Source organism: Schistocerca piceifrons, chromosome 3, assembly GCF_021461385.2.
Source record: "Schistocerca piceifrons isolate TAMUIC-IGC-003096 chromosome 3, iqSchPice1.1, whole genome shotgun sequence".
In the NCBI taxonomy this organism is placed as follows: Eukaryota; Metazoa; Arthropoda; class Insecta; order Orthoptera; family Acrididae; genus Schistocerca; species Schistocerca piceifrons.
Window position 1 is genome coordinate 597,251,932 of NC_060140.1, and position 281,917 is coordinate 597,533,848.

Consider the following 281,917-nt stretch of genomic DNA (forward strand, 5'->3'; position numbering starts at 1 on the left):
AACATGGCGGTGTGTAACGTATAGCATCGGTTCGTGAGAAGCACCTGTAATCGAATTGCTAAAAAAATAAGAAATAAGAAAATGGCACGACAGTACCACTCCTGTGACATATGCAACAATCCAACACCTTGTGTTCACAGTCGTCGGTCATCCTCCGCGCCGGCCGGGGTGGCCGAGCGCTTCTAGGCGCTTCAGTCTGGAACCGCGTGACCGCTACGGTCGCAGGTTCGAATCCTGCCTCGGGCATGGATGTGTGCGATGTCCTTAGGTTAGCTAGGTTTAAGTAGTTCTAAGTTCTAGGGGACTGATGACCACAGATTTTATGTCCCATAGTGCTCAGAGCCATTTGAACCATTTTTTTATCATCCTTCATACAATCCTGACTTTGCCTCATTCGATTTTCATCTGTTTCCAGAACTTAATGAACACCTTCGAGGACTTTACTTTGATGGTGATGAAGCGTTGAAATCAGAGATGACCTTATGGTTTCGCCAACAAAGTCAAACTTCCAACTGTGATGGCTTCAACAAATTGGTCTCTCGTTATGAGAAATGTGTTCGTCGCCAGGGTGACTACGCTCAGAAATAAATATGTGTTCATGAAGTACAAAAATTTAGAATCTCAATACAGTTTGTTTCATTTCATAAGATTTAAGAGTTATCACTTAAAAAATTTGGAGGCATTAATTTTCAGCACGCCATCGTACCCAGGTGTGCGGCAGCACTGAGGAATTTTTCGTGTTTGTGTACGAGTAAGAGATGTAGACTTCTAGAGATTGAGAGAAGTGAAAGAAGAGAGGAAAAGAGAGAGACAGTACTATCTTCACATGTGTTGCTTATGAACGTACAACAAGAGTGTTCAAAGTCACGCCCGTGAGGTGAACTCGGCGGTGCATTTAAAAAGATGATTTGATCAACATTAGAGGTGGAAGCAGGATTCATCTTTAGTACAACGTTGTCTCCAAGGCGCTAGCAGACTATAGTTCTGTCACGCAAAAATGGTTCTCGTTGCGATATCGATACGGTAGAGGCATGAACTCTGAGATTGTAACATACGCAGAACAGACCTCCGTGTAAGGAATTAGATTGGTGAGACGGGTGAAATCAGCGTTTCCATTAACGGAAACTGGCAGCAGACGTTCTGTTGTTTCGGCTTCGCGACGTCAATCTACATGTGTCGGATGTGGTAAGTGCTTTGGTACATTCATAAAGCGATTGGGGCCGTATGAAAATGCACCGATTTACTCATAATTTCAGAATCATCAGGTCTGCACTCAATGCATCTCCGGCGATCAGGTGCGTTCACAGTTTTATTAGCGCAAATCCAATTGCACCATCGTCTTGCACTTGTCAGGATAATCAATCTGAGGAGTTAAATTGTCAACATAATTGTGTACTGGTGTGGCTCGTTTATGACTAGGTTGTGACCACAAGCCATCGACCAGTCGTAATTATTTGTATTGGTCAGTAATTGAGTTCATCTCGCCTGTCTGGCACGTGCTGTCGCTTCATCCGCTTTCCGTGAGGTTATAAATGCTTTCAGTGTGCGATATATTTAAATATTTGTAACATTCTATTGGTGTTTTGGTTACTGCACATTGTTCTCGACAACGTGTGGTTGTACCTGATACGTTGCACCACGTAGTGGTTCATTTGAGAACTTCTATATGTTTTCATCCATCGACCATGTTGTTGCGGTGTCTTTTACCAAAATAAACGTCCACTTAGTACTTTTAACTGATCTACTCCACCTGAATACACAACCGACATTTCTTACGCACAGACTCAAAGCTAACTGTACTCCAACTAATCCCAACTTCATGGCAAAGCACAGCCTCACTAACGTATTTTACTTGAGGTGCAGAGCAGAGTAGATATTCCGTTGCGCTAATATGTTCTTTTATAAATTTCTGTACCATGAGAAGCAGTTACTTTTATGTACGTGTGAGTTTCACGATAGACGTACAAGTAATAACTTTAAAGTTGCACTTATTAAAAGTTCCATACATCGAAGTTTAACTGTCGATTTCACAATTATTGTTTCATACGTTAAAGTTTCAGACAGTCTTCAGAGAGTCCACTGGGCGTGAGCAAGTAATACGAAACTCGTTGTCCCGCCATTAGCGCGTTCGTAACACCTGGAGCATCCGGAATCCGTCAACAGCCGTATCTTATCACGCAGCTTCCGTTGACCTTGGTTCGCCGCGTGCAAGATTGTTGGATGTGGAAACGAGCTTAAGCGCTTTCGCACATTCATAACATGACTGAAGTGGCGTACAAATATTGCTTTTTTCTATTTTTTTCATTAGTTTCGAATAGCAGGTTTGTATTCACGGCTTCTTCGGCGACGAAGTGCCACAGTGGTTAAATTACAGCATCTTGCACTTGTCACTATAATCAAATGAGGGCTTAAATCTTCAGAGTAATAGTTTATTGATGTGGTCCGCTTATCACTAATGTCAAAGACCTACTATTTAAATATTCTTAAGACATACGGTGAAAAGGACTGCCATTAACCTCATTTTCATGACTGACGCGGTAGTAGTACATCTACATCTACATGACTAATCTACAATTCTCATTTAAGTGCTCGGCAGAGGGTTCAACGAACCACAATCATACTATCTCTCTACCATTCCACTCCCGAAGAGCGCGCGGGAAAAACAAACACCTAAACCTTTCTGTTCGAGCTCTGATTTCTCTTATTTTATTTTGATGATCATTCCTACCTATGTAGGTGGGGCTCAACAAAATATTTTCGCATTCGGAAGAGAAAGTTGGTGACTGCAATTTCGTAAACAGATCTCGCCGCGACGAAAAACGTCTTTGCTGTAATGACTTCCATCCCAATTCGCGTATCATATCTGCCACACTCTCTCCCTTATTACGTGATAATACAAAACGAGCTGCCCTTTTTTGCACCCTTTCGATGTCCTCCGTCCATCCCACCTGGTAAGGATACCACACCGCGCAGCAATATTGTAACAGAGGACGAACGAGTGTAGTGTAAGCTTTCTCTTTAGTGGTGAAACGTCCCCTTTTGAACAATTATACAAGACTGTGCTTAAACTGACACACAATATTTTTTTTTTTAGCGCAACGCAATCTGACTTTCAAAAATCCCTACAAAAAAAATGGCCCTGACTAACATTAACCTATGCGTTTCACAAATCGCTTACCTCACAAAAATCTTGGTTACTCCCACTACTGCAATACAGCAAGCGCCACTACTGCCAGATAAATAAAAGATTCAAACTATGGAAGGCACTAACTACTGATAGGGATAGTTAGCAAATGAAAGATATTAATAGAGAAAAAACAATGTATTTACCTTAATATCATCATAATATATATAGCTGTTCATGACAAATTTCAAAACTCCGCCATCTCTCTCCCCATATCCACCACTGCTGACGGCTCACCTCCAACTGCGCAACGCTACGCGCTGTTCACAGCCAGCTGCCTAACACTACAATGGCGAGTATTACAACAATGCAAAGCAGCCACAGACTGCACACAGCACAGCCAGTGATTTTCATATTGAGAGCTACGTAACGTTGCCAATAAGAAAACATAAACAGCCTACTTACATAGAGAAAACATAAACAGCCTACTTACAGTGGACTTGTTGCATCTTCTAAGTGTCCTGCCAATGAAACGCAACCTTTGGCTCGCCTTCCCCACAATATTATCTATGTGGTCTTTCCAACTGAAGTTGTTCGTAATTTTAACACCCAGGTACTTAGTTGAATTGACAGCCTTGAGAATCGTACTATTTATCGAGTAATCGAATTCCAACGGATTTCTTTTGGAACTCATGTGGACCACCTCACACTTTTCGTTATTTAGCGTCAACTGCCACCTGCCACACCATACAGCAATCTTTTCTAAATCGCTTTGCAACTGATACTGGTCTTCGGATGACCTTACTAGACGCTAAATTACAGCATCATCTGCGAATAACCTACAAGAACTGCTCAGATTGTCACCCAGGTCATTTATATAGATCAGGAACAGCAGAGGTACCAGGACGCTTCCCTGGGGAACACCTGATATCACTTCAGTTTTACTCGATGATTTGCCGTCTATTACTACGAACTGTGACCTTCCTGACAGGAAATCACGAATCCAGTCGCACAACTGAGACGATACCCCATAGCCCCGCAGCTTGATTAGAAGTCGCTTGCGAGGAACGGTGTCAAAAGCTTTCCGGAAATCTAGAAATACGGAATCAACTTGAGATCCCCTGTCGATAGCGGCCATTACTTCGTGCGAATAAAGAGCTAGCTGCGTTGCACAAGAACGATGTTTTCTGAAACCATGCTGATTACGTATCAATAGATCGTTCCCTTCGAGGTGATTCATAATGTTTGAATACAGTATATGCTCCAAAACTCTACTGCAAACCGACGTCAATGATATAGGTCTGTAGTTAGATGGATTACTCCTGCTACCCTTCTTAAACACTGGTGCGACCTGCACAATTTTCCAATCTGTAGGTACAAATCTATCGGTGAGCGAGCGGTTGTATATGATTGCTAAGTAGGGAGCTATTGTATCAGCGTAATCTGAAAGGAACCTAATCGGTATAGAATCTGTACCTGAAGATTTGCCCGTATCAAGCGATTTGAGTTGCTTCGCAACCCCTAAGGTATCTACTTCTAAGAAACTCATGCTAACAACTGTTCGTGTTTCAAATTCTGGAATATTCCATTCGCCTTCCCTGGTGAAGGAATTTCGGAAAACTGCGTTCAATAACTCCACTTTAGCGGCACAGTCATCGGTAACAGTACCATCGGCACTGCGCAGCGAAGGTATTGACTGCGTCTTGCCGGTTGTGTACTTTACATACGACCAGAATTTCTTCGGATTTTCTAGCAAATTTCGAGACAATGTTTCGTTGTGGAACCTATTAAAGGCATCTCGCATTGAAGTCCGAGCCAAATTTCGCGCATCTGTAAATTTTAGCCAATCTTCGGGATTTTGCATTCTTCTGAACTTCGCATGCTTTTTCCGTTGCCTCTGCAACAGCGTTCGGACCTGTTTTGTGTACCAGCTTTGTACGTTTATTCTTGCGTTCCACATTTATGTTATATCACTCCGTCTTCAGGCCACAGGTGGCTCATCGGTACCATCCGACCGCCGTGTCATCCTCAGCTGTGGGTGTGAATAGAAGGGGAGTGTGGTCAGCACACCGCTCTCCCGGACGTTATGATGGTTTTCTTTGACCGGAGCCGCTACTATTCGGTCGAGTAGCTCCTCAATCGGCATCACGGGGATGAGTGCACCCCAAAAATGGCAACAGTGCATGGCGACCCGGATGGTCACCCATCCAAGTGCCGGCCACGCCCAACAGCGCTTAATTTCTGTGATCTGACGGAAACCGGTGAATCCACTGCGAAAAGGCCGTTGCCCACTTGAATGTTATGTGCCTAAGTGAAAATTTTACCGATTTGTGCCTTAACCGAGCTGGGAAGTTTAATGTAGCAGCAACAAGCTATAGACAGAACCTCGTCCGGAACAGCTTTTACTTGTAGGTCACCGTAGATTGTTGAGTTTCTAACAAAGAATTGGGCATTTAAAATTCTTTGCAGTGTCTTCATTCAGGTACAGTGTAGTTTGGCAGTGTGTATGTGAAGATTTTACTATTATGGGGCACATTTAATAACCGAATTGTAAAGTAAGAGCCTGCTCTTCCAATTCGTGGATTATCTTTTGTTTAGTAAGAGACATACAGCAGATAACACACGGTCTGTTTAATTCATGGTACCTTATACCTGTTTTCTTTTAAGTAGGACGTTTATCCAGGTGAAGGTACAGTTACTTGGCGGACTCATTCAAGAGAATGTATTCGCTGATTTACCGTGTGTGTAAATCCTGACTTTCTCTAGTGCTTGAAGCTTCTCGAATTTTATTTTGACACACTATTTGTAGACTGTTTTACAACAAGTACAAGCGATCTTTAGAAAGTGTCATAATAAAGCACTACATAATTTCTGAATGATATACAACTGTCTCATCAGAAGCTGTTTTAAGTGGATTCATATATGGTAATACATCAGACACATACACACTCTACGAAAAAAACAAAACGACGCACCACGAGGGAATTATCCGAATGGAACTGAGATCGGTAAGCGTGATGTAAAAACGTATACAGACAAACAAATAGTGAAATATTCAGAAAAATTGGATTATTTTTCAAGATTAAGAGCATCACAGAGGCAGTCAGTCAATAACGCTTTGGTCCACGACTGGCCGTTATACAAACAGTTATTCGGAATGGAACTGTCTAATAGAGTTGTTGGATGTGTTCCTGAGATTCTGTCCAATTGGCGTGTTAGATCATCAAAATAACGACCTGGGTGGAGGGCCCCGTTTGCTCAAGGTAAGGTTTGGCAAGCACGACGGCAAGCATTAGAAACTCACGCCATGTTTGGCCGAACATTATCTTGCTGAAATGTAAGTCCAGGAAGGCTTACCGTTTAGGAAATGAAACGGGAAGTAGAATATCGACGATGCATCTCTGTGCTTGAAGGGTGCCGCAGATGACAAAGAAAGGGATCCTGCTGTGAAAAGAAATGGCACCCCGGACCATTACACCTGGTCCTCGGGCCGTATGGTGGCGTCAGTCAGTTTGGTATCGCATCGCTGTCCGGGGTGACACGAGACACTTCTTCGCCAGCCACTGGAGCCCAGTTCGCAGCGGGACTCATCTTTGAAGACAATTGGGCTCCAGTCAATGAGATTCCATGCCGAAGACGTGTCTGGAGATGCCGCAGACAGCAGTTGGTACCAACCTGACTGTCGCCCGCCATAAGACCCGATAACCAGGAGTGATGGTTTGGGGTGCCATTACTTTTCATGGCAAAACCACGCCAGCCTTAGAGCCCGTACGTCAACGATATTCTACTCCTCGTTTTGTTGCCCTTCGTGGCAAGATAATTCTCGCCCACACACGGGGAGAGTAGAAACTTGTCTTCATGCTTGCCGAATGCTACCTTTCCCAGCAAGATCTACTACCAACTGAGAACGTACAGAGCACTACGGGCAGGGCCCTCCAACCAGCTCGAGATTTTGACGATTCTACACGTCAGACAGAATTTGGCACGATATCCCTCAGGAGGACATACAACTCTATCAACCAATGCCAAGCCGAATAACTGCTTGCAAAACGGCCACGGGTAGACGAAGGCGTTACTGCCTTGCTCAGTATGTGGGGCTCTTTCTCTTCGAAAAATCATCCAAATTTTCTGAAGCTGTAATCATTTGTTTGTCTGCACACCTGCATCATATCATCCGATTTCCGTCCCATTCGGGTAATTCCTTCGTGGTGCGTCTTTTTTTTTGTTTTTTTGTCCTAGAGTGCATATTAAGTAATTTTGGCCACAAAAGAGAATCTTCTCGTACCCCAGTGCCTACAGAATAAATGTAAGGAGTGGTGTCACCAATGTATGAATGTGTAACAATTATTAGACTCGAAGTGTAAGTTCTGTTAACTATCGTTCTAACCACAACACAGGAAATTCTTAAGGAAACACACACTTTTGCCTCCAGAAACGTATACAACATCTTTGTCCTTTATTGCCCTGACAAATCAATTTACGCGTTTGTAAAATGAGGAAAGTAACACTGTTTGCGTAATAAACGTATTTCTTGAGTGACCAACCTCACATTGTTAATAACTTCTTTTATATAATATATTTACAAACACCTTAAAATATTTATGTAACCCGGCCGGTGTGGCCGAGCGGTTCTAGGCGCTTCAGTCCGGAACCGCGCGACCGCTACGGTCGCAGGTTCTAATCCTGCCTCAGGCATAGATGTGTGTGATGTCCCTAGGTTAGTTAGGTTTAATTAGTTCCAAGTTCTAGGGGACTGATGACGTCATATGTTAAGTCCCATAGTGCTCAGAGCCATTTTTTGTTTTGTTTATGTAAGTATTTTTCTATAGATATCAGCATTTCTAGAGTCTGAGCACGTGGGAAATGACTTCCCCCCCTCAGGTAACGCGCTGTGGAAACAGCCTTACGACAGGACGAGCAACACTTTCCGCGAGGATTAACTAAATTGGTACAAATTTCACAAAACGCAGTGAGCCATATAAATTATGCCCTTAAATTATAGGCATAAATATCATTCTGATAAACAAGGAAAATGTAGACGAAAGCGTAAAAAGAGTCCAAGAATTGAATGCAAACTCATCCAAATTTACCAAGTTAATAACTGGAAGGCCACCAGCCAAGTTTTATTTAATCGACTGAACAGTGTGGGGTGGGCATTTCTACTCCCACTATCTAGACAAAATTCATTATTGCAAGGTTGCGGTACATCAGACAAGAACAAAAGGGAAATTAAGTTTTGTATTAGCTAAGAAGACACTTAATAGGCATGACCGATGTTAAAAATCAGATCAGTTATGGTTGGAGAATCTGTTTTACAAAATGGTTCAAATGGATCTAAGCACTATGGGACTTATCATCTGAGGTCATCAGTCCTCTAGACTTAGAACTACTTAAACCTAACTAACCTAAGGACAGCACACACATCCATGCCCGAGGCAGGATTCGAACCTACCACCGTAGCAGCCGCGCGTTTCCGGACTGAAGCGCCTAGAACCGATCGGTCACTAAGGCCGGCTCTGTTTTTCTGCTTCGTAATATTTTCTGACCTACGTTTATTTCTAAAATCAACACTTTTCCTTTGAAGGGTACCACTGAAAAAAAGTCAGTTCTAAAATCCATTTAGGGACTCTCTAAAACGTGTAACTTTCGAGTTATCTCTACATATATTTTTTAATTTTTTTATTTGTTATTTATTTATTTTTACAGGCTTGCTTTTCGAGTGAGACCATAATATGCATATACGAAAAAAACAGTCAGTGGGAGAACTACAGGAGTTCACTATGTCATGTGAGGCATAACGTCTATTTTGTTATGGAGTATGCTTTCCGAATATGAAATAGACTGAAGAGACAAAGATTATGGGATATCTCATAATATCATGTTGGACCTACTATTGTCCGATATAGTGAAGCAGCTCTACGTGGCATGGACTCAACGATTTCCCTGCAGAAATACTAAGCCATGTTGCTGCTATAGCTGTACATAACTGCTGATGTGTTGCCGGTGCAAGATTTTGCGCACGAACTGACCTCTCGATTATGCCCCGTAAACATTCGATGGGCGGCCAAATCAATCGCTCAAATTGCCCAGAATGTTCTTCAAAGCGATCGTGGTCTGGTGGCATGGCGCACAGTCATCTATTAAAATTTCAGCGTTATTTGGGTACGTAAAATCCATGAATGGCATCGAATGGTCTCCGAGTAGTCGAACATAATAATATCTAATCAATGATCGGTTCACTTTGACCTCAGGATCGAGTCAGTTCCATGCAAACATAGCCCTCACCATTATGCAGCCACTATCAGTTTGCGCAGCGTCTTGTTGACAACTTGGCTCCATGGCTTCGTGGGGTCTTCGCCACACTCCAACCCTACGGTCAGCTATTACCAATTGAAATCGAGACTCGTATGACTAGGCCGAGGGTTTCCCAGTTGTCTAGGATAAAACTGATGTTGTCACGAGCCCAAGAGAGTGCTGCATGCGATGCCGTGCTGTTATCAAAGGCACTCGCATCGGCTGTCTGCTGCCTTAGCCCGTTAACGCCAAATTTCGCCGCACTGTGCTAATGGATACGCTCGTTATGCAGGGCGTCAGAAAAGTCTTTCCCTCATTACATAAATTGACAACTCAGGCTAGAAGTAGGATAAAAATATGAAACTGTTGTCTAATTGTTTACAAACCATCAAAGTTTTTTTAACACATATGTAAACTTCCACATGAGCACTCTTGGTAGCACGTTGCACATCTAGGCGATATTCAGTTTCCGTTCACACATTAGCCAACATCACTGGAGGGATCGATTCAACGACTGTGGTTATCCGTTGTCGCAGGGTTTCAAGATCTCGTACACGTGTTCGGTATATCTCGTCCTTGACATAACCCCATAAAAAGAAGTTAATGGGGTTATGTTAGGAGAGCGTGGAGGCCAAACCGTTGGCCCATCATGACCAATCCATCGCCCAGGAAAGATCATATCGAGATAGGCACGGACGTCCGAACCCCAATGAGGCGGTGCACCGTCTTTCTGAAATAAAAACATCGGGGTGATACTGAAGCAGCTGAGGAGCAGCATATAGTTGCAACATGTCCAGATATACTGCAGATGTGATGGTAGCCTCAGCGAAGAAGAATGGCCCGATAATTCGATCGTGCAATAGCGCGCACCAAACATTCACCTTTGGACTGCCTCTGGTGCACTCCATGACCTCGCCAGGGCGTTGTGAACCCCAAATGCGCACATTATGGTGATTCACTACTCCATTGACAAAAAAGGTCGCTTCGTCGGAAAAGGCAACTGGTCTGAGATAAACATCATCGTCCTCAATAAGTGATAGCATTTCGACCGCAAAGTCATATCGACGTGTAGTGTCATTGGGCAGCAATGGAGGAAGTTTACTGATGTGTGAAAAAAACTTTGATTGTTAACAATTAGACACCAGTTTCATATTTGCAACTTACTTCTAGCCTGAGTTATCAATTTATGTAATCAGGGAAAGACTTTTCGGATACCCTGTAGGTCCCATGTTGATTGCTGTGGATATTTCACGCAGTGTTGCTTGTCTATTAGCACTGCCAACTCGACGCAAACGCCTCCGCTCTCAGTCCTTAAGTGAAGGCCGTCGGCCAGTGCGTTGCCCGTGGTGAGAGGTAATGCCTGACATGTGGTATTCTCGACACACTCTTGTCACTGTGTGTCTCGGGATATTGAATTCCCTAACGGTGGAACGTCCCCTGTGTCTAGCTCCATCTACCATTTCACGTTCAAAGTCCGTTAATTTCCGTCGCACGGCCTTAATCACGTCGTAGAACTTTTCACATGAATCACCTGAGTACAAATGAGAGCTCCGCCAGTGCTACGCCATCTTATATCCAGTGTATGTGATACTATCGTCATCTGTATATGTGCATATCGCTGTCCCATGACTTTTGTTACCTCAGTGCACTATAACGTTGACGCTTCAGTGAGCAATATAAAAAGTTCTTGAGAAAAGTCTTCCATCTCAGCTGGAGTGGTTTCCTGGTTCGGACTTTGATTTCATGCACTGTGGTGAATCATATTATAGTCAATGACAGAATTCTTAGCTGAAAATGGAGTAAAACGTTTTCATAGCCTGGGAAAATTCCAGACATGAATGCAATAGAAGCAAATGTTGAGGAAAATCGCCATTGAAATCAAGAAGCAACTGATCGAGAAGCTCACAGAAATCTCATGCTCTGAAAATCTTTGTCCCGTTCTATTATTATAGCTGAATTAGGAACAAGTCAAAAAAATTAACACCAAATACACACGAAAAACTCTTGAAGAAAATGGGTGATGTACTTCAGAAGATTTACTTTTGCACACCCACCCGTATAGTCGCACGTATTAAAGTTCCGCTTCCAGGGCGGGGGATGCGCCGGACCCGGATCGAATCCTTCCGGCAGAGTGACGACGAGGGTCGGTATGCCGGCCAATTTGAATGTGGTTTCCAGGCGGTTTCCCACACCCAAGAAGGTGAATACTGGGTTAGGAGCCAAGTACTGCGTGAGTTACACGATTCGCAAATATTTAGAAAACTTTCGCATGAATAACAACACTATACACATTTAGCTGGGGTACACATATTCCATCCCACCGTAGGATGGGGCGGGAGGGGGATGGGGGGGGGCGGTGGTTTGAGGGGTATGGAGATGGCGGCAAGAAGGGCATCCGGTCACCCATTAGATTAACCATGCCAAATCCGTTAATAAGCATGCCAACCCGGGACAGATGAGGAAAAAGGCAAAGAAAAAATCTTATTTTTGCAATAATTTGCTTGACCCTAATAATTTTCACATCATAATATAATGTTCTCCCCAGAATTCTATCGCATTGTCTTCTTGCCACAATATTTCTACAAAGTAATTCGCTGTTATCATCAGTTGCCCCATGACATACTGAACCTCAGTTTTTTCCTCTCCAACTCTGTGAACATTACCACCTCTGACTGGATTTGTGTTTGGTGATCGCTTTATTCGGTACAATTTTTTTGGGCTTGGAAGCTACAGCTTTTTGAATTTTTAGTTACTTTTGGCTCTCCGACGATGATGATTTGGTGCCTTAGAGTATGCGCTAGTTCCGTCTCTTTCGACAAGTACTAAAATCCCGACAGTGTGCTTTAATCCTGGTCATCTTCGGTGTTGGTTAGTGGTACTGGATATTTGTGCTAGTCTCTAGGTCTAGTTTATCCAATCATTTGAAGGCTGTCTGCGGTGTCAACGTGGTGAGTCGAGTGTTTAGTGCAGTCGCCAAGCTGTTGCCTTAATTGCGATTTTAAATAGTGACACGTTCAATTCAATTCTTCGTGTAATATTGCAAACCAGGTTAGTGAGGGCACTCGTAAACTCCAGGCTGTTACAACCCTTTCATTAAGGTTTTCCTGATTGTAGCCCATTCGGTACATCCATATATAAGTCACGGTAGGATGAATGATTTGTGGAGACGGATTTTTCCTTCTGGTCGTAAAGATTGGATAAAGTGCCTTGTAAGTAGGCTGTTTAGGTTTTCTTATTGGTAACGCCACGTAGCGCTTTGTATGAAAATCACTGGCTGTGCTGTGTGCAGTCTGTGGCTAGTTTGCAGTGTTTCAGACACCAGTGCACTGTTTTTACAGTTAATGCAACAAATGGGACAAAGGCTTCAAAAGTTAGACACAATGGAACAAAATCTTCAAAAGTTAGACACAATGGAACAACACGAGAGACAAACACAGCAACAGTTAGAGACAATGGAACAAAATCTTCAAAAGTTAAACACAGTGGAACAAAATCTTAAAAAGTTAGACACAATGGAACAAAATCTTCAAAAGTTAGACACCACGCTTGAACAAACACGTGAAGATTTAACTACTGAGTTACATAACATCGAATCGAAATGTCAGAAAGTCTGTAATGACGTAAAAACACAAATTTGTGAGCATTTCCAACCTATTTTTTCGCGTCATGAAAGTGCATTACAGAATCACGAAGCAGCCGTAAAAGAACTGCAAAAATGAAAATACCGACACCTTGCAAGCTAAAATTGACTCAGTTGCATCTACCGATTCGGTTACGCAACTTGCAAAAACTCAGGAAAACTTAAAGGACACAGTAGATACGATTTCAACACAAATGGACACTCTGAAACTTGATTCAGAAAAACACACTGAGGAAATAAGTACACTGTCGTAGAAAGTAGCCAAACTTTCGGATCAGTTCACTAACTTATCTGCAAAGGTAGATGATGATCTGAATGACACAAGACCTGTAGCCATCACTGACACAGAAGAGTATGAACAAATTAAGAAATTCAAACAAAATCAGCATCAAATTAATACGCAATACAAAAGAGGAATCCGGGAAGTACAAGATCAGTTAGCACAAGTAATACAAAAATTTCATATTTCAGAGGACACTCGCGCTCCAACACGGGAAGAGGGACTTAGAACTACGGAAAAGCGACAAATAATAACACAGCGCATTTCGGAAGTTATGAAAGAAATTGGCAAGGTGCACATAACAATGACCAATATGCTACTCGTCGACACGATGATTTTGACTATAAGCTGTTCATTACTACACGTAAATTCAAAACATTTAAGAATTCTGCCAACGACATTCATCCACAAGCGTGGCTCCATCAATTCTCTCATTGTTTTCCTCCCAACTGGTCATTGGAGCACAGGTTAGAATTTATGTGTTGCTACTTCGAGAATGAACCAGCTGTAAGAATGCGATCGGTCATTCAAGATTGTCACAGTGAAGGAGATTTTTATCATGCCTTCCTCTCAGCATATTGGTCTCAAGCTACACAAGGCCGAGTAAAACATAGCATCATAATGATGAAACATTTCGAACAATCTGAATTTTCCAGTCTTGTGAAATATTTTGAAGCCATGTTGCACAAGAATCAGTACCTGTCAAACCCATACAGCCCCTCGGAACTCATCCGCATTTGCTTAATCAAACTACCTGAACATTTACGACATATTATTTTGGCAGGACGTTGCAAAGACGAAATCGAAGCTTTTCAGGGACTCTTACAAGAATTGGAAATTGACACTGACAATCGCGGAACGCGAAAACAGGAACACAACAATTACAGGTCTCATCCGTCGCAACTCCGCAATGAAAGAAATAATAACTGGATACGACAAGGCTATTCTTACAACGCAAATCGTGACCAAAACAGACCCCACCTGTATGACAACCGTAGGCAGAGTGGTAATAATTACGGGGAAAGATCACCTCTCCGTAGTAATGAATATGACACGGATAACCACAGAAACAGACAATGTGGTAACCAAAACAATTATTATCATGGGAGACAGAATAACTTCAGACGCAACAGTTCAGAGCGCAGTTACGATTCAGGGGGACATTCTAGACCATGTGACCAACAAGAAAGAAATTACGGAATCTACCGTTATGACGACAGACGATATAATCGTAACAACAGACCAGAATTTAATCAGAACTGGCGGGTTTCAAACAGGGCAGGGCCCTCTCGACAAGGTGAATTTGTAGAAGTTAGATCTCCAAATCCCAGTAACGACGCGCGGCAACAAAGAGACAGACAATGACTCGCACCGCAGGCAGACGCGTGCGCCGGCTGGCTCCGAGAAAAATAACGTAGACGCTAACCTTGAGAAAATTTTTAGAATTCCTTACCAACGTATACCACACGATAATTACGTTGAAGTTGAAACTGTGCGTACTAGGAAGAGTAAAGGTTTACACCACATTTGACATGTAAAACCATTTATTCAGAGATAATCTGCTTTTTAACTTAGTCTTTGCTATAAAATTTTTTCACTTTACATTACCAGTATGCAACAATGTTTGAAGTTAAATATCCAGTCAAGAACCATGAGAACTTATTTAAACAGAAATTACGAATGTATTGTTATAGTGAACAGACGACACAGTGTTATTGTGTACATTCTTGCTTGTTAGTTGCACGATTACGTAACGACTATAAGGCTCACATACTTAGAACATTTACCAGTAGTGCTAATGAGATTTTAATGCAACATTTTGGTTTACTTGAAAATACATTCTGGATTTAAAGTACTTTCTGTGAAATACCAGATGACACAGTGGTTAGTTTATGTGACAGCTACACGATTTTATCACGATGCTACTAATGAGTGACAATTTACTATGTTGCTTTTGCGGTGTATCTGTTTTATACCTGCACAGTTTTTCTGAAGTCTTCTGTAAAGTAAAACATGTTTTAGTAGTAACTTTTGTGGTATAGCTACAATGAGACTGACTTTTCTGTAGCACAACAATACGTTACAGCACAGTACTTTCTTCATCATGGGAATAAGCGTAATAACTAAGATATCTATACGCAAAGCATTTCACTTTTGTTTATCATGAGGTAAGTACATTGACTGCTGCAGAACTTAGCTTTCGGAGGACAACAACTACAACACTTCCACAGAGATTATCTTACAACAAGACGCACAGTTTAGTGCTGCAGTACATCTATTTGAGTGATTAATTTTATACTTAAAACATTTATTTTTAAAGGTTTTTGAATTACAAAGGAAGTTTTCCGTGATACATTTTATTCCATTGCAATAATCCTGAGGGTATAATTACATTAATCCTCAGGGGGGTACACGCTTACTTTGTGTACCATGTGTGTAGCAAGCACAAGGAGCCCTAGCTAATATGGTATTTGCTTATACAACTTTACACATCAGTACCATATTTCTCTAACACAGAATTACACAGCTATCTGATTAGCTAACAGAGAAACAAACATATTTTTTACTACATCAGTGACATGTTTACGCAATTACACAGTTGGATAACTTCACACTTATGAAATTGTATTTTGTCTGTACTTTGTGAACTGTTCATATTTTTTCGGAACCATTGTGATACTATGAGAGCTTTGAATGATGTATTTGGTAAGGGAGCATGATTTTAAAGTACGTTTGAGGTAGATGACACTATTGAAATGAGCAGAGAATTTTTTAAAGTTTTGAAATTATTGCAGAAAGCTACGACGTTTTTGAGATTTGACTGGGATGTTATGACATTATTACGAAGACTATGTGTATTATGCTGTTGCGGTATGTTTATGATCAATAAGCTGATGCTATATGAGGAATTTGATTATGCTACGCATCTGTTATGATGAAATATTGAAGAAGTGTCAACGAATATGTATATGTGTAATAATGTAAGGAATAATGAGTAGTGGTTAGGGACTCTGGTTTGTGAAAAAGGTTGTTGGAAACCAAGAATCGTACTTTAAGAGTTATGACATGTATGTGTATGCGTAATGTATCACAATGCCAGCAAAAAGTTTTTGAACACTGTTATATATATAGGATTTTGTTTCTACACATTCATAACGCAAATTCTCGACCTCTGAAATTTTTTTATATGAGACTGTCACTATAGCGCAAACTACTGTCGTAAATATTTCGGTAAGGAAGCTAAGTGACCCAGGTGGCACCCAGGTGTGCCAGCCGCCTGGAGAAAAAGCCATTAGTGTGTGCCTTTCAGAGGCACAGGTGGAGGAAAAAAGGAGGCCATTATCCTCGCTATTGACATTCCTTTGTAGAAAGCATCGCAAATACGACACGCTCATTACTTGGAAAGATACTTACATCTGCACACCTGATTATGACAAGCGTCTTTCTACGAGGGTCAAGAGAATTTCTACTAACTTATGAAATATCACATGACTATTGAATGATATTTTTATGCTTTGCTTTTCATAGTTGCTTATTTCATTTGATATCTAGTTTCCAGCTGTGTTGCAGCATTGGTGTTATGAAATAAACTTAAATGCATTTGCTAATGTGAACACTTTCTGTCAACAGATCTATTAAATAATTATTTTATGATCCAAATTCTTCGAAAAGGAATGGAAAGAACAATAAGAAGGGACTAATAACAGTAACTGCATATATAATTTTCTTTTCAAGTACTTGGTAATTTTTTGTAGAATTAGTTTTTGTGGTGCACCATTTTGATTACGTAGACATTAACATGTGATTATACATTTCCCTTATCTGCAGTGTTGTCTTTAGCGTGCTATTTTTTCTGCTTGAGCTTTGTCATATTTAGGTATAAGTTATTTCATTTGCTGCTGCTGTTTGCCAGGCATAGTGTTACTGAATTTGACTTTGTGTTACTCTATTATGCCAGTTTTACTACAGATATATTTTTCTTGTTTGCTGCACATTGCCTTATATTAGTTGTAATATTGCAACTGCTTTGCTAATTTATATATACTGTAGCTTTCTTTGCCAATTTGAATTTTTTGTCATTGCTGTTTGTGTTAATTGTTTTGTGCTGCTGCATTGCCTTGTCCCTTAGTTTAGCATCTGAGCTCAGTAGATTTAAGTTAGCTTAAGATGGGGTAGACTATATAAGAAACTAACTATGATGAATTGGAAGAAATGCATTGAGAAGCTATAAGAAAATGGTTTCGCCAAAAAAGCAGTGCAGAGTGGAGAAAAACTATTTTTGAAAGAGGATGTGAACAGAATACAGAAAGCATGCTTGGATAGCATTTTTTTTTTTTTTGTGGAAACAAATGTTGAAATAAGACGAAAGATCTATGGAATGAAGTTTTGGGTTGGCTTGCAGTACCAACTGTTACACTGAAAACAAACCCTGTCCTTTTCTCCTGTGTTATTCTGCTATGTGTTTATGTACCCTTGTGTATTTGTCTTTTTCCTGCCTTTAAGTGTTTAGCTAAGAAGATTTATGTTGTAGAATTTTTCAAATACTATGTTATTTACTTTGTAAAGATGTTTAAACACTATTTATTCTGTTTTGTTTTAATGCTCATATGTGAAGTTGATGTTTCGAAAGTTATTCTGATCTTTTATGTATGTACTCATGTCATACTTCCTGTAACACTGATGTATATGTTATTTTTATTCTTTTGTAAAGCCCTATTACTACAACTGTTATCTGTATTGTTATGTTCTTTAATGATGTATTTTGTACCTTTGTAATTGTATTCCTATGTTGTAATTGTATAGACACCAGTTCTTCAAATTAAGTTACATTTTACTGCACACGTTTCTGTTGGTCATAGTAATGCACAATATGTGAGAAGTAGGGACTGTTAGTGTTTGCACATGTGTTACTAATTCACCAAGGGACTGGATAACAGCATTGCTGGTTATAAGGACAATTCCAAAACTTTGTGAGTGCACAAGTGGTGGTTTATGGACTTGCTATATTGTCCGCAAGATTCTACGATGGTGATTGTGCACTTGCAAAGTCGCAACAGATGGTTGCTGGCCGTCTGTACAAGGACTGCAGTGGGTCTGCATCTCTGGTGGCCCACCAATACCATTATTTCTACAAGGACTACAGTGGGTCTACATCTTTGCTGACTCACCAGTACCATTATTTCTACAAGGACTGCAGTGGGTCTGCACCTCTGGTTTCCCACCAATATCATACTCTCTACCAGGACTACAGTGGGTCTGCTCTGTGATGACCTACCTACCAATATTCTTCAAAACTTCGACTGACTCTGCTGTGGGTTTGCTCTGTTGTGGCCCATTACCTGTCTGCATGTCAAGGGTCAACACTGTCTTTCCGTTGGAAGGACAACACTACTTCTTCAAGACTGCATGGAAATCCACTACCTCTGTGTGCATTTTCTTTTACTGCTCAGACTTTGAGAAAAACACTGCAATTTTACTGTGATGAATGATCAGGACTGTCTTTATGGACTGTGAGAAAATTTTAGCTTCTGACCAACATTGTATCAATAAGTGTGTGCATTTGATTTCTTTGTTATTGTAATTATGAAAAATTTTATCAAATCATTATTGGCCACTGCCCAAAACAATTTGTAAAATTTTTGTGGGGAGCATGGGGGCTATGTAAGTAGGCTGTTTAGGTTTTCTTATTGGTAACGCCACGTAGCGCTCTGTATGAAAATCACTGGCTGTGCTGTGTGCAGTCTGTGGCTAGTTTGCATTGTTGTCTGCCATTGTAGTGTTGGGCAGCTGGATGTTAACAGCGCTTAGCGTTGCGCAGTTGGAGGTGAGCCGCCAGCAGTGGTGGATGTGGGGAGAGAGATGGCGGAGTTTTGAAATTTGTAAGACTGGATATACATTATGACTTTTGAACACTATTGAGGTAAATACATTGTTTGTTCTCTATCAAAACCTTTCATTTGCTAACTATGCCTATCAGTAGTTAGTGCCTTCAGTAGTTTGAATCTTTTATTTAGCTGGCAATAGTGGCGCTCGCTGTATTGCAGTAGTTCGAGTAACGAAGATTTTTGTGAGGTAAGTGATTTGTGAAAGGTATAGGTTAATGTTAGTCAGGGTCATTCTTTTGTAGGGATTTTTGAAAGTCAGATTGCGTTGCGCTAAAAATATTGTGTGTCAGTTTAAACACAGTCATGTATAATTGTTCGAAGGGGACGTTTCAGCCTTTGTCAACTTGTGTCCTTTCGGTTCGATATATTCGGCAAGTTAATGGAAAAACAGTTATAACTGCCATATACAGAGTCTTATTTTGGTTTATATACAGTGTAAATAACGGGAAAATTGAAAATAAAATGTGTCCTCCATGTAGCCCGAACACATGACCGTCGTAATACCGCTCTGTAGTCCTTTCATTGAGCCAAGCGTTGCCTTAGAGCTACGTCCACATAAATGGCTCATTCATCGCCCGACCTGCGTAAAAACCGATATTTTTTCCGAACTCTTTGTCATCTCAATGTCTCATTTCTATCACTTTTTTTTCATCCAAGCCCCGGGAATACCTTAAATATGGACGAAATTTATGTTGATGAGTAGGCGCGGTAACTGTGCCAAGGCGAATATTGACCATAGTTTCTATCGCTTAGATGTACTCGGTTGCCTAGATTCGTTCATTTGTGTGGGTAACTAATATCCGGTTGTAGATTACTACGCCCCCGCCTCGTCGCTGTTGTCTGTCAGTCCGGTAGACAATCATCTTTCTCATTTTGGAGCCTTCATTGGATTTTACGTGCGTTTCAGAGGGCGGGAGAATGTCGACTCCTATGATGAAGGTTTTGATTCAAAACTCTTTGGTAGTGTTTCCTTGTGTTTAACAATTGTCAGGGAGGCGGCTCATCCTTTTATACCTGCTGTTCCACACTCTGCCCCGCCGAAGAGCTCCTCGCTCGTTGGGGGTGTTTCGCACCTGTTTCGCTATCACCATCCGGGACTGGCAGCCAGGCAGTATGTTAGTGACTGATGTTCATCTTCGTGGCTTGGACTAAGCTACCTGGGGCGATTTTCTTAATTTTACAGGAGGCGTCTTTGTTAATAAGATTTTCCTTCAACCTAACGCCAATTACCTTTCCAATAACGCCGTTAAAGGCAAGTGACTATAAGTTGGAAGAACGATCGCGGACCACAGATTGTGTATCTAAAGCCACAGATGGACTCACAGAAGCAGAGGGAATAGAGGTGCTAATGGCCATCGAGCAGCCGATGATAAAATAGTACGTTGTCAAAATAATGTGGCAGGAAGATACGACAGTCTGGAAGCATACTCGTCGGAATATTATGCGTCATCTGTGCAGGCAGAATGTGAGATTTTGCTGTACCACCTATGCAATAAACTCCGTCCGAACAGGCCTCGGAAGGCTCAACGGTACCGACCGACCACCGTGTCATCCTCAGACGATAGGCGTGATTGGATGCGGGTAAGTAGGGGCATGTGGTCAGTACACTGCTCGCCTGGCTGCTGTGAGGTTTCGTCCCGGAGCCGCTACTTCTCAACCTTGTAGTTCCCCAGCTGGACTCACAAAGGCTAAGTGCACTTAGCTTCCCAACAGTGCTCGACTGACCCACACGATCACCTTTCCAAGTGCTTGCTAAGCCCGACAGCGCTTGACCTCGGTGATCTGCTGAGAACCGGTGTTACCACTGCGCCAATACCTTTGGCACCTGTGCACAAGGGATAGTCGTTTAAATTATCAACTCCAAAAATTAAAGCTGAAACATGATGTTGGTGTTCGACCTCTGCATATTCATCCTTTGAAACACGTACTTTCCAAGCGATAGGTGACTTGACAGCAATGTTGTTTGAAGAAGTCGGCTCATTGGGAGTTTCGAAAACGTTCCACTCAAAAATCACCTCTTCGTTATTTTGGATATCCCTGTCATCATTTTGGATATCCCTGCCACACCATAGTATTGTGCCATGCGCTCGCGATGTCTTTTGGATTGTAGTGCCGATTGTATCTGCCCTATATTTTCTTCTAGCCGACTGCTGGGAGACCAGAGCACTCTTGGCCGAACAGGGCGCGCGTATTGTTGGCAGACATGGACATAGGACAGCGCGCGGCTAGCTGTGGGATGGTGACTTGCTGCCAGCAGTGGGCAGTTGGAGGTCCTCATTTCGCGAGGGTGAGTGAGCGCTCTGTTTGGTCCAACACAACTGCAAGCAGGGGCCTGGCATGCGGAATGTACGGACGCCAGCACTCCAGTTGCGTTTATGAAGTCGGGAAACTAAAACTGAAACGTGGTCACAGCTAAAGCTGTCAGCTATTCGGCCGCTGAAGGATGCGAGCGTGCTTGGGTAAACGTTGCCTGCCCAGATTGCGGACCATGGTGAGACCTTTTTATAACAGGCATTAATTTTGTACACAGCTGCATTCTAGTTTCTTCAGCGCCTTCTTGATACTTGTATCATGACTGTGGTGTTCGGAGATAAAGACGCTCGTTTGTGTTTTGATGGTATGCACCTATTCGCGAATTGTAGTGAACATGCATCAAATTTCCTCTTTTCTTGTCTGCTCGCTATATTAATGAGGAGCGCGGCTAGCTTGCAGCGTCCAGAAGAAGTGCTTTTTTGTGTCATTTTATGTATTACCTGCCCTGTTCCTTTGAAATCATGCTTGCCAGTTTTCTTTAAAATGTTTGGTACTTTATTAAAGCATTGTTCAAGGCACTTACAGCTAACATTAGCTATAATTTCTGTTATTACATGTTATTTAGGGTGCCCTGAAAATTTCAACCCGTGAAATTTGCACCCGGTGAAATTTGCACCCAGGAAGAGTCGAGGAAGGGTCCACTTATAAGCCCAACTGGACTCCGCGACTTTCCAGGCGGGTAGACGGACCGAGGGCCCAAACCGCTGTGCCATTGCTCGGAGAGCTAATGAAGAAGACTGGATATGCTCGAACAATAATTGTAATGCTCTAACTTTTATAATCGTAAGTGATTATTTTTTTATTTTCTGTTGGATCCAATAGCATTTCTCTTTACTTACAACTAGATCTTCAGACAAAGCTATTAAAAAAGGTTAAAATCTAATTATAAACGCGGATTTTAAAAATTGTATCTCTTATACTTGACAATCCAGACCTTAAAATTAATTATGATCTACACCCGTGAATCATCTAGTGGTACATGTAACATGCATAGACCCAATGTCATTCTAACGAAAAGGCTATTTTACATGTATAAAGGTTGAACCAAAACTTCAGTGACATTTCTTACCCCCTGTACTGATATTACACTGAAAATATCTACAGAACAGTACCGATGTCAAAGACGTGGACTATGTGTCTTGTTTGCAGACTAACTTGTTCCTTCACTCACGGTACTTGCTGTTCAAAACAGTAACACCTACTTTATTCTTGGTCGTCAAGACCACATTACTCATCCCGACAAAGTATTTACTTCCCATCTTTTCCATTTTCTCGTCCTTCACTTTGTGAATTACAACTTTTTTGAAAATGATCGGTCACGGCTTTTTCTTTTTAATGCACTCTGTTTATTTCAAAGTTATCGGATGTTATGCTTTTAATACGAGAGGGGACGCGTCCATTTTTCTTGTACATTACGGGTGCAAATTATTTTTGTCGATATTTTATCATAGATATCTAAAGCTTGCTCATCAACATTAATTGGTAAGTTCAGTTTTTAATTTTCCTAATTTCGTCCAATCCTTAGGTAGGGTCAAGCCCTTCTTATTCGATTCTATTTTAGTGTAGGACAATTTGAAGTTGCTTTGAATTAGGCGAAACGCGCGTCAGTGATGAATAAACAAGCAGTAACTTCAACATCACCACAAAGACTGTTTTCTTCTCCTCATTCTACATACTAGTTGCTGTTTCACCACGCCATGGAGTGGAGATTTCGGCAGTTCACCCCTTATGAGTACAATGTGTTAGGACGACGCCATTGCAGCCCCAGCAATCACTCAGCGTCACCTTGACCGATGATGGTACAGCCTTTGTCTTTTTCGGAAGTGATGGATTCGCGAGTCTTCCACTCCTCAGCCCCTCAGTCTGTGAGTCGTAGTGATATACTCACCACTCGTTAGTGACCATAAGGGCGCTAGATCAGTCATCGGCTTTGGCCTGACACGGCTGATCTATTTTGCTGTGGCCTCGGTGTGGTGAGCGTTCTCAGTGTGTGTGAACAATCACAGAATCCAGCGAGTTGTGGCCCTTTGTCATGCTGAAAAATCTCGTGCAAAATGTTGAAAACGTATCCATGACCGATTTTCACTTTTAGCTCGTCTGTGATACGCCGGCGTCGAGGACCAGTGCCTCTGTTTTCCTTGTCATTCTCGATTACTCACAGTCAGATGGTCAGCCACTTAGTTTTTCCCTATTCAGATATTTTACGTCACACTTGAAGCGACTGCGCCCAACCACGTGTCATATGGTGGTACGTACTTGTCGCACCCTCCCACCAACTCAACGTGGATTGTTGCATCATTGTTCCCCTATAAATGCACAAAACGCATTGCTATTCGATACGCCACTTTATCAATAAGTTGTGCCATTTTGTTTTTGCTCTTCTAGTGGAATGCTAGGGTATAGTGGCATAGATTTTTCAAAGTGTTTCAGAGCTAGAGATGTATATCTGCTTTCGAATTTACTATCTCTCGCATACCTTAAAAGAGTGGTACTCAATAAACTCACCTCATGCGTCGTTGCATGCGGTGGCGCCATCACCGACGCAGGTGGCGTACGCGACGGCGTGCGGGACGTAGTTCTGCTCGAAGACGCCAGAGAGCAGGTGCGAGAAGGGCCCGCGGCTCAGCACCAGCGCGTCCTCCCCGCTGTGCGACGCTGTTGCTTCTGGCCTCATTGCCGGGAACGCGTAGTCCTTCCCGTCTGTTGTTGTCACAAAAGATGTAACAAAGAAATTCCGTGTCTTTTTATTCTTTTCCAGGAGGGAACAGTCTACCTTTTAACATTAACTTTGCACTCAAGTAACATGCATCACGATAGAACGAGCGATGTTCCGGTAAAGAGTATGTTCTGAAAGTATAATTAACTACAGGGTGCTCCATAACGTTTTTTTACACTTTTGCTCACATTTGTTCCAGAGACGGGGATAGGTAAAAGGTGCGGTTTGCGGCACCTACGCTTTTATCAGCCGTTTAACTTAGTTTAGTGTGTGTGCCACCTGTAGCACGCAGGACACGTAAGCGATATTGCAGCTCTTCCCATGTCCGCCTTTCATGTCCTCATTAACGTGTGCAACAGCTGCTCTGATGAGAGCTCGCCTGTCTTGTAGGTCCCGCACTCCACTTGGTAGACAGCATCATTCACAAGCCCCAAACAAAATACCTAATGGAGTTATGTCTGGGGACCTCAGGGTCCAGGAAATGAGTCCTCCTTTACAAACCAGTGACATGAAAATGTATCAACCAATGTTTCCTAGTCTAACAACCCTACCACAGCAAACATCGAAATTTAATAATGATTGTGGTGTTGCTCACGCTGCTAAATACTGCATTTTCGGGCAACAGCAAACTTATTATGTGGCAGGTGTCATTAGAGGACAGTTAATAAAGTCATTTCATGTAATAATGAATAAACTAGGCACTCATCCTTTCGTGTTTCCGACGCTGGTCTCGTTGTAAAATCATGGGTCAATTGTTGAAAATCTAGATGGTGATGATTCCAAGCTCGGATGCAAAGAGGCCAAGGTTTTTATTCTGCGATATTCAAAAGTTTTATAGATGTATTTCACAAACCATTCTTGAAGATTACACTTTTGCAGGACAATGGTGATGTAAAAAAAAGTAATCAGCACTCCGAATTTACGTTACACCTCCTTTTTATTGCTTTTATCGCAATATCGCGTAACACACAAAACATCAGTTCACAATACAAAACATACTTGAAAACATCTTCCTCACTGTTAAAGTTCACATTTTATCAGCTGACTACGTTATGCGTCTTTCTAACATAACGTCCAAGACTTGACTTTCTCAAGATCCGACTCTCTAACCAATAACCGCTTACGCACCCAAAAATCAAGAGTTACAAGTACGACAAAGATCATAGTGACAAAAGAAAGAATACACATAAGAATAATATCATTGCAATATAAAAATATCGATGTATCAAAAATGAAATGAAATCTGAATGTTGTCTCAGAAATATGTTAAGTAGTTATCAGAAACATAGTAGAATATTACTGGTATCGAGAGGCTGAGTTGAGGTGCCGTAATGGTTACGTAATTCAAGTACCATTACACTAGCGATGGAGGGCCTTGAGCTATTGCATGATGGCAGGTTGCAGTTCTTCAGCCTGTGGCCTGTTCCCACATGTCCAGATAAGCTGTCGAGGTTATTGACGCGTCTGCAAAAAGAAAGAGGTTCTACCACATGGTAATGATGCAGACTGCACAACACGGTTTACCTTTGGGCCTTTTCCGCTTACAGTTTCCGTACTGAAGTGGCGTTTCTCAGAGCCGCAGATCCTCACATTGTGTCGATTCACCTTACCGAACACATGAAAGCAAGCTTCGTCCGCAAACCTTTTTCAGATAGTCTGGGACAGCGATGACGCGACTCAGAATATCAACTGCAAATGCTTTCCCTTTGGCCCATCATCAGTTGCAGCTTGTTGGCTGAAGCTTCAGTTTCTTGTGAAGCAGCCTGTCCACTGCGGTTGATGGTAACTGCAACTGTCGAGAAGCTTGATGGATAGATTTAATTGTGTTCCCGATAGATGCCTGTTCCACCTGTTCCACACCTCCATCACTTGAGTGCGGACGCCCAAAACTCGTCCTCATCATGACACTTCCCCATTTCTCGAACCTTATGCAGCATGGTCTGATGGTCCGACTGACGCATGTGCTTTCGTAACGTGCCCCAAAACTGCGTTGACCTGGGTGTCACATCAACCATTCCACACACTGTGATATCTGCTGTGGGGGGGAGGGGGGGGGGGAGAGGCGGAGGCGGATGGTTAGGGTGGGACAGGGTTGTGGCGGCAAGGGTGGGTGGACATTTTCGTCAATAACTGAGGTGCAAGAAGAAGAAACAAAAAAAGTCTTCAGTGGTGGTTACAAATTATGCTTCAAACAGCATCTCCAATCTGATGTGACACGTGATCAAAGGTGTATAGATCATTTTACGTCTTGCTGTATACTACTGCCATTAGGAGGCTATGAGACACAAGAGTAGCAGTGTTTCCCAAGTGCAGTAGTAGCATACAAGCAAATTAACTTCAAACCCGATGGGTTTGGATAGGGGGGCACGGTGACCACCGTAATAGTCTAAGAATTAACACTTACTCCATTTATTCAACATACTACTTGTTTCAGAATACAAGCTTCGATCATCGAGTGTGCTAAGGTGAACAATTAAGCAGAATGCAGAACCAAGGAGGTAAGACCTGATCTGCTTGTGTGAGGACTGTACGTTTTCTCGTTTCAGGTTTCCTGTGAGGATCTGAAAATTGTCACTTATTGCGTACCTTTGGTTATAAATATATGCGAATAGTTTATTCCCCTCTCCACACATGAAAGTAGTTTAAAGTAACATCAATCAGTTCACCACGTTGACAACCAAACGGTTCAAAAGTATTAGATATCATTTTTTAACAGTCTATCAACCTACTTTCTTGTATTTATAATACTGTTGAGGTTGTGTCTTTGGACAGAGTACTATGTTACGCTCTAAGTCTCACCGTAAACTGGGTTTGCCTCGCGTGTTGCGGGCGACAAGAACTATCCGTTAACGTCTTCAGTACTAAATTCGGCTGTTTAGGTTTTGTATAGTGGACGTGTTGGCTTCAAATACTTCGTAAATCTAGTGGCATATCGCAGATGCGGAACAGTCGTGCCTGTGTGCGCACTGGAAAGCAGGTATATTGGCGAGACACAACCGTCCCACTCATCATAAAATCTTTGAATCTTTGCAACTACAAGAAACATAATAGAAGGTGTTGGCGAGATCTTAGACGCTAATGTCTCATGATCGGTTTGCTAAGTCATATGAGGAAACGCCACGTCCGTCTATTGAAAAATATCTGTTGCAACACAAATTCATAAGCAATATAACGGATTCAGTGGACCTGCCAGGGCAGTCGATAGCGCTAATGCGGTGCTTCCTGGACTCGGGTAGGTGCGCTGGCGCCGGATCGAATCCGCCCAGCGGATTAACGACGGGGGCCGGTCTGCCGGCCAGCCTGGATGAGGTTTTTACGCATTGAAGTACGCGCTATATTTCGAACTTCCTCAGAACTTGACAGTTTTGGGGATTTTTCATTCTTTTAAATTTGGCTTGCTATTTTCGTTACTTGATCAACAGCGATCTGATCCGTTTTGTGTACAATGTGGCATCAGTACCATCACTTATTAATTTATGTGGTATATATCTCTCAATGATCAACGACATGAGGATGCAGAAGGCAATGGAAACCACTGCATTAAAGACACGTAACGTGTATCCACAGGACATGTGGCCTGTAATTGAAGAAGTGTCATGATGATCTCTCAATTTGCAAACGTTTCCGGAATAGTCCCCCATTCGGAACTCCGGGAGGGGACTACCAAGGGGGAGGATACCATGAGAAAAAGATTGAATAATCTACGAAAGGATAACGTTCTACGAGACGGGGCGTGGAATGTCAGAAGCTTGAACGTGGTAGGGAAACTAGAAAATCTGAAAAGGGAAATGCAAAGGCTCAATCCAGATATAGTAGGAGTCAGTGAAGTGAAGTGGAAGGAATACAAAGATTTCTGGTCAGATGAGTATCGGGTAATATCAACAGCAGCAGAAAATGGTATAACAGGTGTAGGATTCGTTATGAATAGGAAGGTAGGGCAGAGGGTGTGTTTCTGTGAACAGTCAGTGTCCGGGTTGTTCTAATCAGAATCGACAGCAGACAAACACCGACAACGATAGTTCAAGTATACATGTCGACGTCGCAAGCTGAAGATGAACAGATAGAGAAAGTGTATGAGGATATTGAAAGGGTAATGCAGTAAGTAAAGGGGGACGAAAATCTAATAGTCATGGGCGACTGGAATGCAGTTGTAGGGGAAGGAGTAGAAGAAAAGGTTACAGGAGAATATGGGCTTGGGACGAGGAATGAAAGAGGAGAAAGACTAATTGAGTTCTGTACCAAGTTTCAGCTAGTAATAGCGAATACCCTGTTCAAGAATCACAAGAGGAGGAGGTATACTTGGAAAAGGCCGGGAGATACGGGAAGATTTGAATTAGATTACATCATGGTCATACAGAGATTCCGAAATCAGATACTGGATTGTAAAGTGTACCCAGGAGCAGATATAGACTCAGATCACAATATAGTAGTGATGAAGAGTAGGCTGAAGTGCAAGACATTAGTCAGAAAGAATCAATACGCAAAGAAGTGGGATGCGGAAGTACTAAGGAATGACGAGATACGTTTGAAGTTCTCTAACGCTATAGATACAGCAATAAGGAATAGCGCAGTAGGCAGTACAGTTGAAGAGGAATGGACTTCTCTAAAAAGGGCCATCACAGAAGTTGGGAAGGAAAACATAGGTACAAAGAAGGTAGCTGCGACGAAACCATGGGTAACAGAAGAAATACTTCAGTTGATTGACGAAAGGAGGAAGTACAAACATGTTCCGAGAAAATCAGGAATACAGAAATACAAGTCGCTGAGGAATGAAATAAATAGGAAGTGCAGGGAAGCTAAGACGAAATGGCTGCTGGAAAAATGTGAAGACATGGAAAAAGATACGATAGTCGGAAGGACAGACTCAGCATACAGGAAAGTCAAAACAACCTTTGGTGACATTAAAAGCAACGGTGGTAACATTAAGAGTGCAACGGGATTTCCACTGTTAAATGCAGAGGAGAGAGCAGATAGTTGGAAAGAATACATTGAAAGCCTCTATGAGGGTGAAGATTTGTCTGATGTGATAGAAGAAGAAACAGGAGTCGATTTAGAAGAGATAGGGGATCCAATATTAGAATCGGAATTTAAAAGAGCTTTGGAGGACTTACGGTCAAATAAGGCAGAAGGGATAGATAACATTCCATCAGAATTTCTAAAATCATTGGGGAAAGTGGCAACAAAACGACTATTCACGTTTGTGTGTAGAATATATGAGTCTGGCGACATACCATCTGACTTTCGGAAAGGCATCATCCACACAATTCCGAAGACGGCAAGAGCTGAAATGTGCGAGAATTATCGCACAATCAGCTTAACAGCTCATGCATCGAAGCTGCTTACAAGAATAATATACAGAAGAATGGAAAAGAAAATTGAGAACGTGCTAGGTGACGATCAGTTTGGCTTTAGGAAAAGTAAAGGGACGAGAGAGGCAATTCTGACGTTACGGCTAATAATGGAAGCAAGGCTAAAGAAAAATCAAGACACTTTCATAGGATTTGTCGACCTGGAAAAAGCGTTCGACAATATAAAATGGTGCAAGCCGTTCGAGATTACGGTCAAATAAGGCAGAAGGGATAGATAACATTCCCTCAGAATTTCTAAAATCATTGGGGAAAGTGGCAACAAAACGACTATTCACGTTGGTGTGTAGAATATATGAGTCTGGCGAGAGACGGGTCATATACAGCATGTACAACAACCAAGAGGGAATAATAAGAGTGGACGATCAAGAACGAAGTGCTCGTATTAAGAAGGGTGTAAGACAAGGCTGTAGCCTTTCGCCCCTACTCTTCAATCTGTACATCGAGGAAGCAATGATGGAAATAAAAGAAAGGTTCAGGAGTGGAATTAAAATACAAGGTGAAAGGATATGAATGATACGATTCGCTGATGACATTGCTATCCTGAGCGAAAGTGAAGAAGAAGTAAATGATCTGCTGAACGGAATGAACAGTCTAATAAGTACACAGTATGGTTTGAGAGTAAATCGGAGAAAGACGGAGGTAATGAGAAGTAGTAGAAATGAGAACAGCGAGAAACTTAACATCAGGATTGATGGTCACGAAGTCAATGAAGATAAGGAATTCTACTACCTAGGCAGTAAAATAACCAATGACGGACGGAGGAAGGAGGACATCAAAAGCAGACTCGCTATGGCAAAAAAGGCATTTCTGGCCAAGAGAAGTCTACTAATATCAAATACCGGCCTTAATTTGAGGAAGAAATTTCTGAGGATGTACGTCTGGAGTACAGCATTGTATGGTAGTGAAACATGGACTGTGGGAAAACCGGAACAGAAGAGAATCGAAGCATTTGAGATGTGGTGCTATAGACGAATGTTGAAAATTAGGTGGACTGATAAGGTAAGGAATGAGGAGGTTCTACGCAGAATCGGAGAGGAAAGGAATATGTGGAAAACACTGATAAGGAGAAGGGACAGGATGATAGGACATCTGCTAAGGCATGAGGGAATGACTTCCATGGTACTAGAGGTAGCGGTAGAGGGCATAAACTGTAGAGGAAGACAGAGATTGGAATACGTCAAACAAATAATTGAGGACGTAGGTTGCAAGTGCTACTCTGAGATGAAGAGGTTGGCACAGGAAAGGAATTCGTGGCGGGCCGCATCAAACCAGTCAGTAGACTGATGACAAAAAAAGAAAAAAATACTTTGCGTTTCTTTTTTACGGTTGTAGGTGTTACCGTATTCAGCCTAGCAGCTACTGCCTTGTGGTCCCTAATCCCTGTATTCGTCACGATACTCACTATTTTTCCAGGATTATTTGTTGCTAAGAGGTCAAGTATGTTTTCGCCACCATTTATGCTTCGAGTGGGATCATGAACTAATTCATCAAAATAATTTTCTGAGAAAGCTTTCAGTGCAATTTCGGATGACATTTTATGCCTGCCGCTGGCTTTATACGTATAATTTTTCCAAGATATCGAGGCTAGATTAAAGTCACCACCGACCTATTTGAAGTGAGACTCAAGTTTTCTTCGAACTGTTCGGCAAGTATATCTTCTGAGTCAGGGGGTCGGTAAAATGATCCAGTTAATAGTTTAGTCCGATTGTCAATTATAACCTCTACCCACACTATTTCGCAGGAACTATCTACTTCAATTTCACTACAAGGTAAACTACTTCTGACTGCAATAAATAGTCCACCAAAAACTGTATTTAATCTGTCCTTTCTGAACACTGTTAGATCGTTTGAAAACGCTTTGCTGAACTTATTTCCGGCTTTAGCCAGCTTTCTGTACCTATAACTACTGGAGCTTCAGTGCTTTATATTAGGGCTTGGAGCTCTGATTCTTTGCCTACACAGCCGCGACAGTTCACAACTACAATACCGTTAGTGTCTACAACTAACTTACTGTGTTTTACCCTCCCCCTTTTAGATGGACGCCCTTTCTGCAGTTCCCTGAGGCCCTCTAAGCTAAAAAACCGCGCAGTCCCTTCCACACAGCCCCCACTACCCGTGTAGCCGCTTCCTGTGTGTAGTGGACTCCTGACCTACTAAGCATAACCCGGAAACCCACCACCCGATGGCCCAAGTCAAGGAATCTGCGGCCTACACGGTCACATAGCCGCCTGAGTCATTGATTCAGACCCTCTGCACCAAAGGACCACAATCGGTTCTATCGACGATGCTGCAGATGGTGAGCTCCGCCTTAATCTCGCAAGCAAGAATGGCAGTCTTTACCATTTCCGCTAGCCACCCGAAACAAGGGAGAATCTCCTCAGATCCAAAGCGACATACGTCATTGGTACCGACGTGAGCCACCACCTGCTGTTGGCTGCACCCTGTACACTTTATATCACCCAGGAGCAGCCTTTCCACGTCCGGAATTACTCCTCCCGGTATGCACACGGAGTGTACACTGGCTTCCTTCCCCACCTTAGCAGCCATGTTCGTAAGGGGCCCCATTACATGACTAACTTTGGAGCTCCCCACTACCAGAAAACACACACTCTGTGAATGGCCAGACCTTGCAGGCAGAGAAGCTTCCTTTGGAACAGGGTAGACGACTGCATCCAGCTCAGAGACATCTTCAGCCACTGATAACGCCCAAAACATGTTCATCAAACGAACCGGGGAGGCCCTACGATCGGGGCCTCAGAAAGTTTTTCGCTCCCTGCCAGACTTTGGAATGATCTCTCATTCGACCACAGGTGAGGGGTCAACCTCAGTGCAGGCAGTACCCGGGGTGGCCAAAGCAGTGGACTAATCGGGGGACACGTGGGACGTGCTCGATGTTCCTCACATCCCCACATCCAACTTCCCACAGTGATGCCCTAGGCAGCAGCCTCAAGCTGTGTGACGGAAGGCAACGCAGCCTGGAGCTGTGAGTGAAGGGTCTCCAACTCAGCTCTCAACTGTATACAGCAACCACAGTTCCTATCCATTACTGTAGTCGCTGTTCGCCGCAATGGCTGAGTGGTCAGTTTGATGGATTGTCATCCTATGGGTCCGAGTTCGATCCTCGGCTGAGTCAGAGATTTTCTCCGGTCAGGGACTGGTTGTTGTGTTGTCTTCAGCATCATTTCATCCCCATCCGACGCGCAGGTTGCCCAATGTGGCGTCTAATATAATAATAGCTGCATCAAGGCGGCCGGACCTGCCCCACAAGGGACCTCCCGGCCAATGACGACAAACGCTCATTTCCATTTCCATTCTACTTGCTCCCGTTCGAAGGTCGCAAAATTTTTATGTAACAAACGAAAGGTGTATTCGTCTTATTAACAGCGGGAGGTGCTCTCTCACTGATGGTCTAACAGACACTGAGCTATACTAACCAAAACAAACAAAAGCATGTACGATACGAGGGTCGATATAAGGGTCGATATCAACGGCGGTACTGTATGCTACATTGTTATTAAAATGAAATAAAAGCATGTGCCTAGTAAACACTCAAACACGCAATAATTTACAAAAATAATCTGGTAACTATACAGGTATATGTAAATAAGTCGCTTCTGTTGGAAGCTCTTAAAAGTATATAGCAAACGAACGGGGTATTCGCCTTATTAGCAGCAGGAGGTGCTGTCTCACTGACGGTCTAAAAGATCTATGGACAGCCCTGTAGGATTCTTGGTGTCAACACCCTCTAGCACTACTTTAGACATTAGTCGCGTCTATGCCTTGTCATGTTGCGGCACTTCTGTGTGCGCGCGGGGGCCCTACACGATATTAGGCAGGTGTACGCGTTTCTTTGGCTCTTCACTGTTGGTTTTGATACAATCAGGGCAGGCTACAAAAGGTCGATGAATACATGTTTTCTTTCGAAGACAGTCAACGAAATCTATTTCAGATTTGACTACCTCAGTGTCCCAGATTGCCAAGATAAGTACATACTAATACCATTATATTAGGATTAACCTCGAGTCGATGTCTGTGCTATTAGTGACTGTGTCAGTAACTGCTGCACACGACTAGCTTATTTTAGTAAATGTTATAACAGCTCAAATTGTATCTTATTTGAAATGCTAAAGACAAATGCTTCTTAACATTGTAAACGAAGTGTGAGACCAACAGCTATCGTCTCTCCTCTAACGCCCCATACGTCGATGTCAGTTTCCGCCCGTACAGAATAATACCAAATTCAGAATTGCGAGGCCACCCATTTGGTAAAAGACAAATGTTTAGATCTGATTCCATTTCCTTTCCTGTTCATTTGCTTCGTTACGGATGGCTTAAAACGTCTGGGATGTTTACACTTGTTCACGTTTGCATATATATTGTTTCAGTCTTCTCGTAACCGTACTTACTACTGGTCTTTATATGTCAGGAACTCTACATCGAATTACAAAGTAGCAGAAGAGACACAACCCCTTTAGTCAGTACTAATACTTGTGACATGTGACCAGTTGTTTCTATCTGACTACTTACGTGTGTTATCCTCACAGACGTCGTAGCTCGGAGACACAGGTCGGTATCCTGGACCAGAGACGTATGTGATGGATGTATACGGAACGCCTTCACCATCCACGCCAGACACACCTGCGCAACAAAATAAGAGATTTTGGTCCAGATTAACTCTATGGGCACAGTCAATGATCTCTCCGAGTCTCAATTCCATCAACGTCACAGATAATCAAAAGAAGTAGACTGGACGAGAAAGGTGTGATGTATACAGATACGTACTTCTCCTAGCTCTGAATCAAATAACAACACGAAGCCTAAACCACTGATTCAATAACATAATATAGAAACATAAACTAAAAGAGAAAATTACTAACGATAATAAACCCACTGGAGAGCGACGTTAAAGGTCCTATATATACAAGCTCCATCGTTCTTGTTCTTGCTTCTGTATGAGCAAACATCATATGGACGTCCTCCGACGCAAAAACTTGAATAAGTCCAGGCTTGCATGACGCAAACGTCATCATGAACATTCTGTTGGTGTTATCGGTGACAACTGTTCTGTGTTACACATTGCTGACGAAGAGGTGTAGATGAATCTCATTTGCCAGCCGCGGTGGCCGTGCGGTTCTAGGCGCTGCAGTCCGGAACCGCGGGACTGCTCCGGTCGCAGGTTCGAATCCTGCCTCGGGCATGGATGTGTGTGATGTCCTTAGGTTAGTTAGGTTTAAGTAGTTCTAAGTTCTAGGGGACTGATGACCTAAGATGTTAAGTCCCATAGTGCTCAGAGCCATTTGAACCATTTTTTTAAATCACATTTAGCGGTTAGTGATTTACACTCACAAGCTAATATCACCTCAAAAATGTCCATAACAAATGAACTGAAGCAACACAGAACTTTTACTTCCATACTTCACAAGATTTTCTGGATACCGTAAAAAAAAGGCAACCATAAGATCTTTTCATGTTTCCACATAACTTATTATTCCGTTATTCACGTTATTCCTATGTCACTGTGTTTGTGTACTGGTAACTGTGTAAATCTTTATTATCTTTAGTGGTGGTGGTGGTTAGTGTTTAACGTCCTGTCGACAACGAGGTTATTAGAGACGGAGCGCAAGCTCGGGTTAGGGAAGGATTGGGAAGGAAATCGGCCGTGCCCTTTCAGAGGAACCATCCCGGCATTTGCCTGAAACGATTTAGGGAAATCACGGAAAACCTAAATCAAGATGTCCGGAGACGGGATTGAACCGTCGTCCTCCCGAATGCGAGTCCAGTGTGCTAACCACTGCGCCACCTCGCTCGGTCTATTATCTTTAGTGCCGTAGCTCTAAGAAGGAAAGCTCTATGACAAAGTTGTAACTCATTCAATCTTTAATTATACGAGTGCTCAGCAACAGTCAGAAAATTGCAGGGTAGGTTATGGTGAGTAATAATTACTAAGGAAACAATTCGTTACGTTGCGCCGTTTTCGCATTATTTAGCAGTGATGTTAGGCAATCAGATCGCTGTGCGCCCAAATTCAAGCACTTGAACAAGCTAAAAAGCGGTAAGCCACAGATATCGGTGGCTCTATGAGCTACTACTTGTTGAAATGCTCATTACCAGTTAAAATGTACCTTTCTCTGAAGTGATAAATTTAAGCTAGATTAGCAAAAGCTGTTTTTGTTCGGTTTGAGGAAACCAAACGAAGAATAGGTCTGGCGACGGCACCTCTGGCAGACTGCTTAATTTGCGCTCGCGACGACCTGACTGGCGAACTTCGATGATAAATAACTCTGAAACGGTCCAACGTGTCGAGTTTTTCTCTTAACAGCTATTTCTCAACACAGCCTTCCCCGCAGCAACCTATCAAGCTATTGTTACGCAGTCTTGAACCAAATATTGCGATATGGCAATGTGTCATTTCTAACATATTCATAGTCTTTATGTTTGCGAACAGTGTTTACTTTGAATGAGTGTGAAACGAAACGTATCTAAAGACTGCGTATTTGTGTGCACAACCTGCAAAATGTACATTAACAGAATGAACATTTCATGGATACTGCGAACTAGTGCAATAAACGTATACAGAATAGAACAATCTTTGCGTTTCATAAGCTTTTCGTTGTCGCTAACTGAATTTACATTATTTCCGACAGCACCACGACCAATATGCCTAGCTGGATGTTGGCTAAATGACGTTCTTGTAACACCTTCATCTGCTTGTGAGCCTTGAAAACTAGTTAATGGTACAGAAAATGAACAGTATCAAAGTTAAAAAAGCGGATTATCAATATTATACACACATAAATCGCCAGTACATTGCGGAGACATTCTTTGCGTAATTTAGGCGCCCTTTTACAAGAGTTTTTCACAGTTCTGTCCTTAAGAGAGTGAAATGTTTTCAAAGCTATTTGACGAATCGAACCTTAACCTAAAACTCTACAAACATCTACTTCGTTGCGTAAAAATTTTCTAACATTCTCCTCACCAAGTTCATGAAACTCGTACTACTGAGTTATGGGGGGGGGGGGGGGGTAGTCTAACCGAAGGGTCCTATAGAAATGAAATTTGGAAGAAAGAATTTATGTGAATTAGACGCCCTCCAAGAAACTGCTTCCCAAAATTGAAATCTAAAGTAGATTAAATGGGGGTTTAGACATTAGTTGGCATATCGATGGGAAGTCAAAAGTATTGGCATTGGAAACACTGAAAAAACACTGATCAGCCAGAACATTATGACCACCCACCTAATAGCCACTAAGTCCATCTTTGTCTCGGATAACAGCGGCGACACGTCGTGGCATAGAGGCAATGAGACCTTGGTAGGTCGCTGGAGGGAGTTGGCAACACATCTGCACACTCAAGTCACATAATTCCTGTATGTCGGAGAAGGAGGGCTATGAGCTCTGACGCCACATTCAATCACATCACATATGTGATCGATCGGGTTCAGATCAGGCAAGTTGGGAGGTCAGAACGTCAGTTGGAACTCACCACTATGTTCCTCGAACCACTCCATCACACTGTTGGCCTTGTGACATGGCGCATCCTCTTGCCGAAAATGCCACTGCCGACGGGAAACATGATCGTCATTAAGGGATTTATGTGGTCCACAACCACTGGACCTATGAATGACCACTCGAATGTTGTCCAGTGCATAATGGGGCAGCCGCCATCTTGTCCCTGACCCGCCGGACAGGTGTCATGGAGCTGTTCCCCTGGAAGACGACGGATTCTCGCCCTCTCATCCGCACGATGAAGAAGATATCGGGATTCATCAGACCTTGCTACACTCTGCCACTGCGCCAATGTTAATTGCCGATGGTGTCGTGCACATATCAGTCGTAGGTGCCGTTGTTGTGTTAATACTGACTGGCACATGCATGGGTCGTTGACTGAGGAGGCCTATCGTTAGCACTGTTTCGTACGCTGTGTCCTGAGACACACTTGTTCTCTTCCCAGCATTAAAGTCTGATGTTAGTTTCTCCACTGTTCGCCGCCACCTGTACCGTTTTACCAACCTGCCCAGCCTAAGACGTCCGATATCTGTAATGACGGGTGGCCGCCCAACCCCACGACGTCTCCATTTGATTTCACCTTGGTTTCGTCGCGTGTTGAGGACACTCACCAAAGCACTCCTCGAACACCCACCAAGTCGTGCAGTTTCAGAAGTGCTCGTGGCTAGCCTCCGGGCCATCTCAGTCTGCCCCCGATCAGACTCAGATAGCTTGCGCGCCTTCGCAATTCTACACATGGACAGTACGCTCATTGATAGTTCACGCGTTTGACAAGCAATCATTCCTCGCCAGGTGACCTGGATGGGTTTATATCGATAGTAGGTCGGTGATGATAATGTTCTGGCTTATCAGTGTTCATCCATTACGTAGCATAATTGTTCCTAGGATAGTAGATTGGGCGCAGGTTCGATTCCTGCCTCCGGCATGGATGTGTGTGATGTCCTTAGGTTAGTTAGGTTTAAGTAGTTCTAAGTTCTAGGGGACTGATGACCTCAGATGTTAAGTCCTATAGTGCTCAGAGCCATTTGAACCATTTTGATAGTAGATCGGAAAATTCAGCCTCTAACAGACTGAAATTGGAATTCAAAGAAAAATAAATAGTTAAGAATAAAATTCAGTCGCCAAGTGGATATATAATTTTATTTCGCTTATCGGTTTCGATAAATTAATTTTTCATCTTCAGAAGTGTACAGAATTAGAGGTATTATAAATCTTTAGTCCTTGGCTACAAATTATAAAGGCACATTTGCATGCCGAGCGTGAGTTTCCGCGGAAACGCGAAATACTAATTAAATAAATGATCAGTGACAAATAAATAAAGCCTATGGCACACAACTGCAGCGCTGTGTCGCTGATAAAACAAAAGCACAATTACGTTACTCTTATGTTTGATTAAAAAAGAGAGCTCTGGTTGAAGTGGTGCGAGAGGCACGTATTTTATTTTATTGTCTGGCACACCGCCATATTTCATGTTACAGAAGAATACTGCGAGTTGCAACCACACTAGGCACTCGATTCTGTAAAGAATTTATATTTATAAAAGTAAGTAGGATTATGAACTGTAGGCTTATTCATTGAATATATCTGATTTAACTAACTGTGTAACTTTTTTATGTTTAGTAGACAATCACCTCTGTACGACGTATTGGCATGGCTGGCAAATTATTGTAATATTGAGATTTAGATTATGAGTCCGCACCTACCGCAGCAGTCTTTGGAAACGATTTAATTACGAAGTCCGATTATTCAGTTTTATTTCACGGTCAACTATGAGTAACATCGCCTTTACGAAAAAGCCATTGTCAAGCGTCTGATACCGAATAATTAAACGTCCACGTTCCAGATAAGCAAATACAATTGCAATCACAATCACCATCATACAGATAGAATAATTAACATATTTAAAATAACAACATTTTTTATTTATTTTATTTATTTTATAAAATGTATGTAAAGTATGAGAAGTATACTACAGAAACTAACATGATATTGCTTTACCAGATACATTATGCTTCTATGAACCAATGATAAGTAATTTTTTGTAACACACTTGTTATTATTTACGCAAATTTATAGACAACGCCTAAAATTTTTTATACCTCTTAATTTGTAGACTATTGAAGATGATAAATTAGTTTATGAAAACCAGTAAAGTGAATTAAAATGTTATTTTCAACCGACGACTGAATTTCATTCTGAAATTATATATTACAGCTGCTGAAATTACAGCCGCGAATAACATATTAAATAGAAAGCATCTACATATAGTAGTTCCATATTATACATCTACATCTACATCTACATCTACAGCCGCGAATAACATATTAAATAGAAAGCATCTACATATAGTAGTTCCATATTATACATATACATCTACATCTACATCTACATGGATACTCTGCAAATCACATTTAAGGGCCTCGCAGAGGATTCATCGAACCACCTTTACAATTCTCTATTATTCCAATCTTGTACAGCGCGCGGAAAGACTGAACACCTATATCTTTCCGTACGAGCTCTGATTTCCCTTATTTTATAGTGGTGATCGTTCCTCCCTATGTAGGTCGGTGTAAAAGAATATTTTCACATTCGGAGGAGAAAGTTGGTGATTGGAATTTGGTGAGAAGATTTCGTCGCAACGAAAAACGCCTTTCTTTTAATGATGTCCAGCCCAAATCCTGTATCACTTCTGTGACACTCTCTCCCATATTTCGCGATAATACAAAACGTACTGCCTTTCTTTGGACTTTTTCGATGTACTCCATCAGTCCTGTCCGGAAAGGATCCCACACCGGGCAGCAGTATTCTAAAAGAGGACGGACAAGTGTAGTATAGGCACCCTCCTTAGTAGACCTGTTACATTTTCTAAGTGTCCTCTAAGTGTCCTGTCAAAAAAACGCAGTCTTTAGTTAGCATTCCCCACAACATTTTCTATGTGTTCCTTCCAATTTAAGTTGTTCGTAATTGTAATACCTAGGTATTTAGTTGAATTACGGTTTTTAGATTAGACTCATTTATCGTGTAACCGAAGTTATCGAGTTCCTTTTAGCACTCATGTGGATGACCTCACACTTTTCGTCGTTTAGGGTCAACTGCCACTTTTCGCACGATTCAGATATCTTTTCTAAATCGTTTTGCAGTTTGTTTTGAGCTTCTGATGACTTTATTAGTCGATAAACGACAGCGTCATCTGCAAACAACCGAAGGCGGCTGCTCAGATCGTCTCCAAAATCTTTTATGTAGATAAGGAACAGCAAAGGTCCTATAGCACTACCTTGGAGAAATCCAGACATCACTTATGTTTTATTCGATGACTTTCCGTCAGTTACTACGAACTGTGACCTCTCTGACAGGAAATCACAAATCCAGTCACGTAACTCAGACGATATTCCATAAGCACGCAATTTCACTACGAGCCGCTTGTGTGGTACAGTGTCAAAAGCCTTTCGGAAATCCAGAAATACGGAATCGATCTGAAATCCCTTGTCAACAGTGCTCACCACTTCATGTGAATAAAGAGCTAGTTATGTTTCACAGGAACGATGTTTTCTAAACCCATGTTGACTGTGTGTCAATAGAGCGTTTTCTTCGAGGTAACTGATAATGTTCGAGCACAATATATGTTCTAAAACGCTACTGCATATCGACGTTAACGATATGGGCCTGTAATTTAGTGGATTACTCCTACTACCATTCTTCAATATTGGTGTCACCTGTGCAACTTTCCAGTCTTTGGGTACGGATCTGTCGTCGAGCGAACGGTTGTATATGGTTGTTAAGTATGGAGCCAATGCGTCAGCATACTGAGAGAGGAACCTGATTGGTATACAGTCTGGACTAGAAGACTTGCTTTTATTAAGTGATTTAAGTTGCTTCACTACTCCCGGGATATTTACTTCTACGTTACTCATGTGTGGAAAAATATAAATGTTAACATCTTACCGAGATAACTAATTACATAACGAATACAGAAAAGCCCCGGTGCGAAGCATAACCGAATTAAAGCGTATAAACATTTACGAGACGTATAGACTTGTATAGGAAGAAAGATAAATACAGAATAGCTGGTAACAAAATCCTATTGAAAAGATATGGGTATCTGAAACGGAAAAGAACTGACAAGTAACATATAACGACAATTAGGAAGCAACTCGTTAGGTAGTTAAATTTCTTATGATTCAGATTGGATTGGAGGTAAAAGACAAACGATAAACCGGATTTATTACAAGATGGTCCGCTTATAAATTCGAAAATGCTGCACATTCTTTACGGGCAAAGATCCACCAAGCATTCAAATACCCAAGTAAGTGAAAAAACGAGTTACTAGTTACATGACGTGTATAAAAAAAACGGAAATAAAGAATGCATTATAACAAAGAAGACTCCACTATTCTCCAAACAATAAGTACAAACAAGAGATGTCAAAGGAGTTCCAGAACAATGTAAATCATCATCGTTCTTACTCGGTTAGGGACCACAGATTATAATACACTCTTTGATTAAGATCGTTTCCACTTGTTCACTGTAATTTTTAATTTTTTATTTATGTCACTACTACGTTCTCGGCTGTAGAGCCATACTCACGTGTAATGGTGAAAGAAACTCAATAAATATCAAACATGTTTGAGTGGCATGGCGCTACATTTATAGTTCCGCTTGTATAATGGTAGGACATGTTGTGAAAGAAGATAGTAGACGCAGCGAAAGTAATTGAAATTCCTTCTGATTCGAGGGTGAAGATAATAACTTTGCACATAGAAGTCTACAGTATTCAACAAATATCAAATAAATTGCAGGTTTCCTTCAGAAGAGTTGTCAAGACCATACACCAGCATCGAGAAAGAGACTCCTATGACGATCGTCCTCGCTCAGGAGCATCCAGGATAACATCAGAATAACATGAAAAGTACGTGGTAGTGACCATTAAACATAATAGACTCAAACTTTTCCGTAAATTGACTGATGAACTAAACATAACTAGGGATACAGCAGTGAGTGAATCAACAGTGAGACGGTGCATGCCATAAAGCAACCTCCATGGCCACATAGCAGAGAGGAAACCATCAAAAGATGTCTCTCGCAGTGGGAGAGTAAACGTTAGGGGAAAGGTTTAAGCATCGACCACGGCCTGTCAGACCGGAAGTTTTAAGTGAATTACCTTTTGATGAATTTGACAGGTGGATCCGAGAACGGGGCATCACGAGTGGGACAAAGTTGTGGGAGATCCTGCAGCAAGAATGGAGACTAATTCCAACTGAAATCAATTGTAAAATTCACCCATCACATGCCGAGAGTATGCAAGGCAGTGATTAAAGCAAAGGGTGGCTATTCTGAGGAATCCAAACTTTAGTGGTTTTGTTTACCTATGTATTGTTTGAGTTTCATATTCACTTAGAAAGCAATAAAATGCAATGTGTTTACTTTCCATTGTCCGTAATCATGTGGCGTTTCCAAACTTGCAGAGGATATTGTATGTCCAAAACATGTAACGAGATACCTATTGAAACAAAATTCATTTACTTCTGCTCTTACTGCTGCTTACAAGATGACGGCTTTTCAGGGCCTGTCTTCCATCCACGCAGATGTCGGTGGTGAGGCGACATTAAGATAGCCATAGTACATGACCAGTGCAAAAAAATGGATCTGAGCACTATGGGACTTAACTGCTGAGGTCATCGGTCCCCTAGAACTTAGAACTACTTAAACCTAACTAACCTAAGGACATCACACACATCCATGGCCGAGGCAGGAATCGAACCTGCGACCGTAGCGGTCGCGCGGTTCCAGACCGTAGCGCCTAGAACCGCTCGGCCATAACGGAGGGCCATGACCAGTGCATGATGATGATGTTGAAATGTAGTAATGATTGTATGAAATTTCAGAGATATCAGCGTTACTGAAATAGTGTTAAGCAATTTGATCATTACTTTAGTCATTACTTTACTGCCAAAGGTAAATACTGACATCTAACAGAAATGTGTGGCAGCAGTACAGAAGGGATGAAATGCAGCGGTGGAAGTTGATTGGTCAGAGGAAGAGTGAGACACCACATGTTAGATTAGGAAATAAAAACAAATCTAAAATATAGGAACAGACAGCTCTGATAAAAACGTGAATGGCATTGACAGGTGCTGGTTCAGTGTTGGACATAAAGAAAACGACTGGGATATGCTGAGGAGGAAGTGGTTTTGCACAAGACGCAGGTTACAGAGCAGCTATTTCCAGTGTGGTGAGGCGGAAATACGAGGAGATGGAGAGTGGAGTGTTATGTAGAGGTAAGCCTAAATGCCGGACTTATCCTTTATGGCATTAAAATTATGGAATGATGATAGGTATTTGCTATGTGATTAAGAGGTACTGAGGACACCAGTGACTAGATGAAGGAAAGAGGGCGTGAGAAAAACACTTCACCTACCAATACTGGCTTCAGAACAGGGGACACTTTTATGCTAAAAATTTGCGCCAAAATGGCTCTGTTGTGGTCATATAGAGCAGTAATACAGGAACCGTACAAAATTTTGAAATCTAACGCAAGCGCGAACTGCGAAAGGATTCGTAAAAGGTATCCTCCGTCTACAGGCCTAGCCGGCCGCAGTGGCCGAGCGGTTCTAGGTGCTACAGTTTGGAACTGCGCGACCGCTACGGTCGCAGGTTCGAATCCTGCCTCGGGCATGGATGTGTGTGATGTCCTTAGGTTAGTTAGATTTAAGTAGTTCTAAGTTCTAGGGGACTGATGGCCTGAAAAGTTAAGTCCCATAGTGCTCAGAGCCATTTGAACCATTTTTTTTCTACAGGCCTGACCTGCCCCCCAGTACTGACCGACCGCCGTGTCATCCTCCATCAATGCTGGATGCTGTATGGAGGGACGAGTATTCTGGAAACCGCTCTCCTAGCCGTTGCGTTTTTCGTAGAGTGCGTATACGATTGACAATAAGTTCACTTATAAAATCAGATGAAATATCCTTAGGTTCTCTACATTTGCTTACCAAAAATGTCGTTACCCCTGGGAGGAGAGCCGCTAAAACTCAGGCTGTGTGCATGGTCGGCCATGACAACAACCAAGGTGTCACTTTCGTTTGTCAGCTCCAGTACGACTTGTAGCGCTGCTTCCAGTTCCAGCGTCTCGTCCAGAGCCTTTTGTGCTAGATTTAGCCCATGAGCCTTGTCCATTAGGGCAGCTGCGTTAGAAATAAGCAAAGAAGGCGCATGTAACGTAGTGGAAATGATTTCCTGCAACGTGATTGAATGAATCTTCACGTATGTTAATTTACAAACATTTTATATGAAAAATTAGAATTTTTCTGCAATATAGTTTATTTTTTAGATAATAGAAATAATTCCACTATTTTAGTTAAAGTAATCGTATTTTATTGCACAAAGTCTAGCAAACACAAATAAATCAATCAAGATAGTAAGCACCAATTTACAAATAAGCAATAAATAAACCAAGATATTAAGCACCACCTTACTAATACCCTCTGAATTAAGTTTATACATTGTACATAATTTTAACACTGTGGCAGCATGTTAAATCTGGCTTTAAATTGTAGCAATCAGGTGATCAATGACATACCTGTTAATTTTTCTTATCGATCGATTTCATCTTTCAATCTTGTCATTAAGTTTTACCACTGTACATTACACATTAAAGATATTTTTGCTCAACAACAATATGTTAAATCAATTAACCATGCAAACAGCTGTAAACCATCGCTCTATGAATTGCTGGTTAATTTTTTTGTTCATTCGTTTCAGGGGCAGTTTTATCATGAAATTTTACTACCTACTTAAGCTTGCAGACCCTCTGAAGAGCCTCATCATGTCCGGTTTTGCTACCAATTTGTGTAATATTATCTGAATTTAAAGGAATTTTATTTAGTTGGTAAGTGTTATGCTTCATAGATCATTTGCACAATAAATCGTAATGATGTGGAACTAATCATTTATATTCAAATAAGTAATTTGTAAAATTAGATACGTGCTGAATTTTTTTTAAGAATATACAGACGTGACTTAAAAATTCCTACCCACCTCCTTTTACCCAATACAGTAACAGAAATTTTTCTACGGAAGAGGTACAGTTTTATCAGTCTGTTAACAACTGCCCTACCAAGTTCTTTTTATCCCTTGTGTATAAAAGTGGTTTGTCTAGATATTTTTGTAAGTAAGTTATTTCATAATGTAATAAGTTGGTTGTGCATTTTCAGTAACTTCTCATTACCAGTCACAGCACATACTACACAAACTCTACACACACTATCAAATGTTAACAGAATTGTGACAATGACACGTGGCTTGAATTCGGTGTGCCACAATTCCCCGTTTGCTTGCTAGAAAAACTTAATCAGCATCCTGTCGAAATGAGTCAGATGTTGACCTCAGAACGGGCTAAAATGTTAGTATTATCCGTATCAAAGCTTTGGTGTAGGATTTCCAGATAAAATATGTAGCGTGAAAACGTCAAATTAAAGAAGGGTTTTACTGTCTTTTACTTGTGTGACGCTCTGAGTGAAACCCTTAATCTGTGTTACTGAAGTAATATTTCACTATATAGGTCATCCTGGTTACTGTTTACTATTTGATTTTATATTTGGTTTAGTAAGAAGTTAGCGTTAGCAATTTATTGTACAGTTTTTTGTTGTTTCTTTCTTCTTGGTAAATGAAAGTTCAGCCTGAATTTTGTTCCTTGGTGATGGGTACATCTGTTTGTGCAGTTAGCGATTTCTTTGTGTGCATAACTAAATGGTCTATATATTCACGTGGTGTAGTTGTAATTCCCAAAATTTTGAACAGAACTTTACAGTGAGCCTGATTGATACTTTTTCAGATAATTCTTACGACCGTTTTCTGTAGTATGAAAACTGTGCATTTTGTGAAATCTGTCGCTGAGTGTATGGCCGAAGGGTATACTGTATAACAAAAACATCATGGTTCTTATGAACTGATGACAGGTCTCTAAGGCCATAACATGCTGATAACTTCTTGTTTGCTACTATACCGCTGGATTTGCGTAACTTCAACTGGAAATTGTTTGCCACTTAGTATGTCTACATTTAATTTCACGTATCATTTTTCCATTTTAAAACTGAAATTCGTGGTTTTTATTTCAGTTCAATGTAACTTTATATATTTCAACTATTTTAAATATCCTTGACAGTTTCAATCATGTTCTCTGGAGTTCTCTTTTCCACTGACTGTAATGTTGCTGTCATCAGCAAATACAATTTTTCCTTATAAAAACTAAAATACCAAAAACATTTGAAAGTCATCCATAAATAAAGTGCACTTAACGGAACCTCTTACTTATGAAGTAATGCGATATCGCTATCCAAAAAATGGTCACATTAGTACCTTCGTGGTTACAGTTCTGGTTATCATGTACAACATATCATCAACGCCATATTTAAAATGAGGTAAATAGAGAATGGATCTTGAAAACCCGAATCCAAGGACGACCTATGCTTCGATCTGTCTGAGGAAATTATGCCTCCAAGTAGTGTCATAGGCCTTCTCAAGGTCAAAAAACACGTTCTTAAGGTTTCCGCAGGACTCCAAGATATATCAAACGAATGAGGTTATGATTCACTTTAACATGGGATGAAACCACAATCTACGGAAAAATCGGAAAGTTTTATTTCACAGTATGTGTAGAATAGCTGATTATAAAATTTTAAGAAGTTAGTGTTCGTATATATAGATATGCTACGAATTCAATAATATTCGTATTCTATTTTTACGATAAGGCAATAGTTTCTGTCATGTAAATGTTCTATGCATAAGTGCATAATATTCATACAAAAGTTTTTAATGATCAGCTGTGGTTGACTGCATATGTGTCATAACGTTACCTTTCATGTGATACTGTGGAAATAACAATATTTCATACTTTTCTCTTAACACTGATTAATAACCAAAACAAGTTATATTTGAGTCGGAGACATATCCAACACCTACTGAATGTTGGCTGACTTCTCACAACGGACAGTGTTTCATACATCATTCGATTTGGAAGTGATTCAGAAGAGTTCGAAATAATTCCAGACACAGTGTGAAGACTAGACCAGCACTGCATCGAACTGCTTTTGCAACGCTTTTAAGATGGGCAAGCGTAAAATAACTGTTACACGTATGTGTCACATGCTAAAGTAGCAATGTAAAATTATATATAGAACATTACCGTCTCACTAAATGGGACACCATTAATAGCAAGTAATCACCGGGGACTGGTACAACAAAACCGCATTTATCTAACAAACAATTCATCTGCGGACCCTGGTCGTTGAAACGCTACTGATTTCAGTATCGCGTACTTTCAGCTGCGTCCCTAATTACAGTGAACCCCCTGAATAGTTAAAAATACGTTTTATTTTACCACATATCTTAGGTGGGGAATATTCATAATAAATTACATGTATAAACAGATATTACATTAGTTTCATTATTCGTTCCATTTACGCTACTGGTAAAGAGTTACTCAGTTAAATACGGAAAACTAAGTCTCTTTTTTGTTAAGCGGGGATAACGTGCTCGTACCTCTACCGGGATGATGTGAGTCAGGAAGCCGTTCGTCACTGTGTTTATCAGTACGCTTACCGCAGACGAGCAGGATGAAGCCGTTGTACTCCCTCTGCAGCGCTGTGATGGCAGCACGCGTCATTTCCGACAACCTTGGAGTAGAGCTGTCCGCGGTGTCCAGGCGGAATGGCAGTTCAGACGCGCCGAAAAGCCCTGTCAACAGCGCCACAATAGAGAACTCACTCCCTTTTCCTCTCGTCCGTAACACGTGGTGCACTACACGTCCCGTCTTCTTTTTGGCAACGGACAGTTACAATCATTTTTGCATAATTCATTTCATCAGCTTTCCATATGACTAAAGGACAATAAAATAGTAATTTATTGTTAGTACTAACGGGACAAAATTGAGGATATGTTAGACGCTGATCAGTTTGGCGTTAGGAATTGTTTTCATTTTATTTATTCGTATGGCTAGGGCCCCCGTCGGGCACGCCGTTCGCCGGGTGCCGTCGTTCAATTTGACGCCACTTCGGTGACCTGCAGTCGATGAGGATGAAAGCATGATGATGAGAACAGCACAACACCCAGTCCCTAGGTAGAGAAAATTCCCGATCCAGCCGGGAATCGAACCCGGGCCCAGAGGATTGACAATCCGTCACGCTCACAATTTTTTCTCCATTTTGTTCGTTGTTGATCGTTGTGTTTGGTCGTTACGGACGTCACATGACATGCGTCCAAGGTTGTTGTTGATTCTTCAACTCAGTTTTTTTATTACACAGGCCAACCAGCTCTCTGACCGAACACGCTGAGCTATCGTGCCGGCGGTTCAGCTACTGGGGGCAGACGTTAGGAAATCTAACGACAACAGAGAAGTGCTCCTGACTTTGCCCTTGATAATAGAAGCAAGACTTAAGTAAAATAAAGACAAATGATTTGTCGACCTGGGAGAAGAATTCGACAATGAACATGGTGCCCTATGTTCTAAAGACTGAGAAACGTAGGAGTAAGCTAAATGGAAAAGCGTGTAATATGCAGTGTGTAAAAGAACTAAGAGGGAACAATAGTGTTGGAGTACGAAAGACATAATGCGCGGATGAAAAAGGGTGTAAGACAGGGATGCAATCGTTCGCCCCTACTTTTCAGTCTATACATCGAAGAACGAGAATAAAAGACAGGTCGAAGAGTGAAATTAAAATTTATGGTGAAAAGTTATGAATGTTAATAATCGCTGTTGACGGTGATGTCTACAGTGACAGTAAAGAAGATTTACACGATCCGTTGAACTGAATAAACAGTCTAATGAGTACAGAATGTGGACTGAGAGCAAATCGAAGAAAGCCAAAACTAGTGAGAAGTAGCAGAAACAATAATAGCGAGAAAAACAATATCAAAATCGGAATTCTGCTTCCTTGGAACCAAAATAATCCGTGATTGACAAAGCAAGGAGGACAAAAAGACTAGCACAAGGTGCATTACTGTGGATGAACATTTGAAACACGGCATTCTGTGGTTGAGGATTATGGACTGTGGGAAAACCGGAAAAAGAAAAGAGTCGAAGAATTTCTGATATGGTTTACAGAAGAATGTTGAAAATTAGGTAGGCTGATAACTTAAGGAATGGGAGTTCTCATCCCAATCAGCGAGGAAAGGAACATATGGAAACATTGACAAAATGAACGAAGAGATGTGTTATGACATCAGAGAATAGCTTCTATAGTAGTAAAAGAAGCTCTAGTGGGATAAAACTGCAGATGAAGGTAGAGATTGAAATACATCCTAAAAATAAAAGAAGTGATGAGAAGTACGGCAACTCACCGTCACACTATTACGGTATATCACTACAAGCTCACTAGTTTTGCAAACGTAAGGCACTCTTCGCATATCGAGGAAGTCGTCGTCTATTCAGTATACCCAAGAACAAATCTACATTCATGTACATCAGCCTTCATATTTATGGTCTGGTACCCGTAATCACAGAATTAAAATAAAAAACATTTTGACTCAGATTTTCAGGAGGTTTCCGTTGGTAATAAAGAAGTAGGCTGAAGAGGAAATCTCCTCTCAAAACATCCCGAACTGTGACACTATCAGCTCGCCTGGTGTTCCAATTAAAAGTTTCTGAGTCTCAAGAGGATCATTACAACCTGTTCTAGATTTTAGTGGTAGAAACATAAGTGCATATTATAAATGCGATGCAACCACTCTCCATCGTTATATTCTGCTTGGGATATCCTTAAGATCGGTAGTGGAGTGGTTTCCCCTTCCCTTCTTCATTCTTTGCCATTCGTCAATGACTGACTGATTCATCCGCTTTTAGGGGCTACTTCTCACATCGAAATAAAAAGAATGTTCATGACCACCACCCATCTACCCACGGACAACATTGAGGGAGAGGGGAGGGGGGCGCATTTATACCGCTGGCTTCTAGGTCCCTTTTAGTAGCCTTTAATGACTATCATAAGTTACAGCGGCTGAATTCTAACATGCAACCTACACGAGTAAGAGGTAGGAAATGAAGAAAATAAAACAAAATTTTCCAAGGAAAGACTATTACGATATAACATCACCCGACTTGGGATTTACTTTTCATGTCTCTTTCTTTTCTTTCGTTAATGCCATCCATGTTGTATAATAAACTATGTGTAAATCGAAGGTCAAAATATTGTACACATATATTTTCTGTCGTATCATTTCTCCATCCAGAGATATTACACAGAGGAACACAAGGGTGAGGACCGTTGAAGGGTAACGTGTTGTAGTAGTAGATGTGATGACGATCGGTGGCGTGGTTCCTTGCACGATGCGTGAGTGGCGCGAGAAGGTAAAGCAGAGAATTCTGTAAAATTAGTTATCGAAGTGGAAACTGGTGTAAAAAGAGTGCTAACTGTCGGACATCTTGTAATAATGTCAAAAGTAAAAATTGGCTAAGATTATCAAGCACTTCAAAACCTGTGTGCGGTGTGCTGCACGTATTAGGAGGAAGAACGCCACGATGTGGAATGTTCTTTCTATAGATGGGTATACGTAACGAATAATTTATAAGCAGTGCAGTTGTGAGGCACAGCACGTCTTATTCTTTCCGGTTAATTCTCAATAAATTTTCTCAGCTTTGTTGACATATAAATTAGCTGCTGCAGTGAATGAAACCTGTGTTTGTGTGCATTTTTAAGGTCCATCGCGAGCAAACATAAACAGGTCTACAAATATTTGATTTCCAGAAACTGTTATACTACAGGGATCCATTTTATTCTGGCATCACCAGTTATTTCCACTATGAATTTCGCTAAATTCGAGAAAGAAGTGGTACGACACTAGATAGAGCTACAGCGGGGCCAACGATTGTAGCCTCCAATCTTGACCTCCATCAGCTAGAAGCAACCATCACGCATATGTCTTTTATCATCGAAAAAAACTGACACCAAACAGCGGTGAGAACAATGTGAATTGTGGCATGTACGTGCTGAGTGTAGTAGACATTTCAGTGTAAAGTCTGCTTTGATTTATTTTGTGAGACCTGCTACTTATAAGCATTCTCGGAGGTGAAATTAATTGAATGTTCATGATATTTACTTGGTGGTACTAGTGTGGATCTCGCAGCAAATCTAAGTTGGTTCTCGTTCACACATACACACACATATGCGAACGAAATATTATTTTTCTTATTGTCACAGTGGGCATCATTTTCCCAGACATAAATCAAGTCACAACCACTCTGTTCCTAAGAACGTTTCAAGGAGGTTTCCCTTGGTTATCAGGGTAATCACGGAAGTATCCTACTAGTTATTCACAATGGAGAACCCATTTCCTCATTTTCAGACTCTTTTGATATTTGGCTAAAAAGAGCATTGTTCTAGGTAGCCCGCTGAGCTCTCACGAATAGGGGATGAAAGACCACACAATTTCATAAAATTTTACGTTTTTTTGGAAAACGAACAATATCGTTCTGAAAATAAAATGGTTCCATTCCTCAAGTCCGACAAAGGTTTTCGGTCATCTCTTGAATGTCGCGACTGAATTTCCCCCTCTAAAGGTGTCATACAATTTTGTGGTTTTATCAAGATCTACAGGGTCTCTTTTCTCTGCCTTTGTCTTCTCATACTTTTCATGACAGGGAGGAGGATCACGCTAAGAACGGAAACTGAGTTGCATTTTATTTTGATTTTCATTTCATTTGTTACTCAGCACACCGTGGCCATGTAACCATCTGTCCTAAGCACTGATGAGTGCTGGGTTAAACGCATGCAACTTGGTGAATTCAGTTGGCGTTTCTTGACAATTTAGAAGCAGAAGCCTGAGAACAGGGATCGATTTTAACTTTCAAAGCCAGCTTATGGGTCGCTAACGAGGGTTTTATCAGCTCTTGCGATTGGCTCCTTCTAATTGAAGTAGGCGCGTTGAAAAATTCATCTTTTTGATTTGTCTGTTCATCCCATCCAGTTTTTTCGGGTCTATGTGCACCGAAGAGAGGCAGGTTGGAATTTGGACAGAGTTGGTCAATCACAGAAGACGTTCAGAGCTCGTCTGTGGTGAGTATGATGTATCTCTCTTGCGCACAATGAATCGGGGAGTTACATTTTTCGAGTTAGGAACTTTCTGTAACTGTAAAGTCATTTGTTGCAACCATTATGAAATTCTTGCGGGTAACAATTTTCGTATGAGTTAACTAAATTCAAACTGGGCGGCAATTGTTCTTTACATTGTCACGATTCACTGTATGTATCGTTATTCCAAATGCGGTTCGTGTTTCTTTCCGCTGCGATCTTGTCGACTGAACTTTGGCTAGAAAATGATGAACGTCATCTTCGATTGTTGTGTCAAATGTTTGAGTATTTACGTGGGAGCATACAAGGTCCATGTTGCGTCCGTGATTTAGCGTAATTCTCGCTGAATAATGATGATTAATAGGGTTTACCCTTATAGAAACATAGTGTTAGCATTTTATACACGTTCACGTTTAATGAATCTCAGAGTTTACGATATTGGAACCAAAGTGTTAGGATATTATACGCGTTTCACGTTTAATGAATCTGAGGCGTATGCCCCATTTCGAGAATAAATATCCTGTAGGTGTCAGTTTACTTCGTTAAGCTTTTCCCCAATGTTCCTAAAAGCACGTCTTCCATCATCCTGTGATGATGCACCCTATGAGAGAAAGTTACTAGGAAGCATGTAGTTCAGATCAATGCTTGATCGATCCATCTGATCTCTGGTAGAAAGATGTCTATTGTTGATTTCCTTTGAGATGGAACATAGGTCGAAAATCGAATTATAACTTCTGGTACTTCTGACTACTTCTCCCTCAGGAGAAATTATAGAGTATTATGCAACGTATTTGTCCATTTTGAAAATAAAGGCTAAGAAAATTTCCTGTAATAAAGCAAAAGATAACTTCACTAAATAATCAACTTCTAATATTTAGACATTTGATCAGTTATTAAACCGTTGTCGTCTTTTATGTGGGGTTGCCAGAATATTTTAGATACAGCAGATCTTTTGGGAAGCGTTAGACCCTTGAAAATGGTTAACGTGTAATTTTTTATTGCAGGAGTAATGCACTATCGTGATCTATGACATCACAGCGTTGTAATTCTCGCATCGTAAACAGCAGGATTGTCTTCTTGTGATTTTTCATGTTTATTTCGAGTGATAGTAATTTAATGTGTTAATGATATGTGTGTGCGCGGGAAATAACAGGTGTCTACGATCAGTAACTTTTCAGGTCTAAGGTTGCTTTGTTAAAACGTATTTGAGCTATATCGGTTGCTGTGGATGGCCCTCGCGTTTTTCTGGGAGAAGTACTGAATTTTAGTATTAATAGAGTTGATACTTTTTCGCATGGGAGCCGTAGACTCACTGTTGCCATTGGTTGGTGGGTTTGAAAGGGGCAAAGGGACCAAACGGCTTGCTCATCGGTCCACTGTTCAATATGGTAGTACTGGTGAAGCCGGTGGCACTGAAAGTTTCCGTGGTCGTGATTTAATTACTTACCGTACGTTTGATGTGTCTGAAGTGTATAATTGAGATATTGGTACATCTCATTTTAATGTCAAAACGCCTTTTGTTGTGAGAACGCGTAGCCGTTGTCGGGTTGACCTTGATGAGGCAGTTTATGTTTGGTGTAAAGGATATGGTGTATGTGGAAGCGTACATTTTGTTGCTGATTTTACTGCTAATTTTCATAAATAAAGTCTGTGTCGTTGAAAAAACTACACATTCATTTTCCCAAAAGCGATTCTTCGTGTTGTAGCTCTTAGGGGCCCTCTGGAATGCTCTCTGTGTGAAGCGAACCTGTGTATCTCTGGGAATCGCGGCACGTTTGCGTTGTTGTAACTCAGAGCTGTATTGTTGAGCAGAGCATTGTTGCGCTGGAGGAGACAAAGATATTCACAAGTGTGCGTACTATCTGAGCGGTGAGGTGCAAGAAGGTTTATTATACTTGTATTTTTATTTCAAGACCTTTGGTAGAATGCTGTGAACATTTACGTTTTTTGAGCTTTTTGGTTTGGAAGCATAGTTACAGTTGTCTGAATGATGTGATGGTTCTGCCCTTGCATTTTGAGAAGCGAAGTTTTATCTCTGCAATTGCTTGTCTCTTGGTCTCCTTACCAGAGACTGTTCACAATGTGTAAGAGTGCTTGGTTACAGATATATGCATGTCGTGTATGGTTTCACTGAATGCACTGGAAAAAAGGCACAACGGCACTGTGTGAAACTTCTCCCGCAACGAGGGCCACGTTAGTCTTTTGCATCTGAGGGTTATTCATTACTCTTTGTTGTGTGTGGTACCTTTTGGTTATAGCGTCTTATAGGTCTCTTCACTGTTGTGAAGGTACTTGGACAGAAACAAGGATGATTTTGGTAAGAAAGTGAATGAATTATAATTAAATTACTACTCTGCAACGAGTTGCCGGAGACTATAGGCTCTTTGTACCAAATTACCCACAAAAGTATAACTGCAAAACTTTAGAAAGTTTGTTCGTGGAGCTCTGATTCACTCCTATACATCATCTACGCGATTCGTAGAAGTAACTTCAGATTCTGTAAACACAAAGGAATTACAGACATTGGCTGCGAGTGGACGTTGATTAAATCAATAAGGAGAGTTGAAAATTCGTTCTGGACTGCGATTCGGACCCAGGTCTGCTGCTTAGTAGGCAGTGGTCATCGAAAATGCACGGACTATCCTAGCATGCCTGAAGTCAGACGCACATTCTGAACTTATCCGCACACTACTGATGTAGTGACCCTTGCACATTATTGTTATTACTCTCGGCATTTCGCCGATTCCTGTAAGAGTTCGAGCATGGTGTGCATCCGCTTTGAAGAGATGAATGGACAAGGGTCAGTACGTTTTTACTGTGTGGATAAGTTGGGAATTTGGGTCTGACGGAAGACGTGCTGGGTAGTTCGTGCAGTTTCTGGCGGATGTGTCCGGATGGGACAGTGATCAGCACTTCTGCCTAATAAGCAGGAGACCCGGGTTCGAATCCTGATCCGAGACGAATTTTTAACTTTCACTGTTGATTTATTCAGTGCCCACTGGCAGCGATTGTGTGTAATTCCTTTGTTTCTTAATTCATAGTGGCTGCTGGATCAAAACGATATCTGTTCCTTCGGACATGTCCGAAAGAAGCAATCGGCGAGGCGGACAGAGGAAGCCTAGGTCACGGCGAGACGGGAGCAAGGGAACCATCTGAAGGCAAGGTTGAACAAGCAGACAAGCAGCAGCAAAGTACTGTAGAAGCCAATCCTACGTGATAAAAGAAACACAAACTGCAACTAGATAAGAGGTGAAAATGAAAGTGAGGTGGAAAATGTCGTAAAATCGGAACGGAAAAAATCGATGGAGACGAAGATTTCATATTCTTAAAACAGGCCGCAGATAAACTCTGTCAAATGGAACAAGACGTGTTACAACAAGTTAGGAGGGACCAAAGTATCATGAAGAAAATTCGCTAAAGCGTGCATCATTTGAGACTGGGCTCAATATGGAATTGCACAAGGTTGAGCCATGGAAGCGGCCATGATTTGTCGCAAGTATTATTGCGACCTTTTTCTTCAGCAATTATGTAAAATTGCTATAACATAAATCCCAAGTGGTGTCTTCTGTACACGCTCCTAATGTAAGCGTTATTCTTGGGATAATGTTATACACTCAAATTTCAATAAACATTTCAATTGCTTTGTCTCACAGTTTTTTCAGCTCAAGGGAAATGAACCGTCAGCTTTATGAGCAACTGAACCATCCACTGATTCTGAGAGAAAACTGTCTTGTCGGTATGGCAACTGGATTAGTTCTGTGTGCCATGTGAGTGAGATGTAACAGACCTTGTAAAAACGTCGGGTGGTCATTCTAGCGCAGAATGGGTAATACTTGGGATACCAGCGTATCCAGACTTGCCTACCACATAGAACAGTCAATTTCTGAGAATGTACTGGCATGACCATCTTCCCTGTAACTGTCAGAGGTGTAAAGCAACCACCTTGATTCGTGAAAAATGGCCACCGGCAGTATCATCTGGTCAGCAACGTGTTGGTGACGGGGTAACTGTTGAAAAAAATACTGAAGCAGTGGTTGGATGGGGCAGAATGCAGCAAATTAGTTGCAAATGAAACGCCGAACAACAGAATCCGGTGAACAACCATAGAACTTTCAGCTATGCGGTTCGTTCACGACGAGCATAAATGTTTATCGCTTCAGGTACGGGTTCCTTGTTTGATCATGATCACAGTGCCTGGGTCTCGTCCTACGTTGACAATTACGTCGTAGCCTAGTGCAGCTGTTAGTTTTCGGTTGACAAGCTCTTGAAAAAAGATGTCATCTAAATCGGCAACAATGAATAGATTGAAGGAAATTTAATATAAATGTATAAGGCGCTGTTTGTTTAAGGTTTATTGTTACAGATTCGTATGTTTGTATTGGGTGGCTACAATTAAAGTGCAACTTCTCATGGAGGTCGAGTGTGAACTGTAATTATCGCAACGTAGTTAAACTTGGTAGATAGTCGTACGCTAATGCCTAAACGCGTAGCCAATTTACGCTGGAAAGAATTAGATCCAATCTTGGCCGACAGGTGCAAATGTGGCGCAGTGAATGCAAGTAAGACATTTTGAAATATGTTACGGAGGTGGTGTCGTACAGCTTCAATGAATGGTAAGAGCTGCGTTATGGTACGAGTGAAACGGCATAATTTATTAGAGACTATCAATTTCGGTGTAAGATGAGACCATCACAGGGTCCAAAAGCCATCTCAGCTATGCGTTCGCGTATATGAAATAATAATTATAAGATGCACATTGTTCAATCACAGACATTACAAATAAATGTTATATAGCGATACCTATTTAAAGCGAATATCAGTTCAGGAACAACATTTATCTGATAGCTGTTATCCTAATTACGCAAATGCATAGCAGATTCGGTTTTCGGATCAGATGATGGTGTGACTCTAGACCGAAATCGATCGTCTTTATTAAAATATACCATTGCAGTTACGTATTGCATCACGCATTTCATAACACATACAGAAATGTTCCCACGTGTAACGGATAAGGAAACTGTCGTGGTCCGCAAAGATGGGACAAGTAAGAAAGGCACAGTTTTGTTCAATATGAACACCGGAGACGTCGACAAGATGTTGTACAGTGCCAGGTTTGCACTGCTGGCGAGAATTGAAACTAATTTTTTCCAGCACAAATCTGTTCCGCGTTAACACGTTAGCATATCTATCAAGTTTCGCTGCTATACTTTAAACACAGCGCACAGTGGACGTCTGTGAGTAGATGCACTTTACTTGTAACCACCCGGTATCTGAGGCTTAAGTCCACGGAACATGGTTTGGACTCTCTCACGCTTGACATTCTTCTGAGTAGGAGCGATATCGAGTGTCAGGTGCATCGAAGAGCGGGGCGCTATGAAGTTATCTTCAGCATCTGCGCCCATCTTGCTAGCATTTCCCTATTTCTGCGTATTTTGCAGTGGTCGTCTGTAGAATCTAAACCCTTATGCTCGAGTATAGGTTGATTTTGGTCGAATATTTTGGGATTAGCTGTTGTGTTGGGGAGCTCCAAAAATAGATCATAGGCCATACGCCTTTCGCGTATAGGGTCTCTTTTGATTTAGTACTTCCGTTGTTGCTGACGCGCCCTGCAAGGCTAAGTTTCGTAGCGTCGATGTTTGGGAGGAAAATGTACACTGACGGAAAAATAATCGCAACACCATGAAGATTCAAATGGTTCAAATGGCTCTGAGCATTATGGGACTTAACATCTGAGGTCATCAGTCCCCTAGAACGTAGTACTGCTTAAACCTAACTAAACTAAGGACATCACACACATCCATGCCCGAGGCAGGATTCGAACCTGGGACCGTAGCGGTCGGACGGTTCCAGACTGAAGCGCCTAGAACCTCTCTGCCACGGTGGCCGGCCATTATGAAGGAATTGTGCTATATAAACAAGAGTAGGTAGGCGTGGTTTTACATGTGAAAGAAGTTGTCTATTAAAATTTCACATCAGCCTCATAGGAACGGCGCTAGTAGCACCACTACGAGGATTTAAATCAGGTTTGCTTTAAATACAAACTGTAACTGTCTTGAGCGTTAGTTAACTTTGAGATTGGGCGTATTGAGTTGATGTTGGTCGAAAACTGCTTTAAGGCGACTAAGAGACCATTATCAACACCTCAGTCAGCTGGAACGATGTCTTCCAATAGTTCTACGTGAAACTGGATATTCCTTCCGCGACACTGCAGAAAGACTTGGCAGGAATGTAGCCACTATATACGGTTACTCGCAGCTGTGGTAGTGGGAACATATCGTAGCATGAAAACCGAATCCCGACTGCCACGTGGCACTCCCGAGAAGGAAGACCATCGTGTTCGGCGTATGACTTGGGAACATCGTACTGTATCTGTAGCGCCAGTCTGAACAGCAGTTGGCACCGCAGTTACACAACAAGCTGTTGCAAATCGGTCAGTTCAAGGACAGTTCCGAACCAGACGCCCTGTAGCGTGCTTGCACTGACCCGAAGTAACCGCCATTTGCCGCTTCAGCGGTGTCAAGCGAGAGCTCATTCAGGGGCAGACTGGAGGTCTGTTGTGTTTTCTGATGAAAACTGGTTCTTCCACGGTGCCAGTGACGGACGTGTGTTGGTTACAAGGAGGACAGTTGAGGGCCTGTAATGAATCTGTCTGCTGCTAGACGCGTTATCCCTACACCTGCAGTTATCGTCTGGGATGCGATTTCGTAGTACAGCAGAAATATTCCCATGGTTGTCCCACGCACAATGACTGCAAATCTCTACGTCAGTCTGCTGATTCAACGTGTTGTGCTGTCATTCATGCACAGCATTCCTGTGGGTGTTATTAAACAGGATAACAGTCGTTCACATCAAGCTGTTGTAACCCAACATACTCTACTCTGTGTCGACTCATTGCCTCGACCCAATCGATCACCAGATCTGTCTCCAAACGAGCACGTATGGAACATCATTGGACGACAACTTCAGCGTCTCTACAAGTAGCATTAACCGCCCCTGTATTGACCGACCAAGTGCAATAGGCTTGGAACTCCATCCCACAAACTGACAACTGGTCCTTGTGCAACAAGAGACAAGAATGTTTGCATGTAACTTTGTGGTGGTTACCGCGGTTACTGATGTATCAGCATTTCCATTTGTAATGGCTTATATCATGCTTTCATTTCTCTGTGATATTGCAGTGTTAATTAGTTAAGTATGTTACCTGGACAAATGTGTTCCCGAAATTTCGTTACCTTACACTAATTACTTTTCGGTGGTGCGGTTCCTTTTCATCTGTGTATTTTGTCCATCGCTCTTCTCCTACGGTCTGGGAGAGACGTTGCGATGGTTAATGGGTAGTGGAGGCCGAGGCGGCTGTTGTGGCAGCACTTGTTAACTAGGTGGCGAGTTAGAATAGAGACATAGTGGTTGCATTCCGTTTCTGTGAATCAGCTGCTTCTGATAATATGGGGCAATCGCCCATCAAGTGAACTACTGTGAAAGCTGAGTGCCTGCTTGGCTGTAGGAAAGTCTGGGCCCTGGAGGTGCAAGTTGTCTAAATCTCCTTACGCCACAAAGAATAACACGGCCACAGGGCGATTGATATTAGTTAGACACATACGACCACAACAGCACGGCAATGACATACGACAGAGGATAAGACAGCAGGGCGACTGGTTAGAACTAAGCACCATTACAGAAAAAAATTCACTAGTACTCAACACGGCATACAGACAGGAACGACCGTACAAGATGTAAGACGTGTATATTTCTATTGTCTATTGTCAAACCACAATTTATGAAAGATGTTTATATTTTATTAATAAGATTAAGCAGGAATAATGAATAGTTGTCATTTTGGTAATAATTGTGGTAGCAGGGAATGTATGCACCAAAGTATTGTTAGCGGGAGAGACCGCACATTGATATAATTTTAAAAATGGCGGGCGAGACCGCGTGTGGATACATTTTAAGAAAAGAGCGGGAAGGACCACGCATTGATACATTTTGTAATGGCATCAGGGATTGTCTGCATCAGAAAGCATTGTTGGCAGGAGAGACCGCACTTTAGCGTTCGTAGGAAGTCAGTAGTAAGCGAGATGTGAAGCGAGTCGGTAGCAGATCTGAAGCGAGAGGTTGAGAGGAGCAGAGTGCCTGCCAGCCACCAACTATGATTTACAAGAGATTATAAACGGATGTACAGAGACTTCAGCTAACTATTATCATAAGAGGAACTAATATTATTCAATTATTTTTTGAGAAACTCAAGACTACTGAAGATATGTTTGCGCAATGCTAGTTGTAAGATTATTGTGCGAAGTAAGTCCCATTTGAGCGTTTGTAAAATCATTTCATTACCAACATCAAATATTTGAAGAATCGTTTTAAGAATGTAATTAATTTTTGCCAGCAATATTGCATTACTGATTATAATCCATCCCAAAAACCATCAACGTAAAACTTTGCCAAATTTTACTGTTGTCAAGAAAAAGTTTAACTATGAATTACGTAACTTCAGTCAAACTAATTAAAGAATAGCATCAGCTTTGCTATTAAAGAATAATGTCAGATTTGGTAATAAATACAGCCACTTATTATGACAGCCCACCAGCAGCCAATAGAGTATAGTAAAACAGAGTAAGTATACTCATGTCGCAGTTCGCTGTAGCAGTCAGATGGTGATCCAGTAACAGTAAAAAAGGTAAGGAACAGTTTTGGGTTATTGCAGGTAACGACTGAGGGCCACGACGACGACACATGCTATGTTTAGTCGAAATAATCAGCAAATCACTTTTAAAAAGCAGCATTTAAATTTGTATGTGAAGATTGCACTTATAATTATTGAGAAAGAGAATTAAATTTCAAAGGGGAGATTTCATTTGTTATTATTAAGCAAAAGATAGAAATCCTAAGGGAGGGTTTCATAGGTTATTGTAGAAGGGAAGGTTGCGTAGCAAAAGAGATATAGAGGAGACGCGAAGGTTTCAATGAGACGGAGAATAAATAGGGGATCACCCTATAGGACAACACAGTACATGGAACGATTCCGACCAACAACACAACCACTGATTCAAATGACTCAGCAAACTCAGACCAAGACAACATGGGTACACAGAATAAAGTAAAAGTAAATAATAGAACAATGAAAACTAAAAGTGTATATACAACATTAGCCAACTATAAAAAATGGTTAAGAATTGTAATTATAAATAAGTAACACGCAAATAATTGCTGAGTTTTATTTTCATAACGGATTATATTACAGAAATATACTGGTCTAAATCTTCTTTGGAAGCGGAGGCTCAACGAACTTCCTAAGCTCCCCTCCCACACAGAAAGCCATGTCATTGCCAGTAATTATTCAGGAAAGTCATATTACTGTCAAATGCCAATTAAGCTCTAAATTACCTGTAACAGGTCATTCTTACGATGCATTCCTAGAAACAGGATTATAATTGTAAAATTAATATGAGAAATTTATACTGATTTATTACATATAATGAAAACTTGTAAATAGCGTAATTCAATATAATTTGTACTTAGATCTAAGCAAATTGCTACCCCGTCTGGGTCTGGCTCGGAGTTGTTCCAATGCCCTCTCACCGGGAGTAGGTAGTAGGTCACCTTCTTCTTTTCAAAAACCTCTCATGTCACCTATTAGCTTCTTATTAAATACGGAAACTGTTTCTATTTTGTTTTCCTCAAATTGTATTCATTTTATACCAGTATTAACGTGTTCTTTTTGCTTTTGTTTTACTGCTGAAAACAAATTTTGTTAGAAATGTGGAAAAATGTGCTGTAGCATGTAAAATTGTAAATTGTATAACCCGATTTTTAAAATAGGCAGCAGGTTTTTAAATACGCAATAGACGAAATGAAACGAAATAAAATTAGACACTGGGATGGGGGTCAGTCTCTTAGTGTAATCTTTCCCCTTATACTTTGGTATCTAATACCACGGTACGAGCACATCTCAAAGTATGTGAAACGATACTTTCCACTAGTCAACAATCCACTGTTCACGAACAGGACTGATATATTTGAATGCGTGAGGAGTTTGTATGAGATGAAATGGAACCGCTGATACGAGTGGGAATATCTCTCACCGGTGGACTTAACGGATATAGAATATGAGCACTGCTTTTTCTCGTGTATCATACTAAGGTAGATTGGACACGGTTGTGACAGTTTTGATTTTTACGTCCTTAGTTTCACCTGTATGTTGGTTGAGAGTAAGAAAAGTGCCAGTTACCTTAGTGTTTACATCGGTATTCATAGATAGTGAGAGTTTATTCCTAACCACGATGGATATTTCACAGGAGCAGATCCAGCTAAACTATTCTTTTATCACAACTGACTGCATGCCAAATACGGTGGTGACAGAGGTTGCAGTCAGTAGTGGCATACGTAAAGAATATTCAGTTATGATTTTAATTCAGTGGTACCTTTCTTTTGATTGCTAAGGCACTTAGGCAACATATTTTTAATTATCATATAACAGTCTTCCGCATTACAATCAGTCAAAAATACTCAATTTTATATTCAACATTATGTTATTGTTGTTGTGGTCTTCAATCCAAAGACTGGTTTGATACAGCTCTTCATTCTACTCTATCCTGTGCAAGACTCTTCATCTCCGAGTAACTACTGCAACCTACATCTCTCTGTATCTGCTAACCGTATTCATGTCTTGGTCTCCTTCTAAGAATTTTACCTCCAAGCTTCCCTCTAATATTAAATTGATGATCCCTTGATACCTCAGAATGTGTCTTGCCAACCGGTTCTTACTTCTAAACATGTTGTACCATAAATTTCGCTTCTTGCCAATTCTATTCTGTATCTCCTCATTAGTTACGTGGTCTACCTATCCAATCTTCAGCATTCTTCTATAGCACATTTCAAAGGTTCTATTCCCTTCTTGTCTAAACTGTTTATCGTCTATGTTTCGCTTCCATAAATGGCTACACTTCATACAAATACTTTCAGAAACGACTTCCTGAGACTTAAATCTATACCTGATGTTAACAGATTCCTCTTCATTAGATATGTTGTTCTTGCCATTGCCAGTCTACATTTTATATCGTTCAAAAAAAATGGTTCAAATGGCTCTGAGCACTATGGGACTCAACTGCTGTGGTTATCAGTCCCCTAGAACTTAGAACTACTTAAACCTAACTAACCTAAGGACATCACACACATCCATGCCCGAGGCAGGATTCGAACCTGCGACCGTAGCAGTCGCACGGTTCCGGACTGTGCGCCTAGAACCGCGAGACCACCGCGGCCGGCTTTTTATATCGTCCGTACTTCGACGACCATCAGTTATTTTGCTTCCCAAATAGCAAAACTCGTTTTTACTTTAAGTATCTCATCTCCTAATCTAATTCCCTCAGCATCGCATTTTATTCGAATACATTCCATAATCCTCGTTTCTCTTTTGCTGATGTTCATCTTATTTCCTTCATTCAAGGTGCTGTCCATTCTGTTTAACTGCTATTCCAAGTCCTTTGCTTTCTGACCGAATTACAATGTCATCGGCAAACCTCAAAGTTTTTATTTCTTCTCCCTGGACTTTAATTCCTACTCTATTTTTTTCTTTTGTTTCCTTTACTGCTTGCTCAGTATATAGAATTGAGTAACATCTGGAACAGGCTACAACACTATCTCACTCCCTTCTCAATCACTGCTTTCCTTTTGTGCCCATTGACTCTTACAACTACCATCTGATTTCAGAATTTGAAAGTGAGTATTCCAGTGAACATTGTCAAAAGCTTTCTCTAAGTCTACAAATGCTGTAAACGTAGGTTTGCCTTTCCTTAACCTATCTTCTTAGATAAGTCGTAGGGTAAGTATTGCCTTCTGTAAAGATTCGTGTTAGTATTTTCCAACCGTGAGTTATTAAACTGATAGCTCTGTAATTTTCACACCTGTCAACGCCTGATTTGCTTGGAATTGGGATTATTATAATCTTCTTGAAGTCTGAGGGTATTTCCCCTGTTTCATACATGTTGCACACCGGATGGTAGAGTTTTGTCATGACTGGCTCTCCACCTCTCCCAAGGCCATCAGTAGCTCTAATGGGATGTTGTCTACCCCCGGGGCCTTATTTCGACTTACGTCTTTCAATGCTTTGTCAAATTCTTCACGCAGTCTCACATCCCCCTTCTCATCTTCCTCTACGTCCTCTTCGCTTTCCAAAATACTGCCTTCAAGTATATCTCCCTTATAAAGACCATCTATATCCTCCTTCCACCTTTCTGTTCTCCCTTCTTTAATAAGGACTGGTTTGTCCATGTGAGCTCTTATTATTCGTACAGGTGGTTATTTTTTCTCCAAAGATCTCTTTTCCTTTAGGTAGCATATACCGTATTCCTAGTGACACATGGTTCTACATCGTTACATTTGTTTGTATTCATCTTCGTCTGCTTCATTTGCTGCTATTCATCGATTAAATTCTTTTTACCTAATTGATCCTCCGCTACCTTCACTATTTCATCTCTCAAAGCAATCCATTCTTCTTCTGCTTCAGATCTTTCTCCTGTTCTTGTCAATCGTTCCCTAATGCTCCCTCCGAAACCCTCTACACCCTCTGGTTCTTTCTCCTTAAATTCCTGCCTTTTTGCAGTTTCTTCAGTTTTAATCTGTAGTTCATAACCAATAAATTATCGTTAGAGCCGACAGGTGCCCCTGGAAATGTCTTACAATTTAAAATCTGGTTGCTAAATCTCTGTCTAAGCGTTATATAATCAATCAGAAACCTTCTGGCCTCCAGTCCTCTTCCACGCATACAACCTACTCTCATGATTCTCAAATCAACTGTTAGCTATGATTAGATAATGCTCTGTACAAAATTCTACCTGGCGGCTTCTTTTTTCATTCCTTTCTCGCAGTCCATATTCACTTACTACTTTTCCTTCTCTTCTTTTTCACACTAGCGAATTCCAGTCCCACATGACTGGGGTCCGTTAATTATCTGAATAATTTCTTTTATCTCATCATACATCTCCTTAATCTCCTTATCTGCGGAACTAGTTGGCTTATAAACTTGTATTACTGTGGTGGGTGTGGCCTTCGTGTCTATCTTGGCTTAATAATGCGTTCACTATGCTGTTCATAGCAGCTTATTCACATTCCAATTTTTTACTCGTTATTAAACCTAAACCTGCATTACCTCTATTTGTTTCTGTATTTTCACCCTGTATTCACCTGACCACAAGTCTTGTCCCTCCTGCCACCGAACTTCACTAACTCCCACTATATCTAACTTTAACCTATTCATTTCGCTTTTTAAATTTTTTAACCTACCTGCCCGATTAAGCAGTTTGACATTCCACTCTCCAATCTGTTGAACGCCAGTTTTGTTTCTCCTGGTAACGACGTCCTCCTGAATAAATCCCACCCGGAGATCCGAATGGGGGACTATTTTACCTCCGGAATATTTTACCCAAGAGGATACCACCATCATTAAACCATAGAGTAGAGCTGCATGCCCTCGGGAAAAACTACGACTGTAGTTTCCCGTTGCTTTCAGCCGTTCGCAATACCAGCACGGCAAGACCGTTTTGGTTGATGTTACAAGGCCAGATCAGTCAATCATCCAGACAGTTGCCCCAGCAACTACTGGAAAGGCTGCCGCCCCTCTTCAGAAACAACACGTTTGTCTGGCCTCTCAACAGATACCCCTCCGTTGTGGTTGCACCTACGGTACGGCTACCTGTACCTCAGAGACACGCAAGCCTCCCCGCCAACGGCAAGATCTATGGTTCAACATTATAAATTATGGGTAATCAGTAACACACAGGAACAACAGAAATTATCTACACATTAAAACTAACTGAAGGTCAACTATGACTTCAATATGGATGTAAATGTGTTCGTAGAAAATTAGAATTTAACATAACGGAAAATGAGAAGGGTGTCAAACCTTCTACTTAACGAACTAAAAATAAACAATTCGGTGTGATCAAATCTCTAATCAGACTCAACACAGTTATGGCAAATATAATAGCGACCCCGATCTGCGCTCTGTAAGTGCGACCAGTGTCGACATTTTCCTTGGTGTTGCACCCACGTTTCTGCAGGCCTGCTTTGCGTGTAGCGTGTCAAACAAGACAGAAAAATTCCTCTTCTTCTGATAATCGTGGAGGTGTTCCCATTTTCGTTCTTTTTCCTTGCCTTTTTTTCTTCAATGAAATCTTAATGACTTTTCTGCTTCTGCTTGACGTTCCCTCGTCGATTCAGATTTATAGACTGTTCGCTTTTTTTCAAGCATGTGTCTATAAATCGTTTCTTTTTAGTTTTGTGACCTCGATTTCCCATTCTTCTGGGAGGACCTTTTGGGCAAGGCCGTATTTTTTCTGTCAAAACAACTGGTAAAGGAAGCTTAAAAGTAAATGGCACTCGATGGAAGTACACATTATTGCACCTAGGAAGAATAGTCAAAGAATCATTCAGTAATGAATGAGAGGAACCTACTGTTATGTTACAGCCGTACCCACAAAACGTGTTACAATTGTACCCATCCCAGAGAACCGGTGTCCCATCCCCACCAATAACACCAATCATCTATCTGATTCAAAAAGGAACCACTGTTACTTCACGTCTAATGTCTAATACATAAACAGATAACATTCAGTCTTCTATCTATAGAAACAAAACCGTAATTAACAAAATAATTCGATTGCGAAAACTAACTCTCGCTCTCCAGAATACATTATGGGTCCCGGCAGGCTCTAATCGCGCGAGATGGCTGGCGCAGTATTGTGGAACATGTTCCAAGGGGCAAGCCATGCATATTTGCCATTGTACCCCTCCCGTCCTCATAGTTTCTCCAATAAGAGCTCTCTCACAATCGTACGAAGCCACAATCTTATCCAGTCTACTCTGCTGGCGATCTGTTCGTTCTGGTTGACAATCATACCAGCACTACCTAACTGTGTCAGAATGATTTAAGGAGCGTCCGTTCTTGTGTGGTACCGCAGGTCACGAGAACACACAAGTGGGTCGCTATGGGGTGAGATGAGTGTCGTTTGGATCCAGTTCCCTCAAATCTCCACGAGATGCGCCCATCAGCTGAATGGAGATTGAGCAGGATAGATGTCAAACGCTATGGGAGTTCCCTCGAGTCCATAAGGCGGCGTTTCGGCACCATCTTACCTTCTAAGGTGGTGCTACAAACTAATAGGTAAGTGGTTCTTCTTGAGTTGTTTATGAGTGTATGCCAACGATAAATTCTGCAAATAACATCGCACAGTCGTGGTTGGCTATGTGAGTAGATTTCCTCAAAGAAACCCGCTATCAGCACAGAAAAATAATATGACCTTCCGTATGCAATATCATTTGGGTTTTCTTTACCATTCGTTAACATATCGCCTGCTGGCTTCGGCCTCGGGATTTTCAGCCTACGTCTGTTTAAGGATTAACCTGACGTTACGCCAGCACGAGTGCCTGTTATGGTCAAAGGTTCATCCTACACTGCTGGCGGTATACTGGAGTCGAGACCGCGGCTGGAGATTATAAGACCCTGTAGTGCGTACTTATGGTTTCCCTTTGGTGTTTGACGCTGTGGTTCTCTCCTTGCTACCTGCAAGGGCCGCTGGCTGCAACACGGAATCCAGGAACTGTTCACCTTGATGGTTTCTTCTTTCTTGTTGAAACTAATGTCATGTCTGTGAATTTATAAGGATTTCCTGAATAAGCGGGCGTGTTATCTTTTCTCCATAGAGAGAAGTTCCGTGCCGGAGGACCGGATCGTCTTGCCGGTCTTACAAAGCCTCTGCTCCGCCATGGCTGATTTATCGACCTTTTACAAATTTCAATACCATTTATGTTCGGTGGCAATGGTACTGATGGATCCTCCAGCCATTCCAAGATAGACATTTCCACGTGTACAAAGTATTCTGCATGTTCCCGGCCTCTATCATTATGCGACATCCTTGGTCTTCTTGGTCATTTTGCAAATTGTCGTTACACCGTTTTTGCGCAATATACGGCCGATTCTGTTTGTTTGTTTGTCGAATCCGACATTTCGTCTTCCGACCTCTCACTTCGTCGAGTGTTAAATTCAGTGACACTTCTTACGCAACTGGTGATGTGCCCATTGCCTCCTCAGAGTGCATTCCTGGTGTTCACCTACTGTCCGAAGTGCAGCGTCTCACACATTCACTTTGCACGTTATGTCCACACTAATAATTTGTCTCTTTTGCTCAGGTGATGATTTTAAAGTTTGTATGGCTAGTTTTCTGAACAGACTGTGTACCAGAGAGTCATCATTCTTCATAATCAGGAGGTATAGAAAGGATAGATATTGGTCCTTTTCCACCTCCACAGTAGATTTTACTTTGACGTGAAGACCGTACAGTTGCTTTAGGAAGTCAGTGAGTGTTCCTCAACATGGCCCCACGCGACGAAGGTCTCATCCGTGTACCTGCGCTAAACTTGTGTTTACAAGGTGCCAAGGCAACCAATTTTCTTTCGAAATGCTCCAAAAGTAAATTGGCACTTTGGTGAACAAAGACGCAACATCAAAGTTGCCCAATATGTGGTTTTATCCAAGTTTTAGGTTCTTCAGATTCCCAGTGTTATGTCTGGAATCCTTTATGCACGTTTTGATCTTTCCCACGTTTGACTGGAGTAGAGAGGCCAAGTATTTCGCCAATTGACACGCCGGTGACCAGGATGCACTTATGATCAGTCTTAATAATGCATGTTTCTGTGGATTTTTTGTAGCCCTTATAACCAAGCGTTGTTGCACAGGATCCTCTTTAGGTCCGCCGTGACTAAAGAAACCTTGATTAACGAATTAATATTCCGAGTAATCCACTGCAGTGCAACCGCGCCTTCCTCTGACCCATCAGATCCGCCATTTACAACTAGCTAAGATGATAGATATTCACATACACGACAACAGTTTCAGCCAGAAAGAAGAAAGTGTCAAAGTAAATGGATCCTGGATTCAGAATTTGAAGCGAACGACTATTACTTGTAGCAAGGTTATACCATAGCGATAATGATCACAGAACAATTCTCAGACGTTGGCCAGAAAGGTACACATAATCTCCAGCCACAGGATCGACTCCAGTCCGCCACAAGCCATTGAGATTGAATCCTTGGTAATGCCAGGCCCTCGTGGTGGTGAAACGTCATGAAAATAGTTAAACAAACATCACCCGCAGGATCCGAGGCAGAACCTAACAGGGACTGTGTGACTTCATGTAATAATCTCCGCAGATGATTCATCATAGTTAAAATATTATACTGATGGAAACAATTATTACTCCTGGAAAGACAACGATTTTTACCCGATGGTAGCATATGCCAGATGGGGGATTGGGGATGTACTGATAACAGTTTCAGCTTCGTCCGCCAACAGACAGCATAGTGGCATTGCTACCAGAACTTCATCTGTGTCTATTCTTTAATAGAGAACATTCACAGCCAGAAACCTCAGTCTGTTGTAGACTTGTGAAGCAAGCAGGCAACCAGGCCATGGAGATTCGCTCGTGCTTCCTACAGGCAAGTTAGGGAGTTTGAAAGATGTCAAACGGCCTTCCGAGTGTCGGGATGGTCCTTCCGGAGAATTGCTACACAAGCTGGACGTTCTGTGTCAACTGCGCAACAATGCTGGTGTCAGTGGTCACTCGAAAATTCATCTCCCCATTGTAGAGGTTCTGGATGCCGACATAGCACAGAAGACGGCCACGATGGTCGTATTGTAAAAGCAGCAGTGGTTCACCGTACAGCTAAGGTAGGGGACTTCTGAGCCCGGAAGTGTGAGCCCAGAAGGGTCAGGGCGAACTTTTGTGAACAAGTAATTAACAATGAGACAACGGGCACGACACCTCAGGCCCGTCTTCAGCTCACACCACAAAACCGACGTCTCGACTGGTGCCGTCAGATGTTCACTTGGAAGATGGAATGGCGCGACATGGTCTTCAGCGATGAAATCTGATTCTGTCTACAGGCGAGTGATTGTGGTCTGCGCGAATGACGTAGACCTGGCGAGCGCTGTCTCGTAGACTGCATTCGTGAAAGACACACTGGCCCCACCCACGCCTTATGGTCTGGAGGGCGATAAGCCATAACACTCGTTCAACTTTGATGTTTGGCGACGCTAAAGAGCTCTGGATAAGTGCAGAATGTTGTTAGACATTTTTGCAACAGGAAGGTCATGTGTTCTTCCAACAGGGTAGTGCTACCTACACTCTGCTCGTGAAACTCAACGTGGTCTGCATTATGTGAATTAACTTCCCTGGCTAGCATGATCTCCGGACGTCTCCAGTCGAGCTCATATGGGATATGACGGGGTGAAAAGTGACTCGTGTGACTCGTCAACCAACAACTCTTACAGAACTACGTCAGCAGGTCGAGCAGGCGTAGCATAGCGTATCCCACGACAGTAGTCGCCATCTATGAGATCGACTGGATCCCAGAGTCAGCGGCGGCCCTTGTGGCCGAGCAGTTCTATGTGCTTCAGTCTGGAGTCGCGCTTCTCCCACGGCCGCAGGTTCGAATCCTGCCTCGGGCATGGATGTGTCTGATGTCCTTAGGTTAGTTTGGTTTAAGTAGTCCCAAGTCTGATGACCTTAGATGTTAAGTCCCATAGTGCTCAGAGCCATCTGAACCATTTGAACCAGAGTCAGCACCTGCATTTCCGCCCTTGGAGACTACACTACGCACTGATTTGAGCATTTCAGCATCGGACGATAGCCGGTACCTCAGAATCGCTTGTGCTATTGATCTGTAAATGTAATCGTTTCCTGTACTCCATATGCACTATTATAACAATAAATACTGAATGAATTAGAAACCTCTAGAAGGATGTAATAATTGTTTTTCCTGCAGTGTAGTATCACTTGGAAATTTAATAGCTAGGAAGTGCACTGAAGCCAAGATGCAATGGCCACAGGAAAAATGTGAAGAAATCGAAAAAGAAATATCGAGAAGTCAGTAAACGGTCGCTGACACTAGAAACAAAGGCGAAACGCAGAGGAGAGAGAGAGAGAGAGAGAGAGAGAGAGAGAGAGAGAGAGAGAGAGAGATCTGATAAACAGAAAGAGAACGATGAAGACTGCTGCAAGGGGGAGACAGCAGCCGTTGCAATTAATAATATAAGCAAAGCGAAAGAATAATCAAACGACGTTCATAGGGTTTGTCAACGTAGAAAAAAATATTCGATGATGCAAAATGTTGCAAGATGTTCAAAAGTCTGAGCAATATAAATCTTTCGTGCCTATTGTACGATCTATACATAGAAGAACGAATGACGAAACTAAAATAAAGATTAAGGAGGCGATTAAAATTCAGGGTGGAAGGCAATCAATGATAAGCTTTGTTGATATTATTGCCATCCACAGTGAAAGTGAGGAAGTAATGCCAGACGTGTTAAACGATGTAAACAATTCGCGAAGTAGGCGAAGTGAACCAATTCTGCTAGCTTGGGCGGAATAAAACACATGAGGAAGCAAAGAGAACGTAAAAAGCAGACTAACAGAGGTCAGAACGGTATTCCTGGCCGAAAGATGTCTACTTGTATCAAAAGTCGGCCTCAATTTGAGGAAGAAGTTTCGGAGAACGTACATTTTGAGCACAGGATCTTACGAGTGTGAGTCGCGTACTGTGAAAAGAATGGATAAGAAGGGAGTCGAAGAGTTTGAGACTTTCTAATACAGAAGCCTGTGGACTGATGAAATAAGAAATGAGGAGGTTCTGTCTTGAATTCTCTACGAGAGGAACATGTGTCAAGTATGGACAAGAAGAAGGGAAAGGCTGATAGGACAGGTGTTTAAACTTCAAGAAATAACTTCCGTGGCAACTGAAAGACGTGCACAGGATAAAAACTGTAGTAGAAGACAGGTACTGGAATATATCCAACAAATGAGCACGTTGGGTTCAAGTGTTACTGTGACATGAAGATGTTGGCACAAAAGAAAATGCCGTATAAAAATTGCTCGGAGGACTGCTAAGCTTAAAAACATTATACTCGTTTTACAGCAAACATCGAATTCACATCGCTCTTTCCACGCATAAAATGCAGATACGTGCGTGTTGTTGCCGTTAACTACTGACGACTGTCACCGTTCTCCACCAGCAGACTTGTTCAGGGAAAAGAGACAAGAATCGAGTTTGAAATTTCCATAACAAATTCAGACAGTGCTGTGACGCAAAACTACATATTCTTAAATGGAAAAAAAGAATAAACATTTTATCTACATGTTAGATCCCACTGCTCAAAACCCATTTAGAAAATAACTTTGTCTTTTGCTTCACATCACAGCATTTTAATTCGTGCGAACTTTCGTAAGGGCATTATAGCGTGGGCATGGCGCATGTGAGCTATCGCTTCCGCAAACACATCTATTCACACAGTGCTTCGCGAGGTGAAGAAAATCGATATGGCATGTGGTTGCGTGTCGAGGGCGTGGGTTGCGTAACAACAATCTGACAAAGACGTTTCTGATGTTCGCAGTGCACGGCTGTCAGAATTACCAAATTGCACCATCTCTCGCCTCTGTCGTCTGCACGCGAATGCTAATGAAATGAATTTAGTGATACAGTAAGGCTAGAATTACTTGACTACCAAAGTAACTACAACTCGTTATTACATTATCCAGCGGAGGAAGTTTTATGAATAGGGCTGGGATGTTTATGACCTACAAATCACCATAATGTGAGCAAAAATATGCCACTACCACCAAAGATTTACAAAAATGGATATGATAATATTACTATATTAAAATGAAGTAAAATTTCTGTTGTAAAATAATAAAAAGTTAGTTTTTGATAACGAAATATTTATTTATGAGTAACATTCACAAGAGAAACAAGCGAAATTATGTCGTTAGTTGTAGTATGCTTTTTATGTACATATCAGAACACAGTTAATATACGATGTACTCGTTTTGTACATTTTCATTTTTACGTCAGTTTATCAGATTTGAGTTGGAATATAAAATGACTGGCGTTTATTTGGTAATAAATATGCAACCAGTCCCTTTTTTACGATTTATTCAACCATGAACAGGTTTTCAAGCCACTGCAGGTTCGTCTTCAAATGGAGGTGTTACAGAAACATTATCTTGTGGTCCACTGCTCGCATAATAACACAAGGTTACACGATTTTAATGCCAAAAGAAGAAGTGTTTCCATTTGATAGGGGATAAAATCAAATGAAGAATCCTAGGAAATGTAGCACGGGTGAATTAAATTGCATGAAGAAAGTTCTTCACTTCTTGAAAGAGTGAAAATGTAACTTATATGACCATTTACTTACTAAAATACGCCCTGTCAGAAGGAAATATGCATAATATAACTTATCAGATTACGGAATTTCGTTTAGTTTATTCACAGCAAGCATTTATTTATATTTAAGAAACATGTCGGTCTTATCGAAAAATATACGGCCCCTTTCATAAAATCTTGGCCCCAGTTACAACGATAGTAGAGAAAACAGCGAATCTACTGTATGTTAGCTAAGACCCTTGTGAATGTACACCTTCATTTACATTATCTGTGAGCATACGCTGAGATAAACAAAGTCATGGTATACCACCCAAAATCGTGACGGGTCTCTTTTTCCACGGCGTATTGCAGCAGCTCGACGTGGCATGTCCATGGCTTCGTTGGGTCCGCTCCAAACTCGATCCCTAACATCAGCTCTCGCCAACTGAAGTAGGGACTCATCTGACCAGGCACGGTTTTCCAGCAGTCTAGTGAACAACCGATATGGTCACGAGCCCAGGAGATACAGGTGATATCATACTGACAGCATAGATACTCGCGTCGGTCGTCTGCTGCCATAGCCCATTAACGCCAAATTTCGCCACACTGTCCAAACGGATACGTTCGTCGTACGTCCCACGCTAGTTTCTGTAATTATTTCACGCAGTGTCGCTTATCTGTTAGCATTGCACTGACAAATATATGCGAACGCCGGTGCTCTCGCTTAGTAAGGCCGTCGGCCACAGCACTGTCAGAGGTAATGCCTGAAATTTGGTGTTCTCGGCACACTCTTGACACTCTGTATCGCGGAATATTGAATTCCCTAACACTTAAGTAACTGAATGTCCCACGTGTCTGTCTCCCACTATTATTCCGCATTCAGAGTGTGTTAATTTCCGTCGTGCGGCCATAATCACGTCGGAAATTTTTTTACATGAATCACCTGACAACAAATGACAGCTCCGCTAAGGCACTGCCCTTTAACGCCTTGTGTACCCGATACCACCCCTATCTACATATGCGCATATCACTCTCCCATGACTTTTGTCACCTCAATGTAAATAGGGCCGTGTTTTGTGAACAGACTATCCGGACTGGGAATACACTGTTGTGCACCAATTTGGAAGCGAGTGTCAATACGTCTGCCATTGTTTGAGACGTTCATTAACAATTAAATTATTATTGTCTTTTTATATTCTGAGCTAGCGACAAAACATGGAAGATACTTCTTATGTGGTTCCTGACGTAATGGTAAGTCAACAACAGGCTCCCGTTTACTAGTCCCCTGTAGAGGCAAATAATATAGCATTTACTTGTGGTCTGGTAATAAGTTCGAGATGCATATTATAACAAAAAATTTAGTCAGTAACGTATGTAAATATGAATTATTTCCAACAGCCTGTGTTCAATACCTGTAACATGTTTTATAAGAATCAAATACGAAGACAAACAGCCTGATGCTAAGTAACTCTATTGAGGTAGCAGTTTCAATGAAGAAACCCTTAGCATATGTATGTATAATCCAACAGTATATTGAAAATGAGCGTTCTGTCTCAAGCGCTACTCAAGAATGTTGTGAAAACAGAGACCTCTGCACTCTCGCTACAAAAGAAATTGATAGAGAAAGTAACATCTCGTGCATACCTAAGAAGAGATAGGTGTGAAACCTACAATAATTTACGCAATCAAACCCTGGCCAAAAAAAAATCACTAAATCTCAAGGTGTTCTTGTCATAAGTAAAGTTTAATAACAGGTCTAAAAATTCAGTATCTCGCGGGTCGGATTGGTAGTGAAACTGATGTCTGCAAACAGAAAGCAGAAATATTAAATTTCGCGTTTAAAAATGTTTTTACGCATGAAAATATAGCCGAATGAATATTTGACGGCAGTGCAGGCTCGCAAATGAGAGATGTCGATATTAGCATCCCCTTTATTGTAAAACACAATTACATACAGGAAACAAGACACCAGACACTGGCAGAATGCCAGAGTTTACACTGGATACTCTGCGGAATTAGACGTTTCCGTAGCTCATATTTATCGAGAATTTCCTGCCCAAGGGATCGCCTCTAGAGTCCGGAAAAGAGAGCAGGTCTTTCCTGTGTACAAAAGCGGTAGAAGACCAGGCGCACAGAGTTATACGAGGGCTATACACAAAGTACATTACGTTTTGGAATTAAAAATAAATAAAGTATTGGAAATTTTTTTAATTATATACAGATGAAAACCACACTGAAATATTACTTTTCTACATGGTTGCCATTTAAATTATGGCACTTATCGTAGCGATGGACGAGCTTGGAAATTCCTTCGTCGTAAAATTCGGCCGCCTGCGCCTTCAACCACGTGGTTACCTCTTCTTGAAGCTGTGCGTCGTCATCAAAACGCTGCATAGCCAACCACTTCTTCATTGCTGGGAATAAGTGGAAGTCGCTCGGTGCCAGGTAGGGACTGTACGGCGGATGAGGAAACAACTCGCACTTAAAAGATTCGAGAACTTCACGAGTGGCATTTGCCGTGTGGGCTCGGGCGTTGTCGTGAATCATCAAGATCTTGGAGCCGAACTTTCCCCTGCGCTTGTTTTGTATTGCTCTTCTGAGGTTGTGCAGAGTTTGACAATACCTTTGAGAGTTTATTGTAGTGCCTCTTTCCAGGAAATCCACAAAAATCACACCTTTTCTGTCCCAAAAGACAGTCGCCATCACCTTCCTTGCCGACCATGTCTGCATTCATTTCTTGGGTTTTTGGTGGGAATTTGTGTGCCCCCACTGCATTGACTGCAATTTGGTCTCGCATTTCACATGCTTAACCCATGTTTCGTCACCAGTAACGATGCGATCGAGTAATGAGCCGCCATCTTTCTCGTAAGCGTCCAAAAACGTTAACGCTGCAGTCATTCGCTGAGTTTTGTGAATATCTGTCAAGATTTTTGGTATTCATCTTGCACAAAACTTGTGGTAACCAAGCTTTTCGGCAATGATTTCGTGCAACAAACTTCGTGAAATTTGTGGAAAACTCATATAGAGTTCCGTTATTGTGAAATTACGGTTTTCACGGACCGCGGCATCGACTTTTTTGACAAGTTCGGCAGTCACTATGCTGGGTCTTCCACTTCGCTCTTCGTCGTGAACGTTAGTTCGGTCATTTTTAAATTTTATGACCCATTGACGCACTCCACCTTCAGTGATTATGTTGTCCCCATACACTTCACAAAGTTGCCGATAGATTTCTATCGGTGTACGGTTTTTTGCAGTCAGAAACGTTATTACAGCACGCACTTCACACTTCGCGGCATATTCAATTAACGCTGACATTTCAAACTGTCACAGTAACTCAACGGAGTACAGCACGAACCTCTCACTAGCACGGCAGGATGCCGACTGAGCGGCGGAATGGCATTGACACCAAGATGGCCGCGCTAGCCCCGCCCGTAACGGACACAAACGAAAACGTAATGTACTTTGTGGCTAGCCCTCGTAGCATCATTTAGTTGGTTTCCAGCCATTTCAAGATCCTGGAGTATCCGCCAAGCTCAAACACTGTGACGACACTGGGGGGGGGGGGGGGGGGGGAAGAAGGTTCTTTCAAGAAATCAGCTCGGATATATATACACTCCTGGAAATGGAAAAAAGAACACATTGACACCGGTGTGTCAGACCCACCATACTTGCTCCGGACACTGCGAGAGGGCTGTACAAGCAATGATCACACGCACGGCACAGCGGACACACCAGGAACCGCGGTGTTGGCCGTCGAATGGCGCTAGCTGCGCAGCATTTGTGCACCGCCGCCGTCAGTGTCAGCCAGTTTGCCGTGGCATACGGAGCTCCATCGCAGTCTTTAACACTGGTAGCATGCCGCGACAGCGTGGACGTGAACCGTATGTGCAATTGACGGACTTTGAGCGAGGGCGTATAGTGGGCATGCGGGAGGCCGGGTGGACGTACCGCCGAATTGCTCAACACGTGGGGCGTGAGGTCTCCACAGTACATCGATGTTGTCACCAGTGGTCGGCGGAAGGTGCACGTGCCCGTCGACCTGGGACCGGACCGCAGCGACGCACGGATGCACGCCAAGACCGTAGGATCCTACGCAGTGCCGTAGGGGACCGCACCGCCACTTCCCAGCAAATTAGGGACACTGTTGCTCCTGGGGTATCGGCGAGGACCATTCGCAACCGTCTCCATGAAGCTGGGCTACGGTCCCGCACACCGTTAGGCCGTCTTCCGCTCACGCCCCAACATCGTGCAGCCCGCCTCCAGTGGTGTCGCGACAGGCGTGAATGGAGGGACGAATGGAGACGTGTCGTCTTCAGCGATGAGAGTCGCTTCTGCCTTGGTGCCAATGATGGTCGTATGCGTGTTTGGCGCCGTGCAGGTGAGCGCCACAATCAGGACTGCATACGACCGAGGCACACAGGGCCAACACCCGGCATCATGGTGTGGGGAGCGATCTCCTACACTGGCCGTACACCACTGGTGATCGTCGAGGGGACACTGAATAGTGCACGGTACATCCAAACCGTCATCGAACCCATCGTTCTACCATTCCTAGACCGGCAAGGGAACTTGCTGTTCCAACAGGACAATGCACGTCCGCATGTATCCCGTGCCACCCAACGTGCTCTAGAAGGTGTAAGTCAACTACCCTGGCCAGCAAGATCTCCAGATCTGTCCCCCATTGAGCATGTTTGGGACTGGATGAAGCGTCGTCTCACGCGGTCTGCACGTCCAGCACGAACGCCGGTCCAACTGAGGCGCCAGGTGGAAATGGCATGGCAAGCCGTTCCACAGGACTACATCCAGCATCTCTACGATCGTCTCCATGGGAGAATAGCAGCCTGCATTGCTGCGAAAGGTGGATATACACTGTACTAGTGCCGACATTGTGCATGCTCTGTTGCCTGTGTCTATGTGCCTGTGGTTCTGTCAGTGTGATCATGTGATGATTCTGACCCCAGGAATGTGTCAATAAAGTTTCCCCTTCCTGGGACAATGAATTCACGGTGTTCTTATTTCAATTTCCAGGAGTGTATATAAACACTTGTATGATACGCAGTATACTTTATTCATGCACGACAGCCTGGAAACAATTAATGCAGGTGAATACGTAGATTTTGTCTTCGCAGATTCCCGATTGACTTTCCACACAGTAGCCAATTGTCAACAACTAACTGTAATAGGGTCATAATCACAGATGTGATCGACTCTATGAATATTTCGCTAGTATAACCCAATACCACCCAGGGCTGTTCATCGTTTAAGCTTACCTGGACCACATTCGAAGAGGACGAAGATTTTTGGCCGCATCGTTGAGGGGAAAAAAAGAGAGGGTGGTCGGAGGTATATAGTTAACACATTTAAGTAATTGAGAATATATTAATTTATAATTCTTTAACTAAGAAAGCTAGATGTAAATAATGGGATATTTTATATATGAAATTTCATTAACAAGTTTATATATATATATATATATATATATATATATATATATATATATATATATATATATACGACTACAAGTAATAGAATTAATGTGGTATTTGAATTACAGTACCATTAGATAGTAAACATTAGCAACATTTATTGCAATCCATATGAAGATTTCTAACCAGTACCGAGTTTTAGTGATCAGATCTAGGAAAAGGTTCTTTATCCGAACTGTACAGAAATAACACCAAATTTGCCTGTGTTTAGATAAATTAATCCCATTATACATCTCTAAATCTTTAGTTTCGGAGTTACAAATAAGATACCCGTAAAATAACTGACCAGCATGTCTGCCGTTTTGGTCGGTTACGAGCCTCTGAGGGTTCATCTATAGCACGGGTGACAATTTTAAGAACGGGATGGACCGATAAAAGAACAGCATCGTGTGGCGAGCGTTTGAAATTGAAGTTGGAAATTGAATTTTATCATTGATTTGGGCCCCTGGTTGGACACCCATTGCAGCATCCTATATTGGACGGCGGAAGTTCAACAGAAACGAAAGTAACATCCGGCGTGCCTCAAGAAAGCGTAACATGTAAGGACGTCTAATCATCACAGTGCACGTAAAAGTTTATGCAGAAAGTGTCAGCAGCAGTATCAGATTGGTCGTTAATGAATTACTTATTGTAATGAGTGCAGGTCTTTTTAAATGTGGGTAATTGCAAAAATATCAAATGGTTCAAATGGCTCTGAGCATTATGCGACTATGGGACTCAACTGCTGTGGTCATCAGTCCCCTAGAACTTAGAACTACTTAACCTAACTAACCTAAGGACATCACACACACCCATGCCCGAGGCAGGATTCGAACCTGCGACCGTAGCAGCAGCGCGGCTCCGGACTGGAGCGCCTAGAACCGCACGGCCACCGCGGCCGGCTGCGACTTAACTTCTGAGGTCATCAGTCACCTAGAACTTAGAACTAATTAAACCTAACTAACCTAAGGACATCACACAGATCCATACCCGAGGCAGGGTTCGATCCTGGGACCGTAGCGGTCGCTCGGTTCCAGACTGTAGCGCCTAGAACCGCACGGCCACTCCGGCTGGCGCAAAAGTATCCCATTACAATATTTGATGTGAACTTTTGTGTACACCACATTCTACAAGTAGTTAGCGATAATAGTAAGAAAATACGCGAAATATAGCAATAACATAAAACTAGTATTAGGGAAGCCGAGGACAGGTTTGTTAAAGAGGTCCGGGAAAGTACTTTGGATCGAGACGCGACGACAATTCTGCGTTGTATTTGTTTGGAAAATTTTACCTTAAAATTGAGTTACAAGGTTAGTGTACAATTTTGAGGGCAGTAGTTTTCTGACTAATTTGAAGCGTCCAACAGAAGGCTTCCTCTATGGTAACAACCTCTTTATATCACAGCGGCACTTACATCCAACTGCCTCAATTATTTGAGGAACATATTCCAGTCTGTCATCCATTACAGCTCTACAGCTCCCTGTTATACCACTGAAGTTATTTCCTATTGTCTTATGACATATTCACTAATCCTGTCCCTCCTTATAATCAGTGCTTTCTACAGGTTTCCTTCTTGGGCGATTCTGCACATAAAATCCCCTCTTTCCTTTTCTTACCATTTCTACTTTTTAACATCCTTCTACAACACAAAACATAGCAAACGCTTCAGTTCTCTTCTTTTCCAGTTTCATCTTAATTCAAGTAGACGATTAACTTCAGTAAAAAGCTTTGATCCAGATGTATACTCCCAGAAGTTTCTTTGCCAATTTAAGGCGTATGTTTCAAACAGGTAGACATCTTTTGATAGCGAATACCCACTTTGCTTGTGCTAGTCTGCTTTTTATGCCCTCCTAGCTTTCTCCAACACATGTTGTTTTGCTTGCAACTTTTTCACTTCGTTTATGTCGTGGTTCCTACCTCTGATGTTAAGTTTACATCTCACTCCAGCTACTCCTTATTACTTTCGTCTTCCTTCGATTTACTCTCAGTCCATATTATGAGTTCAGTTGATTGTTGATTCCTTTTAGTATGTCCTGTAATAATTCCTCGCTTTGACTGAGGTAAGCAATTATAAGCGAATAGTATGATTCGTATTCATTCACCCTGAATTTTAATTGATCTCCTGACCCTGTCTTCATTTTCGCCATTGATCCTTTGATGTACAGACTGACCAGCAGCGGACAAAGACTGGAGCTTTGTTTTACAGTCTTTTCACTCCGAGAACTTATTCTTGGTCTTCCATTGTTTGTTCTTGGTTTTTACATATACTGTATGTCACTCACCTTCTTACTCCGTTTTGCACTTTCGGCCGCTTTTTCTAGGACAACAAATGCTATGAACATGTCCTGATTTTTCTTAAGTCTTGGTTTCATTATGAAGCACGATGCCAGAAGTTTCTTTCTAGGGGCTTTTATCTTTCCTGAAGCAAAACTGTTAGTCATCCAACAGAGCCTCAATTTTCTTTTCCGTTCATGAAGCATGATTTGTTAAGCAGAACACTTGATCTTTCTCGCACTTATTTGCCATTGCTTTTACTGGGATTGCATAAATTGTACTTTTTTCCTGAAGTCTGAGGGTACGTCTCCAGTGTCAAATATTCCACACACTAACTGGAATGGTCGTTAGGTTGCCGCTATTCTCGATGGTTTTAGAAATTCCGAAGAAATGTTATCCATTCCTTCTGCCTTCTTTAATCACTGGCCTTTCTAAGCTTTGTCAAACCCTTTCTGTATTACCGGTCCTCCTTTGTTTTCTCAATTGTGTTCCATTTCTTCTTCCATCAAGTCAGTAGCTAGTCGTTTTTTCATCAATCCTCTCTTTCCTCTACGTTTAACACTGGAATTAACCCTCCACTCTTAATGTTGACAGCTTTGCTTTTAATTTTGACATTTCTATGTTTTGACGATGTCATTCGCCGACCATTTATTTTTCGACTTTGTCACATATTTCCTGCAGTCTTTTCACCTTAGATTCGCAATCCTTCCTATTTGTTAATTTTTAAATGCCTTCTTCTGCTGTTTTCCTGGCCCTCACTGAGCAATTCCGTACTTGCTTGTTTCGTCGAACATGTTTGTCTGTCCAAATTCTGTGATCGCCCTTTTTGGAGATGTGTCTGTTCCTCTTGAAATGAACTGCCTACTGTGGTGTTCATTATCGCAGTATCTCCGCTTTTGGGTATATCAAATACACGTCATTGTCCTTTAGTTACTCTGTATCCTACTTGTTTCCATTTTTATTCTTCCTGATATTTCTCTTAAACTTCAACCTACCATTCATCTGTACGAAATGGTGTTTTGAATCTAATAAGTCTTACATTTCAATATATGAGTTCTGTATGTCTGTCTAAGTGTGCTGTAATCCAGTTGGTATCTTCCCGTGTCTCCAAAACTTTTACAGACATACTTCTTCCTCTTGTGATTTTGCAGCAGTGTATTGACTATTATTAACTCGAGTTTACCGCAAAATTCAAGTAGCTTTTCATCTACCCTCTTCGTACTACTGACTCTATATTGTCCCATAATACCGCCTCAAGTCACTTTATCACTGATTTCAAATCCTTCGTGATTTTCGTATTTTCATGTCCCTTTACACATTGAGTTACCCGTCCAGTGCCTCTGTTCATCTCCTGCTTAAATTATTGTTGTTGGCGTTGATTAGCTGTTGATTTTGAAGATATTAATCCTATCATTGAATTGCTCAGACTAACTCACTCTCTGATCTTCATTCCTATTCGTAACGCATCCTACCCTCGATATAGTTTCCTGCTGTTTTTGGTATTACCCTAAATTCATGTCAACGTGAACTATTACCTTCTTTCCACTTCGTTGATATCCACTATACCTAGAATGAGACTTTTTCTTAATCCCCTACCACAGTCAATCTTATGACAATCCACGCTCCTTTCATTAGTTAGTAAATCCTTATTCCGTGGTCATCTCTTCAGTGTAGTATCCTGCCAGGGAACCGAATCGGGAGCTAATCTGGAATCGTCTGCCAGTGAAGATATCATGGTGACTGGTTTTCAGTTAAACGCCACATGACATTAGATTCGCATTATGTGTATTTGCTGCAATGGTTTTTCATTGTCATCTGAATCCTCATACCGTTGATAATTGTCAATCCTTCCCCATGGAAAGGACAGTTTCCCACTCCAAGAGTGAGAGGGTGTCCTGATCTTCTATTTGTTCCTGCGCCCTCTTTGACAAAGCCGTTGGCAGAACGAAGATGATTCCTTACAACGAATGTCTTCGGCCGCCATTGCTGAAGATTTCTTAATCAAAAAGGCGACCTCGGGACCGAAGATAATTAGATTACTAGATAGAAGCTCTACCATTACTTTCGCTACCCCTTGTTCTTACTTTTTTCCTTTTTTCATCTTCTTTCCATTTCTCATTCCTTCACCTTCTCAGCCTTGCTTCTGTGCTTTTTATCTTGTTAGTCGAAACATAGTTATTCTGGAAGGCGAAAAATGGTAGCTGATCTATCTATTTCTTTTGATGTGACAACTAGTTATTCCGTTATTTATTTAAAGTAAATCTCTTCTCGAAAGTTAATAAGAAGACGTTAGTCAAGAATGCATTTTCATGCGACAAAGACGCCATCATGAACACCTCAACGAGGTCTTGTGAAAGGGCTACGAGAAGCTGCATCCTCCTTCTGCAACAATGCAGAAAACCTTGGCAAGAATATAGCCACTGTACATAAATGCTGGCAGCGGTAGTCACGAGAATGTACGGTCGCAAGAAAGACGGGGCTCCAGATGGCCACTTGGCACTACCGAGAGGGGCGACCATCGTAATCTGTGAGGGCCTCTGGCCCATTGTACTGCATGTGTAGCAGCAATTTGAGCAGCAGTTGGCACCAGAGTGACACAACCAACTGTTACAAATCGGTTTTTCAAGAACAGCTCCGAGTCAGATGCCCTGCAGCGTGCATTTGCGGCTTCAGTGGCGTTAAGCGAGAGCACATTGGAGGCAGGGTAGATGTCTGTTGTGTTCTCTGATCGAAGCTGATTCTGCCTCGGTGCCAGTAATGGCCATGTGTTGGTTAGAAGGAGGGTAGTTGAGGGCCTGCAACCTACCTTCCAGCGTCCTAAACACACTTGACCCACACGTAAGTTTATGATCTTGCGTGTGATTTCGTATGACAGCAGGAGCTCTCTCTTGGTTATCCCACTCATCATGACTGCAAATTTGCACATCAGTCTGGTGATTCGATCTGTTGATATACCACTCATCAACAGGATAACAGGGGATGCTTTCCAACAAGGTAACACTCGTCCACATACCGCTGTTATAATCCAACATGCTCTACGCAATGTCCACATGTTGCCTTGGCCTACTCGATCACCAGATCTGTCTCCAATCGAGCACATATGTGACATCATCGAACGACAACTCCAGCGTCATCCACAAACAGCGTTAACCATCCACGTGTTGAGCACCGAGTGCAAAAGGCATAAAATTCCATCTCACAAACTGATGGCTGCAACACAGAGCATCCTTTTGCATGCTTTCTTTCAACATTCTGATTCTAACAGTGGTTATTAATGTAGCAGCATTTCACATTTTCAATGTCTTATCTCGAGCTTGTATCATTTAGTCACCTTGCAGTGTTAGTCCTTAAATATGTTACCTAGACAAAGGTATTCCATAAATATCATTACTCTCCATTAGTTATTTTTTGGTGTTGCAATTTTTATTCCGTCAGTGTACTTCACTTAGTACTTAGACAAAAGTCTGCTTCTCTCTGCACATCTTAGAGACCATTCCGGAAAACTGAGTCGAGGTTCTCGTCTGTCTTAAATTCACCATACGACTGTTGGATACGAACCTACAGCTGCAATTATTTCGTTTCCTTAGACCGCCACGTACCCATCTGACATTAAATTTGTAAATATTACCTCTAAAGACACAAATTTACAGTATTTTAACGTGGTTAAATGTATTACTATGAGAGTATAGTTTGTGAACACTAGTGTGTCTAGGAAACGCTGGCAGACAGTGCGGTTAACTGGACCTTTTCGGTTGTGGTTACTCTGGGCTATCTTATATGAGTTGGTTCATGCACGTCTAAGGAAATTGTATTTGAAGTAAATCATAAATTCATTACGCCAAAATTTTAGTAATAACGGTGAGTTATATTAATCATTCTCTATGATAATTAGAGCGATTTGCCTTAACCACTCGACAGGAAATCTTCATTACGACGGCATACAAATAAGTAAAACCTAGCCAATGACATTGCATACGTGGCTTACAGTCGGATTAAATGATTGTTAGCAGCCTCAAAATATAGTTAAATGTTGCGTATTTTTGTTGTACTTAATTTCCAGCGATTGTATGAAGTTTGTTGATTTGTTGATATGGTGGTCATTGGTTGTTCTGTGCTGTTAGTTAACATGTCATTTTTTAATTATTTATTGTGTTTCTTCTGTATTATAATTTATTTTTGTTAAAGGTCATTATAATCACATTCAAAATAAAAATATGTATGATTAATTTTAGGACACCTCATTCACGGCTAATTTGATTTCCATAAATTAAATTACACTAATGTCATTAATTTACGACACCGATATCTCCGACAAGTTTGTAAACGTACCATCGTGCTCCGCAATACACTTCCTCTGTATGTCGCTGCGTGACACACCCATGCTGCGGTGATCACGAAGTTTTTCGTTGCGACAATTTTGGGTAAATGTTTTTCAGTTTTCTTGCTGCTTAAGATTTGTTTGTGTACTCATTCTTTCAACAACTTCCTCTGTCGTCGTCGTAAGGTGTTCCCTGCCACACTAAAAGGCCCTGCCCTACTTTCGTATGCTGTTGGCCATGTTATGTGCTTGAGACGTCACGTAACTTCCACATGCTACCCGAAATAATGTCATTGCCTTTGATGTCATTAGCATTGATACTAATTTCAATATATGGTAGGTAACTCTTTTATACCTGGGCTGTCTTTCAACATCGAATGGCCGTTTCCATGCACCACTTACGGTATAACCATCGCCGCAATTAATATTATTCCAGCAAATTCTGACCTCAATAGCGGCTCTGACGACAGACCTCAAATGGGAAGATGCACGGTGTATGAGTATCGCTACCGATGTTCGTCCGTCACAGTCATCACAGTAACGTGTGGCTGCATACAGAGGTCTCGTGACATGGTGAAGTTCCTATGAAATAAGTCGGCCAACTACATGCGAAAGTACCACAGGCTCTGTTAGTACCACACTAACTCCTCACGATGACGACCAAGGAATCAGTTTAAAGCTCGAGTATAGAAAGCAAATCTGATGCAACAAGAAGACCAAGAAACATTTTGTAAAGTTCGTGCCTAAATAGGCCTAAACGTCGGCTAGAGCAGCCACGTTGTCTCAGCCCAACAAATCTTTAAGATGCTTTGTTGTGTGCAGCGGCTTGTAGAGACCCACGCGCTTGCAGGTGGTGAGACAATTGACAGGGCATACAGGGTCACATCACATATTCTTATCTCTCATGGGCGCGTTCGAGGCTCCGGGAACAAGCACACTCCATTACTTTTTAAGGAAGCATGATTCCTGGTTACCAGCGGCAAAGGACCGCCTGCCACCCCCAAAAAACACAAAAGGGAAGATCACATCCTGCGGTGATACGGTGTGGACGCCTCCGGAGCGGTCGCGCATCTAGAAAGTGGGCAGATGAATGTTCATAAATATACACATATGAAAAAAAGTTCTGCATCACCCTGGTTCCTAGGACTCCTGAAGAAAGACGTTGACTGTTGATATTGTATCACAGACACAGTCCTTTTGACTGTTTAGAGATGTCACTAAACCCTCCCAAAGATGTAAACAATCACGCATGAGCAGCGCCTATTAGACGAAGGGGCTCCGACAGCCGATCAGTTCAAGTCATTCCAACAGGATGGAGGTATACGGATCGTGTTGTTTGTAGTTCACCCATGCCTAGACGGTCAATATCTCTGTTCTTTCGCGTCCGCATTATTGCTTTGTGCCAGGAAGGGCTCTTAAGAAGAGAAGTGTCCAGGCGTCTCGAGTGAAAAATGGTTCAAATGGCTCTGAGCACTGCTATGGGACTTAACATCTGAGGTCATCAGTCCCTTAGAACTTAGAACTACATAAACCTAACTAACCTAAGGACATCACACACACCCATGCCCGAGGCAGGATTCGAACCTGCGACCGTAGCGGTCGCGCGGTTCCAGAGTGTAGCGCCTAAACCCGCACGGCCACTCCGGCCGGCTCGAGTGAACCAAAGCGATATTGTTCGGACATGGAGGAGATACAGAGAAACGGGAACTGTCAATGACATGCCTCGCTCAGGCCGCCCAAGGCCTGCTACTGCAGTGGATGACCGATAACTACGGATTATGGCTCGGAGGAACCCTGACAGCACGCCATCATGTTGAACAATGCTTTTCGTGCAGCCACAGGACATTGTGTTACGACTCATAGTATGATGCGCAACTTCACTCCCGACTCCCGACGTCCATGGCGAGGTCCATCTTTGTAACCACGACCCCATGCAGCGCGGTAGTGATTGGCCCAACAACGTGCCGAATGGACCGCACAGGATTGGCATCACGTTCTCTTCACCGATGAGTATCTCATATCCCTTCAACCAGATAACCGCTGGAGACGTGTTTGGAGGCTACCCTGTCAGGCTGAAAGCCTTAGAACACTGTCCAGCGAGTGCAGCAAGGTAGAGGTTCCCTGCTCTTTTGGGGTGACAGTACGTGAGGCCGACGTATACCGCTGGTGGTCATAGAAGGCGCCGAAACGTCTGTACGATACGTGAATGCCATCGTCCAACCGATAGTGCAACCATATCGGCAGCATATTGGCGAGGCATTCTTCTTCATGAACGGCTATTCGCGCCCCCCTCGTGCACATCTTGTGAATGGCTTCCTTCAGGATAACGACATATTCTGTACACATTAACCCCATAGAACATGCCTGGGATAGATTGAAAAGGGCTGTTTATGGACGACGTGACCCACCAACCACTCTGAAGGATCCACGCCGAGTAGCCGTTGAGGAGTGGGACAGTCTGGACCAACAGTGCCTTCATGAACTTGTGGATAGTATGCTACGACGAATACAGGCATGCATCAATGCAAGAGGAAGTGCTGTTGGCTATTAGAGGTACCGGTGTGTGCAGCAGTCTGGACCACCACCTCTGAAGGTTTCGATTTATCATGGTACAACATGCAATGTGTGGCTTTCATGAGCAATAAAAAGGGCGGAAATGACGCTAATGTGGATTTCTATTCCAATTTTCCGTACAGGTTCCGGAACTCCAGGAGCCGATGTGATGCAATACTTTCTTTGAAGTTTGTATATTGTGTGGGTCAGTAGTGAAAAATTTCTTTTGTGGACCTGCCAAACTGATGTGACATCACGTCAGATCAGGTCATTGTGAAAGGATATAGTCATTTTGCCTTTCGACATCAGCACATAAATGTCTTGCATCCTAAAGTGTTGCTTCATTGATTGTCAACTGCTATTTACAGTAGTGTGCAACACAATGTGTCACTGCCTAGTAAAATAGCCCGATTTAGCTCGCTGGACACTGCAGAAGCCATGACATGATTCTTAATTGCGATTCTGATCATCGCGGTTGGCAGTACATGCTCTGCAACGTGCTCCCATACTGGAAACGAGGTTGGTAAGTTCCATTGGCGGTGCATTCAACACCAGTGCTGAACGTAAACTCGTATGGTGGGAGTAGGGAACAAATAATGCATCCACCATCATCGTCGAACATGATAGTTTTGGTGGTGCAGGTGGAGGTTGTTATGGTGTGAGCATGCATAATACTGCATGGATGTACTGAACTCTCGTTCATTGGGCACGCTACATTCACCGGTCAACGGTATTTTGACACAGTACTCATTCCCCATGTGCTTCAACGACCATCCATCAATTGTCAACCGTGCTGGTGGAACAATGGAACTCTTTACCAAGGTTATGGCCAGAATGCGAACACGTTGTAGATCATGCATTGTCGTCTGTGGTGATTACACACCCTATTATGGACAATGTTCGGCGTTTTGCAATGTCCAAGGATCATCATGGATAGCGGTGGCTTGAGCTTTATTATTGTGTTAGAACAAAAGTGTCATTTTTGATCGCCTCATTGCGTATTTACTTCAGTTACGTACTGTACTACACAGTAGCATCTCTTCCTACGTATGGTCCAAGTTTCATCGTGTATATTACTTTGCAGCCACACCTCATATGAAAGTTACCTTTGTCGTTAAGTTTTGCACACCGATGTAGCAGATTTATGGAAGAGATCGAAGCAGCGTCAGAGGTGAGTGATCTACGAACCGACCGCCTCTTGCTATTACGACAAGCGACATCAAACGAAAATTCGTGGTGAGTGTTAATTAAAGGTACGAGACGACATTCAACTACGACCCCCGAAGTCTAACATGGATGGTCTCACCCATCACGATCTTTTCTGCTGGGTACATATCTATCCAGAGTATGGTAAACCGTTCTTTTAGTTTCAAGTTCCTCCTTGATTTTTGACACTATTGATTCTTTGTCTAGGTTACTGAACACGTAAATCTTTCTACTTGTTTCAGTTGCCCTTTGTATTATGGTAATCACTGTTACTACAAGTGACTCAGTATCACAGATATCAGTTTCGATGTAGAAATTCTGAAAGAGGTCAGGTTTACCTGTTACCTTTAGATATAATATATTTCCATCATGAGTGGGTTTCGAAACCATATGTTCTAGATGGATTTCAGAGAAAGCTATTAGTAATACTCCACAGTGTGCCTTGTCAGGCCCACCACTAACAAAATTGTAACTATCCCAATAGATTATTAAATGATTACAGTCATCTACTAATTTTAATTTTAATAATTAACCGCCTCAGTTGCACCCTTTGCCTAGAATTTACCTAGGTTTCAGTCGGGATAACCCAACCTTCTTCAGAATAACAGTAACTACCGTTTGTCCATAGCGGACATCGTCAAGCTAAAACTACTATCTGGAACTGCCTCGGCCCCACTTCACGACCGCGATGCGTCGGCCACGAGTGCTGTACTGAAACTGAGGCTGTTAATTATTAAAATTAATATTTACACAGTTGCTGACAGGGCCGCGAAATGTTGAAGATATTTACATTCATCTACGTTGTTTACAGTACGTTTGCCGAACTTCTGTGTAAATGAACTCAGAGTTTCTCTAAGGTTTTCGGTTACATCAGGAATCGAATCTGGTGGTCGGTGGAAGACTACAATTTTGACTTAATTCCCACCACTGATACTGTGTCTTGCTCAAATGATTTTGCACGCAGCTTCAGGTCCTGTCTCCGTGGATTTGAATTTGTCTACTGCTACGTGCGCACCACCTCAGTTTACGTTAGCCTATCCTTTTGGCATATTCTTAAATTTTCCTCTAAAATTTCAGTACTGGCAACTTCAGGTTTTAACCAGCTTTCCGTAAGTAGTTTTATGAGTACTTCGCCGCTTTGTAGGCGCTCTTCAGACTCAGGCAGTTTGTTGCGAATTCTTCAGGAGTTAACCGTCAGGATTTTAAAACTCTCACCTTTGGGAAGCTTGTCTTTGGATCTTTCGGGTCTCCTACAACTATCCTTAACTGGACTGCATAGCGAGTGGCCTTATCTACAACATACTTGTGTATCCTCGCCCCTTCCCCCACATTCAGGTAAATAGATAGTAGCTTGCAATGTGTAGTTTACACCCCATTAGTTCATGCGTGACCAATTTAGGGGACCTTATAGTTCTCAACCTTATGGCGGAAATCTGTGAAGTCGTAGCCTGGCTTGTCACGGAACCTTTATATAGTCTTATTCAAGCCTTCCACACGGCACTAAACCGGGAAGCCACGATCTGTTAAGTGGATGATGCTACAGACAGTGAGCGTGTGGAAACTCCGCGAGCAAGACATATTCTCAACCATCTCTGCGAGTCGCTGGAATCATCACCTCAGAGACCACACGACAGGCATGGTTTGTCCGATGTGCCCCTTATTTTGCAGTTGGTTACACCACGTTCTTGTAATGGCTGCCGTAATATCCTCCTCAAGATGTTGAATGAGCTCCAGGCAAATACAGTGAATGCACATGCTGTTCCTTCCCATCTCTTGCTGATATTTCCCTGCGAAGTACTATTATTCTCCATGCGTTTGAACTGCCAGCGATTAATAGATCCCGTACCCAAATGTCTGCCATCCCTTGACAATGAACATAGCTCGTTTTCCAACAAGCAAAATGAATCTCACTGGGTCAGTTTCTCGACGAGAATTGTTTACATGGAATCCATTAACTTCTGTCTATCATCAGCAACCATAATATACAATAATTTTCAAAATAATTCATTATCAGCCGCTCCATAATTGCGTCAGAATGGTTTCAGAAACAGAAGGACGTAACTAGTTTTCTGTAAGCCTCCAGATCACCTAACCTCAGCCTTGATGAGAACTTTAGAGTCATCATCGAGTCGGACGACTCCATTCCTTGAACTAACTTAGGCCAATCTCAGAGTTTTGGGCCACAGTTTAATATGTCTCCCAATACCTTCGGTGTCCTGTGGAGTCCATGCCGCGAGGAGTCGCCACCGTCAGAATGAAAGGGGATGACATACACTACTGGAAATATGTCTCTGATTCAAATATTCTTCAGATACGTATTGTTAGTTTGGAGTTGAAACCGTGTAGCGTTTTACTCCGCCACTATACGCTGACCACTCATTCTGAAAGCGTGTGTAATTCATGTACGAGGAGTAGAAGTTCGTTTAAAGTCAAACAAAATACACCATATGATAAATCTGATAAAAAATAGAAAGAAAGCAGTTTCATAGGAATATTTTGTATACCGAGTATGTAGTCCTTCTCGAAGGTTTCTTTCTGTAGCAGCTGTCCTCGGCTCCAGATGTAGCGGCTGGACACACCGCGAACGTACTTGTCTGCGTTCCACTCCTCGATCAAATTTCGTCCGTCGAGGCGGCTGCCGCAACCAACACCATCTTCGTCTTCTGCTGTGTTCGGTCGGAACATTGCACGACCCCCGCCCAATACGACCTGAAACAGATACGCTGAACATAGTTTACTCTAGTAGCGTGCAGGACTGTGCACAATTCCGTGAAATGCTAATACTTCGCTCTTCAGCGTAATACGACGTGACTTTAAATCAAAACATAAGTGACATACCTCATACAAAAAATAAATTTTAAAGATACTTATTAACATCTAGTCGTTCCCACGTTAATTGTTCATTTCAAGAAGGTACTGATCAATAATAGCTTGTGTCTAAGACACCCAGTTGAAATTAAGTATGTTTGTATCGAAATAAAACAGTGTTCGAAGTGGAATAGGAAATTATAATTCATCTCAACAATAGCTTTCGGGGTTCATAGTTAAGTTGTTTTTGCTTTCCTGAACTTGCCTTTTCCGGTGGAAGTAGTCAAATAAAAACAGTGTTATTTGAAATTACACGTTAGTTAAGACTGTTTCCTCTTGACAATTAAAAACTTTCTAATCATGAAGAAAACACAAGAAGCAATACCCACACACACACACACACACACCACACACACACACACACACACACACACACACACACACACAAGAGCCAAAGTACCTGGAACACCTACCTAATATCGTGTAGGGACTCCGCGAGCACGCAGAAGTGCCGCATCACGATGTGGCATGGACTCGTCTAATGTCTGAAGTAGTGCTGGAGCGAAGGATCGAACTGGCGCCATGAATCCTGCAGGGCTCTCCACAAATCAGTAAGAGTACGAGAGGGTGGAAATCACTTCTGAACAGCACGTTGCAAGGCATCCCAGATATGCTCAGTAATGTTGATGTTTGGAGAGTTTGGCGGCCATTGGAAGTGTTTAAACTCAGAGGAGCGTTCCGGGAGCCACTCTGTAGCAATTTTAGAGGCGTATGGTGTCGCATTGCCCTGCTGGAACTGCCCAAATCCGTCAGAATGCACAATGGATATGAATGAATGCAGGTGATCAGACACAGTGCTTACGTACGTGTCCCCTGTCAGAGTCGTCTAGACGTATCAGGGGTCCCATATGACTCTAGCCACACACGCCCACACCATTACAGAGCCTCCACCAGCTTCAACAGTCCGCTGCTGACATGCAGGGTCCATGGATTCATGAGGTTGTCTCCATACCCGTACACGTCCATCCGCTCGATACAATTTGAAACGAGACTTGTCCAACCAGGCAACACGTTTCCAGTCATCAACAGTCCAATGTCTGTGTTGACGGGCCCAGGCGAGGGGGTAAAGTTTGTGTCGTGCAGTCTTCAAGTGTATACGAGTGGGTGTTCGGCTCCGAAAACCCTTATCGATGATGTTTCGTACAATGGTTCGCACGTTGACACTTGTTAATGCCCCAGCACTGATATCTGCTGCAGTTTTCGGAAGGGCTACACTCCTGTCACTTTGAAACGATTCGCTTCAGTCGTCGTTGGTCCCGTTCTTACAGGATCGTTTTCTGGATGCAGCGATGTCGGAGATTCAATGTTTCGCCGGATTCCTGATATTCACGGTACACTCGTGAAATTCTCGTACGGGACAATCCAAACTTCATCGCTACCTCGAAGATGCTGTGTCGCATCGCTCGTGAACCGATTATAACGCAAGCTCAAACTCACTTAAATCTTGATAACTTCCCACTGTAGCAGCAATAACCGATCTAACAACTGCGCCAGACACTCGTTGTCTTATATAGACGTTGCCGACCTCAGATCCGAATTTGCCTGTTTACATGCCTCTGTATTATAATACGTATGCCTATACCAGTTTCTTTGGCACATCAATATTATATATAATGAGTCCGGTAGACCTGCATATTAATTTGTTTTATATTAGCCCTTGTAATGCTAGTTTCGCGAAGTATCGTAGAGTAATAGACACGGGCGACTTCTAGATCTATACGTCGGGTGAGTTAGACTCTTTCGAGATGAAACCTATTAGTAAATGAAGATGCTAGTGAAGAAATACTAGTGTTTCAGAATTTAAGCTCTTTTCTGCCGACGTTCTCAACAGCGCGTAACTTTTTGCTTCCCAAATTTAGTGGCTGGTTCAAATGGCTCTGAGCTCTGTGGGACTTGATTTCTGAGGTCATCAGTTCCCTAGAACTTAGAACTACTTAAACCTAACTAACCTAAGGACATCACACACATCCATGCCCGAGGCAGGATTCGAACCTGCGACCGTAGCGGTCATGAGGTTCTAGCCTGTAGCACCTAGAACCGCTCGGCCACCCCGGCCGGCTCCAAATTTATTCACAGAACAGGTGACAAGGAATGTTTTTGTATCTACATTTTGGTTCTGCCAGCAGTCATAAACTTTGAGCAGGATGTTGCGAACGCAGGAAGCGCTGCCGTGCGCAGGAAGCGTCGAAAGCGTGAAAGGGGAACATTTTACTATCTACAATCTGGAAGCATTCAGGCTTAATAATGTCACACCCTCCTGCACATGTACCAGAACGAATACGCAACGACAGGCAGAAAGTTATATGTTTCATGTAATGCCATGTGAATAAAATTTATAACTTTCCGTTTTATCGTTAACTGGAAACCTAATTGTAAAGCCAGTTTTTTATATTTATTACTGTGTGAGTGATTGCGGCCAGCAACTATGTTGTGGAATTTAAAAGTTATCATACAATTTCTGCATCAGTTACTACATGTAGTGATAGTACATTGCCGGCCGCGGTTGTCTCGCGGTTAAGGCGCTCAAGTCCGGAACCGCGCGACTGCTATGGTCGCAGGTTCGAATCCTGCCTCGGGCATGGATGTGTGTGATGTCCTTAGGTTAGTTAGGTTTAAGTAGTTCTAAGTTCTAGGGGACTGATGACCACAGAAGTTAAGTCCCACAGTGCTCAGAGCCATTTGATGGTACATTGATATATCTAGCTGCATTCATTACATTATTTAAGACAGAAAATTATTGGGTGAAGCAAATTATTTACGCCAGTAAGTGAAAGGAGTAGATATAAAACACTACATAATGTAATAATGACATTCAGATATGAGAACATGGCACAGGGCTGGTGAAACGCCACAGACCAAATAAATACTGGAAATAAAAGTGACTGAAGCATTCCCACTGATTGAATTCAGGCGTATACTTGAACTTAACTCCTTTAATTCCAGTTTTTTTGTCAAAGAACATACTAATGAAAAACCATGGAATATAATCTTTGAACACAACACGTACTTGATCTCTGTCTGACGAAAGACATACGAATTCGTTGGAGTTCTCTTAAAAATTAGATTCACTATTAATAGAAAAAGAATGTATGGAAAGAAATATGTTTAGTGCGTCATTAGTTTTTAGTACTAAAAAATCCCGAAATACATTTTGAGGTCTAGTGATAAATTCAAAATTTTTCATGGTTCTTCATTATTTGAAGTGAATGATGTTTCTTTATTAATATCTCAGTATTGTTTGTTATAAAAATTACAGAATTTTTATGCAGTTAATTACTTGATAGATAACTTAGATAAGGACTGCGATCTTTCTGACTGTAAAAAAAAAAAAAAAAAAAAAAAAGCACACACACAGAAAATTAAGATGGAAAGTAGAGGAAGAAGACAGACTAAATTTGTTTATGTTACAGAAGAAGAAATTCAGAAATGAAAAGGAAAATAATAATATTTAAGTGCTCGGATTAAAAAGGCAGTAAGACAGGGACGTAGTGTTTCGTCCCTAATTGTTCAATCTTACATTGAAGAAACAATGACGGAAATAAAAGAAAGACTCAAATCCAGGGGTTAAAATTCAGGGTGAAAGGATATAAATGACAATATTTGCTGATGACATTGCTATCCTCGATGAAAGTGAAGAATTACAGAATCTGTTAAATGGAATGAATAGTCTAATGGAAACAGAGCCGGAATCGAGAATAAATCAAAGAAAGACGAAAGTAATGAGAAGTAGCAGAAAAGAGAACAACGAGAAATTTAACATCAGAACTTGGGGATCACGAAGTAGACGAAGTCAAGGAAGTCTGCTACCTAGGGTGCAAAATAACCCATGGCGGACGAAGCGAGGAGAATACAAAAAGCAGACAAGGACTGGCAAAAAAGACATTCCTGGCTAATAAACGTCAAACATAGGCCTCAAAAATGGTTCAAATGGCTCTGAGCACTATGGGACTCAACTTCTGAGGTCATTAGTCCCCTAGAACTTAGAACTAGTTAAACCTAACTAACCTAAGGACATCACACACATCCATGCCCAAGGCAGGATACGAACCTGCGACCGTAGCAGGCGCGCGGTTCCGGACTGAAGCGTGTAGAACCGCTCGATCACCGCGGCCGTCAATAAATTTCTGAGAATGTACGTTTGGAGCATAGCATTTTATGCTAACATAACATGGTCTGTGGAAAATCAGAACGGAAGAGAATAGAAGCATTTGAGAAGAGATCTTACAAAAGAATGTAGGAAATTAGATGGACTGGTAAGGTAAGGAATGAGGAATTTATCTGCAGAATCGTCGAAGAAAGTAATGTATGGAAAACACTGACAATAAGAAGGGACTGGGTGATAGGGCACCTCTTAAGATGTCAGGGAGTAACTTCCATGTTGCTAGAGGGAGCTGTAGACGGTAGAAACTGTAGGGGAAGACACAGATTTGAATATATGTAGTAAGAGAGGACTTAGGTTGCAAGCGCTGCTCTGAGATGAAGAGGTTGGCACTGGAGAGGATTTCCTGGGGGGTCTCGTCAAACCAGTCAGAACACTGATGACTCAAAAAAGGAAGAAAGAATAAGATTGCCTCCGACGGATGATAAAGCACAGTAAGCGTCCTGTCTCCAGAAGAAGGGAGAGAATGACGCAGAGATAAAGAAATACCAACACAACCGAAGATCTGGTGGTAAACTTTGAGTAAACCTCTCTCTAAAGTAAGGCAACGACATAGTTTATGTTCCCAGTGCTGCGTTAATGACGGCATATATTCTATTGAGGTACAAACGTTGTCGTGCATCTACGTTCTTCCTATCCACCCCCGGTAGCTGAGTGGTCAGCGCGAAAGAATTTCAATCCTAAGTGCTCGGATCCGATTCCCGGCTGGGTCGGAAACTTTCTCCGCTCAGGGACTGGATGTTGTGTTGTCCTAATCATCATCATTTCATCCCCATCGACGCGCAAGTCGCCAAAGAGGCGTCAAATTGAAAGACTTCCACCCGGCAAACGGTCTACCCGAAGGGAGGCCCTAGTCACACGACAGTTACATTTATTTTACGTTCTTCATATATTTGCTCTCATTTGTGAATCGAATCATTTTAATGCGAAGCGGAGGCCAATATAGAACTATGAGATGGGAATAAATAATACAACAGCGTTCAAAAGTTAAGAATAGTCGGAAGAAATGGAATACTGGAAGTAGGAAAGCTGAGCAATCACTATACATAGTCGATACCTTTTAAGCGTGTGGCTTCATGGCGAGCTATACATGCCTCAGATTCACTGGTGCAAAACTTACGGAAGAAAGTAACGTTTCAGTGATGTGTCCCTGCCATGTAATAGCTCGACGAAACGTGGACCTTACATAGAAGTAACTGCTATAGTGTAGTACAGAAGGTAATCGAAAGAAATGCGCAATGAGACGAACAAAAGCGCGTTGATTATTCAAGGACAATAATTACACTGAATTCACCACGACTTCTGATGGTCCCCTGGACGTTGTGCAAGGTGTAAAATGGTTCTTAGTGTGGTGTTTGATCAGCACAGACGGGCACGCGCGCTCTGCAACGTGCTCCCATGCTGACCACGATGTTGGTAGGGAGTTCCTGTGGTAGGTCGTTCCATTCCTTCGCCAGCGCGGTTAACTGCTGGATGGTCGTTCTGCTGCATGTGGACGTGCTGCTCTACGTCTACACAACAAATCCCACAACTGCTCGATCGGAGTTAAGTTGGGGAAAGTGGAAGGCCAGACCGTTTGGCGAACATCCTCTAGTTACAAGAGCTACTCCACCAGCGCAGTTCGGTGCGGTCGCGCGTTGTCACCCAGTCATCCATGAAAGTGAAGTCAGGGTGAATGCAGCACTGAAACGACGCACTGAGGAAGGACTACTGTGCACAATAACTTTGACTGGTGAGTGTGCCATGTTCAAGGATCTGGAAGTCGGTGTGCCCTCGCAACAGTATGCCGCAATGCACCAGTTTGAATTTATTTTAGTGAAAGTGGCTTTTTAATGCTGATTGTGTTTTCATGTCAAATTGTCTGTAAGATGCAAAATTGGGGCTCCCAGTCTTTAATGTTATGAACTGATAATAGCTTCCTTAACGCAAAAAATTCCGAGAACGCAAACAAAAATCTAACTGCCTGAAACTTACTGTCATCACAAAAGCTGACTTCTAAATTTGATGAAAAATTGATTATTTTGAAACTGAAGTCGGTCTCAGTGAAAGTTATTTAAACATATAACCAGTGCTCTACACTATTTGGCTTACCTGAGTCGCACTGGATAACGTCATGCAAACAGCTTTCGTAGCTACAGCGCGTCTCTGTTATAGAGCTACAAAATCTAACTACTGAGATACGCAAAACCACTTTGCTGTAATTCTTGATTCATAATTTTTGACAATGGTTTTAAATAAATCGAAAATTAGTTGACTCTCGGATTGTAAAAAATGACTCTGGGTTACATGAACTCAACATCAATCTCATATCATTTGACTTATTAACATTTAATAGAACTTTAATAACAGTTAATTCTCTCTGAAGCCAACTAAATTTAATCCTAGAACTACAAAAACTGAACTTCATATCTATAATATTTCCTTAAAGAAAATTCCAAAATCTAATTCTTAAATTCATTTCTCTCACAACGATCGATAAATCCTAACAAATAAATGAAAAGCAAAACGATTCCTAACCTTGGAGTCAGACGAGAATGCTACATTATGAAACCGCTGCTGCAGATAAAGCAGGCTTAATCACTACCTGCAATCCATTCTTCACAAAGAGGATAATCGTACCAATGTAAAAATCAATTCTATTTCCCTCCACAATAAATTTCCCATTCATCTAGGCTATAATTCCCAAAAGCCTCCGTTGGTTGCTGCTTACTACTACTAAACCAAAACTCGACTGTTCACATCTAACACCAAACTTCAACAATCTGTCTCCTTTTCTCCCTTCTCGATTAACAGATAAATCTGGAGTACATCTTGACAGACCAAATACCACCCGTAACTCACCTCCGTGCAGCACAGCTACTCTGCCGAGGCTACACGCGCATGTCTGACGACTTCAAACCTTACGAGCACGTTTCCACACATCGAAAACTCGAAAAATTCCTACGAAAATTTACACACACACCTTTCAGTATGATTAATTAAAATGATAATGTTTGACCATGATGGTCGTATCGTCGTACTGATATATATATTCACTAGGATGAGCCCTGATCTGCTCATGTATCAACACTGTTCTGTTTATAACCTCAAAAATACATTTCGAGATGACGAGTCCGCTTGAAACATCCACATTAGTTGAACAACGTTCTGTTATTCGTTTTTTACTTGCTAAAGGCGAGAAACGAGTGAATATATACAGTCGAATGTATAGCAGTTAAAAATAGTCGCGACTCAGTGACTCACGAAACCGTTCTGGCCGACCAGTTGCAGTTTCAAGTCCCTTACTTTAAAGCCGAATTGATGGCATTATTCGTGCCGAACGTCGTGGGACTGTGGAAATGATAGTTGATAAGGTTCAAGTTAGTACTGGTACAGTTCATAACATTATCTGTAACAAGCTGAAGTACGGCAAAACATGAGCAAGGTGGGTCCCAATGGAGTTGACGCGGCTACAAGGAGGAAAAAAGTTGAGAGTGTGCACAAAAGTAAAGGAACGTTACGAAAGAGAAGGTGAGTACTTCCTCAACCAAATTTTAACTTGTGATGAAACTTGGGTTCACTGTTATGAGCCAGAATTAAAAAGACAAAGCATGGAGTAGAGGCACACCAACTCACCTGTCAAGAAAAAATTCAAAACCTAAGCATCAACAGGAAAAGTCATGTTGACGGTGTTTTGGGATGCTGAAGGTTCAGTTCTTTGTGATTATCTCGAAGAGCAGCGTACAATGAACAGCCATTACTACTCAGATTTGCTTTTAAACGAGGTGAAGCCAGCCATGAGAGAGAGACGTCGTGGATCTGCGAGGAGAGGTGTGATTCTCCAGCAAGACACAGCACGTTCTTATATTGCTCAACTAACCCGTGAAACCATCGACAAATTGGGCTGGGAAGTACTGCCCCATTCCCCTTACCGTCCTGATTTAGCACCTAGTGATTTCCATTTGTTTGGTGCACTGAAGGAGGCATTATGTGGGAAGAGGTTCTAGGACAACGAGGACGTGAAAAAGTTTGTGGGAAATTGGTCCAAACATCACGATAAAGAGGTCTTCGCAGCCGGAATAAAAAAAGCTAGTAACCCGTTGGAACAAATGCATAAATGTTCAAGGGGAGTATGTTGAAAAGTAGAAAAAGTATTGTTTTGTAAAAATGAAAACTTTTTTCCTCCAGACCAAGTTGTCTCTTTAATTACTGAATGACCTCGGATATATCGGGTAAATACCGATAAAACCGATAAACTGCAAGGACGGATTCCTGACTGGAAAAGAAAGAAAAAGGGTCTTATGAACATGTGTTTGGAAATGGTAACTATCCCAATAGCGTGCACGGCAACAGATAATCCAGAACACAGTCCAGAGCTGCGTCAGCATCTACACCACAACAGATGTTCAAACTGGCCTCCGTAGAATGTAATGCATGCATTCACACGTCGCATCATGGATTGCTGCACTGTTTCGCACGTTCCGACCTCTCTCCAAATAGCGTCACAGTTATTATGAACACAACTAAAAGAAAACAGATCTCGGTCACTATTTTCAACGAATTAACCGGGTTTCAACACTGCTAGGAGTGCCTTCCTCAGAATTTAAATCAAATAATGGTCTATAACATGGTCACAGAATTATGACTATAAACGTGTGATACATAGTATAAGTACAGAATCATCGTGAAAGACTGGCAGTAATTATATGTCATTTATTATTGTATACGTCTGTACTTCTACTCTGTATCATATGTTTTTAGTCATAATTCTGTGACCATGTTATAGACCATTCTTTGATTTATATTCTGAGGAAGACATTCCTAGCAGTGATCAGTGTTGAAACCCGGTTAATTCTTTAAAAATAGTGATCGAGGGCGGCTTTCTTTCAATTGTAACTATTCACAGACTCTGTACGTGCAGCCAGGTTAAAAAAAATATTATGAGCATGTGTTGAAGGGTCATCGCATGCTCCCAGAGGTAAAAATTCAGATGCTGAAGTCCAGTGATTTAGCAGGCCATGCTAAGGACCTCCGCGTCCTAACCAAAGTCTGGGGAAGATGGTGCTGATGTGTCGGCGAACTGTATAGTGGAAGTGGGGTGGTGCTCCGTCGTGCCGAAACATTCCGCAGGAAGTTCAGGTACGCTCCTCCATCGAGGCGTTTTGGTATAATAGCCGGTCCAAGTATGTTGTTGCCAAGAATCCCTGCCCATACGGTAATGCTGAACTGATATTGATGAGACGCCTCAGCCATTTCCCGAGAACTGTCTGCAGCTTAGAGGTGACGATTATGTAGACCAGTTCTGGTCTAGTGCAAAAACCATCCACAAAATTCTTTCCGTAGAGGGAAATCCGCTGCTCATAATCCTTACACTCATTGCATGTGGAAGGGATAGTAGCGGTTGTTATGCAGGGTACACATAGTCGAACTCTGGTTTACACCATGTTGGTGGGACCCTTGGCTAGACTTTGTACTCGGGTTCATCTCAATATCCTGTGGAACTCTGTCCTCCAAACCTACTGTATGCACAGTGCACTGCCTCTCTATACGTTCGTCTGTCTGAAAGGACCTGTGCTTACACAAAGCCCCAAAAAGCACTTGAAATATTGTGTGATGTGGTTGGGTTCTGTGAGGGTACTTGTTTTGGTACAGCCGTGCTGCATATCGACAGTTTCCGTCTGTCTGGCCATACACAAACATCATCTAGGCTTATTCCCGACGTGATTACCTGGCCATTCTGCTGCTCACAGTACATTGCGTCAGTCACATAAGCTGCAACACGCAAGAAACACACAGCATGTAGTCAGAGGAACTTTTATTCATCAGCGCCATATACAATGGCAACGTTGCATTTCCGGACACAGGTTTAAAGGACCTTCTTCATCACCCCATTTCCAGTCAGGAATCCGTCCCTACCAATTTTCCCCTATATCTGTTGACTTACTCCTCCTCCTGATGTTTTTACACGTCTCTTACTATCTCTTCCTCCCGTGCCTCTGACCATCCCCTCCACTGGTCTCTCTCAGTTCAGCTCCCCCGCATTCTATCTGGCAATTTCCTCCATCTCAGTTTCTCATGCCAATACGCTCTGCCCCCTCTCTTTCGATCTTCTCTTTCCTACTGTCTGCCAATATCCTCCTTCCCACTCTCTGTGTTCGCCTCTTCCTGCCGCTTCTCTTTATGTCCATCTCCTCCTCCCCACTCTTTCTCTATCCACTTCAACGTCTGGCCATCCCCTCCTCCTTACTCTATGTATTATCTCCTCCGACACCTCTGTGCTCTATGTCCACCTCAAATCCCCCCTTCGTTGTCGCCTCCTCTCCCCTATCTCTTTCCATTTCTCCCTCTCTCGCTGCCCATCTCTGCTCCTTCTCTCTGTGCTCAGCTTGCCCATCCGCACATGTAACCTCTGTTGCACAAGCCAATACTACAACCCTTTTGTTCAGGGCTGTCAGGGTGGTTGGAAAAGCCCCTTTCCAATCGTGTCTTTGCTCCTAAGAGAGCAAGAAGCTTCTAACACCCACTGTTGTGATCATCAAATAACAATCAGTATGTGTATGAAATTTGGCTGAAATCAAGGAAGTGAATCGGGAGGAGATGGTGAACTTATATTTATACATCCTGTTTTACACACCAATTCGTTATAATTAAAGTGCAGCTACTGACAGAAGTCCAGTCTGGGCTGTAATTATCGTATGGCAATGAAACTTGGTAGGTAGTCTAATATGCTAAAGTGAAACCGTTTGACACTGGAAAAAATTTGATCCAATTTGTCCACTCGGTGTAGATCCGGCGCTTTGAATATAAGGAAGACCTATAGAAATGGATGCAGGCAGAAAAGGACAGACAAGTGAGACTGTAATAATGTTGATTTTATTATTAACCGTTGCTTACACGCTTTGTTCAATATGAGCACCACAGACGCCGATGAGATGTCACATCCGTCAAACGACGTAATCTAGTTGCTCACGGAAGTTCCTATGGAATCAAAAAACGTATTTCCTGTGTAATAACCTTCAGATCAAGTAGAGACCGAGCGTGTCCCTCGTAAATGCGATCAGATATTCCCAGAACCAAAAGTCATATGGATTCATATCAGATGATCTTGCAGGCCACCTATCTGGGTAAACCTCAGGACATAACAAGTTCGTGGAGGGTCGCATTAAGTAGATCTTTCACTGGGCGAGTGACATGAGGTGTTGTCCCAGCTTGGTTTCAACACGCTTGTGCTCTTCCAAAGCAAGAATCGCGTTCTGTACCATGCAAGGAAGTCTCGATAACGTGCAGACGTCACAGTACTTCTGACAGGCGTTCTGCTTGTACTGTCTACAAAGAAGAACGGACCGAGAATAAACGTGCTTGTGAATCCTCATCTCTGTAGTAACAACACGCAGTGGCCCGTCGCGCGCAACAAGTGGCTTAACTGTACCCCAATTTCGGCAGTTCTGTGTATCCACTGCACTCGTCATTCCATAGAATATTGCTCAGGCACATGTGATCAACTTTGTTCCGTCCCAGAAACCGAAAAGCAAATTCATAACATTGCTGCGGATCATGCAGTTTCAGATGTTGCACCATCTGGAACTTTTTCAGGTACCAATGTTCTCAATAGCTATACTGTTCACTCACGCTATAGCTTGTCAAATGACAGTATGGGTGTCATACCGTCATACGAACAGCGTAGAGCGCCAGATTTCCACCTGGTGGCCGAAACTGGAACAAAAAATTTCCATCACAAATCGGTTCCGCATTAACGCATTATCATATCTAAAATATCTGCCATACGATAATGGCAGCCCAAACTGGACCGCACGCGACAAGATGCACTTTAAATTATAACCATCTGGATATTGGCAGACGCACACAACGCGAGTCCATGTTCGACTGATTACTACGTTTTACACAAATAATGGTTACAGTAACAGTGAAAACGCATGTAGAGATATTGTAAGAAGTTTATAAAAATCAAATGTTTCTACGTTTTCTTGATAGTGTTTTGAATTTCTAGTCGGCCGTGAAACAAGTTGTGAATCAAATAAAGGACTCGCCAACACCAACTAACCGCCATTCTACGATCATATTAAGGTCAGAGTATGATTTTAATCGATAATTAATACATAGAATAGGTATTGTTGCAAAAGACACCTAACTCACGAAACACATGGCCTACTAGTTCCACATTGTATCGTCACCCTTCGCGAATAACCAGAATAAAACTTCAATGGCTGAGCGTTCATATCGCGCGAAAATGCAACATTTATACCCTCTTATTAAACGAGGGGTATGCGGAAGGCCAAGGGCAACATCAATAATGAATAACGAAGATTTTCAATAGCAATTACTCAGCTCGCAGCGCGGCCCGTCTAATGCGCTCGGAACAGGTCTTCTCCCTTCAACGGCCATCAGGAAAGTTCCTGTTCACACAAATACTTCTACATCTACGTGATTACTTGGCTATTCACAATATGTCTGGCAGAGGGTTCAATGAACCATCTTCAAGCTGTCTCTCTACCGTTCCACTCTTGAGGGGCGCGCCGGAAAAACGAACACTTTAATTTTTCTGTGCAAGCCCTTATTTATTTTATAGTGATGATCATTTCCCCCTATGTAGGTGGGTGCCAACAGAATGTTTTCACAATCGGAGGATGAAACTGGAGATTGAAATGTCATGAGAAGATCCCGTCGCAACAAAATGCGCCTTTGTTTTAATGATTGCCACTCCAATTCACGTATCATGTCTGTGGCACTATCTCCCCTATTTCGCGATAGTACAAAACGAGCTGCCCTTCTTTGAACTATATCGATGTCATCCGCCAGTCCCACTTGATGCGTATCCCACACCGCACAGTAATACTCCAGAATAGCATGGACAAGCATGGTGTAAGCAGTCTCTTTAGCGGACGTGTTCTAAGTGTTCTGCCAGTGAATCGCAGTCTTTGGTTTGCTCTATCCACAACTTTATCTATGTGATCGTTCCAATTTAGGTTATTTGTAATTGTAATCCCTAAGTGTTTAGTTGAGTTTACAGCCTTCAGATTTTTGTAACTTATCGCGTAATCGAAATTTAGCGGATTCCTTTTCGTACTCATGTGACTAACTTCACACTTTTCTTTATTCACAGTCAATTGCCACATTTTGCACCATACAGATATCTTATCTAAATCATTTTGCGATTCGTTTTGGACATCTCATGCCTTTACAAGACAGTTAATGACAGCATCATTTGCAAACAATCTAAGACGGCTACTGAGATTTTCTCCAGCATCGTTAATATAGGTCAGGAACAATAGAGGGCCTATAACACTTCATTGGGGAACGCCGCATATTACTTCTGTTTTACTCGATGACTTTCCGTCTATTACTACGAACTGTGACGTTTCTGATAGGAAATTGCGAATCCATTCGCACAACTGAGGCGATCTTCCATAGGCATGCAGTTTGATTAGGAGACGCTTGTGAGGAACGGGGTCGAAAGCCATCTGGAAATCTAAAAATATGGAATCAATTTGATATTCCCTGTCGATAGCAATCATTACTTCATGAGTGTAAAGAGCTAGTTGTTTTTCACAAGAATGATATTTTCTGAATCCATGCCGACTATGTCTAAATAAATCGTTTTCTTCGAGGTACTTCATAATGTTCGAACACAGTATATGTTCCAAAACCCTACTGCAAATTGACGTTAGTGATACGGGCCTGTAATTCAGCGGATTACTCCTACTTGCCATTTGAGGTAGTGGTGTGACCTGAGCAATTTTCCAGTCTTTAGCTACGGATCTCTCTGTGAGCGAGTGGTTGTATATAAATGCTAGATATGGAGCTATTGTATCAGCATACTCTGAAAGGAACCTGACTGGTATACAGTCTGGACCGGAAGCCTTGCCTTTATTAAGTGATTTAAGCTCCTTTGCTATACCGAGGATATCTACTTCTATGTTTCTCATCTTGGCAGTTGTTCTTATTTGGAATTAAGGAATATTTACTTCGTCTTCTTCGGTGAAGGAGTTTCGGAAAACCGTGTTTAATAATTCTGCTTTAGTGGCACTGTCATCAGTGACTTCACCGTTGTTATCGCGCAGTGAAGGTGTTGATTGCGTCTTGCCACAGGTGTGCTTTATGTATGACCAGAAAGTCTTTGGGTTTTCTGCCAGATTACGAGATAGAGTTTCGTTGTGGAAATTATTAAAAGCATCTCGCATTGAAGTAAACGCTGTATTTTGAACTTTGCAAAACTTTGCCAATCTTAGGGATTCTGCCTTCTTTAAATGTGCACGCGTTTTTCGTTGCTTCTGTAACAGCAATCTGGCCCGTTTTGTGTACAATGGTGGATCTATACCATCACTTTTTCTTGAGTTTCCTCCAATCGAAGTTGACATCACATCCTCTGACAAACAAACCGAGAAAGACAGTGAAACTCACGCTCGACCCGGACACAAGGGTTTCCTTGCCTCAGTGTATCGATATTATAATGATATATCTTCCTCCATGTCAGTAGCTGCACTTTAATTATAACGAATTGGTGCGTAAAACAGGATGTATAAATATAAGTTCACCATCTCCTCCCGATTCACTTCCTTGATTTCAGCCAAATTTCATACACATACTGATTGTTATTTGATGATCACAACAGTGGGTGTTAGAAGCTTCTTGCTCTCTTAGGAGCAAAGACACGATTGGAAAGGGGCTTTTCCAACCACCCTGACAGCCCTGAACCAAAGGGTTGTAGTATTGGCTTGTGCAACAGAGGTTACATGTGCGGATGGGCAAGCTGAGCACAGAGAGAAGGAGCAGAGATGGGCAGCGAGAGAGGGAGAAATGGAAAGAGATAGGGGACAGGAGGCGACAACGAAGGGGGGATTTGAGGTGGACATAGAGCACAGTGGTGTCGGAGGAGATAATACATAGAGTAAGGAGGAGGGGATCTAATTTAGCACCGTGCGTGGTAGTCCCGTGGTCTTAGGCGCCTTGCCATGGTTCGCGAGGCTGCCCCCCCGTCAGAGCTTCGAGTCCTCCCCTGGGCGTGGGTGTGTGTGTTACCTTTAGTGTAAGTTAGTGCAAGTATTTAAGCCTAGGGACTGATGACGTCAGCAGTTTGGTCCCATAGAAATTCACCACAAATTTCCAAAAATTTTCATAATTTAGTTCTCTCAGCACCAGCTGACTTAATTTCACTACATTCCATCATCCTTGTTTTACTTTTGTTGATGTTCATCTTATATCCTCCTTTGGAGACACTGACCATTACGTTCATCACTCTTCCAAGAACTTCGCTGTCTCTGACAGAATTGCAAAGTTATGGGCAAATGTCAAACTTTCTATTTCTGCTCCCTGAACTTTTTTCCACCTCCAGATTTTTGTTTTCTGTACTGCTTGTTCAGTGTAGAGATTGAATACTGTAGACGATAGGTTATAAGCCTGTCTCACTCTCTTCTCAACCACTCCTTGCCTTTCACGCTCCTCGACTCTTACAACAGATGTATGGTTTCTGTACAAGTTGTAAACACCCTTTCGCTCCCTGTATTTTATCTCCAATGCCTTCAAAATTCCAAAGAGATTATTCCAGTAATCATTGCTAAAAGTTTTCTCTACATCTGCAAATGCTATTAACGTAGTTTGCCTTTCTTGATCCTATCTTCTAAGAGAAGCCGAGGGTCAGTATTTGTTTGCGTGTTTCCGTATTTCTCCGGAATATAAACTGTTCTTTCTCGAGCTTGGTTTCTAGCAGTTTTTCCATTGTCTAAAGAATTCGTGTGAGTATTTTGCAACCATTACTATTAAACTGATATTTCGGAAATATTCACACCTGTCAGCCACTGCTTCCTTTAGAACTAGAATTATTATATTCTTGTTGAAGTCTGAAGATATATCGCCTGTTTCATGCATCTTGCACACCAAATGAAGAAGTCTGTTAATGGATGGCTCTCCGAAGATTATCAGTAGCTTCGGAGAATGTAGTCTACTCCCGCGGTCTTGTTTCGATTTAGCTCTTTCAGTGCTGTGTCATCTCATCTGCATCAACTTCCTCTTCTGTTTATGTAATTAATTTGTATCATTACATATCATAAATTATAGTTTCTGTGTGCATGTAAAGGCCAATCTCAGTAGCTACTGCCGCGATTTTGGTCCGGTCTTCTCTAGTAGATATGCTGACTCTCGAGGAAGTTTTATTTATATAATTTATAAATATAATCCCCCCCATGAACCATGGACCTTGCCGTTGCTGGGGAGGCTTGCGTGCCTCAGCGATACAGATAGCCGTACCGTAGGTGCAACCACAACGGAGGGGTATCTGTTGAGAGGCCAGACAAACGTGTGGTTCCTGAAGAGGGGCAGCAGCTTCTTCAGTAGTTGCAGGGGCAACAGTCTGGATGATTGACTGATCTGGCCTTGAAACACTAACCAAAACGGCCTTGCTGTGCTGGTACTGCCACCGGCTGAAAGCAAGGGGAAACTACAGCCGTAATTTTTCCCGAGGGCATGCAGCTTTACTGTATGGTTAAATGATGATTGCGTCCTCTTGGGTAAAATATTCCGGAGGTAAAATAGTTTCCCGTTCGGACGTCCGGGCGGGGACTACTCAAGAAGATGTCGTTATCAGGAGAAAGAAAACTGGCGTTCTACGGATCGGAGCGTGGAATGTCAGAACCCTTGATCGGGCAGAGAGGTTAGAAAATTTAAAAAGGGAAATGGACAGGTTAAAGCTAGATATAGTGGGAATTATCTACGTTCGGTGGCAAGAGGAACAAGACTTCTGGTTAGGTGACCACAGGGTTATACACACAAAATCAAATAGCGGTAATGCAGGAGTAGGCTTAATAATGAATAGGAAAACAGGAATGCAGGTAAGCTACGCATTATTGTGGCCAAGATACATACGAACCCCACACCTACCACAGAAGTACAAGTTTATGTGCCAACTAGCTCTGCAGATGACGAAGAGATTGAAGAAATGTATGATGAAATAAAAGAAATTATTCAGATAGTGAAGGGAGACGAAAATTTAATAGTCATGGGTGACTGGAATTCGGCAGTAGGAAAAAGGAGAGAAGGAAACATAGTAGGTTAATATGGATTGGGGGTAAGAAATGAAAGAGGAAGCCGCCTGGTAGAATTTTGCACAGAGCACAACTTAATCATAGCTAACACTTGGTTCAAGAATCATAAAAGAATGTTGTATACATGGAAGAAGCCTGGAGATACCGACAGGTTTCTGATAGACTATATAATGGTAAGACAGAGATTTACAAACAAGGTTTTAAATCGTGAGACATTTCCAGGGGCAGATGTGGACTTTGACCACAATCTATTGGTTATGAACTGTAGATTAAAACTGAAGAAGCTATAAAAAGGTGGGAATTTAAGGAGATGGGACCTGGATACACTGACTAAACCAGAGGTTGTACAGAGTTTCAGGGAGAGCATAAGGGAACAATCGACAGGAATGGGGGAAAGAAATACAATAGAAGAAGAATGGGTAGCTTTGAGGGATGAAGTAGTGAAGGCAGGAGAGGATCAAGTAGGTAAAAAGATGAGGGCTAGTAGAAATCCTTGGGTAACAGAAGAAAAATTGAACTTAATTGATGAAAGGAGAAAATATAAAAATGCAGTAAATGAAACAGGCAAAAAGGAATACAAACGTCTCAAAAATGAGATCGCCAGGAAGTGCAAAATGGCTAAGCAGGGATGGCTAGAAGACAAATGTAAGGATGTAGAGGCTTATCTCACTAGGGGTAAGATAGATACTGCCTACAGGAAAATTAAAGAGACCTTTGGAGATAAGAGAACGACTTGTATGAATATCAAGAGCTCAGATGGAAACCCAGTTCTAAGCAAAGAAGTGAAAGCAGGAAGGTGGAAGGGGTATATAGAGGGTCTACACAAGGGCGATGTACTTGAGGACAGTATTATGGAAATGGAAGAGGATGTAGATGATGATGAAATGGGAGATATGATACTGCGTGAAGAGTTTGACACAGCACTCAAAGACCTGAGTCGAAACAAGGCCCCGGAGTAGACAACATTCCATCAGAACTACTGACAGCCTTGGGAGAGCCAGTCCTGACAAAACTCTAGCATCTGGTGAGCAAGATGTACGAGACAGGCGAAATACCCTCAGACTTCGAGAAGAATATAATAATTCCAATCCCAAAGAAAGCGGGTGTTGACAGATGTGAAAATTACCGAACTATCAGTTTAATAAGTCACAGCTGCAAAATACTAACGTGAATTCTTTACATACGAATGGAAAAACTAGTAGAAGCCGACCTCGGGGAAGATTAGTTTGGATGCCATAGAAATATCGGAACACGTGAGGCAATACCGACCCTACGACTTATGTTAGGAAATAGGTTAAGGAAAGGGAAACCTACGTTTCTAGCATTTGTAGACTTAGAGAAAGCTTTTGAGAATGTTGACTGGAATACTCTCTTTCAAATTCTGAAGGTGGCAGGGGTAAAATACAGGGAGCGAAAGGATATTTACAATTTGTACAGTAACCAGTTGGCAGTGAGGAGAGTCGAGGTACATGAAAGGGAAGCTGTAGTTGCGAAGGGAGTGAGCGTGGGCTGTAGCCTCTCCCCGATGTTATTCAATCTGTATACTGAGCAACCAGTAAAGGAAACAAAAGAGAAATTCGGAGTAGGTATAAAAATTCATGGAGAAGGAATAAAAACTTTGAGGTACGCTGATGACATTGTAATTCTGTCAGAGGCAGCAAAGGACCTGCATGAGCAGCTGAACGGAATGGACAGTGTCTTGAAAGGAGGATATAAGATGAACATCAACAAAAGCAAAACGAGGATAATGGAATGTAGTCGAATTAAGTCGGGTGATGCTGAGGGAATTAGATTAGGAAATGAGACACTTAAAGTAGTAAAGGAGTTTTGCTATTTGGGGAGCAAAATAACTGATGATGGTCGAAGTAGAGAGGTTATGAAATGTAAACTGACAATGGAAAGGAAAACATTTCTGAAGAAGAGAAATTTGTTAACATCGAGTATAGATTTATGTGCCAGGAATTCGTTTCCGAAAGTATTTGTATGGAGTGTAGCCATGCATGGAAGTGAAACATGGACGATAAATAGTTTGGACAAGAAGAGAATAGAAGCTTTCGAAATGTAGTGCTACAGAAGGATGCTGAATATTAAATGGGTAGATCACGTAACTAATGAGGAAGTATTGAATAGGATTGGGGAGAAGAGACGTTTGTGGCACAACTTGACTAGAAGAAGGGATCGGTTGGTAGGACATGTTCTGAGACATCGAGGGATCACCAATTTAGTATTGGAGGGCAGCGTGGAGGGTAAAAATCGTAGAAGGAGACTAAGAGATGAATACACTAAGCAGATTCAGAAGGATGTAGGTTGCAGTAGGTACTGGGAGATGAAGAACCTTGCACAGGATAGAGTAGCATGGAGAGCTGCATCAAACCAGTCTCAGGACTGAAGACCAGAACAACAACAACAACATAAATATAATAATGATGAATGTAGTATATGTTCTGTTAACTACACATATTTAATTTGCGTTTTGAGTGACATATCGTGCCAATGGTGGGAACTAAGAGTTGGGTACCTGCAGAGGAGGCGCTATCTGGCGGAAGAGCAGTATAGTAAACGACCACCGCAAGTCCAGAGAGCAGTGAAACTTGATCAGGATTGGTAATTTATAAATAATATCTTCTATACGTTATAAATGAAAGTCCCTCGTCACTCTGTTCTGCCTATATGTGACAGCTAATGTCAGAACTACTGAAGAGATTTTGATTTGGTTTTCACTACTAGATAGACTCATGAGGAAGTCTATGTATGTAATTTATAACTATTTCATGCCAGTTGGTTGAACTATAATGAAGTAAACTCCCTGCTGCGTTTCTCTGTCTGTGTGAAGGCTAATCTCAGAAACTACAGCAGGCGTTTTAATTTGATTTTCACTAATGGACTGATTCAAGAGAACGTTCTTTGTATAATCTACCACCGGCAAGCCAGAAAAATCGTCCTACTTGTTTTACAAACACGTCCGAGTTACTATGGGCTTAGTGTTTTGACGGTAAGTACCCTTTCCTACCAGTCCCATAAGGGTATTTCCGCGATAGTTCTTAAGAAAAGGTTATAATACGAAAATGTCAGAGACACATCTTTGGAACTCTTTTTCATATTCTTTTGTGTACACGAGTGCAGATTTTCACGTTCGTGCATATGAAATTTTAATTGCATATCTTTTCATATGAGCACAACGTATACATATTTACTCCACAAGCTATCTTATGGTGCGAGGCCGAGGCTACTTCTTGCATCGCTACGTTCCCCACCTACCCTCTTCCATTCACGAAAGGTCCGCTGGAATAACGACAGCTGAGAAACCTCGGTAAGAGCTTTAATTTTCCCGTCGTATTCATTTAACTAGAAGACGGGGAAGGCTGCTGTGAATGTCGAGGCTCCTTCAATAGGCCGACTCGATTTATTTGCGGATACTGACAACAGGCGCATTCTACCAGTCATTAGGTGTACCCCGTGTCACCAAATATTCGCTTCCTTAGCCGTCAGTGGTTCCACGAAGACACAGCAACAGTGAAAAAAGGTATGATTTGCACTATTTGCTAACCAGGACACTATTAATAAAATTTAACTAATGGTTTCCATTATATGTTTTGTAACTCAGGTAGTATGTAAATATTTTGACCATTAATCAAACTTTTTGTAGCTTCGAATTCGATACTTCTGCTTTTAGCCACGCTGGTTTCAAAAACATGTCATTCAGTTTTAGATGCCAAGAAAACTCGCAAAATAAAATATATGACATGTATTGACATTTAGATGTAAGTAATATTTGACAACTATTACACTCTTGTCAATTCACTTGACCCGATGAATGAAAGCAGTCGCTTTGATTGGCCCGATGACATATATGTTTGCCATTATGAAGTTAGGGGGCGATCTTCATTAATGTAGAAACAGATGTACAGCTTCAAACAACCAGTATCGGTACTGTAGAGCATTTATTGCGATAACCGGTTTCAGCGAACTATTGTCAGATCAACGTGTTCAGGAACACTGGGATCAGATGTAAAGCGGAGTAATGCAATTTTGCAAAAACATGGACTATGCCATGGAATGTAACATGCCTTCTGCAGTATATTTCACTGAATCTTAATCAAGTACATGTTATATCTTTCATATCGTAGAACGATACTTCATGTACACGAGAACAATAGTATATCAGCAAGTCAAACATAAAGTAACTATTACATAAAACAACGTACCTATTACACTGATTACATAACTCATGTTCGTACATCAGCGAAAAGAAGGCTGAGAGTCTCAAGTAAACATCATAGATGTTACAACTAGCCACCAGGTGAAACTGTTGTAGTAGTTAGAAACAAAAATACGTCGTGTCACATAACGTTTATGGCCGTCCAAGGATGCAAGAATGTTGCACTGCAGACATACAATAAATAATCCAAATAATAGAACGTTACATTTACTTTATTACAATAATTTTAAATTAATTTATATAAAATTTAAAAACCACCTTAAAAACAAAACAGGAAGCAGTGTACCTGCAATATATCGTTTAATACACAAGTCGTGAAGCCAATGACGTGGCATATTAAAAATGTACTTGTCATAAACACGCAGGCAGCATAAAATCACGACAACCATACACTGTTGCTCGGTACCTCGGTGTAATTAAAGAAACTTGAAGGGACTGCAAAGAAAACGTCAGTTACTCAACTCGTAATACCACAAGCACGTCTTCACAAGAACAGCAACCATACAATGATATCACTTAGTTGGCTTTATACAAGTGACAATATTTACTGTATCAACATGTAGCTAGACTTTTAGGTAATAGCATGCTGATCGAGTTCTTGGTGTGAAAGACGATGACATGACCATAGAAATGAATAGCGTAATCCTAAAATGTGCTACGTAATGCAATAAAGGTAAACTTTCTGTGTAATACAATCCATTACTCTACTCATAAAAACCATTAACAAGTCGTTACATTTATAATAGCCACGCAAATTGGCCCACGTAGCTCGAGGTTTAGGTACCACCATTGTGCTCTTGGTCTAAGTGGGAAATGGGAACTGACGGTGACAAACGAAACGAACAACACAGTTCCAAGAATTGTCATCCGGTAATGCTTAATTTTTCTACACAGTTTGTAAATTAATGTATACTAAAACAAAATGTGTCCAGAAATATCATAACCTAATAGGATGTCACCCAATGTCTACGTAAGACTGGTCATCACAAAGAATGCTGTACAATAGTGATCTTGGCTATTTGAAGTTGTACTTCTGTTTCTGTCGATGACATATATATTTATTTCGCAAATATTTCTTTAACAGAGAATATTTATGACTTGCGCGTCTACTATAGTGAAACGTAATAGATAAAGCTCAAGTTACACTGAAAATAAAATATTTATTTCAATATCCGAGGGCTTAATTACACATTTTCCTTAGGTGAACCAAAGATAAGGCATTCACCCAAGGCGAAGGAACTGACATGCTGCCTGGGCCACAAGGCGGCATCGGCGAGACAGGCCCACGCTAAGGGCACAGAGATAGACGGGTCGCAAAATCCACCGAAAAAGCAACAAGCAAGACGATTTAAGAATTAACCGGCAGAGGTTTGTGAGTTCTCGCTCCCTGCTTGCTGCCGGGGAGAGAAAGCGTTTCCCTCGGTCCGAGACTGTAATCGAACGGTGTTGCCACGTAGTCATTTCGCAAAAGTAACATCATTAAAGAAATGACTACTGCCTTGCAAGTTTCACATGGTGTACATGCCAACAGTGATCTTGTTCCGACAGAGACACCCACACGGTAATTTTTACTGAAGCTACACTACGCTATTGCAGGCTTTCACAGATGCGCTAGCGGGTGCTGAAGCCATGGGCACCCACAGAAGTTTTTTCAGAAGGTTTTTGGAGACGAAAGGGAGAGAGGGAGGGGAAACGCTCCGAAATTGCTCCCTGAAGACGCCAGAGCTGAAGCAAAATCGCTGTTTGACCGAAGGCCTCCGATTTTTGGTGATTTCTCCCAACTGAGAGCTGCAGAGAAACAGTTTAAGTTATCTCACATGTAACAAGTCAATTGATCTGACATTAACATTCTGTAAGGAAGGTTTTCAATGAAAACTCTGTATCTTATTTTGTACAATATGCAACAGTTTTTGGTGTCAAATGTAGCAGAAATAGCCGGTCGTTGTGGCCGACCGATTCTAGGCGCTTCAGTCTGGAACCGCGCTGGTGCTACGGTCGTAGTTTCGAATCCTGCCTCGTGTATGGATGTGTGTGATATATTTAGGTTAGTTAGGTCTACGTAGTTCTATGTCTAGGGGAATGATGACCTCAGATTTTAAGTCCCATAGTGCTTAGATCCATTTGAGTCATCTGTAGCAGAAATGCATTACTGGCCATTAAAATTGCTATTCCAAGAAGAAATACAGATAATAAACGGGTATTCATTGGACAAATATGTTATAATAGAACTGACAAGTGATTACATTTTCACGCAATTTGGGTGCATAGATCCTGAGAAATCAGTACCCAGAACAACCAAATCTGGCCGTAATAACAGCGTTGATACGCCTGGGCATTGAGTCAAACAGAGCTTGGGTGGCGTTACAGGTAAAGCTGCCCATGCAGCTTCAAGACCATACCACAGTTCATCAGGTGTAGTGACTGGCATATTGTGACGAGCCAGATGCTCGGCCAGCAATGACGAGACGTTTTCAGTTGGTGAGAGATCTGGAGAATGTGCTCGCCAGGGCAGCAGTCGAACATTTTCTGTATCCACAAAGGCCCGTACAGGACCTGCAACATGCAACATGCGGTCGTGCATTACCCTGGTGAAATGTAGGGTTTCGTAGGGATCAAATGAAGGGTAGAGCCACGGGTCGTAACACATCTGAAATGTAACGTCCACTGTTCAAAGTGCCGTCAATGCTAACAAGAGGTGACCGAGACGTGTAACCAGTGGCACCCCATGCCATCACGCCGGGTGATACGCCAGTATGGCGATGACGAATACACGTTTCCAATGTGCGTTCTCCGCGAAGTCGCCAAACATGATGCTGTAAGCAGACCTGGATTCGTCCGAAAAAATGACGTTTTGCCATTCGTGCACCCAGGTTCGTCGTTGAGTACACCATTGCAGGCGCTCCTGTCTGTGATGCAGCGTCAAGGGTAACCGCAGCCATGGTCGCCGATCTGACAGTCCATGCTGCTGCAAACGTCGTCGATCTGTTGGTAGAGATGGTTGTTGTCTTGCAAACGTCCTCATCTGTTGACTCAGGGATCGAGACGTAGCTGCACGATCCGTTACAGCCATGCGGATAAGATACCTGTCATCTCGACTTCTAGTGATAAGAGGCCGTTGGGATCCAGCACGGCTTTCCGTATTACTCTCTTGAACGCACCGATTCCATATTCTGCTAACAGTCATTGGATCTCAACCAACGCGAGCAGCACTGTCGCGACACGATAAACCGCAATCGCGATAGGTTAAAATCAGACCTTTATCAAAGTAGGAAACGGGATGGTACGCATTTCTCCTCCTTACACGAGGCATCACAACAACGTTTCACCAGGCAACGCCGGTCAAGTGCTGTTTGTGTTCCAGAAATCAGTTGGAAACTTTCCTCATGTCAGCACGTTGTAGCTATCGCCACCGGCGCCAGCCTTGTGTGAATGCTCTGAAAAGCTAATCATTTGCATATCACAGCATCTTCTTCCTTTCGTCTGTAGCACGTCATCTTCGTGGCGTACCAATTTTAATGGCCAGTAGTGTATCTGTACAGTTGAGGTAGTCATACAACAGCTGCTCTGAAATTCCAACGCAAAGCTTCCCATTTTGATACATTTTGTTTTTACATATGGATTACTAGGCGCTTATCCAAACATCGAAATAGCTATGAGGATATTTGTACATCTACATGAATACTGTGCATTTCACAATTAAGCGTCTGACAGAGGGTTAATCAAACTATCTTTCAGATATTTCTCTTCAGTTCAACTCTCGAACAGCACACGGGAAATACGAACACTTAAATCTTATTATTGTGATTATTTCTCCCTGCGTAGCTGGGCGCCAAAAGAGAGAGAAAGTTGGTGATCGAAACTTCATAAGAATGTCCGGCAGCAGGGAAAAATGCCTTTGTTTTAAATATTGCCACCCCAGTTCGTGTATCATGTACGTGGCACTCTTTCCCATTTTTCGTTCCCTTCCGATAGCATTCATTACATCGTGAGAGTAAAGAGCTAGTTGTGTTTCACAAGAACATGTTTTCTGAATCCGGGTTGGTTATTTGTTAATAAATTGTTTGCTTCGAGGTGATTCCTAAAGTTAGTGCTAAAAATAAGTTCAAAAATTGTTAGTTATATGGGCCTGCAATTCAGCGAGTTACTCCTATTTCCTTTCTTGGTATTGGTGTTACTAGCACAACTGCCCAGTCTTTGGATACGGATCTTTCTACGAGCGAGTGGCTGTATGTGGTTGCAAAGTATGGAGCTATTGTACCAGCATGCTCTCAAAGGAACCTGACTTGCATTTATTCTGGACCGGAAGCCTTGCTTTCCTTAAGTGTTTCAAGCTGATTCACTATATCGAGGCTATCTACTTCTAAGATACTGATGTTTAAAGTTGCTCTTGATTCGAATTCTTAAGTATTTACTTCGTCCCTTCTTTTGTGAAAGAATGTCGGAAAACCATGTTTAGTACCTCTGGTTTAGTGTAGTGTGACTAATAACATCACTATGTTATCGCTTAATGAAGGTATTGATTGCATTTTTCCACTGGTGTACTTTACATACGAACAGAATCTCTTTGGGTTTTTTGCCAGATTTCGAGACAGAGTTTTGTAATCTTGGGCATTTTGCGCTCTTTAAAATTTGCATGCTTTTTTCGTGGCTTCTGCATCAGTATTCTGATCTGTTTCGTGTACCATGGGGGATCGATGCTATCTCTTATTAATTTGTTTGGAATATATGTTTTAGTTGCCATCGACGCTATTTCTCTGAATTTAAACTACATTTGGTTTGTTATTACATGGTCAGACTGGAAGAAATGGAGACTCTTAGCAAGGTGTCAAGCGAACTTTTACCTGCTATTTCTTTTTAGCTACGTGTATTTAGCGTTTATTTTTCGTGTGTTTGGATGTTACGATATTCATTCTCGCTTCAGCAACACTGTAGTCGCTAATTCCTATTTATGACAGCCAGAGTCACTGCAGCATCTTGTAAAAGCAGTTTCAGCAAATTAAAGTCGAGTACACGTAAAGCAGACAGTCAAATTCAGCTATGTTCTGGACAGAAAACGACACATCTGCCAAATCTGACTTCAGTGGCATAATCTAAGAGGTTGCTTCGCTGAAAGTAAGGAAATTGAAAATAAAATTATATAAAATCATACTTCTTGGAAAAGAATATGTTCCTGACATTTTAGTATAGAATTTTTTCTCTTATTTCCACTTAATAATTCATGCATTAGTAATAATTTATTAAGAGCAAATAAAATAAGGCCTTTGTTATAGATCACACTAAAATCAGTGTACAGTAGTTCCCACATACAATAAGTCATCGATTTTGTTATACTTTCAGTTGTTTTAGTAACTTTAGAAGTTTGTTATTTATTTCCTTAAATTATTCATTTAGTTCGCTGTGGGCAATGTTCCTCATCTCATGCCTTATGTTAGCAACATTATTTAATAGCGCTTCACATTTATTAAATCTACGCTACAAACTAAAATATTTCCTAACGCTGTGTAGGAAAAAATTACAGAAGGGCAGTTTAATTTTTGTGGGGTTGGGTAGCTTTGGCGGTTCTGCAAAGGGCGCAGGATCATCTCGGTATGGCCTTGCATGCTGCCCGCTTCTTATACGAAAATGCAGTTTTGAAATATGAGCATTAAAATTCTCGGTGATGCACAATGCCTCTCGTGTAGCGTCTGCCATGCCGTTTGCAGAGCGTCTCAGTAACGCTGTCGCACTGACTAGACGATCCCGTGATGAAACGAGCTGATCTTGGTTGGATGGTCTCTACCTCCAATATTAACACAATATCATAAGCAGCCCTGACACATGGACAATCATCAACAATCGAAAGAACAAATTTTTCATAAGGCACTCATTTACTGGATGAATTATATTTCTTTAAGAAATGCGGAAGACTCACCATTGACTAACGGCATGAAGATTCAGAAGTCAAGGAAAAATGCAACCTGTAAAGGCACATAACGTGTACCAACAGGACCTGTCAAAAATAAGACTGACATAAAAACAAAACAAGCAAACAAACTTATTCACATAAGCACTCACTGTCATAATTGTTATGAATGTTATTGAGCACACATTGATGTTCCTCGCCAAACATGATTTACTAAATAAATGTTCTTAGTGGAAAAAACAGAATACTAATGGAATCCTTAATAAATTACATAGGGTATAACGTTTAAATAAGGAGGTTTTGTGGAAAATCATGTGATTCATTGAGAAAAATGGTGGCATAATTTAAGTACTGGAGAGAGTTGTTGGGAATCGAGATGTGTTTACTGCAAAAGCATTTTATACTATTGGTAAGAGCAGAATGAACCATGTTGACCGAGCAATCTCTGATCTTCAATTGAGACAGAAAAAAATTCATAGATTTGTGTAGTACAATATGGAGGATTTTACGATCTTTGATTAGCCTGTTGCATGTTTAAATAATTGAACTACATTTGCAAAATGTATTCTCTTGATATCACGTCTTTGAGAGATTATTGCAGTCCTTATCTAAAAAGGTATAAAGATGAATGAAGAAAAACAGGAACTATTCAAAACATACTTCTGTATTTTTGGAACATAAATTATACTATTCTTAAATTTAATTCTGATTTATAGTGTATCATGCCTGGAAAAGTTTACTATTTTTAATACGAAAAATTAAAAATTTTGCAAATGATAGAATCTCAACGTACTTCAAAGGTTATAATTCTTTAATGTTACAAACGACACTTAAAAATGTTCAAATGTAATGCTTGACACATTCAGTAAACATTCAAATTAGTGGTTTACTAGCAGTGGCAGTAACGACTTGTTGGAGAAACTTTTCCGTATTCGGTATCGTCCTCCTTCATAATTCATCAGCCATATATTATGTTCATATGGTCCGCGTACTTGCATTCATTTTCAATGCAATTACTCTCAGGTGAGAGATGCTATTGGCTACATATTTCACATCATGACCTATCTGCATATCTACGTCTACATCATACGCCGCAAGCCACCTACTGGTGTGTGGAGCAGTGTACTTTCGGTGCCACTGTCTGGTCCCTCCAATCCTGTTCCACTCGCGAATAGTGCGTGGTAAGATGTATGTGGGGGGAAGTAATATGTTGTTCGACTCCTCCTGAAATGTGCTGTCCCGAAATTTCAATAGTAAATCTCTCCATGATATACAACGCCTCTCTTGTGACGTCTGGCAATGGAGTTTGTTTAGCATCTCCTTAACGCTCTCTCGCCAGCTAAACAGTCCCGTCACGAAACCCGCCGCTCTTCGTTGGATCTTCTCTATCTCCCCTATCTGTCCTACCTGATAGGGATCCCAGATAGATGAACAACACTCAAGAATCGGGCGAACAAGCGCCTTGGAAGTCACTTCTTTCGTGAATGAGTTACAGTTCTTTTTTTGGTATTTTAAACATAGCTGCGCAACAGCAACGGTTCCACGTAATAAGACTAAAAACAGCCGACCAGTTGCAATGGATAAAGTAATCTTTACCTAGGTTTCGACAGATTTAAACCTGTCTTCTACTGCCGCCTTCTGAAGAAGACAGGTTTAAATCTGTCGAAACCTAGGTAAAGATTACTTTATCCATTGCAACTGGTCGGCTGTTTTTAGAGTTACAGTTCCTTAATATTCTTCCAATAAATCTGAGTCTGGTGTCTGCTTTTCCCACTATCTGCTTTATATGGTCATTAAACTTAAGAGCGCTCTGGATAGTTACGCCTATATATTTTACGGCAAACGCTGTCTCCAGCTGTTTATCATCAATAGTGTAGATGTACAGTAGTGAAATTCTTTTCCTATGTACGCGCAATATGTCACATTTATTTACGTTCTGGGTCAACTGCCAGTGCCTACACCATTCATCAATTCTCTGCAGATAGTTCTGCCAAATCTTGATACTTTGCTATAGACAACTGAATCATCTGCGAATGGGCTTAAAGAGCATAAAGAGCATACGACGCTTTCTACTTGATCATTTATATATTTTGTAAACAGCAACGGTCCTATCACACGTCCCTGTGGTGGTCCGGATATTACATTTACATCTGTCGATTTAGTTCCGTAAAGAGCGACGTGCTGAGTATTATCTGCAAGAAAGTCTTGAATCCAATCGCAGGTCTGCTCCGATACTCCGCAAGCTCGTATTTTTTCATTAAACGGCAATGCGGGACGGTGTCAAATGCCTTACTGAAATCAGGGAACACAGCATCAAACTGACCACCGTTGTCCACTGAGCTGTGGATCTCATGGAGGAACAGAGCGAACTGAGTTTCACAGGATCTCTGTTCGCGGAATCCATGTTGATTTTTATTGAGGAGATATTCATTTTCCAAAAACGTCACGATTCTTGAACATAAAACGTGTTCCATAATTCCACAGATCAATATCAACGGTGTAAGTCTGTAATTGTGTGGATCTGTCTTACGGCCTTTCTTACAAACGGGAATGACCTGCGCATTTTCCAGTCGTTAGGTACCTTTAGTTTCTCAAGCGATCTACGATAAATTACTGCTAGATGGGGAGCAAGTTCTTTCGCATAATCTTTACAGAATGTTACGGATATCTCTTCTGGTCCTGAGACCTTTTTACTACTAAGCGATTGTGGCTGATTTCAATTCAGCGATCGGTTATCATAATATTTGCCATTTCGACTTTCGCACGACGATTGAAAGGAGGGACAGTGTCTCGTTGTTCTCCTTACGCTCATTTTGGCTTCGATCCGCTTTGGTTTGTCAGCCACGTTTTTACTTCTCTTGGGTGTGAGATAACGTGCACTTTGCTTATGTAGCGCTTTTCTAATACGGCTATTAAACCATGGTAGAATCCTTCCCATCCCTTAAAACCTTACTCTGAACATACTTGTCTGGAGCGATGACTTTGAATTTTTTCCATTTGTGCTCCTCATCTTCGTCCTCATCACCGAATATTTGATGTTGACTGCTGAGATAATCTGAAATTTGTATCCTGTCACCCTTCCTGAGCAAATATATCTTCCAACCTTTCTTAACATTCCTTGTAGGACCCGTCGTCATAGATGCTGTCACAGCCTTATGATCACTGATACCTTCCTCTGCGTTAATTGAAAAGTTCAGGTCTGTTTGTTGCCAGGAGGTCTAAGATGTTACCCTCGCGAGTTGGTTCTCTATCTGCTCAAGGTAATTTTCGGACAAGGCATCGAGAACAATGCCACACGATTCCCAGTCTCTGGCACCAGTTTTGATGGCATTACACTCCCAATCTATACCTGATAAGTTGAAGTCACTCCCTATTACAACGGCATGATCAGAAGAAATTACTAATTATATTCTGCAACTTCTGCTCGAAGTGCTCTACTACTACAGATCCTGACCCACGTGGTCTATAAAAGCATCCGATCAACATTTTTGACCGTTCTTTGATTTATTTACTCATTTCATTAACAGTACAGAGTAACCCACTGCCGTGTAATGTAAGGTGGGTGGGATGCTTCTGAATCTAATAGCAAAGACTTACTATTGTTACAATCTTTATTGGTATACAGTTGTTAATGTTTTTAATAATATAAAGAACGTAATATACAAAGATTTCTCTGAGGTTACGGCGAATTGAATGCTTAACAATTGTTAAAATGGTTCCATGTAATTTGTTACTACCTAGTTGATGAGAATATAATTTATATAATGCAAATGTCAAAAAAAAGAAAAATAAAAGAAGAAAATGTAACACAATGAGCATGGTGAAAATAATTTGTAATATGTAGAGGGAAGTAATATGCTGTATTTGGATGAGTAATACAGTCTATGTAGCATGTTGGTTAATAATGGCCTATTTCTACCTATATCTTCCAACCTTTCTTAACATTCCGGTACAACCTCGAGGTATTCTCATCTGAAATGGTTTGTTCTGAAGTGTGTCTACACGTATTACACAGATTAAATGCTGGTTGAACACTTAATACACGAAACACATGAATTTTAGGATTAAATGAGAAATACGCTTATGTTTGTAACTTGTTAGTAGAAATAGAATACAGTTCATTGCTACTTGCTTGCATTAGTCCTTCAATAACTTGATAATTTTCTGATATGTAAAATTCACCGATTGTAGCTTTGAATAGAGAAGAGAATATGTTTCTGTCTGCACACAGTAAGACGAGCAATATATTACTGCTTGTGTGCAGTGTACTTTAAACACTATGTAGGATGTCACTGGGGAGAAGGAGCCTCGGAATAAAATTTCTTTGAGCCTTCTCCTCCCAAGCGACATTACCTTATTACTACAGTCTTAGTATGTGGTACCGGTGTTTATTGTTTTATGATTGTTGTGTTGTTTGTCCCTGTGTTGTGGCATGCAGTGTCGTGCATTGTTGGTTTTCGTCCCTTGCAAGTTTATCCCTTCTGAGTCATGTTCACTTAGTGTTCCTTCCTCGGTTTCGGAATCTGTGGTCGTGTTTGTGTCCTCCCTTGTGGTTTATTGTGTTATTTGTGACTGTCTAGCCTTCTTTCCTACGGGCTTTGGCGCTTATATTCTTCGTGCAGAGTGTTCGATACAATATCGGCTACGCTATTTATCACGTTCCAGTCATCGAGATTACGTATTATTCTGGCGATGTCATTATCGTTCTGTATAGGTCTCACGTGTTGCACAGCAGTGTGACATGTTCTGGTGTCCCAGTTTCTCCGCATACGCATACCTCATCGTTAGTTAGTCGCATACGGTTTAAATGTACCGGATACGGCCCGTGGCCTGTCAGGAAATGGGCCATCCCCCGGCTTGGGTCGACATGTTTCAGTTGTTGCAGTGTTTCGTGTATATCAGGAAAGAAAGAGTGTACTCGGCGACCTTTATCGGATACATCCAACTCTCTCTGCCATGTTTGAATCCGCGATTGTTGCATTTGTGTTTTGTTCATAATTTCGGTGACTTTATCGATCCTGTCCTTCTTAAGCCAGTAAAGTGCAGCTCTATATCGTATTGTTATTGTCTATAGGGCAGGTCCCCATCACAACGCAAAGTGCCTCTAGTGACGTGGTTTTGAAGGCTCCGCTCATTCTCAGGAGTACACTACGCCGACCTCGTCTTGCAATTGTCTTGTTAGTCTGTATCTTTTCAGCCTGTGAGCCCAAGCATTTGCGACGAAGCAAGTGATGGATTCAAATATAGCAATGTGGTAGATCCTTATCGTCTTAATAGGTAATTTGTACTGAGTTGTCTTTAGTCTTGCTAGTTTGTGCATAATTTTGGAGGCCTTGTCAATTGTCAATTTTATATGAATGTTGAAAGTCTGTTTTTCGTCTAGGTGCAGTCCGAGATAACGTGTGGCTTGCTTCGTCTGTATGCTTGTATTGTCTAATTTTAGAATTTGATTCCTCTGTAGTGTCCCTCTGAGCAGTAATTACACAGTTTTGTTAGGAGCTATTTTTCATTTAATTTCTTTGCAGCAACTGTTAATTTTCTGAAGCAGTTGTGTGCCTTTTGTCTCTAGTGCCGCTCTCGAGTTGGTTTACACCACTACGAGCAGGTCATCTGCGTAAGCCATCACACCTCTTACCCTGTCATCACTGTCCAGGGTGTTCAGCAAGACCTCGATTGCGAAATCCCAAAATATTGGTCCGCAGATCGAGCCCTGTGGACATCCCTTTGTTATTCTCTTGACAACCTTCCGTGTACCAGCCCTCCACTCCGCCACTCTGTCTCTGCCGTAGTCGAGGAAGCTATTGTAGAGGCAGTCTCATAGCTTCATTTCCCTTAACCTGGCGAAGAGGGAAGGCCATCACAAGTTGTCAAAAGCCCCGGCTATGTCGATTAGAATGGCGGCCACGTGTTTGTCACTGATGCTATTTGTAACTGTCAGTGCTTGGTTGACGGCGTCTTCTATTAATCTACCTTCCCTAAAGTCGAAATGATGGGGCGTTAGGCCGAGGAGGCGTCTGTGCGATTGTAAAGGTCAGACAGGAGCGTTTCCTGTACCTTGCCGAGAGTGTTTAAGAAACATATCGATCGGTACGTTTTGGGGTCTGTTGGCTCTTTGTCTTGTGATTTCCTGATTATTACTACATTGACAGTTTTCCAGAGATTTGGAATTCTGCCTGTTAGGAGCGCCTCGTTGAACATGTTAGTGAGGAAAGGTGTGATTTGTGTTACTGTTTGTTTTAATGTTTCTGAAAGTATTTTGTTTGGGCTGGGTGCTTTTCGGTTTTTAAGCCCGCTGATTGCCGTCGCGACTTTTTCTTGCGGGAATGGCACGGTTACGTTGTCACTGATGCATGGTTGCCTCGTGTTCTCTCTTAGGTCAGCGTGGTGTCGCTCGTCTTGTGTGGGGTCGTCATCGGAGAAGAGCCTGTTCACGAGATATTCTGCTGTGCTTCTCCACCCTCTGGTCATTGTGCCGTCAGCTTGTTTTAGTGTTGACTGAACTGTCGGTGTCTTAACTCTTTCTGTATCTATCTTGAATGGTTGTCCCCAGATGTCGTTCTATAGCTGGGTTTTTACAAAATTGGTCCAGTAGTCTGGCCTTGTTGTCTTTAGTTGTTTTTGGTATTTCTGTTTACCGCCACGATACAGATGAAATCTTATCTATCTTTGAGGAGCTGTCTTTGCTTGTTGGTAGTACTTTCTTTTGTCCCGTGAATCCTTCCTTAGTCTTGCCAGTTCTGTCGACCATGGTTGTTTCTGTCCCCACCCAGTTTATGCCCGTGGTATAGCTGCTTCCTGTCCTCTGTGTAGGACCTTTGTGAGTACATGCGTTTTGTAATATATATTGTCTTGAACAGCGTGTAATGACGACGCCCCAACAATATCTCGAACCTTTTGCCAGTCGTCTCTTCCTACGAGTAAATGCCGCTGTTCTTGCTGCATGTTATGTGTATTGATATATTTGTCCGCGGTTATGCTGACTGAGTTGTGGTAGCTATGTGTGGCTATATCTAATACCCTCCATGTATTGACTAGTAGAAGAGATTTTGCGTTCCCTAGAGAAAGGCCTATCTTACTTACACCACCGGCGTCTCCGCGGTAGGTAGGTGGCTGACCCTGCCTATTCAGTATGAAGAGGTTGCACTCATTTACCACGTCAAGCACTAGTTGCCCTCTGTCGTCAGTTCTATCTGAGTTCCACAAGGGGGATTTTGCTTTGATATCAGTTAGAATAAGCAGCCTTTTTCTTTCTGAGTGTTGTGCAATGTCTTTTATTTTGTCTAAGAAAAGTTCTATATCATACGAGTACTGAGCGTAAATAGACGACAGGAGCCATGCATCCTGTCCGTCTGTTATTTCTGCTGTGGAAATGTGTTCAGAGCAAAACTGGATGATCTGTGTTACTATGAGGTTTTTATTAACTACTACTATCGCGGCTTTCACGTTTGGTGTTTCTGCTATTGTGATGTAATGTGAGAGGAGCCCTGAAATTTTCCCGCCTCGCAGAAAAGGTTCCTGGACGCAGGCGATGTCTGCTTCTGTTTCTTCTAAGAGCCTACCTAGTTCCATGTTTACTAGGGTACTGCCCTGGCAATTTAGTTGTATTACCTTCAGAAGGGATATCTGGTGAAGGAAAAACACTTGAGTATGGTTTCTTTAAAATCCAGAAACACACGTCCATGTGCTCTCACGAAGTGCTTGTATACCTTCTCTAGTTTTAGGCCCTCTCCCCTTTGCGCACATGCCTCCCCTAAAAGCTTACATAGCTCTTTGGGGTTCGTTGGCAGAGTTTCAACTCTCAGGATCACCCTGTCAGTTTGTTCTGTAGTTGGAAAACAGATTTTATCCCCCTTTTCATGTTTAGTTCGTATTACATAGCGCAGAGCTATCTGAAATATAGTCTGCGAAGTCGTAGGTTAACTTCTAAGTTTCGTAGTTTACGTAATTAGTGATATTCAGTTTGGGGTCCTTGGTGTTGCCTGGTTGGTATTCTTGACTGTTTGTTTGTTGCTCCGATTTCGAGTAATTTTGTAGTGCAGTACGACTTTCCTGCTTTATGGTTTCTGGTAGTATGGAGTTTGCTCTGTTTTCCTTGAGCATTTCCCCTGATAGTGACTTGTTGTTTTTGATCTCTACCGGGGACTTGTTCTCAAAATGTGACTGTTGTATGTCCGTTTCTGGGGTGGTTGTGTCTGGTGTTGTGCCAGTGCAGGATGTGTCTTTCTGTTTAGCTACATTTCTGTTTGGTTTTTCGTAGTGACTGTGTGCGCTACCTCCGTAGACAAAACGAACTGGTATAACATACGGTCTACATTTGGTTGTATCATGTTCTACTTGTTGCGCAGGTAGTGTGCAACTGTCTTCGTTTGTAGAATGAGATTTTCACTCTGCAGCGGAGCTTCTGTAAAGTTTGGAAGGTAGGAGACGAGGTACTGGCAGAAGTAAAGCTGTGAGTACCGGGCGTGAGTCGTGCTTCGGTAGCTCAGTTGGTAGCGCACTTGCCCGCGAAAGGCAAAGGTCCCGAGTTCGGGTCTCGGTCGGGCACACAGTTTTAATCTGCCAGGAAGTTTCATATCAGCGCACACTCCGCTGCAGAGTGAAAATCTCATTCTGGAAACATCCCCCAGGCTGTGGCTAAGCCATGTCTCCGCAATATCCTTTCTTTCAGGAGTGCTAGTTCTGCAGGTTCGCAGGAGAGCTTCTGTAAAGTTTGGAAGGTAGGAGACGAGGTACTGGCAGAAGTAAAGCTGTGAGTACCGGGCGTGAGTCGTGCTTCGGTAGCTCAGTTGGTAGAGCACTTGCCCGCGAAAGGCAAAGGTCCCGAGTTCGGGTCTCGGTCGGGCACACAGTTTTAATCTGCCAGGAAGTTTCTTGTCTTCGTTTGTGTTCGCCTGTGGTGTCGGATTTCTTGTGAACTTACGCTCAAGGACGTCCTTATATTTCTCTGGACTATCTCGCAGTATTTCGTCTTCCAGTTCGTCAACTCGTAAAAGGAGACCAGCCTGGAAGATGGCCCAATTCAACACGTGATGTTTCAGGTGTCTGGCAACCTCATATTCAATTGCACCCTGCATGCAGATATCGTCTATATAGTCGGTAATGCTGAAGTACCTACACTGTATTGTCTCCCAGAACTGATGCATTACATTAGTATCGGTATCTGCATTCGGGGGTTGTAATATCCCCACATGTTGCGTCCAGACAACGGCTCACCGCCAGCCCCTCATCCTAGTCGTCGGAGATTTGTACCTTTGCCTGTTTGTGTTATTAGTTGCGTCTGTTCCTGCGTGTGCTATGGGGGTGGGTTTCTGACAGTTATGGTGGCACTCCTTATTAATGCACGTTGTACAGAATATCGTATTCGGTGCGATCTGTTTGATTTTCTTAGAGTTGTTTATATGTAGGACAGTCTGCCCACCCCCCCACCCCCCTGCATTATCGCATGTTCTGTATCTGTATTCGCATGGTATACAACCTGCAGGATTCTCCTGCCTGCATTCTGATTTTTTGTGACCCAGTTTTTCACATCTTCCACATACTGGATCTTTGTCGCAACGCTTCGATGGGTGACCGAAGCCCCAACTGTTAAAACATTTTTGTACAGCAACAAACTCGTTGATGTACAAAGATTCAAATTGAATTTGGAAGCAGCAGTAATCGTACTCTTGGCGTAACTTCTAGAATAATGTTTACTGTTCTTTTACCTTTTGGCCCTGTTTTAAATTTTATTTTAACCTCGTTATCGAACTCGTCTTTAGTAATGTGTTCACTCAGGTTTATTTCGTAGAGCTCTTCTAAGAATTCCTGGTCAGTTAAATATGTTGAGACATGGTGCACTGCCAGCAGGCGTCTGAACTTCTTGGGTTCTTCATACCTAATGTCCTTAAGCTGTGCCATTTTTTCTATTATCTTTTTCTTGTCTGCTTGTGATTCTGTTTCAATCATTACTGTGTTTGCTGTTGACCTGATTGGTTTAATTTTTAATTTGTCTTGCTTGGGGTTAACTGTTTTAGTGATGGTTTCTGTAATGGTTCTCGCATCTTGGTTGGTTTCTGATTTAAAGAAAAATGTGCTGGACTGTTAAGCTTTTGTCTGTTGAATGCTTTCCTGTACTTTGCTTTTAGGTTTAGCAATCGGACCGGCAGCCGCAACCGGGGTTATTTTTTGACTTCAGTCTCTGATTTTCGGATTTGAGTTCCGCTATTTCTTGTTCCAGGCGCTGAATGCGTTCCTGGCCATCTGGTGCGTTTGCAACCTCTAGTTCTTTTCTGAGTCTGGCGTTTTCAGTTCTGAGCTCTTGATTTTGTCCATAAAGCCTTGCTTGACCTAGTGCGAGTGCCCAAACTTGGTCTCTAACCTGCGATGTAATTGTGGTTGACGCCCTTTTTTGTTTTAGTTCATTCTGGAACTTCACTAAGATTTCGTCTACAGCGCTTATCATTTTAGTTTACATTTTCTTTCTTTTGGGAATTAACTCACGCTGGATACCACTCGTCTTATTGCCCCTGTGCTCTTGCCCGTCGGAGTCGCGTTACTGTTTCGACGTCCTCCGAATGATGTGTAGCTCACATTGATTCCTGGAGCACGTTCGGCATTTTCGAAAGTAGCAGCGGCTGCCGCCAGCGTGGACCAGGTTGTTTGCTCCAGTCTCCGCGTGTACTCGCGGACGTGGAGCTTCATTTAGTTAAAAGCCGATGCACACGTCCCAAATGCTTCACAGACTGAGGCAAAGAAAGCGCGCACCGGAAGAAATTTGCTGTACGGCAGTCGATTCCCAAATTCTCGATTCGTTGCGCATGTAGATTGTCTCTAAACCGAGTGCAACCAATTTCGTTAACCGCAGTACACTCTGTGATTTATTCCACAGTGTGCCGCGCTGTTACTCGGTAACGCCAGCAAATATGAGCTACACGCCAGTTGACAGTACCTGCGGCCAGCTTTCCGTAGACGGCGTCCGCTGAGTCGGCCGCTGCTGTCTGGGACCCCTGACGCAACGAACAGCTGTGGCTCGCACAGTTAGCCCGCTGCACTCCGCGCCGTCAGCACCCCACAGAGAAGACAATAGCCTCCCGTTGCGCCGACGAAACTTGCCACACGGCACGCAAGAATACATTCACTATCGCAAAAAAGAAAGACCTTTCACTGTCAAACTACGGTCTCCGAAGTAGTCTTTAATACGTAACGTGACAGATTACGCCTTTAGCTATCCACTCTGAAACGTGCACTGCACTTCGACCACATTTTGCCACCACCAACAAGCGGAGCGCTCGCCGAACACGTCCGCACGCCACGCTACTGGCCACAGTTCATTGATACTCAATTTCACCGAGATTAATTCACATACGGAATCCGTGATAACCTAGATTTTATCGAATTATTTACTACAACACCATTGAGGACTAACCTATCCTTACGATAAATATTCCAATCTGAACTTAGTATTTCGTTGTCATTGACGTCTGATTTCAACCAGCCTTTTCTTCCCAATACTATGTGTGCAATATAACCTTCAGTAAGAGATACGAATTCTGGGATCTTTCCTTGGATGCTCCTGCTGTTCACTAAAGTCATATTAATCTTTTCTGTCTCTGGTTTGGGAGGACCAAGTTTCTCCGAGGTCGCTGTGGCTGTTTTAACAAGCAAATCATCTTTGATACGAAGGAAGGGGTCCTGTAACCTAAAAAAGCCCCATATGTACGCCACACGTACTACGCTACGCTACTTGCCGCTTCCTGAGTGTAGTGCACGCCTGAACTATTAAGGGGAACCCTACAGTTCTGCCCCCGATGGCGGAGGTCGATAAATTCGCATCCGATACCGTCGCAGAGTCGTCTTAGCCTCTCGCTTAGATCTTTCACTCTGCTCCAAATCAGAGGACCGCGATCAACCTGGGTGCGATGCTACAAATAGACAGCTTAGCCTGCACCCCGCGTGTGTTGCTATTTTCCTTCACCAAATCATCCAGCCGCCGAAAGGAGCCAACAATGGCGTCATTCGTGCCGACATGTGCCACTAGATGCAGCTAGTTGCACCCAGTGCGCTCGATAGCCGCTGGCAGGGCCTCCTCCACATCACTGATGAGACCACCTTGCAAACAGACCGAATGCGCACTGAATTTCTTCCCGACCTATCTGCTATCTCCCTGAGGGGCTCCATCACCCGCCTAACATTGGAGCTCCCAATGACAAGCTTAGCTACCCTCTGTACTTGTCCGGACTGGGCAGGAAAATCGACCGCTGGCCCAAAAGGAGAGGCATCCCGTGCTAGCTCAGAGTTGTCATCAAAACTGGGTAACACCTCGTGCCTGTTGCTAAGACGCAGGGAGCAAGCCGCACGTCCTGCTCCCTTTTTTCGCCTTCCGCCCAGTGACACACGGACCCACCACTGTCTGCCACCCACTTCGGAGAGATGTAGCGTATCAGAAGCCACAGCGAAGTCAGGATCAGCAGATGATTCCAGTGGCACCATAGGTGTCGTTGGTCTCTTCACTGGCGCCCCAATGTCACCGCAACTTCGAGCATTAGCTAGAAGCTTGTCGACGGTAGCCAACGCAGCTTCCAACTGTTTACGGATAGCAGCCAACTCTCCTTGTGTCCGCTCACAAGAAGCACAGTCCCTAGCCATATCGCACTGTGTATAAAATACAATTAAGGTCCCAAATGGCGCTACTGAGTTAGAAAATATACCAAAGGAGAATAAAGTAACACAAAAGTTGGTGTGTAGATTTCTCATTGAACTCTGAGACCGCAAGCTACTAAACAGAAATAAATTTCTCTACTGAAGTTGATGTATTTAGAGATACCTGTTATTAGAAACCCTGTTTGCCAAAAAGTTACTGCACGAAATAAATATTCAAACTGGAATGCACTGATATAAACTGTGTGCTGTTTACTAGCACAAAATTAAAACTTAGTGGCGTGACGGAGTTTCTGGTGACGGAAAAATTTCCACTGGAAAGCCGCCCCACACAACAATATTCACAAGACTTACGCAAAAACAAAAACTACGATTAATTTTCTAACCACTGGTCCACACAGTACAATACATACGTATAGTTTACTTCTTTGCATATATGACGAAATGTCACGGTTGGCTCTCGGCGTTTCCTCCTTGTCTGTAGCGCGTTCCTTTTCAAATTCCCTCTTCGCGCTCTGCTGTTTCCTTACCCTAGCCAGAGGGCACTGTGTGGGTTGCTGTGGCCGGCTGCCTGCCGTGTTTTCGGGACAGCGTCGGTGGGGAGGAGGAGCTCTGATGGTGGACGTTTGGGAGCGTACAGGACGCCACGCCGTTTTGTTGATGGTTTGGTGTGACTCGTGTCATGTGTGATGCATCGCTAAAGCCTTCACAGTAGCCAATGTTACTGGTGGACCAAGGGGATGAGGCCATGTTGTCCATTGAAACTCCTATGCTGCAGATGTCATCGGAGTTAAAGTAAGACGTTTTGACCATTATTTGCGTCATTTACAAGCAACTGGGGATTCCGGTGTCTGCAGTAATTCGGCGAAGATTATTTGTTTCATCGGTGTGTAAATGATTGAACAAGGAGCAGTTTACTTACTGCTCACCTTATGTTCGTGTTCAGCGTGAGCTGCTTGCGACTGTTAACTTGAGTCTCTCCTTCGTCTGTTGGTTTTAAGCGCATTGTCAAATACTGAATCCAAGTAGTGACTTTCAGTTAATTAACTGGATTCTTTCTTTCCTCGTCACGACAAGTGTTAAATGGCAAGGTAGAATTGTAGACCTTAACTTGCTACCTCATTTGCGTGGCATCGATAACAGAGACTAACCTGTTAACTACTTAAGGCTTGTGGTAAACAAAGGTATTTAAGTACATTGTTCTAAAATATTATCTTAAATGTGTCAATGATTTATGTTCCGCTAGTTGATTCTGGGGTATGAACGGAAGTGTTGGCACATCTGCCGTGTAAGGGAATCCTGCTAGTTATCATTGTTTTGGAAATTTTAATTGAGATAATTGACGGAGAAACTAGTGTGCTTTAGTCCTGCCTTTCGTAAAGGCTATATTTGGGCTCTTGCATTTGTACTGCAAGTTGCAATATCATCCTGTTATATAAGAAACTATCAGCCTCGATTGCGGTAATGAAACCAACCTTTACCTAGGTTTCAACCCAAGTAATTGAGCCTTCTTCAGAAGATTACCCTGATTCTATAATATGTCTACGAGGGCATGTTCTAGAAATAAAACTAAAACGGCCTGAATAGGCGTCGTCACATTTTAAAAATGCGGTACATAGGTACTAAGTCACCGGCAAGTGCCTCGTGTCCATGGACGCCGTGCGCTGGGCGGTATTGGTTGAATCTTAATTTTTTTTGTTACTTTTGAGCTGCTCTTAATGTCCTATTGTAAAGAAAGTTACTCACTGGAGGTTAACTGTTACCGTAAGGCGTTGTGGACGGTGAACTTTCCTGTTATTCACCTTAATATTCTAGTCAATGTATAAACTTGCTAATTATTTTCCCTTTAAGTGGAGTTTGCCTGCCTTGATGTTATAAGTGACTGTTTCATAACCAGTTCTTTAAAGCGGCTACGCGCATATTTATATTTATGGGAGAACTTAAATTGTGTTCGCCTGTTGAACTTTAACTAAAGTGCAGAAAACTGAATCAGGTGTTTATGATTGTTCTAGTGCTGTTATCTGTCAAGTGTAACGCGCGACATTTTATTGGTCTGTTATCAAGTGTTACAATAAATGCCAATAGCAGTGAAGTGATGCGCTATTTCAGTTGTTCCCGTGATTTCCTACCTCCGCATATAATATTTGTTTGATATAAGACTGATTAAGCCTTTCTTAAAATGTTGGAAGGAGGTGCTCATGTCTCGCGTGAACAAAAAAACAAAGACTAAATTAATTTTCAGTTTATCACAAAAGTGCTGCTGCTGCTCTGCTACGCGTCCTCTCGGTTTGGCGGCTACATCTACATCTACATCTACATCTATATGGTTACTCTGCAATTCACACTTAAGTGCCTGGCAGAGGCTGCCGCTACACTTGATTTTGTAGTACTCCTAGTGCAGGTTGTTTCATGGTGGGGGTGGCACAGACTATACAAAAATCTTACAGAAACATACAGTAGCAGTCACATATGCACATCAGATATGGTTTGTCTAATGTGTGGCCAAAAATAAAAGGGAACATCTATTACAGTTTTATTATAATGCGTACGGAAATAACTATTTATTTAGGATGAAATTTTTGCGGCACTATACAAGATAAGTGACTCATTTATTGAATCCATAGATATTGTACAAACGGATGTACATATACATATGCATATGTAAACATATAGGTATGTATGCACATATGTATGTATGTTCAACACCTCCAGCTAAAGTGCTGGACTCACTTGAACCAAATTTGCTACAGATATCTCTTATGCTTTGAAGACAATCGCTGTGGGGGTAGGAACCATCAAAGAGGTGGAAGCGGGGTGAATAAGTAGTGTAGCTCACGAGACTTGAATTTATAGAAATTATTCGTCCAGTATTTGAGAATGTGAACAGTTAGAGACTTGCAACAGACTTTACTCATAATTTCAAGCTTTTGCGAACGTTCTCCTCTCTGAAAAGCCTCACAAAATGATGGGAGGTAAAAAGTTTATCAATTACTACAACCTCGCTGTTTACGCGTTAAAGCTATCGCATGAGGAATGTCGTTTTGATTTATTATTTCTTTACTACTAACTGTGTTGATGACACATTTTACAGACGTATACACATATACCACTGAATGAACGTGCAAACTGATATCATTGTACGACGCACACTTCAAGAGGTATGACTCATAAACTCTGAGCGTGTGCAAAATAGTCACATCATGCATATCGATATTTACTTTTCTGCTACTAACTCCATCCGCAAAAGATTGAGCAGACAGTATGTACATATGCCGCTGAATGTACCTACAAACTTGTTTCATTGTACGACGCACAGTACAGGAGATATAACGCCATGAAAACTGAGATGCGTGAATGCGTGAAAAACTGCCGCATCATGCATGACGTTTTAATTTATTGTGTCTTTACCACTAACCCGACTCGCAACAAAATTTAGACAGCACCCAAATATATCAACGAATGTAGTTGCTAAATTGTATCATTGTACAACACATGGTTCAGGAGATATGAAGTCATATAGACCGAACTGCCTGAAAACGTAACTCCAGGACGAAAGTCGCTAGCGGTACAGGTGAAATATGTATAAAAATGTGTGCAAAATATGTTAAATATGTGTGAAATAAATCTCACTTGTGCGTACTCTGCAAAGCGATGGGAAATAATCTCCTCCTAAACTCCTGGCTTTCAGTCACACTTCGATCTGGAAAGAAACAGTGTGGGAGTAAGAACCAGCAACCTCCTACTGCGATGGGGGTGATAATGTGGAGACAAAAGGGGGAGGAAGACATGGACACAGATACGAGGAATGAGGAGATGGAAATGGATAAAGAAGGAAAGGGGAGTTGAGGAACAGAGAGAGGGGGTTGAGGAGGTGGAGAGAGGAAGGAAGGAGGAGGAGATGGAAAGAAGGAGGGGAGGAGGCATTTAGGCTGAGCGAAGGTGGAGAGGAGATAGATTAGAGGGTAGAGTAGGAGATGGATGGAAAGATGGTGAAGGAGAAGAGAACAGAGGAAGGGAAGAGTAGGTGGACAAAGAGAGATGGAAGGAGATGGACAAACAGAGGGCAGCAAAGGAGTTAAATTGAGAAAGGAAAAAGGAGGAGATGGACTGAGAGAGAAGAGGAGGAAATAAACAGAGAATGGAAAGGATATGGGAAGAGAGAAATGGGAGGAGGAGATGAACAGAGAGAGGAGAGGAGAAGATGGACAGAGAGGGGGGAGATGGAGATAAGGAGACTGAGGAAGAGATGAAGGGGTAGGAGGAGATGGAATCAAAGGGGGAGGTGAATATGGACAGAGGGGAAGGAATAAATGGACAGATAGGATCAGGAGGAGCGGATGGACAGAGAGATGGGGGAGGAGAATATAGTCAGAGAAGTGGAGCGTGGAGAAGGTGAACAAAGGGAGGGATGAGAAGGAGAGGGGCAGGGAGGAAGGAGGAGAAGATGGAAAAAGAGAGATGGCAGGAGGAAGTGGACTAATGCAATAAATACATTCCGGGACCACAACTCAGTTAATAGTAAATTAAATTCTATGCAATGATGCACTGGCCGGTGTGGCCGTGCGGTCTAGGCGCTTCAGTCTGAAACCGCGTGACCGCTCTGGTCGCAGGTTTGAATCCTGCCTCGGGCATGGATGTGTGTGATGTCCTTAGGTTAGTTAGGTTTAAGTAGTTCTAAGTTCTAGGGGACTGATGATCACAGCAGTTCAGTCCCACAGTGCTCAGAGCCATTTTTGCAATGATGCACATTTAGCAATGCTTGCAACCCTTCAGAAAGAGTGCTGCGAAATTGGTGCACTACAAGTTACTGACGATGAGACGTGGTTTTACTGTTTCGTGCCAGAAACTTAATAACAATAAAAGTGTTGAGTGGAAGCTATGGTTCTACAACGAAGAGGCAAGGTCGAGTTCATCTACTGGAGGTGTCATGACACGAGTTATCCTGGCATGCCAAAAGAATTTTATCTTATTGTTTATCTGGCAAAATGAAAACAATAGCTCTCGAATATTGGTCTTGTGGACCAACTTAAACCAAATACACGGCAGAGGACTCATTGGTCTTTATAAAAAAGCAAGTCATGATCCTTTAAGACCAGAAAAACCTGCGGAAATTGGTTTTTTACCTCAGTGATGAAGCAACGGCAGCTGTAGATAGAAATTTTGCTGATTATCCTGAGTGACACAAGTGACAGTTCTGCCGTGCACGAAGTTGTATTAAATGGCATTGACCAACAAGGGACCCAAGTGCATTTTTTTCCCTAACAAGCAAGACTTTTACTGTTAGCGGGAAAGTTCACCTTGTATCGATGTTGGAGCATGGTTGTTACGAAAATCTGTGCCGGTCCGAGTGAGAAACATCATGTTGATTGGGATACTGACAATAGAAGTGGAACAGATACTCACCTTTAGCTTCTGGCCGGTCTCGCCCGTGACTAGCTGCAGTGCCACGTCCGGACAAGAGTGGCCTTCACGGTCTTGGTGAGCAGGACCCAGGGCATCGCTCTCCCACGCAGCGGAGGCTGCGTGTGCGTAGCTGGCGGCGACAGGTGCCTGCGTCACGCGTCCGTTCGTAACCACGCCCGTCGCTTTGCCCCCTTCCTGGACACGCAATGGCAGTCTCCCTTCAGTACCTCAGTCGACAGTCTGGCATTTAACTATTGTCGACAAGGTGTAAGGAGACTCCTGACAGCTCACAGTGCTATTGCCAGTTTTCGACAGCAAAGCATTAACGGCTGCAAACTAAAACAGTAGACGTCTACAGAGCTGTGAAACACTGAGGCGTTGGCATAGAAAACTAAAAACTAAACTCCTCCAGAGCAGGCCATTAAGGTCCAAAGCCACCGATCGGCCGCCGTGTCATCCACAGCCCACAGGTGTCACTGGATGCGGATATGCAGGGGCATGTGGTCAGCACACCGCTCTCCCGGCCGTATGTCAGTTTCCGAGACCGGAGCCGCTACTTCTCAATCAAGTAGCTCCTCAGTTTGCCTTATGAGGGCTGAGTACACCCCGCTTGCCAACAGCGCTCGGTAGACCGGATGGTCACCCATCCAAGTGGTATCCCAGCCCGACAGCGCTTAACTTCTGTGATCCGACGGGAACCGGTGTTACCACTGCGGCAAAGTTGTTGGTCGTTGGCATAGAGATGTCTACAAAATTACGTTAAGTTACCGGTTAACGTAGGCCAGCAAAGCTGCCTCCCTGGCCCATTGCAACTGTCAGGGACCAAGTTATGCCGACTCAGTTGCAGGCGAAACTACACAATAGAGCTCGCCCGGTAATACTATTAGTTTGGTGCACAGTTTCGTAGCGTTTTTCTTTTTATGTCGGCATGCTGTCGCTGAATAATAACATAAATAGGAAATGCAGGGAAACAAAGGTAAAATGTCTGCATGAAAAATGTGAAGAAGATGAAAAAAATGTTATTGTCAGACGGACTGAATCAGCTTACAGGAAAGTCAAAACAACCTTCAGTGGAATTAAAAGCAAGAGCGGCAACTCTAAGAGTGCAATGGGAATTTCACTGCTAAATGCAGAGGAGAGAGCCTGTAGGTGGAAAGAGTACACCGAAGGCCTCTTTGGGCGGGGGGGGGGGGGGCGAGGGGGAGGGGAGGAGGAGGGGAAAACTTGCCTGATGTGATGGAAGAAGAAACAGGAGTCTATGAAAAAAGAGATAAGGTATTCCTACCTAAGAGGAGTTATTGATATTGTCGCAGAAGAAGCCAAGTGGTGCAGTCGCCGTAGTGTGGTGGTTACGCTAATAGATTGTTGCATGGAGGGTCATGGGTTCAAAACTCACCTGAAGTAAAAAATTTTAATTCATATATTCGGTTCGAGTACATTCTACAAGTATCCACAAATGGCAAGAATCATTTTACTGGAACGTTCTGTAGCTGTATATATACCGTATGTGTTCTGGCTGGAGGCAGTTTGCTCCGCGCTCTTGTATGTGCAAGTGCTGAATAAACCTTCGTTAAGTGAAGTTAGTGTTCTTCATTCATCTACTTACACCTTCCTCTACGTCACAGTATGAAACATAGGCCTTATTTTGCGGAAGAAATTTCTGAGAATGTACGTCTGGAGCACAGGATTGTATGGTATATGGTAGTGAAACATGGACTTTGGGACAACCGGAACAGAAGATAGTCGAAGCATTTGACATGTGGTTCTAAAGACGAATGATGAAAAGTAGATGCACTGAAAAGGTAAAGAATGAGGAGGTTCAGCGCTGACTCGGAGAGGCAAGGAAAAAATGTGAAATACTGACAAGGAGAAGGGACGGGATGGTAGGACATCTACTAAGATATCAGGGAGTAACTTGCATGGTACTAGCAGTTGCAGAGGGATAAAACTGTAGAGGAAGACAGAGATTGGAATACATCCAGCAAATAAATGAGGACAGGTTGCAAGTGCTACTCTGAGATGAAGAGGTTAGCACAGGAGAGGAATTCCTGGCGGGCCGCATCAAACCAGTCAGAAGACTGATGACTCAAAAAAAAGGGGGTGCGGTTGCTGTGGGTTTATTTATAGTTTGTCGTTTTCAATTAGTATTTCAATCTTGCTATTCGAGTTTACATATTCTCAATTTGTCATCTGGATTTAATGAACGAAACAGTGGACGTTAGAAAATATAGTGCCAACTGGAGAAATCGGATCATTCCCGACATATTCTTCTGTTTGAGTTGAGTAGTGGATTGATAGTAGCCGAGACAGCCAGAAACATTTGCACCGTGTACGGCGATAACGTCATTGAACCGAATACGGCAAGGAAATGATTATTTCATTTTAAGGAGGATCGTTTTGACATTAGTGATTCTCCACGTTCAGGAAGACCTTCGTTGTTTGATGGACATCGGTTAACGCATTAAACCACAATGATCCACGTCATTGTACTCGAGAATTGACAAATGTGATGAACGGCGATAATCAACCAGTCTGCTACATTTGCATGCATGGGGAAGATTCAAAAATGGGGTGTGTGGGTCCCGCATGTTCTAAACCAAAATCACAATCTCAGATTGATCGTCATCAATTGGCTCGTGAACAAAACCGACCATTCCTATCCTGTATCGTTACTGATGACGAGAGATTGAGTCTTTATGCTAACATAATGAAAATAAAGGAATGACTGAATCCAAACAAAGCGGCAACTAGCCGTACAAAGAACTGCGATGTCGACAAACGATAATGTTGTCAATGTGATGGAACAGCGACGGTGTGGTGTACTACGAATTGCTTCCCCAAAGTGTAGCCATCACTGCTGACATTTATTGTCAGCAACTGAGATGTCTTACGGACGCAATCCAAGAACAACGCCCAGGAAGACTGCTTAAAGTGAAGCTACTCCACGATAAAGTCTGCCCGCATTCTGGTATACTAACAAAAATACTATATATCAATTGCGTTGGGTAGTGATTTCGCACCTGATCTTGCGCCTTAAGGTTTTCACCTTTTCCGCACTCTATCGAGCTACCTTCAAAGAACTTCCCTTCTGGGTGAAAATGCGCTCCGAACATCGCTAGATGAGTTATTCGCCTCAAAGCTACATCATTTCTACAGTCGCGGAATCGAAAAGCTAGCCCAGCTTTGGCAGACTATTGTAAATACTGCAGGAGAATATGTTATGTATGGCTAAAATCTCTGTTACGTTTATCTGCTGCGTTTATAAACCTTACCGAAAAATGCTAGGGACTTATACATCAACTTAATACAAAATAGAGAAAATTTAATTTGTAGCACTTAGACATTTATACAGGACTCCCAAATTTCTAAGTTTCCCGTTATTATCTTTCCAGCTGCGACTAAGAGGAGAGGGCGTTTTTCAGAGAAATGTGCACAGACTTTAGCACTCCACTAATAACGAAACTGATCTACACATGTTGAAATACAGTAACAGTTTACATCAAAATCTAACAACGGAAGAAAATAATAACATGCAAAATCCTATAGTGGAAGACCAAAACACGATACATAAAAGAACAGCACTTCACAATAACACATTCGATGTGTGCGTCCGCACACACACACACACACACACACACACACACACACACACACACACACTATTGGCCATTAAAATTGCTACATCAAGAAGAAATGCAGGTGATAAACGGGTATTCATTGAACAAATATATTATACTAGAACTGACATGTGATTACATTCTCACGCAATTTGTGTGGATACAACCTGAGAAATCAGTACCCAGAACAAGTAACTCTGGCGGTAATAACGGCCTCGATACGCCTGGGCATTGAGTCAAACAGAGTTTGGCTCCCCATGCAGCTTCAACACGATACCACAGGTCATCAAGAGTAGTGACTGGCGTATTGTGACGAGCCTGTTACTCGGCCACCATTGACCAGACGTTTTCAATTGATGAGAGATCTGGAGAATATGCTGGCCAGGGCAGCAGTCGAATATTTTCTGTATCCAGAAAGGCCTGTACATGACCTGCAACATGCGGTCGTGCATTATCCTGCTGGAATGTAGGGTTTCGCAGGGATCGAATGAAGTGTAGAGCCACGGGTCGGAACACATCTGAAATTTAACGTCCACTGTTCAAAGTGTCGTCAATGCGAACAAGAGGTGACCGAGACGTGTAACCAATGGCATCCCATACCATCACGTCAGGTGATACGCCAGTATGGCGATGACGAATACATGCTTCCAATGTGCGTTCACCGCGATGTCGTCAAACACGGATGCGACCATCGTGATGCTGTAAACACAACCTGGATTCATCCGAAAAAATGATGTTTTGCCATTCGTGCAGTCAGGTTCGTCGTTGAGTACACCATCGCAGGCGCTCCTGTCTATCATGCAGCGTCAAGGGTAACGGCAGCCATGGTCTCCAAGCTGATAGTCCATGCTGCTGCAAACGTCGTCGAACTGTTCGCGCAGATGGTTGTTGTCTTGCAAACGTACCCATCTGTTGACTCAGGGATCGAGACGTGGCTGCACGACCCGTTACAGCCATGCGGATAAGATGTCTGTCATCTAGACTGCTAGTGATACGAGGCCGTTGGGATCCAACAGGACGTTCCATATTACCCTCCTGAACCCACCGATTCCATATTCTGCTAACAGTCATTGGATCGCGACCAACGCGAGCAGTAATGTCGCGATACGATAAACCGCAATCGCGATAATCTACAATCCGGCCTTTATCAAAGCCGGAAACGTGATAGCACGCATTTCTTATCCTTACACGAGGCATCACAACAACGTTTCACCAGGCAACGCCGGTCAACTGCTGTTTGTGTATGAGAAATGTGTTGGAAACTTTCCTCATGTCAGCACGTTGTAGGTGTCTTCACAGGCGCCAACCTTGTATGAATGCTCTGAAAAGCTAATCATTTGCATATCCCAGCATCTTCTTCCTGTCGGTTAAATTTCGCGTGTGTAAAACATCATCTTCGTGGTGTAGCAATTTTATTGGCCCCATCACACTCAGAGACGTAGGTAATGAACAGAAGTCATCAGAACTCCTGTTACATTTTTTAAAGCCTTCTCACAATGAGCGATACATTCTCGCGACACACGCGAAACAGCAAGATGGCGTAATTTTTTGAGTTACGACCAAAGTGTAACAGTAATGTCTTTCCGTGTTTAAAAACAACTAAAAGCCTGACAACGAACGTGAGTACATCACAGATAACTAAGAGCCTAGTGCACACCAGATCACGTCCACAACACCACCTGCACTTCACGCCTCGCTCGAGCCAGCGGTAAACCGGTTAGTATCCTGGTAGCGGAAAAAAATTTCACTGCCGCTATTTTGCCGGCAAGAGGAGGAGCGATGGTGGCATGAAGTTCCTAATCACTAGACTTTGTGCCAATGCCCTAGTTCAATTACGAAACGTGAAGTGACAGCATGTGACACTGTTGACGGACGTTAAGCTCGGCGGCCACTTTGGTGCTACATGCGAGGAACATGTTATGTGCCGGCACCGAATTTCTCTCACTCCAGTCTCTCGCCATCCTAAAACACAAACGTTACAATACATTCCACGCACAGACATACAACACATACAAGTCGTATTACAAATATTATAATGGAGCTTACTTCAAAGAAACAAACAAAAAACCATCGCAATTCACAATAGTATAACACTGACTATGTAATTTCACTTTTTCATAGTAGTGAAAAGCAGCCTTTCATACAGTTGCATAAGACATGCTGTATGCTGAAGAAACAGCAACAAAACTCAGAAAATACGCCGGGAATAACGCAAACAAATGTAGAAGCCATAATGTGTAAGTAAATAAGGTATTAGAAAACCACTCACACAATACAATAGCTGGAACCAAATGGAACACATGTAATAACATTTTATAACCTTTACAACTACGTTAATTTTACATTTAAGAATTAAAAACTCACTGATGGAAGCGCTATTGTCGCTGAAACCAGTTTGGGAAACAAAATGAATAAAACAAACATTTTCTGCACAAAGACAGACCCGCAATCGCATGTTGATGTTTTTATGCAAGCACGGACAGACGGAAGAATCTCAAGGTACAATGGTTGTTTACTACATTGTATGATGTGCAACTCCGTAGTTGATGTTAGGCGATAGCCTACAGTAGAGACGAAATTTTTCGAGGGACATCCTCGTGTATTATTCTCCTATTTTCATTAATATTATATAGTTTATATGAAATACATAAATTTGTATGTACGTATTGTTCTATGTGCGTATTTTCTACTGTATGGGTACTACGCCCAGACGGGCTGTGTAACATCAGTGAAAGGGAAACTTGAAAGAAAATGCAATGAAGGAAAGACATACAAGATTAGAGCGACTCAAGGAGTAACAACTGGGTAAAAGTAGAATATAGAAGTGTGATAGCAAGTGATTAAAGTCGTTGAGATTCTGAAAACTATTTCTGAGCAAAGCGCAACTGCTGTGTGAGGAACAGAAGAAGGAAAAAAGTATCTTTTTGAATGGATTACGATAAGTAATAATTATTCACTGAAAAATACTTTTGTTTTGACGTGGCTCATCCAATGGTTTTCATCTATATCTACATGTTTACTCAGAAGTTCACAATTAAGTGCGTGGCAGAGGGTTCATCGAAACACATTCAAGCTATTTGACTATTGTTCGACTCTCGAACAGGGCGCGGGAAAAACCATCACATAATCATTGGTCCCTAAGCTTACGCACTACTTAATCTAACTTAAACTAAAGACAAAACACACACCCATGCCCGAGGGAGAACTCGAACCCTCGACGGAGGGAGCCGCGCGGACCGTGACAAGACATCTGAGGCCGCACGGCTACCCTGCGCGGCCATAAATCTTTCCGTGCGAGCTCTGATTTCTCTTATTCTGTTCTCATGGTCATTTCTCCCTATGTAGGTGGGTGCCAACAAAATATTTTCCCATTCGGAGCAGAAAGTTGACTAAAATTTAATGAGGAGGGCCCTCCTCAACGAAAAACGCTTGCCAACTCATTTCACGTGTAGTATCCATGACACTCTCCACCAACTTCGCGACGGTAGAAAAAGAGCTGCTGTACTTTGAACTTTTTTGACGTCCTCCATCAATCATATGTGATGCGTACCCCACAACGAGCAGCAATACACTCCAGTACAGGACGGAACAGCGCAGTGTAAGAAGTCTCTTTATACACCTATTGCACTCTATAAGTGTTCAGCCAAGAAATCTCGGTCTTTGGTTCGCTTTTCCCAGAACATTATCTATGTGATCGTTTCAATTCACGTTATTAGTAATTCTAACCCCTAAGTATTTACGTCAGCTTACAGCCCTACCGTGTAACCGAAATTAAGCGGATTCCTTCTATTGTTCATGTGGCCGACTTCACACTTTTCCTTATTGATAGTCAAGTGCCACTTTTCGCAATATACAGACATCTTGTCTAAATCATTTTGTAGCTGATAGCTTATGTCTCTTTTCAGAATAATAAATGATTGCCGCCCACATCGGGCACTGCAATTAAATATCACTGAACATCAGCAATTGTACGTAAACTGAAAAAGTTTATCCCATCTGGATATTCCTTCACGGAGAGCTCTGAAATTATTTTTCTTCTCAGAAAATCTGTTTGATTCAAGCAAATTTGTCGTCTAAAAGCGTCAGTGATTATTTTATAAGTATCTGTGTAAAATCAAGAAAGGCGCCATACCATCTTAGCAAAATCAGCGAAGGTAGGGAATGCAGTTTCGGCCACTACCTACGCACATCATCATGTACGAGAGGGCTCTTTGAGCATACCGAAATCATTGACAAACAGAGTGCACAAAATAGACTCGTGTACATATCAAGAACCAACATACAGTTTAAAGACACCCTTCTCTCATGCAGCAGAATAAAATTGTTTACTTATAATTAAACTCGTAGTCAAAATTAACGAGACAGTGAATATATTTATTTGGTTGTTTTCGAGTACAGGTGATTATAAGTAGCAGTCATAGGTTACAATCCCCATCCCAAAGATTCCCAGCTGGCATTCCCTCTGCCCCCTTCCAGCTTGATAGGATATTTAGCTGCAAGAAAGAAAGTTTTATAAAAGTTCGCGTTGCTCTCACAAGTTGGAACTAGTAGTAGGCTAAATTAAAAGATAAATGAACAGCCACGGGAACAAATTCCACAATAACACGCTGAAACACTCTATTTCTCTCCTGACCCCAAACTACGTTGCATCAGGCTGTGTGGAAAAGCACGTTCTTGAGGCACGCTAAGCATACCACTTTTCGAGCCCTGATGATCTATGAACTTAACAGCACTATGTAACCATCGTCATAAGGTATCCAAGATCGTTTATGACTACACAGTCTGCGAAAAACCGCGTCAGTTCCACGAATTAAGACGTTCAGAGTCTATTTTAGTGAGCTCTTTAAAATGTTAAGCACACACGGTCACTGAGAGTATGTGTTTAAATGAAGTATGTAAGTATGTTAACGTCAACACCAGTATAAACTAAATCATAACCGCATTTTTTTTTTTAGTTTTACTTATTGTGGTGTGTGTACTGTAAGACCTTCGGTACACACACCATCAGATTATTTGACTTGTCGCTCTAGCGAAGTGGGCGAGAGTCAGCAATATGTCTCGTGGTCTTATTGTGGCGTGTTTATCTTCCGCCGTTAGGTCAGACGATAGAAATGCCACTTGCACACTTAGAGTAGCAGATTGACGGTGACCAACTTTAAACAGAACTTGATTAATTTTCACACACATTTATTAAAATAATAAAAAATATAGACATTACGTAACTTGATTCTGGATGCTATTTACAATTGACAATCTGAAGTTCCTTTGGTCTTGGTACGTTAATCCTATTCTCACATATCTCTGATACTTGACAAAGTATCTGTTCATTTATCTTCATGGCTATGTACAGGAATATGGTTATCTTCTTAGGCGCAGACTGAAACTTGACTGTAGACTAATGCAGTATAATGCACACTGTTACAGACTGGTGCAGACTGATTAATCTGTACACTCGTTATAATACCTCGGGCGTTAAGGCATCACTGCGCGAGTGTCATCCGCGAGGAGAAAAGGTCCTACGTTAGCAGAGATCTCGTTGGCTGCGTTACATATTAATACGCGGATCGGCGGAAGCAGAATTTGGTCCGTCTCTAAGACAACGCCATCTAGTAGTGTGGACGAGCGCTGCGCCTGCACTGTTGTGCTTAGCGGGGCGCGTTCTAGTGGGAAAGTTGTGTACGCGCTGACTACACGGAACTATGCACACAAAACTTATCAAGGTATATCTGAGCAAGAATCAACAGGGGTTTCTCAATACAGTTTAATGTTTTACGACATTTAAACCAAATTGTCTTGTAATGTACTTTTATTCGTGAGTCACTTTGTCGTGAATGAGCCGCGTGAGATACTAGAAATGAGCAGTTAGAACTGTAACGTTGCAGCATGTGTTCGTGTAGAATGGCAACCTAACGTCAGCAGTGACGCAAGGAAGCAGGAGCCTACGTGATCGACTGTAGAAGAAGCTTCTGGAAGGAACAGAGGTGAGGAAGACGGCGCGTGTTCGCATGGGAGGCGCGTCATATCAGCCTTTATAAGCAGCACCGCCGGCGCTGCTAGAGATTCTGAAGTCGGTTTTGCCTCAGACGCTGGACCTGTGTTATTCTGCCCCGAGACGGGACATAGTTTTCGGTGGCACTTAACTGCAAGGGTACATGCAGGAATGCACAACGTAGTCAATGTGTTGGTGTCTCGTAGGATTCGAGAGTAGTTTCCTATCCTAGTTTGTTTTTCAGTGTCAGTCATTCATCAGAGTTCCTCGTCCTCTTCTCACCGAGTTTTCTTATCTGAACACATTTCCAGTTTGTATTCTCAGGCACCAAACGTACGGGTTTGATAGTTAGGGTGCTGTTCGTCAGACACGGAGCTTGTTTCACATGTTTGCTAGAAATTTTGGTTGACAGAAGGTATGAAAAGATGACAGACGTTGTTTGCGTCGACATTTGGCCGCGGACGTTCAGTGAAATGTAATTTTATTACTATTTATCTCACTGTATCGTGAGTCTCCACTACTATGAAAACGATGATCAAGCATAAAAACAAAAGATCAGTGGAGTTATCTAAACGGTGGAGCAGGAAGAGGTGAAGAAGAAAATAATATTCTATGCACAACATTAGCAAGAGTGCAATAAAATACAAAAATTCTAAGTTCTCCGGTTCTACCGCGGACGATGTAGGCTTTATGTCCCCACGTTGAGGCGTTTTAATTGACTGTCATTAGGGGACCAAGTAGAGGAGAATAAAGCTTCGCATATTTCTCTTCCTTCTCGATGTGAAGGCAAGGTGACTTGAAACAAGTATTTAATAACTTGTTGAATTTGTGTGTTTCACTGTCTGTTCGCCGAAAGCTGATGCAATCATGAGGTCCCGAGTGTAACAATTCCTGTAACAGCTTTTTATCTGTATACTTCTCTTTCATTTCAAACCATGCCCTGGAGCAGTGCCTCGTTCTCATATTCGTCTTCAAACACCGTGCCATAGTTAATGTTAAAAATGATTTATTTGCATTTTTAACCATTCCCACTAGTGTCAAAAAAAAAGCGTACAGAAATAGCGTCTTCTTGAAAAGTGAGGTTAAACTGAGAAAGTTTGTTGGTAATTGTACGGACTTGTCTGACTGATCCGTGGCTAGCGAAGAGCGAATTTCACGAACAGGTCTGATCGCATACGGGAATCTTAAAACTGGTTACCAAAATACATTCACAGATGATGAAATGAGATTGCTAAGAGCTTGTAAAGTGCTTGACAATTATGCCACCTTAATCGAATGTGAACGTGACTAATGTCCAGCACACCTGTATAGCTCCTAATTTCTCAGTCAGATTTGGTAACTTCCACATTTGTGCTTTACGTGAGCTTATAATGAAATGAAGTATCGTGTGGCTAGGGCCTCCCGTCGTGTAGACCGGTCGCCTAAATATCACATATCCCACTCACACCACATTGTTGAGTATAGGGGCGAGTGTGATTTAAACCTCTAACAAGCTGTTACATAAAGCAGCTTCATTTCAGCACCCTATCACTCAGGGATGACAAGGACTGTGTCTGCATTTCCGTATTTGACTGCTGGACCGAATGATCTAAGAAACTGAGCTTGTATTCGATGAGTAATATTTTAATCTCTATCAGTTATCTGTTGATTCGGTAAATAATTTTGGGTAAATTTATAAACAATGACTGCAGACATAAAACCGTGTTTCCAAATCCACATTCAGGACGTTATATTCCTAACGAGCAATGTAAAATGTAAAAACGTATTTCGTCTAGTCGTATGTTACAGTAGACTTAGAGCATAGATTACCCTAGTAACCACATCTGAAACATCGGCTAACGGAAAGCCTTCCAATCGAAAATTCAAATTTTTGCTCGGATCATGTACAATTCCCGCTGCCGCTGGGCCTCGGTTAGGCAGTTTCCCCTCTCTGCTATCTGTCATTCTCGCTGGTGTTTATTGACGCCTGAACTTCAGTTTATCACAGAGAGTGTCGTTCGAAATGGCGTCTAAATTTAGACGTGTAGCTCTTAATGTTCCCGATAACCTTAAAAAGCTAGATCAGGCGAAAAAAGTTCTAGTGAACCAAGCTTGGCTAGGGAATATGGAGTTGTAATAAAAACAACGGTAACTTCATTACAAAATTTGCAAGTGTCATCGGCACCGAAGATGCAAGAAGTTAGGATTTTGACTCAGACGTTCATATATGATTTATGCAGGTGCGTAACCAAGAATAGACAATAAATGGACTTTTGATTTGTAAAAAGGATCGTCAGAGTAAGGACTTATAAGGAATGACAAATTTCTCTACAGAGCAGATAAAGAAAGGAAAGTGTGGCAAACACTGGTATGAAGAAGGAACAGGATGATTGAATGTGCATAAACCCTTTCATAGGCACAATAAAAAAAATTAATAATTTTTAATTTTTCCTTGTTTTTATTCTATTAATTTTCATACAGTGAGATAGAAAAATGTAAAAATTAAATGAAATACACATAAACTGAACACATACAGGGTGGTTTCAAATGGAGCCACTGCCCGCTAAATGTCATCACTTTTGAAGATACAGTAAAAAGCAATTCCTTTCTGCAGATAAGCATAAGGCTGCCTGGCAGTGATTACATGTCCATCTGTTTCTGTGGGGTTCTTTCTTTGTGCTGCACTGCACACAGAACAACAGTTTTGAATTTTTTTGCAGATGGTTCTGACGGTGTACTGGGATGGTCAGGACTATCTTTGAAGACATTACTGCCTACCAGGTCTGTGGCAACACGTCTTCTAAAATCCTTTAGCACTTGCTTCACTGTTGGATTACATAATCGAAACAGAATAAATGTATTTCCAATAGAAATATCAACTATATAGCAAAATAATCTTAGCCACCACCTTCGCGATTTCCTGTCTATTGCATAAAAACTGTTCATCATAACTGCCTTGTCGACACATCCCATATTTGTATTATATGATTTAATTATTATTGGGCAAGGTATCTTTGTGATTTTTCCATCCTTCTCTTTACGGCTGACTTCTTCAACACATACAGGCGAATCAATTGTAGACAGCAACATGACTACACGTTTGTCTTTCCATTTGATGCTGGCAATGCCATCAGAGCGAACTGACCAGTCAAACTCTCCTCTTTGCAACTCTTTGTCTGTTTTAGCGTAGGAAGTCCTTTTCTGTGTGATCTAATTGTTCCACAGGCAAAAAGTCCGTCACCTTTTAGCTTCTGAAAAAGTGAGACACTGGTAAAAAAATTGTCAAAGTATATGTGGTATCCCTTTCCTTTCAAGCCTTTACACATATCTCTCACAACTCTCTCTCCTAAGGATTTTTCCACTATGCCCTCAACTTTTCCAGTATATATCTGAAAATCACAAATATATCCAAGCTTATCAGCTCTGACCCAAATTTTATATCCCCTCTTGATTGGCTTTTGGGGCTTATATTGTCTGAATGCGATTCGACCTTTGAACTTCACCTTGCATTCATCTATAGCTTGCTCCTTAGTAGGTGTATAAAATTCTTTGAAGTTTATCAGTATCTGACTGATTAGTGGACGGATTTTATATAATTTGTCATAATTTCTGCTCTCCTCTGAAGGCATAACAGCGTTGTCATTGATATGAATATGTGTCAAAATCCAGCTGAACCTTTTTACCGACATTAGTGAGGAAATGTGCTCATCTCGAAGTTCCTTATGGGATGACCAGCTATAACGATAATAACAAGGTTTATTGATTCCCATTAGAATGTTTATAGCCAAAAAAACTTTTAGTTCTGCTTTAGAAAGAGGCCTGAAATTACCACCATTCTGTGTTGCGTACAGGTTAGACTGGAAAACTATGTGTTCGAACATAGTATCACAAAACAGACACAAAAAATCTACTGGTTGCATACCTTAACTTTGAGATTAGATTAGATTAGATTAGTTTTTCGTTCCATAGATCCGTGCTGAGGAGATCCTCGTGGATGTGGAACATGTCAATTTTTATTTTATTTTTTTTAGGCTGAAATAACAATACTAATAGTATGAATATATACATCATTTATATCTATTAAAAAAATTCGTCAATGGTGTAGAAGGAGTTGGCCACTAGTAAGTCTTTCAGTCTTTTAAGTTTTCCTCGTACACCAGCTTCCTCTGAAAAATTGGCGGCAAAGTTCATTGCACTGACGTCCTTTCCCCATGAAAAATTGGCAATGGAAGACAGTGGCAAATCGTCATTCTGGCTGAAACTATCATCACTGTCATTGTCAAAATGGTCCTCACTCTCACTTTCCGAAATAATTTGCGATAAAACAGGTGTTTTCATTCGCAAATCCAGATCACTGTCTTCAGCTAGCACATCACTTTCACTGTCATTGCTAGTGTCAGTCAGTCTGTGAGTCGGGATCTGAAGGAATATCTGCGAAAAGGCACTCCAGAATTTCCTCATCCTTTAGTCTGTGAGAATACATTACGTGAAACTGGAAAAAAAATTTCGTCACACCTACTAATGCTGCCGTTACAGGAGCAGTGGTTTCAGATGGAACCACCACAACATTCACGGAAATAAATCCATTGCTTTTGGTTATTATTGCAGTACATATAGTATTAATGTAAACAGAACAGTATTCTGCATTTAATACATGCATAAAAGTTACCTAATACAGAAGAATACAGTCACAATTTGAGAACAAAGACGTTCGCACACAGCGTACAAAAATGGCTATCCAAGTCGTCTCACTACTTGATAATATTTGCAGATTTTGAAGCGGTTCCAGTGACAGCCGCTAGAGGGCAGCACCAACTAGGCTGTTAAATGGTGTCCCCAAATGTAGCTACCGCCCTTTTGCCACAAAATGAGAAAATTGTAGGTGGTTTCAAACGGAACCACTCCCCCTGAAAGGGTTAAGACATCAGAGATTAGCTTCAATGGCACCAGAGATAGTTTCAGATGGTGAAAGAAGCAGGGGATACGTATATTGGAATATGCCCAACAAATACCGGAGGACGTAGGGTGCAAGCGCTATTCTGATATAAAATGGTTATCACAAGAGAGTAATTTGTGGCGGGCCGCATCTAACCAGTCAGAAGGCTAATGGAAAAAAGAAAGCCATCCCAGGACATTTTTTTTAGAATTTTCTTTCAGTAGAGCTCTCACAAATAATGCATCAAAATGGTTCAAATGGCTCTGAGCACTATGGGACTTAACATCTGATGTCATCAGTCCCCTAGAACTTAGAACTACCTAAACCTAACTAACCTGTAGACATCACACACATCCATGCCCGAGGCAGGATTCGAACCTGCGACCGTAGCAGTCTCGCGGTTCCGGACTGAAGCGTCTAGAACCGCACGGTCACCGCGGCCGGCTAATAATGCATCCACTGTATTTGTACTGAGGAGTCAGTTTCACGTAACACGTGTTATGACTCGCTGAATAGCTCATGCATTGGTGTGCTAAAGCTCCGCCGAGTATAAGGAATACTGCACAATCTCAGTGCGAAAAGTTATTGCAAATGTTCGGTAGCGTGTCTCATCCGTAGCGCTAGTCAAAACATTACTGTCAAAAGAAGGCTCAAGCCGACATTAACTAAACTAAATCATTATCTTTCTGCCAATGGTCTATGTGTGGGGTTTCCAAAAATATGGCTCTGAGCACTATGGGACTTAACTGCAGAGGTCATCAGTCCCCTAGAACTTAGAACTACTTAAACCTAACTAACCTAAGGACATCACACACATCCATGCCCGAGGCAGGATTCGAACCTGCGACCGTAGCGGTTGCGCGGTTCCAGACTGTAGCGCCTAGAATCGCTCGGCCACTCTGGCCGGCGTGGGATTTACAGCTTACTACTTAAGTTATATTGTTAATATACCATTCGAAGAAATTCGAATGCCTTTACTAATGTATTTGGATTGACAGTGTCTTCTAATCATTTACAGGTGTATATAAATTACAGTGTTAGAATGTTGACAATCCTACGAGCAAAGTTTTTATCTTTGCGCAAAGCTGTAACGCAATAACGCGTACATGCTTGAAGATGGAACGTCAACTTGAGAGAAACAAAGAGAAACTAGCACCCAGTTTCATTAATGATGAAGTTTTGTTTATTACAGAGGTGGGGTATAAATTACATCTTCTAGGTAAATACAATAAAATAACATTACGTAACATAATGGTTATTTGTGACAGTGATTGATACGTGCAGTATTATAATTTTTTTTACATTAAATACAAACAATTACATATCGAGCATTCCGTCTTGAACTAAACACAACTGTTTGTTGTCGACTATTAATTCATATCTGTTTGGCCGATCTTCTTTAGTGGTATCATCATTTTTCTCTTTAAACGGTAAGTAATGTCAATTAGGCTCATGATCATCATTTAAAAAAAGCTTTCTCAAATTTGAAATACCTCCAAATGGAACTGTGCGATCTTTTAAATGTTTTATAGAACAGTTTCTCACGACCAAAATCGCTTAAAAACTACCATGTTCACACTGCCGGTTTCGGCACCTGCTAGACTTCTTAATATATGATTAAGTTGTTGAAACTTTCAAGATGGAGCTTACAGAACAATGAAAACAACTTCCTATTTCCTCTCCACTTACTGAAATAAGTTTCCAGTATATCACGAATGGGATGTATTTACTTGTATGACGGTGTTAGAGTGCTTATCGGTTGGAATACTGATCCATAGGTGTACCACAAACTGTACTAAAAGTATCATTTATGTACAGATGGACTTGGTCCTTGACATGAAATCATTTTACATAATATACACTCCTGGAAATGGAAAAAAGAACACATTGACACCGGTGTGTCAGACCCACCATACTTGCTCCGGACACTGCGAGAGGGCTGTACAAGCAATGATCACACGCACGGCACAGCGGACACACCAGGAACCGCGGTGTTGGCCGTCGAATGGCGCTAGCTGCGCAGCATTTGTGCACCGCCGCCGTCAGTGTCAGCCAGTTTGCCGTGGCATACGGAGCTCCATCGCAGTCTTTAACACTGGTAGCATGCCGCGACAGCGTGGACGTGAACGTAAGTGCAGTTGACGAACTTTGAGCGAGGGCGTATAGTGGGCATGCGGGAGGCCGGGTGGACCATTCGCAACCGTCTCCATGAAGCTGGGCTACGGTCCCGCACACCGTTAGGCCGTCTTCCGCTCACGCCCCAACATCGTGCAGCCCGCCTCCAGTGGTGTCGCGACAGGCGTGAATGGAGGGACGAATGGAGACGTGTCGTCTTCAGCGATGAGAGTCGCTACTGCCTTGGTGCCAATGATGGTCGTATGCGTGTTTGGCGCCGTGCAGGTGAGCGCCCTAATCAGGACTGCATACGACCGAGGCACACAGGGCCAACACCCGGCATCATGGTGTGGGGAGCGATCTCCTACACTGGCCGTACACCACTGGTGATCGTCGAGGGGACACTGAATAGTGCACGTCATCGAACCCATCGTTCTACCATTCCTAGACCGGCAAGGGAACTTGCTGTTCCAGCAGGACAATGCACGTCCGCATGTATCCCGTGCCACTTAACGTGCTCTAGAAGGTGTAAGTCAACTACCCTGGCCAGCAAGATCTCCGGATCTGTCCCCCATTGAGCATGTTTGGGACTGGATGAAGCGTCGTCTCAGGCGGTCTGCATGTCCAGCACGAACGCTGGTCCATCTGAGGCGCCAGGTGGAAATGGCATGGCAAGCCGTTCCACAGGACTACATCCAGCATCTCTACGATCGTCTCCATGGGAGAATAGCAGCCTGCATTGCTGCGAAAGGTGGATATACACTGTACTAGTGCCGACATTGTGCATGCTCTGTTGCCTGTGTCTATGTGCCTGTGGTTCTGTCAGTGTGATCATGTGATGTATCTGACCCCAGGAATGTGTCAATAAAGTTTCCCCTTCCTGGGACAATGAATTCACGGTGTTCTTATTTCAATTTCCAGGAGTGTAGTAAATAGCCGATTTTATGGACCAACTGGAGACGAAGGTTTGTTTGAATAACAGATTTTTCGGGTAACCCATCAGTTAGTGAGGCATACTGAATCACTGTTCATAGAAATATGAAGCCGGCTGGTGTGACCGAGCGGTTCTAGGGGCTTCAGTCTGGAACCACGCGACCGCTACGGTCGCAGGTTCGAATCCTGCCTCAGGCTTGGATGAGTGTCATACTAGTTAGGAAAATAACTCTTATTTTTCAGATCCCAGATCCGTCCTTTTCCGCTAAATCTCGCAAACATAAATATTTTAAGGATTGCAGTTGAGCAGCATCATAGTCTTCTTGGTGTCTAAATTACTTCATATCTCTGTCAAGGCAGTTAAAATCTTTCTCACACAATAGTCATGTCAAAGCAAGGACGTTGATGATAAGCTCTTCCTCGTTTTTGCAAGGTTATCTGATGTTTAGTCTTGAGTTTGGAGGCATTTTCTTTCAGCATAAACCAGTTTCATTTGCATTCTAGACATTTGTTGCCATTTTTTGGTAGTCTTTGTTATCAATAGTGTTTCCAAAAGATAGAAATGTTGCTCTGCTTCCGACAGTGTTTCACCCGTTGAGCTCCGCAAGTCCATGCCTAGATTTGAAACGCGTGAGCCATCCGGCCGTTACTTTAAAATCAGTCTCATGGATTTTATATACCATTTGGTTGCCACTTACCCCAATTAAATTAGAAAATCTGGGGGAATGGTATCTATCATTTATTATTAGATCGAAAGTCAAAGAAAGATTTGTTAAATACTCTAATACTTGATCCTACATTTCGTCAACGTCATCTGCAGCATCTTCTGCTATCACGTCTTCCTACATTGTCTTTTTTTTTTTTTTTTAGTGTTGTGACTGGTTTGATGCAGCTCACCACGAATTCCTCCTCTGTACCAACAACTTCGTCTCAGAGTAGCACTTGCAAAATATTTTGTCAGTTATTTCCTTGTATCTACCCAAATCTGTCTTCCTTTACAGTTTTCACCCTCTACAGCTCCTAGTGCAATGGACCTTATTCCCTGATGTTTTAACAGATGCCCTATTATCGTGTACCTTCTTCTTGTCAGTGTTTTCCATGCGTGGCCTTCGTCGCCGATTCTGCGGAGAAAATGGTTCAAATGGCTCTGAGCACTATGGGACTCAACTGCTGAGGTCATTAGTCCCCTAGAACTCAGAACTAGTTAAACCTAACTAACCTAAGGACATCACAAACATTCATGCCCGAGGCAGGATTCGAACCTGTGACCGTAGCGGTCTTGCGGTTCCAGACTGCAGCGCCTTTAACCGCACGGCCATCGGCCGGCGACTCTGCGGAGAACTTCCTCTTTGTTTACCTTATCAGCCCACCTAATTTTCAACATTCTTCTGTAGCACCACATCTCAAATTCTTATATTCTCTTCAGTTCCGGTTCTCCCACAGTCCATGTCTCACTGCCATACAATGCTGTGCTCCAAACGTACATTCTCAAGAATTTCTTCCTCAAATTAAGACACATGTTTGATACTAGTAGACCTCTCTTGGCCAGGAATGCCCTTTTTGCCAGTGCTAGTCTGCTTTTGATGTCATGTTTGTCCCGTCCGTCATGAGTTATTTGTTTTCCTGCCTAGATAGCAGAATTCCTTAACTTAGTCTTCTGCGTGATCACCAATTAAGATAATAAGAGTCTCGCTGTTCTCATTTCTACTACTTCTCGTTACTTTCGTTCTTCTTCGATTTACTCTCAATTCATACTCTGTACTCATTAAACTGTACATTCCATTCAACAGTCACTTAATTCTTCTTCACTTTCACTGACGATGGCAATATCACAGTTAATCTTAACAATGATATCTTTTTCCTTGAATCTTAATTCCACTCTTGAACCATTCTTTTATTTCGTTCATTGCTTCTTCGACGTACGCATTGAAGAAGAGAGAGGAAAGACTTCATCCTTGTCTTACACGGTTTTCAATCCCTGCACATTGTTCTTCGTCTTCCACTTTTATTGTTCGCTCCTGGTTCTAGTACACATAATACATTATCCGCCTTTCCCTATAGTTTACCCCTATTTTGTACCATTTTGCTTTGTCGAATGGTTTTTCCAAATCGACAAATCCTGTGAAAGAGTCTTGATTTTCCTTCAGTCTCGGTTACAGTATCAGCCCCAAAATCAAAACTGTGTCCCCGGTGCCTTTTCCTTTCTTAAAACCAAACTGATCGTCATCTAACAGATCGTCAATTTTCTTTTCTGTTCTTCTGTACATTACTCCTGACACCAACTTGGAGGCATGAACTGTTAATATGATTGTGCGATAGTTCTCGCACTTGTCGGCTCTTGCAATCTTGTATTTTTTAATAGATGTATCTTCGTGTGCACATGCGATATAATGGTTCCAAATTAGTCACATGCAATACTTCGTTTAATGACGACTACCAACAGCGCCAGTGTAAATCGAAAAATATCCTCCAGCTCCGACTGAAGACTGTTGGGGGATGATATACCGCCGGACTCATACATTCTTCAGAACAAAGTGAATAATCTTTATGTTACTACTACCCCAATGATTTTAGAAATTCCGATGGAATATTATCCATCCATTCTGCGTTATTTGAGTTCACGTCTTCCAAAGCTCTTCTAAATTCTTATTGTAATACTGTGTTCCATACCTCTTCCCTATTGATTCCTGTTTCTTCTTCTACCATGGCGCCAGGAACTCCTCCCCCTCACAGAACCCCTCAGTGTACTGTTTCCACCTATCCGTTATCTCCTCTGCATTTAACACTGGAATTCCCATTGCATTATTAATGTTACCGTCCTTGCTTTCAACTTCACCGAAGACTGCTTTTTGACCTTTCTATATGCTGAGTCAGGGCTTCAGACAATAATTTCTTTTTAGATTTCTTCACGTTCTTCATGTAGTCATTTCGCCTTAGCTTCTCTGACTTCCTATTTATTTCATTCCTAAGTGGACTGTATTTCTGTATTCTTGAATATCTCTGAACATGTTAGTACTTCCTACTTCTGTTAATCAACTGAAGTATTTGTTTTGCTACCCACTGTTTCCTCACAGTTGTTCCATGTGTGTGCGTTTTTTCTCTGCAGCTTTTATGATTGCCCTTTTTAGAGATGTCTATTCCTCTTCTATTTAACTGGCTCTGATCTAGACATAATCTCAGTATCTACAGCCTCAGAGAACTTCAAGAGTATGTCTTCATTCCTTAGTACTTTCATATCCCACTTCTTTCTGAATCGATGCTTCCTGACTGGTATTTTAAACTTAGACCTTCTCTTCATAATTAATAATTGAGATCTGCATCTGTGTACCCCTTACAATCCGGTATCTGATTTCCCAACATCTGCCTGACGATGATGTAATCTACCTGAAATTTTCCTGTATCTTCCGGCGTTTTCCAAGTATACTTCCTGCTCTTGTGATTCTTGAACCGAGTGTTAGCTATTACTCGCTGATATCTGTTGCGGAACTCAACTAATCTTTCTCTTCTCTCGTTGCCACTACCAAGTTCATATTCTCCAGTAATTCCCTTTCCTACAACTGCATTATCCGTTCAATATTTTCATATACTGTCGCTATCTCTTAGCCTTCGGCTTGTGACGTCGGCGTATATGCCTGTACTATTGTTGTCGGTGTTGGTTTGCTGTGGCTTAAGATGAGAACAACCCTGTCACTGACCTGTTCACAGTAACTCACTGTGTGTCACACTTCTTTCCGTTTCACTTCACTGACGACCACTATACGTAGAATAAATCTCACCTTTCTCCTTTCCAGATTGTCTCGCTGTCCTATCACATTTAAACTTCTGACAGTCCACGCCCCGACTCGTAGAACATTATCCTTTCGTTGGTTGTTTAATCCTTTTCTCTAGGTCACTTCCCCCTTGGCAGTCCGTTTCTGGAGATCCGAATGGAAGATTAGTCAGGAATCTTTAACCAATGAAGAGTTCACCATGACACTATTTCAATTACAGGCCACACATCCTGTGGATAGACATTACGTGTCTTTAATGCAGTGGTTTCTGTTGCCTTCTGCGTCCTCATGTTGTTGATCGCTAATGATTATGCAGCGTCTTAGTGGCAGTGTTCCTCTCCAAGGGCGAGGGAGTCCCTTGAACTTCGCGCGTTCCTTCGCCCTCTTTGACACGGCCGTTGGCAGAATGAGAGTGACTTCTTATGTCAGAATTTCACGGCCGCCATTGCTGAAGAATATTATTCATAATTTAAATAGGGCTAGACTGTAACCCAGGAGGCAAGCCGTTTTACTAGTCAAAGACGCTTGTCAGTCGTAAAAAGGCGGACTTAGGCTCTTAAGTTGTACCCCGTTATGTTAGTCACCGGAAGGTCGCCTCTGGCATCGTTATGAATGGTTACTATTAGAGTAGTTTGTGAAATTCCGCGTATATCGCAAGGTTAAGTGGATTCACTGCACGAAGCTTAGTAATAAACGATAAAATAATTTTACTGTATTAATAATAGAAGCTACCCGAAGCCAAGGACATGGAGGCCTTCCGTGTTGGAAGACTTTAGTCACATAAGATTAGGGTGCGCTGCTGTTGTTGTTCTGTATCTACTTACAGACCTGCTGTATCTCCTAGGAGTGATAAAGTGTATTTCCTCTGGTGTTTGGCCAGAAGTTTCCTATTTCGTATAGCCATGGTGTAGATATCGTCAGCTCAACCAGTCAGTAACCGTCTCTCGTTTAATGTGTCGTCCAGTCAATAGAAAACGTCTATTGTTTCTTCATTAAAAATAAAATGTTTTATTGAAGTGGAATATTTCCAGCCTATTAGATCAGTACAGGCGCAAAATTAATCTAGAGCAATATTTGGTTTAACGATACTTCCTATACATGCATCACAGCGACAGAAAAAAAAAAATAAACCTTCTCTTGCCCCTTCCTTGCTGGAGCCCGACTTGCTCATAAAATGCATCTCGCTGTGTCTGCTGCCGATCTGCACCAACTGTCTTCAGTAGGTGCTGGAAAGTATTTTTCGATTTACACTGTCGCTGTTGATATTCATCATTATACCAAGTCTTGCACTACCTTGCCCGAAAGGCTAGCCATGGGAAATTCCCTATCCGCATTTTGCTGTAATTTTCCTTAATCACTTGGTGCACTGATTTTTCAAAAGGAAGTCAGCAATATGCAGCAGAATCCTGTGCTGTTAGCGCAATGTGGAAGACGCCAATTTGTTAATTATAGGAGATCAAAGTGATGTTAATGACGCAGTGCACAGATCGGCTGTAATTCACGCAGTAATTAGATTTACAGCTGACGAAGCGAAGAATTACCTGGATGTTACGGATGCAACAGAGGCGGACAAACACCGTTTCATCGTGCCCAGAAAACGTCCTTGTACAAACATTATTATTTATTCAAAGTCCTTGCACAGTGGTAGACTTTCTACTGAGATTAATAAATTATTAAAACTGCTACTAAGCGAGGAAGAAAAGGACAAAGAAATTGCTATTATGAAATGAGTTGCAGTAAGCAAATGGTATCCTGTTTCAACAATGACAATTACGCTACATAAAAATAAAATACAACAATAGCAACCCAAAATCAGTGGCAGTAAGCTATCAGGTAAAGAGGAAAGCAAGAAAATCGTCCAAATGCCCATTAATTAAAAAGGACTAGTGTCACAATCAATTGCTAGACTGTTTCGCAGTATCAGTTTGCTTATAGGGCTTAACACGAATAACATTCTTCTCTTCAAATCGATGCATTGCGTGAATAATAAAGCTTCAAATTCGCGGCAACAAGTCTGCGTAAAATAAAGTGTGGAAACAGTACAAATGCTTACGTAGGTCACACAGATAGCATGTTTGAAGTACGTTTCAAAAAGCACGCTTTAGTACACAATAATTAAATACCGTTTGGTGAACATCTTCTGACATCGAAGCACTCTGTTGGAACCATTGATACGCATTTGGAAGAACTATACAGTGAACATTGGGAGCATCTCCTGACACTGTTGGATGAAATTAAGGTTGTTGCACATCGTTTACAAGAGCCTGACAACACGTAAAATAGCAGAACAGTTTTACTTAAAGCCAATTTTATAGGAACTCCGAGGTCTCTTCCAGTCGCCCACTTCGGCTCAACGCCCTTATTTGAACCAAGAAGGGACAACGGTGGTGGTTCGACCCTCTCACCAAGCCGGCGTGGCGACTGGCTTCCATGCTCACTGAAACATAGGCGTCGAACGTCACCAAGCAGAATCACATGCAGTTGACCTAACTGCCACATCCTGTTATCTGTTGTTTCACAGACATTCGCTTCAATAATTGTACTGGTTTATCACTTTTGTAGTTTATACCTTCAAAGTATTACACCTTGGAAGCATTTAAGACAGTTCAGTTGTGGTTACTTGATACATTTATTATTTCACAGTTTTACTGCTTTAAACCTTTCACAATTTGCAGTACCATTGTTCTACACTCTTGACATCATAACGATAACTTTTAAATAATTCTGCTTTTTAAAACTAAAGATTTCAAATTTCTGTTGTTACGCAAGTTGCAATAATGTTTTACCGGATGTAATTCCGTTATGCTAATGACATCCAACATACTCTACGACCCTGCCTTCTTTCCCTTCTTCCAGTCCTCCTCCCTTCACTTTTTCCGGTTTCCCTTCCCGTTCCACTTTCCGTGCCCTCTCCTTCCCTCCACCAGTCACTCAATGGAAACATAGACCACAGTGGTAAACCAAAGAATTCTAAAGCGTAGTTCCGACGTATTGCTAATGCAACTACATAGGCAAATTCAACAGTTATGTCCAATCATTACCTACTTTTTGTAAAACATTAGAGTGTACATGTTGAGTTTTACTTTTTTTTATATCTGAAGATGACCCGAGGAAATCCAAATCAGTCATACCGTAAAAATGTGCAGCTGGGACTGAGGAATAAACATTATACAAAACTGGAAAACGAAACATTGTGTCTGTAACGAGGAACTAATCGATGTTTTCTGTGCACGCTATATGTCGCGTGAAACACACGCAGTATTTGCATGATTGCCAAAGTAGACAAGATGCCGTTAATTTCAAAGTCCAGGCTAGTTCACACTACGAGGGGCGTTCAATAAGTAATGCAACACACTGTTTTCTGAAATACGGTTATTTTTACTCAGGATTCCAACACACCATATTACTCCCACGCTTTCGGCTACGAAGCCTTATTTTTCAACAGAATCTCCGTTCTCGTGGTCGACGTCGGAGCCACCGTCTTGATGCATCAGTACCTTCTAAATCATCCACGTAATGCGACGAAGTAGAAAAGTAAAATGAAGTTTCGTGAGCTCCTCTCGGATGTGCAGACTTGTGTGACGTCTTAAGTTTTCACGAAGAGGGAATACTTCGTTTGCATTTTTGCGACGACGAACACGCTGAAGATGACTGGAATTTGATAGACGGAAAAGAAAGAGAAGGAAAACTAGTAGGTGAATATGGATTGCGGGTAAGGAATGAAAGACGAAGCCACCTGGTAGAATTTTGCATAGAGCGTAACTCAATCTTAGCTAACACTAGGTTCAAGAATCATTAAAGAAAGTTGTATACCCGAAAGAGGCCTGCAGACACTGGAAGTTTTCAAATAGATTGTATAGTGGTCAGACAGAGATTTAGGAACAAAGTTTTAAATTGTAACACATTTCCATGGGCAGAAGTGGTCTCTGACCACAATATATTGGTTATGAACTATAGATTAAAGGTGAAGATACTGCAAAAAAGGGGGGAATTTAAGGAGATAGGACCTGGATAAACTGATAGAACCAGAGGTTGTAGAGAGTTTCAGAGTGAGCATTAGGGAACGATTGACAAGAACGGGGGAATGAAATACTGTAGAAAAAGAATGGGTAGCTTTGAGAGATGAAGTAGTGAAGGCAGCAGAGGATCAAGTAGGTAAGAGGACGAGGGATAGTAGAAATCTTTGGGTAACAGAAGATATATTGAATTTAATTCATGAAAGGAGAAAATATAAAATAGCAGTAAATGAAGGAGACAATAAGTAACACAAACGTCTCAAAAATGAGCTCGACAGAAAGTGCAAAATGGCTCTGAAGGGATGCATAGAGGACAAATGTAAGGATGTGGAGGCATATATCACTAGAGGTAATATAGATGCTGCCTACAGGAAAATAAAAGAGACCTTTCGAGAAAAGAGAACCACTTGTATGAATATCAAGAGCTACGATGGAAACCCCGTTCTAAGCAAAGAAGGGAAAACAGAAAGATGGAAGTGTATATCAGTGTCTATACCAGGGCGATGTACTTAAGGACAATATTATGGAAATGGAAGAGGACGTAGATGAAGATGAAATGCGAGATATGATACTGCCTGAAGAATTTGACAGAAAGACCAAAGTCGAAACAAGGTCCCAGGAGTACACAATATTCCATTAGAGCTACTGATAGCCTTAGGAGAGCCATCCCTGACAAAACTCTACCATCTGGTGAGCAAGATGTATGAGACAAGGGAAATACCCTCAGACTTCAAGAAGAATACAATAATTCCAATCCCAGAGAAAGCAGGTGTTGACAGATGTGAAAATTACCGAACTATCAGTTTAATAAGTCACGGCTGCAACGTACTAATGAATGGAAAAACTGGTAGAAGCCGACTTCGGGGAAGATCAGTTTGGACTCCGTAGAAATGTTAGAACACGTGGGGCAATGCTGATCATACTACTTACCTTAGAAGACAGGTTATGGAAAGGCAAACATAAGTTTATCGCATTTGTAGACTTAGAGAAATCTTCTGACAATGCTGACTGGAATACTCTCTTTCAACTTCTAGAGGTGGCAGGGGTAAAATACAGGGAGCGAAAGGCTATTTACAGTTTGTACAGAAACCAGATGTCTGTTATGAGGGTCGAGGGGCAAGAAAGGAAAGCAGTGATGGAGACAGGGAGTGAGACAGGGTTGTAGCCTATTCCACATATTACTCAATCTGTATACTGAGCAAGCAGTAAAGGAAACAGAAGAACAATTCCGAGTGAGAGTTAAAATTCACGGAGAAGAAATAAAAACTTCGAAGTTTGCCGATGACACAGCAAACCTGTCAGAGAGAGCAAAGGACCTGGAAGAGCAGTTGAACGGAATGGACAGTGTCTTGAAAGGAGGATATAGGATGAACATGAACAAAAGCAAAACGAGGATAATGAAATGTAGTCGAATCAAATCTGGTGATGCTGAGGGAATTAGAATAGGAAATGAGACACTTAAAGTAGTAGATGAGTTTTCCTATTTGGGGAGCAAAATAATTGATGATGGTCGAAGTAGAGAGGACATAAAATGTAAACTGGCAATGGCAAGGAAAACTTTCCTGAAGCAGAGAAATTTGCTAACATCGAGTATAATTTAAGTGTTAGAAAGTAATTTCTGAAAGTGTTTGTATGGAGTGCAGCCATCTATGTAAGTGAAACATGGACGATAAATAGTTTAGACATGAAGAGGATAGAAGCTTTCGAAATGTGGTGCTACAGAAGAATACTGAAGATTAGATGCGTAGATCACATAACTAATGAGGAGGTGTTGAATAGGATTGGGGAGAAGAGAGGTTTGTGGCACAACTTGACTAGAAGAAGGGATCAGTTCGTAGGACAAGTTCTGAGACATCGAGGGATCACCAATTTAGTATTGGAGGGCAGCGTGGAGGGTAAAAATCGTAGAAGGAGACTAAGAGATGAATACACTAAGCAGATTCAGAAGGATGTAGTTTGCTGTAGGTACTGAGAGATGAACAAGCTTGCACAGGACAGAGTAGCATGGAGCGATGCATCAGAACAGTCTCTTAACTGAAGACCACAAGAACAACAACAACAACAACGGCACAAAACATTTGAGAACTGATAGTTGCCCCATGAGGAAGATCATCAGACAGACTAGCGACTTCAGTGTCATAGGTGACCTTCGGTATGACTTTAGCGGCTGAGGTTGCTGCTTTGAACTTTGCTCTCAGAGGAGAGGTAGTGTAGCATCACTCCATGGGTTCCCGGTTTGTTTCCGGTTCGAAGCGATGAGATCGCACTGACGGCTCTGTACGGTCTCCCGTCAGGCGGCGAGGAACCCAACGGGCACACGCCCTTGTGTATTCCAATATATGGACGAGTGTGTTGGCATTACCAACAGAGACGTCCAGTTGTGCAGCGAGGTGTATGATTGTGACCTGTCGGTGATCTGGAATGAGAATGTCCGCACGTTCCAACATTCCAGGAGTCACAGCTGTATAAAGGCGGATGGCGCGGGGACGATCGGAAACGTTTGCACGACCTCGTTACTCTAATTCCAGATGCTTTTTTCGCCTAACGACTCACCGTGCTTTTGTTTATTGCCAGGTCTCCGCAGACATTTTACAAACACCTATAAATATCTGCGATGCGTAGGTTTTCCGCCAAAAGAAAATGACTGCCGTATGCCTGGAACTCACGCCCGTTAAAAACGCCGTTTTGAAAACTACGTATAGTGCTGCCAGCTATAGGAATTTAGTGAAACTATAGGAGCTCAAGCGAGAATATTCCACGATGTCCAACAGCATGTGAAACTAACCTGTTTAATTTTTTTTATTCAATACTGACATTGACAAAGACAACTCAAACTTAACCTCTTCGTTTATTACCCACAATATACAAGCCCAACGCAATGTGACTGCTGTACATTGACAACATGTCTTCCAATAATTAACACAAAAGAAATCCTAACAATAATACCATTCCAAAAAATTATGAAATTAAAGAAATATGAAAGTACCTCCAACTCTGTTACTTGTCTTAAGTCATTCCAATCACGAATCCCTATAGTGGAAACCCCATTCTTTTCCATAAGTCACTTACCTCACAGAATATCTTCGTAATATGAATTACAGCAACTACAGCAAGTAGCAACTACAGCCGGCTAAATAAATAGATTCTAGCTACAATAAACTCTAACTACTACGTAGCACATGTTTAATAAAAGAGAGATTTTGTTGTAGAGCGAATAATGTATTTAGAAAAAATTACCTTATTCATGTGACATCCAGTTCCCAAAATTATATAGTTGTCAATAATTCCACTGCTCAAATATTATCAGCCATAAATCCATCCTCATACATTTCCTTGCGTCTCACTTTAGATTGCATGTCCCACCGAAACAGTCCCCACTAAGAATATCATGTCCATACACTTTAGTGGCCGTGCGGTTCTAGGCGCTCCAGTCTGGAACCGAGCGACCGCTACGGTCGCAGGTTCGAATCCTGCCTCAGGCATGGATGTGTGTGATGTCCTTAGGTTAGTTAGGTTTAACTAGTTCTAAGTTCTAGGCGACTGATGACCTCAGAAGTTAAGTCGCTTAGTGCTCAGAGTCATTTGAACCATTTTTCCATACACTTCCCTATCCACTCGCTAACTACTAGTCCGTGCAACCATGGAATTTCTTGCCGAGGGCTGTCAAAGATATTAACACAGTGTATAGCGCTGCCAACATACTAATAGACCACTTCCACAAGTACGGCATATCTCGAGCGGAACTGGCCGAGAAAAAATATGTTGCATTAGGTACTGAACGTCCCTCGTACATAGATGAATTGAACAGTTACCTACAATTCTTACCTACATTTTGTAAAGAATCAGACAGTACGTTCTGAGTTTTACTTTGTTTGCAGTCTCCAACTGCGAGGGACGTTAACTGACATATACATTTGCTGTCGGGACTACAACTTCGAGTTATGGCACCATGAACTGTTCACTACGAAATGCAATGTTAACAGTGCTCCGGTCGCAGGTTCGAATCATGCCTCGGGCATGGATGTGTGTGATGTCCTTAGGTTAGTTAGGTTTAAGTAGTTCTAAGTTCTAGGGGACTGATGACCTCAGAAGTGTTCAGAGCCATTTGAACCATTTTTGTAAGGTGGTAGCTTGAATGAATATCAATTTCGCACCTTAGTTGAGATTTTATGCATCATAACAAGTAGATGAATATGTCACCTGACATACTTCAGCGATAATGAGCAGATTTGCCTATCAAAATGTATAGTATATAATGCAAAGAGAAGACACTCAATTCGTCGGCATTAACACATCAAACCCAAAACCTGCATGTCAATGAGCAAAAGGTGAAGCAAATTGCTGGAAGAAACGTTTTAGTTTGGGGGCAGACGTAAGTTGCACCGTCATGGCCCGAGTACAATGGAATGCTTCTAAAAGGGGTTTGTGACCCGTGGCGAGAGGGACAACGAATGCGCTGGGCGATACATCAAGGGGAGTAGATAGACGCACAGCGCTGCTTTCGATGGAGAAACTATTTAGAAAACAGCGTTTGGGGATTTCCAGATGGATACAAACAGACCAGCGACGCAGTTGATCATGTGAAATGCCAGTTGTATGCTCGTGATGTATACATGTAACTTTTAGGCGTCAGGAACAGGCACAAAATGTCCAACTGGCTGAAATAAACTCGGAAGGAGTTGAAAGGGTGACATGTCGACGCATCTATAGATAGGCCCTTTGCGATTGGGAAGGGTAGTTTCCACAAGATGAAAGGAACACTCTCATTGTTCTGAAAAGGTCATGACGTGGAGTACTAAAGGACGAAGGTGGGGGACAGTTTGCTACGAAAGACACAAGACCGGAAACTTCAGGGACTCTCCTCTGAACAAGCATCAAGTGTAGAAAAGGGTGCATCTCGCTCTGTGTGACGCCGAGAGAGGAATTTTGTGTGAGGATTGCGTTCATTTTGGCTGACATTCAGCTAGAAATTAGCTTAAGAGTCGTTGAGCTCTGATAACGGAGAAACGAAATAGCCTCATAGCTAATTGTTCTTGCGAGAACTAAGAGCGCGTTTTCTATACACACTGCACCATCTATGCACGTGTATATCACCATATTTTCCAGACTAGGGATGAGTGCATGTTTTCTCACCCAACGAGAAACATAGGACAGTTCCTGCTGATAAAATCAGTAAAGATTTTGATTAGCTCTTTATAGGATTTTCAGAGCACGAGAGCAGTCATGCAGCCGACAGCACATCGCAGCTAAAAGGTAAATGCCGCTGGTAGAAGTGTAAACTTTTTTGGTTCACCAGCTTGCATCCACTGCGAACTCGAGGAGCCTTGAGTAAACTTTTGCTCATCTTGTCACAAAAACTAACCATGCTCCGTAGACTTGATTGTCATCCTAAACAGTACCGAACTTAGAATCGGAATCGGATGATTTTTTGTAATACTGGCCAACTTCACGGTGTATAAGAAAGAGAAATCTTGTAGAGAACCTTCTACTTAAATTTGATATTGTTGCGTACAGTGTTATTTCTGCTATACAGCTATACAGGACGTAATGCATTATCTTGACAACTGTTCTGAAATTGTCATGTCAAAATCTATGTAAATTCGTGTACTTGTTTGACAATAATTCTGAAGGTAAACAAATTGTGCACCACTAAAAACCGATGTGCTCTGTCACTGAGTAAGGGTCCACTCCTAACGCCAGTTATTTATTCTAGTGAAGGTAACGCATTGACAGGATGTTTTTACTGATGTCCGACAAACGCGAAAAGGAGTGGAGTGTCAGAAAACTAAACTATTTCTATCATCTTCTTCTGATTTCCCACACCATCCAATTCTTCGAACATCCTTTTAATCTGGGCTTCACTGAACCTATCTTCGTGGAACACTTGTTTCAGATTACATATAAAATGTATTCGGAAATGCGAATAAGGACAACCATCAGCTCTCGATTGGAATGACGACGATGAAAATTTTTTCTTAACCGGGATTGGAACCCGGATTTCCCGCTTATCGCTGGCGGTCGCTTTACCACTTGGGTTACCCGTGGACAACTCACGGCCAGATCCAACTTTCATATGCGTCAGCCATGTGTCTGCAACCTGCACTCATACATCCATTACGTACATTCCCGTACAGGTGAGACATTAAATTGAAAGTCGCTTACCCTCTGTCGGCAGATAAATGCGGTGTTTCTTTGGACACCAAGGCATGTTTATTTACACTCCTGGAAATTGAAATAAAAACACCGTGAATTCATTGTCCCAGGAAGGGCAAACTTTATTGACACATTCCTGGGGTCAGATACATCACATGATCACACTGACAGAACCACAGGCACATAGACACAGGCAACAGAGCATGCACAATGTCGGCACTAGTACAGTGTATATCCACCTTTCGCAGCAATGCAGGCTGCTATTCTCCCATGGAGACGATCGTAGAGATGCTGGATGTAGTCCTATGGAACGGCTTGCCATGCCATTTCCACCTGGCGCCTCAGTTGGACCAGCGTTCGTGCTGGACGTGCAGACCGCGTGAGACGACGCTTCATCCAGTCCCAAACATGCTCAATGGGGGACAGATCCGGAGATCTTGCTGGCCAGGGTAGTTGACTTACACCTTCTAGAGCACGTTGGGTGGCACAGGATACATGCGGACGTGCATTGTCCTGTTGGAACAGCAAGTTCCCTTGCCGGTCTAGGAATGGTAGAACGATGACGGTTTGGATGTACCGTGCACTATTCAGTGTCCCCTCGACGATCACCAGTGGTGTACGGCCAGTGTAGGAGATCGCTCCCCACACCATGATGCCGGGTGTTGGCCCTGTGTGCCTCGGTCGTATGCAGTCCTGATTGTGGCGCTCACCTGCACGGCGCCAAACACGCATACGACCATCATTGGCACCAAGGCAGAAGCGACTCTCATCGCTGAAGACGACACGTCTCCATTCGTCCCTCCATTCACGCCTGTCGCGACACCACTGGAGGCGGGCTGCACGATGTTGGGGCGTGAGCGGAAGACGGCCTAACGGTGTGCGGGACCGTAGCCCAGCTCCATGGAGACGGTTGCGAATGGTCCTCGCCGATACCCCAGGAGCAACAGTGTCCCTAATTTGCTGGGAAGTGGCGGTGCGGTCCCCTACGGCACTGCGTAGGATCCTGCGGTCTTGGCGTGCATCCGTGCGTCGCTGCGGTCCGGTCCCAGGTCGACGGGCACGTGCACCTTCCGCCGACCACTGGCGACAACATCGATGTACTGTGGAGACCTCACGCCCCACGTGTTGAGCAATTCGGCGGTACGTCCACCCGGCCTCCCGCATGCCCACTATACGCCCTCTCTCAAAGTCCGTCAACTGCACATACGGTTAACGTCCACGCTGTCGCGGCATGCTACCAGTGTTAAAGACTGCGATGGAGCTCCGTATGCCACGGCAAACTGGCTGACACTGACGGCGGCGGTGCACAAATGCTGCGCAGCTAGCGCCATTCGACGGCCAACACGGCGGTTCCTGGTGTGTCCGCTGTGCCATGCGTGTGATCATTGCTTGTACAGCCCTCTCGCAGTGTCCGGAGCAAGTATGGTGGGTCTGACACACCGGTGACAATGTGTTCTTTTTTCCATTTCGTCCTCATGTTGTTGATCGCTAATGATTATGCAGCGTCTTAGTGGCATTGTTCCTCTCCAAGGGCGAGGGAGTCCCTTGAACTTCGCGCGTTCCTTCGCCCTCTTTGACACTTCCGTTGGCAGAATGAGAGTGACTTCTTATGTCAGAATTTCACGGCCGCCATTGCTGAAGAATATTATTCATAATTTAAATAGGGCTAGACTGTAACCCAGGAGGCAAGCCGTTTTACTAGTCAAAGACGCTTGTCAGTCGTAAAAAGGCGGACTTAGGCTCTTAAGTTGTACCCCGTTATGTTAGTCACCGGAAGGTCGCCTCTGGCATCGTTATGAATGGTTACTATTAGAGTAGTTTGTGAAATTCCGCGTATATCGCAAGGTTAAGTGGATTCACTGCACGAAGCTTAGTAATAAACGATAAAATAATTTTACTGTATTAATAATAGAAGCTACCCGAAGCCAAGGACATGGAGGCCTTCCGTGTTGGAAGACTTTAGTCACATAAGATTAGGGTGCGCTGCTGTTGTTGTTCTGTATCTACTTACAGACCTGCTGTATCTCCTAGGAGTGATAAAGTGTATTTCCTCTGGTGTTTGGCCAGAAGTTTCCTATTTCGTATAGCCATGGTGTAGATATCGTCAGCTCAACCAGTCAGTAACCGTCTCTCGTTTAATGTGTCGTCCAGTCAATAGAAAACGTCTATTGTTTCTTCATTAAAAATAAAATGTTTTATTGAAGTGGAATATTTCCAGCCTATTAGATCAGTACAGGCGCAAAATTAATCTAGAGCAATATTTGGTTTAACGATACTTCCTATACATGCATCACAGCGACAGAAAAAAAAAAATAAACCTTCTCTTGCCCCTTCCTTGCTGGAGCCCGACTTGCTCATAAAATGCATCTCGCTGTGTCTGCTGCCGATCTGCACCAACTGTCTTCAGTAGGTGCTGGAAAGTATTTTTCGATTTACACTGTCGCTGTTGATATTCATCATTATACCAAGTCTTGCACTACCTTGCCCGAAAGGCTAGCCATGGGAAATTCCCTATCCGCATTTTGCTGTAATTTTCCTTAATCACTTGGTGCACTGATTTTTCAAAAGGAAGTCAGCAATATGCAGCAGAATCCTGTGCTGTTAGCGCAATGTGGAAGACGCCAATTTGTTAATTATAGGAGATCAAAGTGATGTTAATGACGCAGTGCACAGATCGGCTGTAATTCACGCAGTAATTAGATTTACAGCTGACGAAGCGAAGAATTACCTGGATGTTACGGATGCAACAGAGGCGGACAAACACCGTTTCATCGTGCCCAGAAAACGTCCTTGTACAAACATTATTATTTATTCAAAGTCCTTGCACAGTGGTAGACTTTCTACTGAGATTAATAAATTATTAAAACTGCTACTAAGCGAGGAAGAAAAGGACAAAGAAATTGCTATTATGAAATGAGTTGCAGTAAGCAAATGGTATCCTGTTTCAACAATGACAATTACGCTACATAAAAATAAAATACAACAATAGCAACCCAAAATCAGTGGCAGTAAGCTATCAGGTAAAGAGGAAAGCAAGAAAATCGTCCAAATGCCCATTAATTAAAAAGGACTAGTGTCACAATCAATTGCTAGACTGTTTCGCAGTATCAGTTTGCTTATAGGGCTTAACACGAATAACATTCTTCTCTTCAAATCGATGCATTGCGTGAATAATAAAGCTTCAAATTCGCGGCAACAAGTCTGCGTAAAATAAAGTGTGGAAACAGTACAAATACTTACGTAGGTCACACAGATAGCATGTTTGAAGTACGTTTCAAAAAGCACGCTTTAGTACACAATAATTAAATACCGTTTGGTGAACATCTTCTGACATCGAAGCACTCTGTTGGAACCATTGATACGCATTTGGAAGAACTATACAGTGAACATTGGGAGCATCTCCTGACACTGTTGGATGAAATTAAGGTTGTTGCACATCGTTTACAAGAGCCTGACAACACGTAAAATAGCAGAACAGTTTTACTTAAAGCCAATTTTATAGGAACTCCGAGGTCTCTTCCAGTCGCCCACTTCGGCTCAACGCCCTTATTTGAACCAAGAAGGGACAACGGTGGTGGTTCGACCCTCTCACCAAGCCGGCGTGGCGACTGGCTTCCATGCTCACTGAAACATAGGCGTCGAACGTCACCAAGCAGAATCACATGCAGTTGACCTAACTGCCACATCCTGTTATCTGTTGTTTCACAGACATTCGCTTCAATAATTGTACTGGTTTATCACTTTTGTAGTTTATACCTTCAAAGTATTACACCTTGGAAGCATTTAAGACAGTTCAGTTGTGGTTACTTGATACAATTATTATTTCACAGTTTTACTGCTTTAAACCTTTCACAATTTGCAGTACCATTGTTCTACACTCTTGACATCATAACGATAACTTTTAAATAATTCTGCTTTTTAAAACTAAAGATTTCAAATTTCTGTTGTTACGCAAGTTGCAATAATGTTTTACCGGATGTAATTCCGTTATGCTAATGACATCCAACATACTCTACGACCCTGCCTTCTTTCCCTTCTTCCAGTCCTCCTCCCTTCACTTTTTCCGGTTTCCCTTCCCGTTCCACTTTCCGTGCCCTCTCCTTCCCTCCACCAGTCACTCAATGGAAACATAGACCACAGTGGTAAACCAAAGAATTCTAAAGCGTAGTTCCGACGTATTGCTAACGCAACTACATAGGCAAATTCAACAGTTATGTCCAATCATTACCTACTTTTTGTAAAACATTAGAGTGTACATATTGAGTTTTACTTTTTTTGGATCTGAAGATGACCCGAGGAAATCCAAATCAGTCATACCGTAAAAATGTGCAGCTGGGACTGAGGAATAAACATTATACAAAACTGGAAAACGAAACATTGTGTCTGTAACGAGGAACTAATCGATGTTTTCTGTGCACGCTATATGTCGCGTGAAACACACGCAGTATTTGCATGATTGCCAAAGTAGACAAGATGCCGTTAATTTCAAAGTCCAGGCTAGTTCACACTACGAGGGGCGTTCAATAAGTAATGCAACACACTGTTTTCTGAAATACGGTTATTTTTACTCAGGATTCCAACACACCATATTACTCCCACGCTTTCGGCTACGAAGCCTTATTTTTCAACAGAATCTCCGTTCTCGTGGTCGACGTCGGAGCCACCGTCTTGATGCATCAGTACCTTCTAAATCATCCACGTAATGCGACGAAGTAGAAAAGTAAAATGAAGTTTCGTGAGCTCCTCTCGGATGTGCAGACTTGTGTGACGTCTTAAGTTTTCACGAAGAGGGAATACTTCGTTTGCATTTTTGCGACGACGAACACGCTGAAGATGACTGGAATTTGATAGACGGAAAAGAAAGAGAAGGAAAACTAGTAGGTGAATATGGATTGCGGGTAAGGAATGAAAGACGAAGCCACCTGGTAGAATTTTGCACAGAGCGTAACTCAATCTTAGCTAACACTAGGTTCAAGAATCATTAAAGAAAGTTTGTAGCCTCCCCCCTCACTTGTCGACCTTAATGACAGTGAAAAATTAAACCGCGTGTACCTAATGGAAATTTGGGAAAAGCAATCGTCACCGAAGTTAACCTGTCGGTAAAGAGGGAGGAAAGGGTTACATCTAAATGAAAGGAAATGTGCTAATGAAACTGGTGGAAATTAATTTTGAAAAGGGGTAAAGTTAATAAAGAAAGTAAATGTGCAGCCGTTACATTAACAATTAACTAGCGGTAATTAGGTATTTGAGATTTGGGGAAATCACGGTCGCCAGTCCTAAGGACAATTACTATAGTAACTGAAAAAGAAAGATTATTACACATATAATTAGCACTAGAAGCGTGGCAACTGAAGGTTGACACGTGTAGTGTGAAAACTGAAAGTTTGTCAGAAGTAATAAATTTCGCTACACCCTGACTTAATTTAGCAAAAGAATTAATAACCGGAAAATCGAAAGTTAATTTAGTGACTGAAGTTAATAGTGAGCTTTCTTTCTGAAGCACATCGAAATTCAGTAAAATACGGTTAGTCTTGGACTACCTCAACAATCATTTCAAAAACTACTTGAATCTACGCAATTTAGAAATAAGAGATTTAACTTTGAACTTGAATTAAACGATTCTGAACAATTAACAATAGTAAAATTTAGTACGTACCAAGCTGAGCTGCAGTCACAGGTAAGCTAAAATACGGTAACAAAACTCGCACTCTTAATTTGTGCTTGTGTAATCTAACAATTGTAGCCAGCTAATGCTTGAATTGAACTTTGAAATTAAAGCAGTGAAATGGAATTATGCTGGCGTTTGAATTTCAACGACACTCGGGTTCATTTCGGAAAAGGAAGGGACCCTGCTTGGCAATGCAACTGGGACAATGAGCAACAGAGGTTCATGCTAAGTTGCTGTAATTTTGCGAGGCAAATGGAACAATTTGAAAAGCTGAGGTCTGCCATACAGTTCTGAAACTTTACGTGCTTTTAGTCTTCCTTGTTGGTTGATTGAAGGTTTGAAGCCGTCGATCGAGGAGGTGGCGACAGTCACTCATTGTCGGCCGTCGCTGTTGCAGAAGCTGGATGTTGGCGCACCTTCTTCTCGACACGGTCACCAGGCGAAACGGGCTCTTGATGTGCGCCAGCTAATGCTTCCCGTCCGCGACACCATGTCAGAAACTATCATCGCGAGTCGAGCGCAATTACATGCTGCCAAACCCCGAAAGCGCGGCAACTCGCGGGAGCGTCACACAACACCTCTGCTCCACTCGCTACTCCCGCCAGACCCCGACTGCCCAGCCCGCGCTCCACGCGGCAGAGTTAACACTACCAAAGATCCTACACACTTTGATTCTTCACACGACCCATCGATGTAATCGTTCGATAGCAGTTTTCCCTAGGCAAGACCCAGCGTAAAAATACAAATAATATTTACGAAACAAACCAATTATACATCGACATGAGTGCATAAATATATATATATCCAAACAGTAAAGCAATTACAATATATAAAGAGACAGAAATGTCATATCTTGAGGTAACAAAACAAGGAAAAAAATAATAGTACAATAGATGGAAATAGGAGGATATGCATTTCCGGCGTTACAAGTTGTATACCCGAAAGAGGCCTGCAGACACTGGAAGTTTTCAAATAGATTGTATAGTGGTCAGACAGAGATTTAGGAACAAAGTTTTAAATTGTAACACATTTCCATGGGCAGAAGTGGTCTCTGACCACAATATATTGGTTATGAACTATAGATTAAAGGTGAAGATACTGCAAAAAAGGGGGGAATTTAAGGAGATAGGACCTGGATAAACTGATAGAACCAGAGGTTGTAGAGAGTTTCAGAGTGAGCATTAGGGAACGATTGACAAGAACGGGGGAATGAAATACTGTAGAAAAAGAATGGGTAGCTTTGAGAGATGAAGTAGTGAAGGCAGCAGAGGATCAAGTAGGTAAGAGGACGAGGGATAGTAGAAATCTTTGGGTAACAGAAGATATATTGAATTTAATTCATGAAAGGAGAAAATATAAAATAGCAGTAAATGAAGGAGACAATAAGTAACACAAACGTCTCAAAAATGAGCTCGACAGAAAGTGCAAAATGGCTCTGAAGGGATGCATAGAGGACAAATGTAAGGATGTGGAGGCATATATCACTAGAGGTAATATAGATGCTGCCTACAGGAAAATAAAAGAGACCTTTCGAGAAAAGAGAACCACTTGTATGAATATCAAGAGCTACGATGGAAACCCCGTTCTAAGCAAAGAAGGGAAAACAGAAAGATGGAAGTGTATATCAGTGTCTATACCAGGGCGATGTACTTAAGGACAATATTATGGAAATGGAAGAGGACGTAGATGAAGATGAAATGCGAGATATGATACTGCCTGAAGAATTTGACAGAAAGACCAAAGTCGAAACAAGGCCCCAGGAGTACACAATATTCCATTAGAGCTACTGATAGCCTTAGGAGAGCCATCCCTGACAAAACTCTACCATCTGGTGAGCAAGATGTATGAGACAAGGGAAATACCCTCAGACTTCAAGAAGAATACAATAATTCCAATCCCAGAGAAAGCAGGTGTTGACAGATGTGAAAATTACCGAACTATCAGTTTAATAAGTCACGGCTGCAACGTACTAATGAATGGAAAAACTGGTAGAAGCCGACTTCGGGGAAGATCAGTTTGGACTCCGTAGAAATGTTAGAACACGTGGGGCAATGCTGATCATACTACTTACCTTAGAAGACAGGTTATGGAAAGGCAAACATAAGTTTATCGCATTTGTAGACTTAGAGAAATCTTCTGACAATGCTGACTGGAATACTCTCTTTCAACTTCTAGAGGTGGCAGGGGTAAAATACAGGGAGCGAAAGGCTATTTACAGTTTGTACAGAAACCAGATGTCTGTTATGAGGGTCGAGGGGCAAGAAAGGAAAGCAGTGATGGAGACAGGGAGTGAGACAGGGTTGTAGCCTATTCCACATATTACTCAATCTGTATACTGAGCAAGCAGTAAAGGAAACAGAAGAACAATTCCGAGTGAGAGTTAAAATTCACGGAGAAGAAATAAAAACTTCGAAGTTTGCCGATGACACAGCAAACCTGTCAGAGAGAGCAAAGGACCTGGAAGAGCAGTTGAACGGAATGGACAGTGTCTTGAAAGGAGGATATAGGATGAACATGAACAAAAGCAAAACGAGGATAATGAAATGTAGTCGAATCAAATCTGGTGATGCTGAGGGAATTAGAATAGGAAATGAGACACTTAAAGTAGTAGATGAGTTTTCCTATTTGGGGAGCAAAATAATTGATGATGGTCGAAGTAGAGAGGACATAAAATGTAAACTGGCAATGGCAAGGAAAACTTTCCTGAAGCAGAGAAATTTGCTAACATCGAGTATAATTTAAGTGTTAGAAAGTAATTTCTGAAAGTGTTTGTATGGAGTGCAGCCATCTATGTAAGTGAAACATGGACGATAAATAGTTTAGACATGAAGAGGATAGAAGCTTTCGAAATGTGGTGCTACAGAAGAATACTGAAGATTAGATGCGTAGATCACATAACTAATGAGGAGGTGTTGAATAGGATTGGGGAGAAGAGAGGTTTGTGCCACAACTTGACTAGAAGAAGGGATCAGTTCGTAGGACAAGTTCTGAGACATCGAGGGATCACCAATTTAGTATTGGAGGGCAGCGTGGAGGGTAAAAATCGTAGAAGGAGACTAAGAGATGAATACACTAAGCAGATTCAGAAGGATGTAGTTTGCTGTAGGTACTGAGAGATGAACAAGCTTGCACAGGACAGAGTAGCATGGAGCGATGCATCAGAACAGTCTCTTAACTGAAGACCACAAGAACAACAACAACAACAACGGCACAAAACATTTGAGAACTGATAGTTGCCCCATGAGGAAGATCATCAGACAGACTAGCGACTTCAGTGTCATAGGTGACCTTCGGTATGACTTTAGCGGCTGAGGTTGCTGCTTTGAACTTTGCTCTCAGAGGAGAGGTAGTGTAGCATCACTCCATGGGTTCCCGGTTTGTTTCCGGTTCGAAGCGATGAGATCGCACTGACGGCTCTGTACGGTCTCCCGTCAGGCGGCGAGGAACCCAACGGGCACACGCCCTTGTGTATTCCAATATATGGACGAGTGTGTTGGCATTACCAACAGAGACGTCCAGTTGTGCAGCGAGGTGTATGATTGTGACCTGTCGGTGATCTGGAATGAGAGTGTCCGCACGTTCCAACATTCCAGGAGTCACAGCTGTATAAAGGCGGATGGCGCGGGGACGATCGGAAACGTTTGCACGACCTCGTTACTCTAATTCCAGATGCTTTTTTCGCCTAACGACTCACCGTGCTTTTGTTTATTGCCAGGTCTCCGCAGACATTTTACAAACACCTATAAATATCTGCGATGCGTAGGTTTTCCGCCAAAAGAAAATGACTGCCGTATGCCTGGAACTCACGCCCGTTAAAAACGCCGTTTTGAAAACTACGTATAGTGCTGCCAGCTATAGGAATTTAGTGAAACTATAGGAGCTCAAGCGAGAATATTCCACGATGTCCAACAGCATGTGAAACTAACCTGTTTAATTTTTTTTATTCAATACTGACATTGACAAAGACAACTCAAACTTAACCTCTTCGTTTATTACCCACAATATACAAGCCCAACGCAATGTGACTGCTGTACATTGACAACATGTCTTCCAATAATTAACACAAAAGAAATCCTAACAATAATACCATTCCAAAAAATTATGAAATTAAAGAAATATGAAAGTACCTCCAACTCTGTTACTTGTCTTAAGTCATTCCAATCACGAATCCCTATAGTGGAAACCCCATTCTTTTCCATAAGTCACTTACCTCACAGAATATCTTCGTAATATGAATTACAGCAACTACAGCAAGTAGCAACTACAGCCGGCTAAATAAATAGATTCTAGCTACAATAAACTCTAACTACTACGTAGCACATGTTTAATAAAAGAGAGATTTTGTTGTAGAGCGAATAATGTATTTAGAAAAAATTACCTTATTCATGTGACATCCAGTTCCCAAAATTATATAGTTGTCAATAATTCCACTGCTCAAATATTATCAGCCATAAATCCATCCTCATACATTTCCTTGCGTCTCACTTTAGATTGCATGTCCCACCGAAACAGTCCCCACTAAGAATATCATGTCCATACACTTTAGTGGCCGTGCGGTTCTAGGCGCTCCAGTCTGGAACCGAGCGACCGCTACGGTCGCAGGTTCGAATCCTGCCTCAGGCATGGATGTGTGTGATGTCCTTAGGTTAGTTAGGTTTAACTAGTTCTAAGTTCTAGGCGACTGATGACCTCAGAAGTTAAGTCGCTTAGTGCTCAGAGTCATTTGAACCATTTTTCCATACACTTCCCTATCCACTCGCTAACTACTAGTCCGTGCAACCATGGAATTTCTTGCCGAGGGCTGTCAAAGATATTAACACAGTGTATAGCGCTGCCAACATACAAATAGACCACTTCCACAAGTACGGCATATCTCGAGCGGAACTGGCCGAGAAAAAATGTGTTGCATTAGGTACTGAACGTCCCTCGTACATAGATGAATTGAACAGTTACCTACAATTCTTACCTACATTTTGTAAAGAATCAGACAGTACGTTCTGAGTTTTACTTTGTTTGCAGTCTCCAACTGCGAGGGACGTTAACTGACATATACATTTGCTGTCGGGACTACAACTTCGAGTTATGGCACCATGAACTGTTCACTACGAAATGCAATGTTAACAGTGCTCCGGTCGCAGGTTCGAATCATGCCTCGGGCATGGATGTGTGTGATGTCCTTAGGTTAGTTAGGTTTAAGTAGTTCTAAGTTCTAGGGGACTGATGACCTCAGAAGTGTTCAGAGCCATTTGAACCATTTTTGTAAGGTGGTAGCTTGAATGAATATCAATTTCGCACCTTAGTTGAGATTTTATGCATCATAACAAGTAGATGAATATGTCACCTGACATACTTCAGCGATAATGAGCAGATTTGCCTATCAAAATGTATAGTATATAATGCAAAGAGAAGACACTCAATTCGTCGGCATTAACACATCAAACCCAAAACCTGCATGTCAATGAGCAAAAGGTGAAGCAAATTGCTGGAAGAAACGTTTTAGTTTGGGGGCAGACGTAAGTTGCACCGTCATGGCCCGAGTACAATGGAATGCTTCTAAAAGGGGTTTGTGACCCGTGGCGAGAGGGACAACGAATGCGCTGGGCGATACATCAAGGGGAGTAGATAGACGCACAGCGCTGCTTTCGATGGAGAAACTATTTAGAAAACAGCGTTTGGGGATTTCCAGATGGATACAAACAGACCAGCGACGCAGTTGATCATGTGAAATGCCAGTTGTATGCTCGTGATGTATACATGTAACTTTTAGGCGTCAGGAACAGGCACAAAATGTCCAACTGGCTGAAATAAACTCGGAAGGAGTTGAAAGGGTGACATGTCGACGCATCTATAGATAGGCCCTTTGCGATTGGGAAGGGTAGTTTCCACAAGATGAAAGGAACACTCTCATTGTTCTGAAAAGGTCATGACGTGGAGTACTAAAGGACGAAGGTGGGGGACAGTTTGCTACGAAAGACACAAGACCGGAAACTTCAGGGACTCTCCTCTGAACAAGCATCAAGTGTAGAAAAGGGTGCATCTCGCTCTGTGTGACGCCGAGAGAGGAATTTTGTGTGAGGATTGCGTTCATTTTGGCTGACATTCAGCTAGAAATTAGCTTAAGAGTCGTTGAGCTCTGATAACGGAGAAACGAAATAGCCTCATAGCTAATTGTTCTTGCGAGAACTAAGAGCGCGTTTTCTATACACACTGCACCATCTATGCACGTGTATATCACCATATTTTCCAGACTAGGGATGAGTGCATGTTTTCTCACCCAACGAGAAACATAGGACAGTTCCTGCTGATAAAATCAGTAAAGATTTTGATTAGCTCTTTATAGGATTTTCAGAGCACGAGAGCAGTCATGCAGCCGACAGCACATCGCAGCTAAAAGGTAAATGCCGCTGGTAGAAGTGTAAACTTTTTTGGTTCACCAGCTTGCATCCACTGCGAACTCGAGGAGCCTTGAGTAAACTTTTGCTCATCTTGTCACAAAAACTAACCATGCTCCGTAGACTTGATTGTCATCCTAAACAGTACCGAACTTAGAATCGGAATCGGATGATTTTTTGTAATACTGGCCAACTTCACGGTGTATAAGAAAGAGAAATCTTGTAGAGAACCTTCTACTTAAATTTGATATTGTTGCGTACAGTGTTATTTCTGCTATACAGCTATACAGGACGTAATGCATTATCTTGACAACTGTTCTGAAATTGTCATGTCAAAATCTATGTAAATTCGTGTACTTGTTTGACAATAATTCTGAAGGTAAACAAATTGTGCACCACTAAAAACCGATGTGCTCTGTCATTGAGTAAGGGTCCACTCCTAACGCCAGTTATTTATTCTAGTGAAGGTAACGCATTGACAGGATGTTTTTACTGATGTCCGACAAACGCGAAAAGGAGTGGAGTGTCAGAAAACTAAACCATTTCTATCATCTTCTTCTGATTTCCTACACCATCCAATTCTTCGAACATCCTTTTAATCTGGGCTTCACTGAACCTATCTTCGTGGAACACTTGTTTCAGATTACATATAAAATGTATTCGGAAATGCGAATAAGGACAACCATCAGCTCTCGATTGGAATGACGACGATGAAAATTTTTTCTTAACCGGGATTGGAACCCGGATTTCCCGCTTATCGCTGGCGGTCACTTTACCACTTGGGTTACCCGTGGACAACTCACGGCCAGATCCAACTTTCATATGCGTCAGCCATGTGTCTGCAACCTGCACTCATACATCCATTACGTACATTCCCGTACAGGTGAGACATTAAATTGAAAGTCGCTTACCCTCTGTCGGCAGATAAATGCGGTGTTTCTTTGGACACCAAGGCATGTTTATTTACACTCCTGGAAATTGAAATAAGAACACCGTGAATTCATTGTCCCAGGAAGGGCAAACTTTATTGACACATTCCTGGGGTCAGATACATCACATGATCACACTGACAGAACCACAGGCACATAGACACAGGCAACAGAGCATGCACAATGTCGGCACTAGTACAGTGTATATCCACCTTTCGCAGCAATGCAGGCTGCTATTCTCCCATGGAGACGATCGTAGAGATGCTGGATGTAGTCCTGTGGAACGGCTTGCCATGCCATTTCCACCTGGCGCCTCAGTTGGACCAGCGTTCGTGCTGGACGTGCAGACCGCGTGAGACGACGCTTCATCCAGTCCCAAACATGCTCAATGGGGGACAGATCCGGAGATCTTGCTGGCCAGGGTAGTTGACTTACACCTTCTAGAGCACGTTGGGTGGCACGGGATACATGCGGACGTGCATTGTCCTGTTGGAACAGCAAGTTCCCTTGCCGGTCTAGGAATGGTAGAACGATGGGTTCGATGACGGTTTGGATGTACCGTGCACTATTCAGTGTCCCCTCGACGATCACCAGTGGTGTACGGCCAGTGTAGGAGATCGCTCCCCACACCATGATGCCGGGTGTTGGCCCTGTGTGCCTCGGTCGTATGCAGTCCTGATTGTGGCGCTCACCTGCACGGCGCCAAACACGCATACGACCATCATTGGCACCAAGGCAGAAGCGACTCTCATCGCTGAAGACGACACGTCTCCATTCGTCCCTCCATTCACGCCTGTCGCGACACCACTGGAGGCGGGCTGCACGATGTTGGGGCGTGAGCGGAAGACGGCCTAACGGTGTGCGGGACCGTAGCCCAGCTTCATGGAGACGGTTGCGAATGGTCCTCGCCGATACCCCAGGAGCAACAGTGTCCCTAATTTGCTGGGAAGTGGCGGTGCGGTTCCCTACGGCACTGCGTAGGATCCTACGGTCTTGGCGTGCATCCGTGCGTCGCTGCGGTCCGGTCCCAGGTCGACGGGCACGTGCACCTTCCGCCGACCACTGGCGACAACATCGATGTACTGTGGAGACCTCACGCCCCACGTGTTGAGCAATTCGGCGGTACGTCCACCCGGCCTCCCGCATGCCCACTATACGCCCTCTCTCAAAGTCCGTCAACTGCACATACGGTTAACGTCCACGCTGTCGCGGCATGCTACCAGTGTTAAAGACTGCGATGGAGCTCCGTATGCCACGGCAAACTGGCTGACACTGACGGCGGCGGTGCACAAATGCTGCGCAGCTAGCGCCATTCGACGGCCAACACCGCGGTTCCTGGTGTGTCCGCTGTGCCGTGCGTGTGATCATTGCTTGTACAGCCCTCTCGCAGTGCCCGGAGCAAGTATGGTGGGTCTGACACACCGGTGACAATGTGTTCTTTTTTCCATTTCCAGGAGTGTATTTATTTATTGTTCCGTGGGACCACATAAAGGAGAAGTCTCCATGGTCATGGAACGAGTCAATACATGAAATTATAACACGATTGTAGAAACAGATAAAATGAAATATAAGAAACATATTCAGGCGACAAGTCGTAAGTTTAAATAAAGAAAATCAACAATGTAACACTGGAATTTGCTTAATTTTTAAGATCTTTCTGGAGCTCCTCGACAGAATAGAAGGAGTGAGCCATGAGGAAACGTTTCAGTTTGGACTTAATAGTGTTTGGACTACTGCTAAGATTTTTGAGTTCTTGTGGTAGCTTATTGAAAATGGATGCAGCAGAATACTGCACTCCTTTCTGCACAAGAGTCAAGGAAGTGCATTCCAATGCAGATTTGATTTCTGCCTAGTATTAACTGAGTGAAAGCTGCTAACTCTTGGGAATAAGCTAATATTGCTAACAACAAACTACATTAAAGAAAATACACTCCTGGAAATGGAAAAAAGAACACATTGACACCGGTGTGTCAGATCCACCATACTTGCTCCGGACACTGCGAGAGGGCTGTACAAGCAATGATCACACGCACGGCACAGCGGACACACCAGGAACCGCGGTGTTGGCCGTCGAATGGCGCTAGCTGCGCAGCATTTGTGCACCGCCGCCGTCAGTGTCAGCCAGTTTGCCGTGGCATACGGAGCTCCATCGCAGTCTTTAACACTGGTAGCATGCCGCGACAGCGTGGAAGTGAACCGTATGTGCAGTTGACGGACTTTGAGCGAGGGCGTATAGTGGGCATGCGGGAGGCCGGGTGGACGTACCGCCGAATTGCTCAACACGTGGGGCGTGAGGTCTCCACAGTACATCGATGTTGTCGCCAGTGGTCGGCGGAAGGTGCACGTGCCCGTCGACCTGGGACCGGACCGCAGCGACGCACGGATGCACGCCAAGACCGTAGGATCCTACGCAGTGCCGTAGGGAACCGCACCGCCACTTCCCAGCAAATTAGGGACACTGTTGCTCCTGGGGTATCGGCGAGGACCATTCGCAACCGCCTCCATGAAGCTGGGCTACGGTCCCGCACACCGTTAGGCCGTCTTCCGCTCACGCTCCAACATCGTGCAGCCCGCCTCCAGTGGTGTCGCGACAGGCGTGAATGGAGGGACGAATGGAGACGAGTCGTCTTCAGCGATGAGAGTCGCTTCTGCTTTGGTGCCAATGATGGTCTTATGCGTGTTTGGCGCCGTGCAGGTGAGCGCGACAATCAGGACTGCATACGACCGAGGCACACAGGGCCAATACCCGGCATCATGGTGTGGGGAGCGATCTCCTACACTGGCCGTACACCACTGGTGATCGTCGAGGGGACACTGAATAGTGCACGGTATATCCAAACCGTCATTGACCCCTTCGTTCTACCATTCCTAGACCGGCAAGGGAACTTGCTGTTCCAACAGGACAATGCACGTCCGCATGTATCCCGTGCCACCCAACGTGCTCTAGAAGGTGTAAGTCAACTACCCTGGCCAGCAAGATCTCCGGATCTGTCCCCCATTGAGCATGTTTGGGACTGGATGAAGCGTCTTCTCACGCGGTCTGCACGTCCAGCACGAACGCTGGTCCAACTGAGGCGCCAGGTGGAAATGGCATGGCAAGCCGTTCCACAGGACTACATCCAGCATCTCTACGATCGTCTCCATGGGAGAATAGCAGCCTGCATTGCTGCGAAAGGTGGATATACACTGTACTAGTGCCGACATTGTACATGCTCTGTTGCCTGTGTCTATGTGCCTGTGGTTCTGTCAGTGTGATCATGTGATGTATCTGACCCCAGGAATGTGTCAATAAAGTTTCCCCTTCCTGGGACAATGAATTCACGGTGTTCTTATTTCAATTTCCAGGAGTGTATATACTGCGAGGGCAATGTCAAAATTCCCAAACTATTGAATAGGGGTCGACAAGAGGTTTTCGAACTTACACCACACATTGCTCGAACAGCCCGTTTTTAAGCAAAAATACCCTTTTTGAATCAGAAGAATTACCCCAAAAAATAATACCATGTGACATAATCGTATGAAAATATGCGAAGTAGACTACTTTTCGTACTGAAATGTCACTTATTTCAGATACTGTTCTAATGGTAAATAAAGCAGCATTTAGTTTCTGAACAAGACCCTGAACATGGGCTTTCCACAACAGCTTACTACCTATCCGAACGCCTAGGAACCTGAACTGTTCCGTCTCGCTTATAATAAGCCCATTCTGTCTGATCAAAATATCAGTTCTTGTTGAATTGCGTGTTAGAAACTGTAAAAACTGATTCTTACTGTGATTTAGCATCAAATTATTTTCCACAAGCCACGAACTTATTTCATGAACTTCATTATTTGATAATGTTTCAGTATTACACACAAGATCCTTCACTACCAAGCTGGTGTCATCAGCAAACAGAAATATTTTTGAATCACCTGTAATACTAGAAGGCATATAATTTATGTAAATAAGAAACAGAAGTGGCCCGAGCACCGACCCTTGGGGAACGCCCCACTTAACAGTGCCCCATTGGGACTGAACATCACTACCACTCTCAATATTGCGGAGAATTACCTTCTGCTTTCTGTTCTTAAAGTAAGAGGCGAACCAATTGTAAGCTACTCCCCTTACTCCATAGTGGTCCAACTTCTGCAGTAATATTTTGTGGTCAACACAGCCAAAAGCCTTCGTGAAATCAAAGAAAACACTTAACGCTCGCAACATTTTATTTAATCAGTCCAAAACCTCACAGAGAAAAGAGAATATAGCATTTTCAGTTGTTAAGCCATTTCTAAAACCAAACTGTACATTTGACAGCAAATTATGTGAATTTAAATGCTCCAGTAACCTTGTATATACAACCCTCTCGATAACTTTAGCAAACACCGATGGCATAGGAATAGGTCTATAATTGTCAACATTATCCCTGTCTCCCGTTTTATAAAGTGGCTTCACTACCAAGTACTTTAATTGGTCAGGAAACCGATCGCTCCTAAAGAAAAAGTTACAGATATGGCTAAGTACTGGGCTAACATACATAGAACAATACTTCAGTATTCTGCTAGATACCCCGTCATATCCATGAGAGTTCTTGTTCTTTACTGATTTAATTATTAACTCAATCTCCCTCTTGTCAGTATCATGGAGGAGCATTTCAGGTAACAGTCTCGGAACACTTTTTTCTACGAGCGCTATATGATTCCCTATTGGGACTAGGTTTCTATTTAGTTCACCTGCTATATTCAGGAAATGATTATTAAATACTGTACATATATGCGACTTATCAGTAACACGGACATTCCCACTACGCACTGATTCTATATCCTCGACCTGTCTCTGCAGACCAGCCACTTCTTTTACGACTGACCATATGGTTTTAATTTTATCCTGAGACTTAACTATTCTATCTGCATTCCACATACTTTTTACCTTTCTAATAACTTTTTTAAGCACCTTACAATACTGTTTGTAATGGGCTGCTGCATTTGGATTGTGACTGTTTCTAACGTTTTGATATAATTGCCACTTTGTTCTACAAGATATTCTTATACCTTTAGTCAGCCACCCAGGCTGCCTGTTTGTGCTAGTACCCTGTTTTGTATGTTCTAACGGAAAGCAACTTTCAAAGAGTACGAGAAAAGTCTTGAAGAAAGCAATATATTTATCGTCTACTGTATCAGCACTATAAACATCTTGCCACTCTTGTGCCTTGATAAGGTTTACAAAGGTCTCTATAGCAACTGGATCAGCTCCCCTGAGAAGTTGATAACTATATTTAACATGTGTTGCAGCACAAAAATCTTTTAGACTTAAAATTTGTGCATCATGATCTGAAAGGCCATTCACATTTTTCCTAACAGAATGCCCTTCTAATAATGAACAAAACTGTTGTCTATGGTTGTTCTACTGTTCCCTTGCACTCTCGTTGGAAAGAATACGGTTTGCATCAGATTATATGAATTAAGGAGGTCTACCAGCATCCTTTTCCTTGTACAATCACTTATACAATCAATATTGAATCACCACATATAACTAACTTTTTGTATTTCCTATAAAGTGAACCAAGAACCTCCTCTAGCTTTAGCAAAAATGTTGTGAAATCGGCGTCTGGGGATCTATAAATAACAACAGTAAGAAGTTTAGCTCCACTAAATTTAACCACACCTGCACAATATTCAAACACCTTTTCAGTGCAGTACTTTGAAACACCAATTGACTCAAATGGAATACCGTGTTTCACATACATGGCTACTCCCCCACACCGCAAAGAGCTCCTAGAAAAGCTGCCAGCCAACCTGTATTCTGGTAAAGGAAGCCTCTGAATTATCTCCTTAGTTAAGAAGTGTTCAGATGTACCAATAATTTCAGAGTCAACATCTATCCGAAGGAGCATTGCATTTTGTTTGTGAACATCACAGGCACTGCTGTATGGTATTTACCCACCGACACTGAACAAGAGACTTTCAATTCAAGCCTCTCCACTGCACGGGAATATACATAATTGATGTATGAGTACGGGTTATAGACGCGTGGGTGATCACGTATTCAAGTTTGAATGTGGCCATGAATCGTGCATGTATAACCAAATGGTAAGGCAACCGCTCGCGATAAGCAGGAAACCCTGGTTCTAATACCGGTCCAGCACAAATGTTTGAGATTAGAAGGGTTTATTGGTCCCAGATGGAACGCCCTATACACCAGAGTGCTTAGTACAGGAAGCCTTGTGGCAGCGCGGCGCATGAAGACACACGTCTGTTAGGGTCGTTGTATCTCAACGCTGCAACTCAGTTCAAGGTCTAAAGGTTTTCATCAGCAGTGTTCGGATGACAGTCTACAGTCAAACATACGTGGTCTTGCTTTATCGCGTAGTGAATGACATCTGCAGGAAAGCAGTTGTAAAAGTTTTGAGCTACCGTAGCACAACGTGGCGAGTCGTCAGAGACGCATGGCGTGTTACCTGCGCCCACCGCAGCAGCGAGGAGAGGTGCAGCGTCGCGTTGCCCTGCGCCCTGCAGTCGCCGCGGCGCACAGACGGCGCCATCGCCAGCGTGCCGGCGCGGCTCTTCACCCCACACAGCAGCGCGGTGGCGCTGCACGCGCGCTCCGCCACCTGGGAGTCCACGCAGTACGTCTGCAGCAGGACACACAGGTGCAGCACTAGATTCTGTACCGTAACTGTTTGGTGTTATGTATGCTTGACATCACTGAAGTATGGGGTCGATCTAGAGTAATACCAAATACAGACATAAAATCATCAACAGTCCACGGTTTGCCGTGATCAAGCAATTTCTCATCAAAACAATGACAAACCGTGGGCACCTCATGTTTGCTACAATTCCTGATTTGAAAATTTAAAAGGGTTGGTAAACTCAACGTTGAACGAGCCACCCATAGGGTTTGGAGGGAACAGACCGGCTGAAATAGCAGTAATATACATATGCAGCTTTACTGTGTGATTAAATGATGATGTCGTCCTCTTGGGTAAAATATTCCGGAGGTAAAATAGTCCCCCATTCGGATCTCCGGGCGAGGACTACGAAGTAGGACGTCGTTATCAGGATAAAGAAAACTGGCGTTCTACGGATCGGAGCATGGAATGTCAGATACCTTAATCGAGGAGGCAGGTTAGAAAATTTAAAAAGGGAAATTTATTGGTTAAAGTTAGATATAGTGGGAATTAGTGAAGTTCGGTGGCAGGAGGAACAAGACTTTTGGTCAGGTGAATACAGGGTTATAAATACAAAATCAAATAGGGGTAATGCAGGAGTAGGTTTAATAATGATTAAAAAATTCGGAGTGAAGGTAAGCTACTGCAAACAGCATAGTGAACGCATTATTGTGGCCAAGATAGACAGGAAGCCAATGCCTATTACAGTAGTAAAAGTTTATATGCCAACTAGCTCTCCACATAATGAAGAAATTGATGAAATATATGATGAGATAAAAGAAATTATTCAGGTAGTGAAGGGAGACGAAAATTTAAAAGTCATGGGTGACTGGAATTAGAGAATAGGAAAAGGGAGAGAAGGAAACGTAGTAGGTGAATATGGATTGCGGGTAAGAAATGAAAGAGGAAGACGTCTGGTAGAATTTAGCACAGACCATAACTTAATCATAAAAGAAGATTGTATACATGGAAGAATCCTGGAGATACTAGAAAGTATCAGATAGATTATATAATAGTAAGGCAGAGATTTAGGAACCCGGTTTTAAATTGTAAGACATTTCCAGGGGCAGATGTGGACTCTGACCACAATCTATTGGTTATGAACAGTAGATAAAAACTGAAGAATCTGCAAAAAGGTAGGAATTTAAGGAGATGGGACCTGGATGAACTGCCTAAACCAGAGGTTGTACAGAGTTGACAGGAATGGGGGAAAGAAGTACAGTAGAAGAACAATGGGTAGCTCTGAGGGATGAAGTAGTGAAGGCAGCGGAGGATCAAGTAGGTAAAAAGACGAGGACTAGTAGAAATCCTTGATAACAGAAGAAATATTGAATTTAATTGATGAAAGGAGAAAATATAAAAATGCAGTAAATGAAGTAAAGGAATACAAATGTCTCAAAATGAGATCGATAGGAAGTGCAAAATGGCTAAGCAGGGAAGGCTAGAGGACAAATGTAAGGATGTAGGGGCTTATCTCACTAGGGGTAAGATAGATACTGCCTACAGGAAAATTAAAGAGACCTTTGGAGGAAAGAGAGCCACTTGTATGAATATCAAGAGCTCAGATGGAAACCCAGTTCTAAGCAAAGAAGGGAAAGCAGAAAGATGGAAGGAGTATATAGAGGGTCTATACAAGGACGATGTACTGGAGGACAATATTATGGAAAAGGAAGAGGATGTAGATGAAGATGGAATGGGAGATACGATACTGCGTGAAGAGTTTGACAGAGCACAGAAAGACCTGAGTGGAAACAAGGCCCCGGGAGTAGACAACATTCCATTAGAACTACTGACGGCCTTGGGAGAGCCAGTCCTGACAAAACTCTACCATTTGGTGAGCAAGATGTATGAGACAGGCGAAATACCCACAGACTTCGAGAAGAATATAATAATTCCAATCGGAAAGAAAGCAGGTGTTGACACGTGTGAAAATTACCGAACTAACAGTTTAATAAGTCACAGCTGCAAAATACTAACGCGAATTCTTTACAGACGAATGGAAAACCTGGTAGAGGCCGACCTCGGGGAAGACCGGTTTGGATTATGTAGTAATATTGGAACACGTGAGGAAATACTGACCTTACAACTTATCTTAGAAGAAAGATTAAGAAAAGGCAAACCTATGTTTCTAACATTTGTAGACTTAGAGAAAGCTTTTGACAATGTTGACTAGAATATTCTCTTTCAAATTCTAAAGGTGGTAGGGTAAAATACTGGGAGCAAACGGCTATTTACAATTTGTACAGAAACCAGATGGCAGTTATAGGTGTCTAGGGGCATGAAAGGGATGTAGTGGTTGGGAAGGGAGTGAGACAGGGTTGTAGCCTATCCCCGATGTTATTCAATCTGTATATTGAGCAAGCAGTAAAGGAAACAAAAAGTAAATTCGGCATAGGTATTAAAATCCATGGACAAGAAATAAAAACTTTGAGGTTCGCCGATGACATTGTAATTCTGTCAGAGACAGCAAAGGACTTGGAAGAGCAGCTGAACGCAATGGACGGTGTCTTGAAGGGAGGATAAAGATGAACATAAACAAAAGCAAAACGAGGGTAATGGAATGTAGTCGAATTAAGTCGGGTGATGCTGAGGGAATTAGATTAGGAAATGAGACACTTAAAGTAGTAAAGGAGTTTTGCTATTTGGGGAGCAAAATAACTGATGATGATCAAAGTTGAGAAGATATAAAATTTTGACTGGCAATGGCATGGTAAGCGTTTCTGAAGAAGAGAAATTTGTTAAAATCGAGTATAGATATAAGCGTGAGGAAGTCGTTTCTGAAAGTATTTGTATGGAGTATAACTATGTATGGAAGTGAAACATGGAAGATAAATAGTAAGGACAAGAAGAGAATACAAGCTTTCGAAATGTGGTGCTACAGAAGAATACTGAAGATTAGATGGGTAGATCACATAACTAATAAGGAGGTATTGAATAGAATTGGGGAGAAGAGGAGTTTGTGGCACAACTTGACAAGAAAAAGGGACTGGTTGGTAGGACATGTTCTGAGGCATCAAGGGATCACAAATTTAGCATTGGAGGGCAGTGTGGAGGATAAAAATCGTAGAGGGAGACCAAGAGATGAATACACTAAGCAGATTCAGAAGGATGTAGGTTGCAATTAGTACTTGGAGATGAAGAAGTTTGGACGGGATAGAGTAGCATGGAGAGCTGCATCAAACCAGTCTCAGGACTGAAGACCACAACAACAACAACAACCTGCTATCCACTCACTTATATTGAGGAAGATGAAGTTGAACGTGAGATACCCCGACATCGGGTCAGCTATCTGCCCAGTGCCACATGTGGATCACCTTCCTGTGCCGAATCTAGCAAGGGATAGTCTGGAGTCAGATGTCGGTGAAGAAAAATCAGAGGAAAAATTGCTTCTAGAAACCTTTGCTTCAACATCACAGGATCGTGATTTTGTAGTTGAATCAATAAGTGATCCACAGTGAGAGTGATCTGAGTGACCTAGACATACCAAAAGCAAAACTGAGCTTCTAGGTTCTAGGCTGAAACTATGAATCTTCTACAACTACATGCTAGTATGTCAATGTGCAAAGCACAGTAGTAAGGTCTATTCGATGTTTTAAAAAGAGGAATGATTTAAATGCCTGCTGTGACATGAATGGTTTGATGACAGCTTTGAATGTGGTGCAGCGACCGGAGAACTTGGGGCTGTTCATAGCCAAATTAAAGCTTAGTTTAAAGGCTGCGTTGCTACTCTACATAATGGGGGTTGTATGCCGTCATTTCCTGTTGGCTATTCTATCCACATCAAGGCAACATATACCAACCTGAAGTTACTTCTGGAAGAAATTAAGTAGAACATTTAATATGTCTCAAGGTGATTGCAGTATTTTTGGATATGCAGTAGGGCTGTGCACACAGAATACTGCCGATTCCTATAGAAGAAAACACTGGTCTCCAAGGGAAACTCTGCGATCCAGTTAAAGAGAATGTCCAGCACAGATCGCCGATAGATCGACATTAAACTGTACTGCCACCAAAAGACACATCGAACACGGCCTCGTGAAGAGCTCTGTAAAAGGAATGGACAAGGATGGATGCGCTTTCAGGTAACAGAGAAACAAGTTTTCACAGCTGAGATGAAACTGAAGGAATAAATCTGTAGTGGTTCCGAAATTCGAAAAATTCCTGCGGATCAGAACTTTGATGTAATCCTCCTGCAGAATGAAAAACTAACTTGGGTATACTTTAAAAGTATTGTGCATGATTATGTGTGAGAGCTGCAAATTATGATGAGCCGTTGAACAACTTGTTGGACAAGTACCATTGCCTAGGCTGCAACATATCACGAAAAATGCTCTTTCTACACTCACATTCACACCTTTTTCCGGAAACTGCGATGCAGTGAGTGCTAGGCATAGTGAACGGCTCCACCAAAATCAACTATGGAATGAAGGTATCAGAGTCGGTGGAATTATTTCATGCTTGCACACTACTGTTTGACTTTGCTTCGATACGTCCCAGAACAGGATTACAGTAGACAAGTAAACAGAAAGCGTCCTCGTATATATTCGTTTGCATTTTCGTCTACCTTTGTAATGAGGATTCAAGAATCGACAGGCCTGCTCCTGGGACTTCAAATGCTATTTACTGCTTCTCGGTAGATGTCCCGTTCATTATGGGGAGACGCAGAACACCATAGTGTATAGAGAATAGAAGTGTACTTTAGTCTCCTTTACACACGTAGCTATTCCCTGTAACGAACAGAGTATTGAGAATGAGGTTTCCGGAATAACTAATACAGGCCTTGGAAGTCATGAAGGTTGGAGTAACATTTCTTTTAAGCATTTATAATGCAGTACATTACTACAGACACTACAGTCAAGAAGATATTTGTAACACGAATGTTATTTTTTGTCTAGTTCCGATCGGTCGTGAAATTAAAACCAAAGAGAAAATCCGATGAGTCTTTGCACAGTCAGTTGCACAGTGTCTCTCGTATGCCTGTCGACTACGTCACATCGCATTCTTCAATTCTGAGTGCACTGTGAGCACATAAAGATGCCTAGAAACATAGTCTCCCACCAAGTGTGAAGCGCGTGCTTTCGTGCTGTTTCTTCATGATGAAGGGTTGCGCCTGATTTCCATGCTGCACTCGTAACGTAACCGTCATGATTGAGAACGAAGTGCGGCAATGTTGCAGGAAGTTCGAAGCAGGGCGTACAACCATTCATGATGCAGGCGGTCCGGGAAGAAAGCGAGGATTAACCGATGATCATGTTCAGCGAGTGGATGAGGCGATTCGAGAACATAGTTTATGAAGGACAGTTGAGAACAAGCGAAGTGGAAAACTGTCAACTAGCACTGCATGACAATGCTCGGCCGCACACTATAGCTGCAACGAAGACGCTTCTGCAGCGTTTTTGATTGGTGGTATCTGGGGACCTATCATACAGCCAGAACTTGCCTCCCTCTGATTTTCATGGTTTTGCTCTCTCGCGGGCTATGTGGCAGGGTTTTGGCACAGACACTGAGAAGCAGACCAGCGCAGAAAACTGGGGGAAAACACAGGCGGCTCCCTTCTACGAAGTGGGTATTGGAAAGTTGATATCACGCTACGATAAATATCTAAGTCGGAGTGGCGACTATGTGGAGGAGTAACTTGGTGATGTAGGTAAATGTCACAAATATGTAAGGTTTGTATATTACTTTTGGTTTTTGATGGGAGTCTCTTTTTATTCGACGAGTCACACTTAATGTTTGTACAATGGATACTTTTTCAGAAAGAAATCTTTAAGAATCGATATGTGATGCCACAGAGGTTCTGAGTATAATCAATATGGTCTTTGGTTGTCAGTAGCATTGTCTTTGGTTCTGTAGGATTCGAGAGTATCTAGTGGAAGAATGCGGGTTGGTCACGGTGCTGAGTGGTCTGCGAATGACTAGTAGCATACAGAGATGCAAATGTAGAAGTCGTTGATTTTAGGAAATATGGTTGTGTAGAGACTAATTTTAGAAATGTGAAGATATTCAGGTACCGTTGTCTCTAAATGGCCTGATGGCACGTAAATTGTGAAGAGGCGGCCGCTGTGGTCGAGCGGTTCTAGGCGCTTCAGTCTGGAACCACGTGGCTGCTACAGTCGCAGGTTCGAATCCTGCCTCGGGCATGGATGTGTGTGAGTCCTTAGGTTAGTTAGGTTTAAGTAATTCTAAGTCTAAGGGACTGATGACCTCAGATGTTAAGTCCCATAGTGCTTAGAGCCATTACAACCATTTTGTGAAGAGTTTCTGAAAGCCATATTTCCAGTATTATTTCACTTTTTTTATTTGGGTCGGTTGGTTAGATTGTCGAGATGAGATTATACAAAACTATCTGCTCAAAAGGCTTGGACTCAGACTTATAGCTTCAACACTCATTTAGTATATCATTATGAAGGTACATGGCAAACTTTTATTTTTATAAGGAGTTCGTAGTGTATAGTATATAAGAAGTTTATCATTGTTTTATAAGAAGTGAATCACAGAAGTGAATTTTGTTAGAGTAGACTGTGGATAAAAACGATCTCCATAATACAGTTTTTAAATTCTAGTCTCTTCTATGTCATTCGGTAAGTTTACATTCTTTCACTGTCCCCCTATACAGTTTTATTTTTGTAATCGTGTGTCACCCCATTGCACTTAGCGGAAAACAATTACTCAAACTTAAGGTATAACGTGTTTAGCATAGTTTCTTTTCCTTGCATTGCACTTGGGGGAAGTTTTCTTTAGCTTTTTTGCTATTGCGCTGCACTTTAACATTCAACACTTTCGAGCAGTACCAATTTTCCGTTGCCATGGGTAATTTATTACGGCATATTGATAATTTTTACTTTTTGGACAGTCTGACTACAACTGAATGAAACACAATTTTCATGCCAAACGCGTTTCGCCTTTATTGTCTGCAAGGCCTCTTCTTTGGCGTGGAATATATACATATTTTCACTATTTATTCACTTTTTGCGGCAGTGTACCTATAGGTTATAAACTGTTCTGGTGGCTGGTTTTTGCTATGATACAGTAATATTTTAAATTTTACTTAAAGGTTCAGTGGCAGATTTTCTACGTATAATGTTTCTGTTTCATCTTTGGTGCCTTTCCTCTTCTTGTAATTGCCATTTGGGCTTTTTCCACTTCAAAAGTTACTCTCTAAAGTTGGTAACAACATTAGATCTGTGGCAAGAACTTCCGACAGTCGGCAACACAAGCCAAAACACTGCATCAAAACCAGTGTTAAGATCCTAGTGCTGTAAAATGTTGAAAAAAAAAAAAAAACCAAATGGGAAGGGCACCAAAAATGGTCCAGAAACATAATATGTAGAAAATCGTCCACGCAACCTTAAAGTAGAATTTGAAATATTACTACATCATAGGAAAAACCAGCCACCCGAACAGTTTATAACGTATAGATACATTGCCCTAAAATGTGAACAAAATAGAGAAAATATGAACATATTCCACGCCTCTGAAGATGCCTTGCAGAGAATAAAGACGAAACGCGTATGACACAAAAATTGTGTTTTATTCAGTTGTAGTCAGATTGTCCAAAAAGTAAAAATTATCATTAAACCGTAATATTACACGCAATTGAGGAAGACAGGACTACAAAAGTTGAAGAGGTTGCGGAGTTTGTTAGCGCTAGGTCAACATCGCTGTTAGGATACAATAAGATTAAAACTTTCAAGCATTGCGTTTCAAAATTATCATCATTGTCAATTTAGTTTACCTAAGGTTCAGATCTCATTTCTTTTGTCAGATATTCTTAATGTTACAGTGCAGTGTTACATGTTCCAGGGTGTCATTCAACATTCTGAATTTTATTTGATCAGTTTCGTCTCGTAAATTTGCAAGGCATTTTAGCATAAGCATTTAGGTCATTTATTCTTCAAAGCTCAGTTCGTATTTTTATGTAGATTTTTAACTCTGTTAGATCTGCATGTCAGTATTGCAAAATATGTTCTGTGACGTCACGCATTGTAGCACCGATCACTGTTCTGCACAATAAAAAATACCTTAGTATGGAGTTTTAAGTTTTCTAATTATATTTAGTAAAAGTTAACATCACAGACATGTCAACTGAAACTAATTGACTATCTAATCAAAGTACAGGACAACTGATTGCTAGTGGAAATTTAGGCTCTGAGGAAGAATCAGTGGGAAATGAGACACCTCAGCTTAACATCATTTCGCAACAACGTCAGGCAACAACGGTAGATTCCGGTTTTGTGTCAGCATCTTTTGTCTGAATTGTACCCGTAGCACGCTCTGTTGGCATTGCTGTGGAAACTGGCAACGTCATCATTGTTGAGTATTTGCTAACGATGGGGAAGGATATGAACAAAAATGTTACTCAGATTAAAAGGTCTCAGAAAGAGATAGAAAGAAAATATTAGGTCACAGAGAGAGAAGAAAAGGACAATGGAAAGGATGAACTCACATATTAAGGAAGAAAATAAAAGGACACACGAAGCGATAAAATCACAGATACAGAAGTTATCGATTCAAATTAAGCAAGAAATTCATCATCACGTGATGGCAATAATAAATATCACTGAGACTAAGCTTCGTAAAACTGTGACAGAACAGCGCCAACAGAAGAAAACACGTTTAGTAAGAGATACAAAATTATATGAGATTATTTCAAATGTTGTAACAAATCTACGTCATCAGAAAATACAGTTGTTCGCCTAGATAAGCAGTGTAGTGCCGACGAATGTGATCACTCAAGTAAAAGAAAAGAATAACCAAGTCAGCCTCTTTATTCACGAAATAGGTGAATAGAATGAAGCATTGACACCTCAATCGGAAACAGAGAAAGAACAGCTACATACTATTCCTGAGATAGTTATTTAACTTACTGCACAAGTGACAAATTTACCGACCAATGCAGATAGGGTTTCTGATGATACGTTTTTCGTTCATTTTTCGGGAACAGAATAATGCGAAGCTTTGAAACGAATTTCAGTTGGTAAAATGAAAATCCACCAACAACAGCAATTGGAAGTAAATGCGATAGGTGATCACGTCATAGAAATCGAAAGAAAACTTAATCGAGGTGGTGGCGATAGTGATTTTGGGCATTCTCATTAGATGAGCATGAAAACGTGTGGGGTTTAGATGAACATTCTTGGGAGCTAGCTTGCTTTCACAGACAAAATTTTGGACAATTGATACAGTGCAATAAAGAACATTGGAGTACAGAGAAGAGTGACAGTTCTGATTTCTAGTGTTCCAAAATTTTGAAAATGAAATCCACCTCTAGGCTTGGCTACATCTATCTGAATTTTCGTTACCACTTAAATGACCATTTAGTCACGAGTCAGAATCAATGTGCGGATACCTAGAAAATAAATCAGCTTTAAGGGTGCGTTCCATAGCAAAGGAATGCCAAAGTTATGAAGAATCTTACCACGCATTGCTGTCTGCACATAGGTCACCGGATGCGGAAGATCGCGTAAAATACGGTGTCACTATGCCAAAAATCAGAACTGTCAAGTCACGCAAGTTATTTGAAGACGTGGCGTGAAGTAACCCATATTTGTCAAATCCTGAACTCATACATATTTCTTGACAAAACTACCAATACACTTAAGACACATTACACTTAAAAAGACGGATGCAAAGACGATCTGGAAATATTTCAAGGTTTACTGCAGGAAGTAGAGCCAGATAATTACGGGCGCCTGGCAAGAAAAAGTCACGACAACTACAAACGAAATGATGACACACAAAATCATTTCTCATTGAACTAACGCGGAATCAATTGACATCTACATAGAAATTCTGATGACTAGAATAGCTTCGGGCATGGAAATAGACGCCAAACATACAATAGACTTATTGGCATGCTAGAAACAATTTTCATAACAGAAGTAGCTTCCATGGCAGGGACAGAGAATGTAGTCCATCTCACAATATAAATTACTGAAAGGAAAGTGGGTTTAGCCACAACAACCAAAGCAACTACAGACAAGATGAGGGTCCAAATTTGTATTACACTGATAGAGTGAGTCCACAGAGACAAGTTGAGGTGACTGACGTTTGGCCGTCTAACTCAAACAGTAATCCACATCACGAGCATTCAACACATCAATGAGTTGCAGTACTAACGGTAAAGAATATGCCGTTGTTAATTTTTAGAAGACATTAGAGACGCTTTACTAGAAGACGATGATTGTAATCAAAATTCTGTTGTCCAACCTGTTATCACGATTTATCTTGCTGTTTTGGATGTAGGTAGTCCTGCGTAGGTATTTAGTAATGCTGCATTTAGCAAATGTGAAAATGTAACTGACTGTATGAAAAAGTAACTGTCTATTCAACCACATTATTACAGAAGATAAGAGTGGAAGGTGCGATTTCAGAAAAGGGTGTAGATGTGAAACAACAGACCTGCTTAGATTTTGAGTGTCATGGCTATACTTTTTTATCAATTTTCTGGTTGTACCTCTTCTGACCACAGAGATAATTTTAGGTTTAGAATTCCTGAATCAACATAAAGATGTTTTGAAATTTAATGATGATGAAGTAGGATTAGAGACTGAAGGAAAGTAGGAGTGTTTTAAGTTTGAGTACTGGATCTCTAGACAGGAAGAAAATGTAAACTGTTTATAATTAATTACTATTAAAAACAGTCTTAACCACAATTTATTTAACAAGGTGACTGTTTCTAATAGTAATTATTTATAAGACATTGATCACTGCTGTTCCCATAATGCATTCAAAAGTAAACTGTTTATGTTTTCTAATGATACAGACATTACATTTTCCACACGAATTTTTTTTTCATAATGATTTAAGTCATTAACTTACCTTTTGCAATGACGCAGAGCATGTTATTGACATTCAGAGGGTGATAAGGGAGAAAATAGATAGAGCTGACAATTGTCATCTTACCTTTTGCAATGACGCAGAGCATGTTATTGACATTCAGAGGGTGATAAGGGAGAAAATAGATAGAGCCGACAATTGTTCTGAGACTCATAATTCCCACATTTTGCAATTAAATTCTCTTGTTTTCACTCATCGACCAGGCACTTTTAAAGATTTTCGGTACAAATTTCGAGTCAAGGAACGTAATAAAATTAGTGTCCCGCCATAAGTCATTCATGTACGCTACAGAGAATAAGTCAAGGCAGAAAATATTGAATCAAGGAACTACTGAACCCTCAGTTAGTATGTACAATAGTCTTCCTCATATTCTAAATAAGAAACGTGGATCTTTCAGACTTGTGCATGGCTCAAGACAGATTAATAGTGTCATCTTGCTTGTGACTGACAGAACACAAACTTGAACGAACTTTTCAAAAATTTATTTGACATAAAGCTACTATCTTCTGTTGACTTACGAGCAAGTTCTTGGCAAACTGCATTCAAAGTGTTGAAAGTAATACCGCATTTCCGTGCTTTGGAGTATGTTACCAGTTTTGTAGATTGCTTCTTGGCCTTAATATTTCTTAGTCGCTTTCATTCGTGGTTTAAACAACCATCCTTCCTGACTACTTGGAAGAACATATTATTCCCATGGTGGTGACGTACTTGATTGGAACACAGAGCTATCTTAAAGTGTCTATTGCAAATTTTTGTACATTTTGGTGTTACAGTCAAGCTTGTGAAACCAGAGTGTTGCAGATCGAGAGTTAAATTTGTTGGACACAATAATTCATCAAGAGGTATCGAACTAGATCCACAGAAGTTATAAGTCATTAGTATGATTCCTGTTTCCACTGCTAAACGTCATGTACGGTACCTCAGATTTAAGCTTAATAAGTTTCTGTCGTCGTTTTTTAAGTCTGAAGATTCTTTCCAGTTCTAGATTATGTGAACGTATTGGGAAAACAATGTATGGCAGGCGGATGAACAAACTCAAACGGCACCTGCGTTACTTCATCCAGACCTATCTTGTGATTTTTGTTTGTCAACAGATTCTTCAAAGAATGATCTTGGCACTCATTTATTTCAAAACTGTACAAAAAAGTACAGCTTTTGCTGGTCATGTCTTAACAAAAGCGGAGCGACATTATTCCTCCATTGATTTAGTGACTATGGCTATTGTATGGGTATTTTCTAATATTTGTTTATTTTTTTATATAGAAAGCACACTAAGGTCTACATGGATCAAGTGCTCTTCAGTTTTTGATGTCATCTAAATAAATACACGATAGTTTAAGATGTTGGGCTCTGTACTTACAGGAATTTCACTTCTGTGTTGTTTACATTCCTTGTTCTCAGAACTTCATTGCTGATACCTTGTCTCGCGCTCCATTGGTTTTGGTTAAAAGTAGTGGGGAAGAGAGTCGAGAGAACAACTGCACCTTGTTGTATATTCGAAAAATAGCATTTGAGAATTTTATTTCTTCCTCTCTCCATGACACTGCTAAAGAACAAGACAGAGAACCGATCGAAACAGATATGGAAGAGTTATGGAAGAGATATGGCGTGACAAAGCAAACACTGCCTTAAGACAGTATTACTTGGTTTTAGTAACATTCTTTTCAAATTTTCTTTTGTAAATAGTTCTCTTTGGCTTACGTGCGTACCTGACGATCTTGTGAATAATTTCATCTAGTATACACATCTTAGTTACTGTTAGGCGGCCAATGGATTGTCACCTGTAGAGGGTAAATGAGATGTCAGGAAGGCGGTGGATTTGTTTAATTAACTTCTTTATCTGGCCATTGGCTGTAGCATATCGGGAAGAGCTTTGTAGAGGCATCCAGTTGCCTTTCATGAGAAATAGTAGTCCCGCACTGCTGACAGCGCAAAGGGCAGGGCCGAGCATGGCGTCCGTCGAATGCCACTGTCAGGAAAGTCTCAGACTATGGCGGTGATGACAGTGCAGCAGCACAGCTGACAATACCGCGGATGCAGTGGCGACTTCCCTCCAGCGAACGGACAGCTCTCTGCTCCGGCTGAGTCTCTCTGAAGAGTCAAAGCAAGCTGTCCTATCTTGTGGTCAAACAACAGACCCTGTACTGCAATCCAGGATGTCGCTCCAGGTCTCCCAGCCTCATGGTGTAGGCTGTGATTCTGAGATGAGAATATTTTAGAACACAAATGGCTAAGTACTCATATGCACGATACAATGTTCGTTTAGGGCTTAAGGCACGTACTCTGAACACTTCCTTGTTGGCACGTGAAGAAGGGCTTTCATCCTTCCGCTAGAGTATTGCAGCATCGGCTGTTGCTCTACTGTGCCCAGCCGGCTCTGGTTCACAATGCCTGTCGGCCATATTTTGCTTCTCAGTGCGTAACACCCTTACCACCTGTGGCTCTGTGGCAACTCACTTCCGCTCTTGTCTTCTTTTCGACAGAATACTGTCCATATGCTACACTACACTCATTTCGGTCCAAGCAAATATTTTCATCAACTCCGTGTGATTTGATATTTCAATAACATGGAGAAAACTGTATGTAATGTTTCAAACAGATACTAACATTCCAGAATGAGATTTTCACTCTGCAGCGGAGTGTGCGCTGATTTGAAACTTCCTGGCAGATTAAAACTGTGTGCCCGACCGAGACTCGAACTCGGGACCCTCGCCTTTCGCGGGCAAGTGCTCCACCAACTGAGCCACCGAAGCACGACTCACGCCCGGCACTCACAGCTTTACTTCTGCCAGTACCTCGTCTCCTACCTTCCAAACTTTACAGAAGCTCTCCTGCGAACCTTGCAGAACTAGAGGTACTGGCAGAAGTAAAGCTGTGAGTGCCGGGCGTGAGTCGTGCTTCGGTGGCTCAGTTGGTGGAGCACTTGCCCGCGAAAGGCAAGGGTCCCGAGTTCGAGTCTCAGTCGGGCACACAGTTTTAATCTGCCAGGAAGTTTCAGATACTAACATTGTAAAAACGTTGAACCACCAATTATCTCACACTGTGCTCCATTATTTCTGCTACCTTAAAATAGTTGGCTCCTGTGGATTTCCTAGGATCAATCGTTGGACCAAATAATAGATTTTTTGCGAATAAGATAGGTTTTTTTATAAGAAGTTAATCACATGAGTGAATTTTATAAGAAGTGAGGATGGATGAAACCGAGCTCCACAACACATTTTTAAGTGCTAGTCTCATCTGTATCATTACGTAACTTCAGTTTCTTTCACTATCCCCTTTTAAAGTTTTATTTTTGCAACTGTGTGTCATTGCAATGGCTTTAGAGGAAACATGAAGTATGATGAACTTAGCGCAATCGCTGTTCCTTGCATTGCACTTGGGCAATGTTTTCTTTAGCTAGTTTGCAGCTGCGCTGTATTTTCTTACACAGTACCTAGTTTCCGTTGCCACAAGGTAAGTTACGAGATTTGTCGGAGCAGGTTTAACATCACTGTTAGGACACAATAAGATTATTTACATTCAAGAATTACATTTCAAAATGATTGTAAACTCAAATTCAGATATCGTTTCTTGTGTCAGGATTTCCTACTCTTACAGTGCAATGTTACATGTTGGTGTGTGTGACATTCAATATTCGGAATTTTACTTGATCAGTTTCAGCACGTAAATTTGCGCGGCACTTTAACAGAAGTGTTTTGGTCATTTATTCTTTCAAAGTTCCGTCGTAATTTTACACAGAATTTTAACCCTGTGGGATCCGTGTGTCACTATTCCAAGACACGTACTGTGACGTCATGCACAGTAGCACTGTTCTTCGCATTGCACAATACAGAATTTCATAGGAGGGTTTGTTTGGTATGCCGTTTTCAGTTTTCTAAACATTCTTAGTAAATGGTAACTGGAATAGAGTTACGGAATTTCAGATGGATTAGCGACTCTTTTCGTCAGACAGTGTTTAGATAAGGGCACCACCTTGCATTGTCTAGTTGACAGAAAACAGTTACAGAATTTCAAATGGATTTGCGACTCATACAGTTACAGAAATTCAGATGTGTTTGCGACTCATTTCATCAAATAGTGTTAACATAAGGGCAGCAACTTGCATTGTTTAGTGCACAATACGATGTGTACAGAAACTATATGTACATTACACTATGTACACAAACGAGGTTAAGAATAGGGACAAAGCAAAACAAAAAAGCAATCACAAATAAAACTTTATTTTTGTCATTTTGACTGTAGTTTCTGTTTCACGTCCGATTGGACCTCAAAAGGAAATAGCTTTCGTAGTGAGTAGGTAAGTATTTAATAAACTTATTCCTTTTAAAGATGATATTAAATGTGATTTTCGACGTTTCCGCGTTTTGTGAGTTTAAAAAATTTATAAGCAAAATTGCTTTCGTGTATGGTAATGCACTGCAGTACTTTTTTGCACCAGCTGACTCATGCAAGGGAGGTGCGTCCCATCAGTATAAGCCAGGAGTTTGTAAATGTCAGTAGACCCAAGTAAGAGTCAGTGATGGCTTTTAGCAGTTCGGAACAACTCGGTACCAAGTCTAGCAGTAATATCTGACTGTCACGTCTTATCCCTAACGACCAAAGTAATGCACAATATCTGAAGCCATATTCTTCAACACAAACCCTAATAATACAGAGAAACTCAAGAAAAGCTGCGTACATCGCATTGGAAAAGCCTTCATAAACTTCGGACGTCTTAGACAGTACTCCCGTATCATTCACACTTGGATGTACTCTCTGTTAAATGCATACGTTTTTTTGAAGATCAAAATATACTCTGGGAAATTAAAATTGTAATGTCATGGAGACGGCGTGTAACAAACGTCAAGTTAGCGTGAATTGAACTACCCGTTTGGGCATCCAAAAGAGTAGAATTTCAGTCCAACTGCATACAGTAGCTAACGCCATCTACATTCTTTACTTAAGGAAAGGATGTGTAGTGAATTTCTCTGTCATTTATTGTTGTAGGTTTGTGAAAGGTTTGTATAAAGCCTCGCGTAAGAAGGAGCAACGTCTACCAGGTCATTTCGGAATCCAACAGCGGCAGGACCGTGGCCTCTCAAGAGCGTGGTTCATCGTTTCGTAGTTCTCCTGCTCGCGTTGATCGGGGTGTCACGACATCCATGAGTTCAGGACTGCCATATTTTCACTCTTAAGCTGTCCTGCAATATATTTCATAATGTTATACTCTAATAGCCTTGATGGATGTAGTCTTTCTTGGCGAAAGATACAGTGTCTCTTTCATTCCTCAAAAAAAAAAAAAAAAGGAAGGAGTAATGTAATAAAACTGTTAGCCCAGGAATGAGTCTCAGGCTCAGGTGGCCATCCCATTCACTCTGGGTAGTTCATGGAGATACCTGTAACAAAAAAAGGTTGTTCCGAGATTAAGAAAAATATTCTAAATCTTCCTCTTCTCTCCATCGAGAGCTCGCTTCCATGCACAGCTTATACCCCACTGTCACTTTTGAAGTTCCTGTTGCACATCTCTGTATCTACAGTATCTCTCACAAGATTTCGCCGACGAGCTAAGACTTACCATCAGTCGCATTTCAGAACCAGCCAAGTCATCCAAATCTGACATCAATAGAGCAGAGAGAGTGAGGCGCCATGCACCGTGGAAATATGAAGATCTTGTGGTACTTTCGGTGAACAAAGGAAATGTCACAGTTGTTCTTAATACCACTAAACATCACAGCAAAGTGACATCATTGTTGGAAGATAGCACGCACAAATCCCTAAAACGGGACCCAAAACCGTCATACGCCAGAAAAAACGGTGGAGCTTCTGAAGAATTCTTGTCTACAAGTGGATATAAAAAATCTAGGAGCAAGAGCTTCTAGAACTCCAAGGCTGTTTTGATTACGCTACTGGCCATTAAAATTGCTACACCACGAAGATGACGTGCTACAGACGCGAAATTTAACCGACAGGAAGAAGATGCTGTGATATGCAAATGATTAGCTTTTCAGAGCATTCATACAAGGTTGGCGCCGGTGGCGGCACCTACAACGTGCTGACATGAGGAAAGTTTCCAACCGATTTCTTATACCCAAACAGCAGTTGACCTGCGTTGCCTGGTGAAACATTGTTGTGATGCCTCATACGAGGAGGAGAAATTCGTGCCATCACGTTTCCCACTTTGATAAAGGTCGGATTGTAGCCTATCGCGATTGCGGTTTATCGTATCGCGACATTGCTGCCTGCGTTGGTCGAGATCCAAAGACTGTTAGCAGAATATGGAATCGATGGCTTCAGGAGGGTAATACGGAACGCCGTGTTGGATCCCAACGGCCTCGTTTCACTAACAGTCGAGATGACAGGCATCTTACCCGCATGGCTGTAAAGGCTCGTGCTGCCACGTCTCGATCCCTGAGTCAACAGGTGGGGACGTTTGCAAGACAACAACCATCTGCACGAACAGTTCAACGACGTTTGCAGCAGCATGGACTATCAGCTCGGAGACCATGGCTGCGGCTACCTTTGACGCTGCATCACAGACAGGAGCGCCTGCGATGGTGTACTCAACGACGAACCTGGGTGCACGAATGGCAAAACGTCATTTTTTCGGATGAATCCAGGTTGTGTTTACAGCATCATGATGGTCGCATCCGTGTTTGGCGACTCGTGGTGAACGCACATTGGAAGCATGTATTCGTCATCGCCATACTGGCGTATCACCCGGCGTGATGGTATGGGGTGCCATTGGTTACACGTCTCGGTCGCCTCTTGTTCGCATTGACGGCACTTTGAACAGTGGACGTTACATTTCAGATGTGTTACGACTCGTGGCTCTAATCTTCATTCGATTCCGGCGGAAGCCTACATTTCAGCAGGGTAATGCACGGCCGCATGTTGCAGGTCCTTTCTGGATACAGAAAATGTTCGTCTGCTGCCCCGGCCAGCACATTCTCCAGATCTCTCACCAATTGAAAACGTCTGGTCAATGGTGGCCGAACAACTGGCTCGTCACAGTACGCCAGCCACTACTCTTGATGAACTGTGGTATCGAGTTGAAGCTGGATGGGCAGCTGTGCCTGTACACGCCATCCAAGCTCTGTTTGACTCAATGCCCACGCGTATCAAGGCCGTTATTACGGCCAGAGGTGGTTGTTCTGGGTACTGATTTCTCAGGATCTATGAAGCCAAATTGCGTGAAAATGTAATCAGATCTCAGTTATAGTATAACATATTTGTTCAACGAATTGTCGTTTATCATCTGCATTTCTACTTGGTTTAGCAATTTTAATGGCCAGTAGTGTACATCAGCTCCACAAAGAAAGGATTCCATTGTGGTCAATTGCTAGCGCTATTGGTTTTGCTAGCCAAATATTTTTCTAAGCTGATGAATCCGTTAGTTGGCCGCTGCGAACACCACCCCAAAAACACTGAGATTTTCACTAAGAAAATTAAACAGATTAGAGTTGATCCAAACGATATTTTAGTCAGCTGTATGTAGTGTCACTATTTACAAAAGTTCCTTTGAACGACACATTAAAACTATTGGCAGAGCATTTTCCTCCTGTAACGATGAAGTTGTTGCGCCATGGTATAACAACCACATACTCGTCGCACGGCGATAAATTTTATGAAATGGAAAAATTTGAGTAACGTGCACTAAATATGGCTCCCCTCGTGCATCATCGATTTATCGTTTTATGATCTGTCCACAAGGCATAGAAGCTCTTAAGCACTTCTTTGAAAATACGTACGGTGTATACCCAACCATATAGTTCACTGTCAAGTGATAGAAAAAAGGAAACCTACCGTTAATACTCCAGCACAGCGACCAACGTTGCGACTTCCCTTAATGTGGAATCAGGTAGAGTCACGCCATCAGTGGCGTACCCAGTGACAACACTGGACTTGCTAGTGGTATCATGCCTTCCTCTCAGATGAGTTCTGTATCTGTGTACTGCATTACTATGGACCTATCTCTGAGTAGAGGCACCGAGAAGAACAAACGTGACTCGATTGCGCGTATCACCATCATATGAGGCCACAACCCGGATTGTGGTGTAGGGTGCATTGTATACACAACGCAGTCCGCTCTGGCTCACATAGCTAGAAATATGGACGGCACACATCACAGCTATGGCAGTTTATGGCCTGTGTCTGTTTCCTATAATGTAGATATTCTTTCCACTAATTTTGAATAAGATAACAAAAGACTACTTGTTACCCTGACGTACCTCAATACAGTGGGTTTTCAGCTGTTATCATGGCCAACACTTTCTCCAACTCTCTCTCGCAGTGAATACACTTGATAAAGAGTTGCCAAGAGAGTGGAATGTCAGCAGTCGCCAGTCCCTGCGACTGATCAACTGATTTAGAGTTGAAGGAGTGTGGAAAGGCGTCCTCATATCATCAAGGCTCATTTCGGCTCGATCCCCAGCTGGGAGAATTCCGTAGTTACTGTCAGAGCCGATAACCCTGTGTGCTAAATTTAGCACCCTGTACATGCCCATATCACCTACATTTCAAATAATGTATTTTAGATATTGTTCTGTATGCGCACAATAAGTGAAATATCGCTACGTTGTATACTTCCTGGCATTGCAATTTTAGTTCCGAAGAGAGTACAGCAAAGTAAGTGGATGTTCATAAAATTTTGCAAGATCGTTTGCAAAACGATTTTGCAAAATTTTATGAACATCCACCTATTTCATTACAGTCTCTTGGGAATTAAAATTGCAACGCCAGAAAATATAGAAAATAGTGGCATTTTAATTATTGTGCGTACATTTCCTGTTTCAAATGATGATAACGATTACGTGACAAAATGACTCTTTCGAATCTTACTTCTCTGAAAATACGCCGCAGCTGACAATGACGACTGTACGCTACAAGTATATCGACGAGGACGTGTGAACAAAGATATTGTGGTCGTAACACTATTTTAATAAATGTTAACAGCACACGATGCCTAAACTCCAAGTCAGTCAACGGCGTCTGTGTGAGAATTCGGTAGCTGTGTCATTAGTAAGCGTAGGGTTTATTTAATTACTTTTAAGGACAATATTAAATACAATGCAGAGAATAACACTTGTAATTTGTAAAGAGACATCTAAGTTTGTAATATAACCAGTTGTGTCTTTGGTTGCCATCAGGAAGCCGTCAAAAGCTCCACGATAGGCCCAGTTGTTCTGTAACAATGTGATGAACAGTTTGCTGACAGCTCCACAGTCGCATTTTGGAGGTTGAGCCTTACCCCATCTATGAAGACAGCCCATGCTCCTGCTATGTCTGATATGTGTTCTGTTACACTTTGTCCATGTTCCGCATGATTCGTGAAAGCCAGGGGGTTCTTTATTATGCAGGCAAAGTTATGGCAATGTGGAGAACAAGCCTCTGTCCCGTCTCATTCCCTTGAGTCCGTTAAGCTGATCTGAGACGTGTGCAGTTCCATGGCTGTTTTCATGGAGGGTTTTCTTTATCAAAGCCGGTTTCATTGTAGGATATCCGCGTCTTGATAGATATAGAGTTACGGGTCTTCTTGCATGAGTTTAAGCTCACAGATGAGAGCCGCTTTTCGTCGAAGTCAGAGGGGGCAGAATGTGACTCAGTATAGACAGCCATTTCACGGATGTTCATCTTAGTGTACCACTTTTAATTCTCAGTGCACTGTTCAGCTGCGTCTCGAGAATTTATTTGCGTGCGCTATTGAGCCATACAGAAACACTACACTCATCAGTAGATTAGAGTAGCCCAAATTCTGACGTGTAGCAGACTTTCAGCAGTGGGGCCCCAGTTTGTTATGCACAGGTTATGCAGGATAATGCTCTTAGTTTGTGTCCTTGGAACGGTGTTTTCCAGATGGTTCTTGAAGGATAGAGTCCGGTCCAACATAACACCTACATATTTTGAGTTCTAACTGCGGTGAAATAGTCTGTCACCAAAACAGACACGGAGCTTTCTGTTCGCCGCTCTGTTGCACAAGTGAAAGCAAGCCATCTCCACCTTAGTAGGACTCTTGTTTCAGTCTGCACCTCCGAATGCATTTTGCCGTTGTTGCCACATCAGATGTTGAGATGGTTGCCGTTTCTTCAAAATTTCGATGTCTCACTGCCAGCATGCGGTCATCGGTATGTGAAAACTTATGAGACCTATTTCAGCCATAATATAACTACTCACATTAAACAAAATTGGGGCGAGACTAGTTCCCTGAGGTAGTCCACCGTTTAGCGTCTTTGAAGGGCTTATCTTGAGTATAATAATATTGTTTTCCTGCATGCAGTTATTTGTCTGAGTTTGTAGAGAAGATCGTGTTTACATCATAAACTGTTAAGAGAAATATAAATGCAGTTGACAGCAAGTGTGGGAAATTCGGAGTCACGATCTTATGCTGGCGATTTACGTGGAAGTCATCGTCAGTGCAGAGTAATGTTATGACGCGTACAGGTGCGTGCTGAACGCACAGCGACTGACCTTGGCGAGCCCGACGCTGGGCAGCGCGTCCAGGCAGAGTGCGGCGCCCTCTCCGGCGTCCCCCCGCCTCTGGCCGCTCAGCACGCGCGCCGCCGCCAGCCCACTGGCCGAAAGCCCGGTGCCCACCAGTAGCACGGCGTTGCGGGCGTAACCAAGAAGCTGCGGCCGGTCTATTGATGCCTGCAGCTGCCGCCGTGCCTGAGACCGCCAGTACGCCGGTTCTGTCAACACCGGGCGCTGCATTATCATCTACTCCATGACCGATAATTGCGTAGGAGGCAACACCTGCTAGTGTAAACACCTGTTTATCTGCGAGAATAGTGCAGCAAATACGTTAACAACAGATTACTTCGCCCATAAAGGATGGCATTATGAGGGCTGTGACTATTGATATGTTAAAATAAAATAGATTTCTGAGTCAGGCACATTGTAGGTGTTTTGTTTTAGACAAAAAATTGTAATTTTGGTGATATTTTGGATGTCACGGAGAAAATTAAAGCTGCCCATAGCATCTGAGTAACAATAGGCAGTCCGCCCCCGTTAGCTGAGTGGTCAGCGCGGGGGAATGCCACGCCAAGGGGCCTGGATTCGATTCCTGGCTGAAGCACGAAATTTTCTCCGCTCAGGGACTGGGTGTTGTGTTGTCCTCATCATCATTTCACCCCCATCTGCGACGCTCAATTCGCCCAATGTGGCGTCGAAGCGCTTGTTCTCGACGGCCGAACTTCCCCGAACGGGGAACCCCCGGCCCATAATGCCTTATGCTCATTTCATTTCAACAATGGGCAAATTCTCTAGTTGTGCTGCGAGAGACTTTCAGCTGCGAGGGACTTTCAGCAGAACATTGTGAATGGAGTGTAGTCTTGGTGAGAGAGAGAGAGAGAGAGAGAGAGGGGGGAGGGGGTGGGAAGAGTCGAGTTGTATCTTGTGATGGAGTAAGATGTGTTTAGGCCATTGCTGCGTGCCGAAATAAAATTTTCTTATATTGTTTTTCATTTATGGAGAGATATTTTGTAAACTCACTCAGAAGACTTCAAATGATACTGCTATAGCGCATTTGCCGAGACAAGTAAGCGTAGTAATTAATATGGTCAGGGATTTAGAATTTAAGATTTTTATGATAATATAACAACGTGTGATATACTGATTTTTCTTCAAAGACGTGTAGCATACGTGTTTTAAAGAAAGTAAAGAGAATTTGTCCATGTTTTTCCACAATTAATGTGAAGTGAATTTTTAGTATTTCATGTATTAAAAGATTTTGTCTTAGAATTATAGCGTTTTGTTAATAGAGTTAATTTTTATTGTTTTTTCATCATTCAGAATTGGTCTCTTTAGTTCAAGTTTCACATATATAATTTTGATCTCCCAAGTCTCTCCGAAAGAGAACTTTAATTGATAATGATCATTGGAGTAATGGTATTTAGTAGCTCACAAGTTTTGTGGATGTGTATATAGTTTAAGGTACGCCTTGCTCATCGCATTGCTGGTAGTTCGAACTTTTATTCTTTAACTAGCATAGCAGCAGGAGCTGCAGTAGTTTGGAGACAGCAGAAACATAGCATTTATATATTGCACAAACAGTTAGGCCATTAATAATTTATGTGGGGACAATTGTCATTTAAATAGTGACATACTTTTCATAGAGGTCATTTTTGTTAGTTACTGAGATTACTTATTTTTCTCGCAGTCAGATCGTTTGTACTATAGCTTACAGGACAGTTTTCTTACATTTACCCTCGCCATGAGTGTTGCAGTACACAGTTCAATATTTCCCTAATCACGAGTTCAGCATCACATTAGCACACAGACAAAATACCAGTAAACATAACTACACATTACCATACAACAAAAAACTAATATCCGGCTTTCTACTTTTATATTTTGAAACTACACGTTTCGAAGGTTTGTCATGACTGCAGAAAATGTTATAATTTTAATTACATGTCAGTTCAGAAAATGTTTAATTGTATATTCGAGCATGACTAAAAGTGAACACAGACTTTCAGGTGCATGGAACGGATGGATGATAAACAGGGTTAGATAATGACTCCGAAGGCAGCCTCATCTACATCTACATGGATACTCTGCAAATAACATTTAAGAGCGTGGCAGAGGGTTCATCGAACCAACTTCACAATTCTCTATTATTCCAATCTCGTACAGCGCGTGGAAGAATGAACACCTACATCTTTCCGTACGAGCTCTGATTTCCCTTATTATATCGTGGTGATCGTTCCGCCCTATGTAGGTCGGTGTCAACAAAGTATTTTCGCAAGTTAGAGGAGAAAGTTGGTGATTGGAATTTCGTGAGAAGATTTCGTCGCAACGAAAAACACTTTTCTTTTAATGATTTCTAGTCCAAATCCCCGTATCATTTTCGCGATAATACAAAACGTGCTGCCTTTCTTTGAACTTTTTCGATGTACTACGTCAGTCCTACCTGGTAAGGATCCCAAACCGCGCAGCAGTATTCTAAAAGAGGACGGACAAGCATAGTGTAGGCAGTCTCCTTACTAGGTCTGTTACATTTTCTAAGTGTCCTGCCAATAAAACGCAGCCTTTGGTTAGCCTTCCCCACAACATTTTCTTTGTGTTCTTTCAATATTTAAGTTGTTCGTAATTGTAATACGTAGGTATTTAGTTGAATTTACGGCTTTTAGATTAGACTGATTTATCGTGTAACCGAAGTTTAACGAGTTCCTTTTAGTACTCATGTGGATGACCTCACACTTTTCGTTATTTAGGGTCAACTGCCACTTTTCGCACCATTCAGATATATTTTCTAAATCTTTTTGCAGTTTGTTTTGATCTTCTGATGACTTTATTGGTCGGTAAACGAAAGCGTCATCTGCAAACAACCGAAGACGGCTGCTCAGATTGTCTCCCAAATCGTTTATATAGATAAGGAATAGCAAAGGGCCTATAACACTACCTTGGGGAACGCCTGAAATCACTTCTGTTTTACTCGATGACTTTCCGTCGATTACTACGAACTATTACCTCTGTGACAGGAAATCGCAAATCCAGTCACATAACTGAGACGATATTCCATAAGCACGCCATTTTACTACGAGCCGCTTGTGTGGTACAGTGTCAAAAGCCTTCTGGAAATCTAGGAATACGGAATCGATCTGAAATCCCTTGTCAATAGCACTCAGCACTTCACGTGAATAAAGAGCAAGTTGTGTACACAGAAACGATGTTTTCTAAACCCATGTTGACTGTGTGTCAATAGACCGTTTCCTTCGAGGTAATTCATAATGTTCGAACACAATATATGCTCTAAAATCCTGCTGCATCGACGTTAACGATATGGTCCTGTAATTTATTGGATTACTCCTACTACCTTTCTTGAATATTGGTGTGACCTGCGCAACTTCCCAGTCTTTGGGTACGAATCTTTCGTCGAGCGAACGGTTGTATATGATTGTTAAGTATGGAGCTAATGCATCAGGATACTCCGAAAGGAACCTAATTGGTATACAGTCTGGACCACAAGACTTGCTTTTATTAAGTGATTTTAGTTGCTTAACTACTCTGAGGATATTTACTTCTACGTAAATCACATTGGCAGCTGTTCTCGATTCGAATTCTGGAATATTTACTTCGTCTGCTTTTGTGAAGGCATTTCGGAAAGCTATGTTCAGGAACTCTGCTTTGGCAGCACTTTCTTCAATAGTATCTCCATTGTTATCGCGCGGAGAAGGCATTGATTTTCTCTTGCCGCTAACGTATTTCACATACGACCAGAATCTCTTTGGATTTTCTGCCAGGTTTCGAGACAAAGTTTCGTTGTCGAATCTGTTATAGGCGTCTCGCATAGAACTCCGCGCTAAGTTTCGAGCTTCTGTAAAGGATTGTCAATCTTGGGGAGTTTTCGTCTGTTTAAATTTGGTATGTTTGTTTCGTTGTTTCTGCAACAGTGTTCTAACCAGTTTTGTATACCAAGGAGGATCACCCTCGTCGTTTGTTAGTTTATTTGATATAAACCTCTCAATTGCTGCCGGTACTATTTCTTGAATTTAAGCCACATCCGGTCTACACTTATATTATTAACTTGGAATGAGTGGAGATTGTATCTCAGGAAGGCGTCAAGTGAATTTTTATCTGCTTTCTTGAATAGGTATATTTTTCGCTTATTTTTTGAGGATTTGTGGATTACAATATTGAATCTCGCTACGACAACCCTGTGTTCACTAATCCCTATATCGGTTTTGATGCTGGTTATTAACTCAGGATTATTTGTTGATAAGAGGTCGAGTGTGTTTTCACAACCGTTTACAATTCGCGTGTGCTCATGAACTAACTGCTCGAAATAATTTTCAGAGAATGCGTTTAGCACAGTTTCGGATGATATTTTATGTGTACCTCCGGAATTAAACATGTATTTTCGCCAACATATCGAGGGTACATTAAAGTTACCACCAACTATTATCGTATGAGTCGGATATGTGTTTGAAATCAAACTCATGATTTCTTTGAACCTTTCAGCAACTGTATCATCTGAACTGGGAGGTCGGTAAAAGGATCCTATTATTATTTTATCCGGTTGCCAACAATGACCTCTGCTCATACTAACTCACAGGAAGTATCTACTTCAATTTCGCGACAAGTTAAATTACTTCTAACAGTTACAAACACGCCACCGCCAACCGTGTTTAGCCTGTCTTTTCGGAACACGGTTAGGTTCTACGCAAAAATTTCGGCTGAACTTATATCCGGCTTTAGCCAGCTTTCAGTGCCAATAACGATTTGAGCATCAGTGCTTTCTATTAGCGCTTGGAGCTCTGGTACCTTCACAACGCAGCTACGACAAATTTACAACTGTTATACCAATGGTTCCTGTAGCTATGTTCTTCCTGTGTTCACCCTGCACCCTTTGTGACTGAAGCCCATCTTGTGTTTTGCCGAGACCCTCTAACCTAAAAAACCGCCCAGTCCATGCCACACAGCCCCTGCTACCCGTGTAGGCGCCTCCTGCGTATAGTGGACACATGACTTGTTCAGCGGAACCAGAAACCCAACCACCCTCTTGCGCAAGTCGAGGAATCTGCAGCCTACTCGGTCGCAGAAGCGTCTGAGCCTCTGATTCAGACCCTCCACTCGGCTCTGTACCAGAGGTCCGCAATCGGTCCTGTCGACTATTCTGCAAATGGTCAGCTCTGCTTTCATCTTGCAAGCAAGACTGGTAGCCTTTACCACTTCTGTTAGCCGCTCGAAACCAGAGAGAATCTCTTCTGATCTAAAGCGACACACATAATTGGCACCGACGTGAGCAACCACCTGCAGTTGGCTGCACCCTGTGCTTTTCATGACATCCGGGAGGACGCTTTCCACATCTGGAATGACTCCACCCGGTATGCACACGGAGTGCCCATTGGTTTTCTTACCCTCCTTGTCAGCCAAGTCCCTAAAGTGCCCCATAACGTGCCTAACGTTGGCGCTCCCAACTACCAATAGTCCCACCCTCTGCGATTGCCCGGACCTTGTAGGCTGAGTGGTTTCCTCTGAAACAGGACAGGCGACAGCATCCGGCTCAGCGACAGTGTCAGCCACAGACAGCACCTGGAACCTGTTAGCTATTTGCTGTTTGCTATTCAGTGGCTGACCAAACGCGGCAGTGATGATTATTTTTGATTGTTCGCCAAGACTACGAGGGTCGAGGTCACGGGCGTCATTAGTAACCTTCCGATGTATGTAATGGAGAAATATACAGTGGAAGTTAGAATGATGGTCGAACATCTCGAAGTAAGCTACCAAGGGACTACTGCTGACAAATATTGCGCAAAGAATCAATGTAGAACGAGATAAAAGCTAAGAAAAGGACGGACAGAAGGGGAGTAGAGATTCAGCGAGTAAAGTTTGTAGCCTAAATCCAATGACACTCCTCAGAAGCACCTGATGGAGCAATAGACCCTTCCGCTGTGAGAATATAGTGATAGACTCTGGTAGACACACGGCAACTGCAAGCTAAGTATCAATTTTCAGTATTCATTGGAATAGCATTGAACTGTGACTGTCTGCCCCCCACTCAAAGAAGTAAGAGGAATTTCAGAGAATAGCAGGAACCAGATACAGATTGATACTTGTCTCTTGAACTATAGAGGAAGTGCTCCTTGATTCATACTGAATTATTTCAAAGTATTGAATATTTACAATTTTGGACAAGTGGCCCGTAGTTAGTAGAGTGAGTGGCAGTGTAGGCACTCGTCTCTGATAAAGATCCTTCCCACTGATTATAGAAAACATCTGACATTCTGTTAAAGGGTTTTGGTTTGACACCTCAATAAACAACTGTGTTTGTTAGGACAATAAAATTAATTAACAGTAATAACTTGATACGTCAGCGAATAAATTCTGCGAAATCCGAAAGTATTACCAACCTGTTGTAACCGAATACCCACCCCAACCAAAGAGAGCTCCTCCCTGTCATCTTCACTGTAAAGGTTGACAAACAAGCTAACTAAACCCATATTGTCGTTAACGTCCTGACTGTACCACGCACTAAAAGAAGAAAAAACTGATGTAGAGAATATGCGCCAGGGTGTGACACATCATCATCTTCAGGTGGAGAATTGCTTATTTACATAGATGGAGTTGGTGAAGAGTATACACGTCTTTTCACAATATCGGACCAAGAGCAATGAAGTTTATGTTACTTATTTCGCAAATAAGGAATAGTTTATTTAGGAAACGCAATTGTGAGGCTCAACAAATTTTCATTTGCAGGAACATATATAAAATGCCTAACTCAGTAAATAGGTCCAATAGGCCTTAATTTCCACACCAGATTCGAAGAACACATCAGCTGATCTACAACAGCCTCTCATATGAAAGACACAGGACACCTATTTGATAATATAGAAAGCAACCTTAAACTACTACATACACTGAACAAAGGACACAGAACGCCTCTGTATGAAGATCTAGAAAACTGTATCCACAGAAAGAAACTTGGGGAACATCTACTCATCGACAACAGTGAAACAAGCTCAAACCGCTTTTTCAAAAGCCTGGACAGAGCACTTATAGCATTCCCATAGTTTACAGTTTCAATCACAGTAAATAATGTAACCCCTCCGATTCATTTACCAGTAAGTTCAACCTAAAATACATACACTATGTGGTCAGAAGTATCCGGACACACCCAACAACATACGATTTTCATATTGGGGGCATTGTGCTGCCACCTACTGCCAGGTACTCCATATCAGCGACCTCAGTAGCCATTAGACATCGTGAGAGAGCAGAATGGGCCGCTCCGCGGAACTCACGGACTTCGGACGTGTTCAAGTGATTGGGCATCACTTGTGTCATACGTTTGTACGCGAGATGTACACACTCCTAAAAGTCCCTAGGTCCGCTGTTTGCGATGTGATAGTGAAGTGGAAACGTGAAGGGACAAGTACAGCATAAAAGCGTACAGGCCGACTCGTCTGTTGACTGACAGAGACCGCCGACAATTAGAGAGGGTCGTAATCACTAATAGACATCTATCTAGACCATCACACAGGAATTCCAAACTGCATTAGGATCTACTGCAACTAATATGGCAGTTAGGCGGGAGGTGTGAAAACTGGTATTTCATGGTCGAGCGGCTGCTCATAAGCCACACATCACGCCGGTAAATGCCAAACGACTCCTCGCTTGATGTAAAGAGCGTAAATATTTGACGATTGAACAGTGTAAAAACGTTGTGTGGATTGAAGAATCGCGGTACACAATGTGGCGATCCGATGGCAGGGCGTGGGTATGGCGAATGCGCGGTGAACGTCATCTGCCAGCGTGTGTAGTGCCAGCAGTGAAATTCGGAGGCGGTAGTGTTATGGTGGTGTCGTGTTTTTCATGGAGAGTGCTTGCACCCCTTGTTGGTTTGCGTGGCACTGTCACAGCACAGGCCTATATAAATGTTTTAAGCACCTTCTCGCTCCCTACTGTTGAAGAGCAATTCGGGAATGGCGATTGCATCTTTCAACATGATCGAGCGCCTGTTCATAAAGCACCGGCTATGGCGGAGTGGTTAACGACAATAACATCTCTGTAATGGTCTGGCCTGCACAAAGTCCTGATCTGAATTCAATACAACACCTTTGCGATGTTTTGGAACGCCGACTTTGTGCCAGGTCTCACCGAAGACATCGATACGTCCCCTCAGTCCCTCAGTGCAGCACTCCGTGAAGAACGGGCTGCCATTTCCAAGATACCTTCTAGCACTTGATTGAAAGTACGTATGCCTACGACAGTGGAAACTGTCGTCAAGGCTAATGGTGGGCCAATACCAAACCGAATTCCAGCATTACTCGTAATTCATTTTCAGCCAGGTGTCCGGATGGTTTTGATCACATAGCGCATAATCTGCTGTAACCCTTTTTATATAAGAAATTTATATAATAATGTTTGGTGCAGTCCATTCACATTTTTAAAAATTTATTTATTTATTTAATCGTGTCAGAAGCATCGTATGTGATGCTTCTGGTGTGAGAGAATCTGCCAGCTTAGAGCCGTGCCGTTGCCCAGGGGACGCCCGAATGTGTTACTAATGACACATCCTTCGCGGAGGCTTCTCTCGTGTCCCCCGTTTTTTTTTAATAAAAGGAAAACATACGTGTATTTGTGCACATAACCATGTAATCTTTTATCTTTGTATCCAATGCTGTAACACATACATATCGCACAAAACAAAAAAAAAAAACAAAAAAAAAAAAAACAGGAAAACATATTTACGAGGGCAAGTCAAAAATTATCCAAATTATCAGGAATTTCTTAAAAATCACTTTGGCAGTAGCCGTGTTTCGCGAATGCGTGCTTCCAGTTAGTGCTACTCTGGTGACGTGTGACTCACTTGACCTTCATCGCAACAGAAGTGAGTCGGCATTGGCAGTGTAAACATGTCCGCTCCCCCAGCAGAATGCACGATGGAAGAACAAAGGGTAGTGAAATGATTTCTATGGTCAAAAGGAGTGGAAGGGGCTGAAATTCATCGTAGACAGTACATTACAGGGACAGTAGATTACTGCGATTAAGTGTTTTCGAGTTGATCGAGAAGTTCAAAAGCGTCTGGACAAATGTGACGCTAAAACAGGAAGTAGGACACCCGTCAGCGTCGAAAACGGGAGATAAAATGGAGCAAGCTCAGCTGATGCTTTTGACGAACAGGCGGGTTAATATCGATGGCGTAGCATCTGAGTTGAACATCAGTCATGGTTCTGCCTATACCATCATCCATGATGAGCTAAGCTTCCTTGAAGTTTGTTTGCGATGCGTGCCACGACACCTCACTGAAGAACACAAAATAAGTGTCTGGAGATATTCTTTGTTGGAAAGAATAGTTACCTGTGATAAAACTTGGGCTCATCACTATGAGCCAGAATCAAAACGCCAGAGTATGGAGTGGAAGCATCCACAATCACCAGTGAAGAAAAAATTCAAGTCTGCAGAATCGGCAGGAAATGTTATGGTAACCGTGTTATGGGACGCGAAATGGTATATACTGGAAGACTGCATGGAGAAAGGCAAAATCATCATCAAAGACTATTACTGTTCACTGTGTACTAACAATCTTGAACCAGCAATGCGCAGAAAATGACGAGGTGTTCTGTCACGAAGAATGTTGCCCTTGCACGATAACGCCGAAAACCCCGAAACTAGATTTCGAGCTGCTATAGCATCCACCTTACAGACCAGACCTTGCTCGTCGGACTTTTATTTGTTTGGACCGCTGAAAGACGCTTTTCAGGATCCTCGTTTTTTCTCAGATACAGAGGTGCAAGAAGCGATGCATCAATGACTTAGCAACCCACCTAAAACGTTTTTTTCAGCAGGAATACACAAGCTTGTTGTCTGCTGAACCTAGTGCATGTGAAAGAACGGAGACTACATTGAAATATAATGAGTAAATAAAACAATATTTTCTTAAGTAAATAAAGTGTTTCATTTAAAGCCCAGATAATTTTTGACTTACTTTCTGTCAGTGTATATAACTTCCTAACGTAACAACTGAATCGTCCAGATGTCCATATTCTGATGCAATTCATATATTTTCTTTAAAACTTACTTATGCAAACACCAAATAATCTTTTACCTTTGTATCCTGTGAAAGCAAGCATATCTGTAACGTGTACAACATCTCTGAAGTGACAGTGCAAACATAATGTACAGTGGATGGAACATTCAACAGGTAGCAATATGCACACATTTTACGGCTATACCACCCCTGTAAGTACAATTCACTATCAGAAATTGATGTTTTTAGCCTAACAAGTGCCGTTTGCAAATAAATAATTTTTGTAGTTAGCAAAAGAAGCAACATCACCTACTTTGGCCTTCGTATGCTACTCTGAAAAGACGTCTCATCTTTTCACCAACACCAACTGTGTAAATAAAGAGTTCTCCACCTGAAGATGATGGTTTGAACCATCGAAATGGGTAGTGGAAAAATACGAAAATGACTGACGCAGAAAACTATTTTATTTGTACAGAAACAACAGATGTATAACTATCCCTAGCGGATTATTGTTAAACAAATTGAACTGTACTCTCGGGCATAGCAGGAACGAATTTGATCATGTTATTGGGCACTGTCACGTTTAAGTTCAAAGTATTGTTCGTTATTGCCTATAATGCTGACACGCAAAGTGGTCGAAGAAATACCCTTGCTTTACTTCATTAAATTTATTAACGATATGACGGAGCAGGAGTTGACAGTGCTGACAGGAAAAGTGACGGATAGTAAAAGCAAAATGATAAAATTGAGTGAGTTGCTGATTGTCATGGCAGTGAAATTTCACGACAGGCAGTAAGCAGTTCCGGTGAGCAGAGGTGGCAGTGTCAGTACCCTACGGGAAAGTGGTGCGCCCACGTCCTCAGCGAGAAGATCACTGTACTGCTGTAACACTTCTACAGGTAACAGTATACTGGCCAACAGATGAATCGTGGACTTGCTATCAAAGCCAGGTCAGTCCAGCCGGGACTGAATGTCCCCAGAAACTGGGTTAGTAGCAAGGGAAAGAGGAAGCTATGAAACCTGCGAAAACTGAACTAATAGCGGTTGATGAGCTATGTTCGAAATAAAGTGTCATCACAAGTATGAACAGTAGTACGGTAGCCAACGCAGTACAGCAGGCGCAATCCAAGTTTCAAGACCTACCTTTGTGCCTGGGAGTTTATTAGGGATGCCGTCATGACACAACAGTGAGTACCACGCAATAATAAGTGATCTGCGAGGAAGAGTGAATTCATTTTCGGAGAGCACCTGACTTAGAAAAATATAGAACAATAAAAATACAGGGTGTCTCTGTCGATGTGTCAGATAACAGAAGAACAAGAGCATTTGAGCCGTGGGTGGCTCGTGTTCCCGCCATCATGTATTTTGCACCCTGTTTTTAACGTACTTCCACCTCACTACGTTAATTTAAATTACTACTGTCACTGAGTTGCCGCTTTGCCTGACCGTGAGCGGCATTAGCAGTGCGTATCTATATATCCCCTCTCTTAGTATCTTTGCTCGACTGCTTTTACTTCGCGGTCGTTCTCCGTCGTAATTCAGTTTGGGTTGCGAGTTCGGGTCGCGAGTTCGGGCAGCCAGTCAGTTGGAACGCGCCTGGAGCGCAGTCCGGACCTGCCAATCAGGGAGTTGTAATGCGGCACTAGTGCAGTCGGGTTGGAGCAGTGAGGTCTGCGTCAAAATGGCCCGCCCGATCATTGCCGCCACGCATCACTGGAGCCAGGCCACGGTCTTGGTGGATCGTCGGTCGGTCGTCCTACCGGACGACGCGTTTCGTTCGCCGATCGGCCATGAGTCGGCTGTGTGTGTGTGCATCGACGCCCTATTTGTCTTCGTGCGTGCTTAATTACTGTTGGGTATGGTTCAGGTCTTCGTGCAAGTGTTTGTCAGGTTGTATGTGTAGTTGGTGTGATTTCCTTTGACAGGTTATTTTAAATCTCGTCGACATTCGCGCTCTGAGAGGTCGGTCGTTTCATCTGGCGTCGTGTAACTGGTTCTCTGAGGGCTTCTGGACCCCTTCAATTACCATCTTGTGGAACTTGGGCCGGTCCTTTCCTGGTGCAGGGATGTCACTTAGCCAGTGGGCGTGTTTCCTCTGAATTGTTGGGTCCGGGCCAGGATTTCCACCGTCGTGTGTCTGGAAGCGAGTGGGAGACACCAGCAGTGCAATCATGACGGAGTAGCAGTCGCGGACGCATCTGCAGGCAGTTGGTCAGTTGCTGCGGACGAGAGAAGTTATCTCCGCGCGGTGCAGTCTACTGAGTCCGCTGGCGGTCCCTGCTCAGTGTATGAGTGTGTGTGGAGCTGTCCGATCGCTACGAGCTTCGTTGTTCACCGACCAAGGACGTCAAAGTTGAGTAGTGGTTTCAACTACCCAAGCCACGTCACTTCATGTTGTGTGGTTCGTTTCAGTGGTTCGCTGTTGGGGAGGTTTTCCTGTGAGCAACGTCGAGTATTTCAGTTGCTGAAATTTAGCCGCCATACGGTGCAATTAACTATATTGGTTGACTACAATTCAAGTGCCTTGTGGCCGTTAGTGTTTCGGTTACCTGCCCTGCCCACTAACGTAATATTAGGCAACATCCTTTCCTCACCTGTTGTCGCTGTCCGACATTGTGCATAGTTTTGACAGCTGATACATATTTCATTGTGGATAATTACGTTCGTAACTTTTGGTGTTTGAGTTCTTATGTACCGATTTGTGGCAAGCAAGTCGTTTTGTCGGTCGCTCCGTGGCTGTCCACTGGTTGGGTTCCGACGGACAAGTGTAGTTCGGCTCACCATCTGTCTCACCTAAGTGAACGAGGGCAGACCAGTCTTCCTGGAGGCTTCTGAGTGCCGTTGTATTTATTGTCATTCCCACGGTGTTCAGTTATCTGTTTTCAGCTACTTAAAATTTAAAACTTATGGTTATATATTTTTTTAAAATCTTGGAAAATTAATTGTGTGCTTTCAGCCATGCAACTTTATTTTTAAAATTATCTTTCATGCTTAAACATTATGGCCTTCTGCCTTTAAAAGATTATGGCAATATATTTCAAAATTTTGAAACTTAATTGTGGCCTTCAGCCATTTGTTTTGCACCTTGCGTATGTTTGTTCTATCTACTTTGCCTGAGGCTTTCCACCTAGCTGTGATATATGTTTTTCTTCATTATTTTGTTTACTAATTTAACTGCATTTTTATCTTGTTGTTTTTTTAAGATTTCTTGTTTGGATGCCTTAAGCCGTGAACGAGTTGCATTTAAATCTTATGGTTATATATATTTTTTTAAATCTTGGAAAATTAATTGTGTGCTTTCAGCCTTGCAACTTTATTTTTAAAATTACAATTTTAAGGTGAAACTGCCCCCAACCTTATTTGGCCCTTTCGACAATCCTAATCACCTGTTCTGCCCAGCGGGTTTAGCGGGTGTTTCAGCATTCTGAACTTGCCTCTATTAGTGATGGAAAGACAAAGCTGAGTAATTAAGGGGATAGAGTAAAATATGTATACCTCTGTAAGAAAGTTGTGGAACAGTGCTCCTTTCTGGTGGGTAGCAGCCAATATTGTTAGAGGAATCGTCACAGTTTGAAATAACGCAGCTGTCTTTTGAAGGAGTTAGGCTGGCAGTTCATAAGACCCAAAACCACTGCAATACACCTATCCCTGTTAGTTACATATGTGAAATAAACTGTTGAAACGTTAAACCAATACTGTTGGAAATCCAAAATACTTGTTAGTACGAAAGGAATCCTCTCTGTTCACTGATATGTGCTAAGTAACTGAAAAAGGCTTCTACTCTTTCTCACGTCTTACCGACATTACAGCGATGACAGACCACAGTTCATTGTCGCTCAAGCTCTGTCCACATTAAAGGGAATGCGACATGATGTTTATATTACGGTGGGAGGAACACAATACTGAGTTGAGTGAGATTTCAATATCTGCTAGAAAAGAAGGACAAACAATTTATATACAGGGTGAGTCACCTAACGTTACCGCTGGATATATTTCGTAAACCACATCAAATACTGACGAACCGATTCCACAGACCGAACGTGAGGAGAGGGGCTAGTGTAATTGTTTAATACAAACCATACAAAAATGCACGGAAGTATGTTTTTTTTAACACAAACCTACGTTTTTTAAATGGAACCACGTTAGTTTTGTTAGCACATCTGAACATGTAAACAAATACGTAATCAATGCCTTTTGTTGCATTGTAAAATGTTAATTATATCAGGAGATATTGTAACCTAAAGTTGACGCTTGGAACCTCCGACGTTCAGTTGCGTGTTGTAACAAACACGGGCCACGGTCGGCGAGCAGCATCTGCAGGGAGATGTTTACGATGACGACCGTGTTTACGAGTGTGGATATAGTGCACTGTTGTGGTTTGGTCTAGCTGTCGCAGTGTCCGCACATAGCGCTTGCTGCTATTGTTATTCTGCATTCGTCTCCGCACGCAGACCACCTGTAGAACACCGTGTTACCAGACGTCTGTGACAGTGTAGTGTTGTAGGAACTGTGACCATGGTGTATTCGAACTCTGAAAAGGCGGAGATGATACTCATCTATGGCGATTGTCGACGAAATGCAGCTGAAGCCTGCAGGGTGTATGCAGAACGGTACCCGGACAGAGAGCATCCAACGTGCCGCACATTGCCAAACATCTACCGCCAACTGTATGCAACAGGTATGGTCGTAGCACGCAAACGGGTCCGTAACAGGCCCGTCACAGGAGAAGCGGGTGCAGTTGGTGTGTTAGCTGCTGTTGCCATGAACCCGCACATGAGTACACGGAACATTGCGAGAGCCGGTGGACAGAGTCAAAGTAGTGTCATGCGCATACTGCATCGTCACCGCTTTCACCCGTTTCATGTGTCGCTACATCAGCAATTACATGGTGATGACTTTAATTATCGAGTGCAGTTCTGTAAATGGGCATTAACAGAGAATGCGTTGCAGTTCTACCTGTTTACCGATGAAGCGGGCTTTACAAACAACGGGGCAGTGAATCTACGGAACATGCACTACTGGTCCGTGGACAATCCTCGCTGGCTCAGACAGGTAGAGCGACAGCGACCGTGGACTGTAAATGTATGGTGTGGAATCATTGGCGACCACCTCATTGGTCCTCACTTCATTGCAGGGGCCCAAACAGCTGCAACATACATTGCTTTTCTAGAGAATGATCTGCCAACGTTGCTCGAAATTGTCCCACTGGAAACGCGTCGACGTATGTGGTATCAGCATGATGGTGCACCTGCACATTCCGCAATTAACACTAGGCTGACCCTTGACAGGATATTCGACGAGCGTTTCATAGGACGTGGTGGACGCATAAATTGGCCAGCCCGTTCACCTGATCTTACACCTCTGGACTTCTTCCTGTGGGGTACGTTAAAGGAGAATGTGTACCGTGATGTGCCTACAACCCCAGAGGATATGAATGAACGTATTGTGGCAGCCTGCGGTCACATTACACCAGATGTACTGCGGCATGTACGACATTCATTACGCCAGAGCTTGCAACTGTGTGCAGCAAATGATGGCCACCACATTGAACATCTATTGGCCTGACATGTCGGGACACACTCTATTCCACTCCGTAATAGAAAACGGAAACCACGTGTGTACGTGTACCTCACCCCTCATGGTAATGTACATGTGCGTCAGTGAAAAAGACCAATAAAAAGGTGTTAGCATGTGGACGTAATGTGCTGTTCCAGTCTCTTCTGTACCTAAGGTCCATCACCGTTCCCTTTGGATCCCTACGTAATTCGGTGCTCTCCGATACACACGATCGAACAGCGGAGGAGTAGTACTCAAGCGGCAACTTTAGGTTACAATATCTCCGGATGTAATTAACATTTTACAATGCAACAAACGGCACTGATTACGTATTTGTTTATATGTTCAGATGTGCTAACAAAACTAACGGGGTTCCATTGAAAAAAACGTAGGTTTGTGTTAAAAAACATACTTCCGTGCATTTTTTTATGGTTTGTATTAACCAATTACACTAGCCCCTCTCCTCACGTTCGGTCTGTGGAATTGATTAGTCAGTATTTGATGTGGTTTACGAAATATATCCAGCGGTAATGTTAGGTGACTCACCCTGTATAAGAAATCGTGACAAATGGCAGCCGAAGACTTACAGACTAAGGAGTCGTCCTCGGTCTGGCAATGGCCTTTTCAAAGAGAGTGGTGAAGCAGACAGAGTTTCATGACAATTTCTTGCACTTAGTTTGGGAAACCACTCTTATATGGTGGGATAATCAGTAATACTCAACAGCATGAAGGCAATGGAAACCAACGTATGAGAGATATAAAATGAGTGTTTAGAGGAAATTTGTTTGTAATTAAATAAATGTCATGATAACTTATCCATTGACAAAAGATTCAAGATGGGGAGGACTGCTAAGGGGGAAATAAACACGATAAAATGACTAACCAACAAAAGGGTAGCATTCTAGGATTCATTGCTTGAAATGTCAAAGTTTTGAACATGGTAGGAAAGGTAGATAATCTAAAAACTAAAATGCAAAGGTGCAGTCTAGATAGAGTGGGGACCAGTGAATTGGAATGGAAAGAACATATTGGTTCCTGGTCAGATAAATTCGTCAGGAGCGAGCGACCGCTACGGTAGCACGTTCGAATCCTGCCTCGGGCATGGATGTGTGTGATGTCCTTAGGTTCGTTAGGTTTAAGTAGTTCTAAGTTCTAGTGGATTCATGACCTCAGATGTTAAGTTCCATAGCGCTCAGAGCCATTTGAACCATTTTCGTCAGGAGCAGCAGGAAACTCTGTAAGGCGAGTATGATACGTTACGAATAGAAAGGTAAGACAGAGGCAGAGTTACTGTAAAATGTTCAGTGTTAGGTTTGTTCTCATCAGAATCGACAGCGCACCAGCGACAGAACAACAGTTCAGACGTTACAAGCACAAAATGAAGAGATAAAGACGTATTGCTATATATTCGCAATACGGTTTTAAAGCGGTCCACGAAAAACCTGTTTTATTGTAAATCCAGTCATGAATCACAAAAATTTTATTAATCAGATGATTAATTCCGGTCAGCTAAGACCTTCTTCAGACGTGAGTAAAATTGGAAATTTTTGGTAAAGTTCTATGGGATCAAACTGCGTTGGTCCCTAGACTTACACACTACTTAATCCAAATTAAACTAACTTACGCTAACGACAAAACACATACCCAGGCCCGAGGGAGGACTCGAACCTCCGACGAGGGGAGCCACGCGAACCATGGCAAGGCGCCTAAGACCACGTGGCTAACCAGCGCGGCAGATCTGACTGAATCCAGCATATTGCTTATATAGATGGTACAGTCACATTATTCAGCCATATAAGCTTCGTCATAAAATCTAAAAATTTTACTGAATCCCATGTCTTCAAAGTTTCAACATATAGGGCGTAATACAATCCATGACAGTAATTTTTTTATATTTTGTGGCTAAACTTGTATGGCTGATTAGTGTGACTGTGCCATCTGCACACACAATTACACAAATTGTGTCATGTACTGGATTCACTGAGGTCTGACGATTGTCGTAGCTGACCGAAATTAATTACCTGATCAATAAAACTTTGTGATCTGTGAGTGAATTTACAATAGAAGAAACGGAGACAGTATGTTTGGACACCGAATTGGAATTCAGTATGGACAGATGATAATTATCATGGAGGATAGGAACGCAATAATAGGGGAAGGAATAGAAGACACAGTTACAGGGCAATATGGAGGTGGAACGAGACAGGAGAAACGCTAATAGAAGGCGCAATAAATTTCAGCTAGTAGTTGCGAATATACTGTTCAAAAATCTCAAGAGGAGGTGGTATACTTGGGAAAGACCAGTAAATACGAGAAAATTCCGTCTGGATTGCATTATGGTCAGAAATGACTCCGAAATCAGGTACTCGATTGTGAGGCGTACCCATGAACATATAATCTCGGAATACAATTTAGTAATGACCAGTAAACTTTCGATTCTTTAAAGAGTATGAAAGGTGGCTACACTGAGCCACTGCGCCAGAGATTGCGCCAAAGAGTATTATTAAGCCGCCTACACAGTGCTTGGGGAGAGCTCGTAGTAGTCAGTGCTTGTCGAGAGCTCGTAGTAGTCAGTGCCTGTCGTGGACTCGGAGCAGTCTGTGCTGAGATGTTGTAGTGAAGAGTGTTTGTTGAGATGAGCTAGTAGGCAGTGCTTGCTGAGATGTGATATTGGAGAGTCTTGTTGAGATGTCGTAACAGAGAATCGGTGTGGAGATATATTGTAAGGATTAGAGTGATTTTCATCAATATAAATGAGGTAACAAACTCCGTTTCTTTTTATTTCAGTGTCCTAAATAATGCGTTATTACAGGTTCAGTCAACAAAGCATCTGACGTGTGTTCTTGTATTAGAGTTTAATTCTGCTTTCCTTACGCAATTATAGTATTTCTCATTTTCTTTTATCACGTCAGTAAAATTGGTATTTAAAAATTCTTGTCTTGCTGAAGAAGAACCATGCCAGATGTGCGTTGAGTCACACTCCCACACACAGAACAATTACTCTTGTGCTTTGGTTTAGTAGGTTTTATAGTTGCTGGGGACTTAAATAATTAACTGTGTTAACGAAAATTTCATTTCATTGTTTGTTGTTATTCTATGCAGTCAGATTGCGTACAAATACTAGTCAGGGCCATCCGTTTACGAGACACAGCGTAATCGGACAAACAGCTACCAAAAATATTTTCAATAATATTTAATGAAGCCCCCATACACGTGGCGACCCTGCCAGGATCGTCCCTTGGAATTCTTCTGATTGTAAAAATAGTAGACCGTAGTATTGTTGTAGTAATTTGTAGTTAGTAATTGTAGTCTATTTTGCATGTGTAGATTCTTCTAATGGTATTTTCCAAAATTTAAATTTGTTGTCTTGTCTATGGGTTTGACAATTTAGTGCAATTATTTCAACTGTTCGTTAAACGTGTTTGAGGGAAACATTTCGTGTGAATGGTATTGTTGAAGATGAGGAGTCATTGTGTGCAATTTTCGTACAGTGACGGATTTTTTATGTTTTGTAAATGATTACGCGCTCAATGAAACAGGCAAAAATGATGAATAGTCAGAATAACGAAATTGTTAACATGGCGAACTCACCAACAGAGGAAAACAGTGTCATAAATAATGTAGTGGAAAACAATTTAATAAGCAGGGAAAAGAGTCCGGAAACAGTTCAAAATTTTTCACAATCGAAAAATTCTCAGATTGCGTGGTTAACGACAGAAGAAATGGAGCAGTTGATGGGTGCTATACTAAATTTGGGATCACAAATAGGAACAATTGAAACTGAGATGGGAACTTTGATATCTGAAATTAAGACATATAGGGAAACAATGGAAACACGGTTAGACTCACTGCGATCACAGTTACATTCTGAATTAAAAACAGAAATAGGAACAATTAAAACCGAGATGAAAGCAGTGGGATCACAGTTACGATCTGAATTAGAAACTGATATGGGAACAATGGAAACACAGTTAGGCTCACGAACAGGGACATGTTTCAAATACATGAAAGACGAATCAAATAAAGAAATTAGAGAAGAAGTACAACCGATTTTGAAGGCTCACAATAATAGCTTAATTTCAACAGAAATCAGACAAGAGGAACAGGGCAGGGAACAGGAAGAAAAAGATCGCGTGATAGTACAAAAATTTTCAGAATTAAATTTACAACGTGCACATGATAAGGAAGAAATAATTGAAAGAATCGAGGAATCCATACCAAATGACAGAATAAATAACTTAACGCAACAGTGTGAACAGTTAACTACTAAATATGATAACACTGAAACCCGAGTCACGACACTTACGGAAGACGTAAATAAACAGAAAGAACGAATAGGTGATTTATCGGAAAGAGTTGAGGAAATTTGAGATAAATTGACAAATCTTAGTTTACATGGGGACAGAGATTCGGATGATACAGCTCCATTACCATTTGCAGAAACCGAAGAGTACCAGAACATAAATAAACATGTTGAAAATCAGGGAAAATTTAATGAACGCGTTAAAAGGGAAGTTGAGGCATTACGAAAGCAAGTCAAACAGATCGAAAGCGAAATTGTAGGAAAAGACAGCAAAAGAAATTTGGAATCACAGATATCAGAGGAGTTTGAAGAAAATAATTTGTTTCATTTACGGGATGCGACAAGAGAGCGCCAGGCGCGCGAACTTGACAATAATCGTCATTGGGACTGGGACAGACGCGGTAGGTCTTTGTCGCCACGAGGCGAAAACTTTGACTATAAACACTTTTTGACTGTCCGGAAATTTAAGATCTTCCGCAATTCTAAGAATGACATACATCCATGTGCATGGCTAGATCAATTTATGTACGCACTCCCGCCAAATTTGCCACTAAGACACAAACTGAAAATTATGTGCGGCTATTAATGTTCTCAGGGGATTCACTACTCTAAGCGAATATGTGCCGTAGCGAGCATAGGGCCCCGAGCTGTAGTGGTGCTATTTCTCTTTTAGTTTTCTGTACCGCTGCCTACTCTTTTACTATTCTTTGCATCTGTCAAACCAACTCTTCGACTATCAGTCTATCTAGACAGTAGATAAACAATAACCGGATACGACGATTTTACCCAAAGGAGATTTCGAAAATTACTGTTTGGACTTACTGTACCTTCAGACGCATTCATTCCTAGCTTAAAAGAAATTTTACCTGTTTATCTTCATAACAATATTACTTCATACGTTGACGACATTCTTATTGCTAAACGTTGTTGGAGTGAGCACAACAAAATTTTGGATTCATTATTACGTATCTTTGCAAGAGTTGGCATTACTGTGAACTTGGAAAAATCTGAATTTGGTCGTTCTCAGGTGAAATTTCTCGGTCACATTATTTCTACAGAAGGTATTCTCCCTGATCCAGAGAAATTAGACGCTATTCGTAATTATGCTGTTCCTACCACAAAACGTGATGTTCGTAGTTTTCTTGGTGTCTGTAATTTTCTTAGACGCTTTGTTAAATTGGACGATTTGGCCACACCTCGTTTATGTGAACTATCTGGAAAGAAATCTAATTGGTGTTGGGATGAGGAAGCTCAGTCAGAATTTGATCAGCTTCGTGATGCTTTAGTTGCTGCTCCACTTCTTTCACATCCGGATTTATCTAAAGAATTTTGTTTGGCAACGGACTCATCATACAAGGGCCTAGGGGTACACTTATTTCAAGAGATAGAAGAAAACGGCGTTGTAGTACAGAAGACTATTGCATTTGGAAGTCGTGTTCTCTCTAAATCAGAAAAGAATTATTCGATTGCGGAACTTGAAGCTTTGGCTGTTGTTTGGGCTTTTACAAAATTTCGGACATTTTTGTTTGGCAGACATACTAAGGTTTACACCGATCATCGAGCTCTGGAATTTCTTATGTCAACAAAATTAACTCACGGCAGATTGTCACGATGGGCGTTGTACCTACAGGTACTTGACTTTAGTATTGTTTACATACAGGGTTCTTCAAATATTGTTGGAGATGCTTTATCACGTGCACCTATGGATTTGAAACAAAGTGCTGAAGAGGACTACAAGGAAAACAATTATTGTTTGATGTATATTCAAGGTGTTGCGTTTGAGAACTTTATTTCATCTTCGCTCCAGGACATCGCTAAGGTGCAAAATAAGGATCCAATCTGGAAAGACATTAAGGAGAAGTGGAGGGGAAAGGAAAACGTAGCGATTAGACAGCATTATGTAGTCCGCAATGACATTCTTTTTAAACGAAAATCGGTCGACAACTCTGTTTGGCTAGTTTGTATTCCTGATGAGTGGGTTAATAAGCTGATTTGGTATACGCATTTCAGTTATGCACACTTTGGTCCCAGAAAATGCTTTCATAAATTACGAGAAAATTACTACTTCAGTAATATGGAAAAACGTATTCGATCTGTTCTGGCCAAATGCAAATTATGTCAAAAGGCTAAGCCGCCAACAGTATCTCACAGAGCACCGTTGTTTCCTATCATTCCAGCGAAATTAAAGGAGATGGCTGCAGTCGATTTGTTCGGTCCAGTGGTTCGATCTACTAATGGTTTTGCGCACATTTTCGTAGCAGTGGAACTGATGTCAAAATATGTGTGTTTTACACCGTTACGCAAAGCAACAGCTTGTTCAGTATCGAATGCTTTCATCAAACATTTTCTTAAAGAAGTTGGTCATGTTGATAAGGTTATATCAGATAATGGATCACAGTTTCGTTCTAAAATTTGGCTTCGTATTCTACAGCGTCGTAAAATTAAACCAATCTTCATTTCACTTTTTCACCCTCAATCTAACGCTTCAGAGAGATGGATGAAGGAAAGCAATAAATTGTGTCGTCTTTATTGTCATCAGAATCACAGAACGTGGGATCAGTATCTTCATATTTTTCAAAACATTCTGAATGAACTCCCTAATGATTCAACTTCTTTACCACCTATACTGACATTAAAAAACAAAGCACCGACAAATCGCATATCTGAAATCGTTCCTTTTCCGCCTTCACGGAAACTGCGGCATTCTGAAGTTGTGAACATGGCTCTACAAAATATTACATCTGCGGCTACTAGAAGAGAGAAATCAGCTAAGCGTCCTGGTCGTTTAAAAATCTTGTCAGTTGGTCAGAAGGTGTTAATTAAGTCTCACCGTTTGTCTCACAAAGGAAAGGGCTTGTGTCGCAAATTTTTTCTGCTTTATAGCGGTCCATATAGAGTTCGCAAAATTATACATGATAACACTGTTGAAGTTGAAACTCTTAAATCACGACGCTCTAAGGGAATACATCATATATCTAACGTTAAAATTTTTGTGGAATGATATACTTTTGAAAAATTTTTGTGGAATGACATACTTTAGAGAACTAACAGCTACATGTAAACATGCAGAGAATACAAGGATACCGCGCTGTGTTTTGGCGGCGGCATATACTCAAAGCAACAGTCAAGTCTGCGCGCCGCACAAGGCAGTCGTTGACCGCAAACAATTGCTTCCTACGTCACGCGCCTACAGCTGATCGAGTGCTCAGTGCGAATGCACTGACAGCCGTAAACAAATACACAGTTTAATTTCTCCGATTAAATTCAGTATAAAGCTATAGTGAGTTGACGAATTATGTTATTAACGTTCAGTATTTTTCAGGATACGGTTGTATAAAATATTTAAGAACTTCAGGTAAATTCTGTGCGTGTCCGACGTTAAGACGACTTGCTATCGAGAAAATTTCAGGAAGAATGTAATTTCGAAGAAGAAACTAATAAACTAAAAAAGGTAACTATTAATTGAGTTCATTTTTCAGGTAACATATTTCCACTTAGGTACGTACTTAAGACGTAATTTGCTGCTCGCGATTACGTGATTCATACTTTGTGCTAATTTCATGTTCTATGAAATTATTTGTGAAGCGACGTGCCTGCGTACATTTGCTGATTTTTGTCAATGTTTTATTAATGAACAGGGTTGTTATTTGTATATATTATGCATCGCTTGGCTGCACTGCTTTTTCACTGATGTCATATTTTTTTATTATGTGCCTGCTGTGCTTATTTATTTAAATTATAATTGTCACCTGATTTATTGTGCTGATGTGGTTAGGTGTGTAAGTTATACTTTGTGATTTATCTGCTTGCGCCTTCATGTTTACTTATTAAGATTACATATGAACATTTATTTGCTTATGCTGATATGATGCTAATGACTTGTTTATTGCGTAAGATATATGTTTTCTGCTTTGCGTATGGATTGCATATTTATACATTTCTGTTTGTTGTCATAACTACTCTTTAATTTGGTATACAGAAATGCTGATATACTGTGTACGAACAGAGAGTTTAGGTCACACTATTGTATTAATTACAGATTGTTTGCTTGGTATAGCCTCGTTGTAAGAATTGTGCTGCATCCACTTGCTGACATTCTGTTCTCTACTGGTATATTTACTCGCTATTGCTTGTTTTGCTTACGCTCAGTGCCTTATATTTTTAAGATAAGAAAATGAACTGCTATAATTCGACGAACGACATTGGTACAAAGAACTTCGTTGAAGTCACATGAGCTGCAGGTTTTATCGAAGCTGTATAAATTTATGCTAATAGGAAGGAAGCTAACGACATGACATACCGAAACTAGGTTTAGACCATTGACAGTTATTACACTGCATTTTTCGTGAGCAATTGAAATAGGAAGCGACACATGACACAAGAAATACTCCACATGTTTGCTTCTGTTTGCCATAATTCTTGAAGTGATGTACACACTGAAATATTATGATCATTCACACTCCGTAATCGTATTTAATTACTGAGAGTTATTCGAACTAAGTCTGTTAGAGGTCATGTATGCATTTCTTTGTTTATAATTCATAATGAGTAGAAGATTTGGGTCAGATGGATTACACAGAGGTTGTGTGTTGACAATGTGTCTTCGGATTGTATGAAATCATGAGGTTTGCATTAGGATTTTATCTGTACTTGTTCGAGGAGACTGACTAGAGGAAAGAGTTGTTATGGAAGTGAAATGATATTGGCAATAAGGTTTATATATATCGACGTATTGATGAGGTATTATTGAGGTATTATTGAGATTATGTGAAGTTGATGATTATTGGAGTTTTGGTAGACAAGAGGTAAGGTAAACGATATTGATGATAAGATTTATATGTATCGACGTAAGAGGTATTATTGAAGTATTGAGATTATGTGATGCTGATGATTATTGAAGTTTTGGTGTATAAGAGGTAAAGTAAGTGAGGAGCATATTTTTTTTTTGTGTTGGTCTATATGGAACAAGGAGGATGAAGATAGCAGACTAGAACACTAAAGTGGAAGGAAGATTGTCTACACACACTTTGTTAAATCAATAAGCAGTACATACTTTTTTTTGAAGGGAGGAAGTATTTGCATATCTTGGCACACTGACAGTTGTTCAGCAACAGTACATTTTGATCTGGCTTGGCAAACATTGGTCTTAACATGATGACTATGACGTTGACTTAACTATTATTGACTGTTATACATTGCTGCCACTACTACTTGATACACATGATGAACATCGAATTTTGACAGAATTACATTTACACAGTTAACACTATTCAATTACACAGTAGTACTTAATGTGGATGAAAGATGAGTGAGTGTGTTTTCCTTTCCTAATCCTACCCACCTATCTCCTACATATTATTTTATTTGTTTGTAGTGGCTTGCACTGACTCTCATAAATATTATAGGTTTACTGCTATTTGAGTATTTGTAATAGTTAATATGACAATTATCTGACATCATTTGAGTGTTTGTTATGATTTGTATGTTTAGTGTAAAAGCATTTGTATGTGCATTCAAACTATTGTTCATGCCTGAACTGTATGATTAGGATAGTGAATATTATGGACTGTTACTTGCACTTTTTCTACATGATTGGTGCCACTAGGACATGTTTAATTTCTGCTGATGAACTGTGTGATTAGGATAGTGAATATTATGGACTGTTACTTGCACTTTTTCTACATGATTGGTGCCACTAGGACATGTTTAATTTCTGCTGATGAACAGTGTGATTAGTGATAGTGAATATTATGGATTGTTACTTGTACTTTTTCTACATGATTGGTGCCACTCGGACATGTTTAATTTCTGCTTATAAACTCTGATGAACAGTGTGATCAGTGATAGTGAATATTATGGACTGCTCTCTGGACCTGCTCATCATTGCTAGGTCCAACTGATGGACTGCTTCTACTGAAATGATGTCACTTGTTGGTGTCTGCACCTCCTCAACATTGCTGGGTGCCACTAATGGAACTGCTTCTGCTGAGAAATGTGACTTCTTGCTGTGTGTACATGCTCAACTTTACTGGGTGCCACTGATGAACTGCTTCTACTGAAATAATGTGACTTGTTGCTGTGTGTACCTGCTCAACACTACTAGGTGCAACAGATGGAACTGTTTCTACTGAGATAATGTCACTTGTTGGTGTCTGCACCTGCTCAACATTGCTGGGTGCCACTGATGGACTGCTTCTACTGAAATGATGTCACTTGTTGGTGTCTGCACCTGCTCAACATTGCTGGGTGCCACTGATGGACTGCTTCTACTGAAATGATGTCACTTGTTGGTGTCTGCACCTCCTCAACATTGCTGGGTGCCACTAATGGAACTGCTTCTGCTGAGAAATGTGACTTGTTGCTGTGTGTGCCTGCTCAACTTTACTGGGTGCCACTGCTGAACTGCTTCTACTGAAATAATGTCACTTGTTGCTGTGTGTACCTGCTCAACTTTACTGGGTGCCACTGAAGAAACTGCTTTTACTAAAATGATGTCACTTGTAGGTGTCTGCACCTGTTGACCATCGCTGCGTGCTACTACTGGAACTAATTATTGAAAGCATTTTATGTGAACATTTGTATAAACTGATTTTTTGTGTATTGTGTAAACTATTATGTAAAGCCACATGTATGAAAGAATTTGTATTGCCTACTGTGTTTTATATATTAGGTTATTGAAAGGTCAGTGCAAAGCCAAAATTTTAACTAATTATGTGATATTTAGGTATTAATATTATCTTTTGTTTTGTCTGTATTTTTGTGGACGAATTTGGTGGTATTTTCACCACCAATGCTGGCAAAAATACCATCAAATTCTGGCCTGTGGAGGAGGGGCATATGAAAGGTGGCTACACTGAGCCACTGCGCCAGAGACTGCGCCAAAGAGTATTATTAAGCCGCCTACACAGTGCTTGGGGAGAGCTCGTAGTAGTCAGTGCTTGTCGAGAGCTCGTAGTAGTCAGTGCCTGTCGAGGACTCGGAGCAGTCTGTGCTGAGATGTTGTAGTGAAGAGTGTTTGTTGAGATGAGCTAGTAGGCAGTGCTTGCTGAGATGTGATATTGGAGAGTCTTGTTGAGATGTGGTAGCAGAGATCGGTGTGGAGATATATTGTAAGGATTAGAGTGATTTTCATCAATATAAATGAGGTAACAAACTCCGTTTCTTTTTATTTCAGTGTCCTAAATAATGCGTTATTACAGGTTCAGTCAACAAAGCATCTGGCGTGTGTTCTTGTATTAGAGTTTAATTCTGCTTTCCTTACGCAATTATAGTATTTCTAATTTTCTTTTATCACGTCAGTGAAATTGGTATTTAAAAATTCTTGTCTTGCTGAAGAAGAACTGTGCCAGATGTGCGTTGAGTCACACTCCCACACACAGAACAATTACACTTGTGCTTTGGTTTAGTAGGTTTTATAGTTGCTGGGGACTTAATTAATTAACTGTGTTAACGAAAATTTCATTTCATTGTTTGTTGTTATTCTATGCAGTCAGATTGCGTACAAATACTAGTCAGGGCCAACCGTTTACGAGACACAGCGTAATCGGACAAACAGCTACCAAAAATATTTTCAATAATATTTAATAAAGCCCCCATGCAAGTATAAGAGTCGTACACATCTATATGAATTAGCGGTGCACGTAGACACATCTGATGTGACCATTGTTTACCGAAGAGGCGCATCGGTCGGTGGCTTGTAACACGGATAAGCGCAGTATAGAACCCGATGTTGGCGTTTTGAAAGGAAGACGAGGACTTCATGAACAAATAGTTTTATTTGTTTTTACATTTTGACCGTGTGTGCTTTTGAAATGCATGTTTATGTAGGATTAACGTCCGCAGCCAGATGATGGGAGCTAACGTCCTCAAATGCGTTGCTGAGGATTACTTTTCGACTACTAGTGGCTCTATATTAACGCATTTATAACTAAGACTTTTGGAAGACTTGCGATAAAATAAGGCAGAATGGATAGATGACATTCTTTCGAAATATCTGAAATCACTAGGGAAAGTGATTTGGAAAAAGCCCTCCGCTGGTGGCCGAGCGGTTCTAGGCGCTACGGTCGTATGTCGCAGGTCGCAGGTTCGAATCCTGCCTCGGACATGGATATGTATGATGCCCTTAGGTCAGTTAGGTTTAAGTAGTTATATGTTCTAGGGGACTGATGACCTGAGATGTTAAGTCCCATAGTGCTCAGAACCATTTGATTCGGAAAAATATCATCCACACAATCCCCAGGCTGGAGATGGCACACGTGCGCGAGAACTACCGCACAATCAGATCAAAAACGCATGCATCCAAGCTGCTGGCAAGAATAATACACAGAAGAATGGAAAAGAAAATTGAGTATCTGTTAGATGACCAGTTTGGTTTTCGGAAATGTAAGGGCACCAGAAATAGAGTTCTGACGTAGCGACTGATGAAGACTAAAGGAAAAGCAAGACATGTTTATAAGATTTATCGGTCTGGAAAAAAGTGCTCGACAACATAAAATAGTCCAAAACGTTTGATATTCTGAGTAAAGTATAGGGAAAGACGGATAATATACGATATGTACAAGGACCAAGATGGAACAATAAGAAGACCAACAACGAAGTGGTCGGATTAAAAAGGGTGAAAGACAGGGAAGTAGTCTTTCGCCCTTACTGTTCAGTCTGAGTATCGAAGAAGAGATGACGGAAATAAACAAAAGGTTCAAGAGTAGAATTAAAATTCGGGGTGAATTGATATCAACCATAACATTTGCTGATGAAAACCTGCTATGTATGTTGTATGGAATTCAACAGTCTCAAGAGCACGCTCTGTAGACTGAGAGTTAACAAAAGAAAGACGAAAGTCATGAGGAGTAGTAGCAATTAGATTAACGATAAATTTATCAAAATTGGGGATCACGAAGCAGACGAAGTTAAGGAAATCTGGTGTCTTGCAAGCAAAATAACGAATGACATACAAAGTGAAGCAAGGAGAACATAAATATACATTTGGTAAACAAGAGAATCTAAGCATTTAAATGTGATACTACAGAAGAATTTTAAAAAGGTGGTGGACTGAAAACGTTCTTCGCGTGATTTGCACTGAAAGGTAACTTAAAAAATTCTTCGATGTATAGGATTTGTTTACAATAGGTTCCACAATAAATGAGTCACTACGCACGCGCGGGACGACACAATTTCAAAAACTACATTACATCTTCATGAAATAATGAAGCATCAGAAGTAAAGAACCCAGACAATAGACTAATTATTTTGTAAATGCTGCCTCAGCTGCAATGTGCGGGAACTATTGAAAACATAAGTGGTGATCATTGTGCAATTAATATGCTATGTAGGACAATGACGTGTAAGACTTGGAGTGTGTGACAATAATCTAGTGGAGTGTAAGCTGTAACCACCTCGCCTCTCCGTTTCTGGGGCGTAAACCTGACAGTGCTATCATTTAGACCAGGTCTTGATTTAGCTTCGTCTGCAACATATTCCGCTTGTACATCAAGGCAGCCGGTCGGTGTGGCCGAGCGGTTCTAGGCGCTTCAGTCCGGAACCGCGCGCCCGCTACTGTCGCTGGTTCGAATCCTGCCTCGGGCATGGATGTGTGTGATGTCCTTAGGTTAGTTAGGTTTAAGTAGTTCTAAGTCCTATGGGACTGATGACCTCAGATGTTAAGTCCCTTAGTGCTCAGAGCCATTTTTGAACATCGAGGCATCCGTGCCACTGCGCTTCAAACTATATGCTGACGAGCACGAAAAAACCGACACTGCAACTTCTGACAAAAAAAAAAAAAAAATGTTTTGTTTTAAATACCAGTTCCATTCATGACACATTTTATTATAAATTATTGCGGAACAGTCCCATCTAGATGTCTAACACTGAAAGAAGTAGACCATTATAAACAATTTAAGCAAGAGAGAGGGAAGTAATACTAACGTTTTCACACTTCAAGCAGATTTTGAGGAAGCTCATGAAAGAAACGCGTCACTTCAGGGACGTCTCTTCGCATATTCAAAAGCGTGCATTGCATTCTCTTACACCAGCCACGGTATACAAGCTTTCAGACATTATCCTGCTTAATAATGCAATGACTTCATGAGGAATCATCTCCGATTCTTTCAGGAAGGCCTCCAGTAGGTCATGTAGAATTCATGAATAGTGCTAACTTGCCCTTCCCTTCAATTGGTCCCATCCTGGCTCGGTAAGACTCGGGATTTCGAGCAGGTAAAGTCACAGCATGAATGTCCAATTCGTCCAAGAACTCTTGCTTAATTATCGCACCACGTGGCGGTACATTGTTATTCATTAGTGTAGCACCATCACCAATAAATGGAACAAAAGGTATAATAACCTCCAATAGGATGTCCTGCGCAATCCGACTTACTGTAACGCTCCCATGTTCGACAAAGACATAAACCGTTTTTGCGGTGGCACTGATTCCTGTCCACACCTTGGAAAAGGGATCCTGAACGAGAATGTGCAAGGTTAATACCTTTCCCCAAGGATATCTTCAGAGCTCCTTTCCACCGTCAGATTATCGTAGGCCAAACCGCTACTCATCGGCTAGCAACACTTGCTCCCAGCATTTTACGTTCCAGATGCGATATTCCCTTGCGGAACGTAACCAGCACTGCGGATCTGTCTGGTGAACTCTGGGCTCGAAGCAGGTCTTCTGCATTCTTCTTCGGACGTTTCTCTCATTAACACTGACATCTCGAACTCGGTGGAATCGATGTCCTGCTTCAACGGCGGTGATAAGACGTTTACAGAGAACTTGTAGGAAATAGCCATCACTTACCAATGCTGATCTTCTCGAGCCGGTATCTGGTTTCCTTATATAGCCTCTTCTAACTTGTTGTGGTCCTGTAAGTCGTGGCAGATGTAGTTCTCAACATTTCTCCTGCATAACGCAAGCTGCGATCATCTCCCACCAAAGTGACAGGTTTGGCAGCAACGACATGTTTCCTCTAGAAAGCTGATCAAGATAATCACAGAAAATCCTACAAACACGTGTGACTGAAAGGTGAGCAATACAAGATAGAACAATAAGTGCTACAACACAGAGAAAACATTTATGTCTCACGCACAGCGATGGTTTCTTAAGGTTGCACGGGAAAAACTATTAAGGCTAGTACGTAAACAATTGACACTTCACTGTTTGCTTGCAAAGCTTCACCAGTAACATATAAACAAAACAAGCACCGCCCGATCAGGCCTTGAAGACTCGACAGCATGGATCCGTCGCCGTGTCATCCTCAGCCCTTAGGCGTCACCGGATGAGGATAGGTAGGGACATGTGATCACCACACAGCTCTACTGGTCGTTGTCAGCTTTTGTGATCGGACACCAATAACATACCCGTGAAAAATATAGAGTAAAGTGCTATACATTGATTAAACAGATAATTAAACATAATTTATTACGTGTTGTGCCGGCCGAAGTGGCCGTGCGGTTAAAGGCGCTGCAGTCTGGAACCGCAAGACCGCTACGGTCGCAGGTTCGAATCCTGCCTCGGGCATGGATGTTTGTGATGTCCTTAGGTTAGTTAGGTTTAACTAGTTCTAAGTTCTAGGGGACTAATGACCTCAGCAGTTGAGTCCCATAGTGCTCAGAGCCATTACGTGTTGCGTTTATCGTGGCGGTCACGTTATGAGATGGCGCTGATGACAGTTGCAATGAAGGATCGATTATTCGAAACATTTCTGGACTGGAGGCTATCGGATAACCAACTTAGCGAATAACCGATCGTTTACCAAAAAAATTTACCATGGGAGCAAAATATGAAGCAATGAAACAGTTGTATGTATGAAACACAAAGCTGCATATATTCTATCTGTATTGCAAGTACTGTTTATACCTTACATAAAGTAGTCTCTTACTATTGAGGTAGGTCTAAAATCTAAGAATAGGAGTTGAGATATGCTTTTCTGCCACTAAATAACACAGACTTCATAAAGACAACAACTGGCCAACATCATGCTGTTCTTGTCTTTCAAACCACTTAAAGCCGTCTCAAGGCATTAAAAATCTTCCTCGCTGGACAGACCCTTTGCCGTAGGGTTATCGCTAGGCTCTTCCTCGTCGCCGCCCGGGTTTTGGCCATCAGTGACACTGGCAATTTCATCATCCGTCAGTAAATGATGCCCAGAGTCATCGCCACCACATTGCAGTACTGGACATATTCCCGGTCACAATCTTTAAATTCAGAAGATCCTTCAGTTAGCCCATCTACGTGTGATACAAATTGGCAGTTTAGTTGGGTCTTAAATAGCAGTGATACTCCGGGGGCCTTGTTTCGACTCAGGTCCTTCAGTGCTCTGTCAAACTCTTCACGCAGTATCATATCTCCCATTTCATCTTCATCTACATCCTCTTCCATTTCCATAATATTGTCCTCAAGTACATCGCCCTTGTATAGACCCTCTATATAGTCCTTCCACCTTTCTGCTTTCCCTTCTTTGCTTAGAACTGGGTTTCCATCTGAGCTCTTGATATTTATACAAGAGATGAATACACTAAGCAGATTCAGAACGATGTAGGTTGCAGTATTTACTGGGAGATGAAAAAGCTTGCACAGGATAGAGTAGCATGGAGAGCTGCAACAAACCAGTCTCAGGACTGAAGACCACAACAACAACAACAACAAGCTCATGTGATAAAAGGAGTTTATTCCGATCTTTTTCTAGGATAACGTCCTTCACAGGAGCCCAAGGTTCTCCAGATGTGTACATTGCGTTCAAAAAAATGTTCAAATGTGTGTGAAATCTTATTGGACTTAACTGCTAAGGTCATCAGTCCCTAAGCTTACATACTACTTAACCTAAATTATCCTAAGGTCAAACACACACACCCATGCCCGAGGGAGGACTCGAACCTCCGCCGTGCCCAGCCGCCCAGTCCATGACTGCAGCGCCTAAGGCCGCTAGGCTAATCCCGCGCGGCCACACAGCGTTCTTCAAGTTAATTCCGGTGTACATTTCGCAAACTGTTTTTTCACATCCTTTTCAAGTAGAAGTATACGCAGCAATGTCTTTCTTTATTACCGTTTGAACCTTTCAATGATCCCTTCATCCATCGGTTGAAGGACTGAACTGGGATGCAAGAAAAATCACATTAAACGTTCCACTGATGATTTGCGGTACTATCAATCAACAACAGAACTATTACAGAATTTCCAATTATATACTGATGCTTTTTAACTTCAGTGATCACTACAGCGCTATAACATTCTGTGAAAATGCTTTTTCCCAATGACTAATTTTGATTCTTGTTGGTGACCGGCAGTTTTTTTTTTCATAAGACACAGCGGGTGCTTTTTTTAGACTTCCCTTTAATCAGGAAGGATAGCCTATGCATTCCGGTAGCATTTCCCCATACCATAGCAGTGACTCTAGATATGCTTCCCTTATAAGCAGGTGCTGACATTTCTTTCTTGTAAACTAGGTATTTTGTTGGTATTTTCTTCCACTTCAAACCAGTTTCGTATGCACTGTAGATCCTGGTATTGCTATAGCTCTGCCTATCAATCAAGTTACTGAAAGACCTGTAGCTGCTTCAATACCAGCCAAAATTTTTTCACCTTGAGTATCCAGTTCCCCGATTCCAAGCCTAGGTCTGAAGCATATGAGGCAGCTGGTAGGCGCTTTAAATTCAGTATTACCCTGCCTCCTCCTCCCCTCCCGAAGTTGCTTTTTTTTATTTCAAGCACTTTTCCACAAATGAAAGGGCCATTTATTGGCAGTTCTTGTCTATGTACCTGCATTAAAAAAAAAGAAAGAAAGAAAGCTTCAATCTTCATTCAATCTTCATTCTCAAGTCGACTTGCTATTCCATTTTTGTAACGGCATCAATGTCAGTCTCAATATACGATACTGTGGCGTTCCCAAGTCCCTTAGCTAAACTTGATCCACTAGTACTACCATTCAAGTAGTCTATTATGTAAGTTTATCGGAAATACTGAGAACAATGCGTTTACGGTTATTCGCCGCTGCGAACGGTACAACTTGAGCACGATGCTACAAGCGGAAACTGACACGCCGCTGAAATGAAATGAGAGTCCATCTCCGGCGATGAGAGGTCGGCGCGATTCACTGCCATGCAGGGGGCCCGGAAATGTGGAAAGTTGTGGTAACTTCCTGTGGGACCAAACTGCTGAGGTCATATGTCCCTAGGCTTACACACTACTTAATCTAACTTAAACTAATTTACGCTAAGGACAACACATACGCCCATGCCCGAGGCGGGAGCTGCGCAAACCGTTTCAAGGCGCCTGAGATTGCGCAGCTACATCGCACGGCTAGGGGATCCGGGTTCGCTTAATAGTGACTACCGGCGACTCGAATTCAAGCACTTGATTGCCTGTTGCCGACAGGGAGAGGAAAATGGATGCAGCATCAAATAACTAGCGACCACTAGCGGAATTGTATGGCGCGCTAATGTAAATTTACTGACTGGAACCCTTTCGGTTAACCGACGTCCCAGTTGCTCTACTGTATACGGTCGACGAATGAAGTGTGAACTGTAATAAAGATAACGGAAACATCCGCAGCTGCTAATCACCGCCAACCGTTGGAAGTTTGCGGAATATGCGCGTTGTCAGAGACAAGGGTATTGTCATGAGGTCCGAGTGAAGTGCGATAGGATCACCACTATTTTCTATATACGTAAATGATCTGGCAGACAGGGCGGGCAGAAATCTTCCGTTGTTTGCTGATTATGCTATTGCGTACGGAAAGACGTCGAAGATTAGTGACTGCAGGATGAGACAAGATCACCTAGACAATATTTCTAACTGGTCTGATGAAGAGCAGCTACCTCCAAGTGTAGATAACCTTAAGTTAATGTGCGTGAGTAGGAAAATCAAACCCTTAATGTTCGGATACAGCATTAGTAGTGCCATGATTAACAGAGTTGTGTCGTTGAAATATCTTGGTGTAACGCTGCAAAGCGATATGAATGGAATGAGTATGTGAAGACTGTTGTAGGATTGGCGAATGGCCGACTACGGTTTACTGGGAGAATTTTGGGAATGTGTGGTTCATCTGCAAAAGGAGATAGCATGTAGGACGCTAGTGCGACCTATTCTTGAGTACTGCTCGAGTATTTTGGATCCGCACCAGGGCGGATTAAAGGAACACATCTGAGCAATTCAGAGGCGGGCTGCTATATTTGTTACCAGTAAGTTACAACATGTAAGTGTTACGGGGATAGTCCCGGAACACAAATGGAAATCCTTGGAGGGAAGACGACGATCTTTTCGAGGAACACTTTTGAGAAAATTTAGAGGACAGGCACTTGAAGCTGACTGCAGCACCATTTTACTGCCGCCAACATACATTCAGAGTAAGGACAACGAAGGTAAGATACGAGAAGTTAGGACTCATAGGATGTATATAGATATTCGTCTTTTCCTCGCTCCATCTGCGAGTGGACCAGGAAGGGAAACTGCTAGTAATGGGACAAGGTACCCTCTGCCACGCACCGTGTGTAGATGCAGACGTTGGTGTCGTGGAAACTGGTGTAAGTTTTGTACAAGGAATCTGAGACAACTAGGACACCTGCAAGACATGAGTAACCCTCAGATCGGCTAAACACATTCACCTCAGATGTCAAAGTGTCCCACATCAGCGGGTTGATCGCCGCATTCATGTATGGAGGATTGCACAGCATCTCAGTACTTCTACCGGCACTGTAGTGTACATCAGGCACAGCATATTCGGGACCAGAAGATACATTCTCACTCGCTATCGCGGCTACTCTCAGAACAAATAAAGGTAAACGAATGCGGTTCTCCCTCCAGTATTTAATGCGTGGGTTCATTACGTGATGCCTAAGATGAAGGAGACATTAATGTCATGGAGCCAAATCCCGTCTTGTTCCTATACGCAGTTCGAAACAGCGGTAACCACGAAGAAAGCTATTGTCTCAATTTTTCGGGACATGAGTGATGTGTTGCTAGTTCATTCTTCTTCCATTGAAAGATCATGGCTACTGCCAGTTGTTCTGCCACGCAGTCAGGTTTGCAGAGGGTCATTCGGAAGACGCAGATACAGATTTCACGAACTGAGTAACTGTCTAACAGAATTATATACAATCGTCAACCTAGTGACAACACACATTAAAGTACGACACTACGACGTACGTGCCCAAATTCTACCTCACAATTTTGCATGACAACGCAAAATTTTAAACGGTCTAGCTTAGGCATAATTTGGTCCAGACGTTTCGATGGGCTGTATAGCTGTGATAGGTACCAAAACTTGAAATCAACTGCACATATTCATGACTAATATAGAATATTGTGGCAAACAATGTACACGATTTTCTAACCGTGGTTTAAGTAGGTCATCAGCTACATCTTTGTCGTCTTGAATTTATTTTAAATGTTTCTTATGGTACACAAGATTAACGCAGACCGTTCGACATACGAAAGTTTACGTCGGTCCGGGGAGCGTGCACGGGTAGCCGAAAACAAAATTAGATCATTACGTAATAAATGCTGACAAATGAAAACCTCTATTGTCTGATAATGGCCCTCAATGTATTTCATGGTCGATTTGTAAATATGGCATTTTGTTTTGTGTGCAGATATTGGTAATTTCTATCCGCCACCTTTCACACACTACAGAAACAGAAATTCGTGTACAGAAAAGGAGTTTCGAGGATACATTTCTTAGTTTGTTATCTGCCACATGTTTTCAGTCATAGGGGAAGTGATCAAAAATTGTAGTTGCACCACGGTGCACCTTCTTTTGTGCTAAATATGACCTTAATGTGACGTAATGGATGTTATTCTTTCCTCTGGTATTATAATTATTTATTGTTCATTTCTCTTCCATGTCAACTAGTGAATTATTTACAATTCAGTTCATGACGGAAGTGAGATGGCGTTCTTTTTGAGTATGTGGAGACCCATTTCACCTACGTATTTTAATATAATCGTTTGTAAGCTGATATACCTTGATTCCCGTAAGAGGAACGATTTATTTTATTTGCTAACATTGTCGTATTAACCAACGATCAATGCAGACCCAGTGAGACTGGAAAGTCAGACATGCAATACTGAAAACTCTAACAGAAACGAAAGTTCAGTAAAAAAGATACCGCACACTTTGTTTCAGTTCTCAGTGTGCAATTCCTTGAATTTTAACAGCAAACCATTAGTAATGTGTTTTGACGTAAACTGCATTGGAATGCAAGTGCGGTGCAAAAAATGGCTCTGAGCACTTTGGGACTTAACATCTGAGGTCATCAGTCCCCTAGAACTTAAAACTACTTAAACATAACTAGCCTAAGGACATCACAAACATCCAGGCCCGAGGCAGGATTCGGACCTGCGACCGTAGCGGTTCCGGACTGAAGCGCTTAGAACCGCTGAGCCACCGCGGCCGGCTCAAGTGCGGTGCACAAATGACGTGGTGACTGTTCTCGATGACATAATAGCATCATCATGAAGTTGTCGTACGTAGTTACATAGCATCACGAGGAGCTTGTCAAAGGTAATATTTGTCTTGAAAGCTCGGAGAACTGCAGTAGGTCTGAATGTAATATGCAGTCTAACAGAGTATTATTGAGAATGTTGTAACGAAAACTATCTACAAGGTGAATTACATTTGAAAATAATATAAAACTGTTTGGAAATCATCTATAAATTCTTTGTAATATCTCAATGACAGAAAGATTCCTTTGTTACTATTTGAAAGCATTTTACCACATCGATTTTTAGGTAAATTTGGTGTAGATTTAGAATACTGTCAGAGTTTGGGTTTTCGTAGAAAATTTGATAAGGGATCGTTTCCACCTCAAACCGACAATAGATAAATTGTAATTACAAGTAAGGCTGTATACTATGTACTATACTTAGACCACTCGCTTTTGCTCCGCGCCGACGCAGGAAAGCTTGGTAGCATATTACCTACATTACCTAATTTTATGGTACAAGAATAGTATTATGTTTGCTAATGCGAAATTAGGTTTAATAAATAGTGGTGGTCGTTTAACACTATACCAAATACACTAAGGTGACGTAAGTCGTGGGATAACTCCTAATATCGTATCGGAACTCCTTTTGCTCGACGTGGCATGCACTCAACATGTTGTTAGAAGTCCCCTGCAGAAATAATGAGCCATGCTGTCTCTATAGCCGTCCATAATTACGAAAGTGTTTCCGGTGCAAGATTTTGTGCACCAACTGACCTGTCGATTATGTCTCATAAATGTACGGTAGAATTCATTATCGCTGGCCAAACCATTCGTTCGAATTATTCATTGTGTTCTTGAAACCAGTAACGAACGTTTGTGGCCCTGTGACATGGCGCATTGTCGTGCGGCCACGATTACGTCGGTCACCTTTTCACGTGACTCACCTGAATACAAATGACTGCTTCGCTAATGCTCTGCCCTTTTATACCTTTATCTGGTTTTAATCTCTGTGCTGGTTTAGCCAACACTGCACACTGAATTTTCAGATTATATATCTGTTGCATCGAAAGAATTTGTGTGAGGTTTACTATTATGAATTTTCCTACCTCAGTTGAGCATCGATCAAACACTTAAAAACATGAAAAAGTTTCATGGCATTCACAGGATTCAAAATCGTTCACCAAAGTGTTCCATTAACTGCGTGATTAACATCTGCGTGGTATTGCAAGTATACGACATCGAGAGATAATGTTGCAGACGGCCTGCTGAATTATATAAACACGCGATACTACAGTCATCTGCACAAGTGCATATCACTATTCCTTGAAATCTGCCTCCTCAGTGTATGCGAGAATAATAATCCAGAGCAATATAAAAATCACATAAGAAATGCTGCATAAAAATGTAAAATTAGGGATATAGAGTGAGATTCCACATCTACATTTATACTCTGCAAGCCACCCAACGGTGTGTGGCGGAAGGCACTTTACGTGCCACTGTCATTACCTCCCTTTCCTGTTCCCGTCGCGTATAGTTCGCGGGAAGAGCGACTGCCAGAAAGCTTCCGTGCGCGCTCGAATATCTCTAATTTTACATTCGTGATCTCCTTGGCAGGTATAAGTAGGGGGAAGCAATATATTCGATACCTCATCCAGAAACGCACCCTCTCGAAACCTCGACAGCAAGCTACACCGCGATGCAGAGCGCCTCTCTTGCAGAGTCTGCTACTTGAGTTTGCTAAACATCTCCGTAACGCTGTTGCGCTTACCAAATAACCCTGTGACGAAACGCGCCGCTCTTCTTTGGACCTTCTCTATCTCCCCCGTCAACACGACCTGGTACGGATCCCATACTGATAAGCAATACTCAAGTATAGGCCGAACGAGTGTTTTGTAAGCCACCTCCTTTGTTGATGGACTACATTTTCTAAGGACTCTCCCAATGAATCTCAACCTGGCACCCGCCTTACCAACAATTAATTTTATGTGACCATTCCATTTCAAATCTTTCCGTACGCATACTCCCAGATATTTTACAGAAGTAACTGCTACCAGTGTTTGTTCTGCTATCATATAATCATACAATAAAGGAACCTTCTTTCTATGTATTCGCAATACATTAAGGATTGATACAAAAAGAAACGCAAATTTAAGGGTGAAAGCTATCGATTAAATCTCCAGTTAGTCCATATGCTATACCCCATTCAGTTTCAGAGTGCTGTATGCATGGAAACAAAGATAAATACAGGGAATTTTAAAGACCAGACAAAACAAAAAAAGTCATATACCTATATCAGAAAATGGTAACAGACAAAACGTATGGCAATCGGTACACAAAATCCACGTCTGTATTTTCAATTTGGCAGACAGGGCTTTGATGATACTAAATAACAGTTCCTGTCTAAAGGAATGCATTATTATGTGAATAGCGCTTTAAGTAAGAATGAAGTAAAAAACATGAATGGAGAAAGAGACGTTACAATAAAACAACCAAGACCCACTGCATATGAAATGCATAAGTGTAAAGACTAAGGACTTCGTATTAGATGAATAGGAAGTATGGAAGTTGTATCTAAAAAGCTGCTAATCGTAGCAAGAGTTAAAAAGAACTAACGAGATGAAACAGTCAGAAGGCAAATATGGGTAATGCTGTAATCATCACAAATAGAGACCATCATGTTTCAAAAAAGAAAGATTTTTGCATCAGAGCGGCTTCATGGAGATTGACAAGCACCCTACACCGAAATTTTATACACGCCGGATTCCCTGTTTCAGTAAGACTCTGACGACTGGTGAACAGTGGGAAGCAAACTGGACGTCGACCGCCGACCTTGCAGCGGTTGTCTGACGCAGCAGCAGCTGCCACATAGTCTTGTAGTGTCGTGTTGAGGTGTATTCAGCAGAATGGCGCAGTTGCGTATGTCGCCGTCAACAACTGACCACTGCGCTGCCTAGTGGCTGCATATCTGACAGCAGGTCTCGCAGGCAAACAAGCAGCTTGAGAAGCCGCCATGAAATAAAGCCAGTGCATTATCTTAAAGGGGTTGGATCAAATGGCTCTGAGCACTATGGGACTTAACTTCTGAGGTCATCAGTTGGTTGGCTGGTTTATGGGAGGAAAGGGACCAGACTGCTACGGTCATCGGTCCCGAGGTCATCAGTCCCCTAGAGCTTAGAACTACTTAAACCTAACTAACCTTAGGACATCATACTCATCCATGCCCGAGGCAGGATTCGAACATGCGACCGTAGAGGTCGCACGGTTCCAGACTGTAGCGCCTAGAACCGCTCGGCCACTTCGGCCGGCTCTTAGAGAGGAATGGCTTCTTCCAGTCCAGGCAAACTGAGCAAATCGTTTGGTTCTTTTGCACTAGGTGCAGTCTAGGGTGGCCCTCACGCGGCTTATAAAAGCACCATTTGTTCGTGGCCAGGTCTTGAGAAAACCCCGAACATTATCATTTGTGGAGAAGGTGACTGTAATAATTTCTGTAGAAGGCAGATCATGAAAATTTTTACCATATGTTCTTAAGATGGTGCTCATCGGCAACTTTCAAGCTTTTTCTACTTCATGAACCGTTACCTAGATGCAAATGTTTAAAGTTAACCGCAAAAACAGGTTTTTAGCAGTTTTTCTAGGTGGGCTGCAATTATCTAAATAACTAACCATACCAAACAGCTCAAATGTTAACTCTATATTATTTAGCCTTTCATACAGAAACGTCATTTCCCATTTTAGAAAATCTATATACGTTATCATGAAACATGTAAAATCATAGTTTCTGGGTAATTGTGCAGATTGCCCGTTCTATAATTCCTACTCATGGAATATCGTCGACATTATGATCACGTGTCATAAAAATGATGTCTCTGAGAATCCGCGCGGTCTTTGCCGCCTTATCACGGTTCACGCGGCTCCCCACGTCGGAGGTTCGAGTCCTCCCTCGGGCATGGGTGTGTGTGTTGTCCTTAGCGTAAGTTAGTTTAAGTTAGATTAAGTAGTGTGTAGGTCTAGGGACCTATGACCTCAGCAGTTAAATCTCATAGGAACTCACCACAAATACCAAAATATTATAGCTTACTGAAATCCAGAGGTACCATACTTACAAACGTAAAATACGCACGTAAAACCCGGCCTGAGGCGTACTGAACACACTGAAAGGGTTCTACAGTCTTCATAAGGGTTCTGAGGCCATGCAATTACGTTTTCATCTGCTTTTTTTCACCAATAGAACTTTATGGCCTGCTGTATATTGGACACTTCACGCCTGTACAAATATGCATCAAAAGTGGCACTGCAGTGAGAAAAAAATGGGCTCAAAAGCGCCTTTACATGCCTTAAAATAACTTAAAATGACTGTCAAATATTATGTAAAACCTGAAAGACTGCAAATTCTGTAAAATAATTCTAACACGTTTGCTCTTCCAAAATACAATTCATAAGTTGCTTGTTTTCGATGAACTGCGATCGATGAGCAAAGTATCAAAAAACTATAAAGCAAACGATTTTCTGTTAACTTTACATTATGCTTACTCATTTGTTGTTCATATATTTCAAAGATGTAAATGCGTTGATGCACACAAATATAGTGTCAAAAGTTTACTGACCTACACAATTCGTTTTATACAAGCAACACACCCTGCTGTAGCGGGGAAAAGAAAGATACCAGTGGAAAAATGTTTCTGTCGGAGCAGAAAAGGGTCGATATGCTCCTCTTTAAAAGACTCTGACAGAAAAGTAGGGAACATGCTACGGTAATCCTCATTCCGCCTCCTTTACCAAAAATTTAGGCTTTTTTTCGCTGAAAGAGAGTAGCGGAGAGACAGTGACGGTGAAGGGAGAGCAGTCAGTGCCAGTGGGAGGGAAAGAGTGATGACAGTGATAATGGGAGAGACAAAGTGGGAGTGAAAAAGAAAGATGATGACAACAGCAATGGAGCGTCAAAGGCAGAGGACGCATTGGTGGTCAGTGAGAGTCAGTGGCAGTAAAACAGAAATAAATATGGATGGAGATAAAAGCAGTGGAAGCAAAAGAGAGAAGGGAGAGTGGAAATGAAAAATACGAATGACTGGTGACCATACGTAAGCTTAGGGGGGGGGGGGGGTTTGGACCCTACCAGACCGGCGAATTGTAACACGTAGGTATAGAGGAGGCCGCATTTTGAAACGAAATTGTAAACACGTGGGTACTGGCGAAAAAATCATTAGGGCCCCCAGAAGTTTTGAGCTGCCGAGATATGGTGGATACAGTGGCAATGGGAAAGAAAGAAAAAAGGAGGCAGTATGGGTGAAACAGGAGACAGTGGCAGTGAGATACACTCTGCAGTGTAGATCAATGGGCGAAAAAGCAGACAGTGGGACAGAGACATATGAAGACAGTGGCAGTAAGAGGGAGATGCTGAGTATGAACGCTTAATTAGAAACAGAGACTGGGTAAAAGGATTTGAATCTTCTGTGTTAAAATATGTTTGAATGCTAAAATTTTTCGTGAGGAATGCTGACCGAGGATTGAAGCAGCTGATTCCCCAGTTCCCATCTGTGTCTTTTAACGGGGAACATACACTCCTGGAAATTGAAATAAGAACACCGTGAATTCATTGTCCCTGGAAGGGGAAACTTTATTGACACATTCCTTGGGTCAGATACATCACATGATCACCCTGACAGAACCACAGGCACATAGACACAGGCAACAGAGCATGCACAATGTCGGCACTAGTACAGTGTATATCCACCTTTCGCAGCAATGCAGGCTGCTATTCTCCCATGGAGACGATCGTAGAGATGCTGGATGTAGTCCTGTGGAACGGCTTGCCATGCCATTTCCACCTGGCGCCTCAGTTGGACCAGCGTTCGTGCTGGACGTGCAGACCGCGTGAGACGACGCTTCATCCAGTCCCAAACATGCTCAATGGGGGACAGATCCGGAGATCTTGCTGGCCAGGGTAGTTGACTTACACCTTCTAGAGCACGTTGGGTGGCACGGGATACATGCGGACGTGCATTGTCCTGTTGGAACAGCAAGTTCCCTTGCCGGTCTAGGAATGGTAGAACGATGGGTTCGATGACGGTTTGGATGTACCGTGCACTATTCAGTGTCCCCTCGACGATCACCAGTGGTGTACGGCCAGTGTAGGAGATCGCTCCCCACACCATGATGCCGGGTGTTGGCCCTGTGTGCCTCGGTCGTATGCAGTCCTGATTGTGGCGCTCACCTGCACGGCGCGAAACACGCATACGACCATCGTTGGCACCAAGGCAGAAGCGACTCTCATCGCTGAAAACGACACGTCTCCATTCGTCCCTCCATTCACGCCTGTCGCGACACCACTGGAGGCGGGCTGCACGATGTTGGGGCGTGAGCGGAAGACGGCCTAACGGTGTGCGGGACCGTAGCCCAGCTTCATGGAGACGGTTGCGAATGGTCCTCGCCGATACCCCAGGAGCAACAGTGTCCCTAATTTGCTGGGAAGTGACGGTGCGGTCCCCTACGGCACTGCGTAGGATCCTACGGTCTTGGCGTGCATCCGTGCGTCGCTGCGGTCCGGTCCCAGGTCGACGGGCACGTGCACCTGCCGCCGACCACTGGCGACAACATCGATGTACTGTGCAGACCTCACGCCCCACATGTTGAGCAATTCGGCGGTACGTCCACCCGGCCTCCCGCATGCCCACTATACGCCCTCGCTCAAAGTCCGTCAACTGCACATACGGTTCACGTCCACGCTGTCGCGGCATTCTACCAGTGTTAAAGACTGCGATGGAGCTCCGTATGCCACGGCAAACTGGCTGACACTGACGGTGGCGGTGCACAAATGCTGCGCAGCTAGCGCCATTCGACGGCCAACACCGCGGTTCCTGGTGTGTCCGCTGTGCCGTGCGTGTGATCATTGCTTGTACAGCCCTCTCGCAGTGTCCGGAGCAAGTATGGTGGGTCTGACACACCGGTTGTAATGTGTTCTTTTTTCCATTTCCAGGAGTGTATTCACCTTTCTGTTCTTCGACGAAAGCATCTTTCCGCTGGTTTGTAAACAAACATAAATCATAATGTAGGAACAGTGACCACTCGCAGAGACTTGTAGTGAAGACACACTTTTGCACAGATTCTTGTGGTATCACTAGTTTAACGATACCTCGTTTACCAGAGTGTGAGGGAGTACTTGGGTTATATAATTGTATAGTCTCATCGTAAGTAGCATGATTAACTTATTGTTGGCATCACACATTACTGCTAAAAACATGGTCCTTGGGTGCCTCCAGACCCTGCTTAATTGTTACTTACCCGATTCTTGCGCAGCTTTCCTCACTGGGTAGCCATGTCTGATTAGGTCAGGTTGTCGCAAATCGACCACTCCGCTCACTGGAACACAAACAACAGATTGTCACTCTGGCTCTGAGACTCCTGATGGTAACACAACAATTTAAAGGCCGCAGGTTGGTTTCTCTACTTGAAGAATAGCGTGACGTAAAATAGCTGATACTTAACCCTAAAAGTATTCGTGGATTAGCTCGTTGTGGACACTAAACAGAGCCTGTAAACTGTGAACGTGGTGCATGGTACACTATATTGTATAACATATAAACACAGATACTCTGTGTTTTATCTGTACTTGACTACAACGTAAAGACAAGTGGAGAATGATCTGAAATCATAGACATAACATCACTTTGAAAATGAGTTTCATATTAAAAGTGACTGGAATTATTTTTGCACTTAAGACACAATCATACACAACTTCAGTTGCAAGGTCGAACACGTTATTTCCAAACTGCAGTCAAACAGAAAACAATAATAACTGATCGATGGTAACTGCTTCTTTCGCAACCAGTAATACCGTTAAATTCTTTCTGTGCTTAGTATATAAAACTGATGTTGGTATCTACAGAATTTTAGGAACATTCAACTCCTGCTCTTCTATCCATTTAGCATTGAGGTACGATGGTTTACAATTACGTAGACTTTATGGGTTTGCAGTTAAGTAAGCTCGTTTCGGTTTTGCCTTTACCTGTGATTATTAATTCTTTTCTTTTTCTTTCCCTACATATCACTAAACCCTTATCAAATTTGTTTTTATAATTCAGCATGCCGTCTGCAACATTATCTCTCGTTGTTGTGTACTTGCAGTATCATACAGATGTTAATCATGCTTAAAATTATGTCATTAATGGAATAATTTGGCGAACGATTTTGACTCCTGTGAATGCCCCGAAATTTTTTCATGTTTTTAAGTGTTTAGTCAATGCTCAACTGAGGTAGGAAAATTCATAATAGTAAACCTGACAAAAATTCTTTCGAAACAGCAGATACATATAACGGCCGACTCACTGAAACTGAAAATTAAGTGTGCAGTATTGGGTAAACCAGCAGAAATATTAAAACAAGATATAGCGAATATATTGAGATAAGAATCTAAAGCAGGTCTAAGAAGTCTAATTTTTTATGTCACATAATCAAAGAAACGTGAAATGTTACAATCATAAATAGCCTTACTATTTCTCATTAAATGAAAAAATTCCGTGTTATGGACATTCTCAAACGAATAGTAATCTTTGATTACACATTATATGGGCAGGTAATTGTCTCTAGTGTCAGCACGATGCTTGTCGGCAGAGGTGCATCAGTTGGTCGTCCTATCGCTTGCTATCGTAGGTTTACCGTGCTGGTTACTACTTTGTTAAGTACCTCGAGTGTCGTCAGCTGCTCATTAGATAACAGTGCGCTATTGTAATGTATGCTATTTTCGTGTCTATAATGTATCTTAAAAACTTTGTATTTAGTCACAGTTATTATGGCATATGTGTTTGGTTTCATAACATTTTATATCCGTTCAACTGGTGTTCAGTCTGCAGACTCCCTTCATTACCCACCTTACCCGTTATAAGTGTAACCACTTCTATTCCACCTGTCTCATACGAGCTCTCCAATCCTCAAGACTGCTGTTGAGTAAGTCCTATACGTCAGTCTGGATATACACTATTCCTATACATGTAACAAGTTGTAACATAATGCATAATTACAATAAGTATAGCTGTCGGGTCCTTACTTTTAGATACTGTTGTATTCTACTCAGGACTAGGCACTTGATAACGGCCTTCTGGCCTAAACGGGTTATACGCAAAGCATTTGTAACCAAGGCTGCGCGTTTGACTGGTCAATCAAAACAGTTTGTAGGCAGTTGTCCTATGTGCAGAAGAAACTAAAAAGAAAGTACAAACAAATCATTATAAATTGGAAGGTTGTACTATCAACTACGGTAAAGTTATCCAGAGGAATAACTCTCGTCATTTTTGTGCAACTGTGATCTCTGAAAGCTATAAAGGAGCTACTTCGTCTGATAGTTAATTCCCTCTATCTATATGAGTGTACGTTCTAAGTACGCTGGAACATGTTAGATATAACCACTGTTACGTCCAGTGGATTATATCAGAGTTGACTTCGCATCTGTAATATTGGTCATTCAAGTCTATTTTATTGTGGTTGTTGGACAACATTACGAAAGGCTATTTCTATGCACATGTAATACCATGCATTCTGCAGCACTTGCTAAGACTCCAGGTGAAGAATGTAACCGATGAGCAGAGTGTATGTAATATACGCTTAGCTATTTTCACAGAAACGTGACCAAAAACTTCATAGATTGTTAAGTAGTCTAATTATGCAGCTATAAGTATTTTTAAGATTTGGTTTCTAGTAGGAGAACAAGTAAGAAACAGTTTTCAAAATGTGTAATATTCCTACAGATTATCGTGCACTACAAGGGAGATGACGTGACTTTATACAACTTGTGTATCACATTAAGGCAAAAGCCACTATAAGTGTTTCTCTTAAACAGTTTTTGTTCCTTTTATTTCACATTAATTCGTCTGGAAAGTTATGAATGAAACACACACAACACTACTTATTATTTGTTACACGATCCAGTTTTCGGCTTTTATACCATCTGCAGGTACAAAACTAAGAGTGTGGTCGGTTAGATAAAAAGATTTTAACTTAGTGTATCTACTGGGTATCTCCATTTCCAGAAATGAAAAATGTTAATGTTAAAACTATGAATAAAGCAAGACGCGTTACTTCAATGAAAATGCGATGTATTATTATTTAACTAATGAACTATAGACAAATTTCAACAGTTATACACAGAATAAAACAATTGAACAATAAACGTTGGTGATATACTCCAAGGATGTGACTGAAAAAAAATCTTGTCTTCAATAGGTCTTCAATTAAAAAGAGATAAGTTATAACAATGATATTAAGAATGTGAATGAAGCAGCTGTGATTACACAAAGTAAAATTTTTTGAACGTAACTAGAGAAGTTAAAGTAATTGAAATAAAGGATAATGGGGAATATGAGTAAGAGAGGTAATTTACAACATGGCTTTGATGGGATTATGAATATTATCTGCAGTCACAAGTGGTGGGTGAGGGAACTATGTCTATAATGGGGAATATGAGTAAGAGAGGTAATTTACAACATGGCTTTGATGGGATTATGAATATTATCTGCAGTCACAAGTGGCGGGTGAGGGAACTATGTCTGGTCATTCAGTGCTAAGCTTGGGTCGATGGATGTGTTTATTAATTTCCATTATTTTAAGATAGTTCATCTTCCTTCTTTTACAGATATGACGTAATACTTCCAATTTCACCTTGTAACTATGGCCCTCATTAAGCAGGTGGGCTGCAAAAGTAGAGTCTCCTTTTCCAAGTTTCTAATTTCTATGGTGTTCCTTCAGAAGAGTACATTTTGCTCTGAGATACGGACCTATAAAGACTGTAAGAGTTACAAGTAATATTATATATTCCACTCTTTTCCAAAGCTGGAGATCTGTCTTTGCCATTGGGCAAAAAGCACCCAACAGTGTTGCGCCCATAAAATTATGTTTTTACGTTCCTGGATTTAAGCTTTCTTGCTACATCCAGTGAGACATTTCATGAGTACAGAATTTGAAGCATTTGTTGCATTCTTGAGGTGTGGGATCAAGGACAGGGTAAAGAAGAGGATACACCCGTTGCTTCTACTTTTAGTGCATTATAGAATGACGGCCATTGTTTGATGCTATTTGTTTCATTGCGTTTTATTCCATTTGGAAGTTGTCTTCGTCCATGGGGATGAATATTAAGCGATGTGTCATTGAATGAAAGGCAGGATGTTTATGGACCACGGGTCGTTGCGAGCTAACATCACCAAAGATGTTCGGGCTCACATGCGGTTCCTCTTCGTCGAAATGTCTTGGCTCAAACTCGTCACGGGGTTGAACCGCACGTGTCCCATTACATGCCCTAAATTAGACACCTGTGTCCCTTTGGTTCAATTGTCTGGATGATGGCAAGTTTGGGAAGTACAAAGTTAATATAACACAATAACAGTAATAATAATATAGGGAACTAAATTACCGTCCCACAATTGATGCAACCATACAGTTGCTATTTGGTTAGAATAATTTTTATTCAGAAAGCAAACAAATAGCGAAAGTGATCATATTTAGAGTTACTGTTACACTCGAGCGCATATCCATTTGACACAGTTCGATCATTCACAATCTCAAAGCAAATTACAAGTCCGATACTCCAACTCGTTAACTACGGAAAAATTTTGAGTTCACACCAGGCGCGCGGGTGCTCATCGCTCAGAGACTAAGTCCCGCGATACCACACAACGCTAAAATTTCTAAATCGTTTCTCTTCCTAGCTACCCAAAGAGCGACCGTCCACTTACGCGTCTCAATCCGAATTGTACCCTTTGGTGTCTCCAGCTGAACTGTCCGCTTCGGTGTCTAGACCAGAACTGCCCTCTGCCCGTCTCCGACAGCGTTTCCCGCGCGCCGAGCATCTTCGTTCAACTGACTTGCGCAGTTCCCTTTCCAGAAGCCGTCCATCTGATTGGCTACAGCTTATTCTAAATTACTTTAGATTTTAACATATTTAAATAATCAAAGCTTGACCATTTTCACGTTCTAAATAAAGTAACAATAATATCCATTACATAACAAACGTTAAATTCTTTCACATGACACCAATACAATTTCCTTCTTGCTTTGAATGTTACGGCCAGTAGCCTTGCACCAATGTGATTTCTGATAAAGAAATAAATAACAGAAGTAACTATTATGCGCTAAACTATACAACAAATATTCTATTACCTAATGACTCAATAACGTGTCATTCTGTCATCGTTCAGTGAAGAGGAAATGATGATCAGATGCTTAACTGAAATACTGATAATTTAAATTTCCTATATCTGTTAAACAAATAAAGTTACAGAGTTGATATTTACAACATTTGTCATTTTAACGACGAGCTGCTATATGAAATGTCGATCGTTAATGTCGACCTAAGCGCTCAGATTTTAGCGTGTATATCTTTGTTACAAAACTTATTAATTTCACTTTAACAGTAAATCCTAAGCTATTATAGATATGATCAGTATTCAGGTTTTATTGGAATCACCATGTAAATTTATGGAGGATGGCAGATTAAAATTACTGTGGCTACATTCCCTGCTCTGCTACCGAATTAAATATTCATAAATGTTTCCCTTTATGACCGATCTTAAGTCCACCATATTTAACACTGCTACGTCTCCTCGGCCACAAAAGCCTTCTAATGGGTACCCTATGACGCGAAATATGGGAGAGAGTGTCACAGAAATGATACAGCATTTGGGCTGGACATCATTAAAAGAAAGGCGTTTTTCGCTGCGACGGAATCTTCTCACGAAATTCCAATCACCAACTTTCTCCTCCGAATGCGAAAGTATTTTGTTTACACCGACCTACACAGGGAGAAACGATAACCACGATAAAATAGGGGAAATCAGAGCTCGTACGGAAAGATATAGGTGTTCGTTCCTTCCGCGCGCTATACGAGATTGGAATAATAGAGAATTGTGAAGCTGGTTCGATGAACACTCTTGCAGGCACTTAAATGTAATTTGCAGAGTATCCATGTAGATGTAGATGTATATGTAGGTTCTCGTCTGTCTCACTCGTGCACTACAGCGCTTAGGGATCAATAGACAATAGACGCCTGTGAGTTTCCCCATCTCGTGATGAATCTGTGCCCTTTGTGGCATCCACTACTGGACGACAGGGTTCGTTTCACAATTCTTGAAGGCTGACTCTTTCGGCCATATACTTAAATGAGAGTGAAATGCTCCATAACTGACAATGTGAAGATCTGGCCGGTATTGCCATATCTGTAGTGGTGGGTTTCCTGTAAAACTTGAAAGTGTGAATATAGTCACTGATGTCTATGGTTAGATCTAAATAATTTATGCAGTTAGCCCAAACCTCGTTGTGAATTTTGTACTATTGTGTTTAGAATTTCGTCATTGAGGAATTTTTGAAGCTGTCTAGTAGTACTTGTCAATAAGCACAACACATCACCAAAATACCCAAACAGCTATCCAACCCCAGAAGAGAGTGGATTGTTTTCCAAAAACTGTGTTTCAAAATTGTCCGTGAAGATATCAGCAAGGACTAGACTGAGGGTGATGCCATAGCTAGAACATCCAACTGTTTGTGTATCCTGCCACTGAAACGGAAATAATTTTGTGTTAGACGAGTTTCTGTAGCTAACCTTATGTCATCCGTGATAACTGGGTAACTCCTGATTTATCTAGGAAGTTAGTGAGAATGTTTAGGCACTCCTGAACAGGTATATTAGTTGCTAACATCAACTGCTTCTGCTAATAAGTTTAAAAAATGTTTATTTATCTTTTGTAAGTACGGAATGTTTGTTGTTTATTTAGCAATATTGTCAAAAAAAGTTCTAGCAGTTCTGTAATCACGTAACGCTAGTATCTTACGTATAGAGTATAGATTTGCTTAGCAGTATTCGAAAATATTTTATAAACATTTCAGAAAATGATTTTGTACCTAGATTTGGACTCATGGTTGGCTCTGGCTCCGATCACTATGGGACTCAACTTCTGAGGTCATTAGTCCCCTAGAACTTGGAACTAGTTAAACCTAACTAACCTAAGCACATCACACACATCCATGCCCGAGGCAGGATTTGAACCTGCGACCGTAGCGATCTCGCGGTTCCAGACTGCAGCGCCTAGTACCGCACGGCCACTTCGGCCGGCGACTCATGGTTGTTTTTAAATGACGTCTTTAGCTTTTACTTACAGAACCTATGTACTGCAGCGACACCTGTTCAGCTTGGGATCATTTCACCTCACTCATTGACTACTGACGGTCTTGTGGTGCCCTGGTAGGTATGACGTGTTATGTCATGGAAATGACGTTTTGACGAATTATGATGTACATAGTAATTTTAATTTTGACATTCCAATGCATCGTTCAGTTCATGTTGTATGCACCTGGAAATTCAATGGAAAGATCTTGTGTGTAGATGGCACAGGGTGTTTGTAATAACCTTTATGAAGGCATATTCTCATTTCGTTTTTCGTCTCGCACTCCGTCTTAGATATTGCAGAGTCGGTGATACTAAGCTCAGAAAACACTCTGTAGCTTTAAAACAAAATGAGAGCAAGTGAGTATCTACTGTTAATAATTACTAGCATTTTGGCTATATTTTCACGGTGTTCATTATGATAGTTACATTACTATTGCTATCAATTCGCTATTATCATTATGTTTAATTGCTTTCAGACATATATTTGTGATCAAGATTTTGACTACCTTCTTGAAATATTCGTATCTGTGAATTAGAAAATGTGAGATGAATTTTATTATATTTGCAAGTGCGGGAAAGCAGTATTAATTATTCCGTTAGCAAATTTTTAGTTTTAGTCATTTATCATGTCTGTATCATTGTGACAAAAAACAAAGACTGCTACAGTGTTTACTGCTAACTGATGTATTCGCCATCTTGTGGCCTGTGTTTCGACAGTACACGTAATTGTAAACACACGTATAAGGAAATGGTTAGTCACATATCAATAATTTTATTTTCAGACTTAGATTTTTGTTCCGATAACAGCTTGCTAAAGTAAAAAAGCATATTAGCGTACCTATTATTTGTAATAAAGGTGAGTACACAGCAAGACAAGCAACCAAATAAATTGCTGAGGTAGAAATTGTAAACCAGCCAGTTAGTTTTGAAGCTAGGTTACTCCCCTTCAAATATATGTTCACCGATCCACATTCACTCCACACTCGATTATCAAGCCCACATTTTTAATTTAAATTCAAGACATTTGGTGATCACTGTTCTTTAACAAAGTAATATGCACCAAATTATGCAAATATTACAGCAACACTGAAATAACATTACTTCGTTATTGTCATTGTGGTCTACATTCTTTCTCTGTTAGAACCTCCCGATTACCACTACAACAATGTCGAAATGCAGAAAGAACGGGAAGTCAAAGAATATTTCTAGACATATTGATTACTCCCCGAGATTTTACAAAAAACACAGTTATTGTAGGCAAGGATTAACACTGTTGGAAGCTACTTGCAATGTCTTTCAAATTGATGACCGTAAGTGATGACCGTAAGTCCACAAGTATCTCTTTATTTTGTAAAACAATATGGAGAATAAGTAAATAGCGTAAATCTGCCCTCAATCCGAATCTTGGTTTGGACTGCATAGGCCTTTACTATACACGGTACAATTGGAGGAAGTATGCGATTGCCTTCCTTTGACTTTTGAACTGAGTTACCCAGCCACTTTTTATGTTGCTTACAGTTTAACCTGGTTTCCGAACCACTATGCAATGCTGCATTATCATATCATTAAATCATTGCCTGTCGATGAGGAAGAGATGATTGATAGAAAAGGAGTTCAAGGACCTCTGGAAAATTGAATCATGAGCCTTTCGGATCGACACCTGACGTTAATACCTCCTTTTTTGTCTTCTTTTTTTATTTTTTTTCTTCGTCGTTTGTCGTTAATGGCTTCGCACGGAAGTCGCATGGCATCTTTCGAATTCCATCGTGAGAACTTCAATCAGTTGATTTAGTACAGAAGGTGGCGAGTTCCGTGAGCGCACAAACTGAGCTATCATGTAGGCCCCAGGGTAGCACTCCTCTCAGCCCTTAGTGTTCGACCGGCGAAGCAGCCCCCACCGCAATAGATTCGCATGTCAGGCGTCAGCCGACACAAACTTAAATTCGCTATAACTTGTATGTCGGGGTTCTCACCACCGTATTTCTTGTACTGAAGTGTTCTGACATCTATTGACAAGCGATATCACTACGAGGAAACGTGTTTGTAGGATGCACTCCGCTGTCGTTCCGTTTTCACGTTCCTCGTTCACTTCTCAATGGGGTGTAGGAGTTGTTCGGAACCGTAACAACAAAAATGTCGAATTCACATGATGATCCTAGAGCAATACTGGAGGTACTGGACGAAAGTGTTAGTGATATGAGCGATCTGAGCTATTACAATTGAAATTTCAGTTCCAAATTTAGTGACAGTGAAGGCGAAAGAACAGAAATTGTCGGAGATGAACATGCAGAGCATAGAAGCAGTGGTAGTAGTAGTAGTAGTAGCAGTAGTAGTAGAGGTGACCAGAACTGTGCATTCTACAGCTAATTCAGGGAATCAAGAAAATTATAGCTTAACATGTTTTCTGGTGTTTGAGGAAGCATTGGTCACTAGCTTCATTCCGTTCAATCTAGGTTCTACTTCCAACCAGACACTCAAGTTGAGCTACAACAGATAGAGAGTGACATTTCTGAAAACTCTCCTTGGAAATGTACGGGACAGAAACGCAAGAAAGAGGAAAGACCATCTACTTCAGATGGTGAGGAGAGACTATCAAAGCATTGACACTTCATTTACTCTAATGAAAAGAGTTAAGAGCAAGGATTGTGCTTTAACAGGAAGGCAAAGCGTGCTGAAAGGGAAAATGTTTACTACTGCAACACATGTTCCAGAAAACCAGGACTTCATCCGGGTGAACGCTTCCAAAATATAGGCCCTAAGTGATGAAATACAATAAATGAAACACAAAATATGGCATGTTCAGTGTTATAGTGTACCTGTAATTTGTTTTATTGTTTAGTTTATAGTTAATCTTGGCATAATTTCACTATACGTTATAGAGAAAGTTTCCATTGTAAATATTCCGAGGGCAGTGGCAGCAAAGGGTTTTATGGTTTTCATTAAATCAAATAAGGAAATAAACAAGCTTTGAGAGAAACTTTCAGAAACAAGACCATAAAAATAAGAGATGATGCACAAATACAGGTGTTTTGTCTTGATAGCGGCTTTGTCCACTTACCTTGCATATTAGTTGTTAACACCAGATGGATTAATACAAGGAAAGCGATACGGGTCGCCATGGCGGCTGCTTCGCGGCAATCGGCAGCACGGCTCGCAGGGGACTGAAATGCGTTGTCACGTTCCTTCAGCTCTTCTTTCGTTCTTGCGCAAGCGCAGTTTACCAACAAGCGAGTATTTGTATGCTGCATTGCTCTAAGACTGTTTTCCAACGCAGGAGCTGAACGCAAAGTATTTAGTATTCAGCATTCTTTCGTTAACAATACTCTCCGGCTTTCGGTCGATAACCGCAGAAGTGAGTGACTTTTTGTTGTTAACCCTCCATCACGTACAACGCCTCTCGTGCAGCGTTTGCTACTGGAGTTTGATGAGTTCTCCCTACTTTACGAATCGGACACGAGACGCACTTTCTTCTTCAATTTTTTCATAATTCTGTGAATTATTCTGAATTCCTCTAGTTACCATATATTTGATAAGATCGCCTATAAAAAATGAACAAAATACGTAACAGCACTGCCTTTCATTCTCACTTGGCTTTATGGCATCAGAGATTTTTCGGATCCGTCACGAGAGATCCACACACGTAGTTGTATCTCATTACTAATCGCTGAATGATATTCTTAATCTACTGGGAACCCACTTCAGTCTATTCAGATAACTCTTGCTTATAAATTTATTTCTGTTAAACGTCCTGACTGTAAACTTCCATCTTTCTAACCGGATACTTTTGTCAAACGTGGTGGGTACACAATATTGATGTCATGTAGCTTTTGGTTCAAATGGCTCTGAGCACTATGGGACTTAAAATCTATGGTGATCAGTCCCCTAGAACTTACAACTACATAAACCTAACTAACGTAAGGACAGCACACAACACCCAGTCATCACGAGGCAGAGAAAATCCCTGACCCCGCCGGGAATCGAACCCGGTAACTCGGGCGTGGGAAGCGAGAACGCTACCGCACGACCACGAGCTTCGGACGTGTAGCTTTTAATATGGTGTCTAGAACAACCAATGCTTCAGAGTTACTAATCTGTGAACAAAAACCTGCTTAGGTAATGTGAACAATTCAAACGATTAACCAACTGATTTTAGTGTTATATGAACTATCGTAGCAGAGACGAATTTGTAACCGAGGATATTTATTGGAAAATTGCTAGAAAAATGATTCAAATGTCACTGAGCACAATGGGACTTAATATCTGAGGTCATCAGTCCCCTAGAACTTAGAACTACTTAAACCTAACGAACCTAAGGACATCACACACATCCATGCCCGAGGCAGGATTCGAACCTGCGACCGTAGCGGTTGCACGCTTTCAGACTGAAGCGCCTAGAACAGCACGGCCACAGCGGTTGCCCCTGTTACTGTCTTTCAAAGTAGTCACCAGCGTTGTGTAGAACCTGTTCCCAGCGATGTGGAAGGCGTAGTATACCGTTAGCAGAGCCTGTTCTGTTGATGGTGCGAATGGAGTGGTCTGCTGCCTCTCGAATCTCTGGAACAGTTCTGAAGCGAGTGTCACGAACTGCTTCCTTCATTTTCGGAATCAAATCCAAGTCACAAGGACTTAAGTCCGGGGAGTATGGTGGATGGTACAATACTTCCCAGTCCCACTGACCGAGCAGAGCGGCCACAGCTTATGCTGTATGCTCCCGCGCAATGTCGTGCAAAATGATGGATGGACTGCGCAGAAAGTTTCGCCGCTTGTTTCGCAAAGCTTGTCGAATGTGATGCTCCAAAAACGAACAGTAATACTGTGAATTGACGGTCTGCCGTGGAGGAACGTAATTCGTCAGGATAACACTGTATAGTCGTACACGAGAATCACCATAAATTTAGACCGCACCATTTTCACCATCAACAGAACAGGCTCTGCTAACGTTATACTACTTCCTCCACATTGCCGGCCACGAGTTCTACACAACGATGGTGACTACTTTGAAGGATAGTAATACGTGCAAACTTGTAACTCTGTTGTATCGATTGTGAATGAATAGTTGCCACTATGTAAGTTCCAACCCTTTATTTATGTACTGCGTGTAACTGTGATATATACAGTCGAGTGAGAGCTGAAATGTCTAACATACGTAAGGAATAAAATATTCACTGATTGAATTGATTTTAATACTTGACTTTACAACGATCACATATTAAATAGCCATAACATGTAACGACAAACCGGAAAAACTGCAGCACTCCAATCAATATACTGCGTAAAACAGTCACTACTCTTCCAGCAGGGAGAAAAATAGGCGCATTAGAACGTAAACTCCGAATTAAAAAAGAGAATCATCAACACAAGTGTTCTGATTCCGAAAGAACAGTTTTGTGGAACAGTAGCTATAAGAATCATAACAGTAAAATTTTAACTTTTTTCTTTTTTAATGGGGCCCATGGCGAATTTCTCTTCACTTCGAATCTCCTCATCTCATAATATCACTTGCACCTAACGTCGTCAATTGAGATTTAGTCCCGGCCTTTGTTTTTCCCTACAGTGTTTACTCTCTACATTGCACTGTAGTACCAAGGAAGTTAGCCCCTAATATCTCAACACATGTCCTATCATCCTGTCACATATTCTCGCCCATATTTAACGAAAGTTCCTATTCCTCTCCGGTTGTGCAGAGAACCGTCTTATTTCTTATATTATCAGCCCATCTAAATATCAACAACATTTTACAGCACCACATCTCAAACGCTTCGAATTATTTTTCACCAATTTTCCCATGGCCCACCCATTCACTCTCGTACAATGCTGTGCTCCAAATTTGACTGAGCGAGGTGGCGCAGTGGGTAGCACACTGGACTCGCATTCGGGAAGGCGACGGTTCCAACCCGCGTCCGGCCATCCTGATTTAGGTTTTCCGTGATTTCCCTAAATCGCTCCGGGCAAATGCCGGGATGGTTCCTTTGAACGGGCACGCCCGACTTCCCTCTCCGTCCTTCCGATATCCGATGAGACTGATGACCTCGCTGTCAGGTCTCCTCCTCCAAACAGCCCCGCCAGCCCAGCTGCAAATATGGGATGAGTCACGTAAGGTGTAACATCCCTTATATTTCGTAAGCGGTTACATACATCTAAACGCGGTTTTCGTCCAGTGTCACAGCGTCGAGGGGCATGTATGTTTTTCTTTGGTTAATGTTTTTAGCGCCGGTATCAACTGAGATACTGAAGTAAGTATTTTGTTTTAAATGGAACCATAGCTCTTGAGAAGACAATTACAATAACGTAGCGTTTGTTAATGTTGACTCTGAAACATTTCGTAAAAAAATTCAAGAAATATTAAAGAATTTCAGATCACGGTGGCCGAAAACGGCATTTGCGGTGCACCACTGCCAAGCGGTCGTGTCGGACCAGGCTGCGTAGTTGCTTACTGTAAGTTGGGCCTCCGCTGCGAGTAGAAAGCCTTATTTCCCCTTGAACCAACCTACGAATCACCTGCGAATGCTGTTTATGGAAATACGACATAGGTTAGAATCTAGTGTATCACAATGGGCTTAGAAAACTATTTCACATCTGTGTATCCTCCCAGATTTACTCGAGTTGAAACAGAGAAACCAACTGTTCATTCTTCAAAAATAAAGAGACCTTATACGCTGGAAAAAGCAACTACTGTATTAAATATGTAAATGTTAGAAGGAAGGCTTAACCTAAATTTTCCTGTACGTTGCCGTGTGCTTCTGACAAGGGAACCTCCCCATTGCACCCCCCTCAGATTTAGTTATAAGTTGGCACAGTGGATAGGCCTTGAAAAACTGAACACAGATCAGTCGAGAAAACAGGAAGAAGTTGTGTGGAAGTATGAAAAAATAAGCAAAATATACAAACTGAGTAGTCCATGGGCAAGATATACAGCATCAAGGACACCGGGAGCTCAGCAGCGCCGTGGTCCCGTGGTTAGCGACAGCAGCTGTGGAACAAGAGGTCCTTGGTTCAAGTCCTCCCTCGTGTGAAAACTTTAATTTCTTTATTTTCGCAAAGTTATGATCTGTCTGTTCGTTGATTGACGTCTCTGTTCATTGCAATGAGGTTAGTGTCTGTGTTTTGCGACCGCACCGCAAAACCGTGCTATTAGTAGACGAAAGGACGTGCCTCTCCAATGGGAACCGGAAACATTTGATCGCTAGGTCATAAGTCAACCGATTCCTCCACAGGAAAACCACGTCTGATATACTCTATACGACACTGGTGACAGCATGTGCGTCACATGACAGGAATATGTTGTCGACCCACCTAACTTGTACACTTGGCGAATGGGTAAAAACATTCTTCTAATTGGCCGATTTAGATTTTCTTGTGGATGTGGTAATCACTCCCAAAAAGCGACGAAAACGTAAGAGTTTGTCACAGACCGAAAATAAAAAATTACAGTTTTCGCAAGTCTTGAACCGAGGACCTCTCGTCCCGCAGCTGCTCACGCTAACCACCGGACCACGGCGCTCCTGACTCCCCTTTCTCTTGATGGTGCCTATCTTGCACATGGACTACTCAGTTTGTATATTTTGTTTATTTTTTCATAGTTCCACACAACTTCTTCCTGTTTTCTCGATTGATGTGTGTTCAGTTTTTCAAGGCCTATCCACTATGCCAATGGGGAGGTTCCCTTGTTAGTAGTAAAATACATGCTGTCGGACAAATGTCTCTACCTACACTGCTCTAAAGTGTATCACGTTAGCTACTTTAGTTGAACTAAACTGTATACTAAAACTACTTTGGTGACCACCTGTACATAGCAAAGTCAATATTCTTCTTAACGAAACGTCGTTTCATTCTGAACGTAAGCGCATAATGAGTGAGTTACCAGCTACATGAAATATACGCTGTCGACTTATTTGACACTGCATTGCGATTTCGTACACACACAGGGTGTTACAAAAAGGTACGGCCAAACTTTCAGGAAACATTCCTTACACACAAATAAAGAAAAGATGTTATGTGGACGTGTGTCCGGAAACGCTTAATTTCCATGTTAAAGCTCATTTTAGTTTCTTCCACCTACGCTCAATGGAGCACGTTGTCATGATTTCATACGGGATACTCTACCTGTGCTGCTAGAACATGTAGTACGAGACAACATGTGGTTCATGCACGATGTAGCTCCTGCACATTTCAGTCGAAGTGTTCGTACGCTTCCCAACAACAGATTCGGTGACCGATGGATTGGTAGAGGCGGACCAATTCCATGGCCTCCACGCTCCTCTGACCTCAACCCTCTTGGCTTTTTCATTTATGGGGGCATTTGAAAGCTCTTGTCTACGCAACCGCGGTACCATGTAGATACTCTTCGTGCTCATATTGTGGACGCCGTTCTCCAGGGCTGCATCAGCGCATCAGGGGTTCGCTGCGACGGAGGGTGGATGCATGTATCCTCGCTAACGGAGGACATTTGAACATTTCCTGTAACAAAGTGTTTGAAGTCACGCTGGTATGTTCTGTTGCTGTGTGTTTCCATTCCATGATTAATGTGATTTGAAGAGGAGTAATAAAATGAGCTCTAACATGGAAAGTAAGCGTTTCCGGACACATGTCTACATAACATATTTTCTTTCTTTGTGTGTGAGGAATGTTTCCTGAATGTTTGGGCGTACCTTTTTGTAACACCCTGTATAAATGAAATAGACAATTTCCAAAAATTGTTTGGAAACCACCCAGATCACATAACTTATTTTCGTCTTCCAGAAAAATAACTTTATCCATCATTTCAGCATTTGTTAAAAGTGTGGACCAAGGACCGAAAGGCATATTTGTAATCAACCATGGTAGGGCATGCACTGGTGATTCGACGACACTTATTGTCAGGCGTAGTTCGGGCTTCGTCATAGGCTGCATCTTTGAGTGCTCCCCAAAGAAAGAAATCAGAGGAGTCAAATCGGTGGATCTCGCAGGCCATTTGACAACAGAATTTCGTCTTATCCAGTTCCAGAAAGTTCTCATTCAGCATTTGCGTTGCAACACGGTACGAGTGAGCTGGACAACGTCGTGTTGCAGCCACGTACACTGTTGAATATCCAGTGGCACCTCTTCGAGAACAGCCGGTAGAATGTTCGTCAGAAAGTGAGCGTACGAATGTTCGTTTAGAACGCCTGAGATGAAGGAAGGTCCCATAATGTAATTTCCTATGATGACACATCATACATTTGCTCTCCACGGCCGTTGATGCTGCACCAGACGAAGCCACTGTCGATCTTCGGCAAGTTACGCAAATTTACATTAACGTGGTTATTAAACGTTGCTTCATCCGTAAAGAGCACACATTGGGAAAACGTAGGGTCGTCTTTCAGCTGCTGAAGAACAAGCCGACAAAATTCTGTACGACGTTCGAAATCACGGTCGTCGATGGCTGATGTACGGATGGAAATTCTGTCGATGAAGGATGTGAATGACACTCATCAAACTGATTCCACATTCCTTGGCAATGTGTTTCGTACCACTGTGCGGATTATTTAGCTTCGTAGCCAGAACAGCTTCTTCGTGTTCTCTGTCAGGTGCAGTCTTCTTTCTTGTCCTCTTTTCTACGTTCATGCAGCCTGGCCGTACTAGCGTCTTAATAACTCGTGCAGTTGCCTGGCGCGTCGCCCGTTGGCGATCTTGATAGATAACCCTTTATCGCTACATTGTTTTTACGGCATTTCTTTTGCATTCACAGCATAAAAGTAGTACATCAAACTTCTCCTCATTGGCGTACAGAAGCGGTCTGCAGCATAGACAAGTAAACGGGCCAAATGTGTTGACATTCAGCCAGCGTAGCACGAGAGCTCTACTTGGCGGTGTTTGCACAGCTAACGCCGCTTCCCGCCACCGTGCTCTCAAGTTCTGGGATATTTCTCTGATTTTTTACGACAGGTTTCAGTGTCATCATTAACCAATGCTATATCACTGTAGTTGTTTTTTCAAGGGCTACCGAATGGAGCTAGACAAAGTGTACGGTATCATTTAAAAAAACGTACTTGCTCCAATATTTCCGTTGATACCAGCGCTAAAAGCGTTAACCAAACAAAAAATACATGTCCCTCGACTCTCTACCATTTGCCGAAAACCGCATTCCGATACGTGAAACAGTTCACGAAATAAAAGGAGTGCTACATTTTAAATGACTCACCCTGTTTATGTTCTCAAACATTTGTTCCTCAAGGTCGGTGTTTAATAATATTAGACATCTTATGGTTAGAGCGCCCTTTTTGCCTATGCTGGTTTGCTACTAGCTTCGGCCTTCACTTCGTCTGATTGCTCGTCCCTAATTTTGATGTTCAGTTTACCGCTAATTTCGTTTATCTTTCTCATTAATAGTTTTGCATTTCTTCGGTTTACCCTTCCCCATAGCGTATGGTCGTTAGACTATTCATTCCATCTTGTAAGTTCCGTAATTCTTCCTCATTTTCGTTGACAGCAATCTCGTCAGCCAATCTTGTCGCTGATATTTCATTTGTACCTGAATTTAAATCTCTTATTAAGCTTTCATTTCTTTCTGTCGTTGCTTCTTCGATGTATAGACTGAACAGCATTCCGAGCGCTTCGTTCCTGATCTTCTATTCTTAAATTTGTCTCTTGGTTCTCCTACACATTGTAGACTACACTCCTTTCTCTTCATGGTGATGCATTATTTCTATTACAGGCTTCTAGGTGTTGTAAAGGTGGCACTGCTCATAAAGTTTCGAAAAGGAACTCTTCTGCGGATACGTGTGGTTGTAAAATACGTTTGAAGATCGAATCACTCTCAAATCTCCTGTTTCACGGTACACACACAATGTAAACAATGAGATCTGACCTGTGTATTCAAGGAGCCCATTGGCTACACATTGTTTGGAGTATTAGTCCTCTTGATTTCTTCTACCTGACGAAGGTTGACCTCTTAAAAGTCGAGAGTGCAATGCTTTCGTGGAACTTCATAGTCAACCCTCCTCGTTGCAAACGTACCAGTTTCTCGGTGCCGTTGTTGTAGTCGGACGAAAATGTTATGTAATTTCATAAGTACTAACGGCGGTGCTCTCTCCTCAGTTTGAGCCGCTACCTTGAAGCAGAAGGTTTCCAAGTGATATGACCTTCAAACTTATTTTATATCCAAACATTACATTTTGGGTCATGGATTTCTTATCAGAAGCTGTATCGGCTACACTATTTTTCTGAATATTTCGAACACTTTACACCATTGTAAATTTTGATTTACTTTTCCGAGGCTGAAAAAGGCCTACGAACGTGTCTTGATATTTCTTATGTCTTACTTCCGTTCTCAAGCACAACGTCAGTACTGATCCCTTTAACTGTTATAACGCCAAATTCATCGTCATTTAACACTTCTTACATTTTTCTTTCCTCTGTATATTATTTTCGTCTGCCATTTGAATGGATGAGGCTCCTCACAGATACCTTGATGTCGAGACGGTGCAGATGAATTTTTTCTGATAGTGAGTTGAAATTGTGACCGAACGTCTGTATCTGTGATCTGGAAGACTCCTCGCCTTGCCGGCCGGAGTGGCCGTGCGGTTAAAGGCGCTTCAGTCTGGAACCGCGTGACCGCTACGGTCGCAGGTTCGAATCCTGCCTCGGGCATGGATGTGTGTGATGTCCTTAGGTTAGTTAGGTTTAATTAGTTCTAAGTTCTAGGCGACTGATGACCTCAGCAGTTGAGTCGCATAGTGCTCAGAGCCATTTGAACCATTTGAACCAACTCCTCGCCTTGTTTTTCTTCGGACCATTGGATTACAGACATTGAAGACACTTTCTTCTTGAATATTAACAACAAATTATCGGCAGAAGTACGGTAAGAGTGGTAACTGTGTTATTGCTGAGGCTCCTGTTGCCTCCTTTACTTCTGTGGAGCAACACATTCTTTGTCACTTGCTGCTTAGCTCTCTAGCATTCTATAGAGTCATAGACAGTTTCAGTTGGTTTGCAGAAGTCTAAAGATCCAGTCCTCTAATTATAGGATAAATCATACTGTGTCTTCATAACGTTTTCCTAATGTGTTATTAGAATATTAAAGGATTTACAAATACGTTAGTTTTTAACATAGTCAGCCTGCTTTTCAATGTGCATAGATCATAGTTACACAAGATTTCCAATAAGTGCGCACAAAAATGGTTTTCTACCGAGCAGTAAGCTAAGTAAGTATTGTTTCCTTCACGTCTTCATCTGAGATGATTCGACGGTCTCTTCAGCCATCTTTAACTGGTCCGAACAAATGAAAATCTAACTGGGTGAGATCAGGAGAACATGCTGGATTTCACAACATCTCTCGAAGTCATATACTGAAGAATCTGAATGGTGTGGGCGGTGATATGTGGACGAGCGCTCTCTTGCAAAAAGTAACGCCGTTAAACAATAGGCCTCGGAGTTTGTTTCGAACTGCAGTCTTCAACTGCAAAAAAAGTAATTGTGCCGATGACGCTTTAACGTTGGCGCCTTGTGCAGATAATTTTCTAGAAGCAGCCCTTCTACGTTCCAACGAAGCTGCGTACATCACTTTTACTACAGAGGGTCGACTCTTGAATTTCCATTTGGCTGGAGAGCTGGTTTTTCTATTCCATTCTCTGGAATTTGTTCTCTGGTTTAAAGCGATTAACCCATGCTTCATCAAAAGCGATGATTCGTTTCAACAATGTTTCACCTGCATTAGCACGGTAAACGAGTACCGACTGACGGATTCCCACACGACTGCGCTTGTTCTCTTCGTCGAGTTGTTTTGGAACTCAGCTTACACAGCCTTTACGAATGCTGAGCCTGTTATCGATCATGTCATATGAAGAACAATGAATAACGTGGCTCGTCATTAACAGGGGCATTCAAGATCTGGTCAGTAATCTGCTCAACTTTGCCATCAGTAGTAGCTGTCACTGCATTCTTCATCATTCCTCGCCCTGCACACCTTATCGGCCCACCTGTATTGTTCAGTCAGTTGGTATACACTGCGGGTGCACTGTGCTGAAGGTCTTCAAGGAATTCAGCTCCTGGTACACCTTCGGACAGCAAAGAGTCGATTGCAGATCGCCATGCTTCATTGCTGCAAAAGCAGAGTAGCACATCCACCTTTGCTTTGCAATAACACCAAGCGATAAGTTGCAACAACACTGAATCATGCCAAAAGTGGTATCATCTATTGGCTGGAGAGCGCTCTAGTCCATACTGCTAATCTAAACACAATTAGAATGGAAGTGCATTTACTTACTGCCTAACAGCTGTACATGTTTGTAACACTTATATTATGTTATTCTTCACTTATATGTAAAATTTTGAATTATTCCTCGTACATGAATGAGAAGCAATGAAGCATAAAAAAATGTGATATTTGGTACCTGTAGAACTATCTCACTGATGCTACATGGTTCAGTAAGTAATGCGACACATTTTTTTTTTCCTGGAAAAAGGTAGCTTTTATTCCTCTACCCCGTATTATTCACCACTGTTTTGGCTACAAATCCTCTGTCCAACTTAATCTCTGTTCAATGCGATAACCTTACGGTACCTTACTGGAAGGGCCTGTATGTCCGCATGGTAGCACTCTACTGGTCAAAAACGAAACCAACGTTTGCTGCATCAGTAAACTCCGTAACATCCACGCACTGCTTCCGATGGAGTGAATCTTTCAGTGGGCCAAACTCGGGAGGTACGAGCTCCGGGTTGTAGGGCGGGTGAGGAAGGACAGTCCAATGGCGGTTTGTAAACTCCCTTCCGGTGCTAAAACTTGTATGACGTCTTGCATTGCTATAGAGAAACAGAAGCTCTTTTGCATTTTTGTGGCGGCGAACATGCTGAAGTTGTTTCTCCAATTTCCTGAGGGTAGCAAAATACGTATCAGACTTGATCGTTGCACCATAAGGGAGGAAATCAAGCAGAATAACCTCTTCAGAGACCCGGAAGACCGTCGCCAAGATTTCAGCGGCTGTGAGTGCGGCTTTGAACTTTCGTTTTGGAGGAGTCGCGGTGAGGCGCCACTCGGTGGATTGCCGTTCGAAGTGATGAACCCACGTTTCATGGCCTGTGGCAATGTTCGACGAAAACTTGTTATAATCAGCCTGGTGACGCGGAAGCTATTTCGCACAGATAGACCTTCGCAGCTCTTTATGGTCTTCTGTTATACTGCGAGGAACCCTGCTGGCTCACACCTTTGAGTACTGAAACCTGTACGAATCTATGAGCATTACCAGGAGGGACGTTCAGTTGTGAAGGTAAGTATTTAGTTGAGATCCATCGATCACCTCGAATCAAAGTGTCCACATGTTCAAACATTACAACAGTCACAGCTGTGTGAGGTCGACAGGCACGCGGGAGATGGACAGGTCTGCACCACATTACTGCGATGACGACAGTCGCCTCGTCCAACGAGTCATCGTACTTCTGCTACCCACGAAGTGCTCTTTGAAAGTCTGTAATGCTCTGGTTTCCCTCCAAAAGGAACTCAATGACATCTCTGTGCTTAGAACGCTTATCCATTACAGATGCATTTTGAAGGCAACGTATAGCCCCGCCACCCATCGGAACTTCATAAAACTAATGGGGCTGAAGCGGGAATATTCCAAAATATATCACAACAAATTTCACATTTTTTCAACCGAAACTGGCCGAGAAAAATGGTGTTGCATCACTTACTGAATGCACTTTGTGCCTTCCAGGAACATAATCTAGAAAAGGAAGCAATAAAATAGAAAATAAACCTATGTTTGATATTTACAAGACTGAAAGTTTGATTGATGTCAGTATTGAACGTCTTCTAAAGAAATAGATCGGATTTAAACCAATGTTTACATCAGCAACAAATAAACTTTTATGCGGTTGTTAACGTCACTATTCACCAAACTCTTAGCTCTAGATGCATTCGAGAACTATACGTACCGCTTTACTTGCTTCTAACGTAACATAATGATGCTCGTTTTCCAGAGAAACTATATTCACTGAACAATTTACAAGCATGTCGTCATAAATGTTAACGGTAGTAACAAAAATTCTCTCCCTCCACGATGTTAGTAACTGGTAAATTATCAGGTAATTGAACCTTAAAAACCTCAAACTGTAAGTATTTTTAATAGATATTACTGCATCTCCTGTAATTCCGTTCGACAACATTTCAGTAACTTGTAAAATATACGCTTAGGTGCGGCTGTAGTTTTATTGGATATGATACAGACGTTTAATGGAACAGTTGTGTCAGCTGAGGGGATACTGTGTGAGGCTCTTACTGGTATTTAGGACCAGTGCAACGACTGGACGCTTATCCCGACCGTAAACTAGGGGTTTCCATCCATTTGATTTACCTGGGCCACAACGGAAGAAGACGATAACTTTTGGACCGCACATAATATACTTGGTACCAAACTAATTTAGGGTTTATTAATTCAGAATTCTTTATTTGCTAAAGGCAACATGGGATTAATTTAAAATTTTGTATATGAGATTTCATTAATAATTTTATATATACTAATGAATCATAGAATTAGTGTGACATTTGACTTTGAATTTGTGGAACTAATGTATCAATGTCAGGTACATTCGGAGTGGCTGCTGTTCTCAGGGTGTTCCCAAGTTGTTCGTGTGATAGTATGGTTCTATTTTTACTCTTTGTGTGATTAACTCTTGAAAATAACTGTTCACAAAAGTATGTTCTTCCAGACAACGATGAGATCTGTAACGCATGACTGTGAAGCAAGGGATATTTGTCTCTGGCTCGGCATGATTTGTTAACGTCCAACTAAGATACGTACATGATCTTTTTTTTTTCTCTTTTAGTTGGCTATCAGACTGGAACTCAAGGCATTCCATCCAAAAAAAAAAACAAGTGTAAAAAACGTTATCTACTGTGGGTGGGGTGTGAGGAGAAGTACCATGATGACCGCTGAAGTGCGACAAACGGCAAGGGAAACAACTTCCAACATCACTAGTGTTAACACGTTCTGATTTGTGCCGATTATCTGCCGTGGTAGAAATTTCGCACGAAAGTAAGAAGATTTCGTGCGAGCTCATTACAGAGACGTTCACGTTTAAATGTGGCTCTTATTTTTAGCAGTTGTTATGATGTTAAATTATATCTGTTATAACAGAATTACGGGACTGTTAAATAGCAAATATAGCAAAATAACTGCAAACCACATGAAGATTTCTAGCTCCTACCGATTTTTAGTGGTCAGAACTGCGAAGAAAAACGTTCTTTGTACGGATATGACACAGAATTTTCTTGGTTTCCATTAATTAATTTCGTTATACGTCCCTAAATCTCTAGTTTCGCAGTTGCAACAGGAGTAGCAGTAAGATAACAGACCAGCGCTTCTGGAGGATTGCCCAGTAACAAGGACGAGACTCTGGGGCACAAGTTCAGCACGGGTAGCAATGTTAAGAAGAGGATGGAACAATGACATCGAGCGGCAGGAGTTTCAAATTGAAAATATTAAGTTTATAACAACGTTATGTAGATCGAATTTCATACTTTTTTTCGATTGTGTGACAGGTTCTTGAACAGCATTGATATTTGATTTGGGCCGCCGGTTGGATACCCCTGCCTGTAGCCAAAAGAACTAACACTCACTACCTGTAACATCGGCTTACAATACTCATTCATTACCACCAATTACACTTAGTGATATTATTAAAACACTAGGTTTGACGAAATAACTCAAATACTGAATGTTTAGAAATGCCGATAAATATCAAGGAAATGTATGTCACTCAAAAGAATATTTTCCTAAAGCGTCGATTCGGAAGACAAAGTTTTTTTTGAAAACGAATAACTACACTTACAAACACATTATTTTGATAGATACTTTTTCGAAAAAGTTTAGAGCTGATGTCCAAACAGTGTTTTGTAAGTCTAGTTAATACTTCGCAAGACTGATTATTAAACACAGTCAGGATTTTTGGCATTCCGTTTGATGTCGTGCAATTACGTGTTCGGTCGAGAAATTAGCCCTGCTCTGGTGATGATTAGGATGATGTACGTCACATTCTTCCAATGCCCCATAGTAAAAAAAATTTAAAATTGTTAAATTAGGTAAATACAATGGCCGCTTTTGAAGGCGATTGCCAACAGCTTCGACACGCGGATGTATACAGGATATTTCCATAAGAGAGTGCAAAAATGTAACAGGACTGAACAATTTGATGTGGGGGACATGGGATCGGAGAGGCGAGCTTAAGGAGATAGGAAGTAGCCTTGTCTACCGCTTTGTCTAGCATTACCTTTTTCCTGTTTATTTACAACTCACATGCGTACAAGTTTACACGTACTGTGCAGTTTATTTACATGTACATTCTTTATTTCCTGCAAAGAAACAAGAAGATTGCTAGGAAGTTATGATGAAGGTTTTGTTTACTTTACTTGTCCATAAGGTGGCTCTGTTGTAAAGAATTTACATTGTCTCATGTCAGAACGCGCTGCGAATCAACGACAGAGCCATTCATTGATCATTGCTATTCAGAGACGTGCAGTACAATACGATGGAGCAGTACCGGTAGAGTTTCGCAGAACTCACTGACATACACCTTGTGTATGGGGAAGTTCGTTGCAATTTTCTCGCTGCTGAAAGGCTGTACAGGGAACCATTTCCTAACAGGTATCATCCGTCACGACGAGGGTTTATTTATCTCGTCTGAAGAACACAGGAGACTGGTTTATAGGAAAAAAACGAGGCACCTGGCAACATAAGGAACACTCGCGCATCCAATTTTAAAGAAGAGATGCTGGAACGTATAGCAGCGGACTCCACTACAAGTACTCGTCGTATTGAACGTCAAATGGGCGCTGCACATACTATCGTGTGGAAAGAAATCCACGGATAACAATTACAGCCATATCACCCACAACGAGTCCATGCAATGCTTGTGACTGACTTAGCACCACATTTGAGTGGTTTATTCCGACAGTGGATTTATCGACCAGAGTTCCTCCGAATCGTGCTGTTTACTAACGAGGCCTCATTTGTTAGTGATGATATTTCCAACAGGAGGAATAGCCATGTGTGGGATGAGGAAAACCCTCACGCTGTAGTAAAATAACACCATCACGTACGTTCTGCTATGAATATCTGCGCCGGCGTTATAGACGAAAATCTCATTGGGCCGTATCTTATACCTGGCCCGCTGTACTTGACGTTCGTGGAAAGAGTTCTTCCTGAGCTGTTGGAGAACGTACCCTTGGCTGTTTGTAAGAGGATGTGGATACAGAACCACCTCACTCTTGTGTGGATGTCCGCAACCACCTCAATTCTGTATCTGATGGTCGCTGGACTGGAAGGGGAGATCCTATTCCATGGCCTACGAGATCACTTGACCTGACTCCCCTAGAGCATTTCCTATGGGAATATCTAAAATCATTTATGTATGAGACCCCTGTGGATACGGAGATGGGATTAGTTGCCAGAATTGTAGCGGCCTGTGATTCGAAAGACACCAGGGTGCGTCAGAAACTTATTCACTGATGTTATGCTTGTATTGAGGTTGATGTCAGTCACTTTCAGCACATTTTTTAAGATGCAGTACAAATGGTACGTTGATTGTGTCAGTGATTGTATTTGCAGTTAACTGTAACTACTGTAAATAAAAGAGTACATGGTAATGTGATTTTACTGCTATTATCTCCTTAGGCTGGCTTTTCCGACCCAAGATTCCCTACCTCGAATTGTTCACAGGAGCATGCTCCATGTCCTGTTAAAGCTTTGCACAGTCTTACGGAAACACCCTGTATATGCCCTATATTATCACTAACGGTTACGGTTAATAACCGTCTTCACAACATGAAAGCTCATGTATTACTTTTGTATCAAGTTGTGTAATATTATTAGGGTAATGTTATTAATACAGCTCCATCGAAACTGCTGAATATATAAAGAACAAACAGATACCTTACTCAAGAAGCGGCCTGTCATATGTGAAAACGCAGTTGTAGCTAAATTATAACACTAATTATTGTTATAATTGTGCTCTTGCACTCTTGCTTTTGTGTTGAGTTTTCTCATCAGCTCACTAATCCGAAAAGAAGACACCGATGGCTCTTTCGTATTTATTCAATAGCTTGTTGGGAGGAGAAACAACTGTACACTTCCGTATCTACTACTATTGCTATTACTGTATGCTTATGTTTTAGAAGAAACTTATAAGGTCGGCTAAAATTGTTTTGTAATAAATTATGGTCAGAAGTTCATCAATTTCGAAAGAATCTTCTCCAGCGAAACATCATGGGAGTTAGTATTTGACATAAAATCTATATCGTCGAGGTTAATTTGAATACCATAATTTTCCTGTCTCACAAAACTAATTACTGTGATATTAATCGACGTGATACATTTATTGCAAGAGAGGATAACGTAAACTAAGTGCTGTCACTAAACTCTCTTAGTTGTCTGTGTGTGTGTTTTGTCCAAACCAAATATGACATCCATGTGAGAAAACTAGTATCGAATAGTCAACCTCCATCTTCCTGAAACTCATTTTTGGGAGAATAACGTGCATAGTTAGGTTTCATGGATAGAAATATTACACAGGCTGATGAAAGCAAAATCAAACGTTCACCTTATAGTTCATTAGCTTTATTAATGTTACTGACATTACAAAAAACATTTTCATTGTTTCTTCATTGCTGACATAATTACGGTTAGTCATTGATGTTTCTGCAACAAGAAAGACGTAAATACGAATATTAATATACATGCGGTACAATACTGGGACATAATAAGTAAGAATTTACAAAATTACATTATCCTAAATATCTTTCCTCCAAAAAAGAATGCAATATGGCAACTATGTTATGAGCATAATTAAAGTTCGCTACGAAAATAAATAAAAAAATTGCATTATTCTTGATTGATATCTTGCTTTAAATCATTTGAAAGCCTCGAGAGACTGATACAAAATTGTGAAAGTAAGTAAAGGAATTTAGAAAACTAATAATACTGTAAGCTTCATAAGATGTGATGACCTGAAGATAGATTATCTACAAACGCACAAAATCTCTGTAAAAGTAAAAGCGTACTAAGATGTTATGTCTCTTCATGTGAACTAACATTTCAGTACGTTATAATGTAAAGAAGGAAACTATGTTATCCAGGTGTATGTAGTTTCAAAATACAAGCTTCGGTGAAATAACAGTGATGGGTATCCTGGCTGAATGTTCAGTGTCATAACAAATGTTAAGTAAGCTGACTGGATGACAAATATAATCAGTACTATGATCAAGAGTTGCCAAAGAGCCAGCTACTGTCCAATTTCGCTCTTACCATATTCAGTGAAGACGTCTGGAAGAATGTATCCGAATGAAAATTCAGGCTCTTGGCAGTAAGTGTGATTTTGTAACGGAATGTGGTACACCTGATGCAATCTGCAATACTTCCCTAAATACAGCGAAGGCTTTTGACGGTGTTCCACGTCCTCTAACTTGATGTCGTCTCCGTGACCAAAATGAGCTTGAAGACTCAACGAATGGAACCGAGCAACGTAGCAAAGCGGTTAGCAAACTGAGGACTACGGTTGAAACCCGCGTCAGGCCAACCAGATTTAGGTTGCTCGTGATTTTCCTAAATCGCATAAGTTAAATGCCCGGATGGTTCTTTTGAAAGGGCACAGCCGATTTCCTTCTCTCTCGATCCCTAATACGAGCTGGTGCTTCGTCTCTAATGACCTCGTTGTCG

General features: G+C 42.0%; 1 protein-coding gene across 1 annotated transcript; it reads right to left on the reverse strand.

Annotated features, from left to right (window-relative positions):
• Nucleotides 1–24,042: 24,042 nt before the first annotated feature.
• Nucleotides 24,043–210,083, reverse strand: LOC124788868 (membrane-bound alkaline phosphatase-like). The gene is made up of 8 exons (XM_047256151.1): nucleotides 209,841–210,083; nucleotides 188,349–188,522; nucleotides 137,418–137,612; nucleotides 91,701–91,905; nucleotides 47,720–47,854; nucleotides 44,113–44,304; nucleotides 34,149–34,259; nucleotides 24,043–24,236 (listed from the first exon to the last, which is right to left on the reverse strand). Exons 1-8 carry the CDS (start codon nucleotides 210,081–210,083, stop codon nucleotides 24,043–24,045), a joined length of 1,449 nt encoding a protein of 482 aa, XP_047112107.1.
• Nucleotides 210,084–281,917: the final 71,834 nt, after the last annotated feature.

Excerpts from the sequence above, each read along its gene's own strand:
- LOC124788868 (XM_047256151.1), bottom strand. The coding sequence starts at position 210,083 with ATGCAGCGCCCGGTGTTGACAGAACCGGCGTACTGGCGGTCTCAGGCA. Across the intron at positions 188,523-209,840 it reads CCAGCGTCGGGCTCGCCAAG|ACGTACTGCGTGGACTCCCA; the intron begins GTCAGTCGCTGT and ends GTCCTGCTGCAG. Across the intron at positions 91,906-137,417 it reads AGACCGGCCAGAAGCTAAAG|GTCGTATTGGGCGGGGGTCG; the intron begins GTGAGTATCTGT and ends TATCTGTTTCAG.